Source organism: Astatotilapia calliptera, chromosome 19 (assembly GCF_964374335.1).
Source record: "Astatotilapia calliptera chromosome 19, fAstCal68.1, whole genome shotgun sequence".
Lineage (NCBI taxonomy): Eukaryota > Metazoa > Chordata > Actinopteri > Cichliformes > Cichlidae > Astatotilapia > Astatotilapia calliptera.
This window is the reverse complement of record NC_137440.1, coordinates 7,565,227-7,812,433: the sequence shown is the minus strand read 5'-3', so window position 1 is coordinate 7,812,433 and position 247,207 is coordinate 7,565,227. Positions and strand designations below refer to the sequence as shown.

The 247,207-nt window shown below is 39.7% G+C and overlaps 9 protein-coding genes and 2 long non-coding RNA genes across 17 annotated transcripts; 3 read left to right on the top strand and 8 right to left on the bottom strand.

Annotated features, from left to right (window-relative positions):
- Positions 1 to 4,992: 4,992 nt before the first annotated feature.
- eif2ak3 (eukaryotic translation initiation factor 2-alpha kinase 3) lies at positions 4,993 to 30,131 on the bottom strand. The gene is made up of 18 exons (XM_026151613.2): positions 29,618 to 30,131; positions 21,292 to 21,421; positions 14,716 to 14,910; positions 14,456 to 14,586; positions 13,994 to 14,261; positions 13,692 to 13,857; positions 13,466 to 13,591; positions 13,087 to 13,209; positions 12,754 to 12,983; positions 11,268 to 11,380; positions 9,823 to 9,945; positions 8,995 to 9,144; positions 7,960 to 8,509; positions 7,671 to 7,844; positions 7,278 to 7,451; positions 7,070 to 7,171; positions 6,312 to 6,374; positions 4,993 to 5,209 (listed from the first exon to the last, which is right to left on the bottom strand). Exons 1-18 carry the CDS (start codon positions 29,917 to 29,919, stop codon positions 5,027 to 5,029), a joined length of 3,303 nt encoding a protein of 1,100 aa, XP_026007398.1. The 5' UTR covers positions 29,920 to 30,131; the 3' UTR covers positions 4,993 to 5,026.
- Positions 30,132 to 31,878: 1,747 nt separating this feature from the next.
- Positions 31,879 to 39,813, bottom strand: rpia (ribose 5-phosphate isomerase A (ribose 5-phosphate epimerase)). Of its 3 annotated transcripts, XM_026151616.2 has the most exons (10): positions 39,708 to 39,813; positions 39,539 to 39,611; positions 38,590 to 38,650; positions 38,321 to 38,376; positions 38,144 to 38,203; positions 37,843 to 37,907; positions 37,694 to 37,762; positions 35,177 to 35,318; positions 33,805 to 33,904; positions 31,879 to 33,713 (listed from the first exon to the last, which is right to left on the bottom strand). In XM_026151616.2, exons 1-10 carry the CDS (start codon positions 39,719 to 39,721, stop codon positions 33,616 to 33,618), a joined length of 738 nt encoding a protein of 245 aa, XP_026007401.2. In that variant the 5' UTR covers positions 39,722 to 39,813; the 3' UTR covers positions 31,879 to 33,615. The 3 variants fall into 3 exon arrangements, with proteins under 3 accessions (XP_026007401.2, XP_026007400.2, XP_080149913.1); XM_026151615.2 differs by having other exon boundaries at positions 39,539 to 39,759; XM_080293787.1 differs by lacking the exons at positions 38,321 to 38,376; positions 38,590 to 38,650 and having other exon boundaries at positions 39,708 to 39,809.
- Positions 38,932 to 41,113, top strand: LOC113011832 (uncharacterized). The gene is made up of 3 exons (XR_003270615.2): positions 38,932 to 39,205; positions 40,319 to 40,527; positions 40,758 to 41,113. It is a non-coding gene; the product is annotated as an uncharacterized LOC113011832 (long non-coding RNA).
- Positions 40,866 to 42,145, bottom strand: LOC145422417 (uncharacterized). The gene is made up of 2 exons (XR_013903702.1): positions 41,821 to 42,145; positions 40,866 to 41,565 (listed from the first exon to the last, which is right to left on the bottom strand). It is a non-coding gene; the product is annotated as an uncharacterized LOC145422417 (long non-coding RNA).
- Positions 42,146 to 45,713: 3,568 nt separating this feature from the next.
- slc4a11 (solute carrier family 4 member 11) lies at positions 45,714 to 147,297 on the bottom strand. 3 transcript variants are annotated; one of them, XM_026151298.2, is made up of 21 exons: positions 147,086 to 147,297; positions 92,936 to 92,986; positions 90,057 to 90,173; positions 82,522 to 82,565; positions 78,297 to 78,525; positions 74,639 to 74,671; positions 70,688 to 70,769; positions 69,077 to 69,200; positions 66,835 to 67,044; positions 63,848 to 63,932; positions 62,759 to 62,884; positions 60,962 to 61,075; positions 59,764 to 59,896; positions 58,228 to 58,301; positions 55,220 to 55,439; positions 54,687 to 54,793; positions 51,741 to 51,906; positions 49,851 to 50,024; positions 48,187 to 48,382; positions 46,892 to 47,061; positions 45,714 to 45,861 (listed from the first exon to the last, which is right to left on the bottom strand). In XM_026151298.2, exons 1-21 carry the CDS (start codon positions 147,144 to 147,146, stop codon positions 45,795 to 45,797), a joined length of 2,583 nt encoding a protein of 860 aa, XP_026007083.1. In that variant the 5' UTR covers positions 147,147 to 147,297; the 3' UTR covers positions 45,714 to 45,794. The 3 variants fall into 3 exon arrangements, with proteins under 3 accessions (XP_026007083.1, XP_026007084.1, XP_026007085.1); XM_026151299.2 differs by lacking the exon at positions 147,086 to 147,297 and adding an exon at positions 115,961 to 116,149; XM_026151300.2 differs by lacking the exon at positions 74,639 to 74,671.
- Positions 147,298 to 152,169: 4,872 nt separating this feature from the next.
- Positions 152,170 to 158,180, top strand: ky (kyphoscoliosis peptidase). Its single transcript, XM_026151456.2, has 7 exons — positions 152,170 to 152,235; positions 153,068 to 153,669; positions 154,042 to 154,156; positions 154,304 to 154,421; positions 154,579 to 154,770; positions 154,956 to 155,146; positions 155,324 to 158,180. Exons 2-7 carry the CDS (start codon positions 153,088 to 153,090, stop codon positions 156,649 to 156,651), a joined length of 2,526 nt encoding a protein of 841 aa, XP_026007241.2. The 5' UTR covers positions 152,170 to 152,235; positions 153,068 to 153,087; the 3' UTR covers positions 156,652 to 158,180.
- Positions 158,181 to 159,217: 1,037 nt separating this feature from the next.
- Positions 159,218 to 182,576, bottom strand: dnaaf9 (dynein axonemal assembly factor 9). 3 transcript variants are annotated; one of them, XM_080293786.1, is made up of 38 exons: positions 182,372 to 182,576; positions 181,462 to 181,541; positions 181,195 to 181,320; positions 180,983 to 181,107; positions 180,613 to 180,709; positions 180,335 to 180,441; positions 180,155 to 180,232; positions 178,559 to 178,660; positions 178,120 to 178,175; positions 177,869 to 178,004; positions 177,318 to 177,399; positions 177,124 to 177,160; positions 176,946 to 177,030; positions 176,782 to 176,858; positions 176,632 to 176,676; positions 175,929 to 175,974; positions 175,714 to 175,825; positions 175,397 to 175,467; positions 175,220 to 175,267; positions 175,036 to 175,126; positions 174,838 to 174,938; positions 174,480 to 174,623; positions 174,159 to 174,238; positions 173,942 to 174,043; positions 172,605 to 172,722; positions 172,317 to 172,405; positions 172,105 to 172,230; positions 171,780 to 171,905; positions 168,911 to 168,948; positions 167,625 to 167,760; positions 167,191 to 167,277; positions 166,422 to 166,528; positions 166,090 to 166,164; positions 165,092 to 165,279; positions 164,916 to 164,981; positions 164,212 to 164,305; positions 163,855 to 164,004; positions 159,218 to 161,795 (listed from the first exon to the last, which is right to left on the bottom strand). In XM_080293786.1, exons 1-37 carry the CDS (start codon positions 182,425 to 182,427, stop codon positions 163,898 to 163,900), a joined length of 3,441 nt encoding a protein of 1,146 aa, XP_080149912.1. In that variant the 5' UTR covers positions 182,428 to 182,576; the 3' UTR covers positions 159,218 to 161,795; positions 163,855 to 163,897. The 3 variants fall into 3 exon arrangements, with proteins under 3 accessions (XP_080149912.1, XP_026007240.2, XP_026007239.2); XM_026151455.2 differs by having other exon boundaries at positions 163,886 to 164,004; XM_026151454.2 differs by having other exon boundaries at positions 159,218 to 161,791; positions 163,886 to 164,004; positions 182,372 to 182,575.
- A 561-nt stretch (positions 182,577 to 183,137) lies between these two features.
- LOC113012579 (uncharacterized) lies at positions 183,138 to 187,874 on the top strand. Its single transcript, XM_026152864.2, has 3 exons — positions 183,138 to 183,663; positions 183,795 to 184,634; positions 185,046 to 187,874. Exons 1-3 carry the CDS (start codon positions 183,654 to 183,656, stop codon positions 185,591 to 185,593), a joined length of 1,398 nt encoding a protein of 465 aa, XP_026008649.2. The 5' UTR covers positions 183,138 to 183,653; the 3' UTR covers positions 185,594 to 187,874.
- On the bottom strand, positions 187,396 to 189,256 carry cfd (complement factor D (adipsin)). The gene is made up of 5 exons (XM_026152129.2): positions 189,099 to 189,256; positions 188,831 to 188,987; positions 188,414 to 188,555; positions 188,010 to 188,300; positions 187,396 to 187,873 (listed from the first exon to the last, which is right to left on the bottom strand). Exons 1-5 carry the CDS (start codon positions 189,154 to 189,156, stop codon positions 187,694 to 187,696), a joined length of 828 nt encoding a protein of 275 aa, XP_026007914.1. The 5' UTR covers positions 189,157 to 189,256; the 3' UTR covers positions 187,396 to 187,693.
- Positions 189,257 to 221,892: 32,636 nt separating this feature from the next.
- On the bottom strand, positions 221,893 to 224,173 carry foxi2 (forkhead box I2). Its single transcript, XM_026152388.2, has 2 exons — positions 223,446 to 224,173; positions 221,893 to 222,624 (listed from the first exon to the last, which is right to left on the bottom strand). The coding sequence occupies exons 1-2, from the start codon at positions 224,047 to 224,049 to the stop codon at positions 222,035 to 222,037; spliced, it is 1,194 nt and encodes a 397-aa protein (XP_026008173.1). The 5' UTR covers positions 224,050 to 224,173; the 3' UTR covers positions 221,893 to 222,034.
- A 17,325-nt stretch (positions 224,174 to 241,498) lies between these two features.
- Positions 241,499 to 243,500, bottom strand: LOC113012219 (phospholipase A and acyltransferase 4-like). The gene is made up of 4 exons (XM_026152281.2): positions 243,235 to 243,500; positions 242,809 to 242,917; positions 242,421 to 242,698; positions 241,499 to 241,814 (listed from the first exon to the last, which is right to left on the bottom strand). The coding sequence occupies exons 1-4, from the start codon at positions 243,247 to 243,249 to the stop codon at positions 241,692 to 241,694; spliced, it is 525 nt and encodes a 174-aa protein (XP_026008066.2). The 5' UTR covers positions 243,250 to 243,500; the 3' UTR covers positions 241,499 to 241,691.
- Between the last annotated feature and the right edge of the window lie 3,707 nt (positions 243,501 to 247,207).

Below are 247,207 nucleotides of genomic sequence, written 5' to 3'. Positions count from 1 at the left end.
TGAATATGAGGAAAAGTGTATACCACTATGATTGTTATAGTACTATAACTAGACTTTCCATGATGCTTTGCGCACACAACAGGACACCGTTTTTAGTTATAGCTTGTGAAACTAAGACTATTAACCTTGAATTCTAATCCGAGATGCAGAATCTCACAAATCATCTTACATGTTGTGGTAGAGAGACAAGACACTGAAGGCAGAATCCTAAACCATAAGTGAGCCTTTGTATATCTGATAAATGGTCCCAAACAAAATGCAAAAGTTTCACTTGGATTTATAATCCAAAGAAAAAGAAGTCCAAAAGAAATGTAAAGACCAGATGGGCAGAATGCCTCCTGCAAGCTCTGCTTTATGATGTAGACACACCATAATACTTCCACTTAAGCTTCTCCATTCTTTCTCTGTGTCCAAACAGCTGTACTTTTCATCTCTCATAATCTTTCTCTCGGCTGTCCTTCATGTTCTTCTGTCTATAACCTCATAGTCAATTACTGTGCAGAGTTCTAGCGATTGTGTTCTTTGAGACTACAATTCCCATCATTCACTCATGTCGTGGCAGATGTTCTGGGGTTATTTGCCATTTTTCTCTGGCTAGTATTCTTTCCAGAGTCTTTGAAATGTTCTTCTCCCTACCTCTGCCATGCTCATTCTGTACAGTGTGGCTCTCTTTGAGTTTCTTGGTGATACTTCTCTCTCCAGTTCTTGACACTTGGAAACCTTGTGATAACTTTGTATGTCCATCCCCTGCTTTCTGATCATCAACAATTCTCTTTCTGAGACTAACCTGATTTGTTTTTGGCACGGTACTTCCTCAGTGACAGCTAAAAAGCCTTGCTGAAGTTTTTATTGGAAGATAACCTCCAGTTTTAACTTGATTTTACAAGCGTTGAGGATTACAAAGCTAAAGCGCATAGTTATCCCTATCTGTAAGTGGCTGAATACATCAAGTTACGCCAAAAAGAGGCCTTCCCTTTATACACAATTTGATATAAGGGTTATCTTCAAGGTGTTCGTCCTGTATCAACACTGTATTATATGGAATGACCTGGTAAATTTTGTTTGTTTTTTTAAATCCTGTCTTGTCTGGCAGCTTTTGCAATTAAGATTTATGATGAATGCACTGTTGTGCCAAACACATTGTGTTTTTCCAAGATCAGCTGTATAAATCTCTATATGCTCCTCTTTTTCATGTATTTCTTTTATCTCTTTATTTATTCATTTCTATTTGTGTTATTTCAGTTATTACATTATGTGGTATACTATGTCTAAAGAAGGGCAGGCAGGAGAGAGAGAGAAAAGATGGGAGGAGAAAATAGGGGAAAATATAACAAAAGGATAGAGTACAAATCGAAATGCACAATGTTTCCCCAACTGCTGGACCTCTAAGAAAAAACAAAGATGAATAACCTGGAACACAAAAATATGAAAACGCACAGATACATATATCCACATATATTTAAAGCCACTCAAGGTCAAGGTATATTTACTCCCCTTACCTCAGTCTCAAAGTGTATATTTATTCTTACTCTTCCTATATTTATTGTTGTTCTTTTGCACTGCTGTAACTGGAGCCTCTCTATATACTGTACTGTATATAGCAGAGATGACAAGAAAGTTTATTTTGACTTTGACAATCTCCGTGTGGTGTGTGTGTGTCACAAATGTACTCGATAATGAGGTTGGGAAACCACAATAACGCCCTCCAGGGGTCAGAGGCAGACTGAACTGGATCCAGGAGGCCATCCGCAGCCCCCAAGTTTACTGAAGAGCAGATACCACACATCTTGGTGATGTTTAAATTTTGAGAACATGTGTAGCGTCACCTTATGCCATACAGAACGTTACGTCACTGGGATGGTTGGTTGGTTGTGGCTCATAGACTTACATTTGTTTATTTTAGCTAACTAGTGAGAGAATCATTAACTGAGGGGATCACTCTTGTGCTGCCCGTCTGTAACAATGAGTTTTACACTAAGAAACAGAGGATATACTGTCCACTTTCACCGTCTCTTTAGCTGTAATTGTCTCTTTGGTCAGCTGCACTGAAACGGGAAATTCCAGCTGTTCACTGTAATGTTCAGGTTTGTAAAGCACTTTATAAAAAACAAATAAAGTGTGAAGGAGCATCATGAAATATTTCAGATGTCATACAGTTTTGTCTGTCTCAGCTTTTAAGGCTATACTGAATTCATCTTTATTGATTTACAGCCTTGCTGGCGCTTACTTTGATATAATACTCTCATCACTCTTACTCACTCTCACTTTGTAAAATGTATGAAAGCACATTATTAGATGAGCTCTGTCACGTTGTAATCTTCTATTTCAGTGCATCATATACATGTGAGAAAATATGTCAAGTAAGAGACAGCAAAATGATTTATAGGCCTGCTGCTTCAAGAAATATTCATGTTTGTGTCTGAATTTCTTAGCAGTCATCCCGACTGATGAACAGGTGATTGTTATTTTAAAAAAAAAACAAAAAAACAACAACAACCCCCCAACACACTGACCCAGAGACTCCAGACGAAGGACACAAAACTTTACAAACGGTATAGAACAGTTTATTAAATTTAGACTTTTAAGAAGTCATCATATTCCAATGCACTCCATCGAATGAAGCGCATTCGTAATAACACCAACCCCAAAAGGATTGATCACGGCATCAAAAACATAAATAAAGCAAATGAACATATTTACAATTTAACATGGGAGTTGTGCACAAGAACACGCAACTACATGTCTAGGAGGAGAGATCAGACGCCGAGGAGAAGGGTCTGACTTTTCAACGAAACCATCCGGACGCCTGGAGTGGAAGGAGGAGAAACACGATTTAACAAAGCGCGAGAGAAGACCTACACTGTAATCACATTTTCTTGGATTGACAGAAAAGAGGGAAAAGCGCAGAACCTCTGACAATACTCTATAATGCTGTTTTCAGTATTAATGGTATAAAGATGACAAGCCATCTCCTGCTGTAGGTGATTACAGTCCCCATCCTTGTCCATGAATAATCACAGTTCACTCTGGAATTAAAACAGGGGACGAAACGTTTTCTCCGCTAGAAGAATTTGCCCTGAATCAAATGTCTGAATCAAATATGAAACATTTAGTCTACAAAAGGTGTGACGAAAGAACACCTTCTTTATACAGTCCTTAAAGCAATTTCCACCTCTGTCGTGGTAGGTTTACAGTTCGTTTTAATCATCGTCGAGAGAATTGGATTTGGACATGAATGGCTTGTCTTCAGTGAGCCGAGTGGATGGATGAGCAAACATCACTATGACTTCCTGTAACAGTCAGGATTTTACAGTAATCAAAAACCCTGAAGATAATCAAAAAACTGTGCTTTAAAAAGAAAAAGACAAGAGCCTTAAAAAAGTACAATCATTGAAAGCATGTTACAATTAGTGAGTGTGTGTAGTTACAAATGGGTCATGTGATTCAGCACTTCTAATGCACATAAAAAAAATGTGGATCACATAACCAACATCAGGTCCAGGTCCCCCAGTACACAGTGTAGAGGGGTATCGACAGTATCGACTTATTAGCTAAATGCTATTTTTCTGCATCACAGGAGGGCTGCAGACCTCAGTATTTGTGTTTTTGTGCTTCACTGGGAACACCAGCTGGATGGGGTCGGAGCACAGTAGCACAATTCCAAAAACGTGAGGCGAGTTATCCGTCGAAGAAAAGTACACTTAACTGACTTTCAAATGGCACTCTGGTTCATGCAGATTCTCCTCCGGCAAACCCCTTCCACTTGGGTCCCCTAACGTGTGAAAACAAACACTGAGAATAATTTCAAAGAGGCAACCACCATCATCTCGTCTCTGGAGGTCACGCAGTAACATTCAGCTATCAGAGATCGTCTCCTCTTTGTTTCCTCTCTCACAGTATATCACACTATCTTACAGTAGCTTAATGAAAAAGCCATTTACAAGCAACAATATGTACAAGATTGGTCTTAGGAATTACAAAGAAAAGCATATAAACAGGGTTTTCTCTTCCGTTCTGTACAGAGAGCAAAGAGGAGGTGTTAGAAAATGATTGAGCACCTCAGAGTCATTGTGTAGAATTTACACACAAAAAAAAACTTTGTCCAATTACTGGCTTTAAGATAAACTCACATTCACCCCTTCATTTTCCTAACAGGTACATACAAAAGGACAAGAGCCACAGGCTCAGCATTCATTCAGAAGGGGCCAAAGGCCCTTTCTAAAGGCAAGTCATATCTGATGGAAAGGACTCATAAACTCTTTCTATGCAACACATCACCTTCTCGCATTAAAAAAACAAAACAAAAACAGGGAAAAAAAAAGTGGTCTCTTTTTTTTGGTCTCCCGTATCAGGCATGTTGGGTGTCAGAACACCAATTAGTGCTCGTACTAGTGACCAGTACAAATCACTAGTAGATAGGATGATCAAGCATCAAAGGCCCCTTTGGAGTGTCCTCTTGGTTTTGATACCTGAGGTGTAGTGTGAGTGAGTGAACACTGGCTGAACGTTGGGAGGAAGCAGCATGTTCTTAGCACGTGTGCCATGTCAGAGTCAGGAGAACGGCAACGCTTTAGGATAATCACAGGTAAACACTGCGAAATAAATCACAAGCCGAGTCTACTCCGAGCTGTCTGGATACAGTAAACACTGCCCGTCAGGTAATCAGGGCTGTTTTAAAATAGCCACTGATAATTATTCGCAAGTACTAAGTACCACTCGAGCCAAGCCTGGCAGTGAACGTTACGGAACGGCTGTCGCTTTTAAAATATCCCTTCATTTGTAAGCAAGATTAAAATTGGAAGCCTAGGCAACAAAATGTAACGGCATGTGTATTTACTAAGAAACGTAGCTGTGCAGGATGTGTGCCTCACTACCGTAAAGAGAGCGCGACGCCATCCAGCACATCTGCTGTTCTTAGTGTTCAATGTGATTGTGTCCGAAGCGCAATGGGATGGCAGGGCACCGAGGGGTTTCAGTAGGGTGGCAGACCACAAGGTGGGGGTGGGGGTCACATGTTGTAAGGTTTTCAGTTAGTTGATGTCTGGCGTGAGGGGCGGCCCATCGAAGAGGCGCTGTAAGTGCGGGAGCGCTGCCTCACGGCCAATCGGCAAGGCAGCTCGAGCTCCTGGAAGAGGGGCATCCCTGTGATATCAGCCGCCTCGGGACGCTTGTTGGGGTTCGGTGACAGCATGCTGTGGACCATGGCCAGCTAAACAGGGAGGAAACAGACAGTAAAAATCTGTCAGATAACATTATCATCCATTTCTTCAACTGCTTTGCTTATAAAAACATTAGAATAATACAATACTAAATTAAATAATTAAAAAACAACAACAACAACAACAACAACTTAAATACTACGGCTCAGAACTACTACTAGCACAGTGAGATACTCAGGTAAGAAGTAATTTCCAGTGTCAGAGAATCACAGCTTATGCTCTGGGATTATGTTAATCTAATTACAAAGAAAACAGGTAAACAAGATCATAGGACCACACAAACAACAAATTACAGCCTCAGTTTGTAGTTCGGTGGTCAGTCCCATGCTTAATACAGAGCAGTAATTTAAAAAAATGCTCATCTGTGTATTTGATTAAATAAGTCATTCTAATTGTAATTCGAGTATTAATATAAATCAGCAAATGAGTCATGCTGCTTTTAACTTTTCAGTGTGCAAACGGATTTTCATTTATTTTATAGTCTATTTAAATCTGTGACTGACTTCATTATAAGCGCTAGCGGCAACAGAAGCTATAATCCTGCATGGATTGTGCATACAGAAGACTTTCACTTAAACACTTGTAACAACATTCCCTTGGATTCTTTCGTTGATTAATTTTGACAGCTTCCTCTGTTATGATGCAAATGTATTGCAAGCTGGATTGTTTCGAATTAATTTGCCAACATTTCTGGCACTTAATAGACACTCTGGCTGTGTTGGATTTTGCTGATGTCATCCTTTGGGGGTTGCGTCAGGAAAGGGCATCCAGCGTGAAAATCTCCCAAATCAAACATGGGGAGCGACCCGCTGTTGCGACCCCTTGTGAATAAGGAATTAGACAAAAGTAACTTTTATGTGTTTGGAAGCAAATAAGCTCAGACAACAGAATCTTTTTTAGGCTTTTGAAAATGAAGCACTGCTAAAGTTAGAGTTAGGGCTCCTAATATTATTATAGAGAGCTCAAATTATGAATTGGAGTCCTGCTGGCACCACTGATGAGAAGAAACCTCCCAATCCTGTATATCTTACATTTCTGGCTCAGATGCAGTGCATATTTACAGCCACTAGGTGGCAGCAGATAACAACTCACCTCCTGAACATTGTTTTTGGAGAAAACCTCTGGGAAGCGCAGGACTCTCACTTCTGTCAGTGTCTGGAAGAAAGGATGTAAACACCTGTGAGCCGAGCTGTGCTAATGGCTTACCAGGTCCTTTGTTGCTGAGACAAAGACTTCATGGCTACTAAGAAACTGCCTGTGCATGCCTCACGTGAGCACTCGTGGGTAAAGCCAACACATAAACTAACGGCAACGACGAGAGAAATAACAATAATCAGCAATCGTGAATTCTTGATTTCTCAACACATAATGACATTGTAGGAGGCAGGAAGATAAACGGCCTCACTAGCTTACACACAATTGGCCAGCTGGGCTTCTTACTGAAGCCAAAATGAGATCATTTCATTTCAATCCGAATCATCCGGTCATTGAATCATTTCTTGCGTTTTTCAAAAGTTCCACAACACATTTTATTCAAACCTTCATAGGCGCTGCAGCACAGTAAGAACAAGTAAATAAGATGAACAGTAAATGTTTTTCATTATTTTTTAAGCTCAAAATTGTTTTTGGATGTTGAGATGTTTAACAGGATCCAGACAGCAAATATGCACAATTTGCAAAGGAACTCAAACCAGTTTTAGATCATGTTAAATACAAATTAATCCTACAATAATATTAATCTCTTGGTTGTTAAGGAAACCTAATTACAATGTAATTCACAACCCTTTTACAGATCCTAAAATAAAGTAATAATAAGCCAGGTTTATAAGGATATGTGTTTTCTGACTCACCCTCACTCTCTCCATCTGAGTCCTGAAAGGATACAGCAACTCAAACAGGATCAGACCCAGAGAGTATATATCCACTTTATGAGAGTAGGAGTTTCCAGAGAGCTGCAAGGACAAAAAGGAAAGCACATAATTAGTCTTGACTGCAGAAGCAGGAAACCAAGAACTAAATGTTGTTGTTTTTTTTCTTTAATGAACGGCGCTTCCTCACCTGCTCTGGGCTCATGTAGAGTTTGGTGCCGACCTGGCCCGTGTGGCGGGTGAGGAGTGGGGCAGGCGTGAGGGCGCTCGGTTCATCTTCATCTTCCTCCTGGTCCATTGCCGTCACCAGGCCGAAGTCTCCCACTTTCACTACGTCGTCCATGGTGAAGAAGATGTTGGAGGGCTGCAGGATCAGCAGTTACAGGTTACATCACGCGCACCACACAAAGAACGACGACAGCAGAGTGGTTTACAAAGCTCTACTTCACATGCTGCCCATAAAACAAACACAGTAACACACAACACTCTAATCCAGTCAAGTCTGAAGGAAAGTTTTTCTTCCTTAACTGAAGCTGCAGAATTTAGATGGTCACACACGCACAGACAATGTGTACATGTTCACCTTGAGGTCCCTGTGCATAAGCCCCTTGCTGTGCAGGAAGTCGACAGCTTCTGCAATCTGCAAGAAGATGTCCAGACACTGGTTGTGCTCCCTTTGCTCCAGCAGGCAGCGCTGAGCCATCCAGTCCTTCAGGTTCTCCTTCCGACAGAGCTGCATCTGGATGTACAGGTAGACCTGGAGACGGGGCGAGAGGATTCACCACATTACAATTTCACACTGCACTCTTAAAAACAGTGGATATATTGTTAAAAAAAAAACAAAAAACAAGAACCCAAAACTATTCACAAACCTTAGGTGAAGGTTGAACCCGCGGATTTGGAGGTGTTGTGGGGAGAGCCAGGGCGAGCGAGGTTGGCCGAGGAGGAGAGGAAGAGACGGGGGGGACAGATTCCTGTCGTCTGGTGTGTGACGAGGACGAACTGTTCTTCTCCGTCACCGTGCCAGGACTGGCTGGGCCAGAGGCAGAGTCCGTGTCTGCGTCGGCATCTCGATCGCAGCCCGAATCCTCGAACACAATATCAAAGGAAGAGGAAGTGCAGTCACTGGGACCGCGGGGAGGGCAGAGCTCGAACGAGTGGGGGGTGTCTGACGCGTCAGGGTCGGCCTGGCTGTCCCTCTCAGACATTAGGCTGTCGTGGCCCAGCAGCGGGGGGAAGGACAGGTTGGTGCCAAAGCCCACAATGCTGCCTGTGCTGCTGGAAAACAGCACATGATCTTTGGCTGATGCTTCATGAGCATCTCCTTGAGGGTTGAGGACAGGGGACACTGAGCTGGACACGGGTACTTTGACTGACAGAGCCTCCATGTGATCGAGGAAGCTCATTGGCCAGTCAGTGGTACTGAAAGAGAAAAAGGATTGTTGTTTCTCCCAATATTGATGCAAGACAAACAGAAGATGTGTGCCAATCATTTCAGCAGTTAAATAAGGACTCATGAACAACAGGCAGAAGGTGCTTTCAATGTAGTTCTTTCAGATTTTTGTCATGTGAGCTGTAAAAACAGCACAGTAGTAATATTACATGTGTAGTGCACGGGGACATGGTTCTAATCAATACATATCCACCAAAGCAATTAAAAGCAGCACACAGCAGACATCAAATTAAATTTTAAATACTCAATTTTAATGCGCACAAGATTTTTTTATCCCGTGGCATTTTAACATCTGTGAATCAAATTAGCCAAGTGGGATAAAGATGTGTGGTGCACCATTTGTCACAAATGTCACTAATTAATGATTCCAGAGGGGACAGCTAGATTTTCATTGGATGTCCGCACGCTGGTTCGGCCAGCTGAGCTACAAAAGGTTTAAAAACATCTGGCTCACCTTGCATCTTTCAGCCACCTCTGGTCCATTTCCTCCTGCCAGCCCTCAGGAGGGCTCTCTTGCCAGGCGTTGAAGTAGCGAATGATCCCCGGGTGCTCCAGCTTTGCTAAAGCCTTCACCTCTCGCATCACCTTCTCCCGGGCCAGCTCCCTGAACGACAGAAAAACGAAAAAATGAAAAAAAAAAAAAAAACCCACTGAGGTTGTAATAAGCCACAAGTCTCCACCAAAGGTTGAATAAGCACAGCAGGCCTGAAAATAATTAGCCCCTTTCACACGAGGATCAAACTATAATGCCACTTTTGCTTATTTATGTAGAACCAGGCAAAGATTGTGTAAAGCAAACCCAGTGTGCATGTTCAGATAGTGTTTCAGCAATCGGGGCGGGGGGGGGGAAGGAGCCATGGCATGTAACACACTGTGGCAACCACGGTGCCTCTGCTGATGACTAAAAAGGTACAACAACAATGGCTCCCCATTCTTTTTAAAGTGAACAGGCAATGCAGGTGGAACAGTCCCGGCTGGAACAGACTGTGTGAGAGACTAACATCTGAGCTTTGTTGCATCAGTGAACAACAGGACTAAAAGAAAAACACACAGAGCTACTGCAGCTAAACATTTATTACCCATGCTTGTCAGCATAAATTATAGCGCACAGATAATATTTGTTCTGAAATGTCAGCTTCCTCTGCATGGGTTTCTGTGTTTAGACCAGTGGGCTGCTGCTTACATAACTCAGTTTAACAGCTTTAGAGAAAACAGAGATAAAGGAAGAGCTAATAGCCTCCAGCTAAGGAAGTCTGGCGCAGCCTAGCGAGAGATGCGCTACCTATTGGGCAAGCGGATTCTTTTGATGGCGTAGTTGCAGTCGTCCACTTTGTTGCGGGCTTCAAACACGACGCCAAACCCCCCGCGGCCGAGGCACTGCACTGGCTCAAAGTCTGTCAGGTACCTGAGGAGAGACACTTTGGTTAGCAGTGTGGAAAGACGACTCGCGGCCCTCCAAGTGCTTTAAAATTATCATCTGGATCTCTGATAATTTAAAAAAGACCAAGAAGGAGGCCTTTTAAATTATAAATCCCAATTATCAGAGAGGGAATTACAACCAGTGTGTAAGATAAGTGCTTTGTTTTTTCACTGCCTTGGCCACACTCCACTTTAAGGTCAGCAAAAATACATTTCTACAAACCAAAGAGAAACTTTAAACTTTCTGGCAGGTTTACTTCCCACTTAATCTCTTAAAGAGAAGACATTATTTGCAGTTGCAGAAGTTTTCAAAAGCAAGCATAGCTTGCCTTTAAACTAAAGCAACAGCTGTCACAGTGTTGCATATTACATGTATCTCACGGTTTGGCACGTCAAACAGTTCCAGCAAGGATCATTATAAAGTTCTTTTTATGCAAAATCATTGTGTTTACTGCTGCGTAAGACACAGGCGCACACCGACTCCATCCCCTCCACCCTGTCAAAACATCCCTGCTCGGTTTGCTCAGGGGGATTAAAAGGCTCTTATTAGGATGTGTGTGGGCAGCATGCGATTCAAGGTTCCTGATCCCAATCTGCCTCCTAATGATCCTGACTCATGCCCGCCGCAGCTGCTGCAACAGCCGCCGGTTTTATTTAAGGAAAGTTGTTCGGCAAAAGTGATTTGCATGGACTGCAGAAGCAGCAGCAGCTTTGAAGGAAGGGGAGAGGGTGGGGTGGGGTGTTTGTCATTTTCGGGTGGATCAAAAAGAAGAGAATGTGCAAGTGGTGACACCAAGAGGACAGAAATTTGCAGATTAAAATCAGTTTTCACTTCTGTTCCAGGAGGGTGAGGCTCACAGATGTAAACACGCAAAAACCCTCATCGATCACACTGCGGGAGGGCAGCGGCAGCCCATAAATTACGGCTCCTGATCATATTTAGAAATTCTGACAATGTCCTGACAGTGATGTAAAACGACACTCTGACCCTGAGGCAGATGCTGCTGTTGCAGGGTGCGGTCTGAGGGGACCGAGGCCATTTTCATTTGATGCCAAACAGCTGAGTTACCCAATCATGAACTACTACGATTCATATCGCCCATCTCTGCCTTGTCCTATCAAGGCAGGTTGGAAGACCACTGGTCACCATGGTAACAGAGCCGAATCTGTAGCTACACCTTGAAAAAGTGATGCTGGCATCTGACTGAACTGTACAGAGCACTCCCGGCACATTGCTAAGTGAAGTTCTCCCGAATCATTGCAAATATTTTTGACACGGGACACGTTTTGTTTAACGGTGCGCCTTACCTGGATACATATTCGCTGGAACGGGTCTCCATGGCAACCGGCTCTTTGGATTCCACAACTTCAAGGTCAAACTTGCTGTCTGTCTGGCACTGTGTCTCCGACTCTTTCCGTTGCTTTTAGGGACAAGAGGATGACAAAAACGACACGTTACAAACACGACAAACAACAAACAAACAACAAGTTTACCTTGTTTGTGGCGTATTGGGCAAGAAACACTTAAAGATTTAACAGTCGCAAGAAAAAGAAGGTGGAAATGTATACAGCTAACCCCTATAAACATGAAAACAAAAAGAAGTATCCCACATAGACACTAGACCCTGTTTCTTGCTTTCGGATGGCATGGATGGGGATCGTGAGTGAACAGCTGGGTTCAGGTGTTAAAAGTTCGACTGGGATCAAATCAGGCCTGGCAGAGAAACATTCATAGAGTAATCAATGATGTTGACTGCAAGTTTAGGATCACTGTTCTGTTTAAAGGCGAGTTTCAAGTCAGGTACGAGGCCCCACTAAAGCAAAACTAGTTTTCTTTCTTGAAAGTATCGCTGCCCTTTGCACAGTTTAGCTTTAGTTTTCCTGTCATTTCTGCAGAAAAACAGCCGTGAAGCACATTGCTGCCACCACTGGGTTTACCTGCTGTGCTACTGTTGATGAACTGGTTCAGATTGACAGAATTGAGGTCAGTCACATTTTCAATCTTGTGTCTTTCCACCATGACAAAATCCCTGCCACTCACTGCAGCACTCCAACAATCATTAAAAAAATCCTGATTGGTGGAGTGCTGCAGTGATGATTGTCCTTCTGATTTTTCTCACATTTTCACATAGGATCACTGGAGTTCAGACAAAGTGACCTTCAATTTCTCCATGAACTCTTTTACCAAGGCTCTTCTCCCCCACTGCTTATTTTTTTATCCTTTTAAATATTCCTCTTGGGATCTTTAATCCAGCTGAAACTGCATTGCAGCATTTCCCAGATCTGTGTGATGACACAAAGCTGTCCATCAGCTCAGCAGGCTTTTCTTTCAAACTAATGACTGGCTTTTTGCATTTGTGAGCCTATTAGACAGCAAGGTATCTGACATCCAACGAAATGAATTTCCACAAGTCTACCTCAATAAACATACAGTGATTCAGAGAAATTAAAAGGGAAGATAATCTTTTTTAGATTTCATAAGGAAGTCTGAACACTTTCTGATCACACAGTAAAACTAACAGTATCCAGTTTTTGTTTGAAACTAACTTTTTAAGCAATCAAGCTATCCATCCTCCAGCCCCTGGGAACCCTGAACTAGATAAGTGGAAGAACATGGATGTTTCCTGATGAAGAAATCATTTTGTCATCCATACCAGCTCATTATTGCAACAGTAATTGTGAAAAAAATTGAGACAAAAGATCTAAAATGTTACAAACATTACACGGCAAACATAATGACCAGTAGGCACCGTCGGTGCGGCATTAATGTTGCGGACTGTGTCTTGGCTCTTACCCTCACGTAGGCCACAGGAGCAGGAGGGTGGAAAAACTTGCGTACAATGTAAGTGGTGGTGGCAATGCAAAAGATGATGGTGCCCAGAATCTCCTTCCACCAGGGTAATAGCAGCACGGGATCCTTTCTTCTTCGATTCTCACCTCCTGCCCCGTTTCCATTTATGAGACTTATGGCGGTGTCACGCTTCTCTCGGTAACGCTTGCTGTAGGGGAAGTAGTAGCCATTGTCTGGAGCAAGAAGAAGCAAAAATCCTTCAGTCCACTTCAAATCATTTCAACTTTAACAGCTAGAATGTGCGTACGGAGTAACATTGCACAATTAAACTCTTACCGTATGGATACTGGAGGATGGACAAGGCTCCATTGCTGTATTCGTCGTGGGAGAACTTGTCGTTATTTAGACACTTGTCGAATTCATCAGAGCCGACCAGAGCTGGTGTCCGAGATGGAGAATCTGCATCAAGGACAAGATGAATAACTTCTTGTATCTCACAAGAAAGACTGATCAATATGGAATAAAAGGTTTTGGACGATGAAGAATGAAGGGCAAAGCTTTGGGCTACAGGGAGCATGGTGATAGATTGTGTCCACGTGACATCAAATACTTCTTGGAACATGGTGTAACTTTGTTCTTAAAGATGGGCTTTGGCCGTTCTGCCCTGACTCTGCATGTAATCATGAATTTAGTCCCTTTGGTGCTGCAAACTTACGTATTAGAGGCTTCCATTTGACAGTGGGTAGTGGAATTATGTCCTTCTCTGAACCGATGGCTTTGGAGGGAAATTTTTCCGTGATTTTTACCGATGACTGAAGGTAGAGCTGCCCCTGAAACATCCCTAAAAAAAACCCCCAACAGTCAACACGGTTATCCACAATCACTGGTTCCTAACCCTTACAGGAATAGTGAAGCGTCTGTATACATGTGTAAGAAGTTACCTAGGTAAACACTGGACTCTGCAGATTCCCGCGCTTTCTCTGGATCTTCGTCTTCCTCGTCTTCCTCTGTTTTGGACTGGCTGCTGTAGGTGGTGTCGTCGAACAGGCTGATTGGCGTAACTTTACCACCCCCCACCAGCCAAGCTGAGGCGATGGGAGTGCAGAACTACACGACACACGTGAGAATGAGTAGAAATACTTTAATGAGCTCCACAGTCAAAGTCATGAAGCACTGAACTCCATTAAAGCACTAAAACTCGCTAATAAATAAGTGACCAGAGGATTTATTTTAAGCATCTAACCTGATGTTCCCAGACCAGCTGTGCATCAGGCCCGGTGCTGAAAGCCATGACCTTCCAATCAGGAACAGACACTTTGATAACTAGGTCCAAATGCTGGTTTTGATTCTGGTGGTTCTCGGCCTGCCGTTTCTCTGTTGGCTCATCAGCGATGACCCGCTGACTCTCCTTCCAGCTGTCACCATTTGCTAGTTCGCCCTCCAGGAAGTTAATTCCAGGCTGCATCTCCGGAACGAGTTTCAGCTCAAAGTTTCCGACACTAAAGTTCCACCTTGCACAAACAGCGAAGATGCATGATTTAAATAAAAATCCCTGCCTTATACGTTTCTGGTCTTTCATGTTACCCTGTGGTTTCCTTCTACTTACTACTGCTTGTTGTTCACTACTGTTAGTGACTAAATAGCCAACTTTGTTAATAAAAACAACGTCAGTAGCTGCTCTGTGAATTAGCTTTGATTGACTCACTTCTCCATCCCCGATCGAGGCCTGATGGCTCGCACAGTCTTCTGAGTCCTCTGCAGCAGGAGCACATCTTCGGTCTCCACCTCGTCCTCTTCCCAGCGACTGCAGCCCCCCGCAGAGCAGATGTACCGAAGCTGAGGAAAGCAACAGGGGGGAAATTACAAAAGTCGGTTATCCTACTGCGCCGGACTGGTTAGTATGCTAATAGATTTGACACGTGTTAACCTGTCCTATCAGGTTGTTCTTGAAATTGTTTCACAGACCTTGCCACTGTAGGCCCCCAGGCCATAGGTGGTGAGGGATTTCCCCCCGACCAGGACTGTGTCCTCTCCAATGCGATATGACGACTCCAGCAGGGACTCGACGCTGAAAGGCACTGCCTCCATGCTCTCTCTGTCCCGGTTCCACTGAAACAAGGCACCATCCAGGGAAGGTATTACCATCTTATTGCCAAACACCTGCAACAACAAAAAACAAACAAACAAAAAAACAAAACGCAGAGTCAGGTTAGTTTTGGTTTCTAGAAGAAGACCGCTCTAAATAAAATAAAAGGAACTTCTGAAAACAGAAAAGATGTGGCAATGACTTATATTGATATTTTTTAAAATAAGCATCTTAAATTCAGTCTCTAAATTGCCAGGTCAGCGTTGCTAATCAAAATTGGGACAATGTTTATATTTGTTATGAGTTTGGCAACAAAATAACTGCCTGTGAGCCCCCACAAGCGGCAGCTGTATAAAACCACAATGAGCAACAATTTATCAAAACGCCACTACCAATAAAACAAACTTAAAAAAAAAATTCATTGGGGTTATATGTATAAATTTTGTTTGTTTGTTTTTTACAAATACTATAAAAGCTCTAGAGCTGCTGCATAAGTTACCAGCACTCCTCTAACATTGTGTTTCAATGCCACACAGACAAATCACTAAAAACAAAATGATTCATTAGGAATGTTGTTTTTTTGGCCCACGCAGTTTTCCTTTCGTACACACGGCTGTTTTAAACTAGCAGTTTTTATGTATTTCTTTATTTCTTTTCTCCCAGCTTAAAAAGACAATCCTTAAAAAACACAAAAACACTTTGCCACACAGACAGTGCTGGCCGACACACATCCACCCACACAGCAGCAGCTCCGGCCTCCACACGCTTGGACTCAATCCACAGACGTGGAACCATTATACAACTCAAAGCCGGAGTAATTAACTCAAATCTTTATAAAAGTGTGCTACCCTCAACTCTGTGTGTGTGTGTGTGTGTGTGTGTGTGTGTGTGTGTGTGTGTGTGTGTGTGCGCGCGCGCGCGCGCTCTATTAGGTGCTGGTTCAACAAGGATGACATCATTGCCAAAACCCTGAGCCTAATCCTGATTTAACCTCTGCAGATTTAGCTGTCAAAAGAGAGTCTTTTTCATTCGATGTCCAACTTGTGACTCACTTCTATCAACAAACTCACGAGTGACATAACAGCAGTTTTGGGTCCAATTCTTGGCCTTGTTGATGCTAAACAGGTGCTATTGAGGTTAAAACTGCAACCAATCAGTCAGTAGCCTTGCTTCGGAAATCCTATCAGACTCGAAAAAAGTCAGAGCTTTGTGGCGGATTAAGAAAAATGCCAGCGGGGAGCAACGTGTGGCAGTTTGATTTATTAGAGAGCACAGGCAGGAGAAGCGGTGATGTCATCTTTTCTTTCAGAGGGAGGGGCTGGTTTAGACACAAGATGGGGATAAATTTAGCAAGTGAAAGGAGGAAGGGTTAGCAATCTGACCATCACATCACACCACACTGGTACTACTGAGGAGCTTTACAGCCGGGGGTGGGGGGTATTCTTATAGCCGTGGATGAGTCATCCTGCTCCCGATGGTTTAATCCATCTCTCTGATCCAGCCCAGTTAGCTTCATCTCAGCTGTTCATCTTGTCAATGTCCTCTAAGTCAGAAACACGGTCCCCATATGTACTCTGAGTGACTGTCCTACAAACCACGAGCTCAGCAAATTACTGAAAGTCAATCACATTATCATTATCTCAGACTTATTGTAAAACTTTCTCCAGTGGCTTTTACTTGTAAATAACTTTTTTAAAAAGTGCTTAAGCATATTTTTTTCTGCATTATCACAGTAAATTTAGCTTTAAGGACCCAGCTGAGATGCCTAATTATTGTTTAGAAATGTAATTATTTATTTAACTAATATTTAACAGGGCTTAAAAATCATTAGATCTCAAGTGGTATAGCTTTAGAGCTCCTTCGGGGTTCCTTTATCAGGTATCACTGAGTGTGCACCTTGTGTTTCACTCACTTTATGCACCATGCTACATTTAATCATTTGTTATTATTAATCTCTGGCTGCCAGAGGTTCCTTCCTGCTAAAAGGGAGTTTTTCTTTCCCACTGTCGCCAAAGGGTTTGCTCATAGGGGCCATCTGATTGTTGGGGTTTTCAGTGTTTTCTCAGTATTAGGTGTAAGGTGTTATAGGGTCTTGGTCTAATAACCTAAAGTGCATTGAGGCAACGGTTGTTGTGATTTGGCACTATATAAATAAAATTAAACTGAACTGAATCAGGAGTTTTGTGGTGTGATTTACTTTGACAACTCTCTAATGATGAACGGCACTTAAAGCTGGCAGTTAAACGATTAAGACGAGTTGAGCTGAGTTCTTAAGGTATTTACAGCTAAGTGACTTTGCTAACAGCTCTCTTTTTATTACTGGGGTATGCTGCCTACAATGATCTGAAACTGTACATTTTAATGTATTTGTAATTTTTTTTTTTTTTAAATACGCTTTCATTATTTAATTTGGAAATATTCAGATTTAGATGAACACACGATGTTGATAAGGGAAGCTTCCTACAAACCAGCTGGCAGTGTCACAAATTTTGATGTTTTTGGCAACAGACCCGCATAACATTATCAGAGATTCATGGTATTACTCACCACTCAGTCGACCTTGATATATATTTGTTAGGAAAATTTGCCAATTAAAATCTGAGCCATAAGGATTACAGAGATCTCGCTATAACTCACAATATGTTTGATTGAAATAACAGTCTGTCGCTCTACAGTTGGAATTAGATTATTCGAAAAGTAAAAAAAGCTTTAAGGATGGGAAAGTAATTTTATAATCTGTGCCAACCCGTATTTGATTATATGATCACCAAAGTATAAAGATATCAAGTGATGCTTATGAACATCCCACCTCCACAATCTGTTTTGTTCCCATGTCTTTGTCTGCTGTGTTTGCCCTGGTCTATTTTTGTGAGAGAGCTTCAGTATCTTTTATAGTCAAACTATTGGTTATTAAAATAACAAGGTCTTAGATTAAATGCATTTAATTTGTAGGATGTGATAAAATATTCAAGAGTTAACTTAAAAAAAACCCCAAAAAACTGACTTCTCAGCACAAACGTTTTCCTTCTCTTTGTGCCTCATTTACTATGAATTTTAAGAGCTTATTAATCTTTAAAGAGCTATAAGACAGACTCATTCAGGAAAAATATGCACCATTACTGAGAGACCAGAGCCATTCACTTATTTAAGATACTCATCTACTGGCTAAAAGAAACATCCAGCCTCCAGCGTGCACGCTCAAATTATAGTTATCATTTTTCTTTATATAACCACTTCTTCATGAAGGCATTCATCCAAATGTGCTTGATGATTATTTGATGTCACTGATCATACCATCATATTCCACCCCCGGGGCGTGGGGGGCAGATTAAGGGTGGGGGGGGGGGGGGGGGGGGAGTGTGGGGAGCCGTAATGTGCGCAATTGTTTGTGTGTGTAAGCTGCTGCCTACGCTCCGGTGAGCCTGTCAAACAGTGTCCCCTCTTACCCACCGCTAATATGCCATGTTTGGTCCACGAGGCTACTGCTCTACTTCAAGGTGGCAGACCGACCGCGCGAGAGAAACGCTAACACCGCGGGTTCAGATAAAACACACGAAGCAAAACAATCAAAACTAAATCAGAGCAGCTGGAAGGCGGCTCTGGGAGATTTATTGCGAGTATTTGTCCCCGTGTTGTAATCAATCAAATTCTCCCAATTCATTCATTCGCACTGCATGCCAGCAGAGAGAGTGTGTGTGTGTGTGTTGGAGTGAGCATGTGTCTATTATGTGATGACATCATCTCTGCTCTGAGGCATTACCTCACCTCCCTAATCACCCAACCTCTTCTTTCTTCATTCCTTTAGCCCCACCCCCACCCCCCTGTGTGAGTCACTCCACATTGGCACCGACTCTACTGTCTAATGTGCGCACACCCACACACACACACACACACACACTTGAACCCCCCTCTAAGCTCAGGGGTAACTTTGCTTTTTGAAGTGATGGCTGCTTTTTCTGCAGACAATGCTGTTTGTGGGTCTGTCCCTCATTTTATTACTTAAAGAAAAAAAAGACACACTCTACAAGATGCAGCAGGTGACTGGCTGTTTCCGGCCCGGTGTGTGGAGGCCAGCCAATAGTATAGCATGAGACCCAACCCCCCAGCCTCTGATCACTGAGCAGAGTGGTGTCTCAGGGACCCGGCAAGCACCAGCAGGCAGCAGGCAGGTGGGGGGGGGGGGGGGGGGATAGAGGTTGCAGGAGCAACTGGCAATGCTTCCCACCTGCCTTTGCCCCCACCCACACCCCCTCACCCCAGGGTAAGAGAGAGAGGAATCACAGAGAGGGTAAGGCTGGATTAAAACTTAGAAAGTATATTAGAAAAAACAAACAACACCAACACACACACACACACACACACACACACACACACACACACACACACACACACACAAAAACAAGCGAAAAACAAAACAAAAACACAAACAGCCCACACTCGACAGATCACAACAAGTGACGTCACATCGCAGCAAGTCACCGAGTTCAGAGCTGACAGGCATCTCTCCTCGTTCCGCTCCGTCAGCCAAATGAAAGCCAACAGGTGAAAAAAGAAAGCACACAAACACACACCATACTCCATCACAACAGAAGCACACTGGAAGATGACAGGAGGATGTTACATGTGTGCATGCCCATGAATTTCATGACACTTCTTATGAAGTGTCAGCATACTGTTATAGTGAGTATAACTGCTTTTAATTCTTTATATTTAGAAAAGTTTGCATTCATTTATGAGAGAACTAAAAGCCTTTGTAACTGCGCAACTCATTTAATGTTGTAAACAATACACGTTAAACCAAATTAACATCATACATCGTCAACCCAGCTGGAAAACATTCTTTACATAGTTTGCCAGTTTCTGAGTTTTATAAGTGAATAATAAACAATTTCGATTTAAAATTTAAATTTAAAAATTGATTCTCCTCAGCGTGCAGAGAACCATGCAGGACATCGAGTCATTTAAATTTAAAAGGGTTGATTCCGATGACGCTGGTGGAGAAGCTATCTTATGCATACTGTACATACTGTATGTGCATCACAGAATCTCTAGAGGTTCTCCACACTTGCAAGAATCCCAGATTTTGAAAGAAAATGGTAATGAAGCTCGATTCATTTTCCAAATCTCACAGACGGCACGTTTCAACCACATGCCCACGAGATGCTCGAGTCTAAAGGCTGCCTTTGAAATGCAACCCAGCATTATAGCAGCTGATTTCAGTGATTAGTTCCCTTCTTCTAATTGTAGCTTTACTAATCAATGAAGTCAGCAGCTGTAGTTTTAAAAGCTGGAACCAAAAAGAAAATTAAGCATGTGTCATTCACACTTTTCAGGCTGAATGACACATGCTTGAGTATCACTTCACCCTTCATTATGAAAGGTCCTTAAATATTTGAATGAAAGTCTCCCACAGTGAGTAACTCTGAATTGCTATTTTGGGACTGCAGCTGCTTATTTTACACTTTCATTTTATACACACTGTTACACCAGTTGTATTTCCTTTATCATTTGGTGAATAAATACATATATATATATCTGTGCTATACACCACATAATCAAAGAAATTTCTAGGAAACATTTACAGCAAACTGCAACGCGACCCCTAGAAAAACAGGATATCAGAAATGTTTTAAACTTAATGAACTACGTCTGGATCGCTCTGTTATTGTTACCTCAGTAATGAAGCAGTCAGAGTTCCTTACATTCAGACATGCTCTACCAGCACCAGCAGACTAACATTAAACTGATCTCAGCAGCCACCCAGACCCTTGTTAGTATCAGAGGCTTTTTCCCTGAGGCAAAACTCTCGCAGAGAGCGAGTCCACATCAAAGTGAACCATGGGCATGTTTCTAGCATGCAACACTCTGGTCTCGCTCTGGGCTCCACTTCACTTTCAGCACGTCTGTGTGGGCGGTTTAAGCTTCAGTATACATGTAGACGCGAGGGTCTTGCTGTGCTTGTATGTGTAAACTACTACAGTCAACAAAGAGGCTAATCCTCCAGGCGAATCAGCTACTCTCAGATTTACGCGGGGGTGTGAAGCATGTCTGGTGTCTATTGCGCTGTGTGTGTGTGTACATATGAAATGTATGTAAGCAACAACAACCCTTGCTTGACTGTTTAAAGTGCAGAGAGTTCAATTACTAGTCTTGGAGTCTGCAGAGAGAGAGCCAGGAGGGACAGTGTTTGTTTTGAGGAAGAGACAGAGATGAGACTGCATCCTTAACCTCCCCCTGACATGTAGATTTTGGAAATCATCTTTTAGTAGATATTAATAACACAAACAAAGGTGTTTTAACCTGTGTAAGTGGCTTAAGTTGACCTTTGCTTATTCCTTAAGGCTGGTATTTAAATTTTAATTCCTGCAGTGGCATTTAGTCAGACTAAAGCTAAGTTTTCCTCCTATTTTCCACTGAAATGAAAAGAAAGTAGGGAAACAAAGACATGGATTTACCTCAGGTTTGCTGAGGCTGGAGGACACTAAGGAACCTGAACCGACATCTAGGTCCCACTGCTTCCTGCCCTGGTTGTGAGGATCTAAAGCAGAGATCCGTCCATCCAGGGTACTGATGATTACCAGAGACCTGTGGATAGAACATACACATACTTTGAAATACTTTCCAAATGAGGGTTCATAGAGCTATCACCGCACATCAACACAAGGGCGCCGGTATACCGCTGTTGAAAAGACTGCTTAAGGCTCGTCTGTGCACTCATGAGCACTCTGCGAGCTGATTTTAAATTTCAAAAGACATTAAAGCCGACGTTGCCCTTTAATGCAGTCCTATAAGTGTGTGTGTGTGTGTGTGTGTGTGTGTGTGGGGGGGGGGGGGGTGTTCTAACCCCTTCACAGATAAGACACTAAAGGGCAAACTGTGAAGGGGTGTCTTCTCTTTTCTAGTCTGCACTTGTTTAGGAATCAAGGTGACCTTCAACAGCAGCTAACAGCACATCTGTGCCATGACAAACCCCTTTGTTTTAGTTTTTGGGGGGTGGGGGGCATACTAACTACAGAGGATGATCACCATATGTACCACACACACTGTGACTGTGTGAAACCATGAATTTTCAGTTATGGTTTATCATATCTATCAAGTATGTCAAAGGGGCTAAAGTCTTTCACCAATAGGAGAGAAGATTTTATAAATTATTGTTATGATAGTATTGTAATCATCCCCCAGCTCTATAGCTATACCAAATTACTTTATCTAAGGTAAGAAAAATAATAATAAAAGTACTTTTATTCCCCATTGATGTGCAAACGCAGCAATATTTAATAACAACTCTGTTTTCTTTTTCCTCTCATTTTCCTAGTAACAGCCTGACTGAAACATTATTGAGACATCCCGCCCCACCCCTCCACTCGGTTCTTAGGTCTTCTGCCGCATTGCTTGTCAATCATGTCCAGAGCTCCGGTGGGGGCAACATCCCAGCTATTGATCTGTATCCGTCTCGAGGAGCTGCTGTCAACAGGGCATTTAGCTTTATTTAACTGGTGAGGGTCTGCCGTGTACACATGCAGTTTCTGAGAACCCACTGCTCTCACATCCACACAGCTGGGACCCAGGCAGCTTCCCTCTGTTGGCCACCAGAGCACACTGGGATTTCAACCATCTCCCTCAAGGGCAACTAGACAGAAGTTGCTGAGGGAAACTAGTGAATACAATATTACAATATTATGTGTTCACTTTCCCGTGTTGCGCTGTCACATCCAGTTTGGTTCATTTACATGCACAGTGACATCTATCAACTAGCTTGAGTACATTTAATAATAGCATCATCCACTGCATCTATCACTTAGACTGCTAATGATTGGCCATAATGCCTTATTGATTTCTGCTATCGAACAGTCTTCAGTCATGAAGGGGAAGGAGCATGTTGGAGGATGTTAAAGCTTTTGGACAACTTACAAATTGATTGTTTCTGAGAGTGCAAATCAATTTTAGGAAGGTTTCTCTTCTGTTACGCCGCAGTCGCTGACACATTCACGGGGAGCTGCACGCGCCGCTGTGGAGCAGCAAGACTGCAAGTCTGCATAAAAATGCAAATAAGATCACTTAACAGTAATGGGCCATGTGTCTTTCAGGCCTATCGAAGCCAAGATTATCTCCCCCAAATCTGCTCCGAGCATTATCAGCTTCGCCACTTGCGCTCAAGAGTAGCGTACTGAGAAAAACATTGTTTTTTTTCCTTTTCTTTCTTTTCTTTTCTTTTTTTAAATCCTCCAAGCCACCAATAAAAACAGAGCGCTAAAGCCCGCTCTCACTCTCTCAATTGGCTGCGAGACCCTGCCAAAAATATTTGGCTGATTGGTTGTTGCTAAGCAGTCGAGTCTCTGAGAAGGCGGAAGCTTTCGGCGGCCTTCGCTCGGCCAGACCCGCCCCCACCACCACGGAGTCATGCTGTGAATGTAGAAAGTGATGAAGAAGTCGCTCAAGTTCAACTTCAGAGATGGAAGAAGAGTAATCAGGAGATATAAGAATTTCACTCGGCGAGGGAGATCAAAGGCTTTTGTGGACTCTTTGTACTCCAGATAAAGGATAAGAATGAGTAGATTTGAGGGTGCGGGCTGGGGGAGGCACTTAATTTTACAACTTAGGTACCAGGATAGAGATGGAGAAAACGAGCTGTGGGGGAGGGAGCAGCTACGAAAATAGCAGCTAACCAAAAACTGTGACACAAAACAAATAGCCCTACTGTATCATTTAGAGCTGGAGGCAATTTATTTTCCACGTCTGAGCCCTGAGACGCTGCAGCACTGCTCATCACCAAAGGGATAACATGTAGCCTGTGGGGCTGCTGCTGCCAGCTGTGACAGACGCAGGCGGTGGAGACACTGAAGAGTATGTTTGAATGGAGACTGAGCAAAATAAAATTTAAAAAAAAAAAAGGAGAAAAAAGGGAAAGAGAGTGTTGTGAGGCTGCCAACACACTGGGGGTTGTTAGTGTCCTCGCCTTTAATGTTGTCAAAAGTGTCATAATAGTCCTGACTGCTTCTTCAATCACAGAGCGTATGGCGGAGCAGGGAGCCAATTAGCCTCACTCTCGCAAGACTCTACTCCTCAGAGACGCTCGGCCTCAGTCTGCTCACACCGGCAAAGCTGAGCTGCTGGTAAACACACTCCCATTGAAGGAAACAACCAGGATGTTTACACAGGCTGAGTCTCCAAGGATGCGAGGAACCGCCGAACCGGGCCAATCCCAGCAAGCCTGCCGTGTCCCGGCAGCCAATGGAAGCTCTGTTTTTCCCTGCTCGTTTAGCCAATGGGTGGCGAGCTCTGCGGACTTCGAGCCAATGGCGGAGCACGGATGCTTGTAACCATGCAACAGCAAAGCAGCCCGGGCTGTGGAGTTCTGCTGCCGCGCTGCTGCCGCTCAGCCGAACTCACAGCCACTGAGAGGCAGAGAAAAAAAAAATATGAGAGCATGGGGAGCACGTGGTGAGAAAGTTATGGATGCAGCTCTGAGCCGGCCGCACCCAATACCAACACAGCTGCACCAGCAGGAGGAAAGGAAAAAAAATGGGTCATGTGCAATCCTTTAAACAGTGCACTGTCTGACGGGCAACGCCACAGAAAAGCTCTAAATATGACATTGTCGATTACCACGGCAATGCAAGCAGAGCTGGCCGCTTCAAAAGAGACAGCAAAGGGTGTCGCAAATGTGCTTGACATGACATCAAAATGCCACTTACCCTAAGGTGACATCTTTCATGAAAGGTCACATAACACCAGAGCTTAATCACAGATTAATGTGATCTGAAGGTTTACATAACTGTCCCTGGACCTGCTAAATAAACAAGTGATCATGTTTGTAGGTCTTTGTCCCAGCAGGAGAAAGCCTTCAGTGGCCTCAAGTGGAAAAGCTGTGGCGAATAGTTGGCCATACATGCATGGCGAGTGCAGCACAGAAAGCACAGGGTGTGGTTTTTTAACAGAAAAAACAACAACTTCTAGTACAAGCATAAAAACACACACACACCATTTAAAAGTGTCACTATCTCTCTCCTCCTCTTTTCTCTCCTGCAGAAGTGCGCTCTTCTCTCCAGCCTCACACGTGGTAAAATATAAACTCTATGGCGCCACGCTCCTGCCGCCCGATTGGCTGGGGCGCAGCTCCGATCCGCGGATGTGATTCGTTGTTGCTAAGCAGTGAGGAGCTGTTGAGAGTGAAAACAAGACAGCGTGGTCCTGCTAACTACCAGCCAACTCTAGAGTTTTCATCCTCCCCTCCCTCCTTTTCTCGCTCCCGTTCTCTCAGAGTATCGCACCTTTTTTTTTTGCCTCTGCCCCACCCATACTGCAGTGCTGCTAGACGGGGGTCCTGCCGACTTACCGAAATAGCCACTGACCTAATAAATTCACTCATTCTGATAATCGGATTCGAACAACACTGCTGTCAAGCAGTCACACGTTCAAAAGACTGTTTACAGTTTCTACCTCTGTACATGCGAGCATCTTCTATGATCTCGGACTGTGTTCATCAAGTGCAGAGAAATTCAGGAGGTCAGACACAAAGACTCTAAAGGTCAGCATTAAAAAGCACCAGGCAGCACTTAAAAAACAAAACATGGTTACATAAGGAACGGACAATGAGGATAAAACAGGTAAAAAGATCTTATATAAGCTCGTTTAAAGCCACTGTGAGCTTGGTAAGTGGAGTTATATATTCAGACCTCTGCAGGAAAACAAGTGCCGGGTTTAAAGAAGCCAGTTTTGAGCGATCAATTACGAGCTTCTCCAGTGATGGAGTTCAATCAGCTTCATCGCGACCTGTTATTTTTGGGGACAGTAGTGTCTATTATTAAAACGCACTCAGCAGCTCCCTGGTTACACAGAGCAGACTAAAGATACAATGTGAGGAAAATGAAAAAAAATAAAAACTCTTCACTTCATCCTTTACCTAACTATAGCCAGACCCGTGCAGTCAACTCAAATTCTGAGCACCAGCCCGTCTACGACGCAATTGGCCGCCAAGTCGCCCAGCTTGGCCGATTGGCTGTTGCTAAGCAGTAGGCTGGTGGGAGCCAGCCTGCGAGCACGGCGGCCCAGAAGAGCTGTTGCAGCTACGGGGCCCTGAGGGTGGGTGGAGCGGGGAGGGGGCAGTCGGGGGAGCACGTTCAAACAGAGCTGCTGTCCTCTCACCTCCAAGTGCTCCCGAAGGTGCTGAAGGGCCCCGTGGAGCACTTGCTGGCAGAGGCTTTAAACTTGGCAGGGCAAACACACACACGGTTCGCACATATACACACACTAAAGGGTTAAATCCTATATGTACACATATACGTGCGCCGAGACAGACGTAAACACCACGTCTCCAGGGCGACGTTTACGGCACGAGGATGAAAGCGTTAAAGGTGAAGCGACAGCCGACACAACAGCAGGCTCGTCGCACGCTGAATGCCGGATCAAAGCAAACATCTACAATATTTATAGATTACAGGATAGAGAAGTGGAAGGAGGGGCTTTTATAAATGACAGAAATTGAAAAACGCTGACATCTGAGCGCTGACTGGTTTTCAAGAGTTTGCCTTTGAAGTGCTCGACTCCCAAATCTCAATCAGAAGTAGAAGAAAACAACAACAACAAAAAGAAAAGCAGGTCTTTACTCGAGATCTATTATACTTTATATAAAATGGGATCCAGATGTGAGAGTTATGATGTTCTTAACAAAGCACTAAAGTTACTGGGATGCTTGAAAAGTAGAAAGAGTAGTTAAATCCAGAGCAGTACAGGGTGCCACTTACTGCCACAGGGTCTGTTTGACTTGGAAAGTCAAGCAGGTAAAAGTCCCAAAAGGTCGCAGAATGTTTTCAAAAAGCTGACCTAATTAACGGTGGGAGATGTTCAACTTCACCGTTTCACATTCATTTTAACCAAATAAAAGTTCACTGTCGCTATTATAAATATAAGCAACACATTTCAAACAACTTCCTTTAAAAACAGGCAATTTCCACGCTTCCTGAAAATGTGTTTTCTGACATTTAAGGCGCCTCTTATTTGTTTATTTTTTTAGTTAAATTAGCCCCTTTACAAGAGAAACCTACCTAAAAATCACTCTTTTTTGTTTCTTGTGACATTTCTAAAGTTCAGCAACAACTCTGTAGGCGGACAGATGGAAATGGAGCACTCGGCAGTGTATACTCAAGGGATGACATTAAAAAGCAGCGTGTGTGTGAGGATAAGGGGTGTCAGAGAAGAAGCAGGGGGAGACTTAAATTCAAGGGCGAGAGACAAAGAGAATAAATGCAAAGGAGAGACTGGTGTGGTCGGGCTTGCTGCGATGTAACCCTGGAAAAACAAAACCTTACAAACAACAACTACTAAAGTCGAGAGACCATTAGTCCACAACTTCTAAACATACTGCTCAAAAGACTTATTTATATAAGGTGACAAAAAAACAGAAAAGAAAAAAGCCGGTAGTTTGTGGCGAAAAAGCCTGGAAATATGTAAGAGAGCGAACAGAAAGCAAGTAGAGAGTGTGACACGGCAGGGAGAAAGCGAGCAGTGGAAGGGTGTGACCAGCACCAGGGTGAACGCTCAGGAGTTTTCCTGCAGCAGCTGAGGTAGCTGGCAGGGGAATATTCTGCTTCTACCTGTTAATTACGTTCATCTTGATATTGTACGGCAGATGCCAGGCAGGAGCTTTTGTGTTGTCCTCGTGCCACGAGTTTACCCTGGTAAAACTGTGGCTTTGTGCAGGGTGTAAAAAAAAAAAAAAAGAGTGCGGCAGTACTCTGAAAGATTTTGGGAAATCTTTCATTTTTCCCAACCAAGTAACTACACCTCTTGACTTGAGTATGGCGGGACAGACTGCACAGCATGCCGAGTTGCCCCCTGCTGTGAAAGAGCATTGTTTATATAGCACCTCGAACACCCAGGGCTAGCACGCGGTGCTTCGGGTCTTGTCAGAAAACTTTAAAGTGAGCCTGGGGTGTAAAAAAGGTTGGCAGAAAATTGGCGGCACGCTGCGTTTCAGCCGTCAAGTAGATACAATGGCAGCAAGCTCGAACATTAAGGTGATGAAACGACACCGCGCATCTTCAAAAGGTTCGACTCTAACAAGGTTTTCGATGTTATGACTCCCTCAGGAAAACAGACAGCGTATTCAGAATAATACATAGGGAATAATTTATTACAGGACCTCAGGACCTTGGATACCTAAAGCAAGAAAGCGTGCTGATATAATCCTGATTCAAGGAGCTATATTACACTCAAAAAGTGGGTGTAATGGACTTGTAAAGGTAAAAATAAGATGAAAGAACAGAAAAGGAACACAATGCGCCAAACATCTAAGGTGGGCGTCAAACCTACTGTTTACCAAGGAAGACAAAATCAATGCCCTCCCCACTGTGAGATGCAGCGAGAACTGCATCTCACTTTGGGCAGCAGCAGCAGCAGTAATCTAACAGGACTGGGTAAACATGTGGTCTGTGTCAGACTGTAAACTTTTCACTGGCGGCATCCAGGGGACTTTCTCAGCAGTGCCGCATGCCTTTTCAAGGTGTTATGTGAAAATGTAACTGCGCTAAACACGTTAGAGTTGTATTTTATGTCTGAGGTTAAAGCACTGACATGCAGCATGGTCTCAGGTGCGTCTGAGACACCGCCCCCCCCCCTCCCTCCCACAGCAACAGCAGCAGCAGCAGCAAGGTGTAGCAAACCTGAGCTCCTTCTGTCAAACAAACAACAGCTTGTCATTTTGCATACTTTTACATGTATCTTCTCCGGGGCCACTTTGCTACAGCTTTAAACCGCTAAGATCAACACAAACGCTTTATGCAAAGTGTCCAACTCAACGGTTAAGAGCATAATAAACAGACTGGTGCATGTAAATGTGATGCAGATTATCTGCAGACAGGAGGGGGACGTCACCAGTTACCGCTGTTATCCTGCTCTATCGTTTTATAATAAACGAATCTTGCATTTTAAATCTGCAAAGAAAGCAGCAGCTGCATCTTCACTTGGAACATAAATTCCATTCAATGTAACTTGGGGCTGCTTTCAGATCGCTTTTCGGATTAACTCAACCGGGTTTAGGACGGCAGAGCGCATGTGCTCATAGTTGCCTGTATTTCTCCGCAGAGAGAATCAAAAGTTCCAGCAACCATGGCATTTCAGCTCATAACGTGTTCCCCTTTCGCGGTTGGAAAATAACAACAGACTATAGAAAAGCCACTTTCTCCATAAACTGCAAGAAGAAGCTATTCGTCGTACACCAAACTTTCCTGTCAGTTATCTGGGGCGCGTTTTGCCCTGACATGTAACCCACATGTTAGCAACTTACCTAAAACTGCCGACACCAGATAAATACATTAAAACAGCTAGCTCTAGTTAGCGGGGCATTAGCGCATCTGCTACGGTGTGCGTCCATTATCGGACACGAAGCCAAACTCGCTCACAAACGCTTCATTTTCCTGTTCTGCGCTGTGACACTCCACTTAACCTTTCTGTCGCATTATTTTCTTGGCACCGTTTGTAAGGCTGCATATTATAACACGCAGTAAAACGAGGTTTATGAGCAAAGTGGACACAAACAACTAGTTCCCCAGCAACTTCGGAATGCGCCGCTTCGGCGGAGGAATACTAAACAAGAAGTGTCGCTTGACAAAAAAAGTAATAAGTTTAAAATGACTTTACAAATACATTGGGGGAGGGAGGCGTTACTAGTTTGTGTGTTTGTTATTTTAGGGGTCGTCTTTATTTTGTAGGCGCTAGAGTGGTGTTGCGATATAATTAATGTGTAGTTACTTACTATCAGTTGGCAGCTGTTTCTATAATTACCTCGTCTTTCTGACGCTTCCGTTACTTTCTCCATGTGATTCGTCTGCCTCTGACCCATTGTCGTCGTCCTCCACGGTAACGTCTGCTCCAATGACCGAGGTGCCTACGTTCTCCAAGCCACGCTTCATGACTCCTGCACCATCTTGCCCCGCGGTCGAACCTGAATCCCCGGTTGTGGACAGCGGCACCCTCCCGATGGTGGAGCCCTGAGCTTGCGAAGTCCCAAATCCGATAAGCGCTTTCAGCAACAAGAGGAGCACCAGGGAAATGCTCACGTTTCCAAAGTGAAACCCCCTTTCCATTTGTGAGACTGGCACATTAGTGATTAGATTTACATGCCACTGGCCTTGTAAATCTTAACATAAAAAAACTTAAGGTCCAAAAAAAACTGTAGTTAAAACAGAAATCAAAGCTGTGTCTTCTAAAACGCCCTTTTCGGAGATGTTCTTTAAGTAAACATAAACAGCCACTGGGAAACCATGTTATTGCCTTTATACTGGACTCGACTTGCCTTGGTAACGCTGAATCCCGCCTTGTTTCTACACTAGGATTGGTTAGTGGAATCGCCGAGTTTGTTAAAAATTCATGTATCCGCCTCTCGTTGGATAATTTGCTGTCAATCATCTAGACTCGCACACTAAGCAGAATACTATTGCACTACCCATCTGTCACTCAAAGAGGTGGGCTCAGGAAGTCCCAGCCTCCCAAACAGTGTACTGCATTGGCTAATCCGCTGTCTGTCACAGCCACGCAGGCGCATTGACGGCTGCCCGACGACCAGAGCAAAAGGTGACGCAAAAATGTCCTCGATGGCGAATTCCGTAGCGGAGCTGTGATTGGTCCGAGTTGACGTCCTCTAACCAAGAACACAGGTTGGTCTGACAGGCAGGGACGTTATTGGTCAGTTTGCGTCCTGGGTGACTGAATGGAACTACTAGATTCGACATTTAGGCTGTCATTCATGAATTGTTGTCAAGACAGCCAACATGAAAGCATCAACGTGGCTATAGAAGATCGGTGCAGTTCCTGGTCCTGGTCACGAGTTATCGTTCTCAGTTTCATTTACACAGAGATAACAATGACATAATGTCTATAACTCAAGTCACAGGCGAAAAGCTCAAAGCTCTCCATGACATTACAGAACATTTTTTTGTGTTATAAATATATATTACACAAGTTATTATAAACATGTCAAAGCATTTAATATACAAAAGACGAATTTAGCTATGTATTGTACATAAGGGTATTAGCGCATAATCTGTATATAGAACATTTTGTTGTGCTGGCATTAAACTACCTTAAGTACACCAAGCAGATTGAATATCTAGCGCCTCCCTGTGGTCAAAAAGGAGGGTGGTACTTTCCTGCATTCTGCACAAACTCGAGCACAGCTTGTTATATTCATTCCCGTGTGCCTAGTGACTAAACTGCTCCACCGAGGACACCATCTCCTCTTCTCTTTACTGAAGCCTGCACACCTGGAAAACACCACTCTGAGCACTTTGCTGTTCACGCTGATGACTGACACATGACCACCAACCACACTATGAAGTTTGCGGGCAATGCAACAGCAGTGGGCCTCATCAGGGATGACCACCTGGCTTACAGAGAGGTGGTGTAACAGTTGGTGTGGAGTCAACAACCTGATCCTGAACGTCGGACTTTGAACATGGTGTCACTGGTCAAGAGGGCACAACATTAGGCTGCACTTCCTGCGCAGGATGACGAGAGCCCCCCTAGTCCCACCCATCCTCACTACATTCTAGAGCGGTACCATAGAGGGCATTTTGACCAGCTGCATCTATGTGTGGAGTGGCTGCTGCAGTACCTCTGATTGGAAGACTGAAGAGAGGCGAGGATGGTGGAAGAAAATCACTGAGGCTCGCCTTCCCTCCATTTAAGACACTGCACCCAAGCGCTGCTTGTTTCGAGGCACAGACATCATCACTGCATCCTCATCCCTCTTTCATGCTCTGTTGTCCCAACCCTCGCATGTTACAGGATTTCTGCTGCTATACAATTTTATATTTCACAATATTTCACCAACTGTAATGAAATTTTGTTCCTTGTATACCTGTTGTACAGTGACTGACAAGGTCAAAGTCAAATAATGTTCAGAAATCACACATTGGTACGGATATCATCTTAATATTTTAACTATTATTCAATTTGCTATTTTGTTAATAGCTTTAAATAAAGGGAAATAAGTGTCAACAAGTATGCTCACACTAAATCACAAAAAAATAAAACAAGACATTGAGTTATAATTTTGGTCCTGTATTGACAAAGAAATTAGAACCTTTGCAGCAAAAATAATAATAATCACAGTCAACTGGTAAAGAAAAGAATGGAGAAAAATACCATGCTGGTGCAAAAATATTCCAAACACATTCCCAGATCGCTTAACCTTTCATCTCCAGGCCACTTGAATTTGATTTATGAGACTGGAATAACATTAGAACAGGATCCGAGTGTGTGCACTTCACAGTGTTTTTTTTTTTTTAAACATATTTGCCAACTGACTGCATTTGCATGACTTGATCTTGAATTTCACAGCTCTGCCCATGTCCAGAGTCTCTCAGAGTTTTACATTGAAACAAACACATTCACAAAAATAAAACCACAGTGTAAGGCATAGTAAAGTCGAAGGAACGGCTGAATTTGAAAACCATAAGAACAACATGTGATGGCTGATGCAGGCAGAGACAGTAACTTGGCCACAAATATAACATAAGGGATCATTTCTTCAAGGGACAGACTCCATGCTATAAACTGAACTACGAAGATGCAGTTTCACCAACACTGACAACGCTTTTGTCTTAAACTAAAATATTTTAAAGGCATTCAACTATGAAAATGTATTAACTTTTGCTACTTGAATCATAAAGAACATTCTATTACTTTGGTATTACAAGACACAAAATGTACTCATGGTTCTAGTGAAACTTACATAATCTACAGCACGCCAAAGTTAAATAGCATGGCTGTCTACCATCATTACCTACTTCAAGTTATGTTAGTGGGAGGCGTTCAGTGTCCAGATGACTCGTGTAAAGGATAAGTAACGGTCATGCAGGTGACATACAGGCACAAAAAGAACAGAGACAGAGGAAGGAGATGTGTACGTGCATTAGTTTTGCTTTTTTCCTGGACAAACAGCGAGGCTGAGGACTTTAACCTTCAATGATTAGTCTAACTTTACAGGAGCAGTTGTGAAACCTCAGAGGAAACCACATATATTTCCCCAATCTGTCCTCATTCAGGACTGTTTTGTCATGTTAGGCTTCTTCAACAAGGAAACTTGCATTACACTCCACCTTTATATTGTGCATCTTTGTAACACATTACCAGAGGCTTCATAGCTGCACTAGATCATTTTATGCCTCTTGCGCTTAAATTGGGATATTCATTAGTAGTTCTTGCCATCCCTCCAAAAGCAGGGAGACTAGTGCTGACTGCTTACAGGGGTTTTTTTGGTTTTGTCGGCCTAGCAGATGTTTTGACATATAATTATGATATTTATTTTATTATTATTATTATTTTATTTTTTTAAATGTGCCTTTAAAAAGGTCTTCTTTTTTTAAATCTCAAGGCACTCCTTAATCTGGCTGTGCAGCACTGCAGTGGTTCACCTTAATACTTGAGAACCACAACTCTGCAGAGACTCTGTCAAACCTGCTAACTGCAGAAGAGCCAAAATTCCCAGTGTGACCGGGAAGACAAACTGGGGACATTACAGGCAAAGAAAGAAGATGCGACGCACTTGATTTTACTCATCAGGCACTTTAAAACTCTGAAGCACCACCAGCAGGATGAGAAAACCAAGTGATCTTCAGTGAGATCCTAGTGAGATGTGTGAAAACTGCCTTGCTTTGCAGGAGGTGCAGCTCAACCCAAACAGTAGGGCACCTGGAGGAAATCAAGACTATGGCACTTGTGGGAGCGGTGAGGTCATTCGGAAAGATGAGCAGAGAGAGATTGTGTTGATGGTGGAAAACTCAGTTGACCGCAGGATCTCGAACCTGCACGCTTCCGTCCTCCATGCCAAAGTAGGCCCTTTCGGCCATCCCTACGAAGAGCCCGGTCTCTACCACACCTGTAAGCACACAGAGACAGGCTGAGCACTCTGAACACTGATGGATGGACCAATATACTTACAACAACGAGACACGCCCCAAGCTCCTCACCTGGGATCATCTTGATTGCAGTGTTCACTTCCTTCCAGTTCTGAGCATGCTCAAACTTCCAGTCCAGGATGAAGTTGCTATTATCAGTGACCACGGGACCCTGAAAGCCACAAATACATAACCCAGTCACTCCAGCAAAGTATGGGAACACACGCAAAGCTTGTTATCTCAGGCGCTGGAAATATAATTGTTCTCCTTAGCAGTTTACAAAACGCGAGTGTGGTCTGCCACATGTAATTACTAAGTGATCGTGTGCGATTATAAAGGAAGTTTTAATTAAATAACAGCATGTCTGATCGTCAAGGATCTGTGAGTAAACAAACTGTCCCACTCATTAGCACTCAAAACAGTTTCCAGGCTCAACAGCATAAAAAAGGAAAAACAAAAAAAAGAGAAAAAAAAAAGCAATGAAAACATTAAGAGCTGGAATAATAAACAGAGGCTCCCGTCTCTCGCTGGATGTTGTTCATTTGAAAGAACAGAGTAGGAGGCAAATCATTAAAGTCTGCAGAGTGTTAATGAGGCAGTTACGGCGCCTGTGTAGGCGGCTTTGCCCTCCGCTTTCAGTGTAAACTTTCCTCAGTTTCACACAGTTGTCACAAGCCTCTAACGAAGCCGACTCACGAGGCCACGCAGTTAGTTAATTGCACTGGATTGACACTACAGGCACTGCAGCCAATGAGCTGGTCCACAGCAGCACTAAGTCTTCCTCAAAGTTACTCAAAAACCGTTTAACTATGTGCTCCTCGCTTCACCAAGTTCAGTAAACGACTTATAGAAAAATGTAAAGTCCCGGTTATTGTTTGTGGGTTCAACTCCTTCATGTGAAGCCCAGTGTAATGCTTCACTGTCACTGATGAGGCAGTATCACCATCCATCATCACATCCTTCAATTTGGACACACTTAAAGATAAAAATACTAGTAGGTAGGATAAGTGAAATGAGATGATCAGAGGGTAAAATCACCTTTTACACTGAGGCCAGCTACACAGGCAACATCAGGCTGATATACACGGCAGCATTTTTGATTCTGTTTTATGGGAAGGGTTAAAATGTTGCTAATAAAAGTAGAAAATGGGGCTCAGTGACTGCGGTGTAGCACCTATGGAAGTCTGGTCGGGACAAACAACAGTCCCCAGAAGCAAACAAAGGCTATTAACCAATATGCTGCCACTGAAATGTCTCTTTTATGCACAGCCTATGGCTAAATTTAAACTTAAATTCTTTTTTAACTGTTGATTAACGCTAAAAGTTCAATGGTAAGTTTGAGAACCACTGAATGAAAATCCAGGAGGAAAACCAAAGCAAAGCTGTGAGCAATGAAACAGAGGTGCAGCTGAGATGTCACAGATGTTAGAGTCAGTCCACTTACTGCTTTGCTGACAGCCATTCTTAAGTTAGCCTCGCCTCCAAAACGCTTGGCTATTGTTCTGGAGACGGGAACATGCGCCATGGGGATAACCTCAACGGGAACTCCTTTCTTCCACTGTTGGCCCAGAGCTTTGGAGTCCTTCCTGGAGTTGTGGAGAAAGGGAACGAGTCAAATCTGGACGAATGATCCTCACATAGATACAGATCAGTCTAAAACCTGTTTTTATTTTAGTAAAAGAAAATGAATACAAATATTTAATACTTAAAGTGTCTTATTTGGTACCCGATGTGGCTGTGATAGCTGATGTGGCAGCAGCGAGTGTCAGTTTACTTAGAATGAAAGGACACATTTCCATCACTGGTTCAAAGCTGTGGTAAAACTGGTGCTGTCTTGGAATTACAAGCACTCGTACACGGTAACGCTACAAAGACACTTTCCTATCATATTGAACCGTCTGCCAAAACATAACGATTAATGACACCTCAACAGATCTCTGAATTCTACGATATTTTAATAAACAGTAGGATTACATGGTTCCTGAGGCCAAAGTCACCTGGATTTAAACTTGTCCAAAGATTTTTAATAGATTCAAGTTAAATTTGCAAACATGGGTTTCCACACCACTCACCTGCCTGGCAGGGTGGCCAGACCCCATCACCCTAAAAAGCCCAAGTGTGCACCTTTAATTATACCCAGATAGTCAAGATCTTCATATGAATAATTTTTCATGTCCTGTACATCCTAAAGGTCGGGTCAGGTTTATATGGTGGATGTTTGGAATCATGCACAGGTTAAGTCCAGTGCAGTTCATTTTTTCTGTTGTAACAGAGTAATTTAATCAACCCTGGTTTTAAAAAAAGTACACTGCTGAGCAATGTTCCCTCTAATTTTTCATGTGTCTGAGCGAACACACAAACTCCCTGAGCGGTCCCTTGGACCCCTGTGAGCAACAGCAGACGTGTGCACTGTGGTCACGCCAGCATCGAATCCATCCAAGTTACACGGTTTATTAAAATAATCAAATTACAGCATTTACATTTATGTTAGACTACTTTATCCCACTTACAATGAAAATAAAAATCTTGTTCATGATCTGTGTAGTATGTTAACACTATTAGATAGATAGATATAGATATATCTATCTATATCAAACTGACTTGTATTACGAGTCTGTGGTCTGGGAGAGAGTCTGTAACTCTCTCTCTGCAAAATGCAGTATATAATGACCAATGTTGGGCAATTAATTATGTAGTTACTTCTTCAAAAAAGTAACTGAGTTTTGCAAACAAAGTTTTTGCAGCTGTTTACCTAAAAATGCAGCCAAGGCGTTTTTTAAATAAACATTTCAAACTATTTACAGAACAATCAGCTGTTCTGCATCAAATTTGATGCCACACAAATTATTTGTGCCACTCCAAAAAATAATTTCTGTCCACTAAGAGATAAAGGAGAACAACAGCCTGATACCTGCAGGCCTGACAACAGGAGCTGTATCACTGCTGTAACACCTGTAACACTCAGCAGTCGCCTCATTGTTCTGACACACACAACAAAACTAGTGACTACACTACACACTAACTACACAAGATTTGCGCTAAATGTCGGAAATCTCTCACATCTCAAAACACACCATCACTCCTAAAACTTCCCCCTTCCTAAACAACTAAATGCAATGTTGCCATGTCATTTTTTGATTGGTCGACATGGTACATTTTTCCACCAATAGGAAAAGGTGGGGTTTTTTTGCTCATAGGCTTTCGAGCGTTTTCCTTATAAAACGCAGTTTTTAACCATTTCCTCCCGCAGTAAATAGAAACAACGATAGTATTCAGGAAGAAAACCAAACATTGCATATATATTTATCATAACTCTGGTTTTACGTGGCCGATCAACACAATTCAAAAACTGGTATAAAGTCCACACTTTTTCCCGTCAGTTGTTCCGTCCGTCCTGCTCACATCTCCAATGGTTGTACACGTTGTCATTAACGTGGCTTCACTCCACATCAGCCGCTTTGCTAACTAAAACACCGGTGTCGGCACATAAGGACGCTGTCATAGCCTGTCAACCACGTTGATTAGCTGCGTATATACGAATGTGAATCGCATCATTAGCTGGACTATGGGATAAGGTGGCATCTTCTAATCCCATACGGGAGCAGCCAGTCACTTATTGACTTACACTGCAAAACAGAGTTGTTAACGTATTAATTTTAATTTCAATTAAGCGTAGATTTTTTTTTTCCTGTGCACAACGCAGATTTTCTGTGCACAAAGAGCGTGCCAGCAGTGCGCAATTGCGCATGCGTGCAGCTTAGAGGGAACATTGCTGCTGAACTACCCGCTTTCATTTCCTTATATTTTGCTAAGAAAATGGAAACATACAACATTCAAAACAGCATGTCAACACAGCCTTAACTCTTAGGCAAGATAGGCCATGTTTAAAAGCTCACTACACCTCTGAATGACCACACCACACTTTCTCTAACATCTGACATTTAGGTTCACTGATACACACCTGTAATCGGCAATTACAACAAAATGTTTAGCACAGCCGGCTACAATCTTCTCCTGAGTCAGGCAGCCACTGGTGAAGAAGAAGAAGAGGATGAATGAGAGAAAACACGACAGATGCTGCTTGCAATCAGACATCTGTACTGTACTCACCCTCCACCTTTTATCAGCGTGAGGTCTTTGTCCACTTCATCTGCTCCGTCAATTGCCACGTCCAGCTGCAAAAGCAAAGGCGGTGATTTTTTATGCAAGCAGACCACTGAGCACAGATACCGGTATATACAAAAGAAACTCCTGAACCATTCCCTAAATGTAGAAAATGCTATAGTCAGCTCTCCCAATCATGTTTTATTTATTTGGTTGGGCTTTGCCCCCTTTTTATTTTTATTGATAGTAAGTAGAGATAGACAGGAAATCAGGGCTTTCAGATTGATTTCCAATGAGCTCATCATACCTCGGGGTGCCTGTCCAGATCTGACAGAGTGAGGCCATGCTGTAGAATCAGCTGACGAGCCTGTGGGACAAAAAACAAAAGAAAAGCACAGAGGAAAGAAAAACACAGTTTTAAGTAAGGGGAAATGATGTTTCAAAGCCATATTGCTCCACACTGTTGTGAAATATGCAAACCAACCTGGAAGGAGGTGGGAACACAAACAATATTGAGTTTCTCCTGACGCACTCTCTCAGCTAGAAGAGAGAGGGATAAAACACAAGGGCCATTAGTGCTTCTATTTTATGAATTCTAATAAAGACCCAAATGGTGCTGCATTTAGGAATTTGCTTGTGTTGTTAAGACAGAAAAAAAAACTGCGCTCTGTGTCACAACTGGAGCAGAGCTTCAAATCTTCCTGTAGAGCTCAAAGTTGGTGTATTATCTTCTGACGTACAGGTTTCCCTCACCTAATCTATCCACAGCGTAGACGATAGTTGACCCGCTGCCCACACCAACAACCTGATTATTCTAGAAAAACACAAATAAAGTCAAACAAATGCAGTGAGGCTAAATATCCTGAGGATGTGTGGAGAAAAACAAACAACATCAAAAGATGCATAAGGGTTTAAATGACTGCAATCATAATAGCAATGATCATATCATGAATCTACTTTGTTAGGACTGCTGAGTGTTTAATTCATGTATTGGCATACTAAAAATGACTAAAACACAAGATACCAAGATTTTAGGTTTCAGCAGGTAGAAAGCTCTCTCCTGTCTCATCTAAGCCCCTCCCACTAGAAGAGCCTGGACACGTGCTTCAGACCTGCTGGTTTGGGCTCTTCTGTTCAACCCAACGTGCAGACAGCTCACTTCTTAAGCAGACTTGTTTGCTCTGTATTGCTCAGCAGCGTTTTGCTTCATGAGATTGACTTTCTAAACCCTGAACACAGAGGCGATCGGAGGTGCAGGAGTGTACATACAAATCGTAATTGCACAACAGTAAAAGGTTATTATGGACGCCCCTCATCATCATCATCATCGGCCCAAATGGATACCGGAGAGACTTTAATGTGACATTTGGTGAGCGGTCATGCCGTGTTAAATCAGCAGTGTACGGCTCTGTCAAATACAGCGACCGCTTAGCTAGCGGCTTACTATGTGTTGCAACATGTAACATGCACTGCTTAATGCTAAGCAAAGTTAGCTAGCTAACTCAGCTAATTCGCTTCCAAACCGTGCAAGTTAGATAACGGTAACAAATCACTAAGCTGGTCTTCTAGCTGTATATTTAGCCAACTTTACTAGCACGCTGTTATCTAAACACGCAGATAAGACTATATACTGCTGTTTCAAATCCTGTTAATAGTAAGCGACAAACTAGCAGAGAGTGAACGGTAACAGAACCTGCTGTACCTGAATGTGGTTATCCACGGCGGCGTAAGCAGCTAGCTTCTTCGCCTCCTCTGCCATGTTAGCTGCAGACTGACTGAAAAGACACACGTGCTTATAGTTATTGGGAACCGCCAGCCTCCGGGATGCTAGATACACAAATCCAGCTGCGTGTTTCTTGAAGGAGACCCACCCCTGAAGTGTCATGACCCGGCCCACAAGACACGGAGACAGACAGGTCCACCAAAGACAGCGCCGCGGACAGCTTTCCCCTCAAACAACATAGATCTGCAGTATAAGTCATAAACCCCGCCTCCTCCGTGTTAGTGGATAAAATACAAATTTCTCCTCGAACTTTTGTTTAGCAAATATTCTTTCTTTGATTATCAATATTTATCATCATTTATATTCAAGGGGTCTCCTTTCCCATAAGTTTGATTCTAATTACTGCTATAATGCTTTTAAATTGGGGTGCAACGTCATCATATCAGCTTTGACTGGCAGCTGCAATCACGGTGAAACTTGTGAAAACCTCTGTGTATATATATATATATATATATATATATATATATATATATATATATATATATACACATATATATATATATATATACACATATATATATATATATGTATATGTATATATATAATATACATGTATATTTACAGAGTTTGTTTCAAATATTCAGGTTAAAAAAACGAATCTGAATTCATGTTAATGGTCACAAAGTTATATGTGCAGCACTCTGGACAGCTTACATCCTTTAAGAGAAATAATTTGTAGCATTATTATTTGTTTTTCAGTACTCAGGCAGCAGCTTTAACATTGCTGTATGTCAGTGACCACAATGCAGGAGCAGACTGAACCAGGACTACAAACTAAAAACTGCATTTCGTTGCCCTGTACCTGTGACATGTGCAATGACAATAAAGTTGAATTCTATTCTATTCTAAACCTGCTCCATCTTCTCATCTCTGGAGATTTCCATTTACAAAGCACCAACAACTCAAAGGTAAATATTATATTGGAAAATCTGTTTATATATGTTGTTTATATAGTATGTATGGTATATAAGGCTTTGGCCTTTTTTAATAAGCAGCTCGTATGTCAGCAGAACTGTAGAACTGAAAGAATGCAAGAGTAGAACTCTGTGAGGACCAAGAAGGATCAGCTTTATTTCATATTTGAGAGATAAACTTTATATTTCAGTTTGTGATGATTCTGTTCTCTTCGTGATTACAGGAGCTCCCCTCAGACTCAGACCTCTGTACCACCCAGTGAAAGCAGACAGATATCCAACATGTTCATGTTAACTCCAGAATTAACTGATAAAAAAAAACAGTACAAAGGTTAAAGTACCACATGTGCTGTCAGTGAAAGCTGCAGCTGTTTTATTGATAAAGTTAAAGACAAAAAGTCAAAAGGATTAATCACCCATGTAACCGTGTGTGTCACTACATATCAGCAGTTTGGTGTTTCAGAAAGCTGCTGATCTGAGACCTGCAGAGGTTCTATTTTAAACACTGAATGCACTCAGACACAGGAAGAGCACATGAGATTTTCTCTGACACAATTAAATAAAACCTGATGACTAAAAACTAGTGATCTGGAATTCTTTCACTGTGTTTTTTTTGCCAATAGTGTGTTATTTACCACAAAATAATTCAGAGTCATTCATACCAGTGACCAGAGAGGATAATATATATATATATTTATTTCTACAAGACTGAATATAATATCTTTATGTAAGAGTTCAGTCCAAGTATTTATAACATTAAACAAACCAAAGGTCTCTTCTGGAGTGGGCCTACAGTGGAGTTCTGAAGATTTCTCTGTAAGGGAGCTGGTGGTGAAGATCATGAGGTCCTCCTTGATCCCTGCGATGAACTTCATTTCTTCTGATGTTTCTGAAATGATGCCTCTCTCAGTGGGTCAACAGAACATCTGGATTTCTCCAAACCTCTAGACCCAGGAAACCCAGCTTGGTCCTGATGGTCTCTCTCACCAGTTTCTCCCATGGTGGGTGTAGCTGGTAATAATTATGTGGACTCTATTATTAAATAAAAAGAACAAATTACAATACACTACTGAAACCTTCTGCTGCTGTTGTTACCAGGCTGTAGAGTGCTCTGAAGATTTAAACAGTTTTAGATCCATTACATTCACAGTCTTCTGTTAAAATCTCAATGGACAGCATTACATTTTTGATATTAACAGTAACTCTGGGTCTCTGTGGAGTATGCAGCTGATGTCATCTGTTAAAAAATGGATAACAAAAACTAAGGAATCATTCAAAAATACAGACTTTGCGGTCACGTCCAGCGGGTGTGTGGGTGGGAGCGTGACGCAGTCGCTCCACCTCAAGTCACTCCTCCGCACTCTGGCTCCAAAAGCGCAATATGGCAGCTTCCACGAGGGGAATATTTTGGCTTCATTTTTGCACCATGGGAGAAAGTGCTGTCGCGTCGTCCATCGTTTATACAGTCAGAGCTCCGCACCATGCAGCCCAGAGCGGCAGAGCGACTTAACTGATTTAACGCGACTCTGTCCGCGTACCTTTAATAACCTCACAGAGCTGATCACCTGCACTGCCAGGTTTCTTATGACTTAAGAGATCTGCGGTCATCTGCGCAGGTGCAGTGCAACAGAGACGATGTTATACTCTAAAAATTGATATTTTTTTCTGCCTATACATCAGTTCGAGATAAATATTTATTAAAACACGTAATTACTCATTCAGTAATTATGGTACCAATACACACAGGATCCCCTTTCAGTGAAGTTGGGAATATAAAAACAGTCCTGAAGGCGGCGCTGTAAATACATCTACTGGTTAAAGAGCGGTTGAAGCGTTTTATCCCCATGCGAGGATGAATGTCAGTAACATTGATAATAGCGCTTACACCGAGGTTTGTTTCAATGGAAGGATGATACTTAAAGCACCAACAATGCCTATTAATTCCCCACAGAGCAGGAAATTTATAGGTGAAATAACAGATAACTTAAAATTTTTGGAAACGTGTTAAGATACATAAAAATCTCTCTCTGCAATTTATAAATATAGGAGTGGGTTTTTATTTTTATTAAAACAAGATTGTGACAAAAAAAAAAAATAGAAACATAAGTAGAAATAGATGCATGTTTGCAGCATGGAGCTGTATTTCACACACGGTCCTACAGCTGCATTACTTGGCACAACCCAGAAGTTATTTTGAGTCGATTACCTTCTTACTTCCACAGCAGATTAGCATACTGAAAATACACTGCATTCTTTATGTAACCATGTGGCACATAATGTCTTGACCTTTTGTAATATCCTCTAAATGAACAAGGCTGCTGAGGGGAACGTTTTGTCCTGGTAGTGGCCGTAGATAAATGGTCAAGGTGGTCAATAACATTAGAAGGAACCTTTGTCTAAAGGGCACTAATATAAATATCAAACATTACGACAATCTGATCACCAATTCACAGTGAGCACAAGCACACACTTATTTACATCACTACTACTTTTTATTTGGCAAACAGCTTGAGATAATCTCTCTTTTTCAGCGTAGAGTGTGTGTGTGTGTGTGTGTATGTGTATATATATATACACACACACACACACACACACACACACACTATAGTAAACCAACACATTCTGTTTTGATAACCATTTTTTCTCATTTTACATCTTACAGCTTACAAATATAGCTGATCTTTTTGACAAAATTACAGATTCTGTTTGACACCTAAATTAGTATGCTATATAAAAATCCACACATCATACATTCATGATTAGAAAAAGTAGGCTATATGAAATCAGAAAAGAGGGGTGGTTAACCTAAACAAAACATCACAGTACGCAATTTCAAACAAATCCAATTAGGAGGAAGGGGAAGTCAAGGTTTCACAAACTGAGTAGTATCTTTCATCCCAAATCCAATATCAAGTCCTCTGAGAGAAGTTTGCTGCTATTCCAAAATGATCAGTACAGTGAGGATATCAAGGAACAACAACAGTACTGTCACATAAGAAGAAGAATCAGTAAATCTCAGTCCAAAGTTAGAAACTAATACCTTGCGTTGGATTATAATGGATAGTTAATAAAAACTAAACTTTGCATTGCAAACTGTACATATTCCTTCATACCTCACAATCTCATCCTGCTTTCACCAGTGCTGTCTTAAGGCTTAGTCCAAGGATTATGCAAATGCTTGCAGGCTTTTATGCCTTGCTATCTCAGCATGAGACATCCATCTGCTTAAATTGGACATCTTTCTCACATCTGTAAGACAAAGTTGAACAGAAGTGCGGGAGCTGCCATTTGGATATTGGGAAAGCAACAAAATCTGCCACTGTGGATGCCTCTTTGACAGGCAAATATATATATATTTATTTATTTTTTCCTCTTGATGTGTAACGTAATCAAATCAGCGCAGAGCAGCGTTTGTACCATGAGGATGGACTGAAAAGGTGCTGTTGTAAAAATACAGCTGGCCTGTCATTGCTTCAGTGATGGGTCCGCCTTTGCTGATTCACCCCAATATCACTGGTGAAGTTCTGCTTTATACACAGTATTGCTAAATATTGAGCATTGCATTCGTTTTAATGAGAAGTTACTGTTTGACTTGCTACTTTTTTTTCTCATGTAGGATACATGTCCATTGGCATCACATTGTATTAAAAACCCAGGTGACATGCTTTAAGCAAATCAGTGCTTAGAATCTTTTTTTTCTTTTTGAGCTGTAGATAACAATATTAATCTCTCCAGACACCTGGATTATTACATGACAACATCTGCAAGCACTGATCTAATCATAACATCTAAATAGAAAACAAGACTGGGTTATTCTAAAACTCATTTTTGAACACTTGATCACAGGAAAAAAAATGCATTTTGTTCAGTCCAAAGCTCTCAGATGCTTTGTTTTGTTTTTTTTAACCTGACTTTACTAGCAATGCACCAGAACTGTGACATGGAACTGGAAGGGACTTTGATATGTAAACTGTGGGAGAGTCATATGTGAGACACATTCGGAATACAACATTTGGTATCTGTGGGATGAAAAAGAGCAAAAAGAGAACAACAGGTCAGGGCAAACACACAAAATGATCATTCTCCACTTGACAAACGGTCATCATGATAAATAAATAATCCTAGATTTGAACAATAATAAGTTTTATATACTGCCATAATATATTCTAATATATTCATAATTTCATAAAGACTTTACTATATGATTTGGTTTGTGCTGTCTTTCTAAATAATTACACATAATATATACCCGTGGAATGTATTTTTTAAAATTCATCTGAGCACTTAAATTCCACCTTAAAAATTCGGTTTTCTAAGACCCGGCAGAAAGCTAGATGATGGCGCACACACGCACACACAGACGCACACGCACACACACCTTAATGAATACTAACGTTTTTGGAATGACTTAGAATCAAAACATGTAAGGACGCACGTGTCCTACATAGATAAAAGGGAGGATCACAGCTAAAAGGTGTAGGAATGTGAAGGTTTTAACACTGCACAATGATTAAGGTAAAGATTTTCTTTACAGTGGCCTAAACGCGGTATTACTTTCATGTAAGTGGTCCATGGAAAAGATTTTCAATACTTAACACAGTGTACAGATGGCAAACCTCCCTGTATGGCAGTGTAAAAACACAATGTGAGTGCAAAGTGTCAAAAATAGATAATGTTCATACTGACATTGTGCCATTACACCTTTCTAATTAATACGCAATTTCCACTGGCAGCAGTTTTATTACTTGAGCAGTATTAGTGAATACTTGAAGCAGTTGCCCACAGGTTAAAACACAGATGTACACACTGCAGTAGGATATTGTAAAGTGTTACCATAGAAAAGTAAAAGGTGTGAATGGAGAAGATGGAGGTATATGGCACTGAACAATCTGAGAGGGTCAAACAGAAGTGAAACAGGGAGTTCTGGATGGTCCCGTTTTATGTTTCATTTTTTTTCCTCCTTCCTTTTTTTCGGTAGAATTTCCCCTTCAGAGAGATGCTGTCCATTTAATGTTTGGAAAATATTTCCCACGACTCTCGTCCCTCTTCACATGACTTGCCACTTTTCCAGTGTTTCACCTAAAAGAATGTTCTTATCGGATACAAAAATCAAAACAGTCGATATATATTTCCTTTTTGCTTTCCATACAGTTTTGCATTGAAAAATATGTTTTTGTTAATTTTCTTTTTTTTCTTTTTTTTTTTTTTTTGTTTAAATTCCAGATGTCTTTATGTGGATCCAGAGCTTATTCCATCTGTAGCTACATGTGTTGGGCATCCATTATGTCCAAGTATTTGGCCTCAATGATATGAGGGAGCACGTTGTTCCTAAACACAGAGCACAGATAATTCATGTCAGTTGGTGCTTGTTAGAGCAGAAAGAAAGCATAAGAAGAAAATAAACCCCAAAGTGTCTGATTTTACCAGATAAAACTGACCGCCTTCTTATCAGTGCTACCAGTGATCAAGAGCGCATTTCTACAGTGGCTAATTTACGAGCCCCCAAACTTTAAAAGATGCACTTTATGGTTTCAGGATATTATTATTTTATACACATTTACCTTCATGGTGATTAAGTGTCAACATTTGCACTATAAAATCAGACTGAAAAAAGAATGACTGAGAATTTTCCCCCTATATTTTTAACTCATTAATGTAACCTGATTTTTATTACAATCCAGTTGGAAAAACAAAGTTGGAGGGAACCAAAACAAACAAGTGAAAAGGGGAATATTGAATTAGCTCGCACCCAGTAACCTGAAGCACAACTTTGCTGAATATCAATGCTGTGTCGTGTCTCAAGCATATGTGTAATACTTCTTCCCCACACAAAAATGTACTAATGCAGGTCACCTCATGAAAAGTGTATTTTTTCAGTGTATTTATCCACTGTGATCATCTAATAAATAATTGAAACTTTGTTTTTTAAATTCAGGTATTTCCAGTAGGCTTGTATGCTGTGCTTTAGTTCTGCATCTGATCATTATGGTAAAAGCCTCCATACAGTGTGTTTCAAAGTTTTATCAATCTGATCAATATTTGGGTATCGTTCAGTCAGACGTTGCAGTTTTTTTCCATTCCACATTATTCTGTTTTTAAACTTTAACATTTAAAGATAATCCATCATCTTGTCTACTTTATTCCCCATAATAGCACTTTTTAGAGAGATATGAAGATTTTTGAAAGAAAAAAAAAGACAGCAGAAACCAGACTTCACTGTAATTTAAAGCTTTTTTCATCTAGAGGGCAGATTTAGGTCAGACACAGCTCTTGTTATTACCCGTGTGGTGCTGAATGTCACCCTGGTTTAAAGCACCCGAGAAAACAATTTTACGGGACAAAGTGGTCACAGTCGTACCTGATTGGGATTAGGAGGATCATGACCAGAGGGAAGATCATTTTCATGTACGGTATCGGGTACATGCCAAATGTACACAGCACCAGCAGCTGCATCATCTGCAGGAAGGTGAAGTAGTGGATCTTCCTCTGGGGCACTTTGCGGATGTAGTGGGTAGGTGGGTAAGACGTCTGCAGGAGGTGAGAGGATCAAGACAGATTAAAAAACAATCTCCCCTGTGGCTCTTCTTCTTCACTGTCCTCAGGTCTCCTGCAAACTTAAAGGAATGACTAAGGGAAGTGGGCAACCCACACGCATTTAAGAAGTGCACTCTGGATTTTAAATCACAACGAACGTTTAGCATTCATTCCTACAACGTACAATAACTGCATTTATAGTATCTCCTGTGTGACTGTATACCACAATAACATTGATTGTTGGTAGGACATGCAGTCCCAGTCGAGCTGCAGCAAAAACTAATTTAGCTCCACCAACTGATCTGGTGTCAGGTACTAATCTTATAACAAACAAAGAGCAAATAAATTTAAAAAAATGACAGGACAAATCTGCATCTTCTAAAGCTTGGTTGGTACCTGTACAGTCAGTAAATTGGTATTATCTACAGGTGAGGACAGAAAATGTATTTATGTGAAGAAGAAAACAGACAAAGATCTGGATTTCATACGAAGCAAAAAAAATGTGGTCATTAAATTGAACAATGTTTATATGAGATTTTTTAAGGTTTGGTTTTACTTTTATTTAATTAATACATTTATTTTATTTTCAGTTTAATCTTTGCATGATTGTATATGTACATGAGCATAAATGCTTCTACAACACTAAGATTTACACTTATGCAGGCTTTCTACACAGCGAAACCTGTAAATTTTGAGTCATTTCCTCATATCGTCATTAGGAGGCGCCAGTGTGTGACATTACCAAGCGTAGGGAAAAATGGCAAGCCTTGCTTTACATCTTTACTGAGAGAGAAGGAAGGTTAAATCGGACACAAAGGATAAAACACTCAAGACAAACAATCAGCATTCTCTTTTAGTATTGTTATGTGTTTGATACACTATACTAGAATAAAAATGTTAATTTATCAGCTTATCTGTCTTAATTCACTAAACACTACCCACCTCGTACTGTGAATATACGAGCACAAAAATTATATTTGCAAATACCATTTCACTCGTGTCTGGTCCTCCAGCACCGGGCACACAGTCAACCGTTTGATCTGCAGAGCCCTGCTATCGACATATGGACACGGACACACACATTTATTCAACTGTTACTTCCACCACACACTTTCTGACCTGCTCCTTCAGAAGGAGAGCCATTCGGTCGCACATCTGGTTTCCGTCGATGGAGGTGAGGGCGATGTAGAGGAAGAGGCCATAGAGGACAGGTTTGGGTATCCACTGCAGCGGGAGAGGCAACAGCAACACTGATATGCCAATGAAGATGTTGGCAGCCAGAGACGTCAGACGGGTCTCCTTAACCTGGACGATACTGAGAAAACGCACACAATAACATACAAATGAATGGTTACTGGAAAGCCCCCAATTGATTCATACAATGCAACAGACAATGTATTTTCTGGGATTTTGTTATCAGTATTGCAGCATATTTTTTCATTTGAAAAATCAGGAATTTTCCAGACCCACTTCCCAGAGTTTAAGGGGCCTGAGCAGTGGGGAAAAGACATGCTATATATTTTTTTCCAATATCTCATTAACAGATCCTGTTATTTTTAAAACCACAAAAAGGATGAAGATTTCTGCTATTACTGATAACTCTCTTCTTACAGATTAAAAATATTAACCACTCTTTTTGAACAATAAAATAACAAAAATGATCAGGACTTATGAGTCGCCTGTGTGATAATAAGAACATCTCTTCATCCGCATCATGAACAAACACAAGTTTAAATTAATAAAATACAAATAAGCTTTTTGCTAGAGTATAGTTGATTTAAAAAATTTGCAGAGTTGTTTGGAAAAAGTAAGGAAAGCCCTAGGCTAATGACATCTACAAAAGCTAATTGAAGTCAGGCACCAGCAATCCTGCACTCCAATTAATGGAACATGATTGGAGGTGTCGGCTAGACTTAAAAAAAAAACAAAAAACATGTGAGCATTTTGAATTTGCTATTTAAAAATGCATCTGCTTTGCAAAGTGAAATATGACAAAGATTACTTTTGATTTGTATAAAGCTGGAAAAGCTTTAAAGTATTTAGTATTAATCAATAAGAACCTGCACAATTATATATGTTTTCTGAAGTTGAAAATGGACCTCACCATCATTTTAAGGAAACAATCAAAGCAACGTGAGGGATTGCATCTGTGACCTTGGAATGACCTCATTTGGACTCTCAACCTGTGGAGCTGAAACCTCACATTTTTCTCGTTGTGTAATTTTTATTTATTTTACCTTGTGTTTATCTTATTCTTGAGTCTTTTTAATTTAATGTCACCTGTTCAGGACTAGTAAGCACCTCCTAATAAAGATGCAATAAAAATACTTTATGTAGTACACCTTCAAAAACACTGGAAATAACAGCTGTTCATAAACAGTCAGTGATACTAATATTCGAAATTTTCAGACATATACACACTTTCAAAATTCCTGAAATGGCACACTTTTCTCCAGCTTATATCTCTAATTAAATCTTCTGAACTTATATAAGACCATCCCCCCTAGTCTCCATTAATCATACTCAACTACTTTCTTAATCCCGAATATATGCAAACTGTAATTTTGCACATATCTGTGTGGCCAGAATGATGAACATAATCCTCTCATCTATTAAAAACTCCCTCACCTCTTCCACCCCGAGGGAAAATCTTTAGTTACATAGTAATCACGCAATCAGGGAAGAACAGGATACAACTCAAAATTACAGTCGCCACACGCTCTGAAGACGAGCTTTAATTAAGAATCTGATTAGCACTGGAAGTGAGAGGGTGGGTAACTCACGTCTCGTAGAGGTGCCCCCCCTCAACGCGCTGCTCCACAAAAGCCAGCTGGCGCACATGGAGGGTGGAGTGGGGAAAGGCGGCATGCATCCAGGGCAACCCCAGCACTGACATTAGGATGTTAATGAGCCCAGAGAGCATTAGGTCCCAGTGATATGCAGTACCCTTCAGCAATCTGAGGAGTAACGCAACCATTACAGTCAACAGCATAATGCAGCACAAAAACAGGTTAAAGCTGCCTCTAAAACCATAAAGGGACAAATTACATACAAATGTAAAAAAGTAACAGAGTACATTTACCATAAGTTCTATAAATAGGTTTAAAGGCACGCACAAGAAAACTGCCATACACAAATTTTTAGAAGTAAGTCCACGTGACAGTAGTCTGCCTGTACACTCTACAACTACTAGTACACTTCTGCTAAAACCAAAAAGGGCATCTTTCTCCTAAGGTCAGTGATGCCCTTCGACAAACCTCGCTCACGTTTCACTAACTTTTTCCCATTAAACATAAAAGAAAAAATCCTGTACATTTTTGTGGATTCGTTCTCTTTTCTTTTTTTACAGAATGAAAAGCACAACCAATATGTCACTGATGATGACATCATAAACCGAGCATGACATTACAGTAATGTTACACAAAAACAAGGCTGCGACCTTTTTGATGCCACCAAACTTTTTTTTTGCCCCTGTTAGTGAGGGATCACTGCAATGCATCATCTCTGAGGTGGTATGAGGGGGACTGTGTGTGTGTGTGTGTGTGTGTGTGTGTGTGTGTGTGTGTGTGTGTGTGTGTGTTGGTAGCCTAAAACTGTAAATATGCTGCCTGAAGGCAGACAGCAGCAGTGTTGTAAAGAAATATGAACACACTGATCACTAGTCGTGCCTCCTGCTCTATGCCCTTGCATATGACATTGGCACCGCTGCATACTGTAAATTACAGTGCATAGGAAACTTTAGGTCATCAAGCATAAATCTAAGTGAAAGAGGATTTTATTGGTGAAGAAGCCTTTAGCTTCATTTTCATTTATATCCACTCAACAACCATATATATAACTTTGTAAGTTGGGATCATGCTGAGAGCCTGTAAAGTCTTTATTCATTTTCAAAATGTTGTCATATTTTTTAAACTAACACGACTGATGGAATCAAATATCTGTGCGGGTGGGGGAAAAAAGTTCAAATGCTTCAAAAAAGATGTAAAGCAAATAAAGGAATGGACCAGATAAAATAACACAAAGAACAAAGCTGCAGCAGAAATAGCTTCAGCTGTTTGGGACTCTTTTATTAATGACATATGAAGGAAGACATGAGGTATAAACAAAGTGAATTCTGTTTACCACTCTTTTTCATCTCACAATGAGTCCCATTTTTAGATATCTTTAATTCTTTTTCTGAATTTTGAGGACTAGTGGATATCTGCCCTCTGGGGAATTCTTCCATATTTAGAGCAGACATTTAGATCCAATTAATCTCTGTCCAACAAATGTACAAGCTAATGCCAGAAATTCCATCATTATATGTTTTCATTGTAGGGTTGCTAGATGGTTGATGGCTCTAAATTGGCCCATCCAATGCAAATTTAGAAGAACTGGGTAAAAGCTCACATTGTGTTTTGGCTCCGAGGCTTCTTTAGAGCTCTCTGACTGTGACAATTTGACTTCCACCCTCCCCAACAGACTGGAAAATATCCGGTTGAAGCAAATTCCAAAGTGGAGGAGTGGATCTCTAAAAGTCTGACAGCATTCCGAATGGTCACAGGAAGAGTGCTAAGCAAATACTAGAATCAACTCAACTTTCCCCTTGGTGTTGTTAAGCTATTTTCAGTGAAGAGAGTTTTGCAATCATATCTCTTAGATGTCCAACGTCTGCTCAGCATATAAGGATTTACCTGTTTTCTGGTGCGTTCGTCAGTGAAACGACGATGTTCTGGTCGATGAAGATAAGGAGGGCCAGGAGAAAGCCGAGTCCCATGGCGCTGACAACGTTCATGGGCGACAGCCGCTCAAATGGTGCCACGTTGAAGGTGGGCCGGTTATGAACTTTAAACACTGGAACTGTTTCAAAGGAAGAAAATTAAACAAAAAAAAAACAACAACCACGAGTTTAAGTTTATATTACAAAATGATGCCTTAAACCGCCATCATAACTCATATTTAACTTTAGCCTGGGACATGAGAAACATCTGCTTCCAACAAGATTCTTGTATGTGTGAATATACTGAAATTCATTAAGAATATTCTCAAGAAAAGAGCTGTGTAAAATTCATTAGCATTACTCCTATCTCATCACATTCAATCATTACAAACACGACTGTCTCTTAAACTCCTGTAATGACTCATGTTTTTTTTCACACCAATAATCATAAGAGAGGCTGTATTTCTTTTTTTCAAATGCTGAACATCTTTTTTGGCACACTCTCCTGTCAAAGGCGGTTGAATTAAGTGCAGTTGGTTAAATTTAGGAAGGAATGACAATACAATAATGGCTCTATTATCTTATGACTTATTGTCTCTGGAGGTAAAGCACTTATATTTAAATTCATTTGAGGGTTTGGCACTGATCTCTTTGTTTCTATGTCGACCTCTAGAGAACAGCTGCTGCCTTGGCAACAATGAATGGGGACACAAAATGATGCTAAACAATAGAGGATAAAAATTGAAAATCTCCAATGTGTTTTGGCCTGTGCCTTGATTGGGGAACATAAAAAGACAATAAAGGCGTTAAATAAGAGGGGCCTCGCAGTTAGAAAACATGTTTTGGAAATAAAAAGGTTATAAGTTTGGGAGTATCTTCAAGTAAGTTTAGGATATCTTCAAATTCCTTAAATGGAGCTCAAAAAATACCACAGTATGTCACAAAGTAAGAGATTGAGCAATCACTGTTTACACTTAGGTTGCTTCAACAATTTTATTTCATAATTGTGTAAAAATGTTAAATGTCTATTCCTGACAAACCAGATGCTCAAAAAAGCTCTCAAGAGTAAATTATTAAAATATATATTTATAGATGCATTCAAGAAACGATTTAATGTCTCAGTTATCTTCTATTAAAATGCCGTGACAGACTATAGAGATAAATAAAGTTTTCACAGGCCTTCATAGGAATTAAGAGGATAAGTAGTAGCATAGTGCTGCAAATCACATGCACTTGATTATTGATCATCCGCATGTGCGAGCTCCTCTCTAAAAGCACAAGTTTCGACAGTTTGCAGGTCTGGAGTATTCATGTGTTTGTTAACACAATGCAACAATCCTCCCATGAGTGACTGTCCCAGCAAATTCACCCCAAGGTCAGACTGCAAGACTGCAGAGATACTATTAAAAGCAAAGAGCTACACTGCAGACTCTTCAGGGCTCCATTAGCCATGTTAAATATTAAAGTTAATGACAGTACAATTAGAAAAATAATGAAACCTCTTATTTCTAAAAAGAGCATGGTAGCACAGGTTAAGAATAATGCACAGCGCCTGTTTTGGCAAAAACCACAACGTATCAGGACAAATACCTTCTACCAACTTTCTAGTATGGTGACAGAGTGCTGATGATTTGGGCTTGTTTTGCAGTCACTAGACCTGGGCAGTTTACAGTTACTGAGTCAACCATGAACTCTGTAGTGGACTGTATCCTTATGTTAAATATGAAGCTGTCTGTCTGCCGGCTAAAACTTGGCCAAACAGTCTCACTCGACAGGATGGTCATCTCAACAATACCAGCAAATCTACAACAGAAGAAGAAAAGAATCGTAGTATTTCAATGGTCCCTGACACAGCCTGACTGAAAATCTATAGTGAGACTTGAAGGGGGTTGTTGCCATTGCACATTGTACTTTTTTGATGACAAATATAGGTTGTTTTCTCAGGCTTATATTATATTATTTTGGAGTGTGTATGTGATGTGTTGGTTGTCTGTTTGTTTGTTTGTTTGTACGGACATACTGCAAATCAATTTCCCGTTAGGGACAATAGAGTTACCAAAGTAAAGTTACCAAAGAAGAGAGCTACCTACAAACCTCAATCAAGTGAAACAGCCCTAAAAAGAAGACTGAGCCAAAATTTCTCCACAACAGCGCGAGAGACTGACAAAGTCAAAGTAAACAATTACTTCAAGTTATTGCTGTTGAAGGTGGTTCTAAAAAGCCAGTGAATCATGGGGTGTACTTATTTTTTCACAGAATTGCATAGAGTCCTGTGAACACTCACTTTATCACATGATTATGTAGTAATTTGAAATGGAATTTGTGTGGGCATTCAAGGTTTAAAGAGTTTTAAGAACATGAATCTCCCCTTACTAAATAGAAAAAAAACATGTGCAAGGTTTAATAAATACACAATTACTGAGAAAAGAGAAAACTAATTAACCACTAACCAAGTATTAGGGACAGTTTCAAGTTTTATTTTGTGGTCTCTTTTGAATGAAGTGGACATTATATAGCTGTCGAGCTATACCGCAAGTCTTCCACTAATCACACAGACAATTGATGGTTTAGTTCTTGACTACTCGCAGTAACATCCTTGACCAAGGCAATGAACCTCTATCGCTTTGCGTGTGTGAGAATTGCAAGATACGTTTTCCTCCACCTGTGTCAATGACTTGAATTTACTGGTACAGGCCAAAGTCACAACACCTTCTCCAAAATAAAAGTGTTAGAAATAGGGTGAAAAAAAGTGCTGCACGTGGTCACATTATTCAAACATTTTTAGTTTTAAAACAGTTTTAAAGTAAGAAACACACTATATTACACTGCATAGTATTATTTATAATGAACATCTCAAATGCACTCTATAACTGCAATAAATAAATTATATTAACACTACCAAGCAATAAATGATACTGACGTTCAATGTCACTGAAAATGTAGGAGCCGATGAAGGAGAACATGAGCACTGAGATTGGCAGGGCACAGTCCGACAGCACCTCCCTCACTTTGGCATGCAGGAACGGACTTGAAGAGAGAGAGGGAGAAAGGAGAAGGGAGTGAGGAGGGAGAGACAAATAATAGAGGAATACAATTACTGTGGACAAGACAAGGACAATGGCTGCAATCCTGACACTGCTTAAGTACCTTGGTCCGCCTTTTACTTACACAATTGAATCGAGCTTTGAGGTTGATTTGATTACTGGGAGCAATCAGAAGTAGAATATTAATGCTTATTAAATCACAGGCTGGAACAGAAGCTTCGACTGAAAAGTGAGCTTTGTAAGAGCTGTCTGGAAAGTTCCTGTAAGCTCTGTCACTCCTGCAATCTTTAGAGTCAAGGCCCTACTCAGCGGTATTCATGCTAGCAGGCAGTGCTCCCATCCAAACACAATTTAAACTTCTCCAGTGATTTATGTTAAGACTGCTGCAGCACTGCAGTGCTGCACATACCTCCTTTTGAACTGGTAGAGAGTATAGCCCATCCATAATGTCCCGAGCATCAGCAGGAGGCAGAGGACAGGTCTCTCTCGACTGCACTGGATGAAGGATTCAGTAAGTGCAAACCCCGCGACCACCTCACTCCTGTTTCCCCCCAGCAGGTCTCCACCTTGAGGAAAGTCCCCTATGCTTCTGTTGGCCAGTGTTGGAGCGTGGTAGTACCTATGAAAGACTGAAATCACATTCACAGTGTTTAGCTATAAACAGTGTTGGGGAGTAACGAAATACATGTTCTGGGGTTACGTATTTAAAATACAAAATAAGTAACTGTATTCCATTACAGTTACCGCTTAAATTGGTGATAATTACAATACAATTACTTTGTTGAAATCAATGTATTACACGGCTGTCTTTTCCTGTTTCATATTTTAGGCTATGCCCTCTCTATCCCCTCTCTAATTTTTGTAATACCACGCACTGCCGGAAACCCAAACAAAAGAGGCTCTAATGCAAGCGTCCTGTTAATGTTGGTGGTGTCAGTTACACAATGGACCCGGAGCCAGCACAACAGAGCCAGCAGTGCACGGGCAGGAATGCGTTTCTTACTTGGAAATTCCAACACCACTTCACATTTAAAGAACAAAGGGATGGGCGAAATCTGACCGTGCAATGCAAACTCTGTTTATCAGCAACCATCTGGAAGTCAGTTTGTTTTTAAAAACAAACGTTAGCCTACTGCAACTACCTTGTTTTAGTTGTGGTAGCTACCTGGGTTATGTGCTACTTCAGTATCGTCAATGTACTATTGCTGTGTGATTTATTACTATTAATGAAGGCTGCATTACAATCTGGTAGCTAACAATGTTAGCTCGGTGGCGAGTAGCCTTCAGTAATAGTAACAAATCACACAGGAAAAGTGCATTCATGTAGTTGTGAAAAGCATGACAATATATCAAGTAATCCAAAGTATTCAGAATACATTACTCACATTGAGTAACTTAACCGAATACGTTACAAACTACATTTTGGGCATGTATTCTGTAATCTGTATTGGAATACATTTTAAAAGTAACCTTTGCAACACTGGCTATAAAATGCATCGTTAGTGCCAACAGATTCCATGTGAACCATCAGAGATACAATGAACGGACAATAACAACAAGTATGCTGCCAAAGTCTGGTATAGTAAATGAAGCAATATCACAGATCTCAAATGAAATCCAAAACTTACAGCTGACATATTTATAATCCTTTAAAAAAATATTGATTGGATTCCTATTAAACAGGAAAATCTTGAAATCTTTCAAGAAGCCTTGTATATAACCTAACCAAAGCTACAAAAAAATGTCCATCATGCTCAGGTTGCATTGTTCATGTTGCAGTCAACACAAAAAAGGCAAAGAAACAAGTCTTTTAATAATGTTTAAATCTTTCATGAAGAGACACGTGAGAGTAACTGTCAGTACTGCTGGGGATAAAACTTTGAAAGCGAGATAAATCTCATCTGAGTTATGCCTCTACACTGAATGCCCATCAACCAGGCTGTAAAATACTCAAGGTGCTATTTTTCTTGTATGTTTGGGTGTTTGATGCCAGTGTTCTCTGTCCAACCACTAAATGAACCAGTAACCTTTGTGATAATCTAAACTAATCAAATTTAGCAGAATAGGCCGAGTCTGGATTAGGGGTGAAATGATGGGGAAACAGCACAGAATACGTTATCTACACCTGCTTTAACAAACTCTGCCTAGTTTGCTTAAATCAGTCTTTGCACCCATAAGGGCTGCAGAATAAATAGCTCACCAACTGTAATGTGTGGCTAAAGGCTGGGATTTTAAGCTCAGTGGAGATGGTTTTCCTGCCATTGTGACTTAGAATGAATGCACAACTTTGTCTCTATTAATTTCATAATGAGTGCAACATAATACCTTCTAACATCACTTGAGGAATAGTGTGCGAGATGACTAGCTCCCTCCACAGGTCTTTTCATCAAACAGGGATAAAGTTACAGGCTAGGCGAGGTTGTGCAGGTGACTAGATACAGCCCCAAACTGTATTCATTTGTGTTAGTGGAAAATATTTTGGAGGAACAGTGTCAGCAAAATAGCATAGGTTAATGTTATGGTAATGGCATATGAGCTCGGAGCGTATTTTACAAATGGCTTCTGAAAATTGAACTACTGCACTGGCAATCTACAAAACAGGAGAACACTGCATTCAAAATAAATTACATTCAGCTATCGTCATCTCATTTTTGTGAAATTAAATTGTGTAAAATATTTATGATATGGGACCATAAAAGCTGGGGTGGTATAATATAGCTGCAGATGGGGTTCAAAATCTGGACTGATTAATTTCTAAAGCCTCTCAACCTGCTGACCCACAACAGTAACAAATGACCTCGTATGGTATTTCTGTCTCCCTACTATTTTAAAAGGTAATATTTCTCAACATATGCTTGTTTATCTAAATTTACTAATTGAGATCATATTATTATATTACCCGTGGTTCACTAGTAAGTCATTTGGCAGGTGACTGTCTAACACTCTTTTGGTCTTTTGTTTTGCTGTCAGGGTATTAAATATAAGTCTTTAGCTGTTATTATGAAAGAATTCTATCTGGCCTCACCATCACAATAAACACAGTTTGTTTCTTGATAAGTATTCGATTTTAAGAGGTGCAGAGGACTGCAGAAGGAATATAGAAACACTGGAAGAAACTATTCGACAGTTTTTAATTAAAAGGATTAGTTGAAGAGATCTTATGACTCTCAGCTGCCCACTTAAATGATAATCTCAAAATTCACTTACACATAATAATGTGTATGTATGTGGCAGTGAAGGCCTTTATTTTCTTTATCTTTCGGGGCTTAGAAATCACATCAGACACGAGCTTGCGGCAGATTCGACAGCAGGTGTGTTGAGTTAGCCGACTACTTGATTTGATTTTCACCACAGAAAAGCAACGTGTAAACAACTCACAGAAAAAAAAGATATTTCTCGTGTGTGTCATGAACTTACTTTTGACTGTGCCTTTCACAGCATCAACCACAAAAGCAATGGAAATGAACAGGGCAATGACCTCCTCTGTTGACCTAAACACATTACACAATTAAGACCGTTGTAAGACAGTAAAAACTAATATAAATACATATAAATAAAAAGGACACCCATAATAAAAAAAACACATAAGAAGGAAATGAAAATTAATGAATTAACAAACATATTTTCAGAATAAAGTGTGCATTACTGTTTTCTTATAATTGATACTTTTTTACAGTCTTGTGTTTTTAGGGTACATGAAAGGGTTTTCTTGTATTAGCTGCATTAGTCCAATTAGAGATCATAGGTGGCGCAGCTGTGGTTAAAGTTTCTTTGTTAACCCGGGTTTTCATAGAGAGCTCAAATAGAACGGCTGTTTGACGGCTTGTTTGAACCTCCTTCCATAGAAAATGCAGCGACTATTCAGTCAAGAGGAACACGTCACAGAGCTCGACTATGACACAAACACGCATTGTCTAAAGGCAAGACAGGAATGTCGCAAACATTGTTAATGTTATAAATTCATTAGTTAAATATTTATTTCAACACAGAACACACTATCAGCATTGTCATTTAACCTTAAGGTTCCACATTAGAGCTTATAAATACTTCAAATGGAAGCTCAGGAATACTCAGGAAGTCCATTTAAGTCTGACACTGACCAATAATGCAGAATAACCCTCCATGGAAATTACTTTAATCTCTGGCCAACATGAAGTTAATTTCACTGCCTATATAAGACACTGTGATAAATACATGTAATTCATTTTATAATCTCCATTAGCTGATATACTGGCAGTATGACACCAACTTTGCAATAAACTACAACTATAATGCATCACCAACTAAATGGATGCGGTTCCTAAGATAACACAGTAGCAGGATTTACAGGTCAGTATCATAAAACCAGCCGAACAGCAAATTGCTGCAAGTCCCATAACGAGAGTTGGCGCTGTTAGCCAAGTACCGAGTGGGAAGTGCATTACAGCTGGTAGGTGTTTGAATGCATGCTGGTCTGGCAGAATTTGAGTATAAATATATTTATTAATCAAAATTATGGACTCTTATGTATGGAAATTTCAATGCAAGATATTTCCCAATCTGTGAACCAAAACAAAACTAAAAACTGTGTTTCAAATTTACTCAAACTGTGTAACACATACTTTTTTCAAATAAACCAGAGTTGCACTGATTGCAATGTTATGTTATGCCACACATGCCTGGAGAGTAAATATAAACTACCTTTAAAATAAGTAAATGGAGCACATAGCAGTTAAAACTACTTAAAAATACTAGAATATAATAATAATAATAATACATTTCAAACATTGATTGTGTGCATTCTTTAAAAACATCCTGCTGTCCCATAAAGTTTTCTGTTGTTACAAGACAATTTAAAACATTTTTCTATATGACAGAAAGCAACCAAAATAAAAGGAAACTCAAAGTGATTAAAAATTTGGACTTTAAAAATTAAAATACTCCAACATATAAAATTAGGAATATGAAGGACACCTTTTGAAGAGCTTCATGAGCAGACTGACATTGAAGATTCCTCCCAGGATGAGAAAGAGGCAGTTCCACAACCCAATGCAGGCGTAGAAAGCTGGGAAATCCAGGTTGTAGTCGTCACAGATTCCTCGGATCACTGTGTTCCAGTTGCACATGTGCACATGTAAACAGACAGACAAATAAACCACATATAATAAATACACATTATGAAACTAAGTAACACAATTGCTATGCTAATTTTGTGATAGTGAGAAAAAAAATGTTACAAAAGAACTTCATTACAGATTTCTCTCCCAGCAAAGACTGACTTGTACACACACAAGTACAGACACATAAACAATGACTGGAAAAAAATTAAATTCATTCAAACATGAAAGGACAAAAAGAACTGTAATAGGTTTGTTAAAACCATAACAATTTTAGTTGTAATCTTGAGCAGATTTGTACGCAGATGAGTTACAGCTTTACAAACAAGCCATTGTTCTGCTCAGACAGGCTGCTGGAAATGTGCTATAATTATGCCCATGAGAATGCGCATAGCACAGTTCTAACCCATTTACTTCAAAGATCATCACACCACAAACCTAACAAACAGCCTTGGTATTAAAACTACATCTTGGCATCGGAGTTGCTGCTTTTCCTCATCATGGCCTGATACTGCAGCTTCCAGCCGTCAAGATCGTTTAAATTCCAACCAACAAAACATCGCTGTTGGGTAAAAACCATGTAACAGTTTATGCGCTGTCTCTCTCTGAACTGAACCTAAAGTTTACATGTTTGTGAATGCGATGAGTGACTCTCCTGACCCGCAGGCCCCTGGAACCAATCATTACATAACCACAGTGCGCAAAAAAAAAAAAAAAAGTTCTGCTCTTCATTCTTGAAAAAAAAGAAACAAGTTTTTGAAGATTTGTGCTTTTTGCTTGACTGCACCAGGAACACTCATTAAGGGCACATGTGTGAGCTAACAGCTTAATTACTCTAGCGGTACCGCTTTCTGGTAAAAGCAAGAGCAGATGAGGACAAGAGTTTTTGGCTGGTGTTCGACATGGTTGGGTGCTTCTTTTTCTTGATTTTTGACGTAATCTTCTTAGTACTCCACCCACTCTCAGCCTTCCATTCAAACTGGCTGTCAGCAGAAACTGTGAAAAGATAAGTGCATCTTGATTGAGATGAGCTGAATGACAGCGGGGAAGCCTACCGCTGATGAAAATGGCGAGGGGAGCTGTGGTTAGAGGGATGACTAGAGGAGAGCCGGCAAACAACGAGTAGATGACCCCACCGATACTCTGGCCAATGATGGTCTTCCGAACATCTGGAGAGAGATGACACACAGAGAACACACAGCGTGAAGCTCTGATTAATGTGCATGAGTGACTGCTAGGGTTCCTTTGAAGCTGAAGTTACATATTAATTTTTCAGATAAGATACGTTAACTTTGGAAATATGTATATTTTTTCCCTTTTCGTTTTTTTAAACAAAACAGCTAACGTGATGCCTTTTCCACCCCCACCGAGTACATAATTATGTGAATATTTTCCAAAAAAGAGGCTTCAATGTTTCACTGTTTTACTATGTGTATGGTCACCTGAAACTTGCAAGTACTTTTGAACAATCATCAGCTCACAACTATATGTCTTAAACTCAGACTTAAAACAGAAAAAAGTGAAGGTCAAACATACAAGAGAAAAATACTTAGTAAGGAAAGTGCTTACTCATATAGCACAATGAATAAAGGAGAATTACTACTAGATTTTGGCACTACTTACAGAGACCAAACGTAGCCCTTTCTGGTCTTATCCAACAGTATCGTGCAACAGTCTTGAGCCACTACTCATTTGTTTAGATTTTTCTCTCAAGGAGCTAGAAATTCTTGTGATTTAAAAAAAAAAAAAAAAAAAAAAAAAAGTAGTCTTACAAATTGGCACCATTGAGTCTATTCTGTATTTCCCCATATGTCTGCATGTTTCGATAAATTACTGTAAGTTTTTCCAATTTTCCTAGCTAAATATAAAGAAATAAGACTTGAACACTAATGTGTTACTATTTAGTAACTCAGTGCATTCATTAGCCATGTTATCAGCTAGAAGGAAAAGAAAGTAGCTAAATCACATTTTTCTGAGCTAAAAACGTAAAAACTGGGTATTGTGAATTTTAAACAGGTGCTAATATTTGCTTATTACTTGTCAACTATGGAAATAAGGAACTGCTTTGTTTATTTTGAAATGTCCAGTAGTGGAAAGTTATAAAATTAATTTTTTTTTTAAAGTGATTGGCTGTTTATGTTCTCTAAATATTTTTGTACAAAAGGAAGATTATTTTCAGTTGAATTAATTTTATTTATTTAGCGCAAATTCACAACAGTCACCTCGTGGCATTTTACATTGTTGGGTAAATGCCCTAAAATACTAGACTTGCTAACCATGTCATAGGTCTGTTGTGGGTGTGTGTGTGTGGGCTGTTCATTGCTTTGTGTGTGTACTGAACTGTTTGACATTCTTTGTTAAAACTTCATTAAAATTATTTAAAAAAAAAAAAAATGTGTACTGTGTTTCATAATACTGCCTCAAGGAATTGTTTATCATGTAAAAAAGTGTTTTAATGTGTGAAAATACCCCATATACATGAAATGGAGATTATCATATAGATATGATTCAAAACATTGCAGTATATTCTAATCTATGTAGTAAAATACTGTGGTCAGTGGTTTTGCACTGAAGTCTAGCAGGACAAGCACAGAGATGACAGAGACCAAAAGAAGATCATTGGCAACCTTAATTAATGCTGCTTCTGTGTTATAATGAACTCTAAATCCTGACTAAAACTCTTCTTTCTAATTTTAAACTTTTATTTTTCAACAGTTATTTTCTTAAACAATTGATAAAATAGCTGTTTTTACACCCAGCACTTGATACTGACATGGAAAAATTTGCAGGAGCTCAAGAATCCCAATCTGAGAAAAGCGTTCATGTTTCTAGATTTAAGTACATGTTCATACCGATCTCGCCACGTGTGCTCTCATCATTGAGGGAGCCGAAAGCAATGGCAGGGAGGAGGATGGCAATGTAGAGGAAGATGGCTGTGGTCATGTACTTCAGCAGGGTTTTATTACTGCCAACTATACCTGAGGGGAGACAAACACAAACACATGAGTCATATTCACCTCATAATGGAGCGGAGGAGGCTGAACACTTTAATTTCAAAACGGCAAGAACATTAGCACAGTTCATCATTCAGTGCCTCTACATCTATAAACACCCAGTTCATACAGTAAAAATATTCTACGGAGGATTACGCTACCTGCTGCCCTTTTAAAATATGAGTCATTTGTTTTGGTTTCGTGTCATCCATCATTTTGCAAGAGCAGTTACCCAAATGATGGATAACTCATTTTGGAATAAAACACTTTAATTGGGCTCTAATGTGATCACAACAATTTTGGTCCTGTGACCTTCATCAGATAATCATTCTCTGATGACGCTCACAAGACAGAAATATCTTGATTTTGTTACTGCCCAGTCAATGTGTTTGGTTGGTGTGACACGAGGAAAGACTGAAAGAAAACAGCTGAAGAGGAAATGCTCCTAGAAAACTCTTTACTCTGTCGGCTTTTCTTTACAACAGACAACCATATTGAATTACACAGATTAATCTAAAATATTTCTACACAAGCTATTCTAGCAACTAATTAACTAACATTAAAAAAAAAAAAACTCAACACTGAGTAAGATGTACATTTATTTGACTTGAGACACAAAAGCTCTTTCATATTTGGCAGCAGTGTGACTTGATGAGTCGATAAAACCACCAGCTGGATGCGTTTGCAATGAGAATGTATAGTATGCGACGTGTGTGAAAGTCTCGTGTCTGATGACTGAATACTGGACATATGGAAACATATGAGAGCAGTAAGGCATCCGAGATTTTATGTCATTTTAGCAGGAGATGACCCTAGACGTGACACAGATGCAGCACAGATGTAACTGAGGCAAAGGGTGACAGACAAATGAGGAGCTGCCAGAAGTACCACAGTGTGCCATAACAAGCAAGATGATTCATTTTCACTACAAGTTCAGGTCCAGCCTACCATCTGTGAAGTCAGAGGGGTAGAAAGGCAGCCTGCGGCAAAAGTCCTCATAAATTCCCCGGCCAGCTTTGAAGAAATCTTTACACTGTGAAGACAAAAGATTACTTTTTAAAAATGAGAAATAGTCTCACTGATGGAGTCCCACCTGCACCACCTTTCGTCAGGAGAATTACGTATCACACTGTAGAACAAGAGCAAAGGAATCAACGCTGTGATATAAAATGAAATAATGTTAAACAAACCAACATATGTTCCACATTATAGAAGAAAAAGCCACTCTATGGCTTGATGACGACACACTAGCGGCAGTATCTTCACGATGATGTGAGCTGGGATGTTTTCCAATGAGAACTGTACCTTTTTACAACGCAAAGTATCAGACACTTAGATGAAGATGCCTCTCATACAGACCACTTGAAGAAAGGAAGACAAAGAGTTTCCCTGCTGCAGAGTTTAAGTTCATTAGAGTTACCAGCTTTAGAAATCAGCAATTAACAGCAACTCAGATTAGTGCCAGGAGTTCAAATAGCAGATACATCTCAGCATCAGCTGCTTAGAGGAAAACCTGCTGCACAGACGCTACTATTGAGGAAGAACAATGATAAGAATTTGGCTCAGTCAAGGAGCACAAGGAGTAGAAATCTTTTTTTTTTTCCATCCTAGTCCGATTATGATGTCAACTAGGTGAATCGTTGGTATCTGACATTAAAGAAAAGATGGTGGCACAGGGGTCCAACGACTAAAGGGGTCAAACGACTAAAATCGGCCAACACACAACCCCAGGGAGATAGGGGTTGTGTGGCTGTTGATTTACAGGGTCCAGGCTGGTTACCTAATGGCCAGATACTGTTTCTAATGAAGAAGCAAAACTGATGGAGTGACTTTTTCTCTGTCGAATCTGGATTTGGGTGCACAGTAAGATCACTGTATCACATGTAGGTCGTTCTGCCAGTATTATTTTCCCTGTCTATAGGAGGCATCGCCCCAAAGTAGCTGAAACTAAACGGAGATGAGCATTTCAATTAAACCCATAATCTTAAATTATGTCCCTCTTGATGCATATGGCTCTGTTTTGCTTTTAGGCATTTTGCTAATTTAGTCTGCCTTATCCACAGTGACCTTGAAGAGTAATAAAAGCCAGAGGCTGTATCCAGCTCTGAAACCTCGTTTTATTTTAAACACGCATTGCAGTGGACAATGACACATTTAGATTAAAAGTTGCACATTTGATGATTCAGCTAAGACGCTGGTGATTCCACTGGGGGGGATCTTTGAAAGATCATTTGAGTCATGACCATTAATGGCGTAGTTCTTAAAAATCATATAATCTAAAACATAGCAAGTAAAGCAGCATATTTGGATTTGGATGTACATTTAATGGGATCCCCGTGTCTCCAAAAATGACTGGGAAAGACAGAGAGACGACAGCATCAGTGACGGAGAGAAGTATAATTTTACACAAGACAGGAAGAGAATGGTTATAAAGAGCCATGTGATTTAAAAGGAGACGTGAAGTGTTTCATTTTAAAAGATGAGCTTTCAGGTTACACCAGACAGGGAGTAAATGTGTAGCCCTGATTAAGCTTATTAAGCAAATTATCCAATTACCCAGTGTTTCATTTTCTTGTTGAACATAGTATTACGCAATGAAGTGGAACGGATGATGATAGGGGGTGGCTGAGTGGGAAAAGCTCCCAGGAAAATCATTCTGGCCTCATTTGTCATCCTAAAAAGTTTGGATGGTCTATGACAGATCAAAGGTATTTACATCACATGTAAACAACTTTTTTTCTCCAAGCTGGCTAGTTTTAGCTACACATGCTTGCTCGACAATGACTGTTCATTCATTAAATCCCTATACATCATGGAATTATTTATTATTGCAAGGAACAATGTGTGTGTTTGTGTGTGTGGGGTGAGGGGGTTGCAATCACCAGCTTTTGGCTCAAGTTCGATAAACAAAAGTCTCAGAGAGGAATTACCGTCCACCTGTTTGCCATTCGTTCTGATGGAGTGAGGCAACAGAAAGGAAAAACATAAAAACACAGCAGCAATTTGACCTTTTTTCTTAAAGTACTGGAAAGTGGTTTGCTGTTGCGGGTGGTCCAGTGTCAATTTTGGATGTGGAACAAGGAAAAGGCGGACTGGCTGGCTTTTTCCCTGTAATTTTCTTTCTTATTTTATCATTTTCCGTTTCCTCTTTATTCCACCTGCTCCCCCTCCCCCATCACTTCTTTCCCTTTTCACTCCATCTGTCTTTCCCCATATAGCCCTCTGTCTTTGAGTGGCACTGAGCCTTTCAAGCCCTGGGATAAACACCTAACAAAATCCTTTGCTGTATAAAAAACAAACAAAAAAAACAAGGGGAAATGTCTAGGAGCTGTGGCATGCCAGTGGCAACATTAGGAAGAGATGTCGGTCCGTGGCATTGAGCAGAGCCCCTCTGGAGGTGTGTGTGTGTGTGTGTGTGGGCGAGCACATGCACATGTAACTAAGGCGTGGGGAGTTCTGACAGGACTGTGAGAGATGTAAGGTCATTTACCCACTGAGGAGGCCTGGCAGGAGTTGATGCTGATTGATTAGGGGGAGAGAAAAGATTGAAGAGTCAAGCCAGTCGAGCGAGGAGGAGAGGAGGAGTGAAGGGGGAGGAGGAAATGGTGCTGAAGGTTGACGAAGGGAGAGAAAGAAAGAAATACAAAAGAAATAAAAATAATAATAATTGTACTGTATGTGCGCAGTTCTCTGTTCTATACACAATCATAAGGATGTGAGATGATCAAGAAATAAGCGAAAGGTAAGGGGGGATGAGGCAAACGGAGGAAAGGAAGAAGACCTCAAATATAACATCATCACAAGTTCTAACCAATCACAGGCACCATTTCAGGGCACCAAGCACGACTCATAATGCCTTCACATCACTTCAAAATGTGCGGAAACGTGTCTAATCACCCAGCACTGACACACACTCATAGATTTTCCTTGCTGACCTTGAGGGGTTTATGACTGCGAGGGTCAGTCTCCTCCTTCCCCAGAGCCGTTGGCTTCTGGTTGGCTGCCGTGAGCTGGTGCCTCTGGAACACCAACGCTTCCTTAAACTCCTCCTGTGTCTTTGTCTCCAGGAGCTTCTGCCTGAAGGAGATGTCAGAGAAGAGGGTGGCGAATGTGCGACCCAGCTCCATCGCCGTCTTGGTACTTTTCTACAACAAAAAAAAAAAAAATGCAAAGTGATACAAAATGTAAATCACGAATACCTCCTACATTTCTTTGCTGATCATCCGTTTGTTCTATACAGTTGTTTGTATACCGATCAATCACTACATGTGTAACTGCCTGTTTAAAAAAAAAATATAGGTAAATAGAAAGGCAAAGGTGGGCGAGGGGTGGGTGCATACTGTCTTTAACTAGATTATTTTAAAACTGTGTTTGCGACATACCAAATATTAGAATTAATACCAGCTGCAGAGGTGTTATTGATATGTTTTTCTGTGATGCACTGCAGATATACAAAACTTCAAAATCTCTTTTACAAAGGAGAGACTTTTTCATACTAAAGAAATACTTTTTAATTGCAAAACATATTTAAGTATTTAAGGTCAATAGTTTGCCCATGCCAACTGGAAAAATGTGCTTGTAGAAATTGATGAGCACCCTGCTGCCAACATAAAACTCAGAGGGCAGCATGTCAGACAGGCAAAAAGCTAGAGGAGTTTCTTTGAGGGTAACATTACATGAAACAGTTAATGAAAACAGAACTTTTTTTTTTTAAACAAGGGTCATGTCTTTATACCATATTCAGTCTGGTTAAAGAGAGGAAGGAAAAACAGGGGGAAACAGTTTCTAGACAGCTCTGTAAATGGTGGTTGATGGAAACGGTCCATTCTTACACATGCTAGATCACATACATTTGCCAACCAAAGGAATTTCTATCATCATTACCATCATGCCCCTTCAAAGATTTTTCTCTGAGAAGCATTCACCATCAAGGATAATTGAGGCATAATAATGCTTTATGTTTACTTGGGGCTTAGATTAATGTCTCTGAAAATACCATTAGTGGTTCTGATTGCTGCCAATAAGACTGGCGAGGAGGGTGCTGTAGGCACCACTGAAAGAAATAAACATAAATGAGGGTTCATGGGAAAAGAGATAGAAACAAGCAAATATACAGAAAACATAATGCAACAAGCTGAAGCATAACCGATAACCAGGTTTCCTCTTCCTTGACTGACCACCTACCCAGTGGTGAAAATTACATACTTGGGAGGATACCAAAGTAAAAGTGAGGAAAGCATGAAATCTCTCTTCTTCCCAGCAGGATGGGGGTTGGGAAGTCGAGGGTTTTCACCTGGTTTGGGGCAACAATCAGAGTCAACTGAAGGAGGGAGTGAAGTGTGTGTATGCGAGTCGAAAGCTGAGGATGAAGCAGTGGAGGACAGAAGGGATGAGTGGGTTGATGGGAAGGAGAAAGAGTTCATGGTTTTGATGGGAGGGAGGGACATTACAGGATGTGTGTCTCTCCAGAAGCTCTTCAGAGCTGAAGAAAAACAGCAAACACAAACACAACAGTGACCCGAAAAGTTCAGCAACAGAGAGGCCCTTGAACTGATTTCAGTTCAGGAGTCAATTTGGCCATTTAGCAGTTCTGACATCATATCTGTCAGTGTTTCAGGTATTTTCAGATACATATCTAAATATATGAATATAACGCAGAAATAGACAGATTATATCTTCACAAATAACAACCATATAGACCCTAAACATCATGCGGCCTAACCAATATTTAATTTGTGGTGCTACAATTATGTAACATTATATAATAATATAATAGATTTGTGGTTTCTTCTGCTTTGCATTTTGAATTAAAATAGCAGAAAATCCTTTAAAGCCAATCTGTGCATTTTTTGTACAAAAAACAAACAAACAAACAATAAAGATAAGAATTATACTGATTTTATAATTTTATTCAAAAATGAATTTGCTTTGAATTATTTTTTTAACCTAAATGAACAGGTTGACGGGCAGCTCACAATAAGTGATTTTGCAAGAGCAGAACAATAAAACAGATTTTTAATTACCAGGAAAAATATTTTGTTAAATCACACTGGGCTACAAGTGAACATGAAATGAAATAATCAAAATGAATAAATGAAATAGGAACTAATTAACAAGTGACTAACCAGCGAAGACATAAATCTCATGTATCATTCCCTATGCCTGTGGGTTAGTTACCATTTTGAGAGGGGCCAGTATCAGGATGACATAGCGGACCTCGCAGCAGTTCTCCCCCCAGTTTTGTGGCCTCTCCAGGCGGGAGATGCACACATGACGTTTCTGGAGATGCTTCACGTTGCAGCTGGAGCACAGAGGGAAAAGAAGGAGGTTTTATAAATGTCAACACCTCACTTCACCGCCAGCGCCCTTCATTTCCATAGATTAACCTCTTTCTCGACAGCAACACTTAGACAATATTCAAATATGCCAGGTGAGCTTGCATTCACATTATAGGAATGCATGTGAACATACATACATAATATTTAAATATCACGTCATGCATATTTAAACATGGTCAGTGTAAAAAGGCTTTTTAAAGATTCATATAATTTCCATGCTCCGAAAACCACTCAGTGATGCTTCCTGGCTTATCATCCTCAAATATGGCACTCCCATGTGGTAATGTTTGATCATAATATGACGGGTATCACTCAAAACTTTGCATTTCTGTTTATTTTACTTGCCCCCTTTCCTCTAAGAAGGAAAGTATACAAACCACACCAGTGAAAACGCCACCTAGTTCCCAAGATCCCTACCTTACTAAATTTTCACCTCTCAATCCTAGTCTCAGTCGCCTGAGGTTACTTCTTCCTTCCATCCTTACGAATGTCTTTTTCACAGATCTAAATCCAAATGTCACTTGAGTCACTAGTCCCAGTAAAACACTAGCCAATTGAACAGTCTTTGTTACTGAAACTCCTGCCATCTGTTCCCCCCAAAATGAACACACTTTCAAAGTCTCTTAGATCTTTTCCTCTTGGCATCTTGATACAAAATCAGAATATGCTTTAGCATTTTTAGACCTGCAACAGAGAATGATTGGATATTAACTGCCTAATTATAACAAGCGGCACACACGTGGAAGCATCTGCATTTCTGTGTTTCGCCGTTTGTTCATTTATACTTTTTTCCCCCTGATTTGTTACTCGTTTGTATTATTGACATTTATGCACAGCTGACCCTGGATACATTTTTTTAAAAAGAGATTATATATTATTTCAGTTGTACTTGATTTGGTGATGATGTCATCCTTTCCTTTGCATTACGTTTACCACCAGGAAGCCTGTTAACATGACACGAGAAGAAAAAAATATCCACCTGCAGTGACTGAATGCTCCAGAGCGCACTTTGCGATTGTTCTCTGCTTCTTCAGCGTGGAGATGACCACCAATTTGAAAGGTAGGGAAGTAAGTGCAAGTAATTTACTAACTTGCACATTCAGTCAGATAATCGACTATAGGACAGAGCAGAGAAGGCTGTGTTGCAACACAGGTAGGGTGACTTCATTCTCTATGAAGGACACCATACTGCGGCAGCTGTATTCAGCACTTATTGTAATATGCTAAAATCAAAATCTTGTTTTCAATGTGAGTAGTAATGTATGTAACATAAAATACACCTATAATCTATAGTGATGATGAGCGTGAATGTTAAAAATAATCAATTTATAACTACATAAAAGCATAAATGAGTAATAAGAGAAAGCATCTTATAACACATTATTATAAATACAACTCTTTCTCTCGGCTCCCTCACACACATGTACATACACACATATATTTTGCTTACAGGATGCAAAGCCAGGACTGCTGGTACTGGACCCCTGTGGCGGTTGCTGTAACTCCCTGGATCGTCTCTGAAAGCAGGTGAACTGCAGACCAAAAAGTCAGAAGTCAAACAAATGATCTGAGATCAAGTGTCACATACTCGAAGCCCCCCTGAAAAGTGTTTAACTCCTGTGTGTGCGCGTCTTAGAAATCCATGTCAACCCTTAAGAGTAGCTGACTGTAACAGTGTTAAACTCTATAAAAACGCGTCACCACATTAATAGGAGTACCTACTGTTTAAGTTTACAAAATTCATGCATTTGAAAACACAAATTAGCTTAGATTTCATTTTTTTATATGGCCCAAAAGGCATCATTTAAAAGCCTAAAAACATTCAACTGAAATCTTGTGCCTTTTCTGCTGCGCCAAACCTCTCGATGTGTCGTCTACATCAGAAGTGTCTAACAAGCTCGCCTTCTGGTTTAGACAGTATCGCCAGGCTGCGCTGTGTGCACCAAGACAAGCTAATAAGGGTGTCCATCCAACCTTGGAAAACACCATGCTCATGTTCAGATTAAAAAAAACATTTCATTATGCTGCCATGTTTACAGAGCACAAATCATTAAACATGGGCAACTGGGGGCACTGCTGAAGCCAGCTCATTGCTTCCTAATAAGAGGAATCTCCCTTCCGCTGTCTCCCGCTGAGAGTGATGAATAATAGTGTTTTGGGGGACATTCTTCAGCAGCCCCGAATATCCCAAACCCCTCTAGAAGATTCAGTATGTTTTGCTTCGCAACATCCTCTTCAACTCATTAGTACTGAGAAAATTACAGGGTGGAAATGTTTTGTATCGTAAGCAGCGGGGACGATCATTTCCATATCATTCTGATTTTCCCTGCCAGTGGTTTTTCTCTCTCTTATTCCATCTGTCTTTGTCTTTCTCTCCATCACTCTTCTTTTCTCTCCCTCTGCCTTGCCGTCTCATCAATAAAGTATCCTCCATTCATGCCAGAAAATGATGGGCGTCACCATGACAACAGTATCACAGTGCTCAAGGAGTGAGAGAGCCAGGAGGGGAGAAATGGGGTGGGGGGGGGGGGGGCAGAAAGATACACAAAAAGAGAGAGAGAGAGAGAGAACGCATGTAGATAAAGAATAAGGGGGGAAAGAAGTCTTTAGAGACAGAGAATGACAAGGATGAAAATGAAACCAGCACGTGGTGAAGAAGAGCGAGAAAGAGGTGTAGGAAAAGGAAAAACAAGGGGCAAAGAGAGAAAAAAGAAAGAAAAGAGAACAAGAGAGACGATGCATGCAGCAAGAAGGCATTAAACTCTGAAAGAAGAAAATGAAAGCGAGAAAAATAAAGCCAAGGGAATAAAAATAAGTCATACAAAAAGTAAGACTTAAACGAAATGACAAGAAGAGCTTGAGACAGAGGGAGGAAAAAGGGAAGGAGAAGTAGAGGAGATGGACTGGGATTCAATTCAATTAATAGCAGTAAGCCTGACAGCCATGTAATAATCAAAAACCATCCAATTTCTCATTGACGTCAGGGATGAGAAGAGGAGAGAGAGACAGACAGAAAGAGAACAAAAGAAAGATTAAAAGATAAAGAAAGGGGGATGAGGATAAAAGCAAGAAGAGAGAGGTAACAGAAGAGCAAAAGACAAGAAAAAACAGAAAGAGAGGTAAATGTGTGTAGTGAGGTTATCTGTTGTCCTCTATATCGACAGACTACGTTGTCAATGTCATGCTAAAAGAAGAGAAGCTAATGGCTAAATGTGCTAGCTGCAAGCCTCAATATCACATCATCCACTTCAGTGTGTTTTGTTAGCTGCATATGCCTTTTCCAACAGAGGCTGCTGCAGTGTAGAAGGAATGGTCATCTTTAGAGTTAAATGCAACAACAGCTAAAAGTATAAAAGCTCTATACAATTATGAGCAATGCAAGTGGTCAATGAGGTGCGTTAAAGAAGGCATTTTTATGATAAACACATTAAAATAGAAGATTGTGTAACATCTATGACTTAGTCTAGGTCATTACTGGATCAGATGATCTGCAAAAGTTTATATATTAGAATAACTACCAGCTGTGTAATGAGTGACAGCCAGTCAGAAGGTGTACACTGCACTCCCTTTGCAGAAGACTGTGACACAGAATTAAATATGACCAGAAAGGCAAGCGACGGCAGGTCACTCAGTGCAAACCAAAATGAATGGGGAGCAAAATGCGATGTCATAGTTCGTTCAGTTTGTTGATTATCTCGTAGAAGCAGAAAAAAAAAAAAAAAGATTAAGTGTAGTGCAAGGGAATAAATTGTGTCTTATGTCTCCAGCTCAGGTGATGACAGGAAGAAGAGAACAAGTATTTGTGAGTGATTGCTGACATGATCAGGACAGAGACTAATTAAGAGATGTACATTTGATACTTGTCAGTTATGTGAAGATTTCTGCACGGTTTCATCAGCTTTTGCTATGCAAACACTTCTATTTCCACACAGAAAAGAAGAAAAAAAAACCTGATTCTTACACGCAGCATATCAAATGTGACAAACTTCAATGGAAAATGAGGAAAAAATATGAGGAAGGCAAGACCGGATGGCTGGATTGGTCCCTTTGATCTTTCTGTATTCTTGGTGAATTCTTTAACTGTGTTATTCACAGTTTGGTTGGAGGGAGAAAAACAGATTGCAATTTCTGCAAATCACATGAGGATAAAGCCGTCTGTCATAAATAAGGGAGCGAGGAATCAATAAATATGCTAAACCAGTGAAAAAGATGTGATATTCATATTTTTTTTCGGTTTATGTGACAGAAAATCTGCAGAGATGTGCAGGTACAAAAACGCATCGATTCATTAGTTTCCCAGTTGATGTCTGAAAACGGTACAAGATCTTTTGGCAAGGTGACTCCTTGCATTACGCTCAGAGGTGACCTCCAGAAAGCCTCCTCTGTCTACGATGCCTAAAAGATTAACTGTGGTCTTAGCCACTGGTAGACGCGCATCATACATACACAAAACCCCTCAGTCACACACACTAACACACAAAGAGAAAACGATTGGTTTCCTTCAAAGAGTGTGAATGTTGCAAAGGGCACTATGAAGGAGGTGATGAAAACATATAGGTATCCATCACAGCCAATCACAAGGCACAAATGCTATGGTCACATGGTGAGGAAGGGGCCACTAGGACTGGGTCAATAGTGAAACTTCATATTTAGAGAGATTTAAATTGCATTGATTTCTTTGGATAGAAACAAATTAAATTTGCAGTAAAATAATTAGTTATATAATTAGCTTATTAATTAAAAAAAATACCTGAATATAAAACCTCTGAAAAATAGGTCATTTTTTCCTAGCAAGGACATAATGTCTATTCTAAACTAAAAAATTTTAATTATTTTGATTTTATGCTTTAACCTCGTAAGACCCAAACTCTTTCATGGCATGCATTTTTAATTTCTCTTTGATATTTAGGCATATTTTTACCTGATTTTTGTTCGAAGAAAAATGAGAGCCACATATGAGGATATTAGTTTAAAATTTTGATAAAACAGAGGCAGTATATTGTCCTCGTAAGTGGATATCAGGCCCTTGTAGAGCAAAATTTAGTATTTTGGTCTAGACAACCCAAAATGTGATGTCCACATATGTGGACACCAGGTCCTAGGAGGTTAAATCTCATTTAGATGTATGAATTATTCGATCACTTTACAGAACTATCAGTTTTCTTTTTACGCAGAACTGATAACTGCAGGTTGGACCCAGCGTTGACTTGAGGGGCCAATGAAGAGGCATCGATATCTTGCTGGTGTCTCTAATCATTTGATGACTCAGTGGATCGACCCAGTCCTGAGCACGGAGAGGAACACAAACGGAATACTGATGGTGATTGGTACAGGAGCAAACGACTGATTGCAGCCTCACGGCGGCTGATGCTGACATTTTCATCCAATTAGCACAGCTTACCGTCATCAAAGAAAACGAAACTTTGAGACTTGTCTGCATGGGGAGAAGGAGGAAGAAAAACCAAGAGGAGAGACAAAGAGTCAGTTCAGTCACCTTTTCTGGGCAACAGGCTAGCAGTTTTCAGCAAGAAAATGACACGCATACACACACTTTCCTACCGAGCAGGCACACACATAAATATCTCTACTGAACAGAAGCTTCATTTCCTGCCCTCCTTTACCTCATACATATTAAATATCATTTTCCAGAGAAAATCTCGTCTTTGTTAGGCACAGAGAGATCCCATCTTGATTACTGTCTACAGGCTATTAACAAAAATTGGATTTTATCTCCGATAACGGTCGTGTGTTCAGCTGGTCCAAGAAGCCCAAAGACGTCACTGATGAGATCAAGATGAGAAAACTGGCATGTATGGCCACCATATATCATGATAAGTAAAGTGGTTAAATTAATGGTTTCAAATTAGTATTCTGATCTTTCCTGAAAAATGTGCCACAATGAAAACTCATGTGTCTTGCTGTGATATAATAAGGGTAAAACAAAGTCCAAAGGAAAAGATAGCAGCATTCATGGCAGTACTCTCAGGTTAAAAACACGAATCTGTGCAAAATATGTTCTTTGCAAACACACACAAAAAAGACAAGCAGTAATAATCCCCTCCTGGTTGAACAGATGGTCAAGTATTTCTGAATTTCTGAAGAGTTTAAGGGTGACAAAACTCACAGCGTACACAGATGGAGATATACATTTAAATAAGGCACTTACAAAAAAACAAACAAAAGAGAGAGACCTACCCTAAGTTTTCGTACTTAAAATAATAAATATGTTGCAGTCTAAATTCAACTGGCAGAAAATAAAAAATACAGCAACACAGGAGGATTATGCAAATAGAGACCAAGTAAAGAGCCAGCAAGATCGATCAAAGGTGACAGCAATTTAGGGAGAAATTATGCTACAGTCATCACAGACAGGGCACACAATCAGCAGCACACAGAGCACTGTGGCTATGAACATCACAGAGGAAGAGGGGAAAATATATTTATACATTATCATACAAAACACTGTCAGTTATTCTGTGGTAGCGGATCATCATTTTGGTCAGCATCCTAAAATCATTTAGTTCTTCAAGTACTCCTAGTTTGTCAAAAAATTATACATTACTTTTAAATTTTGGTGTACATATTAAAAGCGGAAGTAATATTATCATGCGTTGCATCATCGTCAGCGTTGTTCATTATTCCTCTGCACAATCCCGCTCTCCATCGCTGAATCCCAAGACAAAAGCAAAGCAAAAAAACAAAAAACAGCTCAAGTTGGCCTCCAAAAAGAAAAATACTCCTCTGTACAAGTAGGAGCAGGACTAATTATCTCTGTGGGCTTTCATCTTTTTCATTTCTGTAATTCTCTGTTCTTTCGGTGCCTGTTATAATCTTGCCCTGTTCTCTTTATCTCACAGCTGTACAGTATTACACTCCAAATGAGCTGGTCCGCTCGCCAGCCGTAATACCCCACTGTGGCAGAGGGAACCTTGATATGGCAGAAATTAATACCTGAAGAGATATGTCCCGTTGATAACATACTTACGTGCAATATGAATGTATTCCCCCAGGAAAAGCCTTTGTTCCTTCCCAAGAGATATTTTTTCCCCTCAGCGCTGACACGAGTGTTTCACTGGTGAATTCAGGGATTCTACCAGCAATGTGAAAATTCAAACTTTGTTTGAAATGCACCGCTGAACCACTGCCATTGTTATTAATTTATTAGGACGACCAAATCAAAGAGGTGAAATCCACAGACTACTTGGTAAACATTGTGTAATGCATACTTGAAAGACTAAACTAATTATGAACATTTCTGTATGTTCACATCCTTCTTTGAGCATATTATAGTAGCCTCTGTAAAGTTTTCGTGTAAATGTTTTCTGAATAGCTTCACTATGCTTATTATTAATGACCCCCACAGTTCAGTCTATTATTACCCTATTCTGTCTGCTGCAACTGATGCGTCCCTGCTGCGTGATGAGTTTCAGCCTATTTTTAAAATAGTATTTTGTGTCGCATAATAAAACAAAGAAATTATTGATTATTCGTTGTTTAATTCATAAATAAGTTCAAAAAGAATGTAATACTGACTGCTGCTACTCTGTTTTCACAATCAAGCATCACTTGAACAAAATGTCATCCCTTCATTTATGTATTTTTTTCATTGATTTTAGAAGCACACAGCCCAGACTTACAGAGGAATCATTTTTGTCAAGATGACAGCCATAAAAAAAGGGAAACAAAAAGGGAAAAAACCTTCCTTAGCCTCTTTGTGGGATATTCTTGAAGAGCAAAAGTGAAAACGCAGCTGCAGTGACCACAGCTTGAGAGTCTTGGAAAGCCATTTGAAAAACTAAGTGAGTGATCGATGACAGAAGTCAATTATCACCTTGCGGATCTGTCAGAGGCGGCTCTGCAGGGTGAGCGTCACACACCGCCCACCTCTGACTATCCATCAACAACTGCAGACACCAGCCCAGCCAGACAGGAAAACACTGGACACCGAGTACATGACAGGAAGCCCTTACACTATGATTACCTCCACATGCTCTTACAGTGGTGAAATCCCACTTATATTTACTCCTATATCGGCACGGCATTAAATCGAATGTACTGAAAGAAACCATTTTCCACGATTCTTCACGACTTTAACTAGATAGAAAGCAAAGTTTCATTTGCCAAACAATTACTTTTGTGAATGTTCTGTACAGCTTGCGGCAGAAAGCAATGCTTCAACAATAGCTACATATTATTATGTAAGAGGGCGGATTTCTCTTGCTCTAATGGGCTGAAGAGATTCGCCTTAACCAAGAGGCTTTGCTACTCAGCCAAGAGGACCTGTGCTGAGGGGACTAAACTAATGTGACAGGGATCTGTAAGCTGACAAATGGGCACCAAACCTAGAAACATGGGTACATTTACAATTGCATTCATGCATTACAATATAATATTTTAGGTACAACCGTTACTGAACATAGTTTCAGGTCAAAATAGAAAAAAAAAATGTTTAAATGTATGTGAGACTTAATAAAGCTGTTGCTTTTGCTTCCCCAATTAATTCTGCACTTCGAAACTGTAGCCTTCCCTTTAATATTTAATTGCTTTAATATTCAGGAGGAAAAAAAGCGAACGCCTGCTTTAAATTGCACAAAAAAGTAAAAACGATAAAGCTAAACTACCTAAAAATAAAAAGGAACATTGGTGTCTGTGTGTGTAGTATATGGTGGTGTGTTGAAGTGTAAAACATCCACTTTTCGCCACGCTGAGTGCTATTTTTGGTCAAATTGGCATCCTTGGTACAAACATCAAAAACGTTCCTTTGGGTATTCAAAGCTCCTTGAACCATTCTCAAGTCTATCTGACAATTCTGCTGCAGAGCCTGAGGTACAGCTTATTTATTTATTTAATTTTAGGTAGGCGATGACATGTGCAGACGTCAGATGTTTTTAGGTCAAGTGTCAGATGCTATGGGTCCTGGTCTGATTGTGGTTAGGCACAGATAATGCATTGTACTTCTCCATCTTGTGGTTTGCATATCTCTGTATCAACTGTATCTCAAAACAAATTAGACAACATATGACTGTGTTTACATGCATGTCGACAGAATCCTTGCTCACCGTTGACCTCCTGTGCTCCTGCATCTGTGAAAAGCATGCTCATCACCTCCTCGAAGTTGCACCCGGGCTCTAAAGCATGGCTGTCCTGGCCCACGTGGTGCAACATTCTCTTCAGAACATCGTCCAGGGACGCGGCTGTCTCATCCAGCAAGATGCTGGCCCTCGCCAGGAAGCCATCCAGGTCACGGTGTGCCCGAACCTCCTCCTCAAAATTCATCAGCTTCACATACTGTGGAAAAACAATAATTATTTCAAGTCTGAAATAGTTTTAAACGAGATCCCGTGTTGAGAATGCAAATAAGTTCAATTATAAAAGAGAAGAAAACAGTGTCAAAATGCATCTAGCCTAGTTTCTGCAGAATTGTACCCAAAGGAAAAAAACTAGATTTAGTTTTAATGTTTATATGGCAGGGTTTATTCTCTAAGGCAATTTTCAGTTTCAACTTTATTTATATAGCATCTAACCACAAATTATGTGAGTACACTTTACCAAGAAAGCTTGAAAATTGTCAAGGTAAACTGAATATCAGGGTAAACCCTGGCTATAAAACTGAGCTAAGCGTGTGTGTGTGTGTGTGTGTGTGTGTGTGTGTGTGTGTGTGTGTGTGTGTGTGTGTGTGTGTGTGTGTATATATATATATATATATATATATATTTTTTTTTTTTAATTTAATATCTTAAGATATAAAGAAATTACATTTCTAGATATAATATCTAATGTTTATCAAATTACATTTTTGACAATCAACAATACAATAAATAAGCCTTTAAGGTGATTTTAGTTGTTAAAAAACAAAACTGTATAACTATAAAACTGTTACAAACTGTTACTTTAAAGACAAACTGCTGAACCCCAATTTATTTTAGAATTAGATCACATTTCTTACCTATTTCAGAATGAGGGCAGATGTAAGATCTTACTGACTTTTTGGATTGCAGTCAAATATAAAAGAACCCTAATAGGTTTGAGTTTATTGCCTTAAATCCTTCTGAGCTCTTCAAAATAGCAGAACACTGCCAACAATCAAAATTTTATCAAAACTGTACTAGTGCTGTCCACGATTCAGCTCAAGGGAGACGGCTGGACAAAGAAACCAACACAGCTCCATTAAGAGCCCAGACACCCACCAGTCATTGATTGTGTGATTGACAGAAATTCTGAAGATGAGTGGATTTCCTGCTGTTTCTTTTAAGCACCAAGCAGAAAGTCTCCGTGCTCTTTACAGAAAAAACATGTATAGGTATTTCTGCAAAGAGCTCTCTATATAAATTTGATTTTGCTTTGTTTGTGCAATCACAGAAAGCATCGGTCCTGGGGCTCTTATGCAACTCGAATGAAATGATTAAAAAAAAGTAAGAAACAAATAGAGTTCATTTAGCACTTTTTAAAAGAAATTATAAAGCGAGTCATACAGGGCAGAATGTGTGGTCCAGTAGTTCATGTGTTAATTCAAAGGTTATATTTTAAATTGCTCATGAAGGAAGTGAAAAATATCCACCTGCAAGCACAAGCATAAATGAAAATCTATTTATGGACCATTGCAAATAAAAAAGATCCATAACAAAATTCTTGGCTAGGACTTAAGGACGGGAACATGTGAAATTAATAAAAAGCAGAGGGAGAGAGCAAACAAACGGAACTGTGATACAGAATGAGGAGATTAGAGAAAAGAACCAGGCAAGCTGTTGGTAGGAATGAGGCACAACAAACCGAAATCTCTGACAGGCTCATAACGGGGAAGACTAACTCTTGACAGGTTTGGTCACCAGTTCAAACTAATGCCCTCTCGGGGTTGCTTTAAACCCTTTTACCTAATTGGCACAGAGACATTTGTTTACTGCATCACTAATGATTTACAAACCTGTAGTAATAGTAATCTTATTCCCCTAAATTTTGTAAAAATAAAATTTTTCTTATACATGTAACATATGTGCCTCAACTGTGGGACTCCTGCACAAAACAATGCCGACGATAAGAGGCTACATTTGTGGTCCAAACTTTACATGCACTTATCATGGGCACGAATGACACAGTAATTTGGGGGGGGTTTAATAATTTCTTTCAACTGTTCTACTTCCAGGGTGGAATGCTTGTACAGCGTACATCTTTAAAAGCTTTAAAATGCAAATTTCATCCAATTTGCATGTGGTCAAAACATGCAGACTCAAATATATACATACACTCACTTAAATCTTTTAATAAGAAGTGCTGAAGGTTTTACTCCAGGTCTCACCTTCACAAGGCCAAGAACTATTAAATTCTTGTTAGGGACCATGATTCACTACAACTGGTAGTTTCTCTTTGCAAACATAAAAATGATTTGTTTGACAGCAGCCTGGAAATAGAACAGTTCAAAGAAATCATTAAAAGTCACAAATTACCATGACACTGATGCCCATGATGAGTACACATACTCTATGTGCCACAACTGCATCCTGCTACTACTACATTCACTGTGTGGTTCTCATCAGCCCATAATTTTAACAGAAATCCATCAACTTATCAAAACTGATTGGTGAAGGGAACTGGTGAAGATTATCATTCTCCGCTTTGAAATTTGTGTCTAAGCATTCATGTGAATAATATTAAGATGTACCACCATTGTTCAGATTGTTCAGAACAAACCCACCAACCCATGGCAGCAGCACTGTACAGCAGCTATGGTCCTCCCCAGCATGACAGCATGACAAAGCACAACGTCCCACCACAAAACTGCTCAAGGGTGGCTTGAGGACGTCAAAAACGTGCTCCGAGTATTGACCTGGTCGATGTAACGACAGATCCCTGCTATGAAAATATGGACTAACAAGACTGCTGCCAACTTTTAACTGGGGACAAACAAAATTAATCAGGTAATTCTTTTAATCAAAACATAAAATTAAGGTTTTTGGGTTTGAGTCCTTTACAAAGAGGGCTCATGATGCCACATGAATGAAAACGTCTGGCTTTAATCCAGTGCAAAAATAAAGTTTGCTGGAATTCGAAAAGAATGACGCACAAATAGATGAATGGTAAAAACAAAGGTCCTCAGGCTAGCCATCACATCTACAGGATCATCAAGCACAATAAAACCATTACAGATGTTTCATTTAGACCCTCTATAGCTGGAGAGCAATTCTTAATATCCCGAACTGCCTCGGCAAATAATAATTGCAATTTCCTTCCTGCAAGATCCATATGTGCATTATTCAGTTATTTTATGTTTGAAATGATTGCAATTCATAATTGCATAATTTACTTTAGCCCATCACAACATGTAGCTATTGTACAGGTATAACACTGCGACTCTCTAAGCAAAACCCCAAAACTAACCCGTAACAAAATGAGTGAGCCAGCAGTAAAGATGCATGAAAAGATTAACACTAGCAGTTTTACAGAAAATATTCAATATAGCAGAGCTATTCATTTATCAAGCACATCTTACACAGATTGGATTGTTTTTACAAATCTTGGTGTACTTCGAGTGTGCTCAGTGGAACTGTGGGCTGTTAAAACACATAGGAAAATAAGCGCAGCACGTTTTGGTTCCATATAGAATGAGACTCAATATTAAACCAATCAGGAAAAGATGTTTATTCTTTAATTTACTGCCCAAACTTACTTTAATATAAAATCATCTCTGTACCTTTATGCACAGCCAGCAGTGGGTAAGCAGGTATTTCAAATGCCTTCTTCAGTTGTTCCTCATTCAGTTTGACAACTGAGATTTTGGTCCTGTGTATATTCATAGAGGTCTACAGACACTAGGCTTAAAATTTTAGATCATATTTGTTTTTCTTTCTTGATAAAAGCACTGGGTGCATTATATGTTGCTGACCCATACTGCTAAATTACTGAGCCCTTAACTGGAAAAAGAACTGGAAGTTCTGTTGCTTCAGAACAAGAACGTTCTCAGTTTGAATCTTCTGGTCATTTTGGGGCCTTTCTGTGCAGGGCTTGCATGCTCTCCTCGTCTCTGCAAGTATTTTCTCTGGATGCTTCAGCTTCCTCTCTCAGTCCAAAGACATGTAGATTAAATCAACTGGTGAATTTAACATAGGTGTGGATGTAAGCATGACAGATTGACTCTCTACGTTAGACGTGTGATCGGCTGGTGACTTGCTCCGGGTTTAATCTGCCTCTGACGCTATACTCTGCAGCCCTGACAGATGGTTAAAAAGGTCAAATAGATATAATAAATAAACAGTAATATCAGACTTCTAGTTGATAAACATCCATCCTTACCCTTCTTGATGTATTGAGTAACACACAACCAGAATCGTCAGTTTCTGAGAAAGAAATAAAAAGCGATATAATTAGACACTCAAAGTGTACATCAATAAAGACTTGACATGTGTTTATATTAAACAGATTTATCCACAATAAGGGTGAACACATATATATCTGCTCAAAGGGCTTGAACCCATAAGTGCACTCTGCAATTGATCATCACAAATGAAAAATGAAAACGCAAACTGCTTTAAAAGATTAGAGCCAACATTATGTAGTTCTAGCAAATTATTTTACTTTATATACTTAACCTCCTAAGACCTGAACTCTTACATGGCATGCATTTTTAATTTCTCTTTGATATTTGGGCTGATTGGGGCCCGATGAATGTAAAAACAAAGAATTACCAGATTTTTTTTACCTTATTTTTGTTTTTAAGAAAAATAAGAGCCACATATGAGGATATTTGTTTAAAATTTTGATAGAACAGTAGCAGTATAATGTCTTTGTAAGAGGATATCAGGCCCATGTACAGCAAAGTTGAGTATTTTAGTCTAAATAACCCAAAATGTGATGTCCACATATGTGGACGCCAGGTCCTAGGAGGTTAAAAAAAACAAACTAAGAAATTACAGAACTGACAGCAAAGGTGAAACAGAAGATGAGACATTGAGTGATGAAGAATTACAGAACATGAAAGCAGACTTTGTTTTGAACCATTTCGTGTTCAGTGTCTTAAACTCCTGGGCCACTAAATATCAACATTTCCTTCGTTTGAATAGACTATGTTAAAGTTTTAACACCAATATGGTCATTATAATGTTCTGTATTTTCAGGACAGGCATTAATTCTGAAATCACAAGTAACAGCCACTCGAAGAAAAACAGCCTGAGACCCCTTTTTTCTAAAAGTGATGAAAATGTCAAGAGGCATGTCTTTAAATGCTCTCATTGAATAAGGATTGAAAATTCTCTTCTGATAAGGCTTTAATATGCGCATGTGGAGCTAAGGCAAGAGCTCAGATAAAGTACAAAGGTTTGGATTTTCCCAGTGTTGGGAAGAGGGGAAAAACCTTTTATGTTAGAAAACAATATAGGGACAAACGGAGGGAATGTGGTTTTCAACACACTCCCGTCCCTTAACTAGCAGACTGTCAGTACCCTGCTGACTCTCATAAAACAGTCCGCCACCACAGATACATAACACGGTTATCGCCGTTTACTGTGGGGACAACATTATTAGGTTACCATGGGCTTTCCTCCTCTGCTCCACGTGATGCATACTGTCGACTCGGTCTGGAAATCAATCAGTGCTTTAACTCCTCCCTCCAGCAACAAAGAAGCAAGAACACCCCCCCGACACACACGCGCGCACATACACTTTGACAAGCCAATAAGCCTTAGGAAAGTGCCAGGATATTATAAATAATCCTGCGACGAGTGAACGCGTTTGAGTGTGAGTCTGCAGAAAAGGGTGAGGGGCTTTGATCGAAACACCAAACACCTTGCCACAAAAACCCTGCAGGCAGTGTAGGAAAAAAAAGAGCCCCAACCCCTGCCTTTCTGTCTCTGATGAGACTATAGCAGGGGGCACGTGTCATGTGCAGTGGATTTGGTTCATCAAAGCCGCACAATCAAAAAGCACACGGCCAGGCTGATCTGTTCCCTTAGGGGAGAGGAAGCTCCGGCTCTAATTGCTGTCAGGCTGTAGCTGTAAGGAGATATTCAAATATTCATATTAAGATTACCTCGTCCCCGATGATCACCTCCTTCTAATGGACTCTGTATGTCTCAATATAGCTTAAAGTAATCCAGAAGAATTTCATTTTCTTTGGATTAGGTAAAAGAAGTGTTAAAATGTGTCCTTTATTTGAGCAATGTGCCACTATGACTGAGGATACCAGATTAACAACCTTGTACTTAGGCTAAGGTTGGGGATCTCCCATACTCTGCCTTAAACATCCAGTGTTTTTGCACCAGATGAAACTATAAACCTATAAAGGATTCATGGATTACATCTGCATCTGGCAGATTTTACCCACAGGTCAACAATCTTACAGATTAAAATGAAAAATATTCATTATTTAACTTCTTGAGTTTTGAACAAGAACACTTGGCATCAAACTGGAAATTAGTATCAGATGTTACTCTTAGTTGAGTGTCTAAAAATGTATTTATCGCAGAGTTTCCTTTAAGAAACCTCATGGAAGCAGTGACAGTCAATAAAGAGGTGGAAAACAAGTGGGACAATAAGGTTTGATTATAGTGTAAAGGTACAACAGTATTTTTAGCTGTTGGCTTCAAAAGGCATTCAACAGTCCCTTTCAAAAGCAATTATAATCCTTCAAACAAATATGACCAGTACCTATTTAAGAGGCTTTGTTGCGGGTATTTATATTTCATACCTGAAAAAAAACTGAAAAATAATATAAACCTAAAACGACGCCTTAAACATTAACCTAAGAAAACTAATGTTCTTGCATGTATGTCATTACTGTTAATACCACATGAGTCAGCGTCTCAGGCAGGTCTTACTCTTTCTGTTTATCACACACCCCAAAGGTTTTTTTCTTAGGGTTTTTTTTCATGAAAATGTCCAATTCCTACCCAGGTCTTAAAAGAAGTTGCACTATTACTTCTGTATAAAAGTATTAACTATAAAAAGATTAGACTGACTACCTTAAGACAGTCTATACCCAAGTTAGAAAACATAGCATTACCTCTGGACTCTTTTTGCAGATATCTCATCCATAAATAGTCAAATCTTTATAGTAAAAAGAAAAGAGGGGGAAAAAAAAAAAGTATTTTTGTCAATCCCCTCTCCACACTCATCATACATTCATGAAACTAACTTCGCTCCAGGTTATCAAGGTCAAGTCAGGACCTTGGTAAAAACCAAAATGTCTTTTCCAGCGTCAAAGACGGCTGTCCTTCCTCGTGACTTTTCCACATCAGCATTCAGCCAAATTGATTGAAGTGAAATGGAACTGAGCCCAGCGCTGGCTGAAAAATGTATAATCAAGATATCAATTGTATTTATGGAGGGAATTTGACAGCTTTATGACAAAGAGAGAAGAATGGATGAGATCATGTCAAAGTGATATAATAACAGAAGGAGACAAACAAACAAGTCTGTATTACTGTGATACAACAGTACTGGTAACCTCTTCATTTTCATATCTTTAATATTACCTTCAATAACCACCATCAGTCACCTTTTTTGATGTTGCTACAGCCACGTTGAGACAGTGAGCCTTCTTCAGATACTTTCAGTGACAGTGTATACTGACAGACTGGGCAGATAACTAACACGACTAACACTCTATTCTCACTGGGGGGCTGTAGCTATATGCTAAAGTCACAATAATGGCACAGCAGATCTATAATAGGTTTGTTTTTCTTGTTTATTGTTCCAGTTTAGCGTGCCAGCATTTCCTAATTAGCAATAAGTCACAACTTACAGATGATGAAACCAAGGTACTGGACATATTTATAATGTGGGCTTGACACAAAGCCACAGGATCACCCGAATTCTTAAACCAACTTGAATCTACTGACAGATTGACGAGTCCCTCTTTGGTTTACTCTCCCTGAGGCACTGCTCAGTAAAGAATCACTTTTTGTACAAGAAAAAAAAGACTAACTTTTGAAAACACCCACCTATTTTCAAAAACTCAGACACTCAAACTTCTAAATCCATTTATTTGTTTTAGCTAAACTTCGTTTAAACCTTACTCTACTTTTTCAATGAAAAGGGAGTCTGTGGAATTTGGCCCCTTCTCTTACATTAGAGATAATGGAGCGGATCATTCAGTTTGTAGTACAAGGAGGAATAATAGTACCTCAGAACCGACAGAAAGTGCACTCTCTTTTTACCATATCAGGACATTCATTACCAGGAATCAGTATTAGAAACAACAGCACACAATGTCAGCTGTTGTTTGGGGTTTTTTCTTTCGTTTTGCAAAAACTATGAATTGAAGAAAATGAAACAACTTGTAGAACCACCTTTAACAGCAATAACTTGAAGTAATGGTTTTCTGTGTGACTATCGGTCTCTGCAAAGTCATGAAGCAAGTTTAACCCACCCTTCCTGCTTCAGTTTTTTGAAGTTTGCAGACATTATTATTTATACACAGATCTCTGCACACCCGTTCTGTTGTAGATTTGGTGCTGTGCTTGGGTCACTGTCCCGCTGATTGACCCAATTTGGTCAACCTTTAGCTCTGCAATGCTTTGGTATACAGAGTTCTTCTTGGTGGACTCAAGGTGCTCAGGCCCTGTGGCTGCAAAACAAACCCAAACCCCATCCACCAGATGCTTGTAGATAACTTCAGTGTTTGCAGTTTCACTGAGCGTTGTCTGACCTTGGAGTGGGTTTGCTTGGACATCCAGTTCTGGGAAGATCAGCAGCTGTCTTGAATGTTTTTCATTTGAGAACATTTGTTTTAGTTGGTGATATCTTTCTTTCTTGGTTTTGTATAAATGCAGATTTGAATACTCCAGAAGTGCAAACTGCCAAAGCGTTTTTATAGAGGCGGTCACTGCTGCTGCTGATTAATTCGAGTGCCATCAAATATCAGCACCTGGCTCACTACACATTTTCTGTATTTTGGCTTAATTTTTGCTAAATAAATAATGACACAGTGTAATATGTCACGTTTGTTATTCATTTGACGTTTTATTTATGTAATTTTAAGAACCGGGTTATTTGTCTTATGTCTTGGTATGTAAAACCTCAGAACTGATAAAGGGTTTTACTGATAAAGGCCACGTTTGTCAGTAATGTTCTGAAACCAGGCATGAATCAAGAAAGGGGAAATAAAAATGAAAATAGAAACCCCTCCTCCTGCAGCTCTTGCTCTTTTGAGATTAAGCACAGCACATGCCTGTGCCCGTGCTTAATACACCTAAAAATAAGAGGACTTTTTCATTGTTGACCTTTGGCCTCACATGGAATTTAAACCCCACTCTCCAAGATCAAGATCCTCTGCTTAATTCATTGTGCTGCCACATCCAACTTTCTTTCTGACTTTCATGCTCATTATACTGCTTTCTGCTGCTTATCTCATCTGGTCTAAAGACTGATTGGTAGGAAGGTAGAAACGGTCTAGTTAAATATATATAAAAACATATAATGGTGAATATGGTGGAGTTACACACAATTGAATGCTGTCCTAGAAAACGGGCTGGAAAGATACATTTGAAACAAACATTTTCTCATGAATTAATTAAACAGACAGATGTTTTTAAAATTAGATTAAGATAGGAGCTGCTGTCTCTTGGTATGACGTAATCACTGAGTTATTTGCTTTTCCAAACCACTGCTTATTCAGGCAGACAGGATGTGATTAAAAGTCTTAGTCAGTCTTAGATTAATTTGACATGGTGGACATATTCCACAGTGGTCTGTGATAATTTGTGACACAAATTAAAAGCAAAAATAAGATGCAAACAACTAATGATACTGGGATCAAATGTATGTGACAGCTACACTTGTGAGGCTGGGGGCAGCCAGGAATGAAAACAAAACACTCTAATCAGCATTCAGCTGTGCTGTCAATGAGTAATGCACTGAAAATCTGTGAGCAGGAACTGCTGTGCATGACAAACATTCTGCACCTGCAGGTGAGAATTTTGACAGCAGCGAGATTTCAACATATTACAGCTGTATAGAGAGAGAGGAATATTACACAAATCACTGGAGCTCAGGATGTGAACATACTCACTGAGATTAAGGATGAACAGGAAGACAATTACATAACTTGAGATTATATCAATTCATCCTACCCTTCCATAGACTTACCTATACTTAACTGTAGCATCTACCCCCTTGCAATAATTCTTGGATGTTTGGGAAGGCTGTCAGCAGTTTTCTAATTTACTGAAGACACTGGATATAAAGTTAATTTTTTTCAATCAATTCCATAAATGCTTCCTGTTTTGTTCATCCTGATAGTTCATTAGTCTGGAACTGACTGTCACACTGGCGTATAGACAGATACAAAACCGATAATTGAGGTGAGTAAAAATGAGGTATTTTATGCTTTTATTTTAGGCCCGACATAAGTACAAGCTGTTCAACGTGAAGAAGAGCATTATCACAGCCGTTTTGTTTTTCTAACTTGTCCCCAGCTTGCACCACTACAGCTCTCTTGTCAGATGCCTTAAGTGTTACTATGTATGGAGACCCAGCCTAAGTGGCATGGTCACCTGTCACATTCAAAGCAAATGGGCATCTCTGTCTTTCCTCCTCTCCCTATGGTGCACCTGGGACTGTTACCATGGCAACAATAACCTGGGTTGACCCACCGGGATTGTGGTGATGGGGTCAAAATCATCTGCACCTGCAGCTGAGTAGCCGTCCATCAAGTCAACACCATCATGCCACCGGTCTGTGGAAGGGCAGCGCCCATCAGAACTCCACAGAAATTATTGAAATGTTTCTCACGCGGCTTTATTCAACAGGTTTTCTTTTTCTTCCTTCCTATACGATGCTGTATTGATTATGATTATGCTGACTGGAAGACAGTGGTCTCCTTTAAAAAAAACCCACCTATCCAAGTTTATTTATTTCATGTAAACTTCAACTTTCATGTAAATGTTTAGCTTAAAAGATGAAAAAAATGTTCCTTGTCATAAAATGCTAATAGATAACATGTATTATATATGTATGTACTCTGTATCTGACAGTTTATGGATGTAATTCCTTATGCATGTAGCATTTTCAAGCCCTAGGCAAAGTTTGACAGCACCAGATTCAGAATGAGTTTGATGCTGGTGACTGTATAAACAACATTAGTCAGTGAGACAAGATGTTAACCCTTATGAAGCTTAATTGTCTCTCATTTTCTACCTGTATGTCCACCTGTATCCATATCAACTTACTAACAACTTCAACAACATATTGGCATTCATGTGTCCGGCCAGTTTAGCACGTGTCATGATTGCTATAAGACTCACTTTAGCTGCTGTTAGTTGTGCCACTATGTTTTTAGAAGGTGGTCTCCGACTCTGTTTTTTGCTATCTGGTGCTGGTAAAAGGGCACACAGCTTTTTTTCTAAAACATGATGCTTGTTGCAGCTGGTAATGATGTTGATGTGAGTGACAAAGAAACCAAAAGTAAACTAATGGCTGCAAAACTAAAAGAGAAAGCTCAGCTGAACACGAGCAGAAACTATTGCAGGGGACTGCAGATTATCCTGGGATTTGCCTGTGGGTTCAGTATATTCGAATCTTACATGTACAGTATTGTTTAAACCTAACAAAAGTGTTAAATTAATATTTGATGAGGTTTAAGTTAATCTTTAGCATTTTCTTTCTAACAGTTTGTTTTACAGATTAAACAACAGATCAAGCTTTCAGCTTTTCTATAAAACCAAAGAATTATTTTTATTTATGGAGTCTATCGCCTTTAATTTCCAACTCACTTAAAAATCCTTATCAGTGGCTTCATCAAGTTTATTTTTCTTCCTCCTTGTCCAGACTGCATACTCTAACCCCTGCTGCCCTCTCACTTTCTTTCCCTCTCTCTCTCTCTCTGTACTGACCTGGCCCAGGGCTGATCTGGTTGTCATAGAGGTGGATGTCATCTCCGCAGGCGATCGGCGAATCTTGTCCCTCCTCTCGGCCCTCGCTGCCCTCCTCCTGCTCCACCTCCCGCTGCTCTGGGGACACAACAGCACAGGGTCACCTCCTGGACTTCACCGGCTACCAGGCAGGGTAGCAAACTGACTTTAATTATTGTTGTTATCCTCAGCCAAAGTCACAAAATCCAACAGTCAAATTTATTTTAGTGCTTTGTAGATGTTTATGGCACACTTTCAAAATGAGGAATAAATAAAAGAATGTGAAAGGAATAAATAAAATTTCTGAGTGAAGTTTTTCACAAAATCTAGTCCAAAAATCACTCAAAAAAGGTAAAGCTTTAGACAGTGACAGGAAATTATTACAGCAATTATGCTTCTCTGTGACAACTCATCTGACAGTCAGTGAACCATCCAGACTGTAATAAACATCTGCTGCTTAAAACAAAAACCCTGAAAATTATAAGAAAATATTGCTCAAGTGTCACCTGAAGTATGACTAGAGAGCTTCTTTCTTCCAGACAGTCTCTTTCATTGTCAGATGATATGGTTGAGAATGACAGTGTGTTCAAGTGAAAAACAGGAAAAAAAAAGTTATGTCTAGATATTATTAGACATAACTAGTCGTATACATGTCAGTGTTTTAAGGTGTAATATACACCTTAAAACACTGACATGTATACATACTATCAGTCTAAATACCAAATACTTCTCCTTCCTCTACATCTTTTAAAATAGGCAAACTATGGACCTAAAATTTGTGTCGGTGTACATTAAGAGATGAATCTAACCATTTTCGGATGGACAATGTCCAAAATATCCAGACTTAGTCAAACAAAACCAGTGTACAGGATGTGCCCTTTAAGGTGCAAAAGCTGAAATTTGTTTTTTCAGCTCACGATTCCTCTCCTGTTCATATGAATACATAAGAGTAGTGTTTTAATGTCAATGGAAGCAGCAACAACTACTAAAAGGTGCTTTCAATTAGTGTAACGCACAAATAGCTGCAAGCAGCGGTCCTTTATGCCTAAAAACCTAAAAATGCCACAAATTGTCAAAGAATATTAAGAAAATTAAGCTGTTAGACAAGTGAGACATGACGAGTCTTTTATGAATCAGCAGGTAAAAGCTGTTTTTCGCAGGGTTTTGGTGTGTAACGGTCAGGACTTTGCATGTTGGAAAGCATCACAGGACTGAGCCTGGAGCTTGTTTGGATGACTCATTCCTTTCCCTCTTCCCGAGACAGCGCCCCCCTTAAATCCAAAGCTCCAGTAACTGGTGGGCTCCCAAATATCATCCAGCGATCGGCTTGATGCGACAAGAACAATATCTCACTTGCTCTTTATCTGCTGACCTTATACGTGAGGAGCCCCAAATTTCAGTTCATTCAGTTTGTCTTGCATCAGGATCAACCCTCAGCATTTGACATTATTTGAACTTCACTGTGTAGTTGCCTTCCCTGCATCCCTCTGTGCCTCAGACTTACCAGCTGGGCTCTGACTTTCAAATCACCTTGGAGGAGAGAAGCAACTGCTAAACTGCAAGCACTAAATTAGAGGGTTAAAAAAAAGGAATGGCATTAATTTTAGGGAAATGTATTAAAACTTATTTATAAACTAATGCATGAAAAATATTCCAATCTCTCCATGTAGCAATCATGTAATTTATCTTTATATAACATATAACTAGAACTCCAAGTATGCAAAACGTCACAATTAGAGCTTCTTGTATTAAAAATAAATAAACTATGATTGAAATAAACGAATCACTGCTTCCTAAATGTAAAGCTATGCTGCCCTGCAGAACTTTGATCGGTGAATACAACATCTAGAAAGAACAAGAGCTAAGGGACAAGGAATGTTGAAAACGTTAAACGATTGATGTGCATCCTTCAAACGGTGTGCAGGGTTTTGCTGCTGCCTTTGAGACGCCGTGGGACATAAAGAAACAACAATCACACGGTAGCATGTTCGGATCATTAAAAGAAAGTTTGGAACTTTCTTGCTTCGTGTTTGGAGAAAAAAAAGATTCATAACTGCCATGTTTGGTGAATAACACCACTGTGTCTCAGTAACCTGTTCACTTCTAACACCACAGCAAAGAACTAAATGACACAGATAGCATATGCACAGCAGAGCTGCTTCTGCAGCACAAGACACTTCAAATATTGTTTACTGTGCGACCGTGATTCACCCTTTAATTGCAAAGTTCACAACAAGAGCACTGACGTTCCAAAACAACCTTTGCTAATGAACCACTAAAGATAACAGTGGTTTGTAATGCCTACTTGCCAACAGTATTGTAATTACATTAATATCTGATAAAAGGTCGCATAATAAAGACATTTATGTTGAGCTGCGGCAGGGGGTCTTCTGTGAATGTGCCGAATGAGACGGTGTGTTGCAGGAGGGGAATAATTGGCTGGGGGAGACGGGGAGATCCAATGCAAGTGTATTCTGTCTTGACTGCCTGTGCTGCACATACTAATTGGGAGCTTCTCCTTGGCTTGAAGGTAATGAAACTGCCGTTATCATAACACAAAGTTTGTTGTTTATATCCAAATGGAGGAGAGTGTGTAAGCTGGGAGAGGTTTGGGTTGTTTTTTTGTTTTTAATTTTACGTGTGCTGCAGCTCCAATCTTTAAATCACATCTTTCACTCTAAATATACCTTACACAATACACATTACTGGTAGGAAGATGTTCAAAGACGTCGATGACAGCGGCTATATTCACTTTGAGGATTAGGCTTTTAGGTTCCATGCTTTTCTTTCCATTTTTAATACACAGTGGAAGAGGAACAAATGTTGAAAATTTTGTCCTTGTGCTGGTGGTTCACACTCACCCATTTCTTGAAAGAAGTATCCATTCTTGGACATCCCAGAGGGAGGCGCCTCTGTGAGAGCAAAACAGAGAAAGACTGTAATTACTGAGCTGAATCTAGGCAACGGTAACAGGCCCGGCAGGGAGCAATTACTCGTTATTATTTTTACACAGCAATTGCTGGTATGAGAAATGTTATGAATACAAATACGCATCATTTTCAGACCTCTTTGTCATTCAGGGTTATTATACATGGAAAAGATCTATGCATTTAAAGGTAAAACACAAAGTAATCCACGGATTATTTGCTTACAAGCAAAAGTATTTGTTCTGTAATGGCCGCTAGAAGATGTAACAATGACTTCTTATAACACACTGCATGCGCACACGTAAATAACCCAGGAAGGCCTAAAATATGTTTGTCCTTGACATGAACTTTATCCTAACGAGTGCGGTCTATTTATTGTAAAGATGATCCACCCAGTCATCAAATATTTATTTTTTAATTAAACTATAGCTCTGCAGTATTCACAGTTTAAAAAAAAAAACAAAAAAAACAAACCACATTTAGCTCTTAATGAGCCCATCTATTCATTCTCTCGATAAAAAGAAAAAAAAAAAAAAAAAAAAAGCCCTGTCCATCTAGGTCAGCTGTCTCCTGAAAGTCTATCCCTTGCATTTGGTACTTTATTAATCATTAAGTGCCAAACCAATGTCCTATTATTTTGCATCTTGCTTTCAAGAAACAGCAGGTACTAATACATTCATGGTACCCACAGGATGAAAAATACAGCAGCGTTACATTAAATGAAATTCCACGCATCACTAGAAAATATTTTAGAGTTGCAATTTTGATTTTGACATATTTTGTTGATGGTTATACGTACGGATTGTTATAAAGCACACTCTGTGTACATTTACATTTTAATTCAGTCTGAGCACATATACCAGGCTGAAAGCTGCATAAGAAAAAATACGCTGCTAGACGCCAGAAATAAAATACGCTGTACAAAAGTGAATGACGGAAACACTTTTGTTTGCCTACTGCAAGGAGAGCCATGAATGCAAATGTGGTACAGATGAAACAAATATTACCATTTGGGTATGGGTGTGGGAACCGAGGAATACAAATAACAAAAATTTGTAAAACTTATTTTAGGTATTGTACAGACTTGAGAAGGTTTAAAAATGCTTATTTTGACCATGAGGAATGGTATATTGTCAAAACTGATCATCGAGGGGAAATGCTAGAAGATGAGCTGTGAAATGTGTGGCAAGAGTTGCAGTTGCAGACTTTTTGTTGCTCTGTCACCGAGTTGTCAGACAAAAATGTCATTAAAAAAAAAAAAAAAAAAAATTCCAACCCCAAAAAACTCAACCCCTGTATAACACATCAGTTTCATTATTTTCCCATTACTTAATTGCCTCATCAGCACAAACATGTGTATCTCTGTTTCTTGTGTACATAGATCAACTTGCAATGAGACCTTGTAATATAAGATTTTGATAGCAAAATTTTCCACTCAGTGCAGGACAATGATCAGACTAAAAGTGAGCATAAATTGGATGACCATGTAGTTCAACCAGAAGGCAAAGAGTTCCCCTAAGGAAGAAACATTATCAGTAAAACGCAAGGGCTTCCTTCATTACATCTAAAACATGTTAACAGGCAGTGATTATGAGCAGTGCACATCCTTTCATCAGCAAAGGTCTTGACTTTTCTAATACATTCAGCGATAATCCACATTGAGTTTCGCTTCCAGGCCAGCACTCATTTTGCATTGGTGGTGTGCAGCATTTTTTAAAATGGTGGATATCTCATTTTGGAATTAAACTTAATCTGGTGAAGAGCTCCACTACAAATGCACTGAGGGAATTTAGAGTACAACATTTCAGAGTGTTTGTCACGCGGCCCTGTGGATGTGTGCAGCATGCGGATTGCGCAGAAAAAAAGAGAGATATGGAGCAGGGATACTTTGAAGGTTATTGAGACATTGTGAAGGAAGAGAGGTGGCCCTGCCATGCTACCAGACTTCAGTGAGGCTCTTATTGAGCATTAAGCAAACATGTTTACATACTCATCCCATAACCACAGATCAACGGCACGTCGCGCGAGTAGTTTTCTGATTTGACTACTAAAAATCACAGCATCCTGGACAAAGGGACACACACTGGGAAAGAAATTGCACAAATACTCACAGATGTGCACAAGCACATACACAACCACTTTCACACAGACAAAAAAAAAAAAAATCATTATACAAGAACCGAGTGCCTCTTTTAACATGGCGACTGTCATAGAAGAGGGAAGTAAAGACTTACAACAGCTTTCTCTTCTGGAAAGGATTCTTTGATGTGACAACATCTAGCATACAAATACAGCATGCAACTTTAATTACACAAAATGCTCTTTCACTCTTGGGATAGGACACACAAAGCAAAACAATTTCAGAGTTAAAAGACCCAGGGATTCATTTATCCTCAAAACAATCAACTTTTTTAAATCCATACAGGTTCCTGCCTCAGTCTGCCACACATGCATACATTCAATCTTCTTAAGATTTCACCTCCTGCACTTTGACTGATATGGTTAATGCTGTGTTGATTTTTTTTTTTTTTTTTTTCATGATTTCAAATAGTTTCTAAACCAACCGTTACCTGTTGAAAACATACAAAAGACCACTGATACATTTTTATACCTTTAAAGTGCAGTGAAGCTACAGTACTGTGCAAAAGGTTTTAGGCAGATGAGAAAAAATGCTGTAAACAGAATGCTTTCAAAAATGGGAGTGTTAATCCTTTATTTACAATCAACAAAATGTAGCAAATGAACAAAAGAGAAATGGAATGAATAAAATCAATATTCGGTGTGACCACCCTTTGCCTTCTTCTAGGTACACTTGCACACAAGTTTTGAAGGAACTCTGTTTCCGGGTTGTTCCAAACATCTTGGGGAATCAACCACAGATCGTCTGCGAATGTAGGCTTCCTCAGATCCTTCTGTCTCTTCATTAATCCCAGACACACTCGATGATGTGTGGGGGCCATACCATCACTTCTAGTACTTCTTGTTCTTCTAGTACTTCTGAAGATAGTTCTTAATGACTTTGGCTGTATGTTTGGGGTCGTTGTCCTGCTGCAGGATATATTTGGGGCCAATAAACAATCATTTATATTTCTGGAAGCATTCTTTGTTTACAGCATTTTTTCCACACATGCCTAAAACTTTTGCACAGTACTGTAAATGGTTGGAAATCATGGCTCAAGTTGACCAGATAAAGCTTTGAATCTCAATTATTTCATTTAAAGCATGTGTCTAACTATCTTGCTTCACTTACTAAGAAATAGTCACCAACACAGTATATCTGACAGATTAACTAGTGGGTCTGTATTTTCAATAGTCATGCTGGTATTGGCATTCATAAAGGCAGATAAATGAAAATTTAAAAGGTAAATAAGACGCCGGAGAATCACCCTTCAGCCAAGTTATGAGTGTCGAAACTGCATAATTTATCCACCCGAAGGCACTCTGCAACTTCCCTGTTGGCAAAATATGTGCAGAAACACAACAATGAGCTGATCTAAGCAAAGCGTAAAAGCAAGTAAGCAATTACACAGAACGAATGTTAAGGAAATCTTATTATATTCTGTATGTCTGAAAGAAAGAATATCAGCTGTATACATTGGTCGCTAGCACATACACCCTCTTAAATCTACCTTGTCCTTTTTTATGTTTAGCTTTTCTAATAATCGTTATTTGCTTTTCAAGTGTTGGCAGGCATATAGATTCTTGTTTACATGCGGACAGAGCCACAGCGATAGCTACCCAGTATTTGTGTTATGCTAAGCTACTCTTGCACTTCTATACTGCTTCAAAATTTATGCCATGCAGCTGGTTGTATGATAAATGTACACATACATAAAATGTCTTTTTAAGAAGATATTTACACATTTCCCATAACTTTTCATAACTAAAAAATACAAAAAATAAATAGCTCCCTGTACTTCCTTAGAAAACCTGCATGATTAAAACCTATCGGTTACTAATGTAAGATATTTTTGTGATTTCTTATGATAACTGTCACTGCACAAGAAAAAAAAAAAAGAAAAATCGGTTGTGACAAGTCTGCTTATCGGAACATTTTTGGTTGTGTTTCATTCTGATGCATAAAAGAAGTCAGCAGAAGCAAGTTTGTAAAACTAAACACCCTAGTGGTATTTATTCTCCAGGCTTTCTTTCTAACACTTTATCCTCAAGCATTAGGGGGGAAAAAAATCAGTTCTGTCATCTGAGTTTTTTGTGCTAAAGAAAAAAATGTATGTGGCATAATTCACCAACATCCTGCTACTGAACTATCCTCTGCTTCTCCAGGGTATGTGTTGGATTGTTATGGCAGTCATGCAAACATTATTTTTCTCATCTTTGTACCCAACACACACATATGCATCATCCCCATGCAGCCCGTTTATCTGCAGCTATTACATCAAACATATCTTGAATAGCAGACGACGAACATGGATGCACTGAAATATGTAGCTTTTATATTTTTGCATAGCCAGCTTTATTTCAGCTTAACTGTGACATCTGTTATTTTTTCTACTGTTTAGTCATTTTACATGTGCAGCAAAATAAACCCTGTAAACACAGACATGCTCACCGCTTAGCAGCCTGAGGTGGTGCTAGTATTCCTGCGTCATAATCTGCATAATCATTTTTCTTTTACTCGTCTTCGCACATGCGTCTCTCTCCTAGCTATAATGAAGATAATGATGATGATGATAATGTAACTATCATTATGGCTTCATTAACCTTCTTTTAGCCATAAAACAACAAGCCTTTTTATATAAACGTGACGTTAGTCTCATAACTGAGTAAGTACAAGTCATAGGTGTCAAATAAAAATGGGAAAATTCATACGATATCACTGTATCTCTAATTTATGCACAATGACATCAGTGTACTAAAGACCAGCTACAGCAATGTATAACACCTAGAGGTTAAAAGGGTGAAAGATATACATCCTACTTGGAAGCTTAGTGTTTCTCATGGTTTCACTTGGCATTCAGTCCTAGATTTGTTTCTCGCATTTTTTGTGTTTCCCCCCCCCAACTTTGTACAAATGGAACCCCGACTTACGAAATTAATTCGTTCCCGACTTCCTTTCGTAAGTCAAAAATTTTCATATGTTGAAGCACCCATTGGGCCTTTTGAGTGAACGATAGGCTATAGGCTAATTGCTAACTAACGACGTAACAACAATACGTCGTTCAAGTGGAACAGCGAAGCGCGAGTACGAACGCCAAGGGGGTTGTTTATATTTTTATGCAGTGTCTGGCTTCACTCCAATAATATGATCAATAGCAGAAAACCCTGTAATATATTATAGTTGAAATTAGTAGCACTAAGGCCATCTATAACAAAAACGATTCATGAAATGCATATCAGCACAGACAGAGATGTTTAGAAAATTATTGAACAAAGCCAAATCTTTTTTTTCTGTATCCTGGAGGGTTGCTCTGTTGACTGCTCTTTTATTTATGTGTCACATCATGCCAGCCTCCTGTGGATGCTGTGCTTCTCTGAACTGTGTCTTACTCTGAGTGTTGTGATCAGGAGCAGCATCATGAAGATTCATGTGCTCTGCTTGTATTGAGCTGTTTGGCACTGACAGATGCAGGAAGAGATTTAGAAGGATTGGAGGGAATGCACGTTATCCATGTTGCCGGCTTTGCTAGATCAATGAAAATACACCAAGAAGATTTCTCTGTTGTGAGACACTAAACTTCCCTTCATGATCAAATAGAGGGCTTTGTATCCAAATATAACCCTGTTTCCCCAGACAGCTGAAATCTTGTGTAAAATGTAAAGAAAAATGAAACCTCAGTAATAAGAAAATAATTTAAACACTTTCATGTTTGACTATTTTCAGTTAAAGACAACTAAAGCTGAGAAATAAGATGACAGATATGTGATCAATTTGAATATGACACCAGAAAAATGTTTAAATCTTTACAGAACACATGTCCCAAAATGTATTTTGTAACGTATTCTGTTATGTTACTCAATGAGAGTAATGTATTCTGAATACTTTGGATTACTTAATACATTATTAAGCTTTTTACAATTATATGAATGTACTATTGCTGTGTGATTCTTTACTATTACTGAAGAATACTCGCCATACCAACACCAACTAGATTTTTAAATCTTAATATAAAATGAGTAACAGTAGGGTGGACATTAGGTAAGGCTGCACTTTTTGCAGCGATCTTGTATAGAAAACTATTCCGCACATATATAAAACAGGTCCGCGGCTCCGAACCGCAGTAAAGGGGCCTCTGGCTAATACGTCGGGTTCTGTGTCGGGCTCGTAGCGGAAAAATAGCTTTACTTTGCTAGCGGCAGGCATTTAGTCTCTTAATGCGTGTTTTGTTCCAGCGTGGAATTATCAAAAATAGAGAGGGCATAGCCTAACATACGAAACAGGAAAAGGCCGCCGTGTAATCCCTGCATTTCAACAAAGTAACTGTATACTAAATACCACCTTTTTAAACAGTAACTGTGACAGAATACAGTTACTCATATTTTGTATTTTAAATACGTAACGCCGGCACATGTATTCCGTTACTCCCCAACACTGTCTATGCATTGTAGTAGTGCTTTACCTTGCATGCATGGATGCACCAACAAATTTGTTTTTAAATGTCTCTCCGAGCCCATGCAGTGATTACATACAGAAGTGTTTTAGTACTGTCTGAGGCCCTAAAGATCATGGATATTCAATACTGTTTTCAGACTCTTATTTAGAGGAAGTTATCTGAATTCCTGCACTCTTAATAATATTATGTAAAGCAGATGACAAAATTATTTCTTTGCAATTTTAAATTGTTGCATATTTCTCCAGCACCCACTCATCTTTACTTCTGAAAAACAGAAAGAATGATGTCTCTTTTCTATGTGAATTTTTAAAATAGGGAATTATTCAGTTAGACATAGGGGTAAAATGATTTGCACAGCCTTTTTTGTTGATTTATATTTTTATGCAGTGTCTGGCTTCGGTATATCTAACTCTAATATGATCAATGGCAGAAAACCCTGCAATATATTATAGTTGAAATTAGTAGCACTAAGGCCATCTACAACTAATCTATAAATTTGAATTATTTGTTATCATGAGCTAAAGACACACACATGTGCTGTCAGATGCAACTGATTTAGAGCCAGTGGTCCTTTAGGGACAGGTTTATTAGTCGTCATAAAGGTTATTTTATTGTCAAAGAACATGAAAGTGATATATTTAATTTGTGTCAACTCAGACCGATAAGTAAAGGTCACTGAAAAAAAAAGATGAAAAGATGCAGCAGGTTCATTCACTGCCCGATTCCATGTATGACTTCCTCATTTTGCACTTTCATAAACAACATTAGTTTCATAATCATGAAATGTCTAACGTGTGATGTCTTAAAAATAAAAATGCTAAATATATTTAGGGATATTTTAGAGACTGAGGCTGATCTGAAACCTAAACAGGCTCAATTCCCCCCCCCCCCCCCCTCCCAAACTGGTGGCGGCAGATGGCTGGTTGTGCCAGAGGTTTCTTCCTGTCAAAAAGGAGTAGTCCTTCCCACTGCCACTAAGTGGTTGCTCATAGGGGGTGGCCTGATTGTTGGGGACTTTACCCTGAAGTATAAAACACAGGTTGTTGTGATGTGGTGCAAAATGAATGAAACTAAACTGAACTGTATACCACTACAGAACAACAATACATAGTAAATTATTATATGTACACAACTTCTTACTATAATGATCATAGTTTATGTACATATGCACCCCGTCTCCTCCTTAAAAGGTGAGCCAACCTAAAAGAAACTTCGTCACACAAAGATTTATTATTTTCATTTAATCTTTTCTCTGCAAATGCAACGTTATGCTCTCCATTTCCGGGTCTTACGTGTCTCACATATGTTTGTTTAACAAATTCTGTATCCACGTAGAATTTTGTTCCCATCATCACTAAATACAGAATAAAGACTTTAAAAAAAGCAACACAGGCCTGGCTAGTATTATACAGGCACGAAGAAAAAAATGGAGGTGTCTGTATGTGTATTTGGTGGTTTGTAGTTCTATGGTACTGAGTGCCAGTCACTGACAAAATATAAGCTCTAGAACAACAATTATAGCATATGCGTCTTAACTTTGAGTTTTGTAGATCAAATGTTGATATTAACATGAAAATATTCCATCTTTCCAAAAATTACATTACTTATGAAAATGAATAATAAAACTACTCTATATGATGAGAAGGTATGTCAAGATAAAATTAAGCATGTAGCTGGTGAAAAAGTGCTGTTTGTTTTGTAGTTGAGAGTGAAAAGAGTAAAGACAGTTTCATTTCACCAAAAAGGTAGAGAGTATAACAAGACACCAAAGACCTTCCTAGAAAATACCACAGCAGATACAAACAGCAAGAACTGTTCTGAACAAGTGTAGATTTGTGAGGACAATGTAGAAAAACATGTCTAACTGATAACCTTGATAAGTCTGAAACAAATGCATCGGTGCTCAGCACACTAAGATCAGTTAACAAACAAGGCATTCGTGGGTTAATACATCCCACTCCTGACCGAGAAGCAAAACAAGGGTCGGCGGTGATATATCAGAAGAAATTCTGAAATGCTTGCTGGGTGATAGGAGACAGTTTTGCAGAGTGACAAAACAAAACAGGAACTGTTTGGCCACATGGATCACTGGTTTGTCTAGCATAAGAATAGCCTGGAGCAGCCTTCTTAGGCTGCAGATTTCGATCCCAAAGAACATCTTTGGTGGGATTTAAGGAGAGCATTTGCAGCACGGAAGCCATCAACTTCAATAAGATGGAAGCTTTTGGAAGGGAACAAAAGGCAAAGACTTCACAAGAGAGACGTCTGAAGCTTGTCTTACCAAAAAACGCTCATTAGAGGTCAATCAAGGTCTATGGAGGTAAAAAGGAGCTTCAGGAGTGCTGAGGTTGGGAGCTGAATACTAGTGCATGGGGCGTTTTTATTTATTTATTTTAACTTAAACTCAAAATGTCAGCTTATGTTATTAAAATTGCTGTTGCATGAATACATATTACGTCTCCATTTACTGAGACTTCATGCATATTTGTCTATACACATCAACATGATACATATTAAGGTGAGAGGATTTGAATACTATTGCCTCTGCATAGTGTATATAGAGATCCGGAACATAACATGAATGCATGTTTTTGTTTTGCAAGTTTATCTTTTCATCAAAGCATCAAAACTGTTACCAGAACACAAAAATGCACAGAAACAGACCTAATTTCCACAAGCCCAAACTGCTGTTTTAAATACTATTTTCAGTATGGCCACATTTATAATTAGTGTTAGTGTGCATTAAATATATACAAACAGTGCTTAAACAGAAGTGACTTTCAAAACCACTCTCACAGGAAGAGAAACATTAAAAAAAAAAATAAAAAAAAAAATGCCTGATAACATTCTTCAGAAATCAGGAAGCTGTCGACTTGCAAGCAGGAAGTCAGATCTGGTTAGCACAGTATCACACATACGCCTCATCACTTTCATTGATCTGCTGCATGTGCATTTGTTTGTGTATGCGAGTGTCTTGTTTAGAGTCAGTGCTTTCATCATTGCCCAGCATACACATGAGGGAAATATCTGTCAGTCAGCTGAGTTTACATGTCACAAACCCACAAGCAAGGCAACATCTGCTCTGCTTGACACTCGATATAACGTCTTATATGTCAAATGACAAGCTCTCTCTCTCTGATAAACCAAGACCTTGGACTGATACTAGCTATCTAAAAAAAAAAAAAAAAGGGTAGAAAAAAAAGGGTAGAAAAAAAAGATGGCAGGCAGCTGCTTGTTGCCTTTGCGATTGTGGGTTAGCATCAGATTGAGGACGACTGACAAAGTAACAGCTGTCTGACAGAGACAGACAGAGGGGGTTTCAGCAGGGAAATTTTTTTTACTTGCGATCCTCTTATGATTTTTATCACCAGAACAACAAATATCCCTGTGGGTTTTAAATCAAAACACCAGCCGACCTTTACTACTTCTTTGAATTCTCTTTTTTGATCTGGTTTTTAAAGAGAAAAAAGTGAAAGGAACGTAACTTCCCACCATTCTTTCCAGGACAAAAAATTTCTTAAGGTAAATTCACGAGATGACTTTATAATTTCCATGTTCTAAGATGAACCCCTGTGGCTATATGCATGTGCACACAGTTAGTAAGATCTACCACTTCTCTTATCAAGTCACAGAGCACCATTGCAGCTGAAAACTGCGGGAAACCCAGCTCTTCCCTACCAGGCATGACAAACTCACAGAGAGAACAAAGCTTGTTTCAGTAAACAAAGCCTACTGAGAATTCTCCAAGAAGAGCTGCAAATGCTCTTTGCTCAAAAAACAATTGGGCAAGAAAAATATTGCAACTATATGCTATAGGTTTACAATTTCCTGGGTGGTTGGTGTGCAAACCAAAGCAAAGGAAGAAGAAGAAAAAAAACCCTGAGGGAACAGGTTTGTGTAATTTCTTTTCTTTTTTTCCCTTTAACCCGAGTCACAAGTGCCATCCTACTGAAGTATGACACAATCTAAAAGAGGCTAAAGCAGGATGAATATATTGTTAGTAAGAAAAGTATCAGCAGGTGAAGTCGGGTGGAGCTTAAATAATGCCCATTACCATTAATCCCCTTTTAAAAGAAGCACCAGCAGCAGGACAAATACTAATATGAAGCAATCCCCAAAGCTTGAAAAGTTGAATTAACATTTCATGAGAGATAAGTTCAAGTCTGCAATTTTACATAACATCATTACCGCTTCACATTTACTTTGTTCCATTTATACTCACTCAATTCATGCCCCAACTGTTTTAGTTCACTCATATTTCATTATATTTACATGTGCACAATAGTGACATACTGAGGAGGCAACAGGCTGGCTACTCAATGTCAGAAATACATTATTTCTCTAGCAGGGAGAAGGTAGGCAGTGCACCACTAAAAGGAAGGAGATACAAACACATCTTAAGATGCCTCCATATGTTGGCTACAGGTATTTAATCAACTGCAAGGGACTGATGCATTCTCCGCACAGTTGTGCATGACTTTATAGGTAAGGATCACTCGTTATTCTAATCTGGTACAGATGCAGCCTTTATTTCTGTCTTGATGTGAATTCAAAATGCTTCAAGACAAGAGGAAGTCAACTTATACGACCCTTTATGTGTCTATAAACTGAGGCAACCCTTTTGTCCATATAAACTGAGCTAACATTCCTCTACATGTAGGTTGATATATTGTACAGCTGTGTGCTGCAGGTACATGCAAAACAAATGCCAGAACCCCCAGGAGGGACAACCCTGGAATTTACAGGAGAGGTGAGGCTGAAAGTCTTAAGTGAAGAGGGCAAGAGATTAAAAGGAGCTCCTGCTGCGTTAATATGGGAATCTACGAGGTCTGGGCCAGCACAGGAGAGGAGGCCGGGCCTTTTGTTGGCTAATTGTGCCCACAGGCTCTTCTGGCAACCGTCCACTGGATCTGTGGTCGCTGAGAGAGCCCAGGCAGAGAGGGAATTCCTCCCGACGCTCTGCTCCGGGCAAACAAGCTTGATCATATACACATTTTAAACAACATGCCAACATTTAGCCTCTCTGTTTTTAAATTTTGCAACAAATTAAATAAAACTTAAGCCAGCAGACTTTTTACACACACACACATTGTAAATGATAATTTCCTGTATATGCTGGCATTTTGCTTTCCAAGAGAAGTGGTGGCATGCAGGTAAGAAAGCACAATGATGCATTTTGTATTTTTAAACCATACTGGAAGCATAAACTTTGATGCATCTCTTTATTTCATTAAGGTGAAGTTCATTTTCAATATGAGACTTTTATTTTAGTAACACAGGGAACAGTTTCATGACATTCTTTGAAATTTCACTTATGAACTTTCTCAATCTACTCTTCTACAACTCCCATATGTTTCTTATATAGACTATAGATGACCCCATTGAAACAAAGGGCTGAAAGCAGTCAGTCAACTTTGCATATGGCAGAGCCTAAGAGTACAGCACTAGTGTGCTCATTCAAACACCATCATTCTATTTCAAATGGTGGTCTTTGACAGCAAACTGCAGTTTCAGTGGCTATATTAGAAATGCGAGAAGCCACCGCAGCATTCTACAAGGAGTATAAGCGGCTGCAGTAAACAGAGCCATTTAAGACAACTACAAGGCATAGAGAAGATTCAAACCAAATGTCATTTGTGTGACGTAATATGTGAAGAAACATGATTTGGCTTGATAATTAAACTCATCGCAACTTTACAAGGTCACAGTCAAGTTCAATCCCAGCTCCATCAGGACAGGTCCTCTCTGGTCTCTCACCAGATTCACACACTCACACTGTGAGTGCAATATTCCACTCAGCTGTCAGCTTCACTCGTCAACAAAAGCCTTCATGCAGTTTTCCCACGCAGGAGCCACAAACCGAGTCAATAAAATCTTTCCAGAGGGAACGCATTTACTGTATATGTAAGGTTGCAATTTTCAATGAATTTTCAAAATCTGAATATTTATCCCGGTGGGGGATAAATAGTTGGAGCTTCTACAGTTTAAGGTTTTCTGTGTTATATTAAAACGTATTACCAGTAATACAACACAAAAAAAATGTAAGGATCTAAGTCAATCTTTAGACTGAATGTCACCACATATATATTATGGAGGAGATTTCATAATTACGTGTTTACCAGTACTGATTCAGCAAGCTTCTACTGCACAGCTGTCCAGGTGGTATCCTGGATAAATCACATTATTTGATGTTTTTGTCCAATGGACCTTGAAATACAATGAGTTACATCAGAAGAAAAAAAATCTATTTTTTCTTTTGGTTTCCTTGAAAGAGATTGGTAGAAATCTCGTTATTCAAACTGAAGGATATAATGGTCTTCATGTTTCCATCAAGCTCTCTCTGTTGTGTTTCACCAAGTCATGCTGCTCTAAATAAATAAATAAATAAATAAATAAATAGATTCAAAGGCATTTCAGTTGCTACACTGACAAGTGATCGAGAAAAAAAAAAAAAAAATCACAACTATCACATTTAAGTTTGAAGACTTCTTTCTGTATCTTCTTGCAGCTTTAGATCCAGATTTCTTCACATCAAGTTATACTTTTCTAAATAGCTGCAGACAGCTGTGTCCTCAGGCTCTTGTCTGACGTTGATGATGTCACAACAGACCCTTGACTGCGAGGCTCGCTACGGCCAAGCTGTCTGGCAAGCAGGTGGACTGTGGCTGTGTTGATGCTGGACAGCAGTGTGCGTGGGTGCACTCAGCCATATGCTCTTGATGTGTGTGTGTCTTTATATGTATCTGTTTCAGCACCTTTTCACATTAATAAATTAACATCTATAAATTGTCTTTTTGCTTTGGGGAATCTACAGGTGTTTTCATTTTGTGTATGTGTGTGTATAAGTGACTCGCCTTGAGTACCATTTGTTCACATGTAAATTTAGCAAAAGAATATGTTGAAAGCAGAGTTACTTGAACTCTGAACTCTCTGCCCCCCTCTCACGGACAATAACCATATCCAACTTCTTAATAGCAATGAACCGGTCTGCATTGGTGCATCATATCTTTATTCTCTTCCCCCTCCTGCCCCCCCCCCTCTTTCTTAAATAGATAACTATCATATCTGATATCATATCTCACAGTACAATAATATTGAATGGGTTGCATTGTTGTATTTTGTCATGTTTCTCAGGTCTTTGTCTGAATTTCTACGAACATTATTGCTAAGGATTGTCTTATTGCATTGGAGTCACACTGGGTTAAATATGTACACTTGGGTTTTAAGGGGTATTTATTATTTTCTTCTTTTTTTTGGGTTGTATGGAAGCCCCAAACGCAATTTCATTGTTCTTGACAATGACAATAAATAAATAAATACTAAAATACTACTTCAGGCTGATTTGCAGCAAAACAAAATGTTCAAGAAACATTTCCTGTGTTTAGAAATAAAGAAAATAACCTGACGAAGCTAGCAACAACAAAATACAATTTTGCAAATGAAAACTCAATTAAATTTATTTTTAATAATCAGTAGTAGTAATTGAGTTTATACACACACACACACACACACACACACACACACACACACACACACACACACACACACACACACACACACACACACACACACACACACACACTGAATATTTAACTCTTGGTGTAAGGTCTGTGGACCGAAAAGCTGTGTAGTAATCCTCTGGTCTTTTCACCAGAGAGGGATTGATGGTTACAGTGAGCTGGCTGGTGTGGGTTCACGTACTCTGCGGCGTGGCAGAACAAGACATCGTGACTGAGGTTAGGCACAGGAAGAATCTACAGTCTAACCCTCTCCACCATTTCATCATTATTTCACCTCGTTTCCTCTTTCTGTCCATCCACCATTTGTTGCTACATCTCATTTTCCATTTTCACATCTTTCTCTCTTCCTTTTCTTTCTTCTCTGCATTTTCACCTGATTTCCTGGTATAGGATTAAGCTCAGGTGCTGAAGCACAGACACCCTGTGTGTGTTTATAGGAAGCCAGGCAGTGAATGAGCAAGTTAGTGACTGAGGATGTAATTCCAATATATAAACAAACACACACACACCAGCCAACCACTCGCTACAGAAATTGGCTGCCTCGATTTTCATAGAAGGGGGGAATGAGAAAAAAAAAAAAAAAAAAAAAAGGCCAGTGCTCGGGGATTCCTGCTAATTGCTTGCACATTCCCTTCTTCCTCTGGCTCGATTAAAGCCAGGCCACCATCTCCCTTTCAAGTCTGCTGTTCTCCACACAGCCATGTAGGCTGCTCAAGCCTGCCCACTATCCGACAGCATATCTCATTGCCTTTCATTTGTGGTGTTCCCCCACGGAACTACTCTGACAGTTTCAGACTTAATCAACGTGAAGCAGCAAAAGAGAAAAAAAGTCCATTACATTATATATGCAACATGCTTTAAGTTTACTTGCATCAAGTCTCTTCATGTTTACACAGTATTGTGTGAAATATTATTATATTTAGGATTTTTTACCTACAATTAACATACACTTAGCATTTTAGTGGGTAAAGTGTAAAATTGAATGGCTGTTTTAATTAAATAAGCCTTTAAAGCTGTCCGTTCACCCCCCCGGTGAGAATCAAACCACTAACCTGAGCAGTGTCAGTGGCCTGCCCTGCTCTGCTCACTAGCTGTCTCTTTGCTTAGCTCAATTGCATCCTGCAACACATTGACAGAATTTAAATTATGCAACCTTGGATCTGCATTGTTCTCCTCAATATTTTTTATGCCATTACTCACTTCTAGCCATCTCGTTTAATCCTCCATCTGACACTCACTGTAGATTGGGTTTGTGTAGTCCTCTGTACGTTTTATTTCTTTAGCTTTCTTCATTGCAATGCTGTGAGACCTTTTGCTCTTCTCATTTACTTGTTATGCTTCTATACGTCTCTGAACAGGTGCTTGCCATTAAGTAACTGTCCAAGTTTACTTACAGTTTAGGCAGATCCAGCTTTCTAGATACTATATGTGCAAAAATAACGACGCAATTTTGGTGCTGCAGCACCCGGCCTTTATGACTTATACGGTTGCATGCGGCAAGGACAAAAAGGACATTAGACACAGGGTGAAGGAAGTGTGCAAAAGAATTCCAAGTGTAATCTCTGCATTTAACAGCTGTATGCAAACAGCAGCATGGCACAACTAACCTCAGCATGAACAGGAAGGAGGAAACTATCTGCAGTGCTCATCGTGACGCAACCTATTTCTGCAGTTCTCTATACATCCTGTCTCAGCTGTGTGGGTCATACATGACAGGACATGCGCTTGTGTGTGTGCACATGTATGGGTATCATTCAAATTATAATACAGTGAAAATAAACATTCAATCTAGCTTCCATGCAAGCCTACAATACAGCTTTGCGTATATAATGCTACTTTTTAGCATGCTGATGTTTTTGCTCACTCACATCAAAAGGGAAGGTTTATAATCAATGTTCAGGAATTCATCAACATGGGTATCTTTAGTAATTATTCCAAGATGTCTTTGTTGGAGAAGGGGTGTACATATCAAGAGGAGGGGAGGTGCAGTATAGCAGCATTTCTACAAGTTGATTCAGTTTTGTTTGCTGGTTTTAAATGAAATTCACTGCAAAGGAGAAAATACCCTGCACAGTACAAGCTGTTCTGTGCTGCGGAGCCTGTGCCGTCTTGGTTGAATATACAAAAGTGATAATAAATGGGAACTGAAATAAATGCCTCGGCCGTGCTCAGTACTGCTTCCTGTGTTTATAACCTGAAAATATCTCTGCATATGCAGAATGTGCAGGCAGCGGTACCAGAAGGGTTTGTTCCCGAAGTCATACTGTTATTACTCATACTATTATTAGTTGTAACAGTACGAGTAGTGTTAACTAATCATGTTTGACTACATGCAGGGAAATGAAAAATGAAAAAAAGCTTTGGCCAGAATGTTGTTGCATTTTGCTAGCGTGTATCTGCATTCTTGCCCGACTCTAAACAAAGACCAGCACTTGGGACAAGAGGTCTTGGCCTGGATATCGATTATCTGTTAGTCTGAAAACTGCTAGATTGTCTGTGTTATGACATGTGGACTAATCCTCTGTTTTCCGTGTATGTGTGTACAGTCTGAAGACTGTCAGCACCAACACCAAAGATGGGAGGAGACTGCCAGTTCTGTTTTTTCTATTTTCGAAATTAAAAAAAAAAAAAGAAACGGCTCTATACAAATATGTGGGAGATGATGGCAGCTGACAACTGGCTCCGAGTTAAAAGCATCTATTGTGTTTTGAATGAGATTAAGTCATGCCCTCTGTGTTAAAAGTGGATCAAATCTGCACTAAAGAGCCGTTAATATCATCTTTGACTTTCACTCTCTGAAAGCCACTTATACATCATCATGAATCCAAACATACAATCTTCTACTAAAAACAAAGAATACTTGAGTAGAGAAACAAGGGCTTTACATCCATTTTTGAGAATAAAATGAGACTTCCCCATAATTGCCAACGCCTGCGAGACTTCCCGCCTTTATAATCAGGGTTAAAAATATCTCCAAATGGTATAAGTAGATTCAGCTTCACTTGATATGCAGCACACTAGTATTTACACCCATTTTTATCTGAACATTGAAAAAACTCTTTAGAGATCTTTTTCATACTTCCACATCTGGGCTGCTATAAAGCAGTGAGGACATGTGAAATTAAAAGATCTGCAATCGTAACATGAAAAATACCATGTTGGGACTACAGGGCTTTTTTGTACAGTGCTAATGAAGCTAATAGACACAGCTGCCTAAATAGCTTGTAAATACCACATTAAGGTCCTCCCTAATGTGGAATTTACAAGCTAGCAGACTAGATTTAGTTCATGTAGCATGTTGTGCCTACTATTAAAAAAAACATAACGAAATTCAAAGCTTCAAAGTATCAGTCAAAAATCTCAATTTGACTCAGATTCTTTATATGTGATATATTTATTTATATATATTTGAAAAATGATAGTAAATGATCATATCTTATCATATCTGACTGCTTATATTTTGATTTGTGGAGGTGAGGGCTGGACTAATAGACTAGATTTTGTTAACAAGCATAGTAAGGTTGCTTTATTCACTACTGTTTGGCTCGACGCTTTTAAGATATATACGAGTACTTGAGTGTTTTATTTGTCCTTTTCATGTCTCGTAATCCAATTTAGTGAACTGATGTTTGGCTAACGACATCACTAAAGTGAGTAATTTAATTTAGATGTTAAAAGGAATGCAACAGAGCTTGTGTTAAAGTATCAATATGTTCTGCTCCTTAGACCTTAAGTCCACATTTGAAAATATACGTCCTATAACTTAGCTTAGTCCTGACCTTAAAGGACAAAATTCAAAGAAGGCTATCAGAGGGTTTTGCTACATACAGTAGGGCTGCACGATTTTGCATAAAATGAGAATCACGATTTTTTTGGCTTAGAATTGAGATCACGATTCTCTCACGATTTTCTTTTCCAGTATAAATATTTATTGCACTTATTAACTGCACATCAACTTCGTAACAGTTGAGACTGAACAATAAATAAACAAAAACAACAAATGTCTCACATTTTGTCGTTGCCACAAAATGTTGTACTGCTTGAAATTCCGTCTCCACCGTTGCTCGACGCTGCGTGTATAGAGCAGGTAGTGCAACAATAGAAAAATAGTTGTGGGACAGCACTGTGTAGCGTTTGTCTAGGGTGTTGATCATTTTCCTAAATCCCTCGTTTTGCACAGTGTTGCTGGGAGCCATATCTTTGGTCAGGTGATAAGTGATAGCCTCCGTAATTTCTTTGTGCCTGCGGGAGTTCGACGGGTATAGGGAAGCGCTGTATAAGGTTCCCGTTATTGATGTTTGGGTGGTTGATCAGGACGGATTTTCTCCTGTCACTCCCTCCTCATCCCTGACGTGTTCTCCGTTGTTTTTTTCCCTGCTAATTTTAGCATCATACGGCACAGCTTCTGTATCACGTGGTATAAGGCTCTGCCCTTGTCATTTGTTGAGCAGGAAGAGTGAGTGCTTGTTTTCATGCAGATTACGTCCCGGATCAAAATGCGGTACAATCGTCGTCGTCTTTAAATCGTTGTCATTTGGAAATGAGATCGCACGTAAGTATGAATCGAGATCGCGATTTTCTAACGATTAATCGTGCAGCTCTAACATATAGTATAGCAAAATTAATTAAAAGAAAAGAAAAAACAACAACAAAAGAAGAATTTGGTCGGTTGCTGTTAAACACTTCCACAAAGGCAAGTCAAGGTAAAATTACATCATCAGTGTTGCCTCACTGTTAAAAAATTATTGCAAGCTAGACCATTGGTCTTGTTGGTGGATACCACTAAATTCTTTTTTGTTTCTTTCTTTTTTGCCTTTTTTAAACCACAAGATCTAGTTTAAATAGGTATTTAGTATTTAATTTAATACCCATTATGCTGTAGAAAATGTAATGGCCAAGAGGTGTGAGGTGCACCTGATTAATTTGAAAACGCAGTAAGGTGCTAGGCCACACCTGGTACCACATCTCATTTTGTAATGTTGGTCTGAAAATAGCAAGCTTTGTTAAAAAAATAAAGAATAAAAAAATTAAAAAATTAAAAAAAAATCTCACAAAAGCCACACAGATTAAAATTGCAGGAAAATATAAAATCTGCAATACGGATTTTAAAGTCATTCATTTTTCCCTGATTGTTTCCCAACTGCAAAAATATCCATTATAGCATTTTCTAATCTCAATCTAAGTATAGTAAATGTCAGCAGTGAAGTTCTCTTAGCTTTCTTAATACTACTTTTAATGGCAAACAGTTTTTTAGCTTTCTATTTTCCAGTTATATATTATTTCCATTTCATTTTGATTTTTGTTTTTAATATTTAGCTTTTATTAGTCTTTGAAATTACAAAGATTGTAAGGTAATTTGTCAAGGACAAAGATTAAGAAATGACAATCGATATTAGAATACAACACCTGAAGACAGCTGACCAACAGTGATGTATATATTTTAGTATAAATAAAAAAATATCATCTTCTTCCCCCAAAAATGCACACCTACCCATTGTACAATTCTGCAAACGTGCCTGCATATTTTATGGAATTTAACATGCATGTAAAAGGAGTGCATATACGTGTGTGTGTGTGTGTGTGTGTGTGTGTGTGTGTGTGTGTGTGTGTGTGTGTGTGTGTGTGTGTAAACTAACAAATGTATGTAGATGCATGTAGATAAGATGAATTGTATATATAATTATGTGGAGTGCGTGAACATGTGAACATTATCTGACATAACTGGTATGTGAGTGTACTTTAGTGTGTGCAAATACACAGAGCGTGCGTGAATTTTCAAACGATGCCTATGTGTGACAGCGCTGCATGTGTGGCTGTCTTGTCGTGTCTTGCAAGGACGTGTTTTTGTGACATTTCAGTGCTTGTGCGTATTAGTATTTGTATGTGTGGTACTGTATAATAATTTGTATGTGTGTGTGTCAATGTGTGTTTCTCCTCTGCCCAGATGGCTGTGCTCAGAGGCTGGAGCTTCTGAGATCTGTTGCCAGCGGTGAATACTGATCAGAGATCACTGTCACATCTACAGCACAAACACGCACGCATGCACACAGGAACACGTCATCCATCTTCTTCCCCACACACCTCCACTTCCACATGGTCGAACTACTAATTCACACATCCACTGTGTGTCCTCCATGCTGATATCTTCTGGCACTGCAGGTCACGGATGCAACACTGATTATCTGACTCTGTCCCACCTGAAGATCGACACGCTACCAGCATGACTCGAGGTTGAGTTTTAAGTCACGGTTATTTGTGTTAAAATGAACTGTTTAAAAACACAGCAGACATGAGCATTTCCCTGTGAAGGCTGGACTTACAGGTCTTAATAATTTGTTTTGCAAATCAACTGCAATGTTTTTATTCATTCATAACAAGTCACATATTAATGATGTACTTAATTTATCCTAATGCAAATATGCTGAGCTTCTGTTCTAAATTACGCCAACGTATTTTAAGCTTGCGCTGGCTGAAATGATGCTTGTAATTTACTAATAAAAACATTTATTTCGTATTCCAAAAGTCACATAAGAAACAAAGAGGATGATTTTGAATGGAACTTGCATACTGCATGCATATTGCTTTTGCTTGAAGAGTAGCATGTTGGGTTGTCTCAACCACTGTATTGGTCATGGACCAAATTATTAACTGAAAAAAGTCTACAGAATACCTTTTAATAAAAATACTTTTCAACTGCTGTTCTTTTTGTTTAAATCAAAGTATTCCTGCACAAATTAAAAAAAACAACAACTATAATACATTTCAATTTATATCACCATCATATCCGTCATCACTGCACCATTCTGCATGCTGTTAGACTGCACTCCTACAAGCTGCAGGAATTTGCTAGCGTGTGATGAACAGGGAACAAAAACCAGTGAGGTTAAACTATGCCTCAGTATTGAAACCCACTGCAATATGTCCACACTGTGCAATTAGATTTGGACGTTCTGTGGTAATTTACTACTCCATAAAGTAAAAATTAATTTCTGAACTCTTTTATATAACCGTTTTTTTTTTTTTCTTTCAACTGTCAGCAGTTTGCCACTGATAATGACACAATTTGGGTGCTTACCCCAAACTACGCAGCAATAGAGCTTTGTTAATGCTCACATAAGACAAAAGCAATATAAAGGTCTGCAGTCAGCTTCAGACGAACATTATTTTGGACTCCATGTTCCTGTTAAGTATGCTGAGTTTTGCTGCATGGAACAGCTTGCTCTGCTTTATTCAAAAATACAGAGGGCAGTAAAGTGAGTGTTGAAAGCAAGAAAGAAAAATCCTCTGGAAAGGTAATTGTCGAGTCACCAGTGGAGCTAAATATCTGCTGTCAGATTTCTGAACATGTACCTTTTTGACAGCATTTTTGATTCCTGACAGAGATCAATAATGCTACCAAATTTTTTATAAATGTACAGTTATGTTTAGAGAGGTTTTGTTTTATTAAAATCTGCTGTTAAAGCCAAGGTTACATTACACAACACACAAACACAAAAGTAATTTCCGATAAGCCATTACTATAGCAGACTTTCTCCTATTAATACCCGCAATTTTTAAAAACCTCTCCCTCTCCCTAGTAAGAAATCTTTTGAATACCTTTATGTTCACACCACCAAATTGTTCTGCTGTAAGAATCAAATCTGCCCTCTCTGCCTGTAATCAGCTAATGCAAATTATTTTTTAGAGGACAAGCCACAGCAGTGTCCATCACACCCCAGCACATACTCAGGGATGTAGTTAGTGTGCAAAAAGCATGTTCACTCGTGTACGCACAAACACATATGTAGACACAAAACACATCTGAACTGTGAAAAACACAAAAATGAGCGCCCCCCCCCCCCAAAAAAACAAAAAAAACAAACAAAAACAACAGCTATATAAATGCATTCTTACAAAATACTGTAGACTACAAACAAAAACACACTGATATACACGCTAACACACAGATTCCCACACTTGTATTATCCTCAAAACATCCTATTCTCTCTCTCTCTAACACACACACACACACACACACACACACAGCATCCTGCTCCGTCTTCCCAGACAAAATGAAAGTGAAGCGGCAGCCGCATCACACCTCCAAATGGGCTATGGACTCTCAGAGGACTTTCAGTGAGGAGAGAACTCGCTGCTCTCCTGTGGCTGTCACCAACACTAATCTGTCATTCTTTATCTCACACACATAAACACACGTTTCAAGAGGCAAAAAAGAGAAAGAAAAACACATGCAGGCACTACACATGGATCCATGCACACACGCACACATGAATGCAAATGCACACAGTCTTACATTCATGAGCCGCACCAGTGCAACACTGAGAAAGTGCATTGTGATCCCAGGTTTCCTCTGCATGCCTTCTGTACATGCTCGACAGGTACACTGGCTTTCTATGGGTGGGTTTGCAATGCGATTGTTTCTCAAGGTTCAGTTCCTTAACTGATAATATACGACACAGGAACCTCTTGTGCCGCATACCAGACATAAACAAGTACAAGACAGAAAACCCCCCACAAATGCATACCAATACAAAAAGGCAAAAAAACCAAAAAAAAACAACATCTGCGATCTGTCTTCCAAAACCCCTCCTCCCCTCAGAAGAAAATAAAAAATTAGATTTCTGTCACAAGTGGAACATTGCCACATTCCTAAGTACACAGAAAGGGCAAACACGAAAACAAGTATGTACAGTAGAGCACATGCACAAAAACATCTGCCATCCCTCAGAGCAGAGGTGGAAGTGGGCTGCACATGTTTTGCACAAGGGGTTCTCAGGTTTCACTAGGTAGGGAACCCCAAGGTTCTCCCAGTGAACGATGTGTCGTGCACAGCTGAGAAGCAGCTTTCGGAGCTTTGATCCACTTACCCGAAGGCACAAAATGAAGAACTTTGTTGGTCTCCATAGCTGAGCAAGTGGTGGCGAATGCACACTTCCTCTCTCCAACCGCCCCCCCTCCCCCCAAGTCAACCCATCATGGTTGTGTTATCCTGTGCTGATGAGTGTGAGATCACCTCTGCTCCCTTGCTCTGCTCTGTTTCTGACTGCCTCTCAGACACATGCAGTGACTCAGCCCCACTCTGCCTGCCTACTCACTCACTTGTCTGGGTCCTAGTGCCTTCCCCTTTACTCCTTTACTGCTTTACACCAGGCCCACCAGTCAGCGGCGTATGGCAGGGCATCATGCTGCAAGGCAAACCCAACATCAGGACACACCTCCTCAGCACAGTTCTCTTAACAATAACACAATAACAAATGGCTGACAAGCCATCTTGTCAGCCATTTGTCCCTACACTTTCACAGAGCTTAAAATTCCCAAACTAGTTTCATAATGAATGTGAGATATTGCTTCACACTGACGTATGCATGTTCACTCACAGTGGCTGGTGTTATTAAACCAACAGTGGAACAGTGATGCAACAAAACCATCATGCATTTTTGCTGTGTGATCATTTTGATAAGCCAGTATTAAAGCTTGCTGCTATATTTGATTTCCTCAGTTTTCACTAACAATAAAGTATATTAAAATCAACTATAGCTATACAGACACTAGTATCTATGGGGAATGACTGTATTTGCCCAGCAGAACACACATTTATAAATCTCTCTTTCAACATGCTAAAACCGCTTTTTGCCAGTTTCAGTTTTTCTTCCAAGACATAATTAAAAGCATATAGAAACAACAATACAATTTAACTTTTCCCCCCCAATGCGAAATATTATTTTCATAAGTACAACTGTAATTACAGGATCTTCTCTTACTAAAACACCTGAAAATAAAGTGCTCTGCTACTGGAAAGAGGTACAAATAAATGAAAAATAAATCAAAATGATTTGCATTTCCAATACTTTTAGACCATGTCTTTAACCTCAGTCTTTTTTATAAGATTATAGTTTTATGATCTGGTAAAATATTCTGTTCTGTTGTTGATATTTTTTATTTTGTGATTGGTCACATAGTGTTTAACGCATTAGCTGATGCTAGTGTAAGTAAAGCCAGGTAAGGAAAAGGTATCCTGGTCATTCTGAACCTGACTGCCGCAACTAAAAAAAAAAAAAAAAAAACATATGTAAAGACAGCCTTTTAAAGGTCAAGCTGAGTTCTAACTAATAATTTGTATATATTTTCCATGTTTTGAAACAAAATACTATTCAGACATCATATTTATATATCTTCTATTTGTGTTTTCATTTACTAATATCAGCTTGCAAAGCTGAATGCATATTACGATTTTTAACATATCTGATCACATGCAAATGTACTGAGGTAGTTACAAAAATAATGAAAATACATTAAAAAAAAAAAAATCACCATACAGATTTGCAAATGATTCTCTTTATTTGTTTAAACTGTATCCCTTAAAGTTTTTACTTCATTAACAGTTGGGCTTTATGAAAGAAATGGATGCATGTCATGCCCATCTCTCTCTTTGCATGTTTTCAATAAGTAGCTGCACTGTGTTTTAGCATTTTCTTCTATAGTTGACAATCTCAGTTGCTACCCTGATCACATTTGACTCACAATTAATTTTGCCTTGGTATGAAAGAAACATGATGGCACAGATGTGACGATGTTGGGAGTCAGAAGAAGAAAGCAATTGTGATAAAACAACTGAAGAACAAAAACTAGGTGCTTGTGGCTAGATAAAAAGACAGAGCCTGGGACCAGATTTGTGTTCACACCTCTTCATTCAGCAGCCGTCATCTTTGTCCAGAAAACAAGCTCCTGCTAAGAGTATGTGACCTTTCAGATCCCTGTTCAGCTGTAAATACTATAATGCAAAAACTAAAAATATGCTAATTTAATCAAGTTTTTTTATTTAAAGAACACAAACTGAAGACGTGCTTGCACATTTGGGTTCAATTTAAAAGGCAATCAACCAAGCTCATTCCTTTCTTTTTATGAGTTGTTTTCACTCATGAGATTGTCCTCACAAGTTGCATACAGCTGATCTTGCAAGATAAAATCCTACGACTTACAAAAAAACCCAACCAAACAAAAAAAACTAAACATACATTGATTTCGATGAGGCTGCTGCCTCGGTTAAGTACAGCCTCCAAGAGACAGGACAACTTCTTGCTCATAGGACTCAAGCTAAAGTCACAGTGAAACAAATAAGGGCTATCGATAATCACATGGACCCACATAGCAAAATTGGTATGGCCCGGATCTGGCCCACACAATGTGCTTACACATGGCCTACATACTGCAAAGAATGACGGCCCTTTGGTGGCCCAGATCTGGTTTGCTAGATGTGGCCCACACATGGGCGAGCACAAGGCCAGTTGCAGGCACTGGTGGTCCTGTGCTGGCCCATGTGTGGATTACCTCTGCTAAACCTACCTTAATCAAACCATGTATTAACAACATGTGGCAGAACATGCAAAAGTTTTATAGTATTACAACATGGCATTTAGGTCTTCTAACTAAAATAGGAACATAAATAGTACCATCATTGTCAGACCTGGCACACATCTGGTTGACATACACCCTGCCTTGACACCAGTCAGTCCGAAGTGCCAGCTTGATGCCACATCCAGGGAAGACCTGTTTTCTGTGGGCCTGGGCCTCATACACCAAACCATAATCAGGCCAGATATGGCATACCATTGCATAAACAGTGGCGTCATTGCCAGACATGGCGCACATCTGGTTGACATACACTCTGCCATGACACGAGTCAGTCCGAAGTGCCAGCTTGATGCCAGATCCGGGCCAGACCTGTTTTCTATGGACCTGGGCCACATGAACCAAACCACAATCGAGCCAGATGTGGCATGCCATCACATAAACAGTGCCACCTATGCCAGGCCTGGCCCATATCTGGTACATGTCTTATCATGCCAGAAGTCAGCCAGCAGTGCCGACTTGATACCAGATCCGGGCCAGACCTCCTTACTATGTGGGGTGTCACATGGAATACAGCAGGTTAAAAACGATTGACTTCATTGGATGTCATCGTTCACATATCCACCCTAATTGAGGTAAACTGTTTAGTTGTGCTAATCTCACATGTGTTGATTTTTAAGCTTACACTATTGCTTTTTCACTATATACAAATGTATGGCAGGTAACATAATGAATGCACATAACATGAAACAGAAAAAGAAACATTTTTAAATAATTTAATGAGCAAATGAACTGAATTGAAAGTCTTGTTCAAAGTCTCTTTTCATCCCTGTGAACTTATCATTGTAACAAATGTAACAATGCTTATTAAAACTAGGATTTTTAATAAGGAAAAAAATAGGTACAAGGAAAAAAACATTTAACTTCATTTTAATTTTATTAATCTGACAGAAACTACTGAATAATAATAATAAAAAATAAGAATTCTTACCGTGATGTAAATGTTCTTTGAAAGGTCATTCATTTGCATAAGTCTGCAAGTACAACATCCCTATGTGTGGTATGGCCAATGGGTCTGTTTTGCATAAGAACTGTTACACACAGTTAGGGCAAATGCATCACTTTGTGAGCCAGAGCCCTTTCTCCCCAGAGGATAATTCGTGTTCTCACCAAACCCGTGTAGCACAGGTGTAAAGACATGTGTATTCTACTTAAACATCAATGTGCACAGCTACCTTACATGCCTATTTTTTGGTTATCAGTAAGAGTATATAAATGAAAGCCTACAGTACATAAAAATAAGCTGGTAGTGTTTGGTACTTACAGCACCATGAAGACTTTATTCCTGCTTTATCAGTTTTTTACCATTTTGTTACACTTGCATGTTTCCAATGAAACAAATTTTAATATCAGACAAAGATAACCTGAGTAAATCCAAAATACCATTTTTAAATGGTTTCATTTATTAATGGAGGGGAAAAAAGCTATCCAAACTTACATGACCCAATGTGCCAGCATGAACCGCAATAAAGTATTTGTGATGATTGGCAATGAGTCTTTCACATCAATAGGGAGGAATTTTGGCCCATTTTCCTTTGCAGAATTGTTTTATTTTAGCCACTTTGGAAGGTTTCAGCATGAACAGCCTTTTTGTGGTCATGCCAAATCACCCCAACATGATTTAAGTCCGGACTTTAACAAGGCCGCTCCAAAACCATTTCAAAACATTCATTTTGTATTTTGAGCCAATCAAATGTGGACTTGCTGGTGTGTTTTGGATCATTGTCCTGCTGCATAACACAGCTTGCGCTTGTGCTTCATGGTACAAACCGATGGCCGGACATTCTCCTTCAGGATTTTGTGGTAGAGAGCAGAATTCATGGTTTTATCAATTACAGTAAGTTGTCCAGGTGCTGAACCAGCAGAGTAAGTCCAGACTATCCCACTACTACCACTATATTTGACTGCTGATATGATGTGGTTGGTTTTAAGACAGACATAACAGGACTCAAACCTTCCAAAATTTCAACTTTTGTCTGGTCAATCCTGGGAATATTTTCCCAAAAGTGTTGGGGATCATCAAGATGTTTATTTTGGCAACTGCGAGACGAGCCTTTGTATTTGTGTTAAAATCAGCACTGATTTTTGCCCTGGAACTCACCCAAAGATACCAAATATGCATAGTCTCCTTCTTATTGTTGTATCATGAACATTGACCATACCTAAGACAAGTGAGGCCTGCAGGACTTTAGATGTTGTGGCGTCTTTTGTAACATCCTGGATCTTTCGTTGTTGCGCTCTTGGAGTATGGCATTAAGTGTTGCTTTTTGAAATCCTTTACCTATTATCTATGAATTTTCTCCACAGGTTCAATTTGAGTGATTTCTTGATTAAATGGGTCTGGAAGTAATCAGGCCTTTGTGTGGCTAGTGAACTCTGCTTAAAAAAAGAAAAAAGAAAGAAGCTAATCATAGTTAATTCATGATTTAACAACAAGGGGGATTACCTTTTTTTAGCATAAGGCCAGGTAGGTTTGTATAGCCGTTTTTCCCTTAATAATTGAAAAGCATTCGATAACTGCGTCTTGTATTTACTTGGGTTAAATTGGTCTTATGTATTCGATGTATTCGCTGATCTGAACCACTGAAGTGTGCCTAAAATGGGAAAATGTATGAAATCAGGAAAGAATCAGGAATACTTTTTTTTAATGGCACTGTATGTGTCCTTGAAATGATCAAAAGTTTGAAGGTTCGATTTAGATTTGCTTCCATCTTTGTCACCAAAGTCAAATCTCATTAACATGGTGCCTCCTGGGTGCACCTGGGGCGTTTTGGGTACGGTGTCAAAATTAGATCAAATGAGTGGAAAGAAAAGAAAATATTTTAGATTAAGAAACAAACACCTGAAAACACAAAATCCATTTTTAGAGTTTTATTCTTGCTTTTCAGCTTCTCTGTTCTTACAATTGGTGAACCCGTTTTGATGTTGAGGGTCAGCTTTGTGCCTACAGCCACAATGTGATATAGGTCATGTCAGACTTGTCCCACGAGTTTTCTACAGGCCATGTTTTCTGCTTATTTGTTTTTGTAGTTCTTATGTAGTTCAGCAAACTTCTAACAGCTACACACCAATAAAGCTGCACTTCAAAATACAATGGGTAAAAAAATCTAAACCTTTAATATGACTTATAACCTGTACAATTCAACTGAACAAACACCTTTTTATAACTGGGGAGAAGTGTTAAGACTAGTTTTTAGCACACACCTGTCATCAGTTCCAGTGAGTTCATAAAAATCAAATAAAGTTAAATTGTTGCAGGAAGGACATTTACTCAGACATTTTAGTCGCCTAGGTCAGCGGTCCCCAACCTTGTGCGCCACGGACCGTTTATGTCTGACAATATTTTCACGGACCGGCCTTTAAGGTGTCGCGGATAAATACAACAAAATAAAACCAGTACCAGTACCCAAAAAGAAGAAGATTTATTCATAACACCAGTGTTGGGTAAGTTACTTTAAATTAGTAACTTAGTTACATTACTAGTTACTTCCATCAAAAGTAACTCAGTTACTTCAAGTTACTCGTTACTTTAAAAGTAACTAGTTACTAGGGAAAGTAACTTTGGTTTTACTCAGACTTCTCTTGTTAATGTGTTGCTAACTGGATACCCAGCAAGACTGCCAGTCTTCTAGCTTGCTTACTTGCCACAGTGCACTGTGCCACCTACCAAAGGAAAAAATAACGTGCATATTTCCACGAGAGAAATCCCACGCCTGGACCGTCGTTGACCGTTGCCATGATTCTAGCCTACGTCACAGCGTCATGTGCGCTTTTTACATCCAACACAAAAACTGCAGTCGTGGTGCTTTTGATTGTACTCAGAACTCAGACATTCTGCCTTCTGAATAGGAAGATGTAGGCAACACCAGACTGCAGATGAGCTGCATACAGGGCTGGACTGGGACAAAAAAAATCAGCCCAGGCATTTTGACTAGAGACCAGCCCACTATTATAGCAAAAATCATAAAGCCTTTGAATGAAAACAAACACTGTTGTGACAGTGATGTACACTGTTCTGATGGTATATATGCATCAATCTATCAATCGTTTGTTGTAAGACTCAGATAATTATTTATTAAAAGCTAGACATTTGAAATGAGAATAAGAAAGTATTTCCTTGTGCCCCCCTTTCCCTTTTAATGCTCTACCTGGCCCCCTAGCAACACTTTGCTAGATCCGCCCCTGCACAGTTACCAGCTGTCAGCTACCTAAAAAAGGATCCTGGTGTTATTTGTCTCTCAGAAACAGTTCATAACTTCAACTCATTCATGTCACCTAAAAGGTAAACCTGTTTCTCCATCACAGCTCTGATGATTCAGTAAGGACATCTCCTGGTTTCATCTTCATGTTTCCCTCTCACCAGATAACCAAACGATATCATCACCAGCAGCTTACAGATGTGGCTCCAGCAAACATCAGCTGATACTAGAAATTAATATTAAATAAATTCTAACAACAGCTGATCAAACTTAAACGTGCTGCTGTTGTTTAACGCGACATCCGCTGGTTTCCTCTTTCTGGCGCAAAGTGGACAATAAATAAACAAGAGAGCCGATCAGCTGATCATTGATCAGTTTCATGATTGAAGTAGCAGCAGGAGAGGGAGGGGAGAGAATGAGAGAAGAAGAGGCAGCTGTGCAGCGTAAACACAGAATAACTCCAGCTTTGTGTCTTTTTCATTGTAGCTGAAGTCCGGGACAAACTGTTCCTTTTCACCTCAATACGAAACGCGTAATATTTTCTCTGAATACGAGACGATTCTGTTTTTTAGGGAAACGGTTGGCAACTCTAATAATTAACCTTATGAACAAAATAAAGTTCAACAGCATTAACATCGTAGCACCCACCCAGCTGTATAGAAACCCCGTCATGCTAGCTAGCACGCAGTACGAAAAAGTCAGCCCAACGAAAATAAACTCCACCTAAACTTGGTTTATATCTGACTCAGACTGCAGGTCATAACTTCTTACCTGAAGTTCAGTTCACCTGACACTCGGACCGGCGGCCGCTTCGGGTCTCTCATCCTCCTGCGTCCCCTTTCTCTCATCCACCTGCTGGCCTCCACCACTTGCTAATGTTACTGAATCTGTGGAAGCTCCGCAATAGGGTCGTTACTTCGTGTGGTGGCTATCTAAATCCCAGTAACGAGTAACGCGTTCCTGATTTTGGCATAATAACTAGTTACCGTGCTTGTTACCACAATAATAACGTAGTTACTGTAACCCGTTACTTAATAACGCGTTAGTCCCAACACTGCATAACACACAGGAAAAGACCCAGGGAAACTGAGTTACTGATAAAAAACATAATGCTAAAAACTGATAAAAACCCTGAAAAGCATACATTTCACACCCAAGCCTCAAACAACTTACCGGTTCGTGGCCCGGGGGTTGGCGACCGCTGACCTAGACGAAACGCTACGGTCCCCAAGATCAAAGGGAAAATTATGTTAGGAAAATGATAACAAAAGAATTTTTCAGGCATTGGAGATAAGGTGGAACACAGTGAAGACAGTCACGTGGAGAAAATATGGCACAACAGTGATATTACCAAGAACTGGATCCCAGAAGTTGCAGAAATTTTTTTGCAAGACCTCGTTATGTACTACATGCGACATTCTTCATATGTCAGACTATGGGGTGGGATGGCACGACAGAAAGAATAGAACACAATAGAATAGAACTGAAAAGACTCAAATACCAACTGTAAAACTCTGTGGTGGCAGCATCATGGAGTTTTAAGTGGTGGCCTTTATGAACAATTCCAAACCGTCACATCTGGCACACAACATTAACCCCTCTACTAGAAAGCTGACGACAATGATGAATTTCCCCTTTGCGCACAACAACAACCTAAAACATATATCGTAATTAACAAAGGAATGGCTTCACCAGAAGAATCTTAAAGTTTCAGAATGGCTAGCCCCAAGGCAAATGAAAATGTGGGGGGGGTGCCCAAAAGAGGCCTATCATCAGAGAAGTCCTTGCAATCTGAGATTTGGCATGCTTGTGCAAGGGAGAGTGGGAAACTGTGGCTAAGTTAAGATTTGCATAACCCAAAAAGACTAAATACAGCATCAAAGTCAAAAGAAACTTTCAAACTAATTATTTTATGAGACTTCTGAAATGATCGATCTCCGTCTTATTTTATTACATCTGGGAAAACTCCCATTTTAAGAGAGGTTTGCAGAATTTTTAAATCCAATTTTGAAGCCCAGCTGATATTGGATTGATAATACCGATACTAATACTGATTTTAAAATTTGACGATTTAAAAACCTGATATCAGCCAATATTTATTTTCTTCTGTCGAGAAACATTAATCAAACAGACTTGCCAACCATTTTTTTAAGTGGAGTTATTACTTATTTATGCTCTGCCTGTTTCTGCTCAGATCAGCTGGTGGTTGTGTTTGTGGCCTTCGAAGCACGTGTTACCAACAGAATAAATTGCACTTCCTCTGATGGACAAGCTACGCGATACTTTTTTTTTTTAATAAATAGGACAGGGGGAATGAATGAGAGAAAGAGGGGGAGAGAAAGAAAGAAAACCAAAGGGGAGAAGAGACGGTGAGAAGGGGGGGGAAGAGAGAAAAAAAAAAGAACTCCTGGGTCACCTGTATGGAGAAAAAAAAAACAAACAAACAAAAAAAACAAACAGAGGAGACAGCAAACAACAAAGAGCAACATAATAATAGAGAAAACAAAGCACCATCACAATAAACTAGCTAGTCATAGATATCAATATTTACTAAATAATAAACGATATTGTGCAGCACGCAAGATAGACAGCGCACAGTGTGCTTTGAGGCAGCAGCCAAGAAAGCTTTAGTCCGCGTCTGTGAATACCCATGTGTGCATACCTGTGTGGATCAGCATGCTTGCATTCCAAAGGTTTCTCCATGTAATGATCTGCTAGGGAGTGTGGGGGGGCCACAGCCCCGTCCTCCAGGGTGTGAAGTGGGTATGGAGGAGATCAAAACTCCAGACATCCAGAGGCCCCCAGAATACAAGAGACCATGGAAGACCAACGCGATACTGATAGACTGGAAAATGGCCATTATCGACTCTAATCTAGTCAAATTTAAAAAAAAAAAAAAGAATTTAACAGGCTGGCAGGAATCTCAGTGCTAGCCTCCTGTTGCAAACTGATTTTGACACTCACTCCACCCGACCTCCAATCTCCTTTTCACCTCATGGTATTTAAACTCATCGTCCTTCACTACCACTGCTCCTTCCATCTTTACCTTTCCACCTGCTACTCTCTAATTCACACACATATATATTTTGTCTTGCTTCTAATGACTTTCGTTCCTCTTCTCTCCAGGGCATACCTCTACCCGACCACGCTCTCTTCCACCTGCTCCCTACTCTCACTACAGATTACATCATCTGCAGTATCATACTCCATGAAGACTCCTGCTTGACCGCATATGTCAACCTCGCCATCAATATCAAAAATTGGGGGGGGGGGGGGGGGGGGCTCCGAGCCAATCCCTACCACCATCTTGAACCAGTCTTTCACTCCAAATGCACACCTCAACACCGAGTCATACATGTCCGTCACCAGCCTCACATACTTCTCCACCACTCTTGAAATCTTCATACCACATCTCCCAACTTTGCCACCCCTCTCCTTGCTGCCTCCTGTCTATTTCTTTTTTTAAATCTCCTGACTATCCCCATTTCTCTTTGCTTACCTCTTCCTTTGAATGCTTTCCTCATTCTACCACAAAGTCTTCTCGTCTTCTTTCATTTGTCCAGAGGATACACCAAGCACCTTCTTGGCAGTTTCTTCTCACCACTGCAGCTGTACTTTTCTATAAATCTGGTAACCCTTCCCTACCACTCAAGTCTGTGTCAACTCCTCACTGAACTCTGCTCAGTTGTCCTCTTTCTTCAGCTTTTAACATTTAATCATCGTCTCTGTCTGGACGTGCTTCCTTTTCTTGACTTCCAAAGTCATCTCACAGACAAGCATCAAATGGTGCCTACCTACTTTGCTGTGAAAAAGTCTTTCCCCTTTCCAATTTCTTCATTTTTTGTCTATTTGTCATATGTTTTAGATCAAACTAATGGAAATACTAAACAGAGATTGTATTCTGTATTTAATTGGGCTGTTTTTAAATGATGATTTAATTTAAAGGGAAAACAGGCCTCCAAACCTTACTGGTTCGATGTGAAAAAATAATTGCCCCCTAAACTTAATCACTGGTTATGCCACCCTTGCCATCAAGAAGGGCAAGCAAGTATTTGCAGTAACTTGCAAAGGTGGGGAGTCTTTCGTGTCACTGAGGAAGAATTTGGCCCACTTTTCTTTCCTCCACTCTTACACAGCATGTCTCACCATTTCCATCTTTTTTACTAAATTCACTACCATCTGTTTTTAGATTAACCAGATAACCTAAACCCACTACCTGCATGTCTTAGGACAATGGGAGGAAGCTTGAGAACCCAGAGAGAACCCAGGCAGACACGTGGAGAACATGCAAACTCCAATGACTGGAGAAAACAGTCTTAGATACTGGGACACACAGAGCAGGAAAGAGTCCACAGTAAAGGGAGTGAAAGAAAACATTTGCATTTACCGTAGTGATAATCTGAAGGGTATCAAATGTTGGCAATTGATTTTGGTAAACTGTCAAACTAATATACAGTTGGTATAAGTATCTGCCTTCCTCCTGCGAATGTGAACATGGTTGCCTAAAAGGCATTTATGAAAAACCGGTTCTCAAAAATTCATATGCTTTCATTTCGTATTTGTGTGGTTCAAATGTGCACAGTTTGTACTGCATTTACTCATTTTATTTCTGCAGTTTTTTTTGTTTTTTTTTAATGTGTTACATTTCAGTTTCTATATTTCTTTTCCAGGTGTTTTCACATTGTTTTTGTATTTTGGGACAAAAATTCACACCAATAATACTTTAATACTATAATTATAGTATACTTATATATAGTACAGTATAGCATATGCATTGTTATAGTGTAAAAGAAGCTGTTGTCAGCTCTTCTTCCTCTCACTCTCTCAGGTTATACCCTAGTTTCCAGCTGAGAGGTTGAAGTCAGGTCCAGTTCTCATTTCTGCTCAGAGTCACACATCTAGCAAAAATGCTGTCTCGCTTTACCAGCTAATTGGCATGAAAAGGTAGTTCCACCACACACCTAGAATGGGAACTCTCTGTGCAAGCCCTATCATCTGAAACTACAAATTTGTTTCATTTTTTTCACAGAGAGAAGCATATGAAATGACCTGCAGCTACTCTCTGGGTAGTCATCAGCTGGTGCTATGACGATGAAGGTGGGAATGGCCTTCAGTAAGCTCACAGCTTGGTGTCTGTGTGTGCACGTGCGCGTGTGTGTAATAGTGAGAGATGAATCACCATGTGTGAACCGCTTTAACCACTAAAAAGCAATAAGGTGAACAGAGTGAGTTTAGTGGTTAGGACTACCAGCTCGTAACCACATGTACCTTTCAGCTGGCCTCTGCCAGAAAGCCATACCTACTAATCAAGTGTGAATTACAAAACACTGGCACTGCAAACAAACAACAAAGCGAATCCAAATGGCAGAATATTTAGAAAGTAAGAAAAAGGTTAAAGCCGTTGTTACATGTGACAGTTTGTTCTTGATCCCAGTTGTGGGGTTTCTAACAATATTGAGATAATCAATGAAACGTATCCACCCTGAACTATACTGTAATATGCTTTCATCAGACAAAAAACAAACAGTTAAGAGCATGTGGCACACACCTTATCTAAACAACAGAGCCGGAGCTGACTTAAGGTTTAACAAGTCCCACAGTGTAAACAGCAGAATGTCAACACAGTGGTTGTTTCATAAAGAAATATTTAACATGAGCTGAATAGTCTGAAGAGCAAAGAATTACAGTGGGAATAATGTTATTGTTGGTATATCCATTATATCAAAAAGAAAGCCACAAAAACTCAAGCTCAAATAAATGATAAGATATTAAACTTGGTGTTCAGTGTCTTCATGAAGGACACTTTGGCACATAGGAGTGACCGGGGATCCAACCACCACCTTTCTGATTAGCTGATAACCTGCTTTACCTCTTGGCTGCCTTGCACTTTGGTGCATCATGGTACTTCAGCATCTCTGGTACCGGTCGGTTACAGAGGAGACATGGTGTTGGTGATGTTGTCAAAATTCACTAACAGACCTCTGCCTTGTATACAAGCTTTATAGTATCTTAGTATCTCAGCCAGACACCTTGTGAAAAATCTGCTGGTATCTTGCTGAATTCAGCTGGCTAAACCCACAAAGAACCATGAATATGAGAAACAGCAGGACAAATTATGTGACTTATTTCTAAGTAATTTTACCCATGCTGCACCACTATATCCAATCTAAGGGTTCCACCACCAGCCAAATCCCCCTTTAACCCCTGAGAATATCCCCAATAAAATGGCATCTAGACTACTGTCCTATCCTAGGCTATAGTAAACTGAAGGTTTTCCTTCTTGTTGCCCCAAGTGGACGAAATTCGATTTTTATTTGTTTTTGCTCTTGAAACTGACAATTTCTCCTGAGGAGACTCCACACTGTCACAATGTCCCAAATTAGCAAGAGTGACATTCTGGTGTCTGTGTTTTCATGCTCCCAACTGCAAGAGAGTGTCAGCTTGGAAACTGTTTTCTCTGAAAGCCTTAACCTTAAAAAAAAAAAAAAAAAAAAAAAACTACACAGGCATAGTCCTCAGATCAATCCATCAAGCAGAAATGACTTTTGCATAAATTATGCAGATCTATAGGGAAGAAGATCATAGAGGTCTCTTATTAAGCTGAATTTGATTCCTTCCATTTCACAGAGTTCCCCTCAGATGAGTTTGCAATGTTTTTTTTAAATTGTACCAAGCCCAAAGCAGAATATGCAAGCATTGCACAATGAAAGCATACCCTTGCCTGCACTTTTGAAACATATTTAAAATGCTTCAATTGCTAACAGGGTGTGATAATAGTTCACTCACATTCCCATGGCCCTGTCGCTGGTTTACCACTGTTCCTTCCCAGTCATCGGGCCATCACATTTTGGTCCTTGTCAGACTCACTCAAATAATTCCAGGATAACTGTAGAACCACTTTAAATTTAAAATACATGAATACATGAGGTTCCATCATAGTTGCTCTCCCCATGGTGAAAACCAGACACTATGACTGCTTTTCCTAGATGCGGCTTTGACTACATCATTGGTGGGTGGAGGGAGATCATAGACCAGTAGAAGAGAGCCAAGGATCGGTCAGCGATCTCTCTCGGTCCTGTCACCAGGCAGCCATTTTCACTAGGTGAATCTACAGGAACGTTTCGGCTGCTACATTGTTAGCAGAAGATTTGGGTGCCAAATTAAGTGAGTGATGGTGGAAAAACTGAAAATATTTTTGTGTAAAAGTTCTTTAAATGGTCTGTTTAAGGGTTAAAGGCTTTGTTACCTTTTGGATGTGCACACTTTTGTTTGAATCTCAAAAATCTCTTAATTTGTGCACATAAATTTTAGTTTTCTTTGTCAAGTATGACCATTTTGCTAGATACTGGAATATGCACACATAGAAAGCCAGGCTGAAATCCTGTGACAACTGATTTGTAGTCTAGTATTGCACATGCTGCTGCATTTTATGCTGTGTCCTTTTGTCCTTGTGCCAGATGTCAGGATGTGGTGTACGACTCATTAGGATGCCAACTTGCCTCTGCATGGGGGTTAACGTTTTTCACTTGGCTTTTTAAAGCCTGATGGAAGATCCTGCTTTATAGAAGTTACAGGGTAAGATAGCTGGATCTGCAATAGTGTAGAAATAATGGTAATACTGCATAGCAAGTAATGAATCGCAAACAGCAACAGCTATTGCCTCAATGAGTCATCAATCAGTGAGGGAATCCTGCTCCCTCCTTTTGACTGGGAACAACCATCATTAGCAGCTGTGTGTGTGTGTGTGTGTCTACGTGTGTGTGTGTCTACTGTAAGTATGTGTGTGCTTGTGCATTAACCACACCTCAGTGTCTGCATGTGTAGGCGCTGATCTTGTCTGTCTATGTGTAGGAGTCTATTTTGCCTTTCTGTTTGTATGCGTCTATTATCTAGTGTGGTTGTCAGCTTTTCCATGTGTGTTTATTAGGGGAGGTCCCTTTCTTTGTTGTTGTTTTTTATGCTGGCTGGCACAGGAAGAGAGACAGACAGTAATATTCATAATAACACTCGGGAATAAAGAACATTGCTGAAGGAAATGGAGAGAGAAAGAAGGCGAGGAAGACAAAGAAGATGAGGGTAGCAGCTGGTTGTCGTTACTCTGCTGCCCATACACTTCACTGCAGGAGCTATCAGTATATACAGTAGGCTCCAGCAATCCCCTCTCTATGGATACAAGTAACTGTGTGTGTGTGTGTGTGTGTGTGTGTGTGTGTGTGTGTGTGTGTGTGTGTGCTTTCAGTAGCTGAAAGCATTGCCAAGGGGATGAGGTTATATTTCAGGTCACAAACTAGCTAGAGATTTAATTTGAAGAAGAACAACTTGATTATGTTCTCTCAGGCAAAAACAGCTTAAGGAAATATAACTAAGATGACACAGGTGAACACACACACACACACACACACACACACACACACACACACACACACACACACACACATACACACACGGATTTGGCAACTCATTTGAGCTTTTTTAAAACATACGTTTATCCAAAAGAACTTTGTCTTCCACTTTTTTTTTGAAGTTCAATCACTAATAATCAGCCAGACCTACAAAAAAGCCAGGATGCTGTTGTGGCAGTCTTTGATATCATCTTGAGTCTGTCGGGCTGCAGCCCGACAGACTCTAGCATCACCATCTTGGACTGCAGGAGGCAATGGTTCTTCTTAAACCTCGACTAAACTTTCCACATCTGCGAGTCCATTATGGTTCAAGTGACGCATATTTTGTCATCAGAATGTGAATGTGAAGGGGTTTGTTTTTCCACTGATCCGTTGAGAATTCACATTACAGTGCACCAATTATAGACACATCCCACGTGGCGGACTTCAGTAAAGTATAATGCCAGGTCTCCAGTTGTCCATGTCAGTCTAACTAGAACCTGCACCAGGTGGAGAATTGTTTCATATGGCTGAACACCAGCCTCACCAAGGTTGCAGAACAAGCACTAATCATAGCCCTACCATGCAACAAGAGACTCACTGGAAAGGCAGTTGAATATTATTTATTTGGCATCATGTATCTGGCAATGAAAATATTTACTAAGGAGCACTTAATAAAGGGTACCGTTAACTGTGCATGAGTCCATGCAGAGACATACCCCAATATTGCAACAAATAAAATTCAAATCTGCAGGTAACACTACAGTGTTACCTGCATGCCCGAATTAATCCCTGCCTTCTTCATTCAGCTCCTCTCTTTAGAGTTCACCACAGCAGATCATCTGCATCATATCACCCTATACCAGGGGTCTGCAACCTTTAACACCCAAAGAGCCATTTGGACCCGGTTTCCACGCAAAACAAAAACACTGGGAGCCGCAAATACTTTTTGACATCTAAAATGAAGATAACACTGTATATATTGTTTGTTACCTTTATGCTTTGTGTGAACAACTAAGGTGTGTTGCTTATGAAATCCATGAAGTGCTACAGAGAAAATTACATTTTATTTATGTAGTTAACACATTTTGAACTCTTAAAGAAATATAACAAAAGGAAAGACACCAACATGAACTAAAATGATCCATGTAGCAAAGAAAAACTGTTGTGAGCCGCCACCCTCATATCGCCTTTGGGTTTTTGGAGCCTTGACCTGACTTTTAAAAAATTATTTGAAAAAAAGCACTATGCTTTTAAAAAATGAAAAATATATATTTGCAAAATTCTGCCTAAATATGTATTTTACCTGGTTAATGTGTTTGGCGGGGCGTCGTCTGCAGCACTGCTGCAGGGGAGACGGACGCACCTGAGCGGCACCCGCAATCACGCCTCGCCGCCTTAACGTCTGTGCTATGCTGTTGTTGGTATGTGTCGGGCTGTGAGCTGAAAAGCTACAGCCGGCTGTGTGCGTACAGCAACCGCGTGTGAAAAGTGGTCAATAAAGACCTGCTGAAAAGCATGTTCATGCAAACATCGTCAGGTCTGCCGTCGTATGTTTACAATGGGACTTCTGTGCACAGCGTCTGCAAATCGGGGCTTTAATCTTTACGCAGGACTGTAAGCTGTCGCATGTGAGGCGTGAGCGGTGTTTGTTTTTAACATAGATCACGGTGGAGAACAGCTGCCGACATAATGTGGATCCGAAGCTCCATAATTGGCCTACCTGGGGTTGAAAGTCTCGATAAATGCACGGCGTTTCGTACACCGGCTTCCGCGAGTGTGACGCTTATTTTGAGCGATGAAAAAAATATATATATATATATATAATTTATTTTTATATCTCAATATCACAATAATCTTCCAATTTAGAACTACAAGTTAAAAAAAGAACTAACATAAATAAAATACACTTCAGCTAAATACTTCTAATTTATTTTCCCAAACCACGCGGAGCCGCACTATACGGACTAAAGAGCCGCATGCAGCTCCGGAGCCGCAGCTTGCCGACCCCTGCCCTATACCTAGCATCCTCTTTTATCAGACCAATCCTCTGCATATCCTCGTTAACTACATCTATGAACCTTTGAGGCCTTCCTCTTTTCCTCCTGCCTTGCAGTTCCATCTTCAACATCCTTCGTCCACTATCCACTATCCGCTCCTTCCTCCAATAACCTTGCTTAACTAACTTTGACTGCAAACTGCTCAACCTGAGCTGTTTTTTTATATATAGGACCAAATCACAACATTAGTCACTTCAAGCCACTTTATACTGAGAGAAAACACCAGCTATCAGAAAACCACTATAAGGCAAGCACTTGGCGACAGTGCGAAGGAAAAACTCCCTCGCTGGTGTATCCATTTATAATTCTGCCCTCCTGGTCACTCCCAACACCTCCTATCCAGTCTTTCTGTCACCACCACAGTCTCCAAACTATACACATGTCCTTTCAATCTTGCTGTGGTCACAAAATACCCCTGACACTTTTCTCCACCCACTGACTCCATCCCGCCTGAACTCTCCTCTTCACCTCTCTTGTACACTGTCAGTTGCTTTGGATGGTTGACTGCAGGTATTTAAACGTATCCTCTATTCATTACAGCTGCTCCTTCCATCTTCACCCCCCCCCCCCCAATTTGCACACATCTATTCTGTGTTCTGAATTTCATTCCTGTGCTTCCACCTGCTCCAGACTAGATGGACACTGACTGTTGCACTAGATGGCTGCCACTCCCATACAACGATGCAGCTGGGAGTCTCTTGTTTAACCGAGATTCTTCTTTAATGCCGTTGTCTGCAGATGGAGGTTCTGTCTCTAATTCTGCAGTCTTTACCTTATAAAATAAAGCACCTTGAGACAGCTGATGTTGTTCTACATAAATAAAAGTGAACTAACACAAATGGGTCCAGTAATACATCAAGTGAGGGTAAGATGCAGCTTAGAAGCTGACTTGCAACCTTGCACTGCAAAGGCTGATATGATCAGAGAGAGGCAGTATATAGTTTGATAATATCATCTATGAGGACGGGAGAGAGCAGTTCGGGGAAATAACTTTAAGAAAATCATGTTCCAAGATCAACAGGAAGGAGTGAAAAACAAAATCCAAAACCCAGAAAAGTAGAGGCTAGGAAGACGCAAAAGAGAGGGAGACAGCATATCTGAAGGAGCTTTTAGAGTGACATCAGGAGCTGGGTATCATATGTGAGGAGAGCAGAGCAGATTTTCAATCATGGGTAGGTGAAAAGGAGAGAGGACATAGTTTTTCACTGCAACCTCTGTGAGTACACACATTGTGCACTCGAGGAGAAAGCACTGAGCGTGAGGCTGCCAAAGAAGAATTGAACATGCAAAAAGCCAACTAAGTGTTCTACAAAAAGATTTATACTCAGCCCTGGACAGCCAGGGACCTAGAGACCCCACCACTACACAGTAGAACTATGTGGTGGAGCTGAAATTGGTTGAATTATAAGTTGCTTTGAAGAACAAAGTCATTCTGAATGAATAGTACACAGTTTTGAATATGTTCAATTCAGAAGAACATTATTCAAGAAAGGTCTCTCAAAAAAATTACAAAGTATTAAGACCTCCACTTTTTCAGGCTCGACTTAGGAGAAAGCCTTTGGCTGCGTCCTGCACAAGTCCATCTTATTCCTTGGGCTTCTTACTGTAGATCCTAAAGTTCTACAATGACTTTTCACCTTTCAGAAGCATTCTGTGCACTTCTCTTTCCTCGAAGCTACAAAGAGAGTTGTGAGAATAGAGAAAGCCTCTCTCCTGAGAAAGAGTCCTTTAATAAGGGTCACTCAATCTGAGGCACAAAGAGCTTCTCCAGTATTTGGTGCATTTAAACCAAGTGTTTTATAGCAATAAAGTTTACATAAAAAAAAAAAAGAAAAAAAAGAAAAGGTAATGTGCACTCAAAAACTCTTCAGATTTGAAACTACTTTTTCCAACTTAGAAAAGGAGCATTTTGCTATTGATTTTGCCCCATCTGAGTATGACTAATGCTTTCCAAACAGAACCATTTATTTCATCTGGTTAACATTTCTGTATTCTTTTAACAACACTATCCATCTGTCTGTCAGTCTATAGATAGGAGAAAACACAATTATTGTAATGTCAATTTTTTCCAAATGTGTTCCAACTTCATCTATATGGTTTGTTTTTGATTAAATCTCTAGAAAATGTTTTATACTGGCTAATAAAGCTGAACTCTTAAAAACACATCAAAACCAAACATTGTAAGCACTGTAAATGCAAGCACTACCAATTTGTCCTCAAGTGAAAATAAATATACTGCCTACTTATTGAATCACACAAAAGATAAAAGTTTTGGTAATGACAAAAATATTTATGTGTCACATGCTTTGTCACTTCAACATTCAAAGACCTTTACAGGGTCTGTATAGTAAGATTTTTGCCTTTCTGCAAACAACAAAACACTCAGACACTAAAAATTACTAATGCGTCAGTAAAGCTCCAATTTCAGCAAAATTAACACAGTAAACAATTATCATAAAGGCTAAACTGCCTGGTGCAAACATTAGTGTTAGCTGTTTAACTGTTCCTAATCACTCTATAGCCACAGTAGTCTTCTATAGAGCAGGGCGATATGACCAAAAATATTTATCACGATATACATTTGAAAATTTGCGATAACAATATAACTGACGATATAACTGACACCAGACAAAACACTTTACAACTCCACAACTTTATTAGTGCAAAAAAACAAAACAAACAAAAAAAAAAAACCCCAAAACAGAACATCACTGTATTTTCACTTAAACAAGCAGCTGTTTTTTTTTTTGTTTTTTTTTTTATGTGCATTAAAGTTACATAAAAATTTAACAGGCAAATGCAAAAAAACCCCAAAACAAAACACCCCCCAAAAAACTGTAACCCCCAAAACATAAATCAAAAATCCAAACATGAACTCAGTAATGAGTAGCTCCACCGTTATTGTTGATCTGTTCAAAAATTCATTGAGGCATGTTTGATGCAAGTGGCAACATTTCTCCAAGTGGTGAAGACGGTCACATGAAGGCCATCTACTGTCTGAAACCGTTGTCTATTTTTGTAAACTTCCCTTGCCATCTATCCCCAAAGGTACTCAATTGGATTTAGATCAGGGGAACACACAGGGGGGTCCAAACGAGTGTTTCTATGTTATTCTTCTGGAAGAAGTCCATTGTCCTGCGAGCTTTGTGTACTGTAGCGTTGTCCTGTTGAAAAGCCCAGTCATTACCACACTGACGAGGGCCCTCAGTCATGAGGGATGCTCTCTGCAACATCTGGACATAGCCAGCGGACGTTTGACGCCCCTGCACCTCCTGAAGCTCCATTGTTCCACTGAAGGAAAAAGCACCCCAGACCATTATGGTGCCCCCTCCACTGTGGCATGTAGAAAACATCTCAGGTGGGCCCTGCTTGTCAGTAATGTTGGAAACCATCAGGACCATCAAGGTTAAAAACTTTCTCATCAGAGAATAAAACTTTCTTCCACCTTTCAATGTCCCGTGTTTGGTGCTCTCTTGTCCAAACGGTCAGTTCTGTGCTGTTCAAGGAGACGAGGCCTTTGAAGACGTTTTTTGTTGTTAGTCTCAGATGCTGCCCGATGGTTATGGGGCTAAAGTCGGCACCAGTAATGGCCTTAATTTGGGTCGAGGATCGACCAGTTTGATGGATAACCAATTGGATCCTCTGGTTCAGTGCTGGTGAAATATTTTTGAGTCTTTCTCTTGACTTTTCTGTTCCATAACCCTCAGGATCATTTAAGAAATTCCAAATCACTGTCTTATCACTGTCCTACCTCAGCAGTGATGGCGTGCTGCGAGAGACTGATTATGCAATTCAACAACGTGACCACGTTCAAAAAGGGAACCTTTTTTTGCCATCAGAACTTCATGACAGCGTGACTACCTGACTGAAAAAAAAACCTTGAATCCACATTTTTGCACAGATTTGGCCTTTTAAAGGCACGGGGACCTAAACTTTTGATCAGCTGTCAAACAGCCTGTTTCAGTTCAAGCGGTCTTTTCAATAAATTCCATGTTCAAAATATGTTTTGTCTCACTCCCATTTCTTCTCGTTGCATGTTGAAGCTCTACTTGGAACCTTGTTAACATCCAACCATGCAAAATATGATTTTTTGCCATTTTTCCAAGTGGTCTTAAACTTTTGATCGGGACTGACAATCCCACTGCAAATTACACCTTTACATAAATAACTAAATAAATAACATGGTGCAGAGCCCTACTGCAAGTAAGTTACATTTCCTGTGTCTCTGTATGTCTTGTTATGTTCAAATTTTTTAGATAACTACAGTACTTTCTCTGGCCTCATACAACTCTTACACTCTACAATAGAGTTGGAGACCATTTACTATTTCAAAGGAAAAATATTTTTGAATTACCAAAAGGTATTCTTGGTGCGGTTGGCAGGTTGCCAGCATGACATCTTCAACAAATTGTTTTGATGATCAGACATTAAGTGGTGCAAGATTATGCAAACTGCTAAATGCAAGGATACTTCAGTATCTGGGGCTGTGGACCTTCATGTAAGATAGCGGGCCAAGGCTACATTAGCCATTACTAGCAATGCACACCGGAGAAAATAGTTGGCTGTCAAGTCACATTCTAATGAACAGTGTACTCTTTTTAAGAATGTGGTGAAGGAGAAGAGGTATTTTTAAAACTCACTCAATTTTAAAGAGGTACTAGATGAGGTATTCTGAGTGTATCAAGTCAGTATATAACTTTATAATACCATAACCTAATACATAATAAATCTAGACATAATCACAGTACATGAGACAATACTGACATTATTATCTGACTCCATTATACCTCTTGATTACTCATATTGTCAAAATGATCAGCACAAAAGTAATTAACTAATGAATGCTGGGTAGCCATCAGCGAGACGGAATCAGCCCAATAATAGCCTTCACCCAGGCACTTTGAGCAGCAACAAATCCCTCCCCTCCACCATTAATGTAAGCTGTCCTGGAAACCTGAATGACATAACTGACAAAATTGTAAAATAACAAGTGTAGTGCAACAAGCACAGAGGGAATGTTTCGACTCATTGAATTGAAGAAGGCTGCCTAAGCACACACACACACTTACTAGCACCTTTTTGCTTGCAGCCACAGTCTCCTCTATGCAATGGTCTCTTCTGCTCAAAGGTAAGCGTTTCCTATTGATTTTCACTACATAGACCTTCGCAGTGGCTGAAGTGATTAAACCAGCAAGCCTGTAACCCCTTCACTCATAATATTTATATTAATATTCATACCACTGACCAAAAGAAAATATCATCAACAAAGAAAGAAAAGAAAGCTGATACATCACAACCTTATAAAAAAAAAAAAAAGAAGGTACAAGATACATTTTTCCTTAAATGCTTGAGTATGATTTGGATATTGCAGGCAGCATACAGAGTCTTTTTCATGTGTGAATAAATGCACAGTGACAATTATGACTATTATTTTCTTATTTTTATATTAAAAACAATTTCCTAGTGATACAGGAGCACATACACACTGCCCTCTGCTGGAAACTGTAGAGGCTGAAAAAACAATAATGATAATGGATAATAATGGAAAACACATCTACTATTGTCAGTTTTCTAAATATATTTCTATTCTGCAGTGTTTTCTCAGACGCTGTTTGTATTTTAAAATGTTTAAAATCAATTAGAAGGCATACATGTATTTATGTGCAGTATTTGTCTGTAACAAATGAAGTATTGTCTGATCCAGATGCACAAATGTGCAGAGAGGAGAAGCAACACTGAACAGAAGATTGTAGAGGTGCCCTTTAACTCCAAATTTCCCCTACATATTTCCCTCTTCACTGTGATACTCTGTACCCACGCACGCACACACACAGGAAATGTTTTTGTCTTTATATTTCCAAAAGCCCTTATGGGGAAGCAATGCTGACACACACACTTTTTAACTTTGAAGTAAGTGAGGTAAATGGTCAAATCAGCAGCATGGATTGTCCTGCCTCACTTTAAACCGCTCTCTTTAAAAGAAAATCCAACAAATGTATTTGCATATTATAAAAGGGAATAAAATACTAATGCAGTCATGTGAGTCATAATATTCCCTGAACATTACTAGTGGTTGGGTGAGTCATATTTCGCCCTATCCTAAAGCCAAAATGACAAAAGAGTATATGTGCTGAATGTGATATGTGCTTAAAGAATGTGTCAAAGCTATTTTGGGGGGTAGGAATATATAATGGCATCATACTCATGATTCAAGATCCAGTTTGCAAAATTGCAAACTGGATGAACTACAGTCTCCTACTTTGTGCTATTAATATTTTGCAAGACTGCATGTCACAATATCAAAATAGATTAAACCGTCTCATTTTGAAATGAAGCCCTTCCCTTTGCTTGTCCTGAAAGACTTCAGCGAGAGAGAAAAAAGTCACTCTGCAGCAAGCTTTAAAATTCTGTGCACCTACAGAGCACATTAAAACGCTACAATAAACCGCAAAGGGCACCTTGTTGCATTGTGCTCCAAGCAGGAAGACAGCAAAGACGCAGTTAGTGGACAAACACTGGGTGGGATTTCCTTTCCTCTTGGCTGCTGCCTTACATTGTCTGTTTCCATATGCTGGCCAAGGGCCGCAGACATGGACAATAACAAATTGTGTCTGTTTTGAAACTACAGACAGACACACAAAGATATTCAAACAAAATAAATGCTCTCCATCATGTGCGTGCATTCTGACTAGGATTGCAGCCAAGGTAAATCAATTTCTAACACTTATCTTCAACATCGACGGTTCAAATGTTAACCGGGCTGGTGCGCGCCTTAATGTTAACTCTTTAACTATTAGCAATTACCCTGTAGCCACGCGAGTTGTATATTGAAATTACCATTATGAAAAAAAAAAAAAAAAAGACACTCCTCTTAATTTTGTCAAGAGACATGTAGTATTGAAAATGGCATTGGGTATCAAGCATTTTTATAGGTATCAATATTGAGCATGAAATTCTAACATGGTGACAACCCTGCTCCAAACTTAAACAATCATACTGTACAATACAATAATCATAGTTTTACAACTGTTTATTAATACTCACAATTGTATATTTAAAATCTGTATAGTTTTCAGTGATAATATAATTAGAATATAATTATTTTTGTGAGCTTATACAAGAACTATGTTTCTGCAATAGCCACATAAAGTTTGTTATACCAATATGTCTGGTAAGACTGTGCTGAATTTGGCAGAAGAGCTAAAAATTTCAGCAGTATAACTGTAAGTCATTTGGTACCAAATTTTTAATTTTTTATTAACCGATCTGTCAACAGATTTCTTTTACTTTTAAAATGTATGAAATGTCCAAAAAAAAAATAGTAAATAATATCTATACTGTTTCGCCGGAATTCAAACAAATGATTAATTATCAAAATTACTGATATTTTCTGCAATTATACTCATGTTCATCACTATACATGTGATGACCGAATTATATTTCCAAAATCATTAAGTAGCAGCTGTAGTTGAGTGTTTAAGTGGTCCAGACTGTTGAAATCCTGTGGAAAGCAGTTTCATCCATGTCCTGTTGTATGTTTGCTTACATTTTAGAAAAATAGATAACTACAGTATATTTACAATCATACTTTTTTTCTTTTTTTTTTTTTCTTTTTTTTTTTTTTTAAATGGACTGTCAATCAGCAGTCCATTTCCAGACATTTCACTTATTACATAATTGTCTAATATATAAAGTAAATATATTACCTTGTTCAACATATGCTCAGCCAATTCCTTGTTGGTAATCTATTGGTGGATATGTATACTGGATGTATATGATTGGTTTCTATGTTTTTCCTCTACTAGAAACATTTTTTCCACACAAACGTCTACACTGCAATATGTTTTTCGATGAGCCTAATGAAGGCTACAGCCTGAAATACATTGGTCATGTAATAAAGTGGTTATTCAGAAGCATTGCTAAAGTTTCAACCTCTTAACATACAGAGTAGGGCTGTGCGATATGACCAAAATCTCATATCCCGATATAAGACATCTATTGTCCCGATAACGATATAAATCACATATATATCGTTATATCGAACAGCCCTAATACAGAGATACAAAAGACAGAAATTTTTCTTTTACAGACAAGTTTGGTAGAATAGTGACTGTCAGGTTATACTACAATGTGTCCTTATCACATGATATTTAAGGCTGTATAAGGAGGTTTCAGCTGGCACAGCTGGCCCATGCAATGCCATCAGAAGGTCCCACAGAGAGTGTGGCTCTAATCATGCATGTATTAACAAACCTACAGTGAATGCAACCCACTGAACAAACGCGGTTACCTGCTAAAGCTAAACAATTATGGCTATTCCTTTGACATTACATGTATGTAGTATAAACCATTAAAAAAAAAAAAAAACTAATGAAAACAACAAAGATGAACTGCTAGTTGCTGATCACTATAATTTCTCAGTTACAGGTTTCATAGCCTCCTGATGTCCTTCATGCAGTTACGTATTTGTAGCCTAAACATTTTAAACAAGTCTATATCAATTTAACCCCCACACAATAATGTGCCTAATTAACCTGACAAATAAAGGGCTTCCAAAGGCAGCTGAGGGAGCTGAAAGTTAACCGACTGTCCACACTTGCTGAGGTGATTGATTAATAGCTTCACCAGGAGCTACTTGATTCCAGTGCAGTTCTGCCAGACAGCAGCTAATGAATATCACTTAACAAACAATTAACACTGTTGACCAAATTCCCGTGCGTCCATGAATACACCACTGACCTAATTTGAAGTCAGAATGAAGATTGAGAAAGAGTTTTAGGCCCTCAGATAATAGATAATAGTTCAAATAATGTTTGTTACTTTATATTTTTAGAGAGAAATTATTAAATTTTGCATCCATCCAAGGGCATTAATAGTTACTGACCAATATTCAGTTGTTAATTTTGAAAATATGTTTTTAAATGTAGTCCAGAATATTTACAAAAAGCAAACAGTATTTTACATCTTCCCTAAATCAGACATCTATGTGACAGTGAAGGGAACTAAAATGTAAGAGTAATAAAATTTTGTCATGGTATGCACAGTCTTTAAAGAATTTTGTTAAGAAAAAGGATAAAGGCTTCCTCTTGGCTAATTCAATGAATTAAATACAAAAATAAAGAAAATTTATTACATAGATAAAAACTGCCATAAAGCTGTCCTGCTCCTAGAAGCCTAGAATAACCACAGCTGTTTAAGATTATCAGAAGAGACAAGCAGCCATGAAAGTAAAAGAACTGACAAGGGGGCATGTATAAAGCTGATAATCTTGTTTCAATACAATATTGCGCTGGAAAACCTTGAGTGCTGGGATGAATATCGATGTTACTTTGACACGTACCACCCACGCAAACATTGTGGCAAAACAAGCACACTCCAGCAGCCCCATGAAAATACAACGCCTCTTCCCTGCAGGACAAAGATTCCTGCTCCAAACTCTCCACATCGCAGTCTAATCAAGCAACCACCAAATGCAATGCAACAAGCCTGATGAACAGGGGACCCACCTCACAGCCCAAAGAACCCCCATCAAGGCCCAGTAAAACCAGACACCTTCATACAAGCCCCCAACGATTAAAATTCTTTTAGCAGCACAACAAATATTAGGCAAGGGGTATAGGTAGTATATTCAACCACAAAACACCAATATTCAGTGAACACTACACTTTTTTTCCTCTTAATGTGACCTGTACTGTACTAACAGGGTTATGGGTGTATTCTCGGGAGCAGGTCAACATGTAGAGCATGATGTTAACAGCATCAGAGAGAGAGGCTCAGATCCCACTGGAAACAAAACAGCATGTATGCACACTCAAGTCTGGGAGGAGCTCAGAGTGAAAGTGCCAGCCGGATAGCATATATATATATATATATAAAAAAAAAAGTGGTAATCCTGATAAAAACAGACCGTTACACAATACAGACAGGATGATGTGGGGGAAAAAATGATTGTTTGGGAAAATTCAAGGTCAAACCAATGTCTTTTTTTTTTTTTTTTTTTTTTTTTTTTAAATAAGGCTTTGAACTTAGAGGTTTCTCAACTATAAAGCTTCTGTTTTTCAATAGCCAATTAATATTACAAGATAAGGCAAAGGAGGGTTCAAAAGGCTAATTGTGCGTCTTTCTGTGAATTGTTCCATTTACAAGCACCTTGATTTTATGATGTAAGAACTGCTGTACTAAGAGAAGACCTAAAATTCAACATTCTGCAAGCCTACACATAGAAAAACAGTTTTATCTTTCCCCATTTATGTTACTATTATTATTATTATTATTATTATTATTATTATTATTATTATTATTATTATCATCATCATCATCATCATCATAATCATCATGGTTAATTTTCACATGGTGATTATTTAACATGATTACTCATTAAAAGTTGCCTTTAGCTGTTATTTTTGTGCTGTCATTAGCTGGCCTAATTGTTGTAGTTTTTAAATCTAAAAATGTATTAATAAAAATAAAAAATTAAAAAATAAATTAAAAAAAAAAAAAAGCAGGGTGACTGGCTTGCAGAGGAAACCCAGCATAACAAACCTGGAGCAAAATGTCATGAACTCAAGCTAGGCGATCAAAACTGTATTCTCTGTCAGTATGTGATGCACTTTGGCTAACTGTTTTGACAGATTGCATGCGTTTCCTCCTTTACACGTAAAAGGCTTGGTACACTTGAAATGAGCACACTCAGCATTTGCTGCAGTTAAGCGTAATCACTCTTAAACAGCCCTCATGCAAACTCTCAAAGAGAGATCTCTCTCTAGCAAACAGGAAACAGATTATGCATCACTGACAAATTTGCAAATCAGAAACAAAAAATGTGCAAAGATGTGCAAGATTACATTCATGACAGTAATAAATATGAATTGTATACTGTAATTTCTCCAGTGTCAGGTCTACAACCAGAAATCTTTTTAATACTCCATGATGAGAGGGTCAAAGACAAAGCCACTGGATGCAGAGATCTACCAATCAAACTTTATTATAGCTCTGACTGACCGAGTCACACCACTTTTAAATTAATAGGATTTATTTCTCTGTCTGAGAAAGGATTCCTACTTAAACAACCCTTATTTCTACCAGCATCTTTCCGGTTGCAGAAATAAATTGCTTTCTTTTTCTCGGCCCAAAAAGTTGATTCTGTCTATCTGGTCTAGTGTTTTCAGTGGAAGAAATGTCTCCAGTCTCAGCTGACTGCAGGTTCCCCAACTTTATAAACAGTATATTTGCATAATGAATGAAACTAGCAACACTGACAAACAATGGGCTGTGAGGTCCGTTTCTGGATTATTTATATGCAAATTATCATTACTATGAGTACCAGTTACACAGAGTTGGGGAACGGCTGCAATCACAGCATTGTAAGATGTATCCTTAGGCCCCTTACTCGATTTAGGGATGGCCTCTTTGACTCCCCGCTCGAACCAGCGGGGCTGAGAATGGTCCTTTTTTTGAGTTTGGGGTCATCCTGCAACCTCTTACGAACGACCTCAACTGATTCAGTGGCTGGAACACAAGTGAAGAGAGATGAAACAATGGTTTTGTACGATGTTACATCTGCCTCCATAATGACATCTCTCACCTTCTCAACAAAATCCAAAGTGTTCTGGATGTGGTGTTTAGAGCTGCCTACCAACGGGTTGAGGATCGTAGCCAGAAACCTTGAGATGTTATAGGTGACCAAGTTGATCATGCAGATTTAGGTATACAGATTTGTCTTAAAGGTACACCCTGTTTATGTATTTTCGATCATCATCAGTGGTAGTTGATCAATGGTGAAGATAACTTCTATATTAGTGATCAAGAAACTGACCTCACAGTATATTGTTCATCAGTGGTGCTAGTTTCAGTCATTATGTAAGTCTATAGTTCATTAGGTTGGGGAAACATTGAGTTACCAAATTAATCTGTCCCATAGATTAGCCCATTTCCACTGATACCCAATCCAACTTTCTGAGTCAGGATCAAACCGATATACAAACCAGTCAGATAGATGTATCCCTACATAGATAACAAAGGAACTACTCGAGAGACCACAATGTACCTAGGTAATGCTTGGACTGAGTACAAGAAACCTACAACTTAACACTGCATAGAGTGCTTGCTACTATTCAAGGGTAACAGGACGCTGATAGCCATCACCAGGAACACAATGCGGCTGTGAAGGCAAAGTCCACGGCCACTGCAGAAGCCACATCAAGGGAGGCATTATCTGTACTAACAGAGTGCATTGTCCACAATGCTGTTCATGGTTCACAGTCATCATTGTTCAATCTCAAAAGGTAAGTGACCATCAACCACCTCATATACAAGATGGAATAATTTATGAGACTCTACTGATAAAAATGAAAAACAACACTGATTTAAACTAATTTCCTTGAAACCCTTTTCTGATCACATGCATGTTTATCTGCAATGCTTAAGTTTCTCCACTATATCAAAATGGCAACAATTTAACTCAAATTTAATTGTGAAAAAGAGGACAAGGTCACAAAGTAGCATAGCAACAAAGAGAGGAAGCATGGTACAGTCATACTGTCAGTTTCCCCTGACAGTATGACTGAGGTTCACGCAGACAACCCTGTGGATCTCTTCAGCCACAACAAGGATGCTCTGGGTTATATCCAAGTCTGAAGCATCACATGTGGACTTGAACAGGGCAGACTCTTCCACTGAAAGCTGCTACCCATGCACAAGTTTAAGAGGTATTACAACAGAGCAATATCAGCTGGGAGTGGTGCACAAGTACATGAGAAAATGACAAATGTGAAAATCAGCCAAATTTGAAGCAGGTTAGGTCGATTTTTAATTCATGATGTCTCACCTAGTACAATTATGATGTCAGGCTGTATGCCAGGAGTGAACAAGACATCCACTCATTGATCCATTTCACCAGGATCAATGGCTAGAAGATTGGAATGTCATTCAAACTGGATATATCCAGTGGATGGTGGCAAAGAGAGGGAAGATGTTAAGAGCTCCAAACAGACAAGCTGCCACTGGCCAACCACACATACTGATGGTTGGAAAAGAGCAGAAGACTAGATGGAGAGTCTTCTTGTCATGCACAGAGGAGCATGACAAGGTTGCAATAACAGTGGACACATCACAATTTAAGATCAAAGTTGTTATAAAAGCTAGCCAACTCCAACTACATCTGAGAACCCTGTCTGAAAAAACACAGCCTTAGGAACATCTAAAGTGTGTAAAATCCTCAAACTCCCTTAAGATCAGATGCTCTGCTGGAGGATCAGAGCTTGAGAAAAAACATAATACCTCTCACATGGTGTTATAATTTTAAAAAGGTCACAAAATCAGTGAATGACTCTAAAATGTACTTAAATCATCTTATCAGTGTGCCTCACCATTGAACTTGCTTAAAATCTTAATGATGTAGAAGGTAAGGCCGATTCTGCTGTTCTATATTCTTGAAGACTGAATGAAATAAATATCAGTGTTTATGGTTGCAGATATTAGACGCCATATTTCGCTTTTGTTAGACTTAAAGCTGCTTCTTTGCATGTGTTTTGGCGCCAATGACAGTACTTGCCTTGCTTGTGTGTTCAGCATGTACTCCATCCATTTATAATGAGTTCTGCTGAGAACTGAGGAAGCCAATTGTATTTACACATATAATAATTCCCTCCCAGCCTAAACCATGTCTTACAATGACAGTACAGGTAGTTGTTATGACTCATTTAATTAAAACAATTATTATTGTTAATCATACACACCTGTCAGGACGGAAGCCAAAACATATTACTGAGTGTGTTTAAGATGAAGACTTGTACCACACTCTTTAAGTTCGCCATCCGCGTGCCTTGTTTTTAACTCCGGTGCATAACAAGTGACTAAAATAAGAAATACAGTCCTTATATAAGGTGAACTGTCACCTGTGAGGGAAAACATTAGCAAAAAAGTTTTATATTTCCACATCTTACCTTTAGTAAAACGATTCACTGACGCCGCCCTCACCTTTCCATCGTCCTTAACAGTTTTCATAATGTTCCCGGTCTCCAGAAAATGTCGAGAATATATTCTTTTCTTCTTCCTCCTCTTTTTAAAATAAAGAAACCGAGCAATAACGAAAGGTTTGACTTTGTTTTCTCCGGTCGCTACATTTAAAGAACTAGAGAAAGTGTCATCAATTAATTAACGGTGGTCGTCAGGTGCTGAAGACCGCACGCGCCCGCCGAGTGCCTGAACACCAGCCCCGCCCACCGCTCGCGCTGCGCTGCGGACTGTCACATAACAGTATCCAGAGCGGGAAAAAGCTGACTGGCTACAGTGTTCCAATTTACTGAAACCAGTCATTGAATGCGACACCTGCTGCCCCCTGATACAGCGCGGATTTTAGATTTTATACTGTGTTTCGATTACACAGCAGAAAAATGACAACTGCATAATGTAAAACCTCTTATCATTTTTACTGATTGACAGTTTTGTTTGTTTTTTACTAAATTATAAATAGAAAATAAGGAGCGGGAGGGGGGCTTACTGAATATTATTAGCATTTTTGTATCACAGTCTAATTATGTATTATTTTATATTTAAAAATAGCAAGCCAGAGAGCAGAAATACAGAAAACTTCCTCGAAAATCATCTACCTTGTAAAAGAGTAGGTAATGATTACTTACTTACTGACTCTTATTACTCTTACTAAATAGTTAAATTTTATTTATATAGCACCAAAGCACAACAACAGTCTCCCCCTGGTGGTTTATACTGTAAAGTAGAGACCTTACAGAGAGAAAGCCCCCAAAAAACAACAATCCACATACCATCTAGGTCATGCTTCTGGTAGCATTTGCATGCATGGGTTTCTGTCTGTGTGGTCTGTGTTATTAACATATAGAAACTACGTTTAAAATATGTCACATTTGACCTATGACTTTCAAAGTAATCAAAGTAATGTTGATTTCAAGGTCAAAGTAATATTAAGGTTATATAGAGTTCCTTACGTGACCTTGGTAATCTGACCTCTACTTGAAGGTCAAATAATCCATGTCCAGGTATTTACAAATCAGTACCTCTGATCCATTATCTGCTTCAACATAATGTTTGTGTAATCAAAGTAAACATCTGCCACGCTGCCCTAATCGGATTTTTACTGCCCTAGAAAATTATTAAAGTAGGCTTAAAAAGAACAAAGAAACAAAATGATTATATAGAAAATACAGTATTATTCCCTTGAAAGTAAATAACGCCCAGAGAGTGAGCTGCCTTGGCAGAGGTTTATGCTCTGTGAGTGCTTCTTGTTCGGTGCTGTTATACGCTGGACTTTGGTTAATTGTATAACCCACAGAACTGATTTGCCCCCAGTATTTGTATCAGCAGTTTACCATAGCTTCTATGGTATTATCACAGAAGGGCTTATTGCCCATTGATGTTTTTTGGATTTTTTTTCAAACTAGACATTGTTACAACAAAATTGGAATACATAACTGACTCATTATTAATATTATTTTTTAGAAGCCAGCTGTCCAGATTATGTGGTTTTTACACCACATTTACCAGCTGTTAAAATGCAGAATTGCTATCAGCTGAGTACTCTGAGTTCTTAGCTGCAGCTGGTAAGTTATATTGCTCTGCAAAGTTTTTTAATTATTTCCTGTCAATACCCCTCAGGTAGATGTGCTATATAAAGCAGTTATTAGAACACATTCACAAAGGTGAACATAACAGAGACCTTTTGTGATCAAGCGTTTGTTTGAACATCATAATAAACCATTTCTTGGGTTTGCAATAGAAACTAAAGCCCTAAGTTAGAAATAGTTTTTGGACTTAGGTTGTCACTCTGGCTGTCGCATCACCACAGCCTTGCCACAAATATGACTAAATCTGTCTTTTAGAGTCTAAAAATAGCATAAAAGAGAGGTCTCTTGTCCACGTGGGATTTAAAGCAACTGATTTTTGTCTTCACCTCCTGCGGGGTGCAACACTCTCACTCATTCTTGATCTTCTGAAACAGAACACGTGTCGAAAGCTACATGTGGAATAACTAGAAAGACAACTGAGCACCGAGTTAGTTATAGAATTGATTATTGAGGGCATCCGCAGTTTCTTAGATCACGTAACAGCAAAGGCTAACATTTGTTTGATATGTTTGAAGAATACAAACCCAGTCAGTCCCTTAGATCTCATCGTAACAGCTTTTTTTTGCCTGCGGTCATAACCGAGCTGCACACACACCCACGACCCCCCAGTGCGGTACCACAACTTTCAAGTCAAATTTGTGTTCTTTTTAATTCCCCTGCTTTTGTGTTATTTGATCCACTACATTTCTTATGGCGTTTATTTCTCCATGTATGTGTGTGGGGTTTTTTTTGGTTATAATTTCAAATTTCAGTATTATCACAGAGACCATTTGGGGCTTTCAAAGTTCTGTGTAGTGGAAACTATCATTGATCTCGAGACAGTACCTATGGGGAGGGCTGTATCAGCCGGAATAAAGTTTTAGATGTTAATTAATGCCCATTTGGACTGAAAGCACACAGTTTATTACACTGCAGAAGAATCACACACAAACCTCCTGCACCCAAAAGCGAGTGGGATACATCTCTTCTTTTTCAGCCTGTGGTTATTTCCTTCATTTCTCTGCTGCATCAAACATCTCTCCCACCAGTGCGTCTCACCTCTCTGTGAGGTGGAGAGAAACCCCCACAGCACCCAATCCCGCTCCTCCACTCTCCCTAATAAGCCAGGAAGAGATTCCTTGGCAGACAGCTGTTCCAGATGGCATTATTACTCTGCACTTTCCCAGTCATCTGGCCTGGGATCCAGCACTGGCAGAGGTGGCGGTCCCTTTGCTCTGCCTGCGCATCAATATCAACACCAACATATGGCAGTGTTATATAACACTGTATCTGCTGGGTGATATGTTTCTGTGATAATCCAACAAGTTCTCTTTCTTTCTTTCTTTTTATTTCTGTGGCGGGTTCAATCGTCGTTCAAGGACCACTTCCCTTTTCTGCAGTGTTTATGTACACAGACGAAACGCACTGAAGATGACAGAGTGTTGTGTTGAAAGTAAAAGGTGAGAAAACCTCGATGCTCTCAGCTCCCTTGGCATGAAAACAGCCTGAAGCCTATACTTGAAAAGCACAAAATTGGTTTAGCTTAAAAGTTCAAAGCGTCCATGATGTATATACCAGATGATACGCGGACTGCGCTTTTATTAAAACGCATGGCAGTCTGACTCTTGCTGCTGCATCCTTTTCTTTAGTTCAATTTACCCCTTCACTCAGCTTTATCTCCACCATGTTTTTGATAGCGTTGGGGTGTCTGCGTGCCACTGAACATGATAGCTCGAAAAGTTTTGAATGTGTTCTCATAAAACTTTGTAGGGGTGTAGAGTAGGGTCATGTTAACAACCCATTAACATTTGGCTTACATCTACCAAGGTCAACTTAGTGATTAATAGGTCAAAAATATACAAAAACCTTTAGAACATTGAAACTATAATTCTTACAAGTGTGGTGAGTATTGTCAACATATAGAGAGCATCATATAAAGAGGCAAAATATGTCACATTTGACCTTTGTGTAAGAGTCAATAGGTTGATCTGAAGGTCAAAGTGACAATCCTATATAGAGCTATTTAAAAATAAATTTTTATATTTCTTACTGCCATTGTTTGTTTTTAAAACATAATGGGAAATAGGGATATTGTGCCAAACTGGGATGCTAAAGAGCACAGTACTTTGGACCTCTGGTCTCAAGGTCAATTAGACTCAAATTGTCATAGAAAGTCTTTTATCTATGAAATTAGATAAAAGCAACATTAGGAAATTATTTATGAGGATTTTAAAAATATCACATTATAGTTTGCATCCAAATATTAGGTCACATTTGATTTCTGGCCTTTCACTTTTACATTTCACATCTGCCAAGAGGGTCAATATATTAAAATAGGTTCACAAATACCAAAAAACAAACATCTAAATGGGCATTTAAAATGAAATAAATATATCCGAAATACAAATACTATTCCTTTAAAAGTAAATATTGCACATAAAGTGAGCTGTCTTGGCTGACTTTTGCACTCGCAGTGTTTCTTGGCTTGTATGCAGAAACGTTTTGTTACACTAATGACTTTCTGGTGTTCCCACATCAATTGCACACATATTTTTTTTTAATGTAGTAATTTTTTTTCTTTCAATTTTTCTTTTAATTTTTGTTCAAATTGCTGGTTGAAATAGTTTCCTTTGGTCCTGAAAGTGAAAAAAACAAAACAAGGAAGTTACTTCATGAGTCAACAAATGAGTCTAATATCTCACATTAAATCACACCTTATCATTTTCACATACAAAGAAGATAATAACTTGGAGAGTAGCAAGATTTAGAAGTGGAAGAAAAACTGTTACCTTCAAAACCGATCAGACAGATAAAGGCTGATGCAGATCTTATCCAACTGTTGTCTAAAAGGTGAATAAGAAATATTTCCAAAATATTTTCCCCACCTGTCTGAGGAGCTGTTGCCTTTTCCTTGTCTCCTTAACTGTGAAAAAACAGCTATTTGTGCTTATGTGCACCAGAAGCAGTCTTTAACGTTGATGTCAACGTTATTTTATGCCAACTCTCTGAATCCTGCCCCTTTGTCACAATCAGCACATGCTCAAACATTAACCCTTCCACCTGCCTGTTCAGCAGGAATGGATCCAAACATTAACACTGTACAAACCTGCACATTCAAAATTTACACGGATACACATGCACAGACTGACACAGATGTCCAATAATTTACACTCACTTGTGTGTCCAGATATGCCGGCGGTGGTGGCGGTGTTATTAGCAAAAGCACGTACCAAACACACACAAGCACATCCAAACATACATTTGTAAGCTTTACAAGCGCTTACAAATACACACACAGACGTCACACACTTCTCAGTTGGGGCTCTCTCTATTGGCTGGTCTTAACTGCTTTGTAGTATTTTTAGGCCTGTTATTCTGGGGTCTGTCCTGGCAGGCCAATAGGAGAATATATAAGCCTCCCACCCTGCAACTGGGGACCACAAAGAACACACAGTGGAAACATCTCTGGTCGATACTCCGGCAAACATCCGGCAGGCTTTTGAAATCCTCTCAGGGTGAGTATAAGCCTCACTAACATATAGGGATGTAGGAGCAGTTAAGCCTACACAGAATGGGTTTCCCCTCCTGCCCTTTTAAGTGTAAATCAGGCATAAATCAGTATTTTGAGAGCTACTTTCATCCATGTTTTTATTTATTAAAAAAAAAAAAAGTACTATTCTTAAAAACTCGAGCACACCTAATTATTTTAGGACAATGGATTAACGTTGACATGATAGGGGCTAGCTTTACTGTCATCTGAAAGTTTTGCTTGAATTGCTCCTCAGGAAGGGGTCAGGGTTAACTGCTACGCAGTGCACACAGCTGATAGGACCTGGTGAGGGACACTTGAGCAGGGCAGATACATGCCACGTGGCTTCAAACAGGTCATCTGGCTGAAGGACAGCCGCTGTGCCAGCCTGCTGCCCTGTCAAGAATAAGCAGTTTTTCCCATACGTTGCTTATTTTAAAGAGATGAATACGGCCATCAGTGTGAAGGTTCATCACATACAGGAAGTTACGGGGTCATGTAATATGACGAAAGATTTATTTCTGCTTTTAGCTGAGACAGTGATTAATGATTTTAGCTTTTGCATTCATTTGGTTATGAATAGACATGATATAATTGCCAATTCATCTCTGTCTTACACACAGCGCACTGCACTGTATAGAATAAGCTCTCTGCTTCTGTCTTCCGAACAGCTTGCGCACGAGGGATCCCTCAGCAGTTGTGTGTCTCACTCTAAGCAGAACAAGATACTGAGTCACTATCTGCTCATGAGATTAAGCTAAAAATATCTTACAGATAATAACTGAATTTTACATTTTATCCACCTTGTCTCTGGACAGGATACCATGCATCCAGCATAATGTCCGCTGAAGTTGCAATTCAAAAGTTTTCTTTCCCGTTTGTCCGTGCTGCACACCTTTCTCAGGAAAACAATGTGACCCGGAAGGGATGCATACAGGTGAAAACCCTGGAGCTTCGTGAGCTTCAGGACAATCCTGTTTTAAGCAATCCAAGCTCAGTTAGGGTTATAGGAGCTCAGGCACACAATGAGAAGCAGGCACAGGAGAGTCTACCAGAGCTTCCTCCTGGACAAGACGTGGCAGCAGCACAGGTCCTGGTCTGTGGTGAAGCCTCCAAGAGTACTGTGCTCTCCAGGCAGTGTGTGTTTGAGAAACTGATAGTGGAGAGCGAGGACCAGCGTCCCGCTGCAAAGAGACAACTGTCGTCTGAGAGCGCGGCTAGAACCATCACGGTGGTGAAAAAGAGTGCTGTGAGGAAGGAGGCAGATGAACCAAGACACTTGCAGCAAAAAGCACAGCTGGGACAGAGGCCGAGAGCGTGTGCTTCAGTAACAGTGACGAGAAAGCACAGAAAGGACCTCTTCACCAGCTCAGACGTGTTCCACAGGGTTGACTCACATGCTGTGAGGGCTGGAGCAGAGGTCAGAAGTACTTTTGTGTGTGTGTGTGTGTGTGTGTGTGTGTGTGTGTGTGTGTGTGTGTGTGTGTGGGTTTTTTTTTTAAGTGTCTGCAAATCTATCTGCCATTTAGTGCTTAATCTTAGTGCTTTAGCTTCAGCAGTGAGTCACACTAGAACACTTTCCATATGCCAAGATGAACAGAACTGCAGTTCAGTCAGTTTCAGTATTTGGTTAGTTCAACACTAGAGAGACACAGGGACACAACGCTGTAAAACTATAAGGAATTAAGTCATTCCAACTCCATGAAAGTTTGTGACTCCATCTTTGCCTATGTTAGTTACCTTTAAAAAGCTGTGAGTTCTAACAGTGCATATCGTTGTGTTTGTTTTGGAGCTGAAAGAAAAGTGCGTGTACAATGTGAAAACAATTGTACAAAGCATCACAAAGGAAGCCAGAACTGAGCTGGAGAAACTTCGTGCCATCTGGGTCTGGCTGTGCCACAACATCGGTAACTACAGCCCACACAAGCCCACTAGGTTTAGCTAATGAGACATATTTTTGAGTTTAAGGTGGCGAATCCATCTATGTTCAGCAGCATTCACTCATACAGGTGTCATTCATCCTACTGTGAATAAAAGGAAGGTTGCTTTCACAGAGTATGATGTGAGCGGGTACCTTGGCCACTCGGAGAAGCTGAGTTCACCAGAGGAGGTGATTGCGGCTGGCCGCGGTGTTTGCTGCAGCTACTCCAACCTTTGTACGGAGATGTGCAGGTAAACACAACACCTCCGAAAACAGCTGTTGTTGATTTGTGATCGCCAGTTTATTAACTGCTGCATTAAAGGCCTTCTGAGTTTATGAACTCGAGTTTGAGGACATGCGATATAAAAACAAAAAGCCATGAGCATGTTGTTTGGTTTGTGTTTACAGAGAGGTGGGCATCGAGTGCCAAGAAGTGCCGGGCCACAGTAAGGGCATAGGATACCGCCAGGGCCAAAGCCTGAAGCATGTGAAATCTGATCACCTGTGGAACGCTGTGCTTCTGGGAGGACAGTGGTTCCTATTGGATGCCTGCTGGGGAGCGGGACGAGTAGATATGGAACATGAAAGCTTTGTGAAAAGGTGTGAAAAGGAAATGATTTCAACACATTCACTATTTAGCGGTTAGGTTGCTGCAAACAATACCACAATGACACGGTGGTACGACAATAATGACTGAAGTTTAACAGCTGCTTATTCGAATAATCCCATGACAGGCAGCAGGTTGAGTCTAAAACCAGCACACTGTCTCTATCTGTTCCTTCAAGGTTTGATGATTTCTATTTCCTAACGGACCCGGAGGAGTTCATCGATTCGCACTTCCCTGATGAGGAGAAATGGCAGCTCCTAGGCATACCCATCTCCCAGGAAGAGTTTGAGAGAAGGGTCTTCAAGACCTCAGCCTTCTTCAGTATGGGGCTTAGGCTGATTCGGCCACATCACTGTCACATTGTCACAGGTTACCTGACAACTTTTTTGTTTTGTTCTTCTGGTCAGCTTTCTTTTTTTTGGTTTAGTCTTATTGTTGAATGTCATTATGTTTTAATCAAGAATGCACTCATATTTATTTTTAACATCTATCTTCAAGTACGTTAAAAAAAACAAAAACAAACGCTCTCTTGTATTTTCTGCTCAGATAATGGTGAGGCAAGTGTGTCCCTTGGCTTCTCAAAGCCAACAACCTTTACCTATGAGATCACCCAGCACCAAGACCTCCTCCACTGTGGTGCTTCAGAGCAGAAAGAGTCTATCAACTCTTCATTCGGTATCCTAACTGTCTCCCATCGGAGCATGAAGTTGCAACTCCTGCCACCCGCAAGTGGAATGTACGATGTGAAGGTGTTTGCTAGACCCGAGGCAGCTGCCACGCCTCTGGTTTGGGTTTGCTCCTTCACAGTCGAGTGTCCTACCCCCAGAGCGATGGAAGAGATCCCAGAGAACCCCTTCTTGTCTTGGGGGCTGCAGCCAGTTGCAGGATCTCTTGGAGTCACAAGCAGCAGCCAGAGCAGCGAGGTTGCTGAGGTGGACGAAGGTGTCTTTGATTTGGTGCTGAAGACCTCCAGGCCTCTGATGATGCTGTGTGAACTGGTTCACCCAGAGATGGATGCTGCCATAGCCAAACGCTGCCTGGCTACTCAGATTAAACCAGACACCCTGACGTGCCACGTCCTCTGCCCTTTACATGGCTTCTACCGGCTGTCGGTGTTTGTGCGGGATTATGAGAAAACGGAAGTCAAGTTCCAGAACACTGCAAACTTCCTGTTGCACTGCAGGGGGAAGGTGGTTAGTCCTCATGAGCTCTTCCCTCCTAACCTGGGCTCAGCATGTGGCCCAGGGACCCGGACGTCAGAGGCGGGACTTTCCAAATTCAGTCATACAACAGCAGTGGTGGTTACCCAGCAAGGCAAATGCAACATCACCTTCCACAACCATCGCGACCTTGAGCTTCACACTGTGCTCAGCAAAGAAGAGAACAAATCAGCAGCTTTTCCACTTTCCCGCTACTTGTTCTGCACATACACAGACACAAAAGTGACAGTGAGCATCAGCCTGCCTGATACTGGGGTATATCGGCTGGGCCTCTACGCTAGGATAACCCCTGGTGGAGATTTTAACCCCATGTGTGACTTTATCCTAAGGAACATCTGCGATCAGCCGGGGATCCCTTTCCCTTGTGTCTATTCTGCCTGGAGCAAAGGCTGCGTTCTCTTTGAGCCTCGTGTGGGCCTACTGGAGCCCGCCTCATGGGTTCGCTTCAGGGTACGGGTTCCAGGGATCCAGAGGGTAAGCGTGGTGGGAGAGACACGGACTGACCTGAAACTTAATAAAAGCAGAATCTGGGAGGGTGACGTTTTCAGTGGAAATGCTCTTCAGGTACTAAAACTGGCTGTCTCCTTGGGGGACTCCAGTGACATGGCTGTTTTGATGACCTTTGACATCAAGCAGCAGGACAAAGAAGTGTGAAATCAAAATGCGGGGGTGTGGGGGCTACCGAAGCAAATCGCACTCAGAATACTTGCAAATAATTCAAACTGTGAGCTCAGATCTTCTATGTTTATCTGTATTAATAAAGTGCAGATGGCGGTATGTTAAAGCTTGTCAAAATGAAGCATACAGTAACAGGTACAACACTGGAGATTTTCTACATTTCTGAAGATATTTAAGTGCATGCACAAGTCTTGAAAGTAGACAAAAAAGAACAAAATTAAATAAATAGCATGGAACAAAAATTAGACTTGGTCATTTGGTTATTGGGAGAAATGGTCAAATAGTGCATAACTGTGAGCGGCAGAAGTATGTAACCCTCTAGGATTAGCAGTAAATGTAATGGTAAAATCAAGAGTAACTGGAGACACTGATCTGTTAATAACTGACTTTCACTAAACATATTTAGGGAAGTGACTCAAACCACAAATTATAATTCAGAGTATGCCAAAGGCAGATTCAACAACAATGTTCAACAACCCTTTAGAGGAGAGGTTTACCTGCACTCCAAGAATGAAAGCTGTGATAGCTTGTGAGGCCCCAGTGGGACCCTGGGTAGCTCCTTAGCGACAGAAAGACTCTCTCACAATGGCTAATGGTCATGTAGCTCATCTCAATCATTTCACCAAGAACACATTGAAAAAATGGTGTGCAAGATGAGCAAGTAGAAAGCTACTGTTCTCCAAAAAGCACAATGGTGCTGTACAGGCCTTGGTGCCCTTTGCACTAAGTTGGATAAGCAGTTTAGTCATTTAAATATTTTAAATGAGAAGCATTGTGTTTGGACAGAACCTTTTCCACCTGTGAAACATGGTGGTGGTAGTGTCATGGGACTCCTTGCTGCATCTGGATCAGGACAGTTCTTGGTTAAAGCTACAATGAACTCTTTTTAAAAAACAACAACAACAACCCAACAACACAGAGATAATTAGCAATAATTAGCAAGACAATATCAAAAGTATCTAACAGTAGAAGAAGAACAAAAACATATTTTCAATCAAATTTTTTTAACTTTAACAGAAATAATTTAAAAAAAAAAGAGCGACCCAAGCAGGGAAACTTACCAAATATTGCAGTCGAATGAGCTAAAAGTGGGTTTTCGCCATCTAGTTTTCAGATTTCTAAGTCTAAACATGTTTTTGGCTATATTTATGCAGGAAAAAAAAACAGTTCAAAAGGTTTGCAAGCTTTTCTTTCTCTTTCCTGTAACTCTATAAGAATTGATCTTAAATTATGTTCTTGCAACTGTATAAGCATTGCAGCAGCGTAGTATTATAAATACAATCGCAAACCAACATGACATTTTTATTTGAAAGCTATTATTTGATGCAGGTAGTATTCATCACCAGCAAACCTTCAAGCTTGACAATGGTGCTCAGCTGTGGTGCTCAGCCGTGATATTAAACTGATCAAGAGAGCTGTGTGTATTATTATTGTTGTTATGAGAAACAAAACTGCATTATGAAATGACGGTTGTCAAAAACTGTGCAATAAATATATACAGTGATGATGGTATGTCTTTTGTTTTCTGCAGTCACAGTCACGCAACGTTGCAATTTAAGTCTCCAAATTATGTTAATTATGCAACAAAGGCCTGTCAATGGTCGTTTTACAATTGTCTTACTTACACTGATTTATCTGGTAGCTTCTGGAATACCTGTCACAAGTTCTCAAGATTTATTGTGAAGATTTGCTTCACAGGAGTTCTAAATTAAGACAGCTATTACTTTACTGGCCTTAAAGTACAAACAAAAATAAATTCCATAGAATTTCACTTTGTAAAATTGAAAACATCTAGCACAGTGGTCCATTGTTGTAGAGACCTGGACCCACTCAGCAGGCTTTGGCAGACACCAGCAAGAGTGATGAGTGTTTACATGTGGCCCTCATAATAGGCCACAAATAGCCTCAGTTCAGCTCCTCGGTAAAAATACAACAATAGAATGGGTGGGGAGGAAAAAAAGAGCAACTAATGGTGGAAGAGATATGGCTAGAGCGTGTTTTGAGTGTGCTAAGTGTATCTGGGCGGGTAGTCTTGCCTTGAGTCGCTGGGGAGAAACTGGCGGCACAGTGGTGGCAGAAGAGAGGCGAGGAAACACTGATGTCAGAGGTTAGCCATGTGAACGAATGTATCTGCCTGGCAACAATACAAGGACACACAGACTATCTTCACACAGCATGAGGAAATAAAGGGATCTGTGGGGCAGGATTCCTCTTGTTCTCTCTGTGCTATTCCAGCCGTCATTTCTCAAGTCCATCACAAATAAGTGTGCGACGTAACTCAGACCTTCAACCTCCTAAGACCTGAACTCTTTCATGGCATGCATTTTTATTTTTTTGCTATTTGGGACCTGATGAATGTAAAAACAAAGAACTATCTTTTTACCTGATGTAGTTTCGGAGAAGAGGATATCAGGCCCTTGTAGAGAAAAATTTAGTATTGTGGTCTAAACAACCCAAAATGTGATGTCCACATAGGTGGACGCCAGGTCCTAGAAGGTTAAATTCCTACATGTTGAATGAAATGATAAAGACAACAAACTCATTAAACTTATAAATATTTAATGTATTACGTGGTGCAATAAATACAACAATTAGTTAATAAAAGCATCAGTCACAGGAAGAAAAACAGAAGTTACAGTAGTTTTGTGCAAATGCAATTTGTTTTTGCTCACTTTCCGTGAACACTCTTAAAACAAGACGTGGAAGTCAGTTTGGCACTTTTAAAGTTGTTTTTTGCTTCCCATCACAATAAAAAAGTTATTTTTTCCCCCTTTCGCTTTGGACGGCCTGTATAGGGAAGAAAAAGATTGAGCCCTTTGCTGAGATCTAATTCTGCCATCATGAAATCAAATGTTTGCCAACTTGAATCGCAACTGTTCCTTAACATAAATTACAACATCCTCGTTTTGTATGCGGCCGTGCAGCCTGTTGCTATGTAGCTACAGACCCAAGACATTAACCACAACTTCACCTCCATCTTTTTCTTTAAAACTTGAGTTTGTAAGGGCAAATATGTAACCTCGGGCACAGAAATAATAATAACTACACCTGAAAGAACTCCTCGCCGTCTGTAAGGACTGAGGAGTGAAGAGCATGTGCTCAAATTTAACCTTCTCGGAACAGAACGCCTCAAACAATTAGTATCAACGGTCCCCGAGGCCTGAGAAATATTTGGTCAGTCAAAAATCCATTTGCGAGCTGCATTTTTTCTAATAAGCGCAAAAACACCATAAAAAGATCCACTTCCACTTTTAGAGGGTGGCCCCTTTTTTGAACACTGGAGCCAAACTAGAAAAGAACAGAAAAACCTTTAACACTGCATTATCACACTGCAGTATGAGAACGTCACATTTCCATCCTTCCCAAATAACCAATTAACACCAAACTTTGTTTTTTTGTCCTATAACTTCAGCTACAAAATAGCTAGTCTCCACATACAGGATGAAGACACCAGAGTGCTCAGTCTGCCAGAGAGCTACGTAGCAGTCACACTGAGAGGCTTGTGGAGGGCTCTCTGGGGGTCCCATGTGCAAGAAAGAAGGGACCACCCAACTTTAGTCACAAACTAAATCCTCCTTTTTGCTTATTTCATAGGGGTGGGGCATACTCTGATGCAAAGCTTTACATTTTTGTATCCCAGCTTGTGCTAGGCACGTATCCTAAAAACATATGAATGAAATTTTCTAGATCTTAAAAGAACTGAGACAAAAATGTACGTTTCATTTAAAAGACCAAATGAACTTGAACGAAAGACACAAAACAAATGTAAGTGTGAACATAAATCAGAGTTGCTGTGGTGCCCTGCCCCTTTTACACCATATTTTTGGTTTGTTAGTGAGAATACCTGAATTATCCTGAGCCAGCCAGCGGCCTCCCTGTGTGTGACCTTGACTACTTTACCCTCTGGCTTAGTAAAAACACATTGCTTTAAAGAACGACTCCATGGATTCCTTTCACCAACACTGCTGAAGGACAGATCCTCGCCTGACAACACCTCCTCCCCTGGTGAAAGGGAGAGGGATGGAGTTCTGAATGCAGCTTTAATCTCTGCTTTTCTTAGCTGTAGCCAAGGCACTGCTGGATCTGAGAAACCTGATGTGTCACAACTTATCAGATTCTCAAGTTAGTTTGTTTTTTCTACAAAAAATTTGCATCTGCTTTTGCTTTTTGAAGCTTGTGCGAAAGGAAATGTTTTGTTTTGCACCTTGAATGCTCAATTCACGGTCTTACAAAAATACTATTTGTTGCTTAGAGGTCATTCAAATTCTCAGCAGATATGTAAAATAAATGCGATTATTTTCTCTTTGCTGTACCAGTTTGGTGAAAGGCAATTGTGTCAGAATATATGTCGTGGTATATTCACGTGACATCTCAAACATGCAAAATAGTGTAGACACATTTGTAGCAGTAATTATAGCGTACACTGTTAGTAGTGCTTTCATTTAAAAGTCACAAACATCTTACATAACCCTCACTTCTTTAAGGACCACTTTATGATCTCTTAGCCAATTAAGGTTACAACATCTCTGCTCTTGGACATAAAGCAGCTTTCAAAATGGTCTCCCATACATATTCCCAACAACTATTTCACTGTCAGTCAAGGCAACTCTCTGCAGTATTACATAACTACAGAATGACGGCAACTGTTGTTGCAAACAGACGGCTTAGAGTGCATCTCTGAAACGCTAAAAAGAACATCCAGCTTAAACGATAGTTATCATTTTGTCACCAGAGGATTTAAGTTATATATTATCCCACTCCATTAAAAGAAGCACTGTAATCTGTGTGCATTTTGTTGTCCGTCATTTGTAAGCAGAGGTAATACCCCCCTGCCTCCCCTCCAAGGGGCATTTAATGTTGCACCAAACCCTTGACTTGTTTTGTGAGCACTTGAAAGTGAGTGAAAATCAGAGACTGAGAATTTAGCAGCTCATTTGTTTCCTCAGTTATGTCCTTAAAGAGCTTTTTGAGGGTACTGTAAGTAGAATATATAAAAAGACAAAGAACAATTGCACTTCTTCATAGAATAAAAGAGAAGAACATCAGGAGAGGAGCTAATGGAATGACTAACTTGGGGTGAGCTCCTCCCTTCCTTGTGAGCCCCCCTTTTTTCTGGCTATCTGGAACATGTCAGAGCAACACATGTTAGAAGATGTACTTCACCGCTAGGTTATGTGCTATTTTAAAACTACGCATGATCGCTCCACACCTAGCACACCTAAGACTATATGGCTTGTTCAGGTCAAAGTGGATGGATGGGGCTAGCAGTGCTGGATCACTTAAATCTGCACAGACAGAGAGGTCACCTGGGGAAAAAAACCCAAAACTTGCTAATGATGTAATCACACTGTTTTTGTCTGAAAAGGAAAAAAGCACCGTCAGACAGTTATCCAAAATATGAATTATGAAGGGTACCCATAACACACTGAGGTCTCCACTGATCTAAAAATATGTTTTTAAAGGAGATTATAACAGCAAATGTTCACCTCACTAGCAAGCGTGCCCTCCATTTGAGGAAACTTGATTGTAGACTTGAAACGTAGACTGAACAGAAACATTTTTCCTCACTTATCCGTAAATCTCAAAGTTCTCACTGATTACAGACATTTTTTTGGTACAGCAGCCACTGCAATATATCATGCAATTATAGCTGCAGCAGTATTTCTTAAAAGCATATTAGTGTATTGGATTGCACTAATATACTACACTGCTAACCCCATAATGAATGAAAGCCACTGAATCTCCAGATACTGAAGCAGGGTTCCTACACATTCTGCACCTCAAAATTTCATCTTTTTGACGCAGTTATACTGAAATACTTGTTCAGTATAAATATTATAGATTAGTGGCTCTTTAAATATGCAGCTGTCGCAGCTTTTCCCAGAGAAATGACTGCCTATTAAACACATTTTCTTACAGGTCACAGAATTTCCAAACCTGTGTAGGAACCCTGATAAAAGGAAGACGTGCATAAAACATTAGTGTGACACACAATCGCAGAGCAAACAGTGGAATAACTCATTTAAACAAGACTGTTCTCTGCAACATCACACCACTGATACAAAGCCTTATACCTTTTACTAATCACTTTACTCATGTTAACCCTAATCTAGCCAATATTTAATAAAGCAGTATTTTCCCCCACTTTATTTCATTTTCCCTGTCCTCCCCAAATGCTGCCACTCAAAAGAATCAGGGGGATGTGTGAATTTTCAGCAAATAGTGGCATAATGAATGATCCACTTCTGGCTGTCTAAACTTTTTGTTTATCATGTGCTGGTGTAAACTAACTAACATTACAACAAACAGAACACAGGGCTATGATGAAGTTTGTGGAGGACCTCGGTAACCCCAGTAATTCAATATGTTTCATGACAGCCTCAGCTGTTTTACAACACTTTGCTGCTGGAATTGAAATCTGGTTAATTGCACTTTCATAAGATTCCCTTGACATGTCTTAAAATAAAGCACTGGGACGGTCTATAGCTATGCGATTAATGGCATCATTCATCAGTTGTCTGTTGCCAACAGGCTGTCCAATGTTTACAGCTCAATGATCAAGTCTTCCTCTGCTGCTGTGTGGCTTACAGACAAGCTAACAGGTGGACCATGGATTGGGTGACAACAGAGGAGGAGCGATTCTTGAGAAACCCCACCAGGGAGCCCACCAGAATCACACGGCTATCCACGCCTGCCCAGAAATAGAGGCATTAATTTGCCAACTGCGATAAACAGAAACGCACAAGGAGTGTGTGGCCCTTCCCTTCAATTGTGAAAGTCGCATAGCTTGCAGACTCAGTGGTATAATCATACTGGTTTAAAGGTGGAGATTTGTGTGGTGCTTGTTCTGATTTGTCTACAGCTGTGAGCAAATTGCATCTCTTGACAAACATGTCTTAATCTAAATTAGCTACCATAACAATGAAACCCAACTCACCAAAGTGCTAATGCTAGCGTAGTCTACAGCATGGCAAACAGCCATACAATTACATAACCACCTTTTCATTGATGATTGAAGGCTCCAAATAAGAAATAAAATGATAAAGTAAATAAGAAAGGACTTCCAGCAGAAGCGGCTTGTGAAGATACATGATGTGTGACCACACACTGACTGCTCTAGTGGAGTGTTCAGCACATATCCCCTTTGCCCTCCCTTACCCCCCACAGTGGTTCCCTTACAAGGTAAATACGACAGATGGAGTGAACATACACGAAGATTCTATCACGGCTCAAAGAGGTCGGGCTGTCCCTGCGACTCCAGCTGACAGTTGAATTGCTCTATCTCCTTGTTGGCCTCAGCGATATACTCTTTAATGAATTCCTCCATGTCTAGGGTAGCAGCAATGTAAGGAAAACTGCAACACATGCACTCCACACAGCAGTATATAAAGATGCATCTCAGTATTTTTCACTGTTCTTCTGTGTCAAAATCTCAGTCAGTCAAATCAAACTGACTCATGACTATTTCAGACTTTTGTTCTCAAGCCTTAATGACAGGGACATACAGTTTTACAGTAACCCTTGTGAAAAGGATACTGGGATGGAAGTTTGTTTTATCTCCAAAGATGTCAACATATTGGTAACCATTGTAGAAGTAGCCTGGTGGAAGAGGTTCCAAATGTCTGGTCATCTAAACAGAAACATACGATATCAGGTTCAGTCAAGATTATTGATAAAAGCCACAAGTCCCTCATCTAGCCCAATATTTAAGAATTAGCAAAACCTGATAAATAAAGAACAGACCACAAAAAAGAACAATGGCACCCATATTTAACATCAGTTAGAAAACTGTCTCTATCAGCAAATGTTAATGGTAACCTTGGGAGATTTTTGTGCATTCATTGTTTATCAGATGTGTGTATAATCCTTTGATTTCATAGATGTGGTTAGTGCATCCTAATTTGTAAAATGTTTTGATTTTATTTAGAAACTTCAAACAAATCAAACTCCAAAGATGAGCAATGATTTTGTTCTGGAAACAAAAAACTGGTAAACATGAAATTCTGTAAAAAATATCTAAACGTGAACACACTGGCATGTATGTAGATCAAAAAAAAAAAGAGGGCGTGCTTTCATCTTTAGTTTCTACAGTCTGCAGCATATGTGTCAAAGTACTCCTGCCTTTGAGTATTTCTGCTTGTTTAGAGCCTTTTATGAAATATTATGTATTGCATGACAATTATCATCAATTATACCTATAGTCCCTATAGTTCTGAGCATGTTAGAAAGTGGAGACTCACGTGGATGCTCTTGATTTCTTGTGGTGAAAGGGTACTTTTGGTCTTCTTAGTTTTCTTTGCCTGCTTCTGTAAACGTAAAAAAAAACAAAGAAAGAAACAACACGTTATTTTTTTAAAACCTGACTGATGTTGTGTGATAACATGGCTATACATGAGTGTCAGTGTTCAGTGTCTACCTGCTTGGCGCACAGTCTTAACCAGTCCTTCAGTCCATCCTCAGTGAGACCAACACCATCAAAGAATAGGAAACAGGAGGTGTTGGTCTCTTTGGGACCCTGACTCAGAGGGTCACTGTTGTCTTCAGGGACAATTCTCAGGTTCCCACTCAGTGCATTGTAGCTCACTTCCATCAGCTGGTCTGAGTCTGGAGGTTTCACAGATGAAGCAGCTCAGATTTGAGTCTCAGTAAAGTTCACACCTTGTCTAACACCTGCTACAGCAGCTTCATATGTTACCAGCATGCTGTTGGTGGAGTGTTAATGTTTTAACATCCATACAGGGCTTCTGTTCCCAAAACGGCTCACAGAACCCGTGTGTACAAAACCAGATAAAAGCAAGATAAATACGTCCCACTTCAACAATATGTGTTGGATGTATATCAGCTAAATCGAAAAACTCAAACAAAATAACTACATGGATGTAAATGATACACTACCCAATAGGCAGCTACTAAAATATACATTAAGGGAAAGTCGGAGTCTCAGACACCACACTGGTTTCATACTCTATCTTCCCAACTATACAAATATATTCACACTCGCTGAACATCTCCTCACAGGCACCTGCACTTTCTCCTCATGCAACAACTCTACACACGTCTTAAAATAAAAAATAACAAAAAGAGTGAGAAAATTATGTGAAGCAAACCAAACTAGTGGAATATGGGCTGAGTTCTAAGCACCAGACACCAGAGCAACAACCAAGCAAAATTCCTACCGTCAGGAGCTTCTTTCCTGCCTTGAGAGAAACCTTTTGTCTAATGATTCCCCAAACTGGGAAATGCAAATGTAGATTAAAATATTTCCCAAGGAAAGAAGTCACATTTGTTTTTTGTCATGTTTTTCATAAGCAAGTTCTTCAAAGTAGGATCTGAAATTTTTAAAAGTTAGCAGAAGTATATTGCAAATATATTTTATAAAGAGTAAAATCAAAGGGAAAAATATGTGAATCCTACCAGAAAATCTGACTTTTCCCCAAACATTGTACATATTTCCTTGGAAGGGGCTTGGCCGTAGCGATGACTTGATTGCTGCAGAAAAACAATGCGAGTTTGATCATTTAGTATTGTCGAGCAAATTATGTAAAGTGAAAATTTCCTAGAAAGCAAGTTTGTGACAAGACTCTAAAGCCATCCTTTGGGAGTACAGATGACTTCAAAGCAACGGCTGATAATTACTTCAACACCTCCATATTCGGAGGGAAGGCAGCTCATGTAATCACAACCAAATCCTTCCATCTCATATCTAGAGAGTCTGTCACGAGGCAGGGGGCTTCTTTCCATCTCACCTTTACAGTGGGTGACAAATAGAGGCCTCTCTAGGGGCCGGTTAAAAGCCACGCGCTGCTGGGTGAGGACCAGAGTCCCAGAACCAGAGCAGAAGCGCCCTTTGCACCTGGAACACAGAACACGTGAAAGTTAAATCTAGACCAAGCCAAATGTTTGTGCTACATTTTGTCTTTGGCTGGAAAGCTGTTTACTCAACCAGCTGCTCACAGTGAAGAGGCCAGTGTATGTGATTTGCTGCTAAAATGCAAGACAAATTTCTAAATGCAGATTCTTTTAACAGCAGGTATAAACAAAACAAACATTTCTCGCTCCTTGATATGAGGGCATCTAAGAAGAATCCCAAACACACCCCAATATACACAAACTGTACAAATTAAAGGCTGAAGATGAGCAAATTAAAACGGGCCACACTCTGGCCAGATACTGTGTATGATCTGAGAGGAGGATTTAGCAGCAGTTCATATTAGGCTGAGCATTGAGGCATGAAGACTGGCTGGACATAGTCCAAAGGAAAAGAGACCCCTCTGTGTATATGGCAACTGCATGGCCAACAGCTTGTTACTGTGCTGCCAGGAGGCAACTGGTGATAGAACACGAGATGCCCTGAGGGGCTTCATGCCAATCAGCTGCCGATACACACACCACTGTAGCTGAGCAGCAATTAAACTGCAGGGAGGCAGGACTGAGGAAAGCCGAAGCAGGAATCAATCTGTCATTCAGCAGCCAAGAGGTTGTGTGTTGACACAGGAGGACATATGGGTGCCTTACCATCCAGGGTAGAGGACGTAACGGGCTCTCAGCATCTGTGGCTCATTGAAGCTGCTCTCAGACAATATCAGATTCATATCTTCATCCCTAATTAGGGAGAAAAATAATAATAAAAAATAGATATTTAACATCTAATATTCTACTGTACCAGTAATCGGTCTGTAAGTGTTTGCATTTTGAACACCAAATGTGACAAAGGAGTACTTTGATCTGTAGCAGACTGTCAATCACAACGATAAAATATTAAGTATAGAATGCATTGGGGAGTGTTCATTACACATTCAGGAGTTAAGTGAGCCGTGCTCTGACCCAGAAGATTTAAACATAGACTCAGAGAGTGGAATAAAATGTAGCCTAGAGTGAATATTTTAGGCAAAGATAAAAGCAGTGAAATGACTGTTTGCAGCATTGATCATGATTCTGTGGGCGCCTACCTGGTGACAGCTCCTCTCTCTGCCAGTATGAAGGCAGCAGTGGGGTTGGCAGAGCGTACCAACTGCTGAACATGCTGCATGAGAGGGTGCTTCTTCTCTGCTGTCAGCCCAGTGAACACCACTGTACTCACAATACCTGACATACAACAAGGCACAAAAAAAGAATGAAAATTCCACAAGAAAATGGATCACTTTCCCAAAAAATACAGAATCTCCTCAGTTTTGTCCCTGCTGAAATACCGTATTTCACACTACATTTAATTTATTGTCCATACCACTGCTTTTTTTCTGCCTGAAAGCAGAATATGCATTTTGATCAACTCACATGAGCTGACTGATATAAAAGGGAACGACATATTTTTTCCCTTCACAGTTCCATGTTTTTCCTCCGCACTGCCCCAAATTAGGATCCAGTAACAAAGATGGGAAATATGATGACAGTAAACCCAAAAATGTGAAAATTCTCACTTGAGAATGTGAAATGGAAAGTAAACCATCTCAAACATACAGTAATGTTTGCACCAATGAGGTGTGAAACGTTTTTATAGCTCCTACTGTATGTAACAACATCTCTAAAAAACATTATTTAAAACTTACTATGTCACAAAATAATCTGTATTAGTATTGTTGCTATTTTTACCTCCATCACTAAGTTGTACTTACAAAACACTTTAATTAAATGAAATTGTTTTATTTATATAGTGCCAAATCACAACAGCATTCATCTGAAGGCGCTTTAGGTTGTAAAGAAAAGATACTACAAAAAACAGAGAAAACCCCAACAATCAAAAGACCCCCTATGAGCAAGCACTTGGTGACACTGGGAAGGAAAAACTACCTGTCACCTAGGCAACAAGAGCCTTTTATGTCCATTAAGTGGTGATGTGTCAGCTAGAAAGTGATGCACAACGAGCATATCGTTTTATATAAATGGTGCTTAAGAACTAAAAGTTTTTACCTCCATATTTATTATAAAGCATCTTACATGTACTAGAAAGTGTTGACTTATGAAATATGATGCTCTTTACCTTAGAGTTGCTGACATGTAAAAGAGCATCATATTTCATAAGTCAACACTTTCTAGTACAAACAATACAAAACTTTGGTTAATTGATAAATGGTCTGTAACAATTTATAATGCAGCTACAGGCCGATAAAGAAGAGTCTAGCTTTGCTGCAAACAAAAGAAAATTCTAACTATCTATCGACATGGTCCTTCCTCAGCATTAAACATACTGTGCTGCTGGACAGGTGAATGAAAGTGCAGTGAAACAGACTAGACTAACCTTGGCTGAGCTGCTCCAACAGCTTAGGAAAAGCAAACCTAAAAAACAAAATGACAAGAAGAAATGAGAGAGGAGAACTATAGTTAAATATTAAACATATTCTAGAAACTACCTAATGCAAATTTTATTTTTGACTGAGACGCTTACTGCTTGCACTATAGGTTCCATACTCAACAACACACAAGAGGTGTATTTAAATGTATTCACTTTTCTGCCCTCTTTATTTTGCCCATGTCCTGTGTCACCACATCATCCTTAATAAGAGCTCTATTTCTGACTAATGAATGCATACCAGCGTTGAGCAGCAATAAACAGACTAATTCCACATTGTGGGCCTTGGCCATAATGTATGACATCAGGACTTTGACTGGCAATGGACCAATGGAACATCTTTCTGTAATTTAATTAATTAAAATTCATTGTAACAATGTATCCGGAGTTTTCATATCGATCTGTGTTATACACCACTTTCTGAAGTCTCCTTACAACCACTACCCTTCTTTGGGAGCCTGCAGGCTTGGGGATCAGCAGTTTGAAAGGCATTTATCTTTCCTGTCCTGACGTAATGAACTGTCTGCATCCATCACAAAGAATAGATCATGACTGACTGATGAGCTTCGCTGAGGGGGGTTGCTGGCCACACATGTGGATCTGGGGGATTAAAGGGCTATGCTGAAGCGGGTGACAGGCAGGTCAGACCTAAGCTGGGCTAACCGTATCCAATTAGCGCCATAGTAGGGGTCCACAGACCTCCATACAATCTGTGGCAACAGACAGGGACAGGAGGCTTGATGAAGATGCCTCAATTGGAAAAGTCACTGCTAACTGCATTGTTAGCTAAATTCTTATTACACATTTTCCACTCCTGAACTAAGTAGGTACTGTGTTTAACTGAAAAGGTCATCACTGCATGATTAATGCATGCAATTCAAGACATATTTCATAAGCCTAGCTTGTGACACAAGCATGGACCATTTTTAGAATTTTGCTCATGCACATCTCCACAGTGGACACAAACAACATCTAACTGAAGTACAGACTTTAAGATTTACTTTAAGGGGTTTACCAAAGTTTTATATATAGTCCCAGATTTTCATAGACTCAGATTTAGGTGCACAACTGACTGACAGGCACTTTCATGGTCATGAGAGGCCTAATCGCTCATTAATTCATGACAAATGAAACAAATAAAATATCTGGAACTGATTCAGTTTTGAACTTGTAGCTGGTAACTGTTCACTGCAACTCTCAGCACGAGGTCCAAAGAGATATTTGCAAGAGGACAGACTCATAAGGTTTAAAATAAAAAATAAAGCTATAAGAGACATAACAAACACTTTAAAAATGGCAAAATTACAATCTGGTGTATTCTTATAAAGAACGAAAGCATTGACCAGCTCAGCAACAACAAAAGACATGAAAGAAAACAGAAGACAACTAAAGTCCATGATTACATAATTCATCACATGGTTCAGACCCCTCACAACACCTCACAACTCAATAACACTCACGAGGAGGCAGACATGCTACTGATAAAGTCTATGATCCAGAGATGCCTTCCTGAATGTAATTACAGTGGATTCATAAAAAGGTGCAAACCACTGGTTACACTCAAGAAGCCCTTAACAGAAAAATTCTTTGGACAGGTGAAACCAGCATTAACCTGTATCAGAATGATGGGAAGACAAAACTGTGGAGCAGGAGAGAAACAGCTCATGACCGGAAACATACCACATCATGTGTCAAACATGGTGGAGACAATATTATAACATGGGCCTTTGGAATTAAGTCTCTAGTGAATGGATAATGACCCAAAGCATGCTATAAAACAAATCAAGACTTTCCTGAATATAATGATGAAAAACAATTACGGTATTCAAAACAGTAAAATTTGTGCAATTACTTTTCAGCCTCTGAAAATGGGTTTTTTTTTTTTTTGCATAAAAATGACTTTAATTCCTAACCAGTACATGGAATTTATATGTGTAGTTAACATTTGTCAAGCTTAATACCCAGAATCTAGTTACTATAGCTTAACTAACAAAGGATGTGTTATATAACGTCTATTGATTTTTTTAAATGAAAGTTCTGATGAAGACAGATGATGGCACAAGTTTTCAAAGCATGCAAAGACTACACCCTTTAGACTGGCCTTGTGTGTATGAAAGCATCAGGGGCTTGGTCAAGCTTGGCCTGCTTTGGAAAAACAGCCTATCAACCGGAGTAGTATGCCATATTGTGTTGAGCTGCTCAGTAAATCTATGACAGTGAGAAGCTCTGTAAACTCCATCTAAAGCCTGTAACAAAAGGAGAGTGAGATTAAATGTAGAGCTGATCCTCTCTGTAAAAAGGGACCCAGCCTTGAGTTTTAATAGCTAAAAGTGTCATGTAACCTTTTCATGGAAACCTCCAGCACTTTAACAATTTATGAGCATCTCCTGTCTGTAATTATCTGGCCTGTCCATATGTTGCTTGAAAATATACCTAAGTGAAACTCTTAATACTGGTGCGTTTGACCTCACTGAAACTCTTAAACTTTGCACAACAAACTGAAATGTGTGTCATTTCAGAAATAATCTTCGTTGGTAGCAAATTACTTTATTGCACATCTGCTCATGTGCTAGAAAAATCTATGGTGGACACACGTGTTTCAGGAAACTAAGCACACAGAGAGGTGAATGGCAAACTATACAACAAAAGTAATATACAATTTTTCATCGTTAACCTGGATCAATGAATTGACTTTAACTGCTGTGAAACTGAGCTGACTGCACTTTCAGAGTCATGGTGATTTACTTACCACTAGTTACTATAATCCAAAATTGTTTTATATCTTAAAAATAGCAGAGAGAAATATCTCAAATCGTACCTGTGCTCGATAAAGGAGGTGAGAGGGTTCACACAGGCAGTAACTGCACCAATTGTGAAGCATGCCTGAACAACTGGGTCAGGATGGAAGAGCACAGCCTGGACCACATCTAGAACATCTGTATATCTGTAAGTAGGAACATTCACAAATGTAAACAATATTGATCTATTCTATACTCAACATCCTGCATGTTTTAATAGTTTCATATTCTAAGCTCTTTTATATTAGATGAATACATCTTTAATATTAAAAAGGTACAAGTCTTATGACTGGTCTGCTTTAGGTCTAAAGCACAAATTAGTCTTAACTGCTAATTTTTTCTTACCCCGGTGTGAGCACCAACAGACGGGGTTTGCCTCTTGTACCTCTTTGGCTCTCCAAGAAGCTGGACAAATACTTTTGGAGATGAGAAGCTGAGAAACTTTCCGGAGCAGGCTCATAAACCACCCACCTGTGAGTGTAATGATTGAAAAACTTGTGTATATTTGGTTGTGTTATAAGTCTGGTATTTACTATGTTATTTGAGAAATGTTGTACCTTTCACATTTGTGGTTTAGCTGGACTGAGAAGTTGCAAAGTATCTTCTTATGGCTTCCTGGCAGTCCAGTGATGATGGTGATGACAACCTTTTCACACATTAAAAAAGCCCACATCAGATATTCATTAAATCAGCTTTATTATAATTAAACTAGGTGCTAGATAAGAAAGCAATCAGAAAATGATTTACTATGTCTACAATCTTTAAAGAGAGAGAGAGAGAGAGAGAGAGAGAGAGAGAGAGGGAGAGAGAGAAGGATTCACTGCATCCTAAGACAACATACTCACCTTGTCTCCCTGACAAGGGGGTATATTCCTAAGCTCTGCAGAGGGAAAGAGCATCCCCAGGTGGTCATACATAATGGGCTCTTGACCAATGCTACTAAGAGCAAAATGCTGAAGAAACCTGGTACAGGCCAGAATACAGGAATCAGTGAACAGAAATGTGGTTGACACAGACCGACATGCCTAGACAAACCTATGATTGCATTTACTGTATTGTGTTTACATGCCATTACTGTCTAAAGAAAACAGCAATTGAAATTACACTGATAATACAAAATAACACTATGGACAGTGAGTATTATGGAACAACGCACAGGACGCTTATTTTGGGTGCAAATGCTTAACACTAGAACTGCGAATGGGGTCATTTTGAACCCTTGGCATTTTAAAAATCATGTAACTCTGTTACATTTCTATTCAACAACTAAAACATTTTGGGATTTGTGGGCTCAAAATGTAAAAAACTATATGATCACTAGAACTGCAGAGGACATTACTTTGACCCCATAGAAATTAATCCAAAACCACTACTGCAGCACACTGAGTTGGCTAGCAACACGACTGTTTACACACATTTTAATATGAAAGCTGCTATAACACGAGCAAAAGCTTGCTCGATGTGATCGGTAAATTAATATATAGTAGAATGTAGTTAGGTAAAAGTTGAGTGCCCGGGTGGGTTTGCTGGCTGTTCTGAAGAGCAAGGGAACTGTAACTGAGCTGAGCAGAGTCCAAGTAAAGAGTGAAATCCAGCAGTTTCAGTTCCTTAGTTTATTTTTATGTTTATTAGTTTACTCTAATTTGAATTTTAACTTTACAACCTGTAATGAAACAATCTAAATAGATTATAAAACAAATAAAAACCTTCTTTAATACTTAAAGTTTGAGAAATTAGATGATAATTAACAACTTAACTTCTTCAAGAAGTTAATTATTTGCCATCAATGCTGTTGTGGCAGGACGAGGTCAAAATGACGCCTCCTGGTGGTTTTGAGGACTTTGGGATTCTGGCAGTTCTAGTTTTGAAGCAGCTGGAGTTTTAATTATACGGGCTAACAAACAAAACAATGCAAAATAAGTGCTTTATGCATGTTTTGGCTCTAGCTATGCAGACTGGGGGAAAAGAATGCATTTCTTATTTTGGCTCTTTGATCATATATACTCTGTGTCAGCATAACAGACCTAAGAAGTGTAGATGGTCAACACTGATTGAAACAGTGCAACACAGGCTTAAAAGCTATTTTGGGAGTGCATACTCATGATTAAGCAACACCTAGCATCAGGTTTTACTACTTGTTTGATCCAGTTCTGGAGCACTCTGTTGCTACGTGTGTACTAACATTTCCTGTCCTGGCAGCTGACAGTATGAAGTCTTCAGGCTGCCTCTGCGTTTGGCCATTGGTGGCTCCTGACTGTCGTGCAGCTTCTGCAGCTTGGTGTGCCTGAAAGAGGAAAACAGAATGTCTACCCTGAAACAAATCTACTTATCTGTCTACCTACTCAAATGATCATACTTCACAATAGCTGAAACTGGCAAAGCAAGCACTGTTTGCTTACATATTTTTCTGGTTCCACGTCAGGTTGTCTTGGTCCAAGAATTGCAGAGCGAGTCCAGAGCTTTTCCACACAGACAAAACCTACAAAAATAAGATAACAGGTTTATACAAGTACAACTGTGGCTTTAATGGGAATAATATAAAGAGAAAGGGGGCTAAAACACATTTTAGTATATAGTAGACAAATAAATAATGACATTCTTGTGCCAACAAGAGAAGTGTTAATTGGATATTCTTAATAATTAATTAAAATGATAAATTCACCAGAAAAAACAAACAAACTTAATGGACAAACTTGCTAATGAGATTTTACCCCTCTCACCTTAGAGTAGAAGGCCCTCTGGCTCTTAGACCTTGGAAGTAGAGCAAAGACCAGACACCTATCAGAGCTGTGGAGAGGGAATGGAAGGTGGGGGAGCAAGCTGTCCTCATACTCTACAAACAGAGAAGCCACAGTGCTGTAGTCCTGGTGATAAAACAACACACAAAACACAAGAAGTAGGAATGAGAAATCCAATATAATATGTTTTATCATACTTTTACATGGAAGGTACTGAAACTCTGAATTTTAACTGTTAAACAGATGTTGCACAGAAATATATAGGTGTGTAAAGATGAACTACCATATGAGAGCTAAAAATGTAGCTCTCATATGATAAAACGAGTAGTTTTATGCATACCGGATTGTAAAACTTGACTTTGTTGATGTGATCCTTGGAAATAGTGATGCTTCCATATTGAGAATGGATAAACAGTCCCTCAGAAAAGAAAATTATCTTTCCTGAAATCAAAATTTGAATAAAACACATTTTGAATGATTGCAGGAAAATCAAAATAGAAAATGCTAAATTCCTCCCAGGTTTTTCAACAATGCTCACCTTCTTCAGGAGCTGAGAGGTGGCTGCTGGACAACACATATGCAGCATCTGCTGCAGTCAGAACTTTTCCCAAACAAGTACCATCGTCATCCTGTTTAAAACAAATAATGTAGATCATCAGGTTGTACATGAAGGACTTAGACAAGCAACCTGTAGTGCTATGAGCAGAGGCTTTGGAACCTACCTTAGTGAGCTGCTGAGCTTGTTCAGACTGCTTGACATCAGATTCCATCTGAAAACAAAATGACAATAAAAAATCAAAAGTCAAAGAAAATGCTATGTTTATATCACAGATTCAGCATAGGTCTGTCAGATTACTTCAAATATTGGTCCTGATTTCTACATTCAGTACCACACATACCAGCCAGCAGGCGTAGCGAGGCACTGTTGCAGTCAAGATGGTGTAGCAGCTGTCTGAGGACACAGTGCCATCTACAGGAGAAGAACCAGACATGTTTAACGTGGGGAAACAAAAAACAAGCCAAAGAATGACAAACACAAGATGTACAACAAACACAACCCATGGCACGGAAAATAAGATATCTTTGTACTACTGTGATGACTGTAGATGACTTTCAGCTTTTTATGTTTGCAGTGGATTTGTAATGTTAATTATGTATATCAAACTTCCTTTGCAGATTGAATCAGCAATCCATTCAAATCTAATCTGCACTGTACCTCTCTGTTGAATGTTGATACTGGACTCCAAGAAGGATTCAGAGAAGACTACAGATCCCAGTTCCCCCCTGTCCCACTGCAGGTCTGGGATGTCATGGACAATCAGGGAAGCCTTAAGGAACATAGAATTATTGCAAATGTAGAACATTGTGTACACAAATAATTTTATCAAAAACCTTTGATCAAACAAGTTATAATGTGCTTCTCTAACTTACTGTTTTTATTACGTAGTGGCTGTCTTCATTAGTGAGAGGAATTATCCTGAAAACAAATAAGAAAAAAAGTTTTAAGAAAGCATCAATTTGGGATATAGTTTTCAGATAACACAATGAAAACACTGTTCACTGACTTCCCCATATTTGAATGCTTAAACAGAGGTTCGGGGCAATACTTCAAAATGTTCACTATCATCGTGATCTATATTGCAAAAAAAGGGCTGTAACGATAATCCATAACACTGACCTACTTCCTGATAATATTCTAAAACTGTTATTTAAAGGAGATGGAGAACACAATTTGAGGGGGAGTTAAATTCAAATAATTTTTGTGGGTTTTTTTGCATCTCTGTATTTGGAGTAAAGCTGTGGAACAGACTGAGTGATGAACTGAAGCAAAGTCCAAAAGCAAGGTACAATGAGGAAGAAGGGCTTTTATTGGGTGTTCCCACCCACAACTTAACCTATATGTGTGTACATGTGCATGTATACGTATGTGCATAATTTGGCAAAAGAAGGATTTATGTTAGGACAGAACATAAAAAGGAAGTAAAGAGCTGACTATTAGTTACTAAATATGTTAAATTATTTACTGATTATTATTTTCCTCATGTTTTTGTCCTTTTGTTTGTATTTCTGTATATCTACAAATCTTTGTATATTAAGCCACAAGCAAATTTGAGAACGTGCAGATAACACCCACATTCCTTGCTTATTCACTGCTTGAATGGTGAATTCACATTTGGACCTGTAGAGAGCAAACACAAGAGCAAAGGGATATAACATATACTTTAAACCTTTGATCAAGGTCTGACACAGTTGATGATTGAAAAAAAAAGTAATCAATTGCTACCTGAGAAAACTGCGATACTGGCTTAAATTCATCGAGTCCAATGACATCAGAAAGGTGTTCTCAGCCACATCCTTAGCCTACAAAGGATTACACAGTGAACAACTGTATATGCTAGAGTACATGCTGTAAAGCCAATGCTAAAATCTGTGTACTTTTTCTCTAACCTTGGTAGCGCTGGTGGTACAGGAGTAGCATTTGATTCCCGACAGAACTGCTTGAATGGCAGCTGAATAAATCTGTGACAAAACTCTGAAGAAAAAGAAAAGTTTTCGTTAGATATTCTCAAACGTTTGACACCCAACAGCTTAAAGGGAAATGAAAGATTAAAAATTAAACACTTACAAGACGTCTGTCTTCTTTTGCTCTGTGTTCTGATTTCCTGTGAAAAATACAAGGGGAAAATGTTATTACTGCTTTAACTATGGGTTAATATATCATATATTGCAGTCTCTGAAGTACTAAGGACAACAAAGTAAATATAAGATGTTCTAAATATGCAACAGATGAATAGACACAAGTCACACAATAAACTTCACCAAGATATGGGTTGTGGGTAGTCCCAAAGAAATAGGTCCGAGCGCAGGCTAGAGGTCCTTTGGGAGCCACACACTGGAGAATCTAATGGGGTAAAAGGTGTTTTTTATGAATGACATGAACAGCAGAACGTTCCCACTTTACAAACAACACAAGTAACAATATTGAGACCCAGAATTTGCAAACTGACCTACATCTCTTATTTACAGGAGGACATATTAACAGACTTAAGTGCTCCAGATGACTTATCAAAATGCTGCCCAGTAGATGGTGCTGCAGCTAATTTTTTCTCTTTTAATTGAGTAATTTGTTTTATAGCACATTCATTAGAAGTGGAAAAAAATCCACTCCATTTGAAATAGTGGAGTCTTAACAGAGGTCTTTGAACCTAATAATCACTTTGGCATTTGTCCAGTCATTACCAAATGTTTTATAGTAATGGGTGTAGATGTAGGGTTATATTATTTATTGATGATTTAAATGTCTGCTTCGTACTTGCTCTCTGCTCTACCCCAGAGAAGTTATTATCCTTCACTATGCTGCTGTTCCTCACCATGTGTCTGGCTGCAGAACCTTGAGGCCCTGTGTTGCGGACCTGATGACTCTCTGAGGGAAAGTTGAATAAATAGTTCTCCAGATCTTCTAAGGCAGAGTGTTTCCCAAACAACACATAGGGCTGCTGGCATTTACTGAAATAAAGAAATGTTTCACTGAGAAAAGGTGTGTGTTTATTTCATTCCATGCCAACAAGACCACAGATAAACATCATTTCAATAGTTACACACGAGTGAATACAAAGAATACCTTTTATCTGTGATTTTTCTTGAGATCAGTCCATGAAGGTAATAGGAACGGAATGCCTGCAGATTGTTGAGAATACACTTTATGCTCATACAGGTACACTCTACTTCTGTTAGACTGATAAAACCCCCTGCTGTCTGCAAATACTCTTTGCATTTGTTATAAACTGCATAACATTTGTGCAGACAATCTTTTTTCAGCTGCTACTCTTTGCAACAGAACTGGCAACAAAGTCTGATTAGTCATTCAATATTATGACTAATTATTATGACAATATTAAATAATATTTAATATTATTTATCTTTTCACTGTGTAAAAAAAGCAGTTGATGTCTCTTTTTTGGAAAAAGTATATCCAGAAAAAAATCAGAACAATTTAAATTACTCCAAATATCACACAGCAGTTATTCTAGTTTTGTGAGGATATGAAGGCATAAATGTACCTCCCCTGCTTGTGCTTCAGAGAGCTCCAAGATAGAAAGATGACTTTCCAGGTCCATGCCCGAGAAGAAGCCATTCCACTGTTTCTCAAAGTTGACCAGGTCCTAAAACAAAACCAACAGCACTCAGGTAATACGACATATCTCTTTACATACAGTACCGTGGAGTCCCTCATTCCTCTGTTTTTCTTGGAAAATGGGAAATAGGTGCAGGGATTTAATAAAACATAGTTTCTAGAATTCTAATGAGCTTGAAAGTCAATATTTGGTATGACCAGCTTTATTATTCAAAACAGCATAAACTCTCTTAAACAAGCTTTCCTATAATATGCTAAAGTAATCTTCAGCAATAGTCCTCAGGATTCTTGAAGGAAAGACTATTGTCCTGTTTCTCTGTCAAAATGATCCCACTGCATCAATAATGTTGAGGTCCAGAATTTGGGGAGGCCAATACATGAGTGATAATTTTCCAGTGTGTGGTTTTCTACCCAGTTATGCTTTCTTAGGATTATTCACGTCCTGAATAATAAAACTGTCACCAAGCTGTCATCTAGACACTTTCTAAATGTTAATGCATGGCGGATCAAAATCTACCTGTGCTTTTCTGCATTCATAACATGATCAGTTTTGGTAAGATCCCAACACCACTGGCTGACATTCAGTGCTAAACCATGACAGGGGTTCCAGATGTTTTTACAGATAGTTGTAGAAACTCACTGTTGTCAATCTCGCTCTACATACAGTATAGACAACAATTTTAACCAACAATTTCATTTGTACTCATCACATATAAGAACTGTTGACACCGTTTTTCAGTCTAGGTCTTGCACATTTTATGAGTTTTTGACAGCCACTCTTCAATCAAGATAATTTCTGATGAGGTTTCAGTGAACACTAGATGGATCAACTAAAGGACTGGATTCATCTGTCAGGTCCTGTGTCAGGTATTTGCTGATATGACTTTCAAATACTGTTCATTTGCCATAGATAGTTTTTTAGACCTACCATTTCTTCTTTTGTCCTCTACTTGTCCAGTATCCGCATTTTGTAAGTGACAATGTCCCCAGTTAATACGTCTTTGGCTAATAGCGCTGTAGGAATCACTTTGTTGGATCAAAAAATTTTTTTTTGCTTGTCAATCTGATATTTTTTTATATTTTTTGTAGATTCAGTTATGGAAATCAGCACAAATTATGTGTTCCCATGATAGGCTGTTAGTGAAAAAGTGGCTAAAGATACAATTGGAAATTGAATTGGTGGTTATTAATTGAACTGAAAAAGTGAAAAAGCAGCCAATGTCAAGAAAAAACCTTTGAATGATTGCTGAAGACCACGTCAGCAATTACAAGAAAGTCTAGCAAAATACAGATTTAAACCATTTCACAGTACTGTGCTTACTATGACTTGTAGTTACCAAATAATGATTTATATATTAATGGCTAGTCCAAAAAAAAAGATTCCTAATAGCGGCACTGGATTTTTGGCAATTTAAAAAAAACTTCAGATGTCAGATGATGAAGTACTGTAGGCCTTGCCACTAAAAGTAACAAGAAACTTTCAAATTTGGTAAAGCTGACAGAAAATTAAACTCATTGTTACCTCTGTGAGGAGATTATCCAGCGACACTGGGTCGAGTCTGTTGTAAACCTGCCACAGATTCTCACTCATGTCCATTAGCTGCATAAGTAGAGATACATAAAACAAACAAACAAACAAACAGAAGCATAGGATCCTAAGAACTTTCTACATATTGTAGTTTCTTTTGCTGTTAGGCTTTACCTTGTATTTCATGGTAAAAAAGCTTCCTCCACCAATGCCTTCCAGAGCAAAAGCTTGAAGCAGAGGCCATTTTTCCACCATAAACATATCGAACTTCTGGATTTGTCCTAAAATTAACAGAAACTAAGTTTAACTAGGTTTTGTTAATTGGGAGGTCTCATTTCAGAAGTAGATAAAACTAACACAACAACATGAATTACAGTTTAAGAAGACATTTTAATTTCTTTGAAAGACACAAGTAGTAAATGATGGGGAAATTAAAATGTAAAAACATGTACCTTGCGAGCTGTAAGGTACTCCAATGTGATAACAGTCCTGCACCATTGCAACAAAACTGGAGATTTTAAATTCTTCTGCTGCTTCTTCATCTTCATACTGCAAGTGGAAGGAAAAAACGACAGTAAATGTAAGCTTTAGAATAGAATAACAGAATTACAAACACTGCTACAAAGAAACACATTTTAAAGGAAAATCCTCTTTATGTCATTGATGACAATAAATGCGCTATCATTGTGCAGTCAATGAGTTAAACATGCAACCTGTTAAACCTAAGTACTTCTTAATTAATCGACTAAACAGGAACTGTAATAAAGTGAGAGGTATAGTTTTTTTTCTCCTTCTTCTTCTTATTTATCTATTTATTTTTACCTCTGTTTCTGTCATGCAGTACAGGTGTAGGTTTCTCCAGTGGGACACATAGGGCAACAGGTAACTGTAGTTCAGTGGGTTGCAGTACAGGTGAACACAGTCCACCTTAATCAGCAGGATTACATCTGACACAAGGACAAGTGATGTGTCAACGCTGATAAAAACTAAAGCATGCACAAAAATATGACATGCATATGGAGACCCACACTCACCATCCAGCATTTCTTCAGGAAATTCCTCAAGGCCATGCTCCAGATTCACCTGGTTTTGTTCATATAGTCCATAGAACAAGTATTTTGCCAGCTCAGTGCACCCCTCATTATATCTGCTATCAATTCCTAAAATAGAGAAAAATACAATAAATAAAGTTTATGGCTTTGGAGTGTCCAGAGAAAATATTCAAGTCACTTTCTATTCTGCTTAACAAACTTTGTTTTAGCCTTAACAACTGACACATCAAAGTTTCTGACTTAACATACCGAGAGAGCACAGGATGCCATCAGGAATGGCAGTGCCACTTCCACAGAGCAGAGCCTGAACTTGACGCAGACGACAGCAACTGAAAAGCATGATAAAAAACAACAACCCATAAATAAGTACAAAGTCATGGCTTTCATGGTTATTGATGATGCATTTTAGATAGAAAAGTAATTCTTCTTTTTGGAAAGATAGAGCTTTTGTTATGCCAAATTTACGGAAGCTAATGAAGTTGCATGTAATTGGCAATTTGAGCCCATTTAATTGCAGACTGATATCAGACTGACTGTTGTGTGGCTTTCCTGACAGTATGCTTGATAATCTCATTTTGTGGCAAAAATAAAAAATAAAATAAGATAAAAACAAAGCGATAAATTACAATATACGTTATTGCAATATTCAGTATATCGCAAAACGTTAAAAATCGCCACAATATGCTACCGTGAGTAGTATTGTCGTGTTGTGGGGTGTCTGGTGAGTCCTACCTCTAGAAATAATATAGCTGTAACACAGGTTCACCTAATAAAACACTCAATAGTATCAAGCATTAACTTATTTAATAGGATTCGCTTAGATAATTTTAGAATTCTTCGTTTACTACGCTGTTAAAATTGTAACAACATAAACTGCCTCCACTGGGATGCATTGAATGAGAAATCCCCGGCAGGGGATAGCAAAACTATTATGCAGCTTGACCAGATGTTTTTATTAATAAAAAATATAAACTTCAGCTGGTTTGAAACGTTGATAATGTGGGCATTACTATACGCTATTCAGTCAAAATTAATAACGATAAATGGCGTTGATACGTCGACTAGTAACGGAGAGTGGTTCTGTCTAACGTTAGCTACGTTAGCATGGCAGCTACGGTGAAGCATTTTCTAACAAAACACAACTCGATTCAAACATCACCTCACGGCTGGGTTGATTCCAGAGAATTTCCCGTTAACTTTCCTTATACTTGACATTGTAATTGTTGTCACCGTTCACACAAAACCGACAAAGCGTTGCGTATTTTTCCGTATCGGGCCGTGTAACTACATTTTCTTCTCCATCACCCTGGAGAGTGTCTACAGAAGATAGCATAGCAACGGAGCGAACGATTTCAATAACTGGGGGGGTTACTAAACCAGCATATAAGTACTTCCGGGCAAACTTTACAATATAAGATTATGATTTGATTTACTCCCGACACAGTTTTATAGTATTTCGCGTCGTGTCGGACACACCAATCCATTATAAGAAATAAAATTTTCGGGTTTTAACAGACGATGCCCCCGTTGTCACGTCTTAGTACGGTCTTGTTTTGGGCCGTTTTGACAGCAGCTGGCAGTTTCACCCAGCTTCTAGTGATGCTGCAATCCTTCTGCGATCACGTACGGGGGAAAACAGCTGCATACTGTAGTGTGTCTTTATTCTAACGTGGCGTGTTATAATATAGCTATGTGTTATTACTGCTCATTTAATGGTTTCTTGGGGATTTTCTTCCTTGGAATTTTTATTAGTAGTAATTCATCGGAGATGAAGTGTTCACAGGCTGTTGAACCACAGTATATTTGGCATGCCATGACTCCAAAGTAAACTTATGTTTCTTGACGGTGTGCAGTGTGGCTGATTCAGCTGTTATCCAGATTAAAAAAAACAAAAACAATTACCGGATGTCTTGCAGACTGGCTCCATGGTGCAGAGGGCAGTAAATGATTAAAGTAGGAAAGGGAAACCGGATCAGGCAAGCTGATTATGTGTTTGCAAATTCCCACAATGGTTCCATTTAAAATGTTCACCTTGTGCAGACACTGACATTATGAGCGCTTCCATCTTAGGCGGAAGCACGTTATCTTAGGCCTGTTGTGTTAAGATCAAGTCTTTACTGAATTTTAAAGTTTAGCATGGAAAACTGCTTTGTGCACCAAAATTATTTGAAGTAATGCTTTTTTTCTTTTGTATTCTCAAACCTAAAGTGAAACACAAGGAAAATACATGTTCATCCAGGCGTGAACGGTGGAATGCACTTCCTTGACAGTTGAACTTGTAGTGCCACATGTTGTAATCCAGAAGCATCCTGTTTTACCTTTTACCTGTTTTACCTTTTTCCTTTATAATGCTTGTTTCAGAGCCTGAGTGTCTAGTTTCAGGTGTTATCTTGAGCTGACAAGAATCTTAGTGCAGACTTGCTGGAGCACCTGCAAAAGACATGGCTAAGAGTGAGTAATCGTATTTTTCTTTTACTATGAGGTCAAATCATTGACTAAATAGTTGCAAATTATTTTAAACGTTAGATCCTAAGGATGTGTTGGTTTGTGTACTGAAAAGTTGTTATTGTTTTGTTTGACAGAAAATGTAACAGATATAAGAGAGATGATGGTGGTCATATCAATGATGGAAGAATGGTCTGCTCTGAAATCTCTGGCTCAGGATAGCTCTGAGGATGAAAGTCACAAGTTAAGTTTTAGATCTGTGGGATCAAACCAAGTCTGTGATTTGACTGTGGAGGATCGTTCGATCAGCTTGCACTATGCAGAGTTAAAGGAAAACATGACAGAGGAGAGCATCTGTGAGACAATCGATAGCTGTTTCAAGTCTTGCACAGAGGAAATCAGAACATTTCTGTTGCTGATCCAAGGTGGCTGTTACACAATGAGAGAACAAAGACTGACAGGGATCCTTCAGGCCCACTTTGGAGCTGAGGCTTTAAAATACTTAATTGTCCTCTCTGTGGAAGATGGAAAGGTTGTTGACACATTAGATGACGCCCTGCTAGATTTGATAAATGTATGTGATGGCAGGTACTGCCGAGTTAGGTCCTCTGCTCCGGGTGGCGGGCTGCACACCCTGCTCGAGATGGTTGACTACCTGATGACTGAAAATGGCGTCACAGGTTACACTGAAAGCATGCTAAGTGAATCCATGAAACGTAGGACAGAAGACTCGGCCATGAACATGCTGAAAATGAAAGTACGCGAGGCAGAAGAGAAGGAGCAAGCTTTCATGCAGCTACTTCAACAACAGGAGCAGAGAAGAGCCAAGGAGCTGGAGGAGCTGAATGCAAAGCACGATGAGGAAAGAAAGAAGGAGGGAGCTGAACAAAAGCAGTATGAGGCAAAAAGAGAGAACCTTGAGGAGGCTGTAAGAAGCCACAGAGCCATGTTGCAACTTCAGATCAGTACCCCTGATGGTAAGAGCTATTTCCATTTGTTCTGGTGTTTTAAAACTAAAGTTGTCAAGATGAATAAAAATACAGACCTATAACTTCCCTGTACACCAAAGAGTGGTGAATACATCGTCCAGCATCTACTGGAAGAGGTAAAAGTGATGTTAATTGCCCCTAGGGGGTGATAGAGTTACATTTTTATATGGATATTGTTATAATCTTTAGTGTTACAATTCAGTTTGACACATGTAAAACCAGAAGAACATGATATAGACCCCAACAGGGGAAATGGCCCTCCACAAGTTATAGATATTATAATATTGGGGCTGTAGCTAGTGTGTAATCATATTTTCAACATTTTCATAAGAGTTGTATGGTCTAATTTTCTGTAGGTGTTTTCTAACAGTCATTTTCCATTTCATTTTTGGCTTTCAGATGATGAAAAGAATAAGATCTCTGTGATCTTTCTTGGTCTCAGTGGCAGCGGTAAGTCTTCTGCTCTGAATGTAATCCTAGAGAGAGCAGGTAGCCAGTACTCAATTAACGGATCCACTCATGAACCGGCCCTACTGACTGTATTTTGCGAGAGAAAGGAGGTATACGCAGCAGGGAGGAAGCTCATCCTCGTCGACACCCCTGAGCTGTGGGATGAAGACGGGGTGGAGAATGTAGAGCTGGTGAAGGACTGCCTGGCTCTGGCCGTACCTGGGCCCCATGTTTTCCTGCTGGTGCTCCAGGTGGGACGCTTCACCCAGGGAGAGTGCGAGATGTTCGGACACCTCCAGAAGATCTTTGGACGAGAATTCGCAGAGCATGCCATCGTGTTGTTCGTTCAATTCGACAACAACAAGTGCAGGCCTCAGAAAATCAACAACTATGTTGCTGGTGCTCATTCAGCTCTGCAGGATCTTGTCCGGAAGTGCGGGAGCCGTTATTATGAGCTAAACATTATAAAATCCCAGAATGCTTTGAGCTATCCTTAGGTGAAAGATTTGCTGTCTGGGATCAGTAAACTGGTTGCCTCACATGGAGGACACCCCCACATAGTGAAGAGATTTTCTTTGCAGGAGCTGCAGGAACGAAACAAAGTGATTGAAGAGAGGAAGGAAGGAGCACTGGAAGTGAACTACTTATTAAGAGAAAATTAACTTCTCTTTCTTATAAAAAGGGGAACACTGCAGATGGAAAAGCAGTACAATGATGTACCCTAGAGCCTTGAACCTTTCTTAAACTTCCTGTTTGGTAAAAAAAAAAAAGTGTTAGTGTAGATGTTTTAAATTGGATTGAATTACATTAAACATTTGTTTCCTTTATTTGATACTCATGTGGTAGTATGGTTTGCTTTTGAAGGTTGAATCACTTGCAGAAAATGTCCTTGTAATCTTTTTTATTGTCTTTATAACCTTTGTATTTTAAGTTAACTAGCTATGAATACCTTTAAATGACTGTTAAGATGTACTGTCTTTTAGAAATGTGAGCCTCTTGGTAGAACACAATGGCGGGGGTGATGGTGTGGTTTTGATCAAGCTAAACAAATCAGTGGAGCATGTTGGGAACTACTCACATACCTGCTTGTCTGCACAGACCAGTGAAAGGAGGAAAAGAAAAAGTACATGTGCTCTTTTTATTTGCTTTTGGACTTCCTCACCACTGGTATGAAGACTGGAAAGTTTATGAGATCTGTTGTTGTTGTTGTTGTCTTGATTGCCTGAGACTTGAAGACAATTTTACAAATGTTTCCACTTGCCAATAAGCTGACACACATGTATTAAAATTACAACAGTGATGCATAAATTGTTTAGATGACATCTTGGTGTTGTGTTCCAACATTGTAAACTTTGGCTTTTAACCATATTTTCAGTTAGTCTGATCTATTATTGTTTGTCTTTCTACTCACAAAGTACATTTGGAACTTTATTGCCAATAGCACAACTTACAGGTAGTATTAAACAAAACTAAACAAGAGGAAAAGGCACCGACTGACTTTCAGGGTTGGCTTCATTTGAAATATAGTTTAGCTACAAACAGATATATAAACTATTGATAGAACAAAGCTGATAAGTGACAGCAATGATAAGTGTCCATCTTCTTATAAGTTAAAGTAATTAAAGCTGTATAATATATCTGGCATTTTCTGATATCTCTGTCACTCACTTTTTAAAATACATATATGTTTTATTGTTGGAATACGTAGATGAAATCATAATTCGATATTGGTTGGATCCTTTTTCAGAACGCCACAGTCAGTGTGTTTAGTGATGTGATGTCTAATTTTTAGATGTCTATACATAAGTCACCTAGGAGTAAGCCAATTATTTTTTCCTGGAGTAGATAATGTGAACACGTTTCCATCAAATAATTGGTTTATTCTTAACTTTTGGCCTATCTTCTATTAAAAATAACAAGTACAGAGGGGGACACTTGATATTTCCTAGTGAACAGTAAGCATGGTCCATGACCTGCTACTTTCCCCTTTAATTGCATGCACTGCATTCCATACCTGCAGTGTTTGTTTAACCCGTGTATTACGTTAATTTTCCTCTGAGACTGTTGACTAAGACATTGCACTGTAGATATTAATATTCCTGGCATTCCTGGAGTTCTGTTTAACATAACCAATCTCTTCATCTCTACTACTGTTCTGAGCTGGGATGCCCAGTAATACAATCTTATTTTAGGTAGAATCAATCAATCTATCTATCTATCTATCTATCTATCTATCTATCTATCTATCTATCTATCTATCTATCTATCTATCTCTGCAAGGTACAGGTATAACACGAGACATGTACTACGTTTTTATTAATTCCATAATACAGCAAAGTGCTACATTATGTGATTGTTATGATGATGCTAGAGAGGGTAAAATGGAGGCAGACAATTCCCTATGGCGACGCCCATAGAGGGAGCAATCAGGAGCAGTAGAAAAAAATAAAGACGTTTACATATGTTTTTGTCATTTGCCACACATTGATGAACTGCTCCTACAGACATGCATTAATCATATATGTATATATAAAAAACACTGTGACAGATGCATAGTCAGCTGTAGCTAAAAACTTGAATGTAACATCTGCTTTCATTTATGCGCTCTGCTCTTCTGCTGCGGCTGGCTGTGGATTCATGATGTTGTCAATCCATTGAGTATAGTGAGAGATGATAGTATAAATTCCAGGCTTTTTTGTTTGGCCGCACTTTTTTCCGCCATTTGAGGTGATGCCCACCACAACGCCATTATAGAGCAGAGGACCCCCAGAGTCCCCCTGAATGACCACAACAAAGAAGCAGGAAAAAAAAGCACAAGTTTAGGATCAGTAATGCAATCTAAGCCAGCTGTCTAACAACTGTTTTCACGTTTCATCATTTATGTTTAGTAGAATAAAAGGAAGTAAAACTTACATCACAACTGTCCTCATTCTTATGTGGTTGGTCACAGGGGTTTGCGCATACTTTATGTGCACATATCATGTTAGTGGTGAACTTTCTACCAAAGTAGTCGCTGCGTCTGCACCGATCTGGGCTAATCACCTCGACAGTCACCTCTTTGAGTTTATCTGGTCTGGCCCCCAGGTTGTCAACCGATCCCCAGCCAGCTGTTTCGACCTCGTTACCGGTGTCGGGGTTTGTGCCTCCAGCACGCAGAAATTCCACCGCTTTAACCGCTTCGGAAATGTTAAATGGACGATCCAGCTGCAAAAGCCCCCACAGATAATGATTCCAACTATATCACTGTTTTGGTTTACTATTATAGACTCTTGTTTCTGAGTATTCGGATAGTATAAGGGCATAGCATATGCACTTACCTTAATTAAAGCAATATCATTGTCATAATTACTTGGGTCAAAATCTTGGTGATTGTGAAGTTCCAAAATGTCAAAGATTTGCTTTGTCTCTTCAGGTTCACTCAGAGAATGGACACCGAGCATCACCTTCCTTCCATCTGGTCTTAAAAAAGAGCACAATAGTGTTATATTATTGAATAATCATCAAGAAAAAGAGTTATCTACTACATAAAAGCAAACTCTAAATGCTTTTGTAGAGCCATTGAGCAAATTTAAACATGAAACTTGAACAAGCACAGGAGAGATTATTGCCCAAGCAAATACAAACAAACACAATCCAAACAGCACCAGCTTTAAATGGAAAATATCATGCTAATATGATTCTGATCTTGCAAATGTTTCCATACATTTGTTACACTGTAAAAAATGTTGCCTTACCCGTTAGGTAGACAGTGCACTGCAGTCATCACCCACTGATCTGCTACCACAAAGCCTCCGCATTCATGTTTCAGATTCTCCCCTTCTGGCACCTGGATGGAGGCCATGTAGGGCCGAGAATGCGGCGCTGCCTCCCTGCCTCCGATTATGCCCGCACCTGAGATGAAGAAGCATATTTTTCTTTTACAGACGCGCAAAATATTAATAGCAGAAAAATAACATCTGAAATGTTGCACCAAAAAACACAGATAAAGCAGCACAAACGTACTCTCTGAAATGAGGGCGACAACAAAAACAGCAGCACCCACGAGCACCTTTGACACCATGATGTCGCTTTAACTGATACAGAACGAGCATGTGTGCTGTTTTTAAAGGCTTTCATTTGGAACAAAGGAAGCCAATATTACGCAAAGCACAAGGGGGAGTCGGACCATCCTCCCATTCTCTGTTTCCTGGAATGAAAAACAGGAAAACATAAAACATGTTCTTGAGGTTGTTACTTTTTTGCATGGCTTTTATTTTTTTGCCATTGTCTTTGCTTGGAATTCCTATGTGTGACTTTTCCTGATACAGTCATATTATTGAGTTGATCTTTAAATGAAGATGAGCAAAGTATGTAGTATATAGTAGCAGTAGTTTTTGAAACTCATGCTTTAATTGGCTTCTTATAACTTCAGGTTCATAAACACAACACTCAGAAGAAAACATCGTGTTCCTCTTTGATTTCTGTAAGAGATGCAGGAAAATATGGCGAGAAAATGCATTGCAAAGCAGTTTTTGAGGCAGGAATTCCAGCATGTGTTGAAAATATGCGCAAAGCTTCGGCATCTTGGCTCAGACTTTAAACATACCCACTGCAAAAAGACACAATTCGTAATTTACGCCCTTACCAAGGAAATCCTATATGCAGAGGCACAGTATTGCAAAAATATAAATCAGAAACAGAATGGATGAAATATCTTTGTAGGTTTGAAGATGCTTCGATGATTTAACACTTTGTTTCTCAACTTTGAAATTTACGACATGGCGAGCTGAGCAGTGCTGCTTTCAATGAAAAAACATTTTTTCAAAAAAACTTGGCTGTACTGTGTTTAGAATGACAGTCTAGGCCATTTCCTGTACATTTTGACTCAACTCACAGTTAAGATAAGTCTGTACCATCAGCACCTAAGGAGACATTAACCCTCTCCAAGCTTTAACAGAAAGGTAACAGTAGATTGATAGTGATAGTGAAACTCAGGAACGTGATACTGCTATTTACAGTAAAAGCCACTTGCAATGGTATGTAATTGTGTCTTTGTGTGATGTATGATGCCGCCTAAAATCAGCAGAAGCACAATCACTTCGATGTTGTCAACACATGGTTCACATCAGGATGTCATCTGACACAGAGGTTTGTGTACTGTGCACACAGAGAACTAATTGTAGTTTTCTTAACAAATCCCCTCATATATCAGATATAATTAGGTGTTTTGCTGTGATTATTGTCAGACATGGGCCCACTGAGGCAAATTCCTAACGATGACATGGCAAAAAAGTATTGAATCCTTGATCTTAATATTACACTTATGTTTCTAGTTGTATTTAATTGTTTTTTTTTCTTTGCATACTTGTCCAGGCTCTCGGTTGCTTAAATTTAAACTCCTACTGGGTGGAGTTTGGACAGAATTATCCTGCTCCGAATGTCTGGGAACGTTTCTAGTTGGCTGATTTGGGGGGAGACAGTCAGGCATTATAGACAGGGAAATATACTGAGGTTTTTCGTTTCAGCAAAGGTCTTTAGGACCTGGTAATTAGGTTGTAGTCTGTGTCCCCTCAAGCTTATTATGTATCATTACTCCTTAGTCAGCAGCCTGTGTCTATGATCTTCACTGGACTCTATGCCTTATGCTCGTAAAGAACATATTGATTTTTACAATTAATGTGAATAAATGTCTTCATATTTGCACTGTAAGTTTCTTTGGCTAAGCATACCCTCTCTGCCACATTCATCTACTGTAAAGGGAATTGTTTTGTGATTGTAAGTGTATTAGTAGTAGAGCTTTGTGAGTCTGGGCCTTGGACAACATCTGCTATTCAAAAGGTCACATATTTATCATCACGCTCTGTGATCCCATTAGACATTTCCTTTGGAGGAAGTATTTACAAAGTGTGCAGCTGGATGAGACTAAAATATATATTCATATATGAAAATCTATATAAAATTTCACATATATGTAAAACTGCACACTTGATTTAAATGTAACTGTAACAGTTTGTACTCCAGACCAGGGTATTCGAGTGGCCCGTCACTAATTTGAAAATTTATAAATACATTAAAAACTTTTGCCAATCTACAACTCCAACTCCAAAAACAACGGGATGGTGTGTAAAATGAAAAAAATAAAATAAAATAAAAATAAAACAGAATGCAATGACTTGCAAATTTCATAACCCCATTTTTAATTTACCATAAAACACAGAAAGCACATGAAATACTTAAACTGAGGTTTAACGTTAAAAATAATACTAACAATAGGATAATTTTGAATTTGATGGCACCAACAAGTCTGAAAACAGTTGAACAGCGATGTTTACCATTACATCCCTTCTACTTTTAACAACAGTCCATAAACATCTGGGAACTGAGGAGAGACCAGTGTCTGGTCCCATTTTTGTCTAGTATAAGATTCTCACTGCTCAAGCCTGAGACTTCTTAAAACTTGAAGCATAAATAGTGTTGTAATAGATGTAGTAACAGGTTTGCAAGGTCTTTCCTGACATCATCACCTGGAACTGGGGCATGTTGTGTTAAACCTTGTATATACCTTTCACTCTTACCTGACTGTGTATATTTCTTCTATCTTTACTATTTTGATTTTTTAAATTTTACTTCTGCACAGTTTTCATGGAGTACCCATAATTTTATTGTACATGAACAATGACAATTAAGGGCTGTTCTATTCTACCTTAAAAATAATTTATATATTCGGATAAAATAATAATGTAGAAAATAATGTGCTGGTGACACCTTTTTGCTACCTGGAGCAAAGACAATTCGGTTTATTGCGTTAAATTTTGAGAATCCGTGTTGAAGTGTCACGATTTACCACTATTGACACGCAGAGGGAGACAACGTAACAGTTTGTTACTTTTTTACAATTGTAGGCCTGCACTGCCCTCTGCAGGTACAAGCAAAAACTACACGGCCATGTTTTAGAAAAACAGAGACGCTCATCAGTGAGGATAAAAAAGTTTCAGATTTGGCTGAAAGCGTGAATGTGTTACCAAATGTTCATTTTAGGTTCTGAAGCACTTACAGTAAATGTAAAAATGTAATGAATGTTAAACAGTAAATTACATGAACAAATGTCTTGCCATATCTAAAATGTTAGTGTCTATTGACTGAACAGGATGACAATTTTATATCATTAAGGCCATTTTCTCTGAAATAGACCTATTATGGTAATTAAAGTGCTTACAAATGCTTACTAAGAGTTTCTTTTCCTTATGTCTTCGGGATCTGACTGAAGAGTGATCACGTGGGTTCATTACTGTAAAGTGGGGAAATAGCATGCATGGAGGATTTTTTCTCTCTCCTTATAACATTTTCCTGCTCCTCACCAATTAAGTCATGAGTCATATTCTCCCAATTACAAGTTAGGAAGGATATAATAGTTAGAAATTACAGGTTAAAACTGACTACCCACCTTGGATGATGATGAGTTAATTTAGCTACAGAAATGTTTGGTATATCTGCAGAATCTGTGAGTAATTCACCCAACAACATTCTGAATATTAAAAAAAATTATATCACCACCTGATTTGGTTATTGGACGTGCAATGCATTTAATGTAATTCAATAATTGCATATTTACCAATTTATGGTTACTGCAGAATAAAAAGATTATTAGACTTTAATTAGCTTTGAAGAATTGTTCCAGTATTTTGATTGTCAGCCATGAGTCGTTGTTGTTGCGATGGAGACGAATTACAACTACAACTGTAGCCTCGAGCAATCGAGCCCACCCATCCAGGTATGCAGTGTGTGTATATGTGTGTGTGTGTATGTGCAGACATCTATATCTGATCGTCCGTGTGTGTGGTCTGGCACTGAACCAGTTATCAGAGGTAAATTAACACAGTCATTTTCAACTTTATGTTTTCTAATGTTTCATTTCTCTCCCTCTCTTTCTCGCTCTCTGCTTCCCTTGCTTGCTCATTCCACCTCTGCCTCTCATTCTCAGACACTGACTCAGCGTGGCTGTCAGTCTCAGTCTGTCTGGCAGGCTTTTCTTTCAATCAATCAGTCAGTCAGTCAGTTTGACTGTCTGTTTATGTCTTTGATCTCTCCTTGCTATCGGCCTCATGGGTAGCATGTTATTTTCTTTTGGCTTTTGAGCTTTTTTAAAAATTTATTATAAAACATACAGACAACATTACACAATTCCACATTAGAAATGCAAATAAAACCAGAATAAAATCAACTACTGTCAGTAAAATCTGCCTCATAGTACTAACTCTGCTTGTAATATTCATAAATATCGTTTATGAAGTACAGAAAAAAAACTGCTATCCCTTTTAAGGTAATACTACAGAATGGATCTTTAAAGCAGCAAATTGTCCCACAACATGTAATCACTGGTGTCACACACATTAATGTCACTTGACACCCTGAGTTAATGTGTTATGCTTTGTTTTAAACTAGTGCTTGATTTACAGGTCGATCACGAGCACAGAATCCAAGACACAAAAGAAACAGAACAAACATAATCATCCGACATATATGATTCTTACAAAAGTGAACTTGTATTGTTTTCACACATAACATGAAACACTATGGCAACTGCATTTCTATAGTAAAAATAAACTGTCAACATCAATAAGAAAAATTTGACTAGACATTAAATGAAAAACACTTCTGTTTGAATGGAGTCTTACATATACCTGCAGTATAAGTAATTGTTACTGTGAAGGCTTGTTTTCTGGCTTGAATATTGAACTGCTGCCTGTTGCTGAGGGGAGCCGTCCTACTGCTGTCTGACTCAAGTTTGAATCTACACAAAGTTAGGATTCCTCTATCAGCTGGCGTGAGTGTGGCTATGGCAAAAGGCTGCGGAGAATAAATAAATCTGTTTCAGCTCTGTTGACACCGATACCACCTCATGCCCGCATTTAATTTAGATCTAAGCTCCTGGGGTGCTGGTGTCGCAAACTGGTTGTGCAGGCTAAATGTAGTGGCCTAGGTTTGATTCTGATGCAAGGCCCTTGTTGTGTGTCTTACGCCAGCGGTCCCCAACACCCGGGCCACGGACTGGTACCGGTCTGTGAGTCGTTTGGTACCGGGCCGCGAGAGTTGAAGCTCGATTATTTTTTAAATCGTTTTTATCGTTAACTCAGTTTCCCTGTGTCTTTTCCTGTGTGTTATTAATAAATCTTCTTTTTTTGGTACAGGTACTAGTTTTATTTTGTTGTATTTATCTGCGACACCTTAAAGGCCGGTCTGTGAAAATATTGTCGGACATAAATCGCTCCATGGCGCAAAAAAGGTTGGGGACCGCTGCCTTACACCACCCCCAGTGTCTCTCTTTCTCTGTTTTCCTGTCTCTTTTTCACGGCACTACTGACTTAGGGTGAAAAGTCCCCCAAAGTCTGGTTTTGCCAGTAGTTTCTTCCTGTTAAAAGGGAGTTCTTCCTTCCCACTGTTGCCACGTGTTTGCTCACTGGGGGTTGTGAGATCGTTGGCCTTTCTTTGTCTTGTTTGCTTAACTGTATAAAGTTCCTTGAAGTGACTGCTGTTGTGATTGGGCTCTATATAAATAAAACTGAATTGAATTGAACAGAATCATCACCTTACAAAGACACCAGCCAGTGACATAAGATGACTATAGGCCTTAATTTTGTACTGACTAGTGTGGGGGGCGTTTTTTTTAGGTGATTTTGCAGAAGAACTTCACTTTGTAGGTGCAGTTGTTGGTTAGAAATGCCAACTGAACATCAGTGACAGGAAAGATTAACAGTAACTTTGACCAAAGTCATTTTTCCTTTGTTAAAAGTAATTGTGCCTGCATCTATCCATGAATGAATCAAACATATAACATCCTGTACCCTAGTAGTATAACCCCCACCAAAAAAAAAAAAATTAATTAGTAAGACACGGAGCCTAGTGGCTCAAAAAGATAACAAATATGACAAGTGTCAGGAATGAAATCGACATCTTCTCTTCACGTTTCTCTTTTAAAAGCTTTAAAACAAAATGCACGTGCTTTGGTACGTGACTTATTCTCCGAGTCAGCTGCAGCATTCTTTCGTGAAAGTTGTAAATCTTTTTAAAAGTGTGGACTCTCCACCCGGGACTGTCTCTCTCTCCTTGTTTTTCTTTGTTTCTCCAGTCGAACGGAGGTCTTCTGCTCTGCACTGGCATCGCTCCAGAAGAGGGGGATTACTGTTAAACATGTATAATCTCTCCTGTTTCCTCCATCAGACCAGGCCCATCTGATGGGAGCTGGTGTTTAGAAGGGGCTCCACAGGACGAGATACTCTTTAACTGTAATCTCTCTAATCTCGCTTCTTACTGCAGGCCGGGGTCCCACAGGACTGTCATCTTTACATTTTGTAACTCACTGTCATATTTCTTCTAAAGCCATTTGACAGAGCCTGTATTTTTAGTTGAGAAAATATAATCATTTTTTTTCAAATGCAAACTCATAAAAAGTAATTATGGTATTTTTTTTCAATGCAGTGTATACTTAATGACAATAAATCTTCAGTTAATAGGTTTGGGGAGTTTTGCAAAAAAGGTCACACAAGCTGTTTAGGCACTTTTTAGAGGCTTTGTGTCTTTTCTAATGAAGCGTCTGTTGTATTTAGCTATAAAAATGCATTATCTATAAAACAGACTGTTTACAATTCAAATAAATGCTTCTGATTCTGATGCATTATTTGAAAAAAATGTAAATTTATTTCATAAATCGCTCTGTTACAGTAAAATGAAATATGCACATTAAGTAATTAATGGTGCTTAAGATGTCAGGATACAAATGGTGTTTACAAATGCTAACTAGATGTATATATATTTATCTAAAGGTAAATTAATTTAAGGTTTTTTTTCCATCTAATTCGTTTTTGCACATTTACATTTTCTATTCTAGAGAGGATGAAACTGAGGGTCAGATGTTTATCTATATATGTCTGTGAATGTGTTTCCCAGCATTTTCCCATCAAAAGCTGAATCCTGTAATCTGACAGTTTATCAGTCTGTATGACCGTGCATTACTTTGCATTTGTATAATCATACCTGCCAGTTAGACCTTGAAAGAAAGGCGACTACAAGTTTGAGGGTGTCTTTGACTGTGTGAGGACAATCTTCTCAGGAACGGTCAAATATCTACAATTATTTACCTTCTTTTCCCAGTAAACGTGTGTGAATGTGCGTCAGTACCTCCATGTTTCCCAGGAGAACACTGAATCCTGTAAATCTGACATTTCTCTTCCTGGTGTTGGTCCCAGGAGGATCAGCGGGAGATTCCACCTTTCCCACATTGCTCCTTGATCCACCTGACTCCTCCTCGCCTCAGCCGTAAGCCTGGCTTTTGTACCCATCTGTGTGCAGCGCTCAGTTTGTTTGTACATCCAGACATCAGGGTGAGAATGTGCGACAGTCCCACAAAATTGAGAACCAGGAGCTCACATTCCCACAAGGGAATAAATGTGTCTTGAAACACATTCATAAAGAAGCTCGAGCAGGATATATGTGTAATTACAGTGAGGGGTTCAATATTAATCCCTAAATAAGCAACTCAACTTAGAAAAAAAAAAATCTCAGGAAAAAAATGATATTATCTTAAGGTCAAGGAATGTACGAACTATGAAAAGAAAGAAAAAGGAAAAAGCTGAAAAAACAAGAAAGCCCCCTAAAAAACTTAATGTTTGAGATCGCTTCCTGAAATAGGTCCCAGAAAAAGAAACAATTAAACCTGTTTGATGTTCTCTGTGAGTCCAAAAAAAATGAAAGAACAGAAAACGGAAAAGGAAAGAAATGTTTTGGATGAAAAAAATCTTTCTTTCATGATGGAAATAACACTTTATGACAGAAATATCACCCATTCTTGCGAAATTCTGCAACAGAACACACACCAAGACAAATAATTGATGAACTGATCAACTGAAACTATTTTGACATTTAATCTGTTGATATTTTTTTATTTGCAAAGTCCTAAATTTTCCGTTATTTTAGCTTTTCACTTCACTGAATTGTGTCTTTTTTGATGGTCATTCTTTGGTACAAAAAGGTCCTTTAAGGGTCATATTAATCACTTATGAATTTAACTGAAATTTAACTGAGTGAAAAGCTCAGATTGTCCGGCGCAGGCAGAAACTTGTCTGATCTTTCAGTTCTGCGACAGATCAGCATTTTTGTAAATGTGTGTTGGGTTTTTTTGACAATAGAAATACAATTCTGTTAAAAACAAGCAAGATTACCACCATGAGGACTTAACAAAATAACAACAAAACAGATAACAAAGGCAAAAAAACAGTAAGTGAAAAAAGGAGGGAACCAAAGAAAATATGAGCACGCAGACACACACAGCGAGGATGATCTATGACCGCAATCCTCGTCTGAACATGCAGGAAAAGTGAGGTTTTCAGATGCTGTAATTTACGCAGATTCAGATTCTGATCCTGATCCAGATCCAGATCATTTTGGCAGAATATGGGACCACCTGCACTTCAGCTCATGTGAGCAACTTCCAAACTCCTGAGAGGAAAGACATGAATCTGGTATTTTACAAAAGCGTGAGATCTGAGCCCAGCACCAGCTCTCAGTGCTCCTCTGACACTCTGATATCTCCAGTGTGTTTGTAGACGTGTCTGTTACTGGGTAGAGGTATTCAGAGGATTTGAAATAACTGTCAGTGCAATGGAATCAATCAATGCATATTGGAGGCTGTCAGCGGGATTGAAAGAATGCATGTGCAAAGCAGGTGTCGGAGTAAAGATGCAATGAGTGGAAGTAGTGATGATGGAGGAGCTTAAATACCTGGGGGCAACCATCGAAAGCGACGGACAGCACACAAGAAAAAGGAACGCAGTGAGGGTGGAGTGGGTGGAGTGTCGGGGTGATTTGTGGCAGAAGGATAGCAGTAAGATTTACAAGATAGTAGCGAGACTGTGATGTATGGTTTGGAGAGAGCAGCATCCACAAAACACAGGAGGCCGAGCTGGAGGTGGCAGATTTGAAGATGCTTAAATCTGGGAGAGACCAGGATTAGAAATGAGTAGATCAAAGGGACAGTTCAGGTCGGGTGGTTTGGAGACAAGGTTAGAGAAGAGATGGTTTGGACATGTCTGCAAATGTCCAGACCATCTCAACTCTGTGGATATATGCCAGGTAAGAAGAAGACCACAGAAAAGGTTTGTGGATCTAGTGAAGGAGGACATGCAGAGGGCTGTTGTGACAGAAGAGGCGATAGGCGATAGAGATAGAGGCAGATGATCTGCTGTGACGACCCCTAAAGAGAGCAGCTCTGGCTTATTGATGTATGAATCTCAGCCCTCTATAATGTTGGTAGTATAGAGAATAAAGCACCTTGTCTGGCACAAATAGGAGAAAGATTTTATTATGATGACTTAAAGGTACAAAATAATAATAGTCTATTAATATAAACTATTATTATTCATGTTAGAGCAGATAAAATATGATATAATGGACTGAATAAAATCCAGACGCGTGCAAGGGGGGTTGGAGGAGCTGGGTGAAGCTAAATTGCTATGAAATTATAAGTCTAAAATATTAAATGGCAAATGTGGGACTATTCGGCCTGTTGAGAGTAACGTCTGAAGAATTTATGTCACATCTCTACTGCTCTGTCTTTTTTTCCGGTTACTTCAGTACAGTTTATGGAAGCTAACATCTAGCACTCAGTTAAACAATAGCAGAAAAACCCCCAACACACTTGCTGGTTGGTGAAAATCACATTAAAATATACATAAAAGTCTACAAAAGTAGACTTGTGTATATGAAATTTTACAATAGTATTTGCAATATGAACACTCTCGTCTCTCTTGACTTTATAAATTGCATGCACATTTTGCAGCTATACCAATTTCACTTTTTTCCCCCCTTTGCTTAATCGTTGTGGGTTTGAAGACCATTAATCTAACAGCTGGAGATGTTTTATTTTATTTATTTATTAAAATGCCAAAGAAAATCACTTAGAGCTTGTGGGGGCCTTGCTGATTTAAAAAACAAAAAACAAAACGCTGGGCAAATCTCGACTGACAGGTCATCCATTTAAAGTTGCCACATCAGTAGCGACTTACGCAGACACATCTGTGCACAGTTTGATTGGCACAGATGTTGACCGTGCGTCTTTGAAGTGCAGGGTGTGACGGGGTGCGTCCTTTGAAGCTGCTGCGAGTGAGTGTTGGAAGCAGACGCTGGACAATCACAGGAGAGGGAATAGCTGCATGGGTGACCGGCGGGCACTGACCCTTCCAACCATTTCCACACAAGGCTGAGAGTCACTCAACGGGGGGAGACACTGACTAAATCTGCTGATCTTTGATCCTGGTTTCAGACGCTCTCGCACGCTCAAACACACCCAACGGACAAAATAAGTAAGATTGTGACTATCTGATGATGAGTGCCAGAAAACAGTCAAATTGTGTACTTCTTAATCCTACAGGATACAACTGATGCCAAAAAACTGTTTGAAAATACAGTGCGACCCTCTGGCAATTGCACACACTCACTTACACAAACTCACACACACAAACATCAGATCTGATGATTCAGATTCAACTTGGAGTGGGTGTCATCTGCTGTGCCCATTCACAGCCACAGCAATGAAAACAAAATGCTAAATCTGAAGGATCCGTGCTGTCAGTCTGATTAAAAAAATGGTCTCTTTTCATTTCAAGGTGTGTAAACAACCAGGGAATCTTGGACTAATTTGTTGAACATAGTTACAGTTGTCAAGGTAAAACCTGCCCCATTTGAAGCTCCTCTTTCTGAAGTGTTTATGTTGGAAGTGGTTGATTCCTCTCCCTCTGGCGTATTATGGCTAGACAGGGTCGATTGTCAATAACTGTCACCCACAGAGGAGAGGAAGAAACGGGGCTCATTTGCCTTTGCCTGCCGTGTAATTAGCCCTAAAACAAAATGCTTTGTGCTGAAATGCAGAAACGGGCACCCCTGCCAAGCAAACATAACATCACCTGGCCAAAGAAAACATCGATGTGTGGCATGATGGAACATAATCACCTTTTTCCTACTCACGAGGCATGCAAATAGTGCAGATCTCCAATGCAAAAGCGCTATTACGAGCTAATTAAAAAAGACCTGAATTATGAAATCCATTCTGCAATGTTGTCTCCTGGTGTGTACTGGTTTGTCCAGACACAGCGAGGGAAAAAAAATCCACCTGTTCCCCCCAGGGCTCAATGCTAAACAAGCCCTCCTGAAAGGAGGAGAGGCCTGCAATCCAAACTGGTAACAGATATATGTGAATATTAAAAGCACTTCATTTTACCCCCTCCCGTATACAAACCCCCCCAAAAAACAATTGCGCCATTGTGCTTGGTGCCAAGTTGTGTTTTCCTCGGTGGTTATTACTCATGGGAGTGATAAATGCAGCCCTCTAAGTGGCTTCCCTCTGGATTTCCCGCAAACAGGACATCTCTGCCAGATTCTTCCATGCTTACTCGATCAGCGAAACACACCTACAACAATTTACACATGCAGCGTTAATGCTTTGATAGTAGTTGTTATATGCTGTGCTCCGGTTGTTGAACTTCAGATAGATGATGTGTTAATTCTGACTTGCAAGGTTTTTATTCTGTTATAAAAAAAAATAATAACAACATAGACGGTGCAGACGTTGCGGTCCTTGAAATGTTTAACTCTTTAATTCTGACTTCATTACACAGCAATCAAACACCATAACAGCTAATCAACGCAAACCAGAGAGATCACAATGATTCCACCTGCCTTACTTCACAGGATCATAATTAAGCATCCAGTCAGTCATAACTCCAGAAAACAGTGGCAGGATTGTTCAGCAACATCACCACAAGGAATTTAACCCCATTTACACAGACAAATCACTGAAATCCCCACCAAATAAAACAAATCCAAGAGTGGCTTTTCATTATTGTGATGCCACAAGACTGTTTTTAAATAATTATTTCAACCACCAGGCTGTCGGACGTAAATTATGAGCAGCCGAGCAATTTGCATCTCCAGCGAGTGGAATAATATTGAGGTTAGTGAGCTGTTGTTGGACAAATGAGTTAAGGGATGCCTAACCTAAGTTTTGAGCTGATGTGTCTACGTGACGGCTATATTCGTTTCTTTCACAAATATTCAGTATTTCATTTCAATCCAGACCAAAAAATTCACTTTGAATTTAATTAAGACTTCACTTTGTTATTCCCGAATTTAACTGGATATCTTTTGAATTTGAAGCAGCCTGATTCATAAATAAATACCTGTGCAACAATTTGCATTCTTTTTCACAATTTAAATATTACGGTAATTCTCGATAACAACATCATATCTGACTGGATATCACTATAATGGCACATAATATGCATGGGCACATGAGCATCGGTATCATTATAATAATACTAATAATAATAATAATAACACATGTCTGCATTGGCAAAAAATAATAGTATAATAATGTAATTTAAAATTTTAATTCCTTCTCATTTTAAAGTTACAGTCTCTAAAATTTCACCATTAGACGCTCTTGTTGTTTCGCCAGTTTGTTGCTAGCTGTGCAGAAACGGGAGGTCTGCACGTCTAATCTGCTCACAATAAGTAACTGTGACAATATCAGGAATACACAAGCATGTTTATTGTTACTAATTAATGGATAGTTACTGTAGGCTACATCTCAAAAGCCAGTGTTGAAGTTCTGATTTAACACTGAATACAACCAACTGAGCAGCAAATAAGGTGTGTGTATCTGTGACAGAGTGATAATCAGTGATGACACATTTTCAATCTAAACTAACCTAAATCAAACTTGTCTGTCTTCTACTGGTCTACTGATGGCTATCTTAGCTTGGATCTTATAGGACCTGTTTGCTCAAGCCTTCTTCGAGCTTGTCAGCAAGCACAGGAAACTCCTCCCGTCTTCTCTTACCCCACTTTTGTCTCCTACTCACTCTCCCCATCCATCACCATCACCGCTGCCTTCCCCGCCTCACTCACCTCCCCTAACGCCAGTTTGATTTATGGGCTAGCTGTGCTACCTGGCCCAAGACGACAGGCTATTTCCATTACTGCTGGGATTCTCTGTAATAATGGGATCTGAAGTAATGGCATAGCACGAAGGCCAGCTGTCTTGTCCCAGCTGAGCAACAACAACAGACCTCCAGAGAGCGAAAATATTCATACACTTTGCTCGAACACTTGATGTTGTTGCATTTATCGGTGGAAACACGTGTTTTCAACTATGTTCTACCTCGAGCGATGCACTGTTTTGTAATCTCGATCTATAATTTATGTTTGAGTCATAAAATTCAAATCCACCACACACAGTTGCTTACGCAGGCAAGCAGCTAGCAACTTGTTCACATCTGCCCAGAACAATTCGCTTCTGCATACAAACATATAAACAACATGGCAGTTCTTGGAATATATTTAAAATGTGTGTAAGAGGGTGTGAGTGATCCCAGAGGAGTGACTCCGACCTGAGAGACTTTCATGGCTCCACCTCCACTGAAACGTCGCGTCTGTCAGCAGAACAGACAAAGTGTCCGGCCTCTTTGATTCTGGGCTCAGAGTTGTTTTTGAATCTCCTGGGTCAGCATTGCATCACTTCCCCTCTGAGGTAGTCTCAGACGAAAAGTGTCACTCGCTTGTTTTTATCTAAGTCGCTCTGACAAAGGCAAGTTCACACATTACTTGAAAGCTTGGTGCCTCTAACAGTTTGATGAAGGGTTGCCTAAAATGACTTTAGCTTTAAAGTTCAAGAGACAGCGCTGCTTTTTTTCCACACGGATGTTGTTGTGGAAACCAGAATAATTATTTATTAAGGCAAATACTTTTTCATGTCACAGTAACTTTAATTGGAAATGAAAGAAAAAGGCTTTAAAAATACATGATTTTCAGGAGAGGTTTTTAAAGAAGCTTTAGCCACCTGGATGCTGGCAATGTGTTGATAAGCACTTACATAGTGCAGAAGCCAGTTGATGACGAATAAGACTGCACAGCTGACTATGCTTATCAGACATACAAGCACAATGACAAACTTCTCTCTTAGCTTCAAAATCAATTTAAAGGACTGGTAAGTCATCCTTTGAGTTTACTTAATAGAACGATATACACATAAATATACATTGATTATGTATTCCAACAAATTGATGCATTCCTATAAGCTTAGAATTGTTCCATCAAAAAATATGTAGGTGTGGGCACCACTTTGCGGAAAACACCTTGTTGACCCACAATCTTGAATGCAGTGACCAAGATGGACACTTTGCCTAATAGCTTTAGAAGCAATTGCATGTAGCTTGAGACTGGCCACAAAAGCAGTATGCCAAAGGCGGAGGAGATTAGAAAATGTAGTTGGGAAGGACAGGGACAACACAACCAGCATCTGGATACAATCTCATACTCTTCCTCACCTAAAGCCTCATGTCCTCCCATCAGGGCTCCAACGCCAACAAAAACGTGCACAAATATGTTTATTTATTCTCAAGACGGTCACATTTACTTACTGTCAGCAGATTAATAAAACACAGTGCTTCTGTCTCCAGACAACTGCCAAGAACTGGCTAAACAACAACAGCTGGTTATATGCTAACATTATGCTAGCTAATGTTAGCCTAAAGGGCCCAAAAACACGCTTTTATTTGCCAAGTATCCAAGTCCAACAATATCAGAGCTAGTTAAATAAAAGTTTCCCTGTCACCTGCTAATAGCAGCTAACAGTGGTAAAAACAGCAGTGCTTACTGACAGAAAGTTCAGGAAAGCCTCAACCAATCAACTCGTCATCGCCGTCATCAGTTAGAAGTGAGCTTCAGCGACTCATCGAGTCATATCAGACTCCTTTCACAAAGTTTTACAGCTTTCTCCAGAGTAAATAGGTCAGCAGACTGGCAGCCCACATTCACTACAAATGTACGGTAGCCAGAGTTGTTTGTCCTACAGCAGCCACTGTAGCTAGGTTTTAAATAAGGACAGATCATTGGAAGGAACTGAACAGAGTTTTTGATATACAAAATTTTAGTATTTGGTGATTACACTCAAATGACCCATCACGGCAGAGTAAAATGTCTAGACGCTGATGGTGGTGAAGATAAGATGGAGGGTTGGATGGAGTGTCTTGCATGAGGGGGGGGGGAAGCAGGCTGTATTTAGCAGTCTGCAAGGGTAACATGAGAGTTTTATTTAAAGTACGCAGAGTGGAGGCTGATTGGCTTGAAGAAGGGCGGGTAGAAAGATGATTGGACTATGATTGATGACGATGATTAAGTCTTACAGACTGATGGAAACAGCCAAATTACCAGGGAAAGCAGACAGATGAGTAAATAAAGATCTTTCTTATTAAACTTATGTATTAGCTTCATTATGCACTTCAATTGGGAGGTGTAAAAGACAGAATTCAGTTGAGCGCAATCTGCAGTCTACTGACATCTAGTGGTTAGTTTTTCCACACTATAACTTTAAGAAATGAGTACTTTGGGTAATAGCAAAAAGAGTATAACTTTGAGTGCTTTTGACAGTATCCCAGTTTTTTTGTTTAAAAAAAAAAAAAAAGAAAAAACCAAAAAAAGAAAAAAGACTTCATTAGGAAGTGTAAGATGAATTGACAGATGTTTGGCCTGTGCTGCTGGAAACAATGCCACACACCAACGTTTTAACTCAGCTCATGCATAAAAAACTTGGCAGCAATCAACTGTAGACCGCAACCCCCAATGAATCACAGCAGTTAATGCCGAATTAATAATGGGAAGTTGTTTATGACCTCGAAAAGGTAGATGACTTATTATTGTCATCAGGCTGCTGACAGACGATCTGTCTGCTCTGTCTGGCTCTCCATTCATACAACATTCATTAGCAACTGAAGCATTTGTAAACACACTAAGTGTAAAGGTAACCTGAGCTCACAGCAGGTTTCATTAAACAGGTAGACTGTTGTACGTGTACAGATTGCAGTTGTAGTACCTACTATGGCTATGCTATAAGAAGGGAAAAACACCTAACACCATGGCACACTCCCTGAGGTCTATGTTTCACGCTCTGATGAGGCAGACTATGAGGAGATCTACATAATGTTAGGGAGTTGGTTTTAATCTTTTGCTGATCTGTGGACTTTCCCTCCTTCTTTAATTTCTGTATCAAAGACTGAGTTGACATGATAATATCAGCTTGCTAGTGTATTGCATAACCCATTCGGGTCAAAGAGTTCTAAGTGATAATGTGAATTAAAGGTCCTTGATTAATTACATGTCAAAAATTATGCAACATGGATCTAAGTTACAAAGAAAAACAGTAACAGCATTTTCATAATGAGTCTGGTTTCAATCATAATTATCAATAAAAAGTCCTGTGCAGAATACTGACAGGTGTACTGCTTTAAAATAGACCAAACATAAACAGTATTAAAGTGCATTAGGGCATCATAAACTGGGCATTTAATCCATGCTACTCCATTATTTGTATAACACTTCCACCGCAACATCAAAACCACACCTTGTGCCACTAAAACAGTCCTAACCTGCTGTCAAAGCAAGGACCTCACAAGACCTCTGAAGGTGTACCGCTGCATGTGCTGTGTACTATGGCACCAGTATGTCAGCAGCAGATACTTTAAGCCTTGTGAGCTGCAAGATCTCACTTGATTCCCACCAACTTTTATCATTGTACTCAAAGCATTCCTGAACAACGTCTGTAACAGAACTTACCCTGCTGAAAGGGGACACTGCTATTAGGCGTAGGTTATTGGTACATATCAAAGTGATACACACAGAGACTGACGGGTTTCTAGGAGCACATTGCTCAAGGCTTCAAACTGCCTCTGCCAGCTTGCAAAAGAAAATGTGATTCATAAACCAGGCTGTCCTCTCTCTATGGTCCAGTTCTGCTGCTCATGTGGCTATTATAGGTGCATAACAAGCCAGCATTAACATCCAGTATATTCTACAGTAGCTCTCTTGGTTTGGACCACATGGGCCATCGTGTGGTTCACATATACTGAACAGCTACCTACCACCAGTTGCCTTTTTTAGACTGCTTTTTGTAGACGCCACAGCATGCTGCAGACTGAATAATAACAGAATTTAGCTCATGTTACAATCTGTTATATTGTCATACTTAGCTTTTTCCTACACACCAGTGTTGGATTAATTTGCCATCTAATATATATATATTCCTCATCCCTTGATAGGTGCCATCATAATAACATAATCAGTGTTATTCACTTCAGCTGACAGTGGTTTTAATGTTGTGGGTGAACTGTGTTTACTTACCACAGAGTCCAGGAAGCAGCTATTCTGCAGCTTTCAGTCACATCACATGATTTACCTCATGTTTAGATTTCAGTCTTCAAAACCTACAAAAATCTGTTTTCAGCTGCAAGCTGTAGACACAATCAGGAACATATTGTTACGTAGCATTTCTGGTTCAGTCGTATCTTTTGTTGTCTCTGATGCATATTCTGTGAACGGGTGTATAAAGTGTAGTGTTTCCTCTAGCTAAGGTCATCTTTACCTTCCTCAGCCTTCTTTAAAGCCGGGCTCGGTGAGGCCCACCTGGCAGCGGAAGGCAGGCTGGAGGTGGAGGGGGTTGGTGGTGGGGCGGGGAAGCGTTGTGGGTGTTCTGCAGCGTCTGGGCTGGACCAGGCTCGCGCTGTCGGGTGTGTGTTGTGTAACCCAAAGCCGCGGATGGATCGCCCCACCCCCACCCCCACATGAGCTGTCAACTGACTTACTGACTGAATTAATTAAATTAATTCCCACTGTGACAGTTTCCTTTATGAGGCAAAAATAAATACTATATCGTCAAACTGGAATCACAGAGAAACAAGAGACTGCTGTGCGTGAGTTAAAAGACTTTCTTTTGCCTCAGTAGTTTATAAAAGCAGCACTTCGGAAATACAGAAACAAACACACGAGCAACAAAACCCCAAACCTGATGTTGTTGTCATTTCTTTTCCCCCCAGTTAGATCATACTTAGTGTAATCTAACCTATAAAGACTTTATTACTCATAAAAAAGGTGTACCTGTAAATTAGAAGGTGTTCAGCTAGATTTATCCTTCATTACATGCCGAAAATTTGACTTTGATGTTTAAGGGGCAAAGGTGTGTGAGTGAAACCAGAGATGCAAGTGGGTTTAAGAGTGCTTCTTTTTGCCACATAAACTCTGCACGGGAAATTTGATGCATGCAAAAACAGTTGCATAGATGCAGATTTTACTTGCAGCTCTTTTGCATCCCCTCCTTTTTCCCCAGATGAGACTCTCTCACGCGCTCAAACAGGCGATGGTTGTACAGTTGTACTGAAGAGAGGAGGAGGGGATAATTTAAAGGTGAATTAGGGCCTTTTATACTGATACCATATTGTCAACATGGCCTGTAAAACCTCCTCCTTCACTCCTCTTCCCTCCCTTCCCTTCCCTGCCATTCTTTCCTCAGTTCCTCTTTATTTGTTCTAATTCCAGGGACCGGCTGGGTCTTGCCTGGATTTGGAGAGTGCTTGGTTTCAAAGGGTAATTGACACCTTACCTGTAATTTCATGGTTTCACTCCACCTGCCTTTGATGTCTGGGTCTCAGTTGGGGTTGGGATGCGTAGGAAAGAGGCGATGTCATTTTGCTGCTGTAAGCTCCACCGCGAGTCTCTTCCAGCTTGCCTGGGTTTTTTTTTCTTTTCTGAACATGAATGGCATCTCATGCAAACCCGGTTTATTAAAGCAAGGCGTGAGGGACGGGGAGGGGCCGGGGTGCTTTTCTTGTGGTGACAAATAGGCCTATAGATTTGTCAAGACTGACTAAGAGACAGAGGGATAAGAGATGACTCAGTGGTAGAGATGATGACTTCTTCAGTTTAAGTGCATCAGATGAAAACCACATGAAAATCTGTGGTAACTTTTGTGGAATTTAAAGAAGAAAAATTGGACTCACTGTAAAGGTCCTGATATAATTGTTCTTATTTTACCCCGTTCATGCGTACAGGGAGCTAAGAGGAAGTCAAACAGCTTAACAAGGCAGCATCTTGTTGTGCATGGTCTCTTCCCAAAGTACATACTGTGTGGGACACCTCGTAACAGAAGCTTTGCAGTATTTTTTTGTCCACTTATTAATTATCGTCATGATTAATTAATAAAAAAAATACCACTGTTAAGTTATTCTTAGTGGCTGTGTTTATATTAATGCAGTCATATTTGTTGTTGTAATATTTATTATAATTTTTGGGCTTTTTACAGCAAGTTGGCATAAATAATATCCTCTCTCTCTCTCTCTCTCTCTCCTTCTTAAAGGTTATTAGTTAGTATTAATTAGTAGTTAGCAGAAAACTAAACCGTAGAAATATTCTGTTAAAATACAAAAAGAGTCTCGTCGACCAGGTTTTTTTTGTCCTGTGGCAAATGTCAGCTACTACAGTCTGCTAATCCCACGCTGTTATCTCTTAAATCTACTCGATTATGAATGAAAAAAAGTTGAATGACTTATGCATTATGCCTCACTCCTGACTGCATGCTCTCACATGCACGCTGACAGGATGAAAACTGGTTAGATCACACATTTGAATCATCTTTTTTGTTTGTATGCAGCAAATAATAATAATGATGATGATGATGATGATGATATTCATGATTTTTTTTTACATGAGGGATGAAAGAAAGTGCAAAGTGTACAGTTTGTGCTCGAAGCTTGAGAGCTGCTAAAAGAACCATTAGATAGAACATTAACTGAATTAATGGAACTTTTCTTTTCTTTTTCTACGTTGGGGAAATGTGTCTCGTTAGCACAGCAGAGATGCGCCGTGCAGGGGTGAGAGGAAGGCTACCTGCATATCCAGGCGAGCAGCAGTGAGTGATGAGAAGGGAGTGACAGGAAAATTGCATTTGTGCAACCATGAATCATTACAAACAACCCTTTAAAAGGCACCCCTCACTGTAATTACCTCCTCTGCGATGCTCTATTACGGGGTACTTTATTACCTTCTATTACTTTGCTGTGCTTGCCTTGGCAGATGTAGACCTCACACTGACTAACAAAGCCTGGCAGGTGAATCTACAAGACTTTATCTGTTTGAGGGCAAAAATAGAGACACGCACACAAAAAGAGCGGTATGGAAACAACCTTTAAAGTCAGATTGTGTAACTGGCTCTGATAAATTATGTTATTTAAGGTAACTGAGCTGTCCATGCACTCTTACACTGCTAGTTTTTTGGAGTGTAAAACTGCACTAATCGATCTGTAATGACTGTGGAGCACATTTACTAATGGCTATGACTATCTGTATTTATTAAAGAGGCCAGAGTCTCAGTTTTGTCATTGAAAGGCATGGACACAGGTGTTTTTGCAGCTGGCCTTGTGTATTCCGGTTTCAGAGCAAAAGGTTTTGGAAGTGGAAAGTATTTAAATGATTTGCAATTTACTGTAAATTAAATTGCAAATCATTTAAATGCTGGAAAAATAAAAGCATGCCATATTTTGCACCCAGCATAGTTTTTATAGTTTCCATTAGGGGTGTTAATTTATTTGGAAATGGAGTGGGAGTTTATCGGAAGGACTGCATAAACGGTGTGGGTGGATGGATCAAAGCTGTGAGCCCAGGGCCTCGAGCTTTGGCTGTGCCATGTAACGGCTCACTGAAGTGAACTTTGGAGGGTGAAGGAAAAAATCCCAATGCAAAAAGTAAAAAGTATATGAGTAAGGATTGTCAATGTTTCACATGCTTAGTCACTGTCTTTTAAAATGCAACAATTACTGAAACTGCATGTTAGATCAATATGTGAATATCACAATATAGAATATTGACTTTAATCAATGTACGCTGCCTCACACACACACAAGCACACGCACACATACACAAAAAGAAGTAATGATGCATGCATTTACTGAGCAGGTGAAAAAGTAACAGTAACTTTGGCTGTTACGTTGTTTCCACCAGCTAATTTACACTGGTTAAATTCAGGTAGTTAGTAAAATGAGCTAGCTGTGGTTTTGCTTAGAAATGAATCCATGGTTAGTAGATCTATTAAAACTATTGGCTCCCTTATAAAAGGGGACTTATATATAGTGTTAAATCTACAGTGTAGGCCCATCATAACAATTCAGAAACCCTAAGCTGTAAGTTGATATCTCTAGAAGTGTAACTGCACATTGCTTTGGTGCAACTGTGGTCATTCAGGTATTAATGCTGGTCGCTTGTGTGGGCTACATCTTAGGATCTACTTGAATTCCCCGCTTAAGCACAAACTAAAGTTAACTGCTGCAGATGTATTGCATTAATTCTGTGGTAATTTTGGCAATTATAAAAACAAATTTTAAATAACAATCTCCAAGTCACCTGCAAATTAAGGACATAGGAACCATAGTCAAGGTGCTAAATATACATATTTTTAATTATGAATTTTTTTTGTTCATTCAAACGTTGCTTTTGTCAAAAACTATGTGGAGGTAATCTGGACCCAGTGCTTCCTGAAGCACCCACCACATATTCGATTGTTGTATGGACACTTTTTTTAGGAAGCACGCTATGAAGCTGTTATCAGAAAAGTTGGATTTGAACTGGAAGTCCAGTGTCTCCACTGGCCCCAATACTACAGACAGAACATCAGGTGATAGTTTGCTCTGGATTATTTGAAGCTGTGCTTTTGGCCCATTGCTCTGTTGCAGGTGGAAATTAGTGTCTGTCTAGCACCACAACATACATGCACACACCTGTATGCACATCATCATTATTGAGAGCCCCTTTATATGCACAAGGAGTGCTAAGGGTGTGCAGTTTTTATGCCTTAACAACAAGCTATTTGGAGAATTCAATGCTTTATCAGAAGGATTTCCTTATTTTTTATCTTTAGTACAGTTTCTGCAACAAAACATTTTGGATTTAGGGAAACTGTAGGCTGTTTTTAGTAAGTATCAACTATCACACATCTGTGTTATTACTGCAGTAGTTATGTCAAAGCAAGCCTGTCCTAAATGTTGTGAATAGGAACTGTACTATGCACTCTTCAATTGTTAACAATAGAGCTGATGAACCGTCCCAATGAGCAGAGACAGACTAAGCTGATCACAGAAAAGTAGATCAGTGCAGCGAGAGATCAAGAGGTGGAGGTGGGAGTAGAGGGGGAAATAAAAGACAAGCGAATGAATGAATGAAAATATATTGGTCATCCTGAGTTCAGCCCCTATTTGCCTGCTCTGAGTCTCAGTTGTGGGCTGCTTCACCGCATCTCTGCCCAGGCTCTGCTTTGCTGTTGGGCAGAAATCCAGTTTTCTGTCCAAATTACCAGCTCTGCTGCACGGAAGAAGGCATGCAGGGTGAGAAGATCTCATCCTCCACCCCCCTGTCTGAACCCCTTGCTGGCCCGGTGTGAAGCTGACGGAGCGTCGCGGATGGCCCTGTATTGCACCTGCGCTGGGGGCTTTCCAGTTCTTCCCCCATTTGGTTCACACACACACACACACACACACACACACACACACACACACACACACACACACACACACACACACACACACACACACACACACACACACACACACACGGAGCATAACCCTGTTTGCCTCTATGTGTGTTTGAGTCAGGTGGCCTACAAGTAGCTGTCTTTTTAAAAAGCACACACTTGTTATGGAGAACTGTGCTGGATAGTGAGACGTAAGCATTTTGTTATTAAAAAGTGATATATGGTGCATCTTATAGTTAAACACTACACTTTACTGTTTTTCTCAATAGTGTCAAATGTAACATGGTGGGCACTCAACACCATTTACAAAACGTGAGGTTATCCTTGAAATACTCGATGACTGCTGATGAAGTCACCCAGGATAAAACTGCAAACAAGCACACTCGTCTTCGGTGTTCACAGCATGCTGTGTATCAGTCTTTACGTTAGCGCTCTTACTAAAATATTCCCTACTGGGCGTACGAGCTATCACGTGAAGGTTTGGAGTACTGGGGGTGTCATAGCTATGGGATGCCTTCTTGGTCTGGGTGATTGTCCTGGCCTTGCCTCAGGGTTGAGGGTTGTGTTTACCTCATAACAAAAAGCAACAAGGTTTTGATGCACTGCCAGAGTGCTACTGTGTAAACTGTAAACAATACACACACACACACACACACACACACACACACACACACACACACACACACACACACACACACACACACACACACACACACACACACACACAGTCAGCTATCAATGATAGGACATTTTGTTAACTTCCATTTAATATGGAAACCCTAAATCATCCCAACTCTAACTGGAACCCCAACTTGCCTCATTAGGGTTGGGTCTGGGCCACATGAGGACCACTGCTCCCACTCTCTATGTAAAATCTGAGTGAACTAATTGTCGGAGCCATTTTCTGTTTGCAGTTATTTGTCTTTAAACTTTTGACAATCAACTGATGCTTTTTTGTTTTGGTTTAACAATTATGAGCAGCAGGAAAAACAGAAAAAGTAGAGCAGCTTCAGGTCCTGCCAGTTAGCAATGATTTAAGGGTGACCATGCAATCCTGCAGCATGTTGCACATGTCTTTATAGTTTCACATCAGTTTTAGGTGTAAACTACATTATCAGTAGATAAAGAATAACTTTAAATTTTGAATTTAGATCATTTCCTGAAGCAGCCCCTCTGTTGTTATAACTTACTGATAATTGAACTTACTGACAAAAACTGAATTATTTAAAACAGTGAATAATAAATTTTGAAGGTTTACTAATTTTCTATAAGGATGATCTTAGAAATAAATAAAAGCAGTTTAGAAATGCTTGGTGAGAAAAAAGTTAAGAATAAGTTAATTTTCATATAAATTTTACATAGGTTTACTGTTATTTTTAGATACATGAAATATCAATAAAATAACGCACAAAAAAGATTGAACTACCATATTGAACTTAAAATATATTTAATTTGAAGCATATTAAAATATTTAAAAAACATTAAATGATAATAACAATAACTGATTTCATTTTTCAAGGGAAATGTTGTTACATCATACACAAAAACCAGTGCATTAAGATGAGTTGTCATTGATGAAAGCATATAATCAATTCGGTTATGCCTCTCTGAGACCTCCTAAAATGAGATTTTAGCGTTACTCCAGACAGCTACTTCTCGTCTTTCCCTCCAAAAAATATGCGATTTCAGACAGCTGGTATGGCCTGACCAGAAGCTCAGCTGTGACCCGTGAGCAGACGTTCAGAGCGGTGAACTATGACAAATGTGGAAGAAAAAAACCCTCAGAACCAGTGAACCTCCAACACAACTACATGCATGCACACACATTCATCATCAGGAATGATGCCCTCTTACAGTCCCCTCCATTCTTACACACACTACTGCAAACTCATACACACATCCCACACCAACCTCACTGAATGCCTCTCTAGCCCCAGCTTTTTGCCATGGAGGTTGATTCCGCCCTCTGGATGAACTTTTCCTGAGGACCCTGGGCTCAGAGGTGGTGGCTGGATTAGAGGTTGGAGGCTGGTAGGGTGGGTGAGTGTGTGCACATGTTTCTGCGTGCATGTGTGTAAGTAGAAGAAGGATCTTGATAGATAGACACAGATTGCGGCGTATAAAAAACTTTTTTGTAGCAATTTATTCTTTTGCTTTTAATTACACACATTTTGCTAATGCAAACCTGTTTTTATTAAAGTTAACAAATTTTACTCAAAATGTGAAAAAATTGTGGTCAAAGTGAAGAAAACTTAATAAAGTAAAGAAGAAGTTTATCCCCACTCCAACATCTAACCACAAGCCAGACTCACATAGTAACTACAGGGACTCGCCTGCCTGGACTCCCCCTGTTGCACCTGTTCACACCTCAGTCCCAGCCTGCCCTCCAGCATTCCACCAAGCGCGCGCGCACACACACACACACACATGCACAGACTCTCTTAAAAAACTCTTGATATCTTGCAAAATAAAATCCTAAAATCTATCACTATTTAGCTTTCCAGCAGGATAAATCAACAGACCTCACATTTGATTTACCTACTTGTATATCAGTTCTGCAGCAGGAGTTCAGAATTGACTCCTGGTAACAAATGAGTGCTTGACAATCTTCAACGAATCTGAAACATGTATATCTCCAACATAAAATACAGCTCTGCTTTCTCCCTGCCAAGTCTTTGTGCAAGTATTAGCGCCTCAGACGGTCTGCAGTGCCAAGGCCTCGTCTAACCCCCTGATTTTCCGCCTGGAGGTGTTGAGACATGTACAGGAGCTGTTATATGGTTGAGGAAAGCTCCTCTCCATTGAGGCAGGCCCAGAGACTTCTTATCTAAAATGTTTTTAACAAAGGTTTTGTGAAATAAGTAACTACACAATTTGATTACAAATAAACAACATTTGTGATATTTATTACGAATGTGTGAAAGCAGCACAGCGCAGTTTTGTACGTTTGTGGTTGAACTGTGGGTGTTGAAACGTGAAATGGAAGAAGTAAAGAAAACAAAAGTGTCATGTTTGCCAAGCTAACCTGTTAGACCAACCTGAGAAAACAAAATATTGTAGTAGACCAAACCTCTGAGCACCCCACAATGAAAAGATGCTCCCAATGCAGGATTGCCATTTCCCTTCATGCTGATTGTTATGTATTTTGTCATGCACCACGTGCCCAACACTTTGCAATGTGGCATACAAAAACAAAGATTAAAAAAATGTATCAAAAAAAAATCCAGGAGGTAAAGACAGACGGAAAAATACACATTCCAGAATACTTTCTGGATAAACTCGAGGTGGTAAAATACGCAATGAATAAAATCTTCATTTACAAGTCTAGTATCAGCATTTTTCTAACAGGCGCTCTGCTCTTTTAGGACGAGGTAGAAAGTCATATTTTTGTCAAAGCAGGATGGCTGAACCAAAGGTGTGACAGTTTGTTTTCGCTGTTTCCTAGGGGGGTAGCGAGAGTGAGTTCACCTCTCCTTGATCTCCTCCTTCTGTTTACTTCTCCCTCTCCTCCCACCTCCTCCCTCTGTGAGCCAAGGCATGGGCAACCAGGGCCTTGAGGTCCAGCCAATAACAATAGCAGGACTGTGATGTCCTGAGTACCAGTCCTTCACAATGGCCATGTCCATGTTGATTAGCGTGGGGTGGCTGTGGAACCCGGTCCGGCTGGGGCTAATAGCTTATTACGCAGTGTAAAATGACAGTGTGATCTGGGGAGGTGCCAGAAAAATGGGCCCAATTAAAGGAGAAAAGAGAAAAGAAGGGAGTGTGTGTGTGTGGAAGGGGTGGAGGTGGGAGTATTAGGGAGGGGGTGAGGACGAGGGCAACGATGTGCATTCCACTGAGCTTTTGGTCCAATTTGCCCATGACGGGTTCCCTAGGGACTGACACCCTCCTCCACTGAAAATATTTGAGTATCCTCCTGTTCTGTTGTTCCAAAACACACCTAAAATAAACCCCAAACACACTCGCAAACCATGTTGCTGCTGCACATTTTGGGGTAAACAATGCTGTTTACTTGTTGATACAGTCTGAGAAATGGGACATGGAGAATATGGAGGAGTAATATTGTTATTGACACCACTACAAGAGTTGTACAGCGAATGTGGCTGTGCAGTTAATAACACTCTAGTTTAAGCTGGTGTGATGAGTTTGAATATTAGCAGCAGTGTCATGTTTAACCACAAATTGGTCTCAGACAGCAGACCCAGACAACCGGCAGCAGCTTTACAGATTTTATTGTAAAAGTGGAATCGGTATTCAGAAAGCAGGCAAGTGGTGTGAAAGGGATTTCTTTCAATAGGAATGGGACTGTAGCTTCTGCTGGAGATGAGGGGAGAGTGTCCAAAGTAAGTTTGATAAGGTCTTGCAGAATTTGTAAATCGATTTGAGACCTTACGTATTTGTATCATGAGCAAACACCTTACGTATTTGTACCCCTCACCTGGTTCTGCTGGAGGTCTCATCCTGTGAAAAGGGAGTTTTTCTTTCTCACTGTCACAAAGTGCTTGCTCAAAGGGGGCCATCTGATTGTTGGGTCTTTCACTGTATTATTGCAGGGTCTTGACCTTACAATGTAAAACATGTTGAGGTTACTGCACAATGTAAACTGAACTGGTACGTATTTGCCAACAGAGACCCTCCAGCGAAGGGTTTTCAGCGAACACAAACATCCTCCCATCCAGTTTTCAAAGATTCCAATTGCACATTGCTTCGTGTGGATGATGCTGTGCATCGATTGAGTGCTGATTGGTTGAGAAAAATGCCTGAAAAGAAAAGAAGGGGCAGCAGAGTTGGGAGACGTTCAGTACAGACAGAAGTACAGACAGTGGCTGCAATGGGCACTTTTAATTGTTATTAATGCTCAGTTTGATTTCAGCTTTTAAGATGATGGACCAACAACAGCACAAGAGTAGTAACACATATTTTCGACTCTACCCTCATCTGACAATAGACAGAGGGCTAGAAGTGGATGGTTTGACTTCAGACATGTGGGATGATAGTGATGATTCTCATAGAAGCAGGCAATTTAAAACAGTCTGCAGATGAACTGATTGATTTCTCCATTTCAAAAGGACCAATAAATCTATGAGAGAGTTTCTGGGAGGAGTATGTTAAAAGAAAATGTCCTTGGAGCCAAGCCTTCTGACCTGGGGAGCACTGCGAGGCTGAGGGGTTCCCCTTTTGTTTGTCAAACCGTGGTTTTGAGGAGGGCGGCCTTAGCCTTTTTCCATACTCAGTGGCAGCAACATAGATGGAGCTGGATGGATGAAATATCTTCCTCTCGTTCTTGAGCTGGAAACAAAGGCTTGGTAACCAAGGCAGGCTTCAAAAGTACCTGTAGAGGTCAATGTATTATTGGCATACTCAATCCAGGGCATAAATAGAAAACAGAAAGACCACAAATCACCAGTCACCTTGCTGTGAGTGAAGTGTGAGGAAAACGCAATTAATTCTCAATATTTTAAGGGATTTACAGGCTAGCCTCAACAATATCCAACCAAGAGCTGGAATTATTTTGTTTACACATCACTAAGCTAAAATATGATACCTGTGTTGAAAAACCAAGTTATTAACTTTAAGTACTTTTTAACGTTTAGACACCTGCCTGTTGTGAGTAACTCCACACCTACCCACTGGGTAGGCCTTGCTGCTGTATTTACAGTTTGTTGAATGTTCCCTGTTTCGGATTAAAATAAATAAACAAAAGTGACCAAAAAGTTAAACATTCATTAAAAAATAGTATCTTTAGTTCAACTAGTTTTGCATATACTTATATAAGACTAAAGCCTTTAGTACAATCACCACCAGTGTGTAGTATTGGTAAGAAGAGCTATCCAAACGTTCCCAAACCCTCACAGCGTTTGGTTAGGTCACCAAACAGCTTAGCAGTGAAGTTAAAGTGCATCCCCACTGGTGAGTGGACAGACTGGAAAAAGCTGTTGCAACAAAGTGTTGCTAAAGTTTTTCTCAATGGGATGTGGATTCTGTCAGTTCAATGTTTAAGCTCTAGGAGGAAGAACAACAGAAGGGGTTAATGTAATCCATTACATTGGCGGGGGCCTCTAATAACTGGTCTCTCTCTGCGTCTCCATTGGCCCGCGGAGTTTCCATTGTGCTGGCTGGTGCAGGTGTGGGACATGCTTTGTTGATCATAATCCCCTCGGCAAGGGGAGAGGCTTTGAGTGTGTTTGACGTACCCCACCGGCAGGCCCTTTGCTCCTCGGCCGCCGAGCAGCCACCGTCTCCAGCGGCCACTCATGGGATCCGACAGGCGGAAAAATAATGAACAACATCTCAACCCGGAGCTGACCTGGCTCCAATTCACCAGCTCCACACGAGGGGTAAACGAACCACTTAATTGAGCCTTCCAGGATCAAATCATGCCCAAGACCCCCCCAAGCCACCCTACTACTTCAACCCTCCCCACCTTCCCACTTCTACAGTACGCAGCCCACCAAGATTTGTTTTTCTACACATGCCAAAACTATTATTCTCCTTTTTAATTTTAGAATTAAAAGTCAGAATGGTGTTCACAGGTAACGTAACTTGAAGCATTTACTCTCAGATTGAGTGGTGCATGGCTTCTTCTTTAAAATGTTCTCTCTTTCTGCACAATTATGACCAAAAACATCATCAAATATAAAAAAAACACCACCAAAAATTGACTTTGTTATCACTTTATTGAAGAAAAGCACCTGTAACCTTCTATAGTTGCTAAAGACAAGCCAGAAAGCAACAAAAAAGAGCACAATAATTTGTGCTATCCTTCACATTACTTTTTCCTTTATTTAATCTTATTTGTTAAATTGACTATTTATCTCCACAAGACTGTAGATGATCATAATAATGAAGTAATAAAATTGTTTTTTAAGGGGCACTGATGCTTCACAGACATGGTTTGACCTTTACATCAAATTGAAGTTAAGGAGCAAGGTCAAATTATAAAATACTTGACCTAATAGCATGAAAGAGTTGCTATTGTCAGACATGGGGAAAACCTGTTTTGTTTTCGTGGATCATTCCGGGACATTGACAGTCCCGTGTCCTGAAACGAGCCACCGGCCCGACGCAGCATCACTCTGCTGTGCTTATTTAACATCGCAGTCAGGGATCCTTGATGAAGTTGATCTCCGGCCCTTCATGTGAAACATGCTGACGAGACTGAACAGTTGTTTTCTGTGCTCCCTCTAAGATGTTTCTCATTAGCGAGGCGTCACCTCTTCCCTGTCTATTATCAGAGGAACAATTTGGGTTCGGGGAGAGGAGAGGGGGGGTGTCTTGTGGGGTCGTTTTGGGACTTGAATTCGGCCTACACTGTACAGTCACTGATCGAAATAGCACCAGCAGTCTAGTATTTAACCTGCTTCCCAGCTGGCCCAACAATGCTGCTTTTCAAATGTCACCCAATAGGGCCGCGCGAATGCCAAATTAGGACGGGGTGCCCAATGTTCCAGGCACAAAAGAAGGTGATCAAACAGAGCCTGGGTCAGTGGATCCTCTCTAATTGAAAAGTTCACACTTGGCAGCAGGAATGCTCATTCACGGACAACTCTGGAGAAGTCCACCAGGATGGGAAAAGCTCCGGAACCGTCTGCTCGATGTACATTGACATCGAAGGTCAGATCTAGGTAATCTGACTGTCGCTCAGGAGTCGCCGCAGCGCTGGAGAGGAGCGCAGAAGAAGAAACACGACGTGCTAACTGATCCTTGCTTTTACAGATTAGATCACACTGGAATGACTCTTTGGCTACGAAGCTGCGATCGTGAAAAGCTACATTAATAGGGCTTAATTAGTAGGTCAGATTTTTATTAATGAAACAAGGGTCACACAAGTGCATGGCATGAGGTGAAATGCTTTTAAACAATGTTCTATTATTACATTATGACAATATTTTTTTCCCCTTTAATTATGTTTGGATCCTCTAAATGGAAACGATACGCCCTCCCACCCCCACGCCCTCCCCTGCAGTCTGCAACCATTCTCATAACCGAGGGCCAAAAGAAAGAAGACGCAAATCCGAGATAATAAGAAAGTACAGTCATGTCAATTTCACGGCACAGTGCTTAAGTACCTGGACACATGCATGGTGTGAATTATAAACAGTGAAAACTAAATAAATCATCACATCATTGTCCCTAATCTGCACAATGGGTGGCAAATATTTGCAGAGGGAATTTCTCGATGCATCGTTTCTTAGCAGGAACAAAGGAACATGGCCTCCTCTCAGTTTGGGACAAACACTGCTGGAGAATGGAGACAAAGAGATACTTAAGGGGGATATCTTCACCTCTCTTCAGAGAGTCCCTAATTGATACATGGGGACCGGCATAAAGGACAGAGCACAATGGCTCTATTGTTTCACGTATTCTTTCTGTATGAAGTCGTCTGTAAACTGCTGAGTCTTTGGACCGGCTCCAACCTTGAACTTTCTTTCTTAATTTTGGTCAGAACTGAGCACAGCTCGTCTCTGCCTGTGGAGCATATTTAGTATTAGAAGTAGGCGCAAAAATATTAATCTGCTGCTCCCTTTGAAGTGGTAAATATTGCAAACGTGACAGGAGAAAGGAAAAGTTGCACACAGAGCAGGCTGTAAATTTAAAACAAAGCATGTTTTCGTATCATGAGGGTACAAGTTTAATCTCTTTGTAATGCTGTACAGAAATATTGACAGAACAATAATATAGAAAAAAAAACATACTTCAGAAATGTACGTGTTGAAAGTTTCGAGGATTAATTTTCCTCAGAGAAACATTTCGTTTAACTCCTTACTGGAAACTTAACTCTCCGCGTTTTGATTTCCTCTAGATGAATATCGCAATCTGGAGATCAGCTGACACTTTAGCCTTGTCAGTAATTCACTGGAGGTCTTTCACTGGAAGTTTGAAGTTGTCTCACTTTTCCTTATAATTAGTACAAAAATGCATAGTTCTTTCTGGGGAATTTCCCAAATTCTAAGGAAATGTGAAAGCATCTGTGGGAACTTTTCTTAATTTTAGGAACAATTTTTGTTTTGGTGTCATTTTATTTTATTTTTTTTACGTATTGAACATCATTAGCAGTGGCAGATAGAGGCAGGAGGAGGCCCGGTATAAGCAGGCAAACTACCTGGTACTAAAATTGTCTTCTGAGAGCAAAAACCACCCGACAAACACTAATCGCTGATCTGAAAGTAAGAAAAATGGACTAAACAGAATAAAAGAGTCGTGCTGTAAACTTGACTTTAAACCACTACACTCAAGCCATAGATTCTTGTTAAACTCTGAGTACAAGCAGAATATTTATAAAGCTGGAAAAGGAACTTGAAAAGACCCACACAATAAAAATAATATGTAAATAATAGGTGAACATGACATACTAAAAAAAATGTTCATAGTATTTTTTTTTATGCAAGTTGTTTGACTTTACAACTGATTATTAAATTAAAGTAAATTCATGGGGAATACATTTAAATTACAATGCAGACCTGAATGCACCTCATGCCCTGTTTAAAAGGATGCATGACAATACAGTAGATAGCACACAGCATTTATTTGTGATGGTAGATGAATCTGCTTATGTGCTGAATATAACGTATAAAGAAAAACAAAGGCAACAGAAGATACATAAGCCATTCAGTGATTGTCACATTGAATCCTGAGTGAAACCATAGTATAGGATATAGCTTTAGTGTACAGATCTGGGGGTTTAGTGAGAGCATTTCTTCTGCGTTTTGCAAAGCTAATATTCTGCTTTAACCAAACTATGTTCAGACAACAGTAGATAAAAAAAGCCTATTTGCATAAATAGCATAAATAGTCACCAACTACTTTCATAATTTACAAAAATACATATTTATAAAGCACACGCGTATTTAAATGAGCCTTAGTGCTGCGGTTTTAGTCAACATGGAGATATTAAAAAAATAAGGCAAGCTCACGTTTAAGTTTACTTGTCTGTGAAATCAGTTATTATGTGTCTAAATATACAAAGAAACCTGTCATAGTATTGGGCACTTTCATGTCATGTGATTGTTGTTTTGAGGTAATGGCGGTCTCACGAAGGCAACTTTGGCAGATTTGCATTGACTGCGACTCAACTATGTGATCTGATAGAAGAATTTGGCTGCTCCGGAGAAAAATGGGCCACACTTGGCAAATGCATGTTTACATCTTAAGCGGTTTTATCTAAAAAGCAAAAGTAACATTCAAATAAAAAAAATAAAATAAAGTTTTTCAAAAAATGCAGTTTTCAGTGGCAGCCTTTTTTTTTTTTTAAAACCACTGAGAGCTTTGATATAGTCATGAAAAAGAAGAAAAAAGAGAAGTGCTTCATTTTTGTTACACTTTCAGGCTGACCTTTCCACCGTTTTAATGTTAAAAGTTAAATTAACTTAAAAAATATTTCGTGTTCTTTAATCTGTCTGGCATGTTGATCGGTGAAGGAAGTGTTGTGTTTTTTTATGTGGTGGAGTGCAACCCAGCCTGTACTTAGATCTCGCTGCAGAAATAAATGCATGCAAGCATGCGTTTGAGTCATAGAGCAAAAATAAGTCCCTGCAACAGTGTGACGCTGTGGTTAAAGCAGGTCCTATAGCTCAGTGCCTTCCCTGGGATAGATCAAGCTGTTGACACTGAAACTGTTATAGAAGTGACTGTTGAACTGTCCGCTCTGCCCTCCGCCAAACGTGTTGTAGTACACTCCACGGTTAAAATGCAAGCTCTCGCTGTGCTCTGATGGCCCCGTGTCCTGCCCGCTGTGGTTGGGGTGGTATGGGCTCAGGGCGGTTATGTTCCTGTTCGAGAGCTCGTTCACCAGTCCAAGGGACCCCTGTCGGCTGGGGCCCCCCGAGCTGAGCGTGGACATATTGCTGTAAAAGTTATTAAAACAAGGAGCAGAGGAGGCCAGTCCAGGCGGGGACGCAGATGCGGATGTTTTGTGGTTCTCGCTCATCACTTCCATCTCTGGGGAGGAAGGCCCCAGGAGCTGAGGACTGTCTGAGGGTTTCAGTGGGGCAGCCGCTGTCGGCCTACCATCCTCAACCTTTGTGGCACCCACAGCTGCTGCTGCTGCTCCTCCTGCGCTGCTCTGATCCGATCGTCTTTTCCTTTTCCTGCGGAAATTTCCGTTATCAAACATCTTCTCACAGTTTGGATCCAACGTCCAGTAGTTCCCCTTCCCTGCAAGTGGAAATGAGAGACACATCACAGCTGAATTACTTCAGTTTTGTAATATTGAAACATTACCTGATCAGAATTTGTCTGACAAAATAAAATCCTAAATTTCTTTCTGATGCCATTTTTTAAAGCTTCCCGTCAAACTTTACAGTACAAATCAAAGCAATGTGAATGAACCTTAAAAGAAATGATCTATAAGAGATGTCTGTGTCACGGAAGCTAAGATCCAATAGGTAAAAATGTACTGTATTATACTGCCATCCCTAGTTTCCTATTATCTGCACTACTGGACACTTGGGAGTTCTCTTGGCACCTCTTCCTGAGCTGACTGTCTTTCTAGTCTAGACTGAAGTACAGGTTAGAATGAAAAACAACATTCCAGTCATAGTGTACAATACAAGCACTGCTTTAAAAATACTACAATAGACTACTGAAGGTAGTGCAGAGGAACATAAACTGTACTACATTATTGTATACAGTCTGCTCATATTTATCCGTCTGTCTATATAAAGTAGTGCTACTTGTTTTCCATTGCAATATGAAAAGCACATACCTGACCTGATCATATTGACTTATTGGCAGTAAAAAAAAAACACTTTACAAAACATCAACCAGGGTTTTACGCACATATCTGCTTAGGCACTATAAAATGAAGTTATTTAACTATTCATATTAATTTTTAAAAGTTTCAATTTTGATTGATTGAACGAAATTTTCTATTTAACTGATCACCACTGAGCCCTCCCGATGAGTAAACTCCATGTATTAAACGCCTCAACACTTTTGATGTACTAATAACGTTTTCTGTGATGCGTTCACGGTACCTGGATCGTCCTCGTCCCTCGGCACTTTTTTGAAACAGTCGTTGAGAGACAGGTTGTGCCGGATAGAGTTCTGCCAGCCCGCTTTGCTCTTCTTATAGAAGGGGAAATTGTCAGCCACGTACTGGTAAATCTGACTCAGGGTCAGCTTCTTCTCGTGCGCATTCTGGATGGCCATGGCGATGAGCGCCGAGTAGGAGTAGGGTGGACGGACCAACTTCAGCAGCTCCTCCTGGCTGGCGATGGACAACCAGCCCAGGTCGGGCCCGCCGAATCCAGGTGAGTTTGTTATGAACTGCCGCTGCGAGCCGTAGGAGGGCGGGATGAACGACGGGTTGTTGCCGTGCAGGTATGAAGCGGACGAGTTGACGCTCGGCCCGTTGAGCCACAGGTAGGGATTTGGAGACGACGCGTAGTCCCCGAGGCCGTAGCCAGCGGGCCTTTGCGCACCTTGGAGGCTCGGCTGGTGGTACATGCTGCTGAAGTTGTCGCAGTAGACAGCAGCCGCCATATCCGGGGCCTCCTGGGCGCCTTTGGGTGGGAGAGAACCGACGGTAGGGGAGGTGTGGTGGTGCTGGTGATGGGACTGAGGATCGATGGAGTTCATCACTCCCCGCGGGAAATCCTAAAAAGAAATGCTGAAGCGATTCAGGTGTCCTCTCCCCGGTGGTGCGCGCACAGCAGCAACAAGTGTCAGGGAGGATGGAGGAGTTTGGGGAGTTTTAATAGTATAAACCCTTGACAGAAGCCACATGCGAGCGCTTTTCCCAACAGCCAATAAACACACACGGTGAGTAAACGGGGGTGTGGTCACGCTCTAGCTCATTCATCAGAGAGTGGGTCAGTGGTTCTCAAAATGTTTCCCCTCCTTAAACCTCCCGGAGAGACACAACAGACACCCGCTGGGTTCAGATTTTCTCCGAGGGGTGGAAGCTGTGATCATTTAGCCTCAGTCAACAAACAGCGAACGTGGCTCAGACTGTAATAATCGCTTTTAGATGGGATTTCCTGGCCTGCTCACTTAGACCTGCACTAGAATTTACTTTTTTCAAGCCACCGAATGTCCCTTTCCCCCCTTCCTTCACTAATATTAAGTACTGTAAACGTTATTTTGGTTGGATTGTAAATACCGAGAGCTGACAGCAGATCTTTGGGCAGGCAAACCCATCACCCGCAGCCATCCAGATTTCTGCCACGCTACCTGTAACCACTCAGCAATCCACATAATGGGCAGCTGTGCAGTTAGAGACATCCCCTGAATGAGATGATTGGTTTTAAGTGATTTTAATTAACAAAAGTCTAACAATTAGTCATTATAAATGCAGGAAATGAATAAAGTGTTTTGTAGTATCCATTAGCTGAATATGCAGTCATGGGGACTATTAAACCTCTCTTCATCTCCAATCAATGAGACTCTTTTCAGGTACTTGAAAAAAGTATCCCTTAGCCATGCTGAAGTGCCAAAGCAAGTGTGTGGTTAAAGGATGGTAGTCATTATGTTTTCTATGTGTTTTTACTTGGATTTATTTATTTATTTTATTTATTTATTTTTAAAAAAGCAGTGTTACTGAAAGATAGTTTGCTTTTCAAATCAGTGAATTTCAGTATCTCATAGCTCATAAGACAATGGGAGTATCCACACACCAAAACTCTTAATATTTTGATGAAGCAAATCATGCAGGACTAATATTTAATGTTTGATCTTCCGGGAAATGAGATGAAAACCTCAAGTAGATTAAAGGAACTGCAGTGGATTAAATCCTTCAAGTACAGCAGCTCCTTGGTGTGAGCAGTAGCACTAGTATTGTATCTGTAAAAACCTTATTTCCAATATCCTAAATTTATTTTGTACATTTACTCCTACATACTGACATGGTGTTTATTTTTTTTAAAACACAGAAAATGGTGAACTTTGACTCAAGGATCCTCATCAAAATAAAACAAACCTTAACCCTTAAACCCAGATTTAAGCACTTCAGTGTGGTTCTGATGGAAATGGAAGCAAAGGCACAGACACACAAACTGTGTGTACTGTGTATATGTACCACATATACATAGATTAAATATATGTAAATACATGTTTATGACTTTGTCCTTGACCCTGTCATACTGTTTTTTTTACAATAAAGAGATCCCTGTGAGGAGCAGTGATTTGAGCACCCACAATGTGAATATATATTCAGAGGGGAAAAAACTCAGTAAGTCATTTTAATAAATAACACTACTTTCGATATGCATTCTCATAGCGCTCTTTGCTTTATTTTATTAAGGTTTTTGTGATGCTTCACCGTTTATCTCTAAATTAACTGTTCCTGTCTAACTTTTATTCACTCATCTGATGTGAAATTCATGAATTAGATCCTAGTATGTAAGAAAATGATGCTCTAAAATTTTCATATACTCCAGTTAATATGATTTGTGAAGCTTGAAGAATAACACTTCCCAAAGAGGACTTCCTGTTATTGTTCATGTGCCTCGTAAAAGCTGCAATTAAACTGCACCTATTAATATTGTGAACTGTCAAGAAGTCTCAAGCGAAAATTGCTCGGCGGCACAAACATTATTGCCCATAGGCAAGAAATAACAAATCTGTTTGTTTGAAGAGTTTTTAAAGTTGGTTTTGTGGGTAATTAAGGTGTCTGGAGAACATTCGGTTATTTGTTTTGTCTTTTAGTCAAAGCATTTCCTCTGTTTTTTTTTTAAGTTGATGAAATTTCTTTCATTTTTCAAAATAAAAGATCAGTATATTTTGAACCTGGAGATTAATAAATAACAATAAAAAAATCAGTGTGATTGTGAGTTTATAGGACTTTAAATCTTGTTTTTTGGGTGTTAATAAATGGATTAAACCCCTAGTCTTGTTACTTTTGCTGCTATTGCTTCAAATCCCTCTGTGAAAGTTAAAGGTCGACTTCATTCAGTATTTTAAAAACAAAAAAGTTTTTCTCTATAGTGACACTGCCATACACAAATTACATTTCTCTGAGTCATTAAGAGATTTTGTTTGTTTTATTATAATTTGATATATTAGTCACTACATCAAGAATTACAAACCTTTTTCTATTAAAAATAGCAGTAAACCAAACTATTCTGAAAGGACTTTTACTTTATGAATGCTTATGCATGCCCTGGCTTCGGACCGTCAATCAAAACAACCTTATACATGTTTTCACACAGTTTTTCCAAACTTCACCATAAGTATTCCACAGCCATGGGAAAGTTTTGATACCTTCCAGAAGGGGAAAAAAAAGAGATGTTCGATGAGTTTAGATAACATGTCATGAAAGATGAGCTTAAAGTAGAAATTTGTGTTTACAATATTGAACACCGAGGTGCGCCGTATATATGAAACATGTAGCAGGAGGACATGAGGGGCCACAATGATAAAAAAACACAGTGGGAGCTGCTTTGAGGATAATGAGATGGCAGCTTTTGTGGTGCTTGAGGAGGATTAAGTCCAACAAGTGTTCACAACTTGACTGATGAGAGAGCTCCACCTACCAACTGTCTGCTAAACTAAAACACACCAAACTGAAATGTAGTGTGAACATAAAGATATCATCTAAATAAGACCCCCCCTCCTCACCTCGCCAATTGTGGCTTATCATGAAGATCGTTTCTGGGGTGTAATTATTATTTGGACACAAGCATAAACATCATTATCTACATATTACTGGCTTTAAGTAATAATTTTCCTCTTCTGAACACACTGGGAATACTTTTTTTAAGGTGATGCTAAATAATGTTTGTAATCATTTTAAATGTTTTTAAACTATTATTACAGTCAAACGAAATATTAAGTAAACTAAATTAAACAGAAAATAATAAAAAATATTGTCTTTTTCACCTCTTTATTTCATTGTTTTATGTATACCTCTACATAAGTGTGTGTGTGTGCATGTGTGTGTGCTCTCCATCTCCAACAGCACATTACACTTAACACCCTCGACCCCCCAAAAAACACATAACCCCCCCCCCCCCCCCCCCAATTTGTACATGGGAATGATTTTAGCTGTTATTTCTTAGAGGATGTTGTCGTCATGACGTTGTTTGCAGGTCTGCGGGTTATATGTAGCTGAAGCTGGGAAAGATAATGGTGTGGTACTGAAACAAACTTTAACTGAGACTGGGCTGCGTGTGTGGGTTTTTTTTTTTAAATGTTTTAAAAATTTTACAACTTTTTAAGCCATTTATGTATTAGCTCATGCATTTCTTTTATTATTAAAGTGGGCTTAGTAGGCCTGCGTAACTTTATAGCTACTCTGTTTAAACAAAGGCAATGATAATCAGTGACAATAGATTTTTTCTCTACATTGTTTCAGTTTTATTGGTAACAAACTCAATAGAAAAGTAAATTTTTCCTGTTATATTTGTTGTATAATTACATATATATATATATATATATATATATATATACACAACAAAACATAACATAGTTGTACAAATACAAATGCAACATAAAAGTACCAAATAATCCTAAATAACCCCGTACAGAGTAGGCTGATGTGGTAAAAGATTTTAATTATATAAACCTATTAGTAACGTTGATATGTTGTTTGTTATTTAATAGGCTGTGTCACCATCATATAGATTTTTTTTGTTAAAAAAATTTGCCAAGTTGTCAAGTTGTCTTTAAGCCCCAGTCACACAGGCCCAGAGGGTTGATGAACCCCAGGCAACCACTGGCTGTGTGTTCCTGAATACTCGCCACCCACTGAGTCTCAGTAGTTCTTATTCAGTGGGTGTCTGAATAAGAAATATAATAATGCTAATAATGTGAATTGTTTTTGCTGTTTTTTTGGGTATTTTTTTGAATCAGCTCTGCAAACACGGATAGCAAAGTAAAAAATTTAAAGACCACAGCAAGATCACTGTTTGTTTCTGCAGTCCTGGTCCCTTTCTTTCTGCGACTGGCTCAAATCGTTGAGAGAAGAATCACTTGTGGAGCCACACTGCCACCTTGAGATGCCATTTTTCTATGGCAAAGATAAAAAAAATAACCTTTTCCTTGACTGTTTAGAGTTTTCTGTAGGATATCATACTCGCCACTAGATGGAGGCAGCACATTGCTCAATGTAGAGACTGAAGCCACAGCACAGAGTATGTGGCACCCACAGAAGAGAGTCATACTGCTGTAAATGTCTTTAAATGAAAGCTCTAAAGAGCTGATGAACTCTTTAAAACTGTGACCTACATGGAAAAATCATTCCATGTGAACTTTAATGACTTCTTCTGTCTTTGAAGCACATAGAGCATGCTTTCCACATCAACAATTCTTCCAATCAAGTGTCCAGCTTAAGACTAATTATATCCAAGATACCCTGCCTCATGATGTTAAAACAAAACATTTGACATAAATGTTTCTTTAACCGGAGCCTGTCTGCATTTTTCTGGAATCCCATAAGTGTTACATTTCTTCTTGGAGAGGAACTTTCTAATAAAGTGGAGTCAGACCCCTTCTGAGCCCCGCTGTGATTACTTTGGTTGGTATTGACACATTATTTGCCAACACTTCCCTGTTTTTTCTGCATCTGAGACGGAGGTTTTTCTCTAATGCAGCTTTTCCACTGGGATCCAGGCCGCAGAGTAATTGTCCGCGCAGCACCAGGAGTCGCTCTGTCTGACTGTAATTCTATAATATCGGGGTTGGCTATGACAATAATCCCTGGGCTCATCACACGTCGCCAAAACTGTTTCACAAACTCAAATGTATGTATGAGAATCTGAGATTGTGGAAAAGGGAAGACTCGCTGGCTCTGAAGCTTCTGTCAGCAGAGTTTTTTTAAAGAAGAAAGCTTTCTGTGAACACACAGCATCTTGGCTTCACGAGTGGTGCTTTTGCTTTCTGAACTAAAGAACCCAAAAGATGGAAAGCAGAAAATGTGGATCTGCGGCATAACTGTGGTCACGTGAACGCCTATTTGTCATCCGTTACGGAGTATATTATCATTTCTGAAACTAATTTAACTTTGGCTCCCCATATAGCACAAAAAACTTAAGGAAATGAAGCAAAGAGGACAAAATTTTAAGCTCCCAACAACAGAAGAGGGATCATTAGGTTGCTGCATTGCTACCAATATGTCTGGTTTGTATTACTTTTATTCAAATATCTCCATATATTCACTGTGTCTGTGGGTGTATGATACAAACTGGGATAAGGATGGTAATAGAACAACATAACAGGATGAAGGATGCAAAAAAATGGGCAGATGGTGTTCTGCTGTGCCCGGCTTTTGCAGCTTCACAACACGGCGTCAAAGTATTTCGCTTTTAAATCATTAAAGAAATGTTCAAAGACGAGAGAAAGCATCAATAGTTCACAACTTCCATGCTGATATCATGTACAGTATGCGAATTATTACAGCACAGAACCATGGTGCTTGCTCAGAATCGCGTCTGAATAATACATTTTACATCGGCTTGTTTTAGCAATACTGAAAGAGGTTGCACTCAAAGACAGACACATTTCACAAACAGCTGAAAGGATGGCATTTTAATGCTACATTTCATATTTAACACACATGTAATTACAGACAAAAGGCAAAAACAGGAATGAGACCAGACAAGATTATTCTTTTTTGTCGCTCTGTTGTCTATCTTGTTTTCTCATGACAAGTTGAGAGTTTGTGTACACTGCTGTCAGCAAACTGCTAAATTTAACCAATAAATAAACCAGAGTCAAGTGTCATTTTCAAACTGAGGCGAGGATGCAACTTATAGAGAAGTGATAACTCAAAAACACATTGCTATTTCTTTGTCATCAACCCTGTAAAGCGAGAATGATGAAACAATTGCCAGAAAATAGATTTTTTTAGTTGTTGTTCATACTGGAGTGTTTATTGTGTTTAGCAGTTTGAATGTCAGAGTTCGAATTAGGCTGAGAGATACGGTGACGGGTTCGGCCATCAGGAAGGGGCTCAGATTAGAGCCGCTGCTCCTCCACATTGAAAGGAGTCAGTCGAGGTGGTTCGGGGATCTGACAAGGATGCCTCCTGGGAGAGGAGTTCCAGGCATATCAGACTGGCAGGCCTTCTCCCCTTAGGCTGCTGTCCCTGTGACCCAGCCCCAGATAAATGGAAATAGATGGACGGATGGAGTTCGAATTAGTAAAACAATAGGGACAAAAAATCACACTCATGGTGCTGAGGTTTTAAAAACTAACATATTAAATATATTTTGAAAATGCATGATGGGGACCCGATCATACGTAGCTGAAAAATACGCTGACTGTTCTTGGCTACCTGTTCAAAACAGAAAAAGGCATGAAACCACGATAGTCTGCTTTTAGCTTGCTCTGGTTTTTTGCTTTTGCCGGTAAGTCAAAGCAAAACATGTTATGTTAAAGAAAGAATATAACTTACACATGTGCAGGTTTATTTTTTCACCAAGCCAAAACTAAGGCCACCTAATACAGTCCTGCAGTGAGTTAACATATGGGAATCTCAAATCTACCCAAGGGTTATTCTTTTAACGTGGATGTCCAGTGTCAGAAGTCTGCATTAGGAGGCGGTTGGATTAATGGATGCGATCAGACAACATCCAACAAGAAGGGAACCAGACAAGAGTTTGGTCTCCTTATTGACTATGCCTTTCAACTTGTTCATCCCTTGGGTTTAGCCTCACACATTAAATTATGTGACATAAACATATAAGGGCCAGATTTGCTAAGAGTGCAGAGGCAAGACTGCTTGTAAGAGGTGGAAACTGATGCTGTTGCATATGCATTTCTGGGAGTTCCTTTCTCAAGGCACAAAATCTAAGGAGGCAGATATTTAAACTAATATCCTAAAGTTTGCAACATGCAGTCTTTACATTTATGATCTTTTCCCCCATGAACTTAAAGGCACTTCTACATTGGCTTGATTTTATAGACCAGGAAGCTATGTGCATCTTTGATATACAGTATTTCTCTTTATTACTTTGTTCAAAATGGTTATACATCCCAAGGCGTTGTTACCCAGGTTCCCATTGCATCTGTTTCAGACACCCGGGAACTGTTAAACTTGTAAAAAAAAATTGTGCCAAACCGATACACAATGTGAAGCTGGTGGGTTATTACAATGTAACAACCTGGGAGTAAGACGATATTGGACAAGTGACCCGTTTTACCACTTAGAGATGGAAACCTTAGCACGTAAAGATGAAGTTTAGAGCTTGAGAATTTCTTTACTTCCCAAAGATGAAGTTGTCATAGCATGTAACATTTGTAGGTGGTCTGATGATGAATGGCAGTGACTTATAATCCTTTACTGTAATAATAGGGGCTAAACATGGAAAATGAATGGATAAACCACACTCTTGGGGAATTATACAGTTAACGAATGATTAATGTGTGGTTGTCATTTTTTCCTCCCATCACAGAATAGTTGTACTGTATATAATCAATAAAATCCTCACATAAACAGGTAAACCCGTCAGACTTTACAGCTTTACCGCTGCTGGTTTGTGGGGGAGGCTGAGCCGCGAATCTGTGGATGCAAGACTTATTTACTCCTGTTTCAGAGACAGTCGGGCCCATTCAGTGACTGCACAATCTCCACCATTTAGCTACAGTCTATTTCTGTGGCATATTTATACCCATGTATCAGGCCCCATAAATCTACCTGTGTTAGGCTGAGCAGGATCATTTATGCAGGAAGCCTGTGGAAATAAACATTTGCACACATTAAGTGTATGTTGCATTCCTCTTTGTGCCAAACACATGGACAGACTTACATGTGAAGGCCAACCGATAACAACACGTATACACATAGACACAGAAAGCATTCATAGTGGGCGGTAATAACATAGTGCTGCTTTTAGGAGGCCGGCCACAGTTCTGTGGGCTGAGAGGGCACATACAGGAGATGTTATTGCACTATATGTTTATAACGCTGCCATGGAAAAATAAGAGGCTCGGCCACAGGCATTTCCTCAGTTCCTCTCTCTCTTCAGTCACCCCTCCAAACCAGCACTGAGGGAAGGCAGTCAGCATTTAGATGAGGGCTGAGCATATGTCACACTTCATCATTTTCAAAAATAGGCATTCTAATTGTTTCTTTTTGCTTTTGCATATATTTAATCACAAACCCCATTCACCGCCCAGCTCTAGTTTCTACCCAACTCAGCTATTTGTTATGTCTCCTGCTGAGATTCTTCCCTGAAATTGTCTTATTTACTTGAGATGTGGATTTAGTGTAATGTTAGAAACATGGGACTTCAGACATAAATATTTTAGATAGACTATCTGGTGCATTTATTGTTTGGTTTGACCCTCATATTGCCCAACAATGACTGCTTAAATTGCAGACCACCAAGTGCTTTACGTTTATCTCACTGCTGACCTGTTTGAAAGTTGCTGTACATTTTAAAAAATCTAAATGAATTGGTTTTTTTTTACTCTTTCTAAATGTTTTTCCATGTAATGGTCATGGAAGTAGCAGTCCCTGTAACTAAGGTTGTGACAAAAAACAATGTTTACCCTAAATTAAGTACATATCTTTCTTCACAGCCTGTTCTAATGAGTCATTATTCAAATTTCTTTAATTTACTAAAGCAAACCTATAGAAATATAAAGTATAAAAGTTGCTTGCAGTTACTCTAGGAGCACGTAGGGCAAATAGAAGGTCCTTAACCCATCTTTGGGGGCCAGTATCTGCTCCTTTGTGCAAGGAGGAACTGCCAGAGCTACAAAATTACCTCCAGCAGGCCACTAATGGGAATATCTCTGATCAAGTCAGACCCTGTGATGGTGCAGTGGGTATGGGTTCCTCCTGGTTGCGACAATGCCCGGCATCATGTAGCAAGAGTATGCAGAATGAAGGAATTGACACTGGCCTCCATGCTCGCCTGACCTAAGTCCAACAGTGTTAGATCGATCCAGTCCCACCAGGCTACACCTCAGACTGTTCAAGAGCTCAGTGATGCTCTGGTCCAGATCTGCGTAGTGTTTTGGATGTCGTTATAGGCTTAATATTCCTGGTTAAGCCACAAAAGGAAACCATTTCTGATATTCGATGTGAATTTTACTCATTTTAAGAGTACTATTGAAACAAACTAGCATGTTACAGTATAAAGTCACCTGAATCACGATGATCTGATTTTAATTGGCAAAAGGTTGATGGTGGTGATTAGTCTTTCCAGATACTCAATTTATTTAAATTCTGTATTTGGAGCTTGTTATGTTGGTAATTTAAAAAAAAAGACAGAGACAAACTAATTTTCAAAATGTTAAGGTCCATAACAAGGCATCACTAAGCACTTCCTTCAGTCCAACTTTCATTTCTTTTCCAATCACATCTCTATTAAACAGAACATTCAAGGACAAAGGAAGCACAGGAAATGAAACTGATTCTACTGTTGCCCCATGTCGCTCTAAATGATAGTGTCAGCCTGTAATATAAATGTAAATAACAGCTGGAATCATGTCGCGTCTAATTATTTTCAGAAACAGCCATCTTCTGTTCATCTTCTGCAACTCTGAAACCAGCTTTCTGTTTGTGATCCAAACGATAATTAAGCCTCGGAGCACGGCGGTGAATGTTTGGTCTCACTCAGCCTGGCTTTAAAGAGAATGCTCCTTTTGGATGCTGCACTATGAGCATATATGGGCCTTAAAAAAAACCCAGAACTCTAGCTGCTCATGCCTCTGATGTGCCATCCAACTTTAAAATACAGCTTTGCGAGCTCGGTCTTCTTCAAAGCCTTCTTTTTCTTTGCTCTTTTCCTCCCTCCTTTGGTTTTTTCTTTTTTTTGCCCCCTTCTGCCAGCTCCAGCTCTGCTCTGCCTTCTGCCTCAACATGATGTGTAGAACTGAGTAAAGAAGTCAGGTGAAAAGGCTGAAAGGAAGTGCAGCTAATGCATGAAACAAGCCACTATTGCATAAGTTAAAAAGTAGCTATAGCTGAGAGAAAAATACTGAGAACCTGCCATAAAATGAGACACTGAGCGACTGGTGGTCTGTGTGTTGATCACCATTCTGTTTAACATTCGCTGCAAGCAATCAGTGTGGAAAAAACACCCCTTTCATTCTCTTTGACTCAGAGGCCTAATGGCTTTTTTAGTAATGACTTTGTGTCTTCAGTGGCACAAACATCATTAACCCGGGCCATTGTTATTCTAATCTCTCTCTGTCAGTGGTCTGAGAGGCAGAGCCCCTGTCCTGCTGAAACAGTTTCCTCATTGTGAACCTGGCGAATGGGGGTAGATAGAGGTATTTTAGCTGCTGCCACCTGAGTGTGCATCAGCAGCCAGGAAGCCGTACATTTAGGGTGGTCCAATCCACCATCTCCCAACCGCGTCCTTCTGGCTCTCGTCTTTATGTGGTCCTAATTCTAGCTCCCCATCCTGCCTCCCTCCAGCCTCCTTTCCCCCTTCTCTCCACACAGCCTCTCTCACAAAAAGCCCCTCACACGATGAACAAAGTTTCACTGGCCCTCATTTGTTGACTTATCTGGCATGGCAGCAGTTTGCCTTTTGAAAAAAAAGGAGAAAAAAAACTTGTCCGGCTAGTTTTTGGGAGGTGGTGGACTGTTGTCGCTTAGTCGGACACAGAGGAAGACCTTCTGCCGCCTCTTCCATGACTTCAGCAGGTGCAGAGACAAACCTCAATGACATCTTTGTATCGGATGGAAGATTTCGGGTCGTTTTTAATGGCTCTCCTGGCCCAAGCCACGTCCTCCACGTTTGCCTTTGTGGAAACTGAACGTGAGACATTAGCAGTGACAGAACCCAGAGGGGGCAACCATATATCCTCAAGTGACACAGACACCAAAGGTAGTTGATTTTTGGCCTCTGTGGCTGCCTGTCACGCTGCATTTATCACCAACTGCTCTTTACTGGCTGTACTTATTCATGTTGGTTCAGTGCTGCCTCCAAGCCTAGTGTACAATAGAAACTCACAATAAGTCCCTTTTCAGTCCATTAGGCTCCAGGATAAAGCATCTCTGAACTCATTTATCTTACTATTAACCAGGGAAGACCTATTATTGATGTAAAGAAAAAACCCATTACTGAACCATTGTTGGCTTTAAGTTTACTGCATCCCAGATCATCACAGGTAAACATTCAAGCTGTGCAGTCGGGCAGTTGTATGGTGGAAACGGCAACAAAGTGATTTCCGTTGCTGGCAGTTCTTAGAAAAGTACCCCAGATTTATGTCCACTGGGAGTTATCCAGAGCTCTGCATCCACCTCTAACCACATGTTGCTATCAGATGTGACTATTCCATGATGTAATTCTCTCTGTTTGCTTATTTAAATGCAGTTTATCCCCCCCGGTGCTTGGAGTTTGTACATTATTGTGCCCACAAAAACATTTTCATATTTATGGCCAGGGTAAACTTGAAACAAGCCAGTTCATACAAACTATCTATTCACATTTCCGAGTGTTTATAGCTGCAGTTTATAACACCAAATTCAAAGGAAACCTAACAGCCTCCAGCTACAGGAGGGGGCACGATGTGTCGTACGTATGGTGGGAACAGTTCAAACTTCTAAGTGGGGAAAAAGAGGAAGCATGTTCACCCCCTGCTTAATATCTCAGCTGTGTGCACTTAATCATTTGCTATATGAGGTAAGGTTTAGTCAGGTCACAAGTTACTGCGGTTACTGAGATCAGATGATTTGAGGAGGAAGTTAAGATGTTGAACTTTGATCTTTACCAAATGTTTGTTGTCTGTAGGAGTAGGTATCAATGTGCAACGCTCATACATTATTAAAGGTACAGTGTGGAAAATCTCACCACTAGATGTCAGTAGATTGCAGTAATTCTGACTTGATTTGTTCAGGATATCCTGCACTTTTCTATTTTCTTTCTTTCTTTCTGAAGTGGATCTAACATTGCTGGACTCGGACAATTAGCAAATAACATCTCGTACTATGTGAGTATATAATCAAGCTGTTTATCAGAGGGGAAAGTGTGATTTTTAGGACACTTGAGCTAACGTAACCTAGCATGAAGTTAGATCATTAAACTGCAGGAATGTCTTAGAGACATAAAGACCTGGATGACCTCTAATTTTCTGCTTCTAAATTCAGATCAAACTGAGGTTATTGTACTCGGCCCTGAAAATCTTAGTAATATGGTATCTAACCAGATTCTTACTCTGGATGGCATTACCTTGGCCTCCAGTAACACTGTGAGGAATCTTGGAGTGATTTTTGACCAGGACATGTCCTTCAATGCACATATTAAACAAATATGTAGGAATGCTTTCTTCCATTTGTGCAATATGTATAAAATTAGAAATATCCTGTCTCAAAGTGAAGCTGGAAAAACTAGTTCATGCATTTATTACTTCCAGGCTGGACTACTGTAATTCTTTATTATCAGGATGTCCTAAAAACTCCATGAAAAGCCTTCAGCTAATCCAAGATGCTGCAGCAAGAGTACTGACAGGGACTAGAAAGAGAGAGCAGATTTCTCCTGTATTGGCTTCTCTTGATGGCTTCCTGTTAAACCCGGAATTGAATTCAAAATCCTGCTTCTCACATACAAGGTTTTGAATAATCAGGCCCCATCTTATCTTAATGACCTTATAGTACTATATCACCCCCATTAGAGCACTTTTCTCTCGTACTGCAGGCCTACTTATTGCTCCTAGAGTATTTAAAAGTAGAATGGGAGACAGAGCCTTCAGTTTTCAGGCCCCTCTTCTGTGGAACCAGCTTCCAGTTTGGATTTAAGAGACAGACACTATCTCTACTTTTAAGATTAGGCTTAAAAGAAACCCCGACTATTATGACAAGCTACTCTAAATATGTTACAAATTATCTCCACTACATAAAAACATACTTAAGAATAACAAAATTTTTTTTTGTTATTCATTAAATCTTTGTTGTTTAAAACTATTTTGGAGCCGTGGAAGTGGCCATTTTTTTTCTGGCACTATGACATGTATTGGTTGTCGTCAGTATAGGCGCTTTCGTTCAGCTAACCTGTTTTGTTGTTTTGCAGTGTAGCAATGGTGTTAATTAACTTGCCTATTAGTAACCTGGTTACGACTTAGTAGACCAGCACTATACTGGTCATGGAGACTAACAAGGGCTGCCCAAAGAACATCTGGATTAAGACATATGGCTTCAAAGTTTTGGTGCACTGTGTTGCATGGAGAATTGTAATTTTTCATAATTTCACTGTATAATAAAAAATAGAATTCTATTAGTGTTTTTATCATGCGCTTATGCGTTACCATGGGTAGCTGCTGCCATAAAATTGAGCTCTTTACAACAAACACTCTCAGTAGCTGCATAGACACCAGTAGTTTTCCCTCACTCTCGCGTCCTCGTGTGACGGATTGTTTTCATCTTCATCTAAACTAAGTACTGGTTGACTATTTTATCCTCTCCCTCGGTTTGCTCTGGTTCAAACGGGAAAAGTCGAACAGAAGCCATTTCCAGTGCGCTGCTAATTGTGAACCCGATGCGGTGCAACCATGTGACGTCACTACCCAGAGTGCATTGAGAAGAAAATAACAAAGGCGGCCTACTGGTAAATCGGTTTTATATAAAATGTAAAAGGAAAACATTTTGCGTATTTTCTACATATTTTGAGTCTGAAGGTGCAGACATTAATTCAAATTTCCCTCCAGAGCCCGTGAACACCTATGAGCTCTGTGTTCAAGATGGCAGGACAACATGGCAACTTCCAACAATCTGTTCCTGTGTATTTTTCATGAATTCATTCTAAGTTTATGAGAATGTTTTCTATTAGCTTGTAAACGTCACTTACATTTCACTGACAGCAGCCCAAACCACTGTGGCTAAAATTACAAGGCAAAGAGCTCTGGAGAGTGTAAAGAAAAGTGAACAAATGTACTATAAAGTGCATTTCTTAGCTAAATTAACTGTGAAAAAAATATTTATTCATGATCAAATATCGATTTATCGGCCCTGGATTAGACGGATGGATCAATGAATGGATACCATCTAATTAGTGATCATGTTTGAGGCTGTGACTCACCATCTCTCTGTAATCATGCATATTATTGGCATGTCTTTTCTATCATTCACAGAGTGAAAATGCTGCACATTTGTTATGCATGGTGATTCTGAGCCTCACGATCAGCCACCATTAACCGTTCCATCAGACTCCCAAAGCGTGGACGGTGTGAGGCTTTATTATTGCTGGATTCTGTCCCATGACCAGAGTGTTTGCAGACTGCAGTGGATTTCATGGAGCTCACAAACGGTGACCTCAAACAATGTGGGGTTCTGTAGTAGGGTTGCCAACCGTCCCTTAAAATATGGAATCGTCCCGTATTTAGAAACAAAAGTACACGTCCCGTATTGAGCTAATAAGGGACGCACTTTGTCCCGTAATACAGTGAGAATCAAAAGTAGTCTATAACTTTTAATGGAATTAACACTTTGTTTGAAAACATAATTCCCAGCCCCTCTCCTGCTTTGTGACCAATGAGCTGACAGCACACTTATGACAATTCGAGTATGACAAGTCAGATTACCGCTCATCTCATTGGTTGAGGAAAGGTCGCTTACGGAGAAAATACCGGAAGACAACCGATGACCACAACAACAAGCATGGCCAACAGGGAAACAAACGCCGACACTGCGGTGCAAGTCTCGGACGGCACACTGTGCGTCCATAAAATGAAGGTTATAACAGAAAATCTGTCGCTCTCTCTCTCTCTGTCTTTCACTCACACAGACACGCACACCACCACATCAACTTTGTTAAATTGCTAATGAAAAACATTGATCAGGCAGCTGTGATTGAGCAACAGTGTAAATCCAACTATTTTCACGGTTGTTGTGGTCGTGATAATTTTGTGATGCCACATCGAAAAGGCTCGGATGAGCTTTCCAAAGTTCTACAAGTTGTGCCTCCATCGCTTGTGTCCAGATCACACGCTGCACAGCTGTGCTGCAACGTCTTTTTCACCGACGTTTACGTGTTTGCGCGTGAGCAGCTGCGGTGACACCCTCACGAGCGATTGATGATCGGGAGCTGGTCGTGAGGTGTTAATCGCTTCTCGTTACCCCACGTATACTACACGACGCACGATGAAGGCCAAAATCGGGCTGATCACCAAATCGGTCGCACGACTCAAAAATCGGCTCAAAATGGGCCAAAAATCGCACAGTGTAAGCCCAGCATCAGAGCAGCAATGTTTGTTCGCTCAGAGAAAGAAAAAAAAAGGCTGCAAAAGTACAGGGAGGAATGGGAAAAGGAAAACACCTGGCTGGAAAAGTGCACTATAAAGCGCACTGCACTGTGTGCTGGCGCACTTTTTCCATAGGCATGCTTCTATTGGTGGGCACATGAAGAACATGAGGGGCGTGAAAGCTCGGGGAACCCTTTACCAATTTTTTGTCCGCCAGGCCACGGCAGAAGCAGATATGGTATGTAAACACTGGTTTGTTTTTTTTAAACCCTCTGGTTAAGGTTAATATGGGCATGTGCAGTGAATATCAGCGCTATGTGGCCAGAAGTGTGATAATATAACTTATTTTGTGTAATAAACAAATGCAAGGATAGATGATTACAACAAATAGATGACTAATACATAAAAGTAATACATAGATGAATAATGATGATGAGTTAAGATGCGTAATCATGGGAACAAGTGGGTTTACAAACAGGAGCAGCTGATTAGCTTTAGAAAAGCTGAAATAATACCTCAACTGAAGCCAACTGTACTAAATGCACTAAATGTGCGCTGTTACAAGAATATTTTTCGTTCTATTGCTTTCTATTAATTTATATAATTTTAAGTTAAGTAGGACAGAGTTCTTTTAAAGAAAGATTTACTTATATTCTCAAAAGTTAAGCATGACAGGCTTCTGTTTAAGAAAGAGACCTGTTTTACTGTGTTAATGTTGTCATTGTGAGCTAAAAATAAATGGCTAAATGATCATTTGTTTCCCATATGGTCATATCACAAAGAATATGCATCTGCTTAAATCAAGTTCAAGTCAAATGGTTAAAAAATAATTTCACACACAAAAAAAGAGCTGCCACACTGGGAAGGGTGAAGACAACTGGGTTGCCCGGCCCTGGCCACGAGGTGTCCCTTATTTATTTTTCAGGGAGTTGGCAACCCTATTCTGTAGTGATTCTGGGGCCTAAGCAAGCCCAGCTGCACCCACCTGCTAATCCGATTGTTCAGTCTGACGTCACTAGCCGTGTCTGGACCTAAACTCCGCTGCAGGTCCACATATCAAACGATCACTATGGCATTACTGAGAGTTGAAAAACTGTCTAAAGTCTTTCATTTTTAATAAAATGATCAGCGTTCTCCTCTACCAGGTGTAACAATTGAGTTTAACATCCAGGCATCCATGAAAGCGGAATTTATGACATTTAACGGAGTTAGAAGTTAGCAGGGAGTTAGCTCGCTAGCTTCTATCTAAATACAATATAGCATGTCCTGACTGCGGGGTTTTGGAAACAAATTAAAACGTACAGCTCTGTTATATCTTCCAGCATAAATGAAGACAGAAAACTAAACAGCAGTGACGTTTGTAGGGTTACTGAAGTTTGGCTAGCTGGTATATAATGATGTGCTACGTGACCGCTAGCGACACAGCTATGTTAGCATAATATAAACAAGATAACTTTTTTTCCACTCGATAAAAGTTAACATGAGTGTTCTCGGTGGTCAGGAACAAATGTAATCGCATGGCAGGATGCTGTAAAAGGACCAAACTTCAGCCAGGAGAACAACTGAGATAATCCATCCACAATACGAGGTTAGTCATTCATATACTGCTGCATGGGCTGGGCTGTAGTTACATCCTAAGGTTTTAAAAACTGAGCTTAAATAAATGATTAGTGGTAATAAAAGCCGAGGGAGGTCAACAGGGATCACTGACTGTTTTAGGAGCTTTTTGAGATCAAAAATAAGAAAATACATAACATTAAACATGTTAACAACACAAAAGCCATATTAAACGCAGACTACTTTAGACCCGGAAGTAGGATTCGTCGCGTCATCACTGAACAACCGGATAGCTTTACTGGCCTGGCCCAGTGCTCTGACCTCCTACATTGCAAAAAAACATCCAAAGCATTAGATTGTATATTTGTCTGTACGGTGATATGGTCAAAAAGCCTAATTTCAAATTTCCAAATCTTTATTTAGAATTTAGGCAGTACAAATTTAAGCGTTCTAAAATCACCCACAATTCCAAAAATATCTTCAATCCTAGAAATCCTCACTGTGATTAACTTATTGTTTCTGCTGACCTTGTTACACCAACAAACTATTTCCTTCCTTTTTACTGATATTAATGATATCAGTCACTGCAATCACCTATAATTTCTTCTTCTTTTGTTTTCGTCCTTGTTGAAGGAGGAAAACAGCGCGGCACCCAAAATTGCAGCGGCTACACCTGCCACCGCGACGCCTCCAATCACAGCTGCTGTTTGAACCTATGGAAAAAAACACAATAAAGAGAAAAGCAGTTGTGCTGGTTGTTGGAGGGAAAGCAGTTATTGCATTGTTGTTGAGGTTGTATTTCAGTGCTGACTTCCACAAGGCTGCAATAATAGACAGTAAAAACAAAATAAAAAATAATGACCATGTTTACATTCATTAAAAATTGAGCGGCTGCCATGTTGCATTTTCTGATTGAACACTATGAAAAAGAAGTTTTTTTTAATGCATCTCAGAGAGCTATTTATGGCAGCGAAGGTGACAAAACGGGTTGACTAAGCAAGCTTTTTTTGGAACTTGCAAATCAGCTAATCTGCCGTTTGATACATAATCAAAATTTATTCAGCACCACATCTGCTTCTAATCATTTATAATAGATTGTGTTACATCTTTGTATCTTTACAATAAATGAGGCGCTTAGATGATAAACACATCCAGCGCAGGTGCAGACAAACACTTTGATAAAATCATTTCTCACTGAAACAGCAATAAAGTGTTACTGTTGCTCTTCACTGTTGGTTTAAGCCATGTTCAGCTTAACACAAGAGAATTTACAACCCATTTGATCTCACAGACTTTTCTTTTAGGTAAAAATCCCTCACCTGTCGGGACTCTGGCTTTCCATAACGTAGCTCTGTGACAAAGTGTTCACAATTCTGAGTAGCGATACAGTAAGGCAGCTCTCGACCGACCATCCTGCAGGCATCCCTCACAATGGCAAGAGGCTCACGAGGACTGTACTCATTATCCAGAAGATTATTGACCTCAAATTCGCTGGAGCCGACAACTTCCCAGATCTTCTGACGCCTCACCTGCGCCTTACCGCTGTCTAGTAACGTCAGCAGTTCACCGAAGGATCCCAACTCACCACCTGGATGTGCTTTTTTTGGAAGAGGAAAAAGGAGGTCAGAGAGACACTAAAGCAACATCTGTGAATTATGTAGGGCACGTTAATGTGTGTTTTGTGCAGGTCAAAAATGTAATACTCACTCGGAGGCAGTAAATGAACAACTTCATTTCCTCCAATGTAAACAGCCCAGTGTTTATATGCCCCCCGAGAGATCTCGATAAGGTCCCCTGGCTTTGGCTCTTTGTCAAACTGAAAATAATGAGAAAAGGCAGCACTCAGTATAAACAGACAAGTGAGCTAGTAAAAGCTGACTAGAGGAAGAACAAAAATCATAACGAGGTGAAAATATGAGTCGCCTAGTAATTTTCAGATATTGTAATAATGTATAATATATCAAAGTTGTTTGAATCTCTTTGCTGTGGCAAAGAAAAAGGTTAGCATAAATTCTGAATTTTCATATATCTAAAAATAATTAAAATTTGATCAAGTAAAAGCACACAACATACCAATGTAGTCACAAAAATGTGGACTTAAGTAATAGTAAAAGCAAGGAGAGGATCACTCACCAGTGTTGGTGCCATGGCTTCACCTCTTCAGTCAGCTGGTGGGCACGACTGGTAGCGAATTTACTCTGACTGGTACTGAAACTTATTAGCTTACATTTCAGATGGAGAAGTGCTAATATGCAAAGACAGATTAGATAAGCGCATTGGTAAATACCACATGGAGGCTACATGGCCTAAATTTGCAAATCATTAACTAGAAAAGCCAATGAGACTGTTGCTGTTAAGCAGCTGCCAAGCAGCGCGCAGTGCGAGAAAGGGTAAGTTTCATTTCTTGTGAACTGTTCATTGGATTGAGCCTTCTACAATAAACCAAAGTTCATTGTAAAGAAGGTGAAAATCTACAGCAACAAGATAAAACACTCCAACATCAGACAGATACAAGACAAACAACTATTGTAAAGACTTTAAGGTCCGTCTTAGTTCTCAAATTATTTTTACTCATAATTCAAGAAAAAAATCAATATCCTGTACATGTCAATCTGGGATTTTATTTAAAAGACCTCTAGCTTGTTGACCTCAAGCTGACGCTGACTCAAAGGAACTAATGAAATGTTATTGTGGAGTAAACTGACTGAATACAGTTGTAAATGTAATGATTTTAAGTGTTTATTTGTGGTTTATGGTCTTTCATGCCTTACAATTTATTGACAAAATAAACATTGTTAACATTGGTGCAAAGTTAGTTTGTTCCATAGTGTGGCAGTTAATGCATTTGCTTGGAAATTTGAAGGTCCCTGATAAAATTCTAGCCCAATGCACAAAAACCCTTTGTGTTTGCGTCATGAAGGGCATCGGTTATAAAATTCTGCCAAAGCAAACAGCTGGAGCAACCTGCTGTGCTATTTAAGACAAGGGAATTGCTGAAAGTAGCATTTATTACCTTTAGTGGTGTGGTCTGTTAAACAGCAGCTATATATTAGCATTTATTTGGAGGCAGGTAAGCGTACTAAGAGTCCAACATTATGATCTGTAGAAACTCTTGAGCACTGCGTTCACTAATGTGTCACTAAAATTGACAGTCTACTGTTTCAGATTAATATTATCTGATCAAAGATATTCTGACACAAGGCTAATGTGTTAGCCCCGATAAGGATAAGTGGAAAGAATGAAGGGATGGATGGATGGCCAAACTAGAAGTACTGACAACTGCAATTCCTCAAATGGCCACTTGAGGCTGACTCCAAGTGTAATTGACCCCCATGTTAAAATGCCTAACTTCAACCATCTTTAAGTCCAGGTACAGGTTTAGTCTCTAATTTCTCCCTACATAAAACTGATCTCAGCTTGCACACTAGTTATCCTATCCTGATACATCACTGGGCCATTGGTTCAGCTATGTGAAAATGCTACATCCAGATGAACAGAATCAGCTTATTGAATATAATATGGCATGCTATCTTCTTGTAGGAAAGCATATCAAGTGAAACTGAAAGTGTCCAAGTAAAATTTTTATATTTCATTTGTGTGTTACTTTGTCTTAAGGCTCCAAAATGACAAAGTAGGGAAACTGCAGCCGAGTCATTTTTCCTCTCTCTGGTTTTGCCATTATTAGAAATCTATTTTTTTTATTGCTTTCCTTTTCTGCATTTTGATGTAAGACCCTTACTGAACAAAATTTAAAACTGCACATGTACAGCAACAGCAGGTGTTTGGTAACATCATCCAGAAGAACCTGGAAAAAAGAAGCTTTGTTTCATTATTATTGTCCGGAAAGCATCCAAGTCAAGAGACCTGGAAGTTAGATTTTTCCCCAGTTCCTCATTAAGTACTTAAAACAGGAAACCCTCAATCAGACCAGCACAGGGAGCTCCCTGGCCTTTTAGCTTTACAGGATGTTTGGAGGAATTCCCCACAGTATGATCAATGCAGCACTTTTTTTCATTAAATACAGCTGTAATACACTATGTCCTGCACTGTTGCCAAGACGAATTTTTTCAAATTTTTCTTTTGCTGTTCTACTGTCTTCACCTCACTGACAGCAGACAGAAGCCAGAGGAGAGATTTGACACCAGACACTGAACTCCTTCCTCGTCTGTTAGTTCTGGCTTTTAACGTGGCTTGTATACCTCCCATTTATTCTTCTGACCACCATACCTATACTTTTGACCTTTGTGCTTTCTCACTGAAAAAAATCATGTGTTATATACTGGGTTTAATCAGAGCCCGAGGCAGAGAGGAGGGCTCTCATCTTCAACATCTGCCCCCTAATATTCTTCCTAATCCCTCTCTTGTGATGGTCTCATCTTGTGTGACTGATGAGCAGCAGTAAAACCCTCAGTAATCTTCAACTGTTGGACTTTTCCCACCTTTCCTCCTGTACAGTCAAACCCTTTTCTCCCAGTGCACACCACTTATGGAAGGTTCAGGCAGGCCCTTGTCAGATGTTGGTCTTTGATATGCTAATGCTGCTCTCTTTTTCATGGCTTTTTTAAGTATTGACTGTTAGACTTGCAAGCGCAGCACGATCTTTGGCCTGTTACAGTGAAAGAGGGAGGAGATTTTGTTGGGAGCGGATTGCTAAGTCAGTGATTTGCGCTCCTTTCCCTCACCGAGTCTTAAAAGGAGAAACCACCTCAATCAGCTGCAGAACAATGAACGTTCAGGAATTGGTGGCGATTGCAAGGAGCGGCAATCCCACGGCTGGCACGCAAACGTTCACGGTGCACTCGGAGAAAAACTTGTCCCCTTTTGTAAAAGGCTTAAGTTTAAGGTAACTAAAGTGCGTTCTAAAGTGAGCAGACCTTTTTTTGTGAAAATAAAGAAGCACCAAAAACACATGAATGACTTCAGGTCACATACAGGACAAGAGAAAAATGCACATACCGATTTATTTACTTACTAATCAATAACATATGCTGCTGCTTTTAAATCAAACATACTAAATTGGATTACATGGCAGAGAATACATATAAATATGAGGGTCTTTTTTGAAATTTTGTTCCAGAATTCTGAAAAAACAAATTGAAAACATGTTCTGCAAATAATTGTAACTAAGTATTTACTTTGAAAGGCTAGAGGGATAAAAAAGGTTCCATAACATTTAAAATCCTTTAGGAGAGTGTAGTCTCCTTGTGGAGAATATTATATTTTAATATAATATATTTTGGAGAAAGAGAGAATTTCAAAATGCCTGTATTTTGGTGTCTCATATATCATATTAAATTCTGGATTGCAAACTCAGCCTGAACTACTTTCTTTCTTAACAGAACAAGCTCAGCTGAAGTTGCCTCCTGTGCCCATATTCAACCACAAGTGGATCGTAAATCACGCCGACTGTTTGGCAGAAGCCATGGATCATTGTACAATGGTTAATTAAAGCCAAATCAATTTCAGTGCCAGTGGTCTTTTTTACACTGTTTCTACAGAATGCAGTCCCACGGTGGAGTCAGGAGGAGGAGGATGACGAGGACCATAGCGTTTGCTCAGGGCTAGAAAAGAGCCTGCCACTCATATTTGTACAGAAGACAAAGCCTCGTGGGTTCTCTGGCACTATATGAAAGATGTGTTTTCACAGCGCATACAGCAAATACAACTGTTATTTTTTTTTCTTTTCTACTCTTTTCCAAAAGCGATGGTCACATTTCAGGAAAATTAGTTCTGTGCCAGTTGCCATGGGGACTGGTCAGCACAGTTGACAGAGGCTAGTTGGGGGCGGCTGGAGGCAGAGTTCACATCTTAGTTTCTTATTGCTATAGTGGCAGCATATTGTGTGTAATTACCCTGCAAGAGAGTTTAGATACTGCAAAGAGAACAATGATGAAAGTGGAAAATTTAAAATGTGCATTTCAAATAGTGACACTACTTAAATAAGTGTTTACGAACTTAAGGTCAGTTATGCTTTAATCACCTCATTTGTAAAGTTAGATGCGACTTTCTCCTTTGAACTAAGGGCTGAGACTGATTCATCCTGCCTCCATCTACCATGAACAGAATAAATATTTCTTGAAGCTGACTCCAGAGAATTCAAATGTAC

Coding starts and splice junctions, on each gene's coding strand:
- eif2ak3 (XM_026151613.2), bottom strand. CDS start 29,919: ATGGAAAGGGGGTTTCACTTTGGAAACGTGAGCATTTCCCTGGTGCTC. Junction 14,262..14,455: donor CCTCGATCGGGGATGGAGAA/GTGAGTCAATCA, acceptor TGTTTGTGCAAG/GTGGAACTTTAGTGTCGGAA. Junction 9,946..11,267: donor TCCAGCGAATATGTATCCAG/GTAAGGCGCACC, acceptor GTCTCTCCTCAG/GTACCTGACAGACTTTGAGC.
- rpia (XM_026151615.2), bottom strand. CDS start 39,721: ATGACACTTCAGGGGTGGGTCTCCTTCAAGAAACACGCAGCTGGATTT. Junction 38,651..39,538: donor CCGTGGATAACCACATTCAG/GTACAGCAGGTT, acceptor GTGTTTTTCTAG/AATAATCAGGTTGTTGGTGT. Junction 33,714..33,804: donor TGCAATCAAGATGATCCCAG/GTGAGGAGCTTG, acceptor GTGTGCTTACAG/GTGTGGTAGAGACCGGGCTC.
- slc4a11 (XM_026151298.2), bottom strand. CDS start 147,146: ATGAAAACTGTTAAGGACGATGGAAAGGTGAGGGCGGCGTCAGTGAAT. Junction 90,174..92,935: donor ATACTTCTTTCAAGAAATGG/GTGAGTGTGAAC, acceptor TTGTGTCCCCAG/AGCAGCGGGAGGTGGAGCAG. Junction 50,025..51,740: donor ACGAACGCACCAGAAAACAG/GTAAATCCTTAT, acceptor GTTACTCCTCAG/ATTGCTGAAGGGTACTGCAT.
- ky (XM_026151456.2), top strand. CDS start 153,088: ATGTCCGCTGAAGTTGCAATTCAAAAGTTTTCTTTCCCGTTTGTCCGT. Junction 153,670..154,041: donor CTGTGAGGGCTGGAGCAGAG/GTCAGAAGTACT, acceptor TTTGTTTTGGAG/CTGAAAGAAAAGTGCGTGTA. Junction 154,771..154,955: donor CATGAAAGCTTTGTGAAAAG/GTGTGAAAAGGA, acceptor TGTTCCTTCAAG/GTTTGATGATTTCTATTTCC.
- dnaaf9 (XM_080293786.1), bottom strand. CDS start 182,427: ATGTCAAGTATAAGGAAAGTTAACGGGAAATTCTCTGGAATCAACCCA. Junction 181,108..181,194: donor TCCTGAAGAAATGCTGGATG/GTGAGTGTGGGT, acceptor TCCTTGTGTCAG/ATGTAATCCTGCTGATTAAG. Junction 175,975..176,631: donor GCAGTGAATAAGCAAGGAAT/GTGGGTGTTATC, acceptor ATTTGTTTTCAG/GATAATTCCTCTCACTAATG.
- LOC113012579 (XM_026152864.2), top strand. Junction 184,635..185,045: donor TCAGATCAGTACCCCTGATG/GTAAGAGCTATT, acceptor TTTGGCTTTCAG/ATGATGAAAAGAATAAGATC.
- cfd (XM_026152129.2), bottom strand. CDS start 189,156: ATGGTGTCAAAGGTGCTCGTGGGTGCTGCTGTTTTTGTTGTCGCCCTC. Junction 188,988..189,098: donor TGTCGCCCTCATTTCAGAGA/GTACGTTTGTGC, acceptor TCTTCATCTCAG/GTGCGGGCATAATCGGAGGC. Junction 188,301..188,413: donor ATGATATTGCTTTAATTAAG/GTAAGTGCATAT, acceptor GGGCTTTTGCAG/CTGGATCGTCCATTTAACAT.
- foxi2 (XM_026152388.2), bottom strand. CDS start 224,049: ATGAACTCCATCGATCCTCAGTCCCATCACCAGCACCACCACACCTCC. Junction 222,625..223,445: donor GAGGGACGAGGACGATCCAG/GTACCGTGAACG, acceptor TTCCACTTGCAG/GGAAGGGGAACTACTGGACG.
- LOC113012219 (XM_026152281.2), bottom strand. Junction 242,699..242,808: donor TGTTCATTTACTGCCTCCGA/GTGAGTATTACA, acceptor TTCCAAAAAAAG/CACATCCAGGTGGTGAGTTG. Junction 241,815..242,420: donor GAAAGCCAGAGTCCCGACAG/GTGAGGGATTTT, acceptor TTTTTTCCATAG/GTTCAAACAGCAGCTGTGAT.